Source organism: Schistocerca cancellata, chromosome 4 (assembly GCF_023864275.1).
Source record: "Schistocerca cancellata isolate TAMUIC-IGC-003103 chromosome 4, iqSchCanc2.1, whole genome shotgun sequence".
Taxonomy (NCBI): domain Eukaryota; kingdom Metazoa; phylum Arthropoda; class Insecta; order Orthoptera; family Acrididae; genus Schistocerca; species Schistocerca cancellata.
This window is the reverse complement of record NC_064629.1, coordinates 52,304,311-52,592,668: the sequence shown is the minus strand read 5'-3', so window position 1 is coordinate 52,592,668 and position 288,358 is coordinate 52,304,311. Positions and strand designations below refer to the sequence as shown.

Here is a 288,358-nt window from a genome sequence, read left to right as displayed (position 1 = left end):
CCGAAGCGTGCAGCGCCGAGCCAGAAAGAGGCGAAGCAGAGGGAGCTCGCAGCGGAGGGTGCGATAGCTGCAGGAGCGCAGCCGTGTAGCAATTCCACTGGGGAAAGGATACCACACAGCTGGGAGCGATAGGGAGCAAGAAAAGTCCATAGCGCGCGCTCGCGAGAGTGCGTGGCCTGCCACTTCCTCATCAGCAACTTAAATGTACTCACAAAGCGTTCGGCCTCACCGTTCGACTGGGGGTGGAATGCAGCTGAGGTCAGAGGGTGAATTCTATCAGGAGCACAGAACGCTTTAAACTCGGAGCACACAAATTGGGGGCCATTGTCGGAGACAATAACTTCAGGAAGGCCCTCAATGCAAAAAAATAGACGTCAAAGTCCGAATAGTACTGGCAGATGTAGTAGAAGATATAGGCACAACAAAAGGGAAGTTGCTGTACGCATCAATAACTATGAACCAGTGGGCATTCCAGAAAGGACCCTCAAAATCAATATGAATGCGGTGCCGAGGCGCAGTAGGAGCACTGGTGGGGAGGATATTGATGCTCTTCGCAAGAGCGACAGTTAGCAAGCAAATTCTCAATTTGTTTATCAATACCAACCCAAGTGCAGTGGCGACGCGCTAATTGCTTCGTCCACACTATACCCCAATGACGCTAATTGCTTCGTCCACACTATACCCCAATGACCGCCATGCAGTAATCGGAGCATTTCCGTCTGCAACGAACGAGGTACAACCACACGAGACTGATCATTGTCAGTTCGTAACAAAATAACACCGTGGTGTATAGACAAGTTGTGACGTTGCGCAAAGTAACGTCGAACAAGGGGATCACGAATCTGCGTAGCAGATGGAGGCCATTGAGTACGAATATACTGCAAAAGAATCTGCAAAGAATCATCAGCGATTGCCGTGGAAGCAATGCGACGAAAATCCACCGGAACACCATCAGCTAAATCCTTATCCTGCGAATCAATAAACATGCATGACAAGTCACAAGAATCAAACTCGTCATCAGGACCGATAGGGAGGCGATACGAAGCCTCAGCATTCCCATGCTGGGTCATAGGGCGAAACAAAATTTCGTAATTGTATTTGGCCACAAACAAAGACCGACGTTGCAACTTTTGTGCAGTACGGGCTGCCAGCGGCTTTGCCGGGTGAAACAACGATGTCAAAGGCTTATAGTCGGTGACCAAATAGAACTTGCGACCGTACAAAAAATCGTGAAACTTTGTCACTCCATATACAATAGTTAAAGCTTCTTTCTCGATTTGAGAACAGTTCTGCTGGGCAGAATTGAGCAACTTAGACGCAAATGGGATCGGGAGATCGACAGAATTAATGCGGTGCGAGAGAACCGCTCCGATGCCGTGAGAAGATGCATCAAAAGCCAAAACAACTGGTTTGGAGGGATCGAAAGGAATCGAACAGCGATCACTCAACAAAGCAGATTTGAGCTTGTGGAAAGCAGCTTCACATTCCGAAGACCAAACAAAAGGAATGTTCTTACGCCTAAGGCGATGCAAAGCCGCTGCAATCTGCGCTGCATCTGGGGTAAACCGAACACAATATGTAATTTTGCACAACACAGACTGAAGTTCTTTCAAGTTCCTGGGTGCTGGCAAGTCCCTAATCACACTGAGATGTGACGGTGAGGGGTGGATACCCTGTCCGTTAATCCCATGTCCTAAGTACTGAATCTCAGTTTGAAAAACTTGGCACTTGTCTCTGTTATACTTTAGTCCTGCCTGCAAAAGTGCAGTAAATAAGGCATGCATATTCTTCAATTGTTCGTCAGGGGTGCGGCCTGATACGACAATATCGTCCAGATGATTGGAACAACCAGGGACAGTGGCACACAACTGCTGCAAGTAAGACTGAAAAATAGCAGGATCCGAAGCACAACCGAACAGAAGGCGGCGAAACTTGAATAATCCAAGGTGGGTGTTGATCGCAAAATAGCGTTGCGACTGTTCGTCGAGCGGAATTTGAAAGTATGCGTCCCGCAAGTCAATCGCGGAAAAGAATTTTCCCGCACCAAGATTATCAAAAATGTCTTCAGGACGCGGTAAGGGAAACGTAGCTACCACTGTCTGGGGATTTACTGTAGACTTAAAGTCAGAACAAATACGGAGACGACCGTTTGGTTTCTTCACACACACGATAGGCGAAGCAGAAACAGTTTCAATGACACCACTGTCTTGCAAATGCATAAGTTCAGCAGCTACGGCGTCGCGCAGTGCGTGCGGTACCGGGCGTGCGTGCTGGAAAATAGGCGTGGCATTGTCTTTAATTACGACATGCGCTGAAAAGTCTGTGGCACAACCGAGGCCACCAGAAAAGAGTTCAGCAAAATCATCGCATAGTGCAGCAACACTGTCTGCATGGTCACTAGCCTTGATGCAAGTACATTGTCCTGAATACAGAGGCCAAAAAGTTCAAATGCGTCCATGCCAAAACTGTTCGTAGCATCACTAGAGCGGAGCACATGGAAAGACACTGTACGTGTCGTTGCACCATACGTGGCTTGCAAACTACACACGCCGAACACTGAGATTTCCTGTCCAGTAAATTCAGCCAGTGTGGAATGTGAACGCCGAAACGGGGGCGAACCAACCAAGTCATATGTTGATCTGTTCAGTAAAGAAACTGGCGCACCAGTGTCCAGCAGCATGCGAACAGAACGTCCAGAAATGTTCAAGACACAAAAAGTTTCCTCGCATCGCGCTGAATGCGAGAGGAAGTGTCTGGCAAAACTTGTTTATTAACACGACGAGCTGTAGAAGCACACGAAGCAGAAGTCTGTGAATAAATGGCATTAACGTCCACAGGCTGATCATGTGAATCATGATCACGGCGATTTCCATTGCGGTGACGCCGACACGAGCCACGCGAATGGGAGACAGGCTGTGAATTAGAGTTTCTCTTGCTACACACAGCTTGCACGTGTCCTTTCTTATTACAAAAAGAACACTGTGCTTGATGGGATGGGCAACTGTCCCGTGGGTGGGCACGAAAGCTGTTCGGACAGGATTTCAGTGTCTTAGTGGGTGCCTGGTTGGAAACGTGTGCGGCGCTCTGTGCCGGGTCTGGGCACGTGTTGTGCAGCGCTGACAGTACACACACCGGGGTCACGTCGAACGTGGAACTAGCCATATCTAATGTATCTTATCTGTCTAGCAAGTCCACTACTTCCTGCAAAGACGGGTTTTTAAATCTTAAGATTTGCTCGCGGATGTGATGGTCCGCCACATTCTGCACAATAGTGTCTCTAATCATGATATCCGCATATGAGCGTCCACAGGAACGATTAACGTCACAATCAGATGTTAGTCCCTGAAGGTCCGCTAACCACGATTTATTTGACTGAGTAGGACCAGGCCGGAGACGAAAGAATTTGTAGCGTCGAGCTGTCACATTTATACTGTCACGGAAGTGGGAGTTCAACGCAGCAATCACTTTGTCGTAAGTGTTAGTCTCTGAGTGGGTGGTGGGAAACAATTTTACGAGCACACGGTATAACACAACACCCACATTGGCTAAGAAAAAGGCAAGCCGCTCTGTGCCTGGTATGTTGTACGCTGCAAAGTGTGTGCCTCGAGCTGCGCGATGGATTCTGGCCAGCGTTGAACATCAGGATTGAAGGCACGAAATGGTGGCGCCGGAGGCGTCGTTGGCGGTGGTACAGGCTGAGGCGTCGGAGGCTGCAGTTTGTAGTGTGACCAGTCTATTTACAGCAGCAAGCAGCTGCGTCATTTGCTGAGCCTGAAACCGTACAATGTAGCCTGTTCCTGTGGTGAAGCCATCGTGGACACAAAATAAAGTATTATAGCGAAGGGTGGAAGCTCTCATACACTGATTCACACAGGGAATAGGGAGAGGAAAAAATATTTTTATCCCCTGATCGTTGCCGTTTCTCGTCGTAATTTCTCGTCGACATTTCTTTCGTATCCCACCTGGAAGGTGGAGCGTGGGTCTGCTCCGGAGATCTGTGAAGAGGGCCGAATGAAGGAAGCGATTAGGAGCAGGTGAGGTAAAGCACTTCGGTACTGCCTTAAAGTTAAAGAGGTTTACTATAGTCCAAAACAAAGTACACAGCTGAATAGGTAACTCGGTACAGATGAGCACCTAGGTGCGACGTCTTAGACCTGTCGTTACTGATACAAAGTCTCTATAGCAATCTAAGCTGAAGCGATGTTTTCCGGCAGTCTGCATTTGGTGAAATGGGAAAGTCGAGCCGCCCTCGTAGAGCTGCACAGCGGCGGTTAGAGGGCGCTGTGCTCAGCGAAAATCTTCCGCTCTCGTAGTGCCAACATAAGAACCGCCACCTACGCTGTGGCATCGTAGCTATCGATACGACACGGTGTGCGGATGGAACGGTCCAGATGCGGGTGGCGCCGTCAGCCATGTTGCTGCAGATATGGGCGGACACGGACATGGGCTATTCATCGGCTGCCTGAAGACCTCGGCCGGGCGGCAGACAGTGGCACCAGGTAACGTAGTCGGTGAAGCACAGTGGTGTTTAAACGGCCACTAATGACTTGTCTCCACTGTTGTACTACACGGTGGAGACGAGATAAACCAATTGAACACGTAACACAGTCAGTTAAGCCAACAGCGGAATTGCTAAGAGCTGTATGGAACTGTGAACTACACTCCTGGAAATGGAAAAAAGAACACATTGACACCGGTGTGTCAGACCCACCATACTTGCTCCGGACACTGCGAGAGGGCTGTACAAGCAATGATCACACGCACGGCACAGCGGACACACCAGGAACCGCGGTGTTGGCCGTCGAATGGCGCTAGCTGCGCAGCATTTGTGCACCGCCGCCGTCAGTGTCAGCCAGTTTGCCGTGGCATACGGAGCTCCATCGCAGTCTTTAACACTGGTAGCATGCCGCGACAGCGTGGACGTGAACCGTATGTGCAGTTGACGGACTTTGAGCGAGGGCGTATAGTGGGCATGCGGGAGGCCGGGTGGACGTACCGCCGAATTGCTCAACACGTGGGGCGTGAGGTCTCCACAGTACATCGATGTTGTCGCCAGTGGTCGACGGAAGTTGCACGTGCCCGTCGACCTGGGACCGGACCGCAGCGACGCACGGATGCACGCCAAGACCGTAGGATCCTACGCAGTGCCGTAGGGGACCGCACCGCCACTTTCCAGCAAATTAGGGACACTGTTGCTCCTGGGGTATCGGCGAGGACCATTCGCAACCGTCTCCATGAAGCTGGGCTACGGTCCCGCACACCGTTAGGCCGTCTTCCGCTCACGCCCCAACATCGTGCAGCCCGCCTCCAGTGGTGTCGCGACAGGAGTGAATGGAGGGACGAATGGAGACGTGTCGTCTTCAGCGATGAGAGTCGCTTCTGCGTTGGTGCCAATGATGGTCGTATGCGTGTTTGGCGCCGTGCAGGTGAGCGCCACAATCAGGACTGCATACGACCGAGGCACACAGGGCCAACACCCGGCATCATGGTGTGGGGAGCGATCTCCTACACTGGCCGTACACCACTGGTGATCGTCGAGGGGACACTGAATAGTGCACGGTACATCCAAACCGTCATCGAACCCATCGTTCTACCATTCCTAGACCGGCAAGGGAACTTGCTGTTCCAACAGGACAATGCACGTCCGCATGTATCCCGTGCCATCCAACGTGCTCTAGAAGGTGTAAGTCAACTACCCTGGCCAGCAAGATCTCCGGATCTGTCCCCCATTGAGCATGTTTGGGACTGGATGAAGCGTCGTCTCACGCGGTCTGCACGTCCAGCACGAACGCTGGTCCAACTGAGGCGCCAGGTGGAAATGGCATGGCAAGCCGTTGCACAGGACTACATCCAGCATCTCTACGATCGTCTCCATGGGAGAATAGCAGCCTGCATTGCTGCGAAAGGTGGATATACACTGTACTAGTGCCGACATTGTGCATGCTCTGTTGCCTGTGTCTATGTGCCTGTGGTTCTGTCAGTGTGATCATGTGATGTATCTGACCCCAGGAATGTGTCAATAAAGTTTCCCCTTCCTGGGACAATGAATTCACGGTGTTCTTATTTCAACTTCCAGGAGTGTATATTTGCTTTTCTTCTGTGGTCCCCCGCCAGACAGAGGCATAATCCTTAGCAATCAGTCAACTGGCATTGACTTCTGAGGAATCTGAGTCACACACAACTACTCAACTTCCATGTATAGTGTCACGAAACAGATAACCTACCTGTCCACAATTTCTGTATCCTTATCCAAAATACAATAGTTATATCAAGAGAAAGAAGCGACATGAAGAACAGAAGAATAGGAACACAGACATTGTAAAAGAAGAAACACGAAGAACTGAAGACTAAATACAATTACACTTCTCTTAGCCAACACAGAAGAATTCTAGGTGACCTATACGATCATACCTGACTACCTCCCTCATACTGTGTGCAAATTCGACGAAAACTTGGCTGTTTCAAATCACACACCCACTTACCTGGCTGTATAATCCGAGGATCCTTCCACATCATCAATTCTCCGAGAGACTGGTAACCTGACGGGATCAAATATCGGCTGAGGGTCCAAAGACTGACTTGTAAAGGCAACATGTCCCATCTCAAATAATCTTCGCGTCCTAAACAACACAAAAAAAAAACTGTAGCTTCCATCCCCGTACACAAATGAAGACGAAAGTGTGTTGTGAAATCCGAATCAGTGTGTGACTCTTGATAAAAAGGTGCATAATGTAGTGAACACTGAACAGTTACACCCACAAACTAACAGTTTCCGATATCTATCATTGTGAAAACATTTTGTACTTATTTTTCAGGGTAGTCTTAAGAAAATATTTGTGTATGTATTTATGTAAAATATTGTGACTTCTGAAATTTTCCCGGCGTATTTCTTCTTCTAATAATTTCCGGGTATGCAGCCGGATCCCGTCGACATTCTGCCACGATATTTCGGCCCAGAGACGTCCGGCCATCATCAGGTGAGTACACAACTACTGAAGAGCCCAGGTGCAGTCGCGGTATTTATGCCGAATCTCACGCCCGAGTTGTACGTGCTGCCCTCGGTGGTGGAAATAAAGGTTCATCTAGTCATTGAGTATCGAATGACACTGTCGATTCCGCTGTGATTGTATAATTTTAATAACAGGATTCCAATTTTTATCCAGCTGAAAGCCGTTGTCACGATTTATAAGATTATTGGCAAGACGTATTTCCACTGATTGCTTGATTACGGAATCCCAAAAACCGGAAACCGGGGATAAAATTTTTGTTACATTGTATTCCATTGAATGTCCCAAAGAAATACAGTGCTCTGCTACTGCCGATTTTGACGGTTGCCGCAGACGGGTGTATCTTTCATGTTCTATACATCGTTCATGGACAGTTCTTGTCGTCTGGCCAATATATGCAGCGCCACATTCACAGGGAATTTTGTAGACGCCTGCCTTCTTCAGTTGTAAATCGTCTTTAACGGATCCAACCAGGGCCCGGTTCTTAGCTGGTGGACGAAAGATAACCTTGATTTTATTTTTCTTCAGTAATCGGCCTATTTTCGACGACACATTCCCGGCGTATGGAAGGAACGCAGTTGATTTAAAGTCATCATCTGCGTCCTCAGTGCGTTGCTTCTTGTTATGATAGTTGCGCATGGCCATGCGACTTTAAATCAACTGCGTTCCTTCCATACGCCGGGAATGTGTCGTCGAAAATAGGCCGATTACTGAAGAAAAATAAAATCAAGGTTATCTTTCGTCCACCAGCTAAGAACCGGGCCCTGGTTGGATCCGTTAAAGACGATTTACAACTGAAGAAGGCAGGCGTCTACAAAATTCCCTGTGAATGTGGCGCTGCATATATTGGCCAGACGACAAGAACTGTCCATGAACGATGTATAGAACATGAAAGATACACCCGTCTGCGGCAACCGTCAAAATCGGCAGTAGCAGAGCACTGTATTTCTTTGGGACATTCAATGGAATACAATGTAACAAAAATTTTATCCCCGGTTTCCGGTTTTTGGGATTCCGTAATCAAGGAATCAGTGGAAATACGTCTTGCCAATAATCTTATAAATCGTGACAACGGCTTTCAGCTGGATAAAAATTGGAATCCTGTTATTAAAATTATACAATCACAGCGGAATCGACAGTGTCATTCGATACTCAATGACTAGATGAACCTTTATTTCCACCACCGAGGGCAGCACGTACAACTCGGGCGTGAGATTCGGCATAAATACCGCGACTGCACCTGGGCTCTTCAGTAGTTGTGTACTCACCTGATGATGGCCGGACGTCTCTGGGCCGAAATATCGTGGCAGAATGTCGACGGGATCCGGCTGCATACCCGGAAATTATTAGAAGTATGTAAAATATTGTTTGACATTGTCTTTCTTAATGACGAGATGTCCTTCACGGTTTTATATATCTTTGTATTTCCAGAATTTTATTTGTGTATTTATTTATGTAAAGTTATTTTTTGTCATTTTCTTTGTTAATGATGCTATGGGTTTTTAATGTTTTTATGTATTACATTTTACACACTGTGAACAAACACATTACTTAAAATTGGTGGTCAATCCGAAATCTTATTGCAAATATTAATTGACACAGTAAATATAAATGCAGTTTGTCAAACAACTCTTTAGAACATAAGATTTTTGAAATGTTTAAAGAGTATACGTGTTAGGGAAACACTAGACTTGGTAAATCAGTTTGTGAAATGATGTTTATTTTAAAATGTAAGCCAAGAGCATAAATATGACCAAGTGAAATTACATAGGATGTTTTGCAGAACTTTATATAATTGTATAATATCCAATAGATACTCTTGAATTATGGACGCAACTGCTTGTTTGCATATTAATGGTTAAATCAAGAACATGTAACTTGTTGGAAGACCACTTTCAAATGATTAGGAAACTTTACTTTAATATGTCTTGCCTCAACCTATGTCTTACGGATGGATGAATGACAGAGAGCGTGGGCCTTAGGTATACAGAAAGATGGGAACCGCCATTCCCATTCTTGAAAGAGAATAAAAATTTTGTAATGTTAGTTAAATTTCTTTTGATACTGTATATTCCAATTGTCATGTCTCGGAACAATGTTCCAAACATAAGGGGTAGACAGATTATAATAAACATGTAATAAGTAAATTTATGGTAGTAAACCCATGAATGAATGCGGAATGACTGCAGAAGAACATACACTCCTGGAAATTGAAATAAGAACACCGTGAATTCATTGTCCCAGGAAGGGGAAACTTTATTGACACATTCCTGGGGTCAGATACATCACATGATCACACTGACAGAACCACAGGCACATAGACACAGGCAACAGAGCATGCACAATGTCGGCACTAGTACAGTGTATATCCACCTTTCGCAGCAATGCAGGCTGCTATTCTCCCATGGAGACGATCGTAGAGATGCTGGATGTAGTCCTGTGGAACGGCTTGCCATGCCATTTCCACCTGGCGCCTCAGTTGGACCAGCGTTCGTGCTGGACGTGCAGACCGCGTGAGACGACGCTTCATCCAGTCCCAAACATGCTCAATGGGGGACAGATCCGGAGATCTTGCTGGCCAGGGTAGTTGACTTACACCTTCTAGAGCACGTTGGGTGGCACGGGATACATGCGGACGTGCATTGTCCTGTTGGAACAGCAAGTTCCCTTGCCGGTCTAGGAATGGTAGAACGATGGGTTCGATGACGGTTTGGATGTACCGTGCACTATTCAGTGTCCCCTCGACGATCACCAGTGGTGTACGGCCAGTGTACGAGATCGCTCCCCACACCATGATGCCGGGTGTTGGCCCTGTGTGCCTCGGTCGTATGCAGTCCTGATTGTGGCGCTCTCCTGCACGGCGCCAAACACGCATACGACCATCATTGGCACCAAGGCAGAAGCGACTCTCATCGCTGAAGACGACACGTCTCCATTCGTCCCTCCATTCACGCCTGTCGCGACACCACTGGAGGCGGGCTGTACGATGTTGGGGCGTGAGCGGAAGACGGCCTAACGGTGTGCGGGACCGTAGCCCAGCTTCATGGAGACGGTTGCGAATGGTCCTCGCCGATACCCCAGAAGCAACAGTATCCCTAATTTGCTGGGAAGTGGCGGCGCGGTCCCCTACGGCACTGCGTAGGATCCTACGGTCTTGGCGTGCATCCGTGCGTCGCTGCGGTCCGGTCCCAGGTCGACGGGCACGTGCACCTTCCGCCGACCACTGGCGACAACATCGATGTACTGTGGAGACCTCACGCCCCACGTGTTGAGCAATTCGGCGGTACGTCCACCCGGCCTCCCGCATGCCCACTATACGCCCTCGCTCAAAGTCCGTCAACTGCACATACGGTTCACGTCCACGCTGTCGCGGCATGCTACCAGTGTTAAAGACTGCGATGGTGCTCCGTATGCCACGGCAAACTGGCTGACACTGACGGCGGCGGTGCACAAATGGTGCGCAGCTAGCGCCATTCGACGGCCAACATTGCGGTTCCTGGTGTGTCCGCTGTGCCGTGTGTGTGATCATTACTTGTACAGCCCTCTCGCAGTGTCCGGAGCAAGTATAGTGGGTCTGACACACCGGTGTCAATGTGTTCTTTTTTCCATTTCCAGGAGTGTATCATGATTCAAGTGTTCCTCTGATCTCGTATTCTTATTAGTTCGCTTGTACAGACAATTGATGGTTATATGATTATGTACTGGATGAGATAATACTATAAGAATTACCGCATCCTAGTACAAAATAGTTCGTTAGGTGGGGGTATTGTAAGGTGGCTATAATTTCGCACCTTACAAGCAGTCATCCACATACTTTTCCGTGAACTACAACCACAATTAGATATCATTTGATAGGTTGTACATCGTATATATGAATATTTAAAGGAGACTGACATTGTCAAGTGCACCTTGTAAATAATTGTTAACGCTTATTGCATGAAAGGTGGCGGAGTGTCTTTATTATAAAAACGGCATAACGCACGAGTGCCTATACTAGTAGATGTTGGAACGCCAGTGGAGATGACATGACAGGCAGAACTCAAGCTCTGGGTGGGAGGCCTGCACAGGTGTTGGTCCTGCTTAAACACAGTAAGTATGTAGACGGACGTCGTGACACCTGAGCGCTGGGGTGCAATAGAGTCGCAACCAGCCAGTATTGTAGCCGGATGGGAAGGATTATACTTCGGAAACTACGAAAATCTTGGACGCAGCTGAGAGGAACGAGGATGCGTCACCTCGGAAACCATGCAGGCTGTGTTAAAGCGTACCATTGTACGAGTATAGGTATTTGTTCGCAAACTTTCCGCGCTGGACAAGAAAAGACTAAAATATGGTTGGTCGGCGTTCGGAAGAATCTGTGGAGAGGGGGGAAATTCCGTGGTTTCGGGAATATGATTCGTTTTCGGAATTACGAGGGTGGGGAGCCGAGTCTTGCTGGGAGGCCAGTGGTGGGGAGACGAGGTCTTTCGTTGTGAGCGCCCGTGCGTGACAGTCGCTCGATATCAGCTTTGTTAGTACAGGCGGACTTGATGTCTTTGCTCTCAGGACAGTTTATAGTTAGAACAGTTAGTCACCGTACTGTTGCGAACCTATACAGTTCTGGACTTCACCTGCGGGTTGGAAGTCGTCGTTGAGTACACAGCAGTCAGTATTTGAGAGCAGTTCCTCTGCCTATACGTACGTTGAGACGTTATCTGATCTGCGTCGTAGTGGCTGCGAGTTCGCGTTTCTCGTCTGTAGAACACAGAGAGGAGAAGACAGTATTAGAGTATATTAGTCAGAGGACCGCCTTCTGCCGTCCTAGTGTCTGAAAGAGTTTATTTGTGGCTGGAGTTCTTCCATCGTCGCAGACGACTACGAGAACCATCACTTCGACGCACCGGACACAGTACATATGGTGATATCGCAAATTGCTTCGGCTTATTAGGGCTATAAAAGCTAAACAGCTGTGATCACGTTAGTTTATTCCCACTGAGGTTCCACACCACCGTAGATCATATTTGAAAGTAGTCTCTTCTAGTGTTTGGTATGTAGATGATGTCAGTCATTTCGCGTTATTGATATTAGACCACATAGTCATAATAAGGGGGCAGAGTTGGGCAATTGATTAGTAATTTTACTTAGGAAATGTAAATTTTGTAATCTAAAGGTCTTTTTTTTAATCTTCAATAAATATATAAGCAGGAACAACGTTTATCATTTAGTAGGTTTAGTTGCCTTCATTATTCATTTATGTTTAGACTGTAATTTATAGAATTAAGAGATCCTACGATCTGCTTCAGGGGGTAGTCAGGCAAGGCCAAATCTTCATTTAGCGTTTATTATTTACCGTTGCGCACATTCATTTTACACCCGCCTGGAGTAGCATCTTGGAATAGAAAACTCGATTGATGAATCCAGAATTGATGAACACGAACACGAACGTGTAAAACGGACAAACTTGAGGCGACGAGAGGTGATCCTCAGACCGTAGCACCCTCGTACTGACGTGCCGATGCAGCCGTTTCCCCTGGACGATAGCAGCGGCCCCGCTGGCTGGCGCTGTCCCTGTGCCCGGGCTGGGTACTCAGCGATGACCGACACAGGCTCTGCGTCGTTGGACTGCGGCTCCTGCTGGTTTACATCCAGTTTCCACGTGCTGAGCGCTGCGAGTGGCAGCGTCGACATATCTGAAGCGGGGTCGACGGCGTAGTCGATAGGTCGGTCGCTCGTGCGAGGGCACATCCCTCACGCGGGAGCACCGGTTGCGGAAGTCGTGCCTGCTCAGCTGGTAGGGCTTTGTTCAGTAACTGCAGCTCGGTTTCTGTTGCTCAGCTGCGTTCCCGGATGTGGGATTTTGAATCGTTGCATTTCCTCTCTCCTTAGATTGATCCGGTCCTCCGGATTGCTGTTTTGTTCGTCTTACTGTAACAGAGACGCTTTCGCATCTATCAGTATTTCTTCACTGCTTGACAAGACTTTGGTGTGCCCTCCTTTTCGTTTCATTTTACACTGCGTACAATACCTCAGTCCTACGATGCTTAAGCACTGAATTTCTGCGCCCATCTTCTCTTTTTTACGCTCCTTTCTCTTTCACAGTTTATTATCGTTCACTGTGGTCCAGTCGCTTCTTCACTGGTACCAGCATGACTACTGTGCAGCGCGCTGGATTAGCCGAGCGGTCTGGGGCGCTGCAGTCGTGGACTGTGCGGCTGGTCCCGGCGGAAGTTCGAGTCCTCCATCGGACATGGGTGTCTGTGTGTTTGTCCTTAGGACAGTTTAGGTTAAGTAGTGCGTAAGCTTACGGACTGATGACCTTAGCAGTTAAGTCCCTTAAAATTTCACGCACATACTACTGTCCACCCACAGTTTGAAGGAAGATAAGGACCGGATTTGGGCAACTTTACCTTTGAGATGGCAGTACACAATGCTTACTGTATTCAAAATTACACAAACGGCTGATGTTCTAGTCCCTACGGTTACAAGTCGGTCGCGTATTTCTCAGAAGTTTTCTTATGTGACCGAGTAGATGTTCCATCGCTATACGACTATTTTGTGCTGCTTTCATCTGGTCCAGTTAGCCAGGAGAGTTCGGTCTAATGTGGGTTTAAGACATGAAGATTTCCTTGGGCAGCATTTCGTAATGCAGGTCTGGTGGGTAAATTACCGAGTGGATGTTGTTTAGAGTTGTGTTTCCGGTAATGATGGAAGGTAACAGGAAAGTGGGATCTGAAATGTATAGCGTACCATTAATTAGCAGTGCTTGACCTTGTAGCTCTATGCGCTGGACGCTGCCGAAATTTCCTCGCTCATTGCTGCTGTCACTGACTACTGTCGGTTTTTGTACTAAGTACAGACAGTATGACACTATTTTTGGAAAAATTCAATTTCACCTATAATGACCTGCCTGGGGCAGTTAGTTGCAGGCTTCCCGGAGCGAAACAGAGTCTATTCGCATGACTCAGGTGCAGTGTGTAATCGCTTTGTGCGGCAAAGGGTGACTAGCCAGGTTCGGCGCTGCCGTGACACAGCGCTGGACAGTAGTACTTCCTCAAATCCTTCATCATCTTAAATGACTTAATTAACGACATCCGTTATAAAGGATCTCCAACCTTAAAGTTACATGCCAAAGTCTGTCACATATATACTCACTCATTCTCACTTACTAATAACTTACGATCCATCTGTGTATCTACAAAACAACTGATATGAATTAGACATGCTACTGTTCTATTAATAGTTCTCTGACCTACTCCCTATACTCAAATGTTCTCCGTGAACCTTTCTCATATAAATAACACAACATAAATATAACCGTGACACATTACTGATAAGTAATTACAAAAATTCAACTCGTGAGACCGCCTTATAGTCTTAAGGTGTATGGAGGTTTTGGAACTAGGATTGCCGATATTTTTAAAAAATCGGGAATCTGATATATCGATATTTAAGGAAACCTCATAAAAGGCTCTCGATACATCGAAAATGAACCGACATATCGACAAACAAAATATCGACGCTCTGCACCATAAACATATCGGCTGCACATTGTAAATGTATTGCTGGTTTTAGAGCTGTTTAGAAGTGTTGTTGTTAGATATCCTGTACATCAACAAGCTAGCAGCCTGCCCATCCCCATTAGAGCAAGAACTGAAAGGAAAACGAAACACATTCACGCTTGGCAATAACCACTTTGCTAACAATGGTAACTGCACGTAAGTGGCCCAACGAAAAGTGTTCGTTGGTCCGGCGTTCGGTTTTCTCACATATCGGATTTGTCCAGAACACTTCATTCGACTTTCCTGTTTTTTCATAACTGCCGATGCCAGCGATCTAGGAGTTGTAGTGTCAAAATTTCATGGTGAAGTTGAACGCTGCAGTTTCTGTTGGAAGCACCAGACGCCGATTACGTCAGCACTTCCCCTCTCACGTCTCCGCCCACAGCAAAAACCAATCTTGTCATTTGGATTTTTGTTCATCATTTTCAGCAACTGTTTTTGAAGAATGCAGATGTAAAGAGTTGGGTTAATTTGGAGGAGGAAACTAAACAGAAGGTCTTCGGTCTCATCGGATTAGGGAAGGATGGGGGAAGGAAGTCGGCTGTGCCCTTTCAAAGGAACCATACCGGCATTTGCCTGAAGCGATTTAGGGAAATCACGGAAAACCTAGACCAGGATGGCCGGACGCGGGATTGAACCGTCATCCCTCGAATGCGAGTCCAGTGTACTAGCCACTGCGCCACCTCATTCGGTGGATGTAAAAAAAATAGCTCACCAGTGGCATTAAAAATTGTCTTCTAACGCAACTGGTGCGCTATTTATTCCCATCGGGAATCTTGTTATTCTATTCTCACCGTCACCCCCGGTGCAATCGGTCTTCTTCCTTCTGCCACATATACTTGCCTCACACAGTCAAAGAGGAAGATTGGACGTTATGAAAGCTCCAAAAGTAGTAAGACTGCTTCACACTGTCAAACTAATAATATAAAATAAAAATATCAGCACTCGATATCACTATTTCAATATCGATATATCGGTATATAGAGGAAAGAAATGTCGCTTATATAAATCGAGATATTTGGGAAAAATATCGAATTATATATATATATATATATATATATATATATATATATATATATATATATATATATATATATATATATTGAACACACGTGTCCGAAAATCTCTAAACCTCGACTCCGATCACTATCTCACGAAAATAAAAACTAAACTGATACCACAAAACAAACAGAAAAGCAGAAACGGTGAAAATAAAAACAGAAATAAAATAAATTTTGATCTTACAACCCTGAGAAATTACAACCTTAAGTCCAACTCTAACCTCAAGGATTTTCAGAAAAAACTAAAGACATTCTCCCCTTCACAAAACCTCCAAGAATTTCAGAACAACTTGATTGAGGCAACAGAAACAACCTTTCCAAAAAAGATCAAACCGAGACACCCGTGGTGGGACAGCAACTGTAATGAAGTTCTGCATGAAAGACTTAAAGCCTGGAAAAAGTGGAACTCACATAAAACTGAAAACAACCTTGATGAATTTAAGCAAGCCAGAAAGAATGCCTCGAAAACTATTCGCAACACCAAGAGACAATATGAAAAACAACAACTGGACTCAATCGAAGAGAATTTCAAGAAATGCAACACGGCAGCTTGGTACAAAACATTCAACCAGAAATTCCGAGGATACCAGTCCCCTTGCCTAAACCTTATGAGAAATAATAAGACTCTCGCCACCAACAATACTGAAAACTGTGAAATCCTGGCTGAATATTTTGAGACACTCCTAAACTGCCAAACACCCATCCATACTCTCAGTTTTACGCAACCAGAAACATTACCAACACATTCAACACCTCCGACACGACAGGAAATCACAAACATAATCAAAAATCTCAAAAACAGGAAAGCATGTGGAGAAGACACAATTACAGCAGAAATGCTCAAGCTTGGGGGAGAAACATCAGTAGAAGCACTACACAAAGAACTTTAACAAGTATGGGAAACCAAGAGAATCCTAAGTCACTGGAAAACTGCCCTAATTCACCCTTTGTTTAAAAAAGGTGACAAAATGGATGTTAACAACTATCGTGGAATATCGCTTCTCCCAGTCCCATACACAATTCTATCAAAAGCCCTGCTCAATCGTGTATCACCAATTATAGAGGGAAAACTTGGAGAATATCAAGCTGGCTTCAGACCAGGAAGATCCTGCGCCGAACAAATTTTTAACCTCAAAACAACAATGAACTATTTATCTACAAGGAGCAACAAATATTTCATAACATTCATTGATTTCAAAAAAGCTTATGACTCAATCGATAGGGACACACTCATCAAAACACTTCGAGAATATGAAATAGATGAAACAACAATCACCATACTCAAAGAAACATTAACAAATACAACATCAAAAGTAAAATTCCAAGGAGAAATTTCACGGCATTTCGAGGTCAAAACCGGCGTCAGACAAGGAGATGCACTGTCCCCGGTACTCTTCAACTGTGTTCTGGATAAAGTCATAGCGGAATGGAGAAAACTCACGCAAAAACATGGAGTTGATAAAGTCCAAATTGGAGGGAAGTGCTACAAAGCCATTGAAACCAACTGTTTTGCCTTCGCTGACGATCTCGCCTGTTTAGCTTACACACAAAAAGACACGATAAAACAAATAGAATTACTTAAAGAAACTGCTGAAATAGCAGGCTTGAAAATTTCATTTGAAAAGACAGAAATCATTACAAATATCAAAAATCCACCAAAGAAAATAACTACGAAATACGGGAAAATACAGGTATCTGAACATTTTAAATATCTTGGTGAACTAATTCAGCCTGTGGCAAAAGGTCATCCAGCCTGCAGGGCTAGAATACAAAAACTAGAGACAGCAACTCACTACTGCAGACAAATGTATTCAAAAAAATGTATATCCAAAAACATTAAACTCAGACACTACCAGACTGTCATTAGACCGCAGATACTATATGCATCAGAAACACTGGCAAATTTTACATACGCAGAACAGATAGAAAATCGTGAAAGAAGAATTGTGAGGACAATTCTTGGACACAGGAAAATAACAGATGATCAAGGCAAGCCTGTATACAGACTAAAAAGCAACAAAGAAGTGTATACGAAGTGCAGCAAAATTACAGACGAAATTAGAAAAAGAAGATGCTCCTTTTATGCTCACATCATGAGGATGAACCCGAATAGGCCTACAAAACAAATATTTTCGTACATCGCAAATCTAAAAAATAAAAATTTATGGTTTATCAACACAGAAAGAGATCTAAAAGAAATGGACATAGATCAGGAAACAATATTTAACAGAAACCTTTGTAGAAAAAAAACTGAATTCATTCACGGGTTTCGGTGTGAAAATTAAGAAGACTTGTGGAACTAAATGGTCTGAAGAGAGAAAAGCCGCCTTCAGCGCAAGAATGAAAGAAGTGTGGACTGAGAGAAAGAAGACTTCCCAGAAGCGCAAGAAATAACTGTTTTCACGGTCTTTAACGGCCAAATTTGTGTATATATATATATATATATATATATATATATATATATATATATATATATATATATTGACAGCTCAGTTGGAACAATCTCAGGTACACTCTGCGTCCCTGGCTTGTTTCTGCCTTTCTTTCTTCTGCTTTCTTTATCCAGTTCCCTCCACTGAAGGAAGGAGCTACCGACAATTGCAGCAGTGCTTCCAGTTCACCTTGAAATGGTCAGATTATACTCATATGGATAACTTTGGTCTGGGTGGGGAGTTTTATTTTAACATTAATTGGGGATATCGGGTCGACTACCTGACGCAGTCCACGGTACTGCAAAATGAACTTCTTTGTTTTACTCTTTGGAATGTGAAGGTTAGATAGCATAACTCACTGCCCGACGTGATACTTGAGTAATCCCACTCCTTTATTGTAAGTTTTTCCTGTGTTTTCTAGAGCCTTTGTATTCATTTTTTCACCTGACGCCATAACCCTTTTAAACTTTCAATAAAGTGCCGAACAGAGGATACATCCTCCTCCCCTGGAGAAATTTGACATAAATCAAAAGGTGAGCAGATTTACACATTGTAAGAGGGCATCTCAATTATCGTGGTTACTATTAACGTAACAGCTAGGCATTTTCCTCAATGTCCTAGGCACTCTCTCTGTCGTATCATTCGATTGCGGGTGGAAGGCCCTAGTTCGTAACTTCTTAATGTGCAATAGGCGACATAGCTGCTTAAACAATTCCGACATAAAACTCGTGCGTTACTCTGTTATTGATGCTTCTGGTCCGCCGAATTTCAATAGCCAATAGTTAACGGAAGCGTGAGCCACTGTGTCAGCCTGTCGGTTTGGAATGGCGATCACGGCGAAGTGACACGAGAAATGATCAGTTACGGTTAGTATATTTCTTTTTCCCGCTGGTGTTCATGCAAAAGGGCCAAGGACGTTGAGGCCAATAAATTGAAAAGGTTTATCTGCCTCAGGCAATCTTTGCAGTGGTAATGACTCAGCTAAGCTCTTTGAGCTCAAAGGATGCAGTTCTTTACGCAACACTCAACATACTGTTTCCTCTGTGGCCACCTGTAACTTTCCACAATGCCGCTATCCATGGCTCGTCGTCTGCTGTGCACAGGAAAGATAGAATCACGGGCTTGCTTGAACTCCTTGTCCTGTAAACAGGCCAGCACAACGACATGGCGGCCTCATCACTCCAACATCACAGCTGAACTACGTATGTTTTGTATGCCACTGACTATTGGGGTCGGCAGCCTGAGTTCTACGCCGCTCTTCTGTACTTGTTCAGACGGATTCTACGGCATGTACTTTGCTGCTTACTCCCTCAGCATTACCGTGAGAGCTCCCTGGATGATGCATTACCTCAAAATCGAATTCGCTAAGCCCTAAGGCCCAGCAGGTTAGCCTACTGGTCTAATCCTTTAATCCTAGAATCAATTTTAGTGGCGTGTGATCTGTTATGTCCTTAAAACGCCTCCCATACTGATGGCAGTGAAAATACGTGATACTAAAAATCAGCGCCAGCATTTCTTTTCCGTAGCTGAATAGTGTTTTTCTGCTTTATTCGACTGAATGAAAGCACAGGCTATGGGGTGTTCCTCCCCGTCCAACTCTTAGCCCAGGACACGCCATACAACATTGTTGCTCGAATCACAGGACGACATAAACTACTGTATTTTTGATAGTCTGGAAAAATGAGAACAGGAGTCGTGATTAGTAATTACTTTAACCGTTGAAATGCTTCTTGATAATGAGGAGCCCAGTTAAATTTTACACCGTTTTGCACCAAATGTGTAAGGGGTTTTCCTATCTCTGGAAATTTTCAGATGTATTTTCTATAGAAATCCGCAGTCTCAGGATATGATTGTACCTTTTTTATCGTGTTAAGCATTGGAAAATCTTACACTGCTTGCATAAGCCGACGGTCAGTACATACCCCATACAGACCAATAATGTTGCCTAGCTAGCGGACCTCGTACAAAACAAAGTGACACTTTTTTAAGTTGGGGGTCAAACATGCTGCACGCGACAGTTCAAATACTTCCCGCAGACTCGCCGTGTGGCCCCGGACGTCCTCAGAATGCACTACTACGTCATCTAGATATGCTAGGCATTGCTTTGGTTTCAGGTCTTACTAGGTATTGCTTCGGTTTCAGGCCCTGTAGAACTCTGTCGAATAAGCGTCGGAAAATCGCTCGCGTGTTTTTCAGATCGAAAGGCATCCGATGATTTGGAAGTGTAGAAATAGGACCAAAAATGCTGTCTTAGGCCGATCCTCTGGTACTACTTATAATTGATGATAGCTGCTGTGTAAATCTAAGGTAATGAAGTAACGCCATTGCCCCATAGTATCCAATGTCTCTGTGATATTAGACACGGGGTGTGTATCGGTGACAGTTCGCTGATCCAGAAACCTGCAGCAGAACATATAAGCGTTTTTCCCATCTGAGGACTTCTTGGGCACGATTACTATTGGGGCTAGTAAAGTCTTCTATGATTCCATCCTGAAGCTGTTGGTCTATGAACTCCTCCACTACAGGCATCAAATAGAGCGGGACATAGTATGGTTTCTTGTATACTGGCAGCTCGTTCTCTTTTGGAATTCTATGTTGCACCAGAGGTGTATTTGGTAGGTGTCCAGACGGGTTAAACAATCTTCAATTTTCTTCTAATAGCTTCTCCACATCTGCTCACTCACATCCTTTCAGGTGCGACACTGTTCCCCTCAGTGGAATTAAATCGACAGACTGTCCCAGCTTCCGATATTCTGTATTAAAATACCTTTCTAATTCGTTCTCTAAAACCGCTAAGTTATCTGTTAGAGTCCCTCATCTCTAAGTTAGCTATCAGAGTTCCTCACCTCATCTGAAACAAAATTATCTATACTGACAGGCACTACTTGGCTACCAGCTAACTCTTGAGTACATTATGTCATACTACGTTGTATAAAACATTGTGCCTGATCCAGCACGCCGTTCTCTAACAGGGGAGCTAACACACACACACACACACACACACACACACACACACAGACAGAGTATTAACTGGCAGATCAGCTCCTATGTTCATCCAGACCAGCCCCCCAGTACCTTTCAGTATCGTATCCCGCGAGTCAAGTCTAAGAGGCAATGTGCGAAGTTTAACTGGCTTACCGGACATCTCGGCGGGTCTTTTGGGACATTTCGGCTCGATATGGAACAATGTCCCATCCAGTTGCATCTTGTGCTGCTGCAGATCGTGATATTTATTCGGGAACTCCAGACACAGAATAACGTCGTAGCTAACACCCACGAAAGGCAGAACTTACACACATATTCGGAAGTCTCTCCTTCCCATTCAGAAACCCAACAACGTGGAACCTAGACAATTCACATTTTTATCATTCAGGCCACTTAACCTACAGAGTGGTGGGTTCCGATTCAGTGCACTCAATGTACAGTCTTAGGCATAAAAACTGACAGCCGGCCGACCGCCACAGAGACCAAGTCAGAGTCGTTCACCAAAGGTGGCCAATAAAACTGACCGCCCCTGACAACTCTAAGTCCGGCCATCTGCACGATCTGGCAACACTGCTAGATGCATAAGTGTCAGGAGAAAGTGTTGTCTGCTTCCAAGATGTCGTCGTGTTGAGTGAGCCTGTGGTCTAGTGAGCCGGCACGGTAGCTCAGCGTGTTTGGTCAGAGGGCAGAGGGTTACGTGCCCTGTGTAATAAAAAAAAATGAGTTAATCGATCAAAAACGAACTTGAACGGATGTCTTTCGACGTCCGCCCTGAGCAGCTGCAACGAACATAAGCGAACAAAAATGAGATTTAAAAAAAAAAAAAAAAGTGGTAATCGTCGCGAATTCCAAACTTATAGTCGCGTGTTCACGTCCAACTGCATTTTTTTTTTTACCACGTTTTGACCCTCGTCTAAAGTTATGATCTGATTGAACATCGAAGATAATTCGCTTCACATTCTACCCACCAGCAATAACAAGTACTTCCAGAAACAATTCCGCAGGACAGCTCGTGGATGCGTCGCGATCAGAACAGCTTACACTCGAGCGTTTCCTCGCCTGAAATCCGGCGCCCCCAGGTGAACACGGCGCGACGCTGTCAGTGTATGTATCAACTGTCATTTTCGAATTTGAAGTTCTGGTTATCATCTTGCAGTTAAGCATTGGATTTTACATATTTGAAAATCATGAACTACGGTTAAACGTTGTAAAATTGAGTCGCAAGTGGAAAAAGGTGTAACATCTGCAACACAATATTTACTTTTGGTATAACAGAGGGGTGAATGCAGAGGAGGAAGCTAGAAAGATTTGAACTGTGTGTGGAGCTAGTGCTTTCGGGAAAAATACACCAGAAAAAGACATTCTTGTTTCAACAAAGATCGTTCTGGTATGAATGATTTTCCACATTAAAGAAGTCTCGACTACTGATATATGTGATGGATTGCCATTTAACCGTCATGCGACATTTGCATTTAACAGGCAAAGTTCAGAAGTCTGGTGTAGAAGTACTGCATGCTCTAATTCGAAACAACAAAAATTAACGGAGTGACTATTATTTAACGTCATCAGGTCGCTCATTGACCATTCCTATGCAGTGCTGTTACTGGTGACGAGTTATGATGCCTTTATCGTTTACTTCCTAAGAAGAAATGAAAGGCTGAGCCCCACCAAAAGACGTAAACTCGAGCAAAGAGTTGTGTGAACATAATATTTTACATGTGATAGCTCCAAAAATGTGTCTTGATTGATCAACGGTCAAGTCAATTCATTTCTAGACGAAAATGCTCTTCAAACTACACTGGTTTAGTGAGGTCGTTAGAACCAGTAGGTTTGTACAGGTGTAGAATTTATAAACTACTTTAGCATCGTCGGATTGTTTTAGATATCGTGAAAGAAAATCCTGCTGCTGATTAATTCCTCTTTGATGATTAGTATTGCGTTCAGTAAACTAACGGAAAACGCAATTGATATATTCACTGTACTAACACAAATTAAATTCAGGTTACTACAGAGACATCAACATCGGCAGTCTATCTTAGCAAAGCATTAAGTATCTGTAAGACGATTGAGCCTATTTTAACATGAATTAGTAGGTTAGTACCGACTTTTGACTTCGAAAATGTCAGTATTTACTTCATGTCCTGTATCATTCGAGTGTATTATGAAAATGTGGCAGTTCATAGATAAAATTATGTATTCACGACAACAACAAATATGTCGGAAGAAAACAAAAGTAGCATTATGAATTTTGCAGTACCATTAGGATTTCGCTCTGACACTAAGGGGTACTAAAAGTAGCAAGACGAATTTTGTTCGAGCGTTTCTTACGATTCCCTTATTGAGTTTCTCTCTGTCTGTTTGTAGTTCTGCAAAAAAATTAAAACTTTTGTTTTCAGTGAGTCTCGAAAGGCAAACAAAGGCAGTGGACAGCTGAGAGGCAAGCACGTTACCTAGGAGCCAGCGAATAGGTGCGGTGTACTTGATGTACTTATTGCCACAGTAGGCGCTATGGCAGATAAATCGCAACGTAAGAGACGATAGTAGTTGTATTTCCCGTGTGCAACGACTTTCGTTGACTCAAAAGGATTACCTGATATCCTTATGTCACATGTGAAGAGAAAATCACTCACATTATTCAATTGAAATGACACGATAATATCAAGTGAATTTAGCAGGATAGTTTTGTGCCATCAAGGAAGTAACTCATCGATCTCACAGTTGCCAAATATATTCTGCGCTGTTGCCAAGTTTCAGCTATACTTTCAGGAATGATACCAGGTGATGTTTTCTGTCAGTGACCTCGGAAGTGACTATAGCTTCGTCTCAAAGTTGCGGGTGGCAAGGGCCGCAATATCCTCATTATATGTCAATGAGTCTTATTCGCATATCTGTAACTAGGTTTAGTGTAATGACTTGTAATACATCGATGCACTGAGTGCAAACTAAATGTCATAAATTAATAATTGCGACAATTACTTGTGTTTTACTCTCTTAATCGGACCGAAACCTTGAGAGAGTATTCACCAGACGCGATTCACAATTTTGGAGCTTCTCCAGTGGTTGAATTGGCAACGTATCTTTGCTGTGCAATATTGTTATTGAGATCACTGTCATTGGCATATTCGCTAGATGACAGGCATGGCCTGGCTTATTGTTGTCAGCTTTTCTGATAGATATTCTGCCGTTGCTCGAAACGTGAAGACTTAAGGTGAATTCGAATATTCCATATGGCGAAAATTTGATGTTTCTATTCTTCCAGCTCTAACATTCAAAAAACCGTTACAATAAGCGGCAGAAAAGCTCCTGTGAACCAACAATTAATAATGCATTCATAATTAATGGAATCTGACAAATTCCATCTGTCAACTGATAATGGTAAAAAACTACTTATTTCATCTTCACAGCACCGCAGTATGAACTCAATGGTCTCGTAGGATTCCTATACTTAATTTCGTTGTAATCGTTTTCAATGACAGTAGGGGAGGAGCAAAACCATCTGTCTTGAAACATACTTTTCCAGCGGGATTTGAATCTTTGGCTACAGTTGCAGTAGCACGTTCAGTAAGGTATCAAGAATGTGAGCAATGACTCATTGCTGTAGTATAGGCTAGGGCAGAAAGAAGCAGGTTTCCGACAAAGTAGACGATGAGGGACACTGTCGCTGTCACTTATTAAACAGGATTTGTTCAGAAAATTACAACTATATCTAGTGAAATGAGTAGGTTGATGGAGCTCCAGTGCGGCACCATCACCGAGTTGCCAAACATATTCCGAATAGCACTTAAGATAAAAATGTGTGTGTGTGTGTGTGTGTGTGTGTGTGTTGGAATAGGCACCACACGTATATCCATAGACAGGGTGTTTCAGGAAGAATGGCTCTGAGCACCTTGGGACTTAACTTCTAAGGTCATCAGTCCCCTAGAACTTAGAACTACTTAAACCTAACTAAGCTAAGGACATCACACACATCCATGCCCGAGGCAGAATTCGAACCTGCAACCGTAGCGGTCGTGGGGTTCCAGACTGTAGCGCCTAGAACCGCTCGGCCACCCCGGCCGGCTCAGGAGGAATAGTAGATATTTTAGCAGTTGGAATTACAGACGAATTGCATAAAAAAATTCCATATAAATGCGTCCACTTTTTTTTAGTACAGAGATACAGCTGTTAGTACTTAAACCTAACAAACTCACAGCAAAGGCAAATGAGGACGTTCAAAGCTGATTTTCAAAAATTCCCCCACCAACTTCAATGCACATTTGACTTCTCTTGATAACACCACGTGTAGCTCTTCTGAGGTCGTCTCTGCGTTCTTTTATGAGGGCTGCACTATTCATAATCCGAACGATCAAATCGGCTCTTAGGTTTTCTTTTTGTTTGTAGACTTCGCCATTAACCATCTCCGCTGGCAAAAAATCCAAAGAGATAAGGTCCGGGGACCTTGGTGGCCAAGAAAAGTGCCCATATCTACTGATCCATCTTCCGGGAAATGTTAGGTTTGGATGATGTGTCACCTGACGACTAGAATGTGCAGGAGCCCTGTCATGCTGGAGGAACATACGCCTTCTTGTAGCCAAAGGAACCTCTTCCGATGACGCTGGAAGATCATTTTCGAGGAAGTGTAGACAACTGTGTCCTGTAAGAACCAAGGACCAACATATGAAACGAAAATGCATTGACTCCAGCTATATGTACTCAATAAAAATTGGACACGTGTTATACGGCATTTTTTCTGCAATTTGCCTATACTACCATCTCCTACAATATTTACCATTCCTCCTGAAACATCCCGTAAAATTACTCAGGTGCCGACGAGTCATCGAAAGTTTTCAGTGCTAGATGCACGTCATCGTCCGAACCCTCGCGGGATTACAGTGTCGCCGCGAGCGAGTGGAAGTTAGATTAAGTAGTGTGTAAAGTTATGGACCGATGACCTAAACAGCTTGGTCCCATAAGATCTTACCACAAATTTACAAAATTTTAAATCCAAAATACTGCATCTCGGTTCTTACAATAGTGCAATAGGTGCGCACTGGTTAGATGTAACTGAAGAGAGGCTCCATCTCGGATTGTGGTTAAGGGCGAATCCCAAGTGCATGGCTGCGAACAATTGGGAGCGGAAACTAAATGTTATCAGAGCCTTGTTGAAGGACTATGACATTCGATCGTTAGACTGACTGCAGAAAGTTCAGTTTATAAATACATACACACTTAGCAAAATGTATCACGTCACAGCAGTCTTAGCGATACCGCAGGTCACCGCACATAAAATACTAGCTGCAGCGTGTTGGTATGTGTGGAAAAAAAATATCTTCAAAGTATCCTTCCACACGGCGACTTTGCAGAAGCAAAACAGAGAACTTGGAATTAAATACGTTAAATCTAGATGTGACTCACTGTTTCTAACTTGTGTTTTTAATCTAATACACTGTAATGGTTCTTTATTTACGTGACCATTACGGCACTCCAACCCCAGTTCTCGATTCCAGTAATATCGTACTACTTTTCTGCGAAGTAACAGACATATTTTTGTGGCAATATTCACGTTTGGTTTTATTAATGTATAGGTACTCCGATGTATCGATATATTACAGTGATATGGTTCTTGTGTGTATCCATTTCTGTGAGACTGTCATAGTCTTTGACTTACTTGTAACCGTTTTGGCGCGAATGCGCACAAAGCAGTCTTTGTTTCACTTTGCGGAAGTTGTTATTTCGCTTTATAAAAGAACAGTCAAGTCTTCTGTTTGGTTAAAGTGGAAATTAAATATATGAAGATTGATACAAAACTGTTTTCTTCATGATGTGACAATTAAGAAGAAGTATATGTGAATTTACAAAAAGTTTAATAAAAATGTGGATCGTGAGCACCAAGTCAAAAACTATTTCTACCATACCATTGTTCTGATCTGGGGTTGTTTGATCATTAAGAACTTCCTGAAAAACGCATTTGTTTGGTCTTCAAATATTGCTAAAATACAGGTCTGGACCTTCTAGCAGTCAAAGTGAAATCACCCTAGAATCAATAAGATGAGCCATAACAACTTCGACGAAATCTACGTGGGAATCCATTCAAGATAAGTGCCAAAATTAATGACTTTTTTAAAGCACTTCATTATTTCCATTCTGACAATACCATCCACAGTCAATAACTTTGTTGTTGCCCAATAAAGCGAACATATGCTGCGTGAGCAACATTATTAATCTGATTTCTAACCTACTTTGCAAGTGGTGGTATTGTTAGAATATGCATCACGGAACCTCTGTTCCTCTCGTTAGATCCTGGGGCTAGGAACGCTCCTGTTAATGTAGCACATATAGATGCCAGCCTAGATTACACCAGAAAGTACTATGTCGATTGGAGCTATATAAGACTTCCACCAGCACAAACCAACACTAAAACCGTCTATGATTATATTACCAGACATCGTCTTCAAAACACAATTCAGGTAAATTAACCTACTAAAAACTGGATGGACGTCTGGAAAAATATCAACAACAAAATACTACCAATTAGAGTCAGTGCCGCATGGGACGACGTTGTAAACGAAACCATACCCACAGCGGAACGATTCTACATCTACATGGTTACTCTGCAATTCACGCTTAAGTGCCTGGCAGAGGGTTTTCTTCTGCCAATAGAGCGCAGTCTTTGTTTCGCCTTCCCCACAATATTATCTATGTGGTCTTTCCAATTTAAATTGCTCGTAATTGTAAGTCCTAGGTATTTAGTCGAATTGACAGCCCTTAGATTTGTGCGATTTATCGTATACCCAAAATTTATCGGATTTCTTTTAGTACCCATGTGGATGACCTGGTACTTTTCTTTGTTTAATGCTAATTGCCACTTTTCGCACCATACAGAAATTCTCTCTAAATCATTATGTAATTGGAATTGATCCTCTGATGATTTTACTAGACGGTAAATAACAGCGTCATCTGCAAACAATCTAAAGGGGCTGCTCAGATTATCACCTAGATCATTTATATAAATCATGAACAGCAGAGGGCCTATGACACTACCTTGAGGAACGCCAGATATCACTTCTGTTCTACTCGATGATTTACCGTCTATCACTACGAACTGTGACCTCTCTGAGAGGTCAAATTGAGACCATCTCTATACTGCGACAAATGTCGGCTTGTAGAAACTGTGGCGCACATGTTCTTATGTGAAAATAGAATCAGAATTTGGAACTGGACTAGGAAGAAATTAGCACTTATCAACAGAACCGCAGAAAGTCATATACCGATAACTGAAGCTTCACAACCCGACTGGAAATGTTACCCGTCCGTAAAGAATAACAGTTATTCGTGGCTTGAGGGACAGTTTGTGTTTTACGTGTTAACAAACAAAACTTCGAACTTAGAAGAGTACATGGTTTCTATTGCAGAAGAACATTTCAAGTTGAAGAAGAATAACAAATATAATGAATGGTTTCAAAATTTTTTATCTGTTGCTTTACATGGGCTACAAGGAGGCGGACAGTTTTATTGGTTAGAAGCAGAATACTATTCTTTCATTTTTTATTCCTGGGCTCTTCTTTTATGTTGGTTTAAAAATCAGAACTGTTCTAATTTGGCAGAACCCCTCCGACTCCGAAATTTCTTTCATTTGTTGAAAAATATGTGGCTTCATTACAGATCTCATACGCATCCAGTGCATAATAACTTAAATTGTGAATATGTTTCTGAATGAATGTTTGTTATGTATTTTTCCGTCACCCTTTTGCCTGTTATGAGTTGTGTTCTACAAGGAACGCACGCCATTGGAAGCGGCAACCTGTAATTTATTTTACCTTAATTATTACTTCAATTTTGTTCTACAATTTAAGGCATATATGGGAACAAATATGGAATACATGGGAATAATAGAGCTACTCAGTGACAGGTATGGGCGAGGCATTGTGGCTCCTCGGATCTTCGACCCCTGCCCTCTTTGCCTCCGCCTGCCTGGTGCTGAAAGTCTTCTCCAACTTAAAAAAAAAAAAAAATAGTGCAGTGGCCATCACGTCTGCCTAGTAAGCAGGAGGTCCAGGTTTGAAGTCTGGTCGGTCATAAATTTTCATCTGCCATCGTTGCTGTATTTCAACGCGCTGTGACAGTGTGGACGTTGGTCCTCCGATATTTAAGATGCAATTGTTTTTTGAGGCAATAGAGTTGATTTGCGAACATTTGTCTTGCCTTCAATGTAACGGGACTTCAACGGCATCCAACCATTAGTCATTGCTTTGTGACGGCGCTAACCCATGTCATATATATGCCAATCAGATTGTAGCGCATATTTAGTCAAATAACGAATGGTGAGTATAGAAGTATTTACGAACAGTAGAAGCAGGATTGCAGCGAACTGATCACTTAACCAAGTGCAACATAGAGTACCTGTGTAATGAGTCATTCCAGCTGCTTAGCTGAGGGTAATATTTGTTCAGCAATTCACTGCAGAATTAATGTAAGACCCGCACGATGATCTTGGTTCAAATGGATCTGAGCACTATGGGACTTAACTTCTGAGCTTATCAGTCCCCTAGAACTTAGAACTACTTAAACCTAACTAAGCTAAGGACATCACACACATCCATGCCCAAGGCAGGATTCGAACCTGCGACCGTAGCGGGTCGCGCGGTTCCAGACTGCAGCGCCTAGAACCGCTCGGCCACCTAGGCCGGCCACGATGATATCTGTAATCATACTGTATCATTGGCAGCTCGCGAATGGAGTACTGTGTTTGTCAAATCGGATTACTTAAGCTGATGCCAAATAAAGAGAAGCGACGACGCCATCACACTATCTTTACTTAAGTAGGTAGTCAGCGCTAAATTATGTGCGCCACCATTAACGTTACTGTAGACAGTTTGACAGCATAACACCACCACATCCACAGACAACCTGTACCATTATCATCACACAGTGTAACTCGCAGCGATAACAGGTTGCTGATGTTTGTCAAGAATAGCAGAAAGCGCCTCATGAATGTGAAGTTCCATTTGCATTAGGCCTAGGACGGAGAGAATCCTAAATAACAGTAATAGGTTACCCATCGAAGAGAAGAGTCCACGTATTGTCTCAAGTTCTTGCAGTTTGATATTAATGCAGTTCCCGATGGTTTCACACTAACGGGTTCTTTTGGCTGTCGGAATACTCATATGGGAATTATCAAAGTGTAATTGCTAGAACTCTCAACTACCTTAATAGCACCTCATTCTGGATTGAATACGACTCGGAAAGCGACGTTAATTTGAAATTTCCGTCATCTCCTGACGTCTTACTGTATGAAGTCTGAAGTGCACTCACAGTTGTGTTGCCTGCCGCATGGATTCTGTTAAGTGTTGTGGCAGCTGGCAGTCACTGCTGAATACAGACACGTGCAAATATCCTCACTGCTCTAGGGGAACTCGTCTTTGTTGCATTTTTTCCATACCGTAATTAGCATAATAACACAAGGCTTATTTTGCTGAAGAACTTGATGCCCGCAAGCCCTTAAATAAGAATCTTCTACCGGTAGTAATGCATGAAACGAAACAGACTGTTGGACAAAAGAAGGGACAGCTCCCTGCTTTTTGCGTTTCCGATAGCGCCTACGATAAGAATCTGGTGTCATATTATGCTTCAGAATCCTAAACTATTTATTTTTTTACATTATACTAAAACAAAAGCTATGATATGAGAAGAAGAAATGATTTATATGCTTCTCAGGAACTTTAGTTTTAGTGTTTATTTTCTCACTTCATACTAAAACAAGGGCGTTGATATGAGAAGAGGAAATGAAATATACGCTCCCAAGACATAATATTTCCTTATGTGCTTAAGAAACTGCAAAAAGGTGGGAATTTAAGGAGATGGGATTTGGATAAACTGACTAAACCAGAGGTTGTACAGAGTTTCAGGGAGAGCATAAGGGAACGATTGACAGGAATGGGGGAAAGAAATACAGTAGAAGAAGAATGGGTAGCTCTGAGGGATGAAGTAGTGAAGGCAGCAGAGCATCAAGTAGGTAAAAAGACGAGGGCTAGTAGAAATCCTTGAGTAACAGAAGAAATATTGAATTTAATTGATGAAAGGAGAAAATATAAAAATGCAGTAAATGAAGCAGGCAAAAAGGAATACAAACGCCTCAAAAATGAGATCGACAGGAAGTGTAAAATGGCTAAGCAGGGACGGATAGAGGACAAATGTAAGGATGTAGAGGCTTATCTCACTAGGGGTAAGATAGATACTGCCTACAGGAAAATTAAAAAGGCCTTTGGAGAAAAGAGAGCCACTTGTATGAATATCAAGAGCTCAGATGGAAACCCAGTTCTAAGCAAAGAAGGGAAAGCAGAAAGGTGGAAGGAGTATATAGAGGGTCTATACAAGGGCGATGTACTTGAGAACAGTATTATGGAAATGGAAGAGGATGTAGATGAAGATGAAATGGGAGATACGATACTGCGTCAAGAGTTTGACAGAGCACTGCAGGACCTGAGTCGAAACAAGGCCCCAGGAGTAGACAACATTCCGTTAGAACTACTGACAGCCTTGGGAGAGCTAGTCCTGACAAAACTCTACCATCTGGTGAGCAAGATGTATGAGACAGACGAAATACCCTCAGCCTTCAAGAAGAATATAATAATTCCAATCCCAAAGAAAGCAGGTGTTGACAGATGTGAAAATTACCGAACTATCAGTTTAATCAGTCACAGTTGCAAAATACTAACGCGAATTCTTTACAGACGAATGGAAAAACTGGTAGAAGCCGACCTCGGCGAAGATCAGTTTGGATTCCGCGGAAATGTTGGAACACGTGAGGCAATACTGACCCTACGACTTATCTTAGAAAATAGATTAAGGAAAGGCAAACCTACATTTCTGCATTTGTAGACTTAGAGAAACCTTTTGACAATGTTGACTGGAATACTCTCTTTCAAATTCTAAAGGTGGCAGGGGTATAATACAGGGAGCGAAAAGCTATTTACAATTTGTACAGAAAGCAGATGGCAGTTATAAGAGTCGAGGGGCATGAAAGGGAAGCAGCGGTTGGGAAGGGAGTGAGACAGGGTTGTAACCTCTCCCCGATGTTATTCAATCTGTATATTGAGCGAGCAGTAAAGGAAACAAAAGAAAAATTCGGAGTAGGCGTTAAAGTCCATGGAGAAGAAATAAAAACATTGAGGTTCGCCGATGACATTGTAATTCTGTCAGAGACAGCAAAGGACTTGGAAGAGCTGTTAAACGGAATGGACAGTGTCTAGAAAGGAGGATATAAGATGAACATCAACAAAAGAAAAACGAGGATAATGGAATGTAGTCGAATTAAGTCGGGTGATGCTGTGGGAATTAGATTAGGAAATGAGACACTTAAAGTAGTAAAGGAGTTTTGCTATTTGGGGAGCAAAATAACTGATGATGGTCGAAGTAGAGAGGATATAAAATGTAGACTGGCAATGGCAAGGAAAGCGTTTCTGAAGAAGAGAAATTTGTTAAGATCGAGTATAGATTTAAATGTCAGGAAGTCGTTTCTGAAAGTATTTGTATGGAGTGTAGCCATGTATGGAAGTGAAACATGGACGATAAATACTTTGGACAAGAAGAGCATAGAAGCTTTCGAAATGTGGTGCTATAGAAGAATGCTGATAATTAGATGGGTAGATCACATAACTAATCTGGAAGTATTGAATAGAATTGGGGAGAATAGGAGTTTGTGGCACAACTTCACAAGAAGAAGGGACCGGTTGGTAGGACATGTTCTGAGGCATCAAGGGATCACAAATATAGCATTGGAGGGCAGCGTGGAGGTTAAAAATCGTAGAGGGAGACCAAGAGATGAATACACTAAGCAGATTCAGAAGGATGTAGGTTGCAGTAAGTACTGGGAGATAAAGAAGCTTTCACATGATAGAGTAGCATGGAGAGCTGCATCAAACTAGTCTCAGAACTGAAGACAACAACAACAGCTACTAATGCGTGCATTAAAGATCTGCAGTTAATTTTTGTATGTTGGATAAATTTTGATATCACCTCACATTCCATTGTGAGAAGGTTCCTATTTTCTTGGGATTCAAATAGAGTGGACAGTTCATCACTGGTTAATATTCTGATGACTTATGACATGATATCCGTTCCAATTCCTCCATTGCACCTGTGAGTAGAGTCTCACGTTTGTTACTATAAGAACATGCAGGCAGTGAAATCCTCTCACTGCAGTCAGAGCCAGGGTGATTTCTTTCTGTTTATGGCGAAGAGTCTGCTGCAGTGTCCACGCTCAGCCAACATAAACAAATCGCGGCGGCATTGGGCACTGCTAATCGCCGCGACAACTAGAGCGCACTAAAAAAAATGATTCAAATGGCTCTGAGCACTATGGGACTTAACATCTGAGGTCATCAGTCCCCTAGAACTTAGAACTACTTAAACCTAACTAACCTAAGGATATCACACACATCCATGTCCGAGGCAGGATTCGAACCTTCGACCGTAGCGGTCGCGAGTTTCCAGACTGAAGCGCCTAGAACCGCTCGACCACACCGGCCGGCTACAAGAGCGCACTGTCTCTCGTAACTATATTAAGGAGTTAATACATCTTACTTACTTAACGTAATATGCAGGACATGGGTTGGGTAAAAATTCAGTTTGTAACTTCCCATCGCATTAAAATACTTTACAGTTATATTTGATGCAATATTTATTGTTGGTTGTCTCTCTAATGTTAATAGTATTGATTCAGATTGTGCGTGAACGCGAAACCCCCCCCCCCCCACACACACACACACACGCACACACAAACAGTCATTGATTCCAGTGAGGGTGACGACTGCTGTATGTTGAACAACACATGCACCAGTCAATTCCTCAGTTGGCGTCGAGTGGATGAGATTTCCCAATTACTTTGCATTGCAAGAATTGCAAGGAGAAGTCTGAAAAAAATGGACTTGTATGCTAAAGAGCTGCAACAAAGCAAAGCTTGACCGATTATCAGATAACTGTCCACATGGGCTTTGTGAACGAGTATACTTTTAGCAACCAACCCACCCACCATCATTACGTAAGATTTCTCGAAGGCGTAGGGGCATTGATTTCATTAAGTCGTCGATAGTGTAGCGTGATGGTTTACTTCCCACTATACGTTTTCTATACCGTATTCGTCCAAAGGTCGCTTGCGTATGTAGGTCCACATGGCACTGACCTTGTTACCTCAGCCCACATATTGCATATCTGGTTGATGTTCGGTGATCGTGGAACAAACGGCAAAAGCTTTGTCCTCTCTTGGCCCTGGAACCAATCTTGCACTGCTCTGCTCTGATGGATGGGGCTCTGCTCCTGTAAATAAACTGTTATCTCGTTACTTCATATATTGATATTTAAATAATCTATTTGTAATAAGCACATTGTATTAGTATTTTCCATAGTGTTTAAGAATTCAGGCTCTGTCGTAGATAAGTGATCTAGATTCAACAGTTCGATTAAGAATTTGGTTTACCCAGTCTACCATATGATGAGAGCCGTAGTCGGATATCCAAGTTAAGACTGACTGGCTGAATCCGATTAGAACGATCTGGTATCGAAATGAAATTACAGAAATAGGATAATTTGAACGTCTGTATTGCAACAATGCTGCGCACATAAATTCCTTCGATGCTGTAGCAGGTAGCAACCGTCTAAGAAAAAGTGAGGAATATGTCTTACTAGCAGCAATGTAACGAAATTATAACCCATATTTATGTGATGGAAATGTTGGATCGAACAACATAAATCTATTTAAGTGGTGGGAAGATACACCATATCGGATTTGCTGATGGTAATAATAATAATAATAATAATAATAATAATAATAAACCCGTGTGGCGGATAGAGGAAAGCCTCCCGCATATGGATGGTACCGAGGAAATCAAATACTTGTGGTGAACCAAATACTAACACAATCGTGAACGGCTACTCAACCCGTTGAACCCAAAATCCAGGCCCGCATCTCGTGGTCGTGCGGTAGCGTTCTTGCTTCCCACGCCCGGGTTCCCGGGTTCGATTCCCGGCGGAGTCAGGGATTTTCTCTGCCTCGTGATGGCTGGGTGTTGTGTGCTGTCCTTAGGTTAGTTAGGTTTAAGTAGTTCTAAGTTCTAGGGGACTTATGACCACAGCAGTTGAGTCCCATAGTGCTCAGAGCCATTTGAACCATTTGAACCAAAATCCAGACACGTCTGAGTGAAAATCACCGGTAATCTGGTGACCGTCTGTTAGCTCAATGAGCCGGCCGAAGTGGCCGTGCGGTTAAAGGCGCTGCAGTCTGGAACCGCAAGACCGCTACGGTCGCAGGTTCGAATCCTGCCTCGGGCATGGATGTTTGTGATGTCCTTAGGTTAGTTAGGTTTAACAAGTTCTAGGGGACTAATGACCTCAGCAGTTGAGTCCCATAGTGCTCAGAGCCATTTGAACCATTTTTTTTTGTTAGCTCAATGAGCTCGGCTGAAAATATTTGCTTCCAAAGGCTTCAACACCCTCTGGTCCTGTCCAGTCCTGGTATCACCCAGGCCAAACCAATGAAACACAAGCAAACATGAACTGTGGAAGCAAAGTCAACTTTACCCCAGGTGGAACACAACCCGCCCGTCGACAGGCGGCAGCTGGATTTTTGGAATCTGGGGAGTCCAGGTTAGCACGGCAGAGAATATCGGAGATCTCTGGTAAATTTCCCTACAAGCAGAAAACATGCATTTGAAAACTAGACATCGATACATTGATCCAAACACGAAAACTAAATAATCTCACATAAGAAATCGACCGACAAAAAATTCTCATCCTTGCTCTTCAAGAACCACGACTTACTGAGAATGAAACCTTGCATTACGAAAACTATCACATCTTCAAGAGCAAAACACAACGAAAGGTAGCGAAAGGCGCAACAATCTTCGGCATGGCATTTCTCGAACACAGATCTATCATCAACTCTGCAAAGAAATCACACCCATCAACAATAGACTTCTGACTATGCTCATTCAGAGCCCCAATAAAAGATATACACTCATCAGTGCACATGCCCCCACCAACATCGAAAATAAGAAAAACACCGAAAATATCGGAAAATTCTGGAACACACTCGAAAAAACCATGAGCAAAATTCATCAAGATGACGTGAAAATACCAATGGGAGACTTCAACTCTCTATTTGGGACAGAAAAACCTATATATAAAACATTGGCACAAATTCAAACACCGAAACACTTACCAATAAATCAACCTCAAAATGATGTCTACCCACCTTAGGAGAAATCCAGTTCCCAGGTAACATGCTTGGCTACCAGGTGCAAGCTGCTTTCGTTCGCCTTTAGAGACTCGCTGAAACCCAGATTTTCAATTCTTTTGTAGCAGAGCTTCAAGCAGGCAGATACATACTCAATAAGGGAATCGTAAGACAACGCACGAGCGAAATGCGTCTTACTACTTTTAGTGGCCCTTAGTGTCAGAGCGAAAACCTTACGGTACTGCAAAATTCATAATGCCACTTTTGTTTTCTTCCGACATATTTGTTGTTGTTGTAAATACATAATTTTATCTATGAACTGCCACATTTTCATAATACACTCGAATGATACAGTACATGAAGTAAATACTGACATTTTCGAAGTCAAAAGTCGGTACTAACCTACTAATTCGTGTTAAAATAGGCTCAATCGTCTTACCGATACTTAACGCTTTACTAACATAGACTGCCGTCGTGGTGAATTCTGTTATAAGCCGAATTTAATTTATATTAGTACAGTGAATATTTTAACTGCGTTTTCCATTAGTTTACTGAACGCAGTAGTAATCATCAAAGAGGAATTAATCAGCAGCAGGATTTTCTTTCACGATATCTAAAACAATCCGACGACGCTAAAGTAGTTTATAAATTCTACACCTGTACAAACCTACTGGTTCTAACGACCTCGCTAAACCAGTGTAGTTTGAAGAGCATTTTCGTCTAGAAATGAATTGCCTTGACCGTTGATCGATCACGAGCGGGAAAGGTAACATTTTGCGAGTATATAATGAGAGGGACAAGTGCTTGAGAGAGGACTTTCAATACAAGTGCCTGAGAGATAACTTTCCTATCAATCTCCGGGATAGTTTTGTTTCTAAAGTCAACAGAGTGCCTTATCATGCAGTAGCACACGTGATGTAGTTTTGTCGGTCGATTTTCTTACACTGCGACCGAAAGGTGTCTCAGTTGTTGGCAACAAATTCCAGCTGTGATGCACACACCCTTGGGACAGAATTCGAAGCCCAAAGTAAATTTTTGGAGCTATCACATGTAAAATATTATGTTCACACAACTGTTTGCTCGAGTTTACATCTTTTGTTGGGGCTCAACCTTTCATTTCTTCTTAGGAAGTAAACGATAAAGGCATCATAACTCGTCACCAGTAACAGCACTGCATAAGAATGGTCAATGAGCGACCTGATGACGTTAAATAATAGTCACTCCGTTAATTTTTGTTGTTTCGAATTAGAGCATGCAGTACTCCTACACCAGACTTCTGAACTTTGCCTGTTAAATGTAAATGTCGCATGACGGTTAAATGGTAATCCATCACACATATCAGTAGTCGAGACTTCTTTAATGTGGAAAATCATTCATACCAGAACGATCTTTGTTGAAACAAGAATATTTTTTTCTGGCGTATGTTTCCCATAAGCACTAGCTCCACACACAGTTCAAATCTTTCTAGCTGCCTGCTCTGCATTCACCCCTCTGTTATACCAAAAGTAAATATTGTGTTGCAGATGTTACACCTTTTTCCACTTGCGACTCAATTTTACAACGTTTAAGCGTAGTTCATGATTTTCAAGTACGCCAAATCCAATGCTTAACTGGAAGATGATAACTATAACTTCAAATTTGAAAATGACAATTGATACATACACTGACAGCGTCGCGCCGTGTTCACCTGGGGGCGCCGGATTTCAGGCGAGGAAACGCTCGAGTGTAAGCTGTTCTGATCGCGACGCATCCACGAGCTGTCCTGCGGAATTGTTTCTGGAAGTACTTGTTATTGCTGGTGGGTAGAATGTGAAGCGAATTATCTTCGATGTTCAATCAGACTCATACCTTTAGACGAGGGTCAAAACGTGGTAAAAAAAAAAAAAAAAAAAAAAAAAAAAAAAAAAAAAAAAATTGGAATTCGCAACGATTACCACTTTTTTTTAAACTTAGAACTACTTAAACCTAAGTAACCTATTTTTTTACATTCAAATGGCAGTGTATTCCTTCAAAAAACGAAAATATTCTATTTTTTTCCAAAACATTTATTGAACGTAATCAATTAAAATAAAACAAAAGAAGTAATTTCGACAAATACACTCCTGGAAATGGAAAAAGGAACACATTGACACCGGTGTGTCAGACCCACCATACTTGCTCCGGACACTTCGAGAGGGCTGTACAAGCAATGATCACACGCACGGCACAGCGGACACACCAGGAACCGCGGTGTTGGCCGTCGAATGGCGCTAGCTGCGCAGCATTTGTGCACCGCCGCCGTCAGTGTCAGCCAGTTTGCCGTGGCATACGGAGCTCCATCGCAGTCTTTAACACTGGTAGCATGCCGCGACAGCGTGGACGTGAACCGTATGTGCAGTTGACGGACTTTGAGCGAGGGCGTATAGTGGGCATGCGGGAGGCCGGGTGGACGTACCGCCGAATTGCTCAACACGTGGGGCGTGAGGTCTCCACAGTACATCGATGTTGTCGCCAGTGGTCGGCGGAAGTTGCACGTGCCCGTCGACCTGGGACCGGACCGCAGCGACGCACGGATGCACGCCAAGACCGTAGGATCCTACGCAGTGCCGTAGGGGACCGCACCGCCACTTCCCAGCAAATTAGGGACACTATTGCTCCTGGGGTATCGGCGAGGACCATTCGCAACCGTCTCCATGAAGCTGGGCTACGGTCCCGCACACCGTTAGGCCGTCTTCCGCTCACGCCCCAACATCGTGCAGCGCGCCTCCAGTGGTGTCGCGACAGGCGTGAATGGAGGGACGAATGGAGACGTGTAGTCTTCAGCGATGAGAGTCGCTTCTGCCTTGGTGCCAATGATGGTCGTATGCGTGTTTGGCGCCGTGCAGGTGAGCGCCACAATCAGGACTGCATACGACCGAGGCACACAGGGCCAACACCCGGCATCATGGTGTGGGGAGCGATCTCCTACACTGGCCGTACACCACTGGTGATCGTCGAGGGGACACTGAATAGTGCACGGTACATCCAAACCGTCATCGAACCCATCGTTCTACCATTCCTAGACCGGCAAGGGAACTTGCTGTTCCAACAGGACAATGCACGTCCGCATGTATCCCGTGCCACCCAACGTGCTCTAGAAGATGTAAGTCAACTACCCTGGCCAGCAAGATCTCCGGATCTGTCCCCCATTGAGCATGTTTGGGACTGGATGAAGCGTCGTCTCACGCGGTCTGCACGTCCAGCACGAACGCTGGTCCAACTGAGGCGCCAGGTGGAAATGGCATGGCAAGCCGTTCCACAGGACTACATCCAGCATCTCTACGATCGTCTCCATGGGAGAATAGCAGCCTGCATTGCTGCGAAAGGTGGATATACACTGTACTAGTGGCGACATTGTGCATGCTCTGTTGCCTGTGTCTATGTGCCTGTGGTTCTGTCAGTGTGATCATGTGATGTATCTGACCCCAGGAATGTGTCAATAAAGTTTCCCCTTCCTGGGACAATGAATTCACGGTGTTCTTATTTCAATTTCCAGGAGTGTACAAAAGGGTGAAATCAGAAAAGCATATAGGAAGGAATGGGGCGTCAATTTGAACGTGCCCACACATTCTTTCTTCCGTCAGTTCTACATCGTGGAACATTTAAATCCATAAAAGAGTGTCCACAAAAATAAAAAAAGGGGGAGGGGGGCATGGCAACTCATCCAACGCCTTGTCGATGAAAGACAAGATACAACATATTAGAAAAAAATTCAGGATAACGGGGCATCCTGGGCCACGTCCAATGTGTGGTGGCCATATATTGGGAAAAGGCACACGGATCTGCGTCATATCCACTCACCATCACGTAGTGGGCATAATGGTATTGTTCTTCGATCGAGGAAAGAAGGTTGAATCTCTCCCGAGATAGCCTCCTCCGACGTCCTGAGGAGAAAAGCCAGTTCTCGGCGAAGCCATCTCCAATGGTCATGACCGCAGGAAATCAACAGATGAGACAATGTATCAGTTTCATGGCAACGATTGCAGCGATCCGTTACACTGAGGCCAATACGAAGAAGTCTCACGTTGGTAGGTACAATATCGTGAACAACTTGGTACCACAAGGACGCTACTTCCATCGGGAAAATCGGGAGGCTGATGTTAGACCAAACAATCTTCCAGTTCGTTTCTGGCGACAAGGCTTCAAATGTTCAAATGTGCGTGAATTCTTATGGGACTTAACTGCTAAGGTCATCAGTCCCAAAGCTTACACACTACTTAACCTAAATTATCCTAAGGACAAACACACACACCTATGCCCGAGGGAGGACTCGAACCTCCGCCGGGACCAGCCGCACAGTCCATGACTGCAGCGCCTCAGACCGCTCAGCTAATCCCGGGCGGCGACAGGGCTTCCACAGGGGGAATACTATAAGGAACTGGCCAGCGGCTTAACAGCATTTTTAGGGAGAGGTTCGCTTGGGAAAGGATATTTACTTCCAAAAAACTGACCTCAAGAAAAAATTCCTTAACGTGCCGTAATTTATAACTAATCCTACCAATATCTACTGGAGGTGTGAAACTAGCCCGTCGGATATAGTCATAAAGGCGAGCTGTAAGTGACTGGGGAGCGCGTTGACTTGTTAAAACGGTGCGACGGATGAACAAGGCAGAAACCTTAACCCGAATGTCAGGGAGGCCAAACCTCCCTGCAAACGGGGCCGCGCCATGACCCTATAACGCACGCGAAATACAAAGTGGCGCCAGATAAACCTGCCAGTTAAACTTTGCAACTTGCGGGACATCATCGCAGGAAGTGGAAAGATTTGTGCAATTAAATAAGCCTTACTTAACAAATACATTTCCATGGCCCGAACCTTATGAAGAAGTGAGAGGGAGCGACGCTCGTGTTCAGTTATTGCACCCTGAATCTTATCTGTGACAGACTTCCAGTTTATCGTAGCCATCTTTAACGGACAACTGTCAATTATAACACCCAACGATCGATATCGGGTGACCTTCGAAGCCCATGGAATTTCAACAGCGTCAGATCCTTGCAAACTGAGTAAACGACATTTCTGGTCATTAACCCGCGCTCCCGTAAGACGACAAAAGGCATGCAAAACTTCCTTCAGCAGTGGTATATCATCATGGGTACGCAGAAGAACCATAACGTAATCAGCTTATGCACGAACGGTAAACCTTTCTCGCAGCAGCGACTAGCCACTCAAACGAGCAGCTATAGTTCGCAATAACGGTTCCAGGAACAGCACATGGAGCGACATTGATAATGGACTCCCTTGAAGGACCCCCTGACGCACCGCGATGGGGGAAGTAAGACGGCCATTTACGTCAATGGATGCCCGAATACCAGTGATTGGAGAGCAGCATCGTTAAAAATCAACAGTCATCAATACTCGCATAAGGAATCCATGACTGACGCGGTCGAACGCTTGGTGAAAATCGATGAAAAGCAAAGCGCTTGGCACGGGAATGGTGGAAGCAATCGAAATTAAATCTCGACATTCAGCAACGGGAGTCAGGAGAGTACGACCCGGAAGACAACTTTGATGGCTGGCGATGATGGTAGTCAACAATACCGATAGTCGGCTATTGACCGCTCGCGCCACTATTTTATAATCATAGTTGAAGAGGGATATCGGGTGGACCTGATCCACAAGCAAACGTCCCGGCTTTCTGGGGACCAGGACTATTTTAGCAACCTTAAAGGCTCTGAGCACTATGGGACTTAACATCTATGGTCATCAGTCCCCTAGAACTTAGAACTACTTAAACCTAACTAACCTAAGGACATCACACAACACCCAGTCATCACGAGGCAGAGAACAACCTTCAAGGTGGGCGGGAGAAGGCCTCCGTGGAACACTTCATTCACCATGGAAGTTATCGTATCTCCTATTAGGGGCCAAAATCGAATATAAAATTCTTTGGGAAGGCCACTGGGGCCAGGTGATTTGTGGGAGGGAGAACGAGCCACAATATCAAGTATATCATCGCGATAGAATACAGAGAAAAACTCTTCCTGGAGAGCTGGTGTAACAACACGATCAAGGAGGGAGGTGAAATTAACAGACGGTGGACTGTCTGAATCCACTTCAGCATAAAACTCGGAATAGTACTGGTAAAGTTCACGCATGATATCAGATTGGGAGGACCACTCACGCCCATCTAGAGAACGAATGGTAGAAAGACACGTCCTTTGAGATCGCTTGTGAAGCCGGAGAAGATGATAGAGAGAGGTCAACTCATCCTGTACGATTGAACGAGGCTGGGAACGCAGTCGGACGTTTGAGTTGGAGAAGTTTTGCCTTCACACGGTGGACGTCGACGACCCTCAAGGGGGCATAACGAGCATTATCGTAAAGATCGCCAAGGACTGCGTGATAAAATTCCCTAGTGCACCTTATTTCAGCCGCTTTTTCAGCGCTAAAATGCTTGAGTGTATTTCGAATCCGGGGTTCAGCGAAGGTAACCCACCATTTTAGAAGTGAGGAATTACGCGTCTGGGACTGCGTTGCCGGCCGACATACGTCTGCGATGATGCGTTCCAGAGAGGGGACCGTGAGATGTAGACTGTTTAGCTTCCATAAAGGGCGCGAAAGGTGGACCCGCTGCGGGACATGGTTAAAAGTCATTGAAACAGCACAGTGATTAGTGAAACTGGCAGGAATTACATCAATCGATAGAAGCTGACTACATATGGGGACAGATAAAAAAACCGGTACAATCGGCTACTTGAAGTAGCTGTAAAAAACGTAAACCGCAACAGGATACCTGCAAACCCAAGCATGCTGGAGATGCAAGGGCGTCACCATATCATTAAGTTCACGACGAAATGTATAATTGAGGGTCTGATCTACAAGGCGTAAGACGCAGTTAAAATCGCCCCCTAAGAAAACCTTGCGCGGGTTCCGTCGGAGTAAATAAACTTCTTCCTTATAAAATCGCGCGCGATCGGATGAACGACCGGATCCAGACGGAGCGTAAAGAAAAATTAAGGTGAGGTCATACAAACTACAGCCTATACCGCGACCATCATCTAGCGTTTCGAAGTCCGTCAGCGGGATTCCATCTCGATAAAGCAAAGCCATACCGGTAGAATTTTCAGACGCGACATTGAAAGACATAGAATATCCAGGAAGACAAAACTCATCAAATAATACCTCTTGTAAACGCACGATATCAGCTTGGGAATCGTAAATAGCCGGCCGCGGTGGTCTAGCGGTTCTGGCGCTGCAGTCCGGAACCGCGGGACTGCTACGGTCGCAGGTTCGAATCCTGCCTCGGGCATGGGTGTGTGTGATGTCCTTAGGTTAGTAAGGTTTAAGTAGTTCTAAGTTCTAGGGGACTTATGACCTAAGATGTTGAGTCCCATAGTGCTCAGAGCCATTCGAACCATTCGAATTCGAATCGTAAATAAACTGGCGTAACGCAGCAAGCCATAATTGGGAACGTATCCTATTAACATTGGGGGTTAGAAATGTATACGTCTGCATCCGTTAACACATGTAAGGTCAGTAAAACAACATTAAGGAAAAAGGACTATCACATCCGTCTCTCCCCAACGTCCGGAGGCGGGGAAAAGAAGGTATAATGCTAGTCCTTCCCACCTGACGACGAGGAATCCTCGTTTTTCTTTTTACGCGCCGGCCGCGGTGGTCTAGCGGTTCTGGCGCTGCAGTCCGGAACCGCGGGACTGCTACGGTCGCAGGTTCGAATCCTGCCTCGGGCATGGGTGTGTGTGATGTCCTTAGGTTAGTTAGGTTTAAGTAGTTCTAAGTTCTAGGGGACTTATGACCTAAGATGTTGAGTCCCATAGTGCTCAGAGCCATTTGAACCATTTGAACTTTTTACGCGCCGCGGCACGTGCAGGTTGAAAACGCTGTTTCACACCACTCTGTGAAGATATACACTCTCGATGTGGAGGGGTTGAGGGCACGTCAAGCTCCGATTTGATAGAGGAGCCATCGCCACCGCACTTATCGGAAATCGGGGAGCACAACTCAGAACGACCAACAGCAACATCAGGTACAGGTGCAGTGCCGGTGTCGGGTGGCATCTCCTGAAGAGAACCCCTAAAACCCTGTTGCTCGACCGTCTCAGCGTGGAGGAGGGGTGGTACTGCACTGGAACATTGTAAAGGCTGGCCAGCAGGCGATGTCTCTGCGGGAACAACGGAACCCGCGGGAACCGTCACGTCGACTGGTGAAGTGGGGGACGCAGATTGAACGCACATTTCAACATCAACAGAAGCAGCTACATCCTCTCCGGTAATACTGGAATCACAATTAACATCAGTAGACAACACATTACCGCCAGAAGGTGCACCCTCTGTCAACGCCGTGTCAGAAGAACGAGACTGGAGTGGGGCGTCCTCGAAATCTGTGCCGTCTTCAGTCCGCCGGTGTTTGACGTGTGCTGCAGGAGCCGTCGTCCCCTCGTGGACAGAGGCCGCACTGGTACGCGTCGGTAACGGTGGAAATTCGAGAGGAGTAGGGGATAATGTTGCCCCTACATCGCTTAAAGCTGGAGACTGACTGACAGCTGACTGCGAAGTTACTATGTCTGCTAACGTTAAAGGAAGACTTTTTTATAAGACGACGTCAGAACAGTAGTACGGCGAGGGCAATCAGATCTGAGATGACCGCTTTCGTTACAGAGAAAACAAGTTCCTTCTTGCCCTGTATACGTAACATGGATTCGGTAACCACAAACAGTTAAGTGGGAAGGAATATTCAAAAATGGTTCAAATGGCTCTGAGCACTATGGGACTCAACATCTTAGGTCATAAGTCCCATAGAACTTAGAACTACTTAAACCTAACTAACCTAAGGACATCACATACACCCATGCCCGAGGCAGGATTCGAACCCGCGACCGTAGCAGTCCCGCGGTTCCGGACCGCAGCGCCAGAACCGCTAGACCACCGCGGCCAGCGAAGGAATATTCTTTTTAACGCACAAGTCCACAGTCCGGATACCATTATAACACTGGAAGCGACGTTGTGCTGACCAGCGTTCCCATCGGACATGCCGTATGACTCCAAACGGAAGCAACGCTGTTTTAAGAATTGAATCGTCCACTTCAGGAGGAAGGTTATAAATTCTAACCGGAGTATACTCGAGTGCCGCATTTTCAAGGAGGACTTGACTAACGGAACCATCGCGATGTGTAACAACACTTTAGAACTAACCGGGGAAAGAAGTCTTTCTACTTGAACGGGATCATAAAACGTCACAAAGAATGCATACAAATCGGAATCAAAGTAAGCAGTATCTACCGGATCAGGTGTAACACGGATAACATCAGCCAAACAATCGTGAATTTCTAAGCAGCCAGGTTGGACACGACGTGTACTCTTGTCAAAACTGAAACGAACAGTAGCTCGACGAGGAACAGATTTAGGAGACTCGACAGACACCATGGCTCGGGCAGAAAACACCGCCGCCAAGAGGAAAACGACAATAAAGTCCGCTACGCAGCTACGATGTGACTCCGGCCGATACACCAACAAGACAGTAGCTTCGACACAAGCGGCACTGTGGCACAGGCGGAAGTTATCGACGACGTGTTCGGTCGACGCGCAAGGCGACACTGGCCGGTAGCCGCTGCAGCGCGAGGATAAGCTGTTCTGATAGTGACGCATCCACGAGTTGTCCTGCGCAATTGTTTCTGGAAGTACTTGTTATTGCTAGTGGGTAGAATGTGAAGCGAATTATCTTTGACGTTCAATCAGACTCATAACTTTAGACGAGGGCCAAAAGGTGGTAAAAAAAAAAAATGTAGTTGGACGTGAACCAGCGACTTTATGCTTGGAATTCGCGACGGTTACCACTAGACCACGGGCTCACCCAACACAACGATACCTTGGAAGTAGACAACACTTCCTCCTGCCACTTCCGCATCTATCAGTCTTGCCAGATCGTACAGATGGCCGGACTTAGCGTTGTCAGGGGCGGTCGGTTTTATTGACCACATTAAGTTATATGGTTCATATGGCTCTGAGCACTATGGGACTTAGCATCTATGGTCATCGGTCCCCTAGAACTTAGAACTACTTAAACCTAACTAACCTAAGGACAGCACACAACACCCAGTCATCACGAGGCAGAGAAAATCCCTGACCCCGCCGGGAATCGAACCCGGGAACCCGACGCGGGAAGCGAGAACGCTACCGCACGACCACGAGCTGCGGACTGACCACATTAAGTGAACGACTCTGACTTAGTCTCTGTGGTGGCCGGCTGGCGGTCAGTTTTTATGTCTAAGACTGTACCTGGCTAGCCATGCATACCTGTGATCCTGCACCCAATTTCAGTCAAAGCTACCGTGGGTGCCACTGCTCTGTTAAGGGTTCTTGGAAACTCTGTGAGCACTTCCTGTGACATTTCGGATGACAGGATCAGCAGAAACGCATTAAGTGCCTGTTGTTCTGCATCCTGCAAAATGACTTTATTGGCACGATCATCATTCGTTAACTCATACATACTGATATTGATTTGCCTGATACAGTCCTCAGAGCCCACTGCTGATTCTCCCTATTTTTGAGCTCCACCGCTAAGTAGTTCACGATAATATTGCAACGTATTCTTCTTCCTATAAAGATATATTAATTCTTCCTGAAAGTCGACGAAGGCCTTAACATTATGCAGTTTCTCATTGCACATCACGTAAGTTCTGGCGTACCCTACCAACTTAAGACGAGCTAAACTTAACAGTTGTTCATGACTCCAGTTCCCTAATTTTGCGGCTGTAAGCAAACTATCTGTGAATAAAAACATTTTCCCCTGATTTACCAAATGGTGCCTCCAATGAGGCCATACCAGCATCGAGGGTAGGTGAAGACGCGCCCAAAGATGACCCTTCCCTTCTTTCACCCTTCATACAATTCACTTCTCTAGACAAAATTTCATTGTCAGCTTTAACCTTAGCTAAATAATTTAGTAGATTCTGAATTGTCTCCAGGGTTGCTGTTTTCTCAGGACAGCCATTTGGCTCAGAACTACTACCAGAAGCGTATAGTATACCCAAAATTGAAAGGAAAGGACAGACACAACGAGACAGGCCCAAAATAAAGCACTTGTTGCCCGCATTTACTTGAAAACGCTAGAAGAACGCCACAACTGTCGCACCTCCTTCTCTCCAGGGCTTCTTTGGACGATCATTTCCAGCTACAGCAAGTACCCTGACACCAATATTGTAACAGTGACGAAGAAGCAGGTGAATTGCTTTATTGAACAGTATTGATGAACACGAACAGACATGGTGCAGCACGTATCAAACAGGCAGATTGCAGCCAACAGGGGATGATCCTCAGACCCCAGCACGCTGGTACGCAGTCATTTCCTTTGCAGTGGCGACCCAGCTACCATAGCATGCTGGCGGATGGCAATTGACGGCTGTGAGGTGACGGTGCGGCAACAAGGCGACGTCCCTGAGCGTGGGGTGGACACTCAGGCAGCGGTTGTTGGTTCGTGTCCTGGTGGAAGCAGTCTCATAGATGCAGCGACAACCGACACGATGACTTTAAATCCTGTTTCCATGTGCTGACAGTTGTAGAAGAACACCCATATCGGGGCCACGTCGAAACATGAGTGAGATCGATGGCCGGGTGTGGCGCAATAGGAAGGTAGGTCACTCATGTGACAGGAGTCCACATGACATCCCTCAAGTGGAATTGGCGGTTGCAGAAGATATGTCTGCTGATATGACAGGGTAATAGCCAATAACTGCAACCTGGTTTTGGTTGCTAGGCTGTGGTCTCAGCTGTCGTAATTTGAGCTGTTACAGAACTATTCTAGTTCTTCATTGGTTGAAATCCAAGTAGGTGTGTAGGATCAAGCGATTTTAAGGTTAACATTAGCATTCAACTCAAGGATCATGTAGGTCACTCTGTCTGATATTGCCATGGTCTTAGTGACAAAGTGTCCCCCCTGTTGTGATTTAGCAGAGCTATGCTGCCAATACGTGATATGTCCACGTTATTCTGTAATAGGGGGTGTCAAGACTTGAGGACAGTACTAACTTCACTTTTATCCTCGTCTTACTTATTCAGAGTATGTCTCATTTGAAGTTCTGCAGTAAATCTTCCAAACAATCGAGGTTCCTTCCTTTGTGTTTGTTTTGTAAGTTTATCTGATTAGTCGATTGATTCTTCAAGCTTTCCCGGCGGATGTGTTATAAATAGTCTTCACGGGTTTTCCGCCGGATCACGTTGTGAAAATTCCACAATATTTCCTCGGAGCAACTGTCCGACATCTTCGAGTGGTTCAACCTTGCTGGTGGCTAGGTACGACTGACGGTATCCGCACGTCGACGCCCCGTTTCAACAACACGCGCGCGAAGAATACGAAGGCGCTGAAATCGCGCATGCGCAAAGATTTGCAGATAGACAGTGCCATATTCAAACTCCCTCTGCCGAAAATCGCAGAGCGGCTCTCCCGCGCGTGCGCTGTACCCTCCGTTTGCCAACAGTGCGGCCAGACGTTACTCACCAACGGCCGTACTAGACCAATGCTATGACGGATCTGTTATCGAAGAATCTTGATTTTCGCGTCGTGATTTAATAGCAGCGAATGCAGGGTTCCAGGCTATGCTCAGTTGAAACCCCGCTGCATCCCTGTTGATGAGATTATCGGCTGTACGGAAATGTATTGCTTCCTTAATGACGCAATCCCAGAAAGGTGATGCCGGGGATAAAACTTCCGTCTTTTCATAAATCATGTGATGTCCTGTATTCAGACAGTCTTCCACAATAGCCGACTTTTTCGGTTGACGAAGGTTTGTATGACGCTGATGTTCATCGCAGCGTTCTTGTGCTGTGCGGCATGTCTGGCCTATATACGCTACCCCACATTGACAAGGAATCTTATACACACCACATTTCTTCAGGCCAAGGTCATCTTTAACCGAAAGTAACAGGTTTCTCAGTTCAAAAATGGCTCAAATGGCTCTGAGCACTATGGGACTCAACTGCTGTGGTCATCAGTCCCCTAGAACTTAGAACTAATTAAACCTAACTAACCTAAGGACATCACACACATCCATGCCCGAGGCAGGATTCGAACCTGCGACCGTAGCAGCAGCGCGGCTCCGGACTGGAGCGCCTAGAACCGCACGACCATCGCGGCCGGCGGTTTCTCAGTTTTGCAGATGGTTGAAAACACACTTAATTCCATATCTTCCGAGGACTCTTCCGATTCTTGATGACATGGCACCAAAATGAGGTAAAAAGTCGAAGTGGTGGGTGTCTTCGTATCTTCATTCTGCTCCATAGATTGAACTCGCCTGGGCCTGAATGCATTGCGTATCTGTCACTCAGAATAACCATTTTGTCGGAATACTGTCTTCAAATGTTGTATTTCACTCGACAGGCTTTCAGGATCAGATACCACATGTGCTCTATGAACTAACGTACGTAATGCACTACCGCACTGTGCAGGATGATGGCAGCTTGTGGCCTGCAGGTATAGATCTGTATGCGTTGGCTTGCGGTAGACGCTGTGTCCCAAGGTCCCATCTGCTTTCCTTCGTACCAAAACATCAAGAAAAGGTAAAGTACCATCTTTTTCCACTTCCAATGTGAAGTTTATATTCGGATGGAGCGAATTCAGATGCTGAAGAAACGTAGATAGAGTATGAGGTCCATGTGGCCACACCGCAAATGTATTATCCACATACCGCAGAAAACAAGAGGGTTTGAGAGTGGCTGACTGTAGTGCTTTTTCTTCAAATCCTCTATAAAATAATTGGCCACCACAGGAGACAGAGGGCTTCCCATGGCGACACCGTCCACTTGTTCAAAATATTGGTCATGAAATAAAAAGTATGTTGAAGTAAGCACGTGTTTAAGTAATGCTACTATGTCCTCCTCAAACTTGTTGCTAATGAGCTCCAAAGAGTCCTGAAAGGGCACCTTTGTAAATAAAGACACAACATCGAAACTTACTAGAGATCCGACTATTGCAATCTAAGAGTTTTCAGGCGATCTATGAAATCTTCAGAGTTTAGAATGTGGTGGTCGCACTTGCCTACGAGAGGTCCCAATAGTGAAGTCAGATATTTGGCAACAAAATAAGTAGGTGCTCCTATGTTACTTACAGTGCGACGGAGAGGGACCCCATTCTTATGGATCTTGGGTAGGCCATAGAGTCTTGGAGGAACTGCAGCCTGTTGACGCAAACCCTTAGCGACTTGCTCTGGAATCGAGCTCTTCCTGATTAGTTCCACAGTCTTTCTCTGGATCCTACCTGTTGGATCACTTTTTAATTTACTATATGCAAGATCATCGAGCACTTTGTATATCTTGCTGTTACATTCTGTGCGTGAGTGGATCATAGTAGCATTTTCTTTGCCAGCAGGTAAGATGACGTTGTCTTGGTCTTCTCTCATTTCTCGTATAGCATTTCTTTCAGCTGAGACGATGTTAAAGTTGGACCTCTTACATGAAGTTTGAGTCAAGATGCGGCATGCGGCATGTGTCACGCCTAATCTCTTCGTCAGCATCCTTAGGAAGTTTCGAAACAGCCTGCTCTTTCCACTAATCACATCTCGGATGGGAATGGTCCCTGCTGTAGGTGCAAAATTCAGACCCTTCTCTAGCACCGAAACTGCAGAGTTGTCCAAAGTCTTGTCCGTGAGATTAAACACGGTACGTCTTCTTGTGTTCGAGCTTCGAGTCGATCATATTCAGTCATCTGACGAACCTTAGCTTGTCGCTCAGTCCAATCAGCCAGTGGCGCTGTCTACCTAGTTCCAGGAGACTTTCTCCACACCTTTCTGAGCCCGATTTTTTTGGTCATGGCTATGATTTCTGCGCACAGAAACTTTTTGATGTGGAACTTTGTTATTCACAGCTTACGAAGTCTCTCTGTGGATGTTCATGTTTCGTAATCAATGCTGTGTTATCCATTCATTTGTGTTCCTGTGCAATGGGGATAGTGCCAATGACAGCGTTCTTAAGAAAAATATTTTTAAAGTCTATAGTGGTCAAAAGGCGTGTAGCCTATTTATAACGTTTACAGTATAACCACTGCAACGCTCCAAAAATGTGACTCCTGTGTGGCGAACGAGCTTTTTAATTTTCAGTGTGCTTAAGACAGAAAAACACAAATAATTGTTACTGGTACTGATTTATGATGTTCATTTTGCAGTGCACCTGAATATTATTCCCAACGCTCTAGTCCCTGAACCCAGTTACAGAAACTTAAACACTGGAGACAAGCTAGTCACTTCCTGGCCCACTCAGGAACTTATCGGCTGGTATTCTTCCAGCTAGTAGTATAACAGAATCTTGGCAGCAACCGAGAATATGTTTGGCAAATCTGTCACTGAAAAGTTATGACTTCCTGGTTAGCACAGAATTATCTCACTCCATTCAATTGGTTTTTCGCGATATTCACATTGAATAATCGCAATGATTTTTACTTAAGGTGTGAGACAGGTTGTCAGTTTATGATTTTGAAGCCAGGAAAGCCGATCCATGCAATATTTGCAACTACTCTCGTCTCTGACAGTATGATTTATCTGTTGCAATCACCCTTGGGCCACAGCTCCTCGCTAGCTCTGATAATGTGGTCACCTGTAAAATGAAGGCTGCGCGCCAGTTCACCTTCGCTACTGTGGAACACATCTCTTCTAGTGAATAGGTACTCACAGCTCTCAAAGTATGCATCTCAGAGACCATGTTTATTGGAAGTTTTGTTTTAAAGGATCTTTCCTGTTACATCCCAGAATATTTACCATTCCTACTGGGACACCATGTATATTCTTTTACTTTACTTAAAATTGTCTGACAATGCTCAGGTAGTTTACTAATTCCATGCCTGTAGAAATCTACTGGTTCTTATTGAAAGATGCCGTCACACCAACATCGAACTGATTTTCGCCCTGAAAGGAATTTTCTTCACATTGGTTTGATAAGGAGCAGGAGAGTTAAAATTTGAGGGCATAAGATCAGAAGAAATGTGTGAGGGATGACTTTCTACAAGAACTCATGCATAATTTTGTTTGTGGCATCAGCAGAGTGCACGATCGTGTAGTTTCAACACATGATGCAGATTTGTTGGTCGTTTTTCTTACACTGCGACCGAAGGTTGTCTCAGTTGTTGATAACTAAAGCTTCGTGGACACATCCATGAGGAGAAGTTCGTAGAGCACAAACTCTCTTAGAACCAACAGATGAAAAATATTACGATGGCACTGCCCTTTGCTCGAGTGTATGTCTATTGTTAGTGCTCAGGCGTTAATTTATTCTTGAGAAGTTAACATAAATGCCATGATTTTAAACATGGCTGTGGCAGCAACTGTTAAAATTCTTCACAATAAAGGATGACAGCCAAAAACAGTTGCAGGATAAAATTTATTAAAATTCTTGACCAAGGTTTCGGTACATATAAATATACATTCATCAGAAGTAAAACTACTAAAATTACATCATGTAATGGAGAATAATAAAAACAATTATGCCAAAGGCGTCGTCAGTAATTAAAACATCATCTCCATTTGTACAACATGTGTACAAATGGAGATGATGTTTTAATTACTGACGACGCCTTTGGCATAATTGTTTTTATTATTCTCCATTACATGATGTAATTTTAGTAGTTTTACTTCTGATGAAGGTATATTTATATGTACCGAAACCTTGGTCAAGAATTTTAATAAATTTTATCCTGCAACTGTTTTTGGCTGTCATCCTTTATTGTGTAACATAAATGCATCATAACTTGTCACCAGTAGCGATATTGCATACGTTGCTCAATGAGCAAAATGACGTTCAGGCAAATACGAAGTAATATTCATCTGCTTAGTTTTCATTGCTTTGAATTAGAGCATTCATTACTCCTAAAACGGAGTTCTGAACCTTGCACAACAATTAAACGATCACAGTTCATCACATATGTCAATTATGGAGACTTCTTGAACTTTTAAAGTCATTTATGCCAGAACAATCTTTCTTGGAACAAGAAAATCCTTATCTGATGCGTCTCGCACGAGAGCACTCGCCCCCCTCACACACAATACAAATGATTCAATCAGCCATCGCTGCCTTCACCTCTCTCTTAAACCCAAAGAGAGCAAGAGTTGACTTTACAACGGTTAAAACATGTTCGTAAGTTTCAGGTATGCAACATGCAATATGTTACTGCCAGATAAACACTAGAGCTGCAAACAAGAAATGGAGAGTTGACAACTAGCACGTGGTCGGACGGCGCTTTTACGTAACAGCGGCTGGCTTGTAGCTGGTGGCCGCCATACGGCAAGGAAACTTGAGCGTAAGCTTTTCTGATCTTGACGTAGCCACGAGCTGTTTTGCAGAATCGTTTCTGGAAGTTTTTGTTATTACTGGTGTGTTAGAAAGTGAAGCGAATTATTTTTGAGCTTCCATCAGACTGATAACTTCAACTGAAATGTGGTTTAAAAAAACAGGTGAACGTGTGAGCTCGAACTCGTGACTTCTTGCCTACATTTCGCGATGTTTATCACTAGATCACGACCTCATACATCACTGTAACAGCTTGAGGAGGAGACAACTTCCTTCAGACACTTCCACATCCTACAGTGTTGCCAAATCGCCCATATTGGCCAGACAGAATTCTGAGGGGCAACCGATTTTATTGGGCGCCTAATGTGAACGATTCGGAGTTAGTCCCTGCAGCGATTGGTGGCCAGGTTTTACGTCTAAGACTACACATCACATTCAATGTAGGCTAGATGAAGAGACTGTCATTAGGATTTGAGATATTATGCTGTGTTGTCATTCTGTATAGTGTTCAGGAGATCACTACATTGAAGTGATGAAAAATAAATGCAGGAATGAAATTAATGCAAATAAAAAAATATGTAAGTAAAATTAAATGTTGTTCCAGACTCGCAAGTAGCCTGACATGTTTTCCTTCTTGGTTAACAAACTTAAGACAAAATAGTCTTTCTGCCCCTTCCAATGGTTGCTTTAAAATCATGATAACCACAAAATTCCTTTGTACGTAAACTTTTTACTTGCTTCAGTAATGCAGTTTTTACTAATCCATCTGTTTTCTCAATTGCTTTATTCCTTCAACTCTACAGGCTGAACACTTATTTCACCCTTTTAAGTGAATATGCAGGGTACCTTGTCAGGTCAAAAAATCAGTATAGAATTAAAAAGCAAGAAATGGGTTTAAAGTCCGGTTGACAGAGTCATTTGAGTTGGAGAACAAGTTCAGACTGAGGGAAGGAAATTAGCTCTATCATTTTAAAAGCAAACATCTTGACATTACCCTTAAGCAGTTTACGATAACCACAGAAAATCTAGATCTGTATGACTGTACGGGGATTCAAACTACAATCTCAGATTGTGGGACTAGTATTTTAACCACCTCACTTCGAGGAAGTCATGCTGTTCAGACTATGTGAGTTAATGAGATTTGACAAGCGGGCAGATTTGTTGCTTGTTGCGTGCGGCCCTTCTTTGTACATGTTCAGTATTCCCAGTTAGTCATATCTGGTATATTACTGCATCCTCTGCAAAATGGCTTAGGTGTACATTAGAGATGGGCAAACTTGTTCATCCTTGGGAACTAGTTCACTGGTGATCACTCTTTCTCAGGAACCGTTCATTTTTACTTGTTCACCGTTCATTTGTGCTTGGTATACGGTTCTTGTGAAAAATTAAAAGTTAGTAGCATAGATGACTTAAGATGGAAGGCGCCAAGAGGGGGCACTTGCCTCCGCCCTGGAGTACAAAGTTTTTATCCATAACATAATTCTCACACACTTTTAAGTGTCGTGATTCTGCAAAACCTCTCGTTTAGCTAACTGTAGCGTTATGTGGCTGATCGAAGTGAAATAATATAAAGTTGCGCACGAAAAACCGGCCCCGAGTAGACTGCTCGTCAATTACACGGGATTTGTTGACCGCTACGAGCAGAATAGATAAACATGTAATAATTAGGCAGTGAAGAAATAACAAATAAGCTAATGCAAACAACAACTTCGAAACCGTAGATAACGATTGGTATACAACAAAGAGCAGTCTAGAACTTGGGGCCGATTTTTCGTGCGCCAACCTATACCACTGAAATAATATTGTAGAAGTTATCATATTCTCTTTACAAAATGTGACACCAGACACACTATTATGGAACGCGGACTTCAATCGGTTGTAAGTCGGTCTGCCTTCCATAACAATGAACATACTCTTTTACCTTGCATCAAAAAAAGACGGAAAATGGCCACTCGTGTGTGCCGTGCCGACTTCCTTTGCATGTGTAATAAAGAGTCTTGCCTTCTTACAAGTATTTCTTCTGCTGTTTATCGAAATAGTGAAATAAGCTGATACGCCGTTTTGTTACCTGAAAAGATGTATGTCTTACATACCACGTAATTTCAATGCAATTTACGTAATTATAAAATACATTTTAATTACCCGTCATGGGCGCTGAATAGAATACGAAAAGAACTAGAAGCTCAGAGTTCAAAAAAGGTTTGAAACTGATCTAGAATGGGCGTGCGCCGCAGTGAACGAAACGAACAACTCGATACTGAACTATGAGCAGTCGGGAGTGGAACTGCGACGAGTGGCCACGCGAAGGACGACGAGTCCGGCCGAGCGGGACGGAGACCGAGACAGATGGGAACGGGAACGAGGCTGGAACGAGACCGGCCGACGTGCCGTTGCGGGAACGAGACGTACGGTTTCCCGTTTCCAGGAATTATAAGTAGAAAGCCGCGACCAAGACCGAGACGGGAACGGGACCGAGGCTGGAACGAGACCGACCGTTTCCCGTTCCCAGGAACTATAAGTAGAAAGCCGCAACCGAAGTGAACTATGGAAGATCGTTCCTTTGAATTCGTTCCTCGTTCGTTCATTTCATCTTGATGAATCGTTCCTTTGGACCCGTTAGTTCGAACGACCCATCTCTAGTGTACACTCAAGCCAATGAGATAGTTGAAAGGCTAACAAATGGGATTCATTAGGTTCCCCAGAGGAGCCATTATACACTGAGGTGACAAAATTTATAGGATAGCAATATGCACATATACAGATAGTGGTAATAACACGTTCACAAGGAATAAGAAGGCAGAGCTATCATTTGTTCTCTGGTAATTCATGTGAAAAGTTTCTAACACGATTATGGCCATACGACGGGAACTAACAGACCTCAGACACAAAACAGAAGTTGGAGCTAGGTGCATGGAACATTCCATTTTGGAATCTTGGGAATTCAGCATTCTGAGATCCACAAAATTTCAGGCATTACCTCTCACCACAGACAACACAGCGGCTAATGGCCTTCACTTAACGACAGAGCAGCGGCGTTTGTGTAGAGTTGTCAGTGCTAGCAGACAAGCAACACTGCAAGAAATAACAGCAGAAGTAAATGTGGAATGTTTAATTGGCATATGCAGTACGAGAGTGCAGCAAATTTTGACGTTAATGCAGTAGACGACCAATACGAGTGCCTTTGCTAACAGCAGAGAGTCGCTTACAGCACCTCTCCTGGGCTTGTGACCCTATTAGTTGGACCTTAGTCGACTGGAAAATCATGGATTGGTCAGATGACTCCTGACTTCTATTGGTAAGAGCTGATGGTAGGGTTCGAGTGTGGTGCATTTCCCACAAAGCCATGGACCCAAGTTGTTAATAAGGCACTGGCAAGCTGGTGGTGGCTCCAAAATGGTTGGGCCAATTGAACCCATCATTGGATGGAAATTGGTATAGTTGGAGACCATTTGTAGCCATTCATGAACTTCATGTTCACAAATGAAGATGGAATTTTTGTGTATTACAATGCACCATGCCACAGGGCCACAGTTGTTTAAATTGGTTTGAAGAACATTCTGGACAAATGGAGCAAATGATTTGGCCACTCAAATGCTGAGATGAATCCCACTGACACGTATGGGACATAATCGAGAGGTCAGTTAGTGCACAAAATGTTACACCAGCAAGTATGGATGGCTATAGAGGCAGTATTTGTGCAAGGATCTTCCAGCTACTTGATGAGTCTATTCCAGACAAAAAGATGTCTGACATGGTATTAGGAGCTGTTCCATGACTTGTCACCTGAGTGTATTATATGGCTTTTTATTACCCTCAAAATTTGGGTGATTAAAGCAAAAAATCTCCAGTTTCTGAAAGGGCCAACATTATTTTTTCATGCAGTGGTCTTTAAACATGGTATCACTTTTTACAACTCCTCGTAACTTATTTTATTTACTTTTTCTAATAACAGACTGGTGGCTGTGACTAATCACCAGTTTGGGAACACCACAGTTACCAAACATTAACCCAGTTATGATTTCCTTAACTGCATCCCATGCTTGCCATTCAGCACTGTCCAGGAAGCAAAAGTAGCTAACAGAAACATACATGCACAGCAGGCATTTAGAAACATTTGGTGGAGTGAACATAAACTTACTACAAACATAGAAATGGCATCTTCAGGTACATAGTAGCTTCACCAACACTACTACTGCTAAATGAACAACTTTGTGTTTAATCTATCAAACAGTTCAGCAACTTTATCCAGCTGGGACATTGGTCACTAATTGTTTACATGCAAACTATTTGTAATACTTCTCTTTTCCAAGACACTTAGAATTTCATACAGTAGTCATCATAAACTTCCAAACCAATGGTAGTCTGTCTTCTTCAGTGAACTCTCACAAGCCTTCATTCATTCAGGCTCATGGTTGTTGCTTAAATTCAGTAGCAAGTTTCATTAATGGTCATTAATTTGAGTAGAAAGTCCTGCAAATTGAGCATAAACAGTGCTAGATTCTCCCTTGAAATAATGTTCTGAATTTCTTTTTGGTCAAAAGTCACGAATTGCAGTAACCAGTGCTTTTTGCAATGGCATTTTCAGTGATACTGCATGTGGTAATCTAAATTGTCCCATGGAAGTGGACTTTAAATTCTAAGATCACATTTAATGTCAAATATTGTAATGAAGTCTTAATTACCAGTGCAGAGGCTACAAGGGACATAACCCAGTTCTGTTTCAAATCAAAATCAATAATAACAGAATTTCTCTCTCTTGATTGTCACACATCACAGCAAACATTATTGGCAGGCTGGTCTCACTGAAAATGCATATTGCAATCCTGCTGCATCACTGCTATTCCCTTTGTTTGAAGTATCTTACAACTGATAAGTCACCTTAGCTTCACTTCAAAATGCACCACTTTTACTCACAAAGCAAATGTCAGTAAACATTGACTGTGAATACCATTTTGGAATTCAATTGAAAATGTGAACTTTGTTTATTATATTGGGATCTCATTCATTCCAGCCACATCACTCTACTTACACACACCTTAAAATTGTGGTTAGGAAGTCTTGTCTTGCATAGAGGGTGCCACCTCAACATATGTCATCTCTATGATATAACTAGCCGATCAGATGCCATCCTCCGGACACAGCAGTGGGAGGAAGAGGCACTTATAAAGAGCTTAGGATTTTATCTGAATTTGATGCAGCAAGCTGCCATAAAACTCTTATCCAATTTATAATTATAGACTATATTCGAAACTTAGCACTACATTACACCCATCCCACACCAAAGCTCTCATTTAATTGGCCCTTAACACCTTTTGCTTTATAAACATATCACAACAAGTTACTGAACATTAAACAAGTCATTTCATATATGAAAGAAATAAGTGGGACATTAGTGGGGTGGGGTTTTTCAGCAAAATTCTATGAAGAAGTAGGTGATGCTAAATACATAACAGCATTTCTTGTGGAAGCAATCAAATGGACAAGGAGACAACAAACCTCCAATGATAAAATTATTAACTCCATTTACAACACTGCCTTGTCTTTGTTATTAGATATTCAAACAAGCCCAATAAGAATCATTTGAAATTAATGTTGGATTTCATCCCAACAAAAACCAAATGCAACTGCTTCATCTACCTCTCGTTAGAACTACTATATTACAAATTACTATCGTTAGAGAACTTACCACAGTGCTATAAAGCATTACGTATCATTTACTACAACTCTGTCCCCATTCATTATTAAACCAAACATGAATGAATAATTTCCTTCCCACATTCATCATGTTTCAATGAAAATAAAGGACAGCAAAAAAAGAGGCCTGCACCCCACTGCTTGCATACATTATTTATGATAGGGAGTGCAATTGCTTCTCTGCCAGTACCACACGGTATACCTAACAAGCACCTTTCACAGACAAATTGCTCTGTTATTATTGATAAAATTACATTCCACATGACTCAACACTGTCTCAGCTCTTATTGTACAACAAATTCTTCGTTGAAAACATTGGCCAGCTTTCTGTGTCTTGAATGACTCATTTCCTCAAAGTTAATATCCATAGAAATTTCTTAGAATTAGCATGAAACCTTTAGCAAAATTTATTATTTATCTGTCTACTTATTCAACATTATGGGTGCTACATCCTGTAGCACCACACATGAAATGCATTCAGTGAAAGCTCCAGTAACTTTTACTTCAATAAATAGTCACGAACAGTGATAAACTACTGTGGACAGAACACAGGTGATCGTGTATCCTGTTTCAACGCAGTGTCACCAACAATGTTTCACAGAAATGTCTTAATGACTCAAAAATTTTTAAACATGTACCTCATGTACACAGCTCATTCAAAGCTATGGCCTAAAATATACATCTTCAATCATCAGTTCCTTATCTCAAAACACTACATTTTGAGTCTTCTACCATGTGGGTAACTTTGGAGCTACAGGTTTTGGATGCCATGTTCACATTAAACTTTTTCCATGAAACATTTGTTATGTATGAAAATCTTTTGAAGAACACTCGTCAGTAATATTTAGCTGACAGCAACACACTTAAACAGTAATCTAAGTATGTATAAAAACCTTCTCAACCTGTAAATTGTCATGTATTTGACAATACCCACAGTAAGATCAAGAACAAATAAAACTGTATTCTAAACTATTGTTAACACTGACAAAATGGCAAAAATAATATTTAAAAGATTTTTTCTTACATTTGAACATGTAGTGCACATCCAGAACAATGATATTATCCAGAATTTAACTCACATGTGTACCAGTACCTGTTTCATATGCATAACAGATGGGTCACATTCATAGTTGTCAAATGAACAAACCCTATATGTTCTGCAAATTGTAACTGGAAAGGAACCCCCTTATAGACTGCTATAGGTACGACACACAAATTGGGGATTCAAAATACCACTACAATAAAACAAGAGTGCAGAGAAACTGTTTATTAAACTCAAATGTCTTATACTGTCTTTACATAATTAAAAATGTTGAATTTTTTTTAACAATGTTAATCAGTATCAAAAAATATGAGATCTTCATTTCAGATGACAGATGTATTTTGGAGCAAAAGCTAGCACAGGATCTGTAAAACTTCACCATTAACATAGCACCTCACAGAGTCACTGAAAGGCTTTGACTACATCTGACACAACAAAAGGTACATTAGAAAATTTATTCAAGCTAGTTCTACTACCAAAAAATATCTATTGCTTCTTACTAACAGTTATGTGCTGTACAGATACTGAAGCTCACTGATACATGAAATGATAAATTAATAATTACACTCAGAACAAGAATGTTGCAGAATTTTATTCATTACATCTATACGAGTCAACAAAATAATTACAGTTGCTGCATACATACCTAAGTTGATTTTGTGCTTTGTATTTTTCTATGAAATAACTGTAAAATTACAGAACATATAACAACTTGTAAAATGTTGGTAAGAACGTATTTCATAGGTTTTCCACAATGCTAAACTAAATTACCTGCAAAAGCAGTACCAGCCAGAGGGAGTGACTAATATATGTTGATTAAAGCATATACTTACACAATTAAGTCTCTCCAAACATAATCACATAAAAATAGGACCAAAGTATCTTCTCAGATTTATATTCTGTCAGGCCTTTTCATCAGCTCAACAATAATGGAAAGTAAAGCTACATACCTACATACTACAGTAAAATTGCGTAAGTGTGAATGAAATTACATAAATATACAGCTCACGTATGTTTAATACATAACTAGGTTCCAAATTTAATCCATATTTGTGTATAAATATGCACACACTTCCACATGCACCAGAAATACAACACAAGTTCCAAGAACAAAATCCATACTAATTATTATAACAAACATGATCTATACTATCACCAAAGAAAATATTCATTTACCACACAAACATTTCTGGTTGTCATGTTCCATCAACAAAATAGCCAAATATTTCACTGATATTATAGTAACACATTGTCATCACATACAAACACTTAACAATATGATAAAACAGAAGGTAAAACAAAGTTGAAACTATATTAAAAAGCAGGCATACAAATACTCACAGTAACTCAGTCATTTGGGTATGATTAACATTCATTTCAAATGGAAACAATGCACTGACTTCAACACCCTCTCCCTCAAGCATCAATCCTGATTATATATGTGATAATGTCAAATGTTACATCCACAATAATTCTTTAGAAGTTTTACCCATCAATTTATCGTATTCATTTCCTTTCATGGACAATATTAAAAGTTTCAGAGTCCATTTGGGACTTTCATCAATCATATGCACTATAGAGAATGAAGTAAATGATATATGGAATACTGATGACAACAAATGAGTCTAGTTTGAAAGACTTTGCTGTATTTGCCAAATAGACAGTTTTTGTTTGAGTTTCAAAAACAACAAATGAAATGTAAAAAAAATAATACTAATAATTTACCAGTTCCTATACTGGAAGCAAAATATCAAGTGACAGATTGCCACCAGTGACAGCGATATTCCAACTCTTACAGCTCCATTTGGGAATACTCAGAAATATCTTACTGCAATGGTTGCCAAATAACTTATAATGATTATGGTTTCAGTCATGATGATCTGGCAGCAGTTCTACACATATTTTAGTATAGTGGAAAAAATTTCTCAGCATAAGCAACATTAGGCCAACCTCTTCCTGAATTTCTGCACAATCTGATGATCATTTAAAACTTTTCAATTCCAATATACATAGGTCACTTAATGAAGTTCCATTCATCAGCATCAGCTCTTTTTGTTTGCTTCCTACAGCTGCCTGTAGACAATTAATCTGAAACGTTCATACAAAGTTCCACATGACAAGATTGCTGATTACCCTCCTTACAAAGTGAAACTTTAATAATTTCCCCACTATATCCTTTGCAAACCAGCCTCCTTTTCCAACTTTTGATTAAATCAAATACATCAATAACCTCCTTGCTGTCTGTTTCCAGATAAATATGCTTTTATTACCTAGTGTATGCCATACAATGCTGTTCCTCCTTTCAATTAACATGATTTCACAAATAAACCTTTTCTCCTAGATTACATCTGACTCTGCAGTTGACTGCATGCTATACTGAAACTTCCCAACATATTTAACACTGTGTGGTGGACTAAGACTAACCTAGTGCAAACATGACAAAAAAAGGGGGGAAGGGGGAGAGGGCAAGGGTTAATGTTTGGATCTTTGACTGGAACATAACCTTCAACTATCAGGAAGTTTCCTCCCTTTGTTCTATTCCAGAAACAACCTTTTCTACTACCACATATCAATCTATACTTCTCCTATGATTACGTTCCAGTATTTTCTCATTTCTAGTTGTCAAGGAAACAAGATTTAGTGTGAAAAAATGCTGTGACACAGGAATACATAATCAGGAATTCTTTATTCATTCTGCATTCATTCTTCAATTAAGGAAGATCTTACATCTTGAGTCCTATTTTTTAATTTTTTCCTCCCCCACAGTTCATTATTTTCTAACAAAACTGAATATCTGTTTACTGCCTTAGTTGTATAGTTCTGAAACCGATCAGGAATCAACACTCAGCAGCTATAAAATTTAGCAGATGGGAATAAACAAAACAAGAATATCCTTTATAAGACCTTCAAAATTTTCCAGTTCTGGACAAATCCAACAAAAAACAAATGGAAACACTCAAGTTATGCATTAAACTAACTAACTTACGAGATTAAACTAAGTGATGCTGCAAATTATGTAGAGCACTATGTTCTGAAGGAAAAACATAACTACAGACTGAGGAATGTGAGATTAGTGGTATGTTTCATGACTTTTAAAGCATGCTGAGAAGCCAATACTTTAACCACTGGCATGAATGATGAAGTTTCCAGCACATTAATCACTTAGTTCATTGCATTCTAACAACTGCCACTCCATTACTGAATTAAGTACAGGTGTTTACTATTCACTTGTTAAAAACAATACTTTATCTGATGTACGTACAGAATAAAATCAGCTGAACTAATTTTAGTTTTCCAAACACCTTTATTTTGTTACAATATGCTGGAACATAATGTGGTTTTATCAGTCAATCCATCTTTTTTTTTTAAATCAAAGTAGTATGTGTAATATTACTGTTATGTTTCTGGAAGCCATATCTTTGCCTTGAAGACTTTTCATGTGACATTATGATGCATTTCAATTTTGTGTTACTCAAGATTCACAAAAATATTAATTTTTTAAGAGCATCATTGTGTACCTACACTGCAAAAGAATACTTTTAACACTGGAACAAAGTGTGTGCCATCCTGTGGGCTACAGCTTCACGAACGAGATGTTTGGCAAACACACAGTGATGATTCTGCACCAGTGAACTATGTACAAGATGAAATAACAATATGTCTCTTACATTACACCATACTCTCAACATTACTCTAGACATCTGTCTGAACCGTCTTATATGTTCTACCTGCTGTTCCACGAGGCTGACAACACACAACAGTTAAGATAAGGTGGTGACTATTTCATGGCAGTGAGAAGAATCTTTACCTATCATGAAAACTTTCAATTTAGCAAGACTGGTGGTCACACAAAATAAAAAATATTAAAATGTGACAAGATGTCTCATATTGAAGGAATGATAACCAACAAACTCCCACTCCATTGGTTCAGTTTTAATTTGGGGGGGGGGGGGGGAGGGGGGGCTGGGTGGAGAGCATGATTATGTGACAGCAAAAAATAGGACAGTTTTCATATAGAAACATTTTAATAATATTGGAAAGAATTCTGTTAATGTTGGTTAATTAGAAAACAATGCATACAATATGTTTTCATAACAAAATTATCAGCACAAGGTATCTGCACACTGTTTTAACAAATGTAGCCACCACAAATTTAGGATTTAGAGGAGGGGCCACTTCTGACACAGGAGCATTCATTAGAGTTTCCATTATTAATTTTCTGCGTTGGATACCCAGTCAGTCAATGAAGCTTGCATAAATGGATTTTTGTAAAACTCAAATATTCTCTGTAATAGATTATTTACCTTGTCCATATGAGATATGCCACTCCTTATAATTTGAGATTCCACATTACATTCCATTCCATGTCTAATTGCTGGCAGAACCACAGTTCCAATTATATATGGATGAATATTAACATATCAGTTAAGCCACACCTAGTTTCTGCTTCCGCACAATAATTACATGTGTAACTCCCCTTATCCAGAAACACAGCCCAACAAAATGGACAAAAAAGTAATCAGCCAAGCTCAATTTTCATTTTGTTGTTCAATATTCCCTTAACTGGAGACTTAAATTACTTATTGAGAAGGAAGAACACACATACCAAATGTTCCTAAAGGAAACGAAAAACAAAAATGATATTTTCTAAGCAGCTCTAAGACGAAATTTACACTCCATGATTTTACAATTCAATTCTTAAAAAGGCATCTATATCACTCTACACAAAATGTGTGTATACACACACACACTTGTTAAATTACAGAACATTATCAAGTTTGTTGCACAATATTCCAGTTTCCCAAGTATTTCTTGGAAAATACTAATTAGTTATAATCAGCCTTTAACACAGATTAATAAACTTTAATCACAATAAAACATACGTAAACAAATTTATGGCCTAATCAGGCACTGAGGAGGAGGGTGTACAACGACTAGTAGCAACATTCTGTGTGTCAGTCACCTTGCTCCAATTTTTACCAAGTGGCACTAGCGTATTCCTGACTTCGAGTGAGCAATCAGCCACTGCAGAGTTATATCAATGTTGTCTTTCTCCTTACAAGATATTGAGTAACAGCAAATTTCACGGTCTTGGATCGCCGACAAGTTCCTTTAAAACAGAGAAGTTACAAATAAATGACAAAATATAGCAAAAAAATTGTGGCTATCAAACTACTACATCTCCCACTCACTCAAGTGGAGCCCCAAACATTTCTTCACTTGGTAAAAGTATTATTATTCAAATTATGGTAACACTGCAAAGCCGTACTTTGGTAATGGAACAAAGGGATATTTCAATTGACACACTACTGTACAGCTAATTGGCTTGATGGTCTTTGATCATTCTTTACAGATAATTTGCATGCGAAATAGCTCCACTCTTAACCATAACTTATTACATGTCACATACCATGCATCATTTGTACTGAATCCTAGAATAACCAAGGTTTATTCCATTGGAACAGTTGTGGATAGCAACTGTAGTACATTTCAAAAAGGAAAAGGAATTCGGCAATCAGTTGCAAATCCAAACTGCACTTTTAATAGCAGCATTAAAATTATTGGAATGAATGTAAGTGATGAGAACAGGTTTTCTGGACAAGAAATTAAAGAGCTTATCAGTATGTTGTTGCTAATCCTGAAGTATAACTGTTTTAAATTTAATGATGAAAACATACCTCCAAAATGACTGACTTAGCATGGGAAGCTACATTTCTGGAGTGCTGGCCAATATTTTGATCAGTTATATTGAAAATAAGTTTTTCACTGAAAATCCCAGTTTAACAAAAAAGATAGTATATTACTTCAGATATGTTGACAATAAGCTATTGTTAGCCAAAGGTAACAATAATGTTGTTAATGCCGGCCGGAGTGGCCGTGCGGTTCTAGGCGCTACAGTCTGGAACCGCGTGACCGCTACGGTCGCAGGTTCAAATCCTGCCTCAGGCATGGATGTGTGTGACGTCCTTAGGTTAGTTAGGTTTAAGTAGTTCTACGTTCTAGGGGACTGATGACCACAGCAGTTAAGTCCCATAGCGCTCAGAGCCATTTGAACCAATGTTGTTAATGAAATCGTCACCAAGTTCAATGATTTACATGATAAAATCAAGTTTACATGTGAAGTTGAAACCAATGTTTCCATAAATTTTTTAGATTTGAATATCTGGAGTGAAAATAGGCAACATAGTTCTGGGATCTTCAGGAAAAATACTTTTTTTCAATTTTGCTATTAATTGCCTATTCAAGGTCCCACTTTCACATGCTGAGCAAGAAATAGAGTTAGGTATCAGTAAATATATAGCCAAAGTGAACAAATATCCTCCATGGTACTAGCAGTAGACCATAAGACAGATACAGTAAAAAACATTTGTTTAATATACTACAGAAAAATTAGTACAAGAGTAGCATCAGTATTTAGGAAACATAAAATAGTGGCTACAGTCTCAACTACAAATAACTTTGGGCATATTTTAATGAACAGTGTTGCTACAAAATGTATTTATCATGACTCAGTTATGCAAAAAATAAAATGTTTAGACTATGTTGCACATTATATTGGGCACGATGTGGTTGGGTGGAGAAGCGACCAAACTACACGGTCATCACTCCCTCCAACATTGGATTAACTGAAGCTGATAAAATCCCATATTAGAAGAGGGAACTAAAATGTCCATAAAATGATAAACTATTGACATGAAAGGAAGGAAAAGGGCAGAAGAAGAGGTGAGGGAAAGAAAGTGGCTAATGACAGGGGTGTGAAGGAAGAAGCACAGGAGACAAGAGAGAGGCCCAAGACATAACAGACCCCATAAGGAAAGGAGTGGGAAGAGAGAGGGCCAAGGTGAACCACCACACCCAGTTGAAGCCAATCCAGTTGGGGCGAATGGGGGAGCAATAAGGTGGACGATTCCTCCCTTAAATAAAGCGATAAAAACCCCCATCACAAATAAAATGTAAAACGAGATCTGTCGCTGGGGTAGTGTCAGCCAACACCAGGGGTAGTGAGCCTGGGAGGCTAAAAGTCTATCACAGTGTGGCTAAGTTGGGGCAGTCCAATGAGATGTGAGCCACGGTCAACACTGATCCACAACGACAGAGAGGGGGGTCCTCACGGAAGAGGAGATAACTGCGAGTCAGCCAAGTATGGCTGATGCGGATCCGGCATAGGATGACAGAGGCCTTGCAAGAGGCCCGCAAGGAGGACTGCCACGGAGTTGTAGAATCCTTAATCGCCCTGAGCTTGTTCGGCAAAGAAAGAGTGTGCCATTCTGCATCCCAAAGGCCCAAAACCTGACAACGTAATGTCGAGCGAAGGTCTATTTCCAGAATGCCAATAATAAGAGATGGCGTGGCAGTAGCTAATTTAGCCAGTTGATCAACAAATTCATTGCCAGGAATCCCAACATGGGCTGGGGTCCAAATGACGACCACCAAGCATCCTTGTTGAGCAAGAAGAGAAAGGGAGTCCTGGATAGCGATGACCAATGGGTGGTGGGGGAAGCACTGACCGATAGCGTGCAAACCGCTCAATGAGTCACTACAGATAGTGAAGGATAGTCCTGAGCAGGAGTGGATATGGTCCAGTGCGGGCAAGATGGCTACCGATTCTGCAGTAAAAACACTAAAGCCATCTGGCAAGGAACAAAGTTCCGTGTGTCGCGCATAGGTGTAAGGAAAACCGGTGCGGCCAGTAACCATGGAGCCATCAATATAGATCACTTCTGAACTCAGAAAGGAACTGAGGAGACAGGAGAACTGGCGGTGAAGAGCCAACAGATGGACAGAATCCTTTGAATCTATTGACAGATCAAGACAGAGCTGCGGCCAAGAGATGCACCATGGAGGGGTACGTGCGGAGAAAACATGCGGTAAAGAGAATTGCTGAGCTCAGGAAAGAGCGACTGAATGCTGACAGCCATGGTAAGCCCACATCGTTGCCGCCGCTGTGGTAGGGTGATCTCCGTGTCTGGATAAAGGAGACCGTAATTTGGGTGCTTTGGGGTGCACGGAAAGCGGAGCGCGTAAGATATCAGCTCGCGCAAAACTCGCAGTGGTGGAATCCCCGCCACTGCGACAAGGCTAAGTACAGGGCTAGTCCAGAAGGCACTAGTAGCAACTCAGACCCCACAGTGGTGGATGGGGTCTAGTATCTGCAAAATCAAAGGTGACACAGAACCATAGACAGGACTTCCATAGTCTAAACGAGACAGGACCAGTGCTTGATACAATCACAGGAGAACAGAGCGGTCTGCACCCCAGGTGGTATTGCACAGACACCTAAGAACATTGAGATGGGACCAGCACATCCTCTTCAGCTGGTGAAGATGAGGGAGCCATGTCAACCAGGCATTGAAGACTACACCCAAGAAGCGATGGGTGTCCACCACCTCGAACGGCTGGCCATCGAGGAACAGGTCTGGATGGGGATGGACTGTACGGCGACGGCAGAAATGCACGACACACGACTTGGCCGCCGAAAACTGAAAGCCATGGGAGAGAGCCCACGAGTGCGCCCGGCAGATTGCCCCCTGTAGATGGCGTTCTGCAGCACCTATTACGGAGGAAGCGACGTAGATACAATAATCGTCAGTATACAAAGAGGGAGCCACTGGCGGTCCAACAGCTGTCACCAGACCATTAATGGCTACATCTACATCTACATCTACATCTACATGATTACTCTGCAATTCACATTTAAGTGCTTGGCAGAGGGTTCATCCAACCACAATCATAATATCTCCCTACCATTCCACTCTCGAACAGCGCGCGGGAAAAACGAGCTTTGATTTCTCTTATTTTATTTTGATGATCATTCCTACCTATGTAGGTTGGGCTCAACAAAATATTTTCGCATTCGGAAGAGAAAGTTGGTGACTGAAATTTCGTAAATAGATCTCGCCGCGACAAAAAGTCTTTGCTTTAATGACTTCCATCCCAACTCGCGTATCATATCTGCCACACTCTCCCCCCTTTTACGTGATAATACAAAACGAGCTGCCCTTTTTTGCACCCTTTCAATGTCCTCCAGCAATCCCACCTGGTAAGGATCCCACACCGCGCAACAATATTCTAACAGAGGATGAACGAGTGTAGTGTAAGCTGTCTCTTTAGTGGACTTGTTGCATCTTCTAAGTGTCCTGCCAATGAAACACAACCTTTGGCTCGCCTTCCCAACAATATTATCTATGTGGTCTTTCCAACTGGAGTTGTTCGTAGTTTTTACACCCAGGTACTTAGTTGAATTAACAGCCTTGAGAAGTGTACTATTTATCGAGTAATTGAATTCCAATGGACTTCTTTTTGAACTCATGTGGGTCACCTCACACTTTTCGTTATTTAGCGTCAACTGCCACCTGTTACACCATACAGCAATCTTTTCTAAATCGCTTTGCAACTGATACTGGTCTTCGGATGACCTTACTAGATGGTAAATTACAGCATCATCTGCAAACAACCGAAGAGAACTGCTCAGATTGTCACCCAGGTCATTTATATAGATCAGGAACAGCAGAGGTCCCAGGACGCTTCCCTGTAGAACACCTGATATCACTTCAATTTTACTCGATGATTTGCCGTCTATTACTACGAACTGCGACCTTCCTGACAGGAAATCACGAATCCAGTCGCACAACTGAGACGATACCCCATAGGCCCCCAGCTTGATTAGAAGTCGCTTGTGGGGAACGCTGTCAAAAGCTTTCCGGAAATCTAGAAATACGGAATCAACTTGAGATCCCCTGTCGATAGCGGCCATTACTTTGTGCGAATAAAGAGCTAGCTGCGTTGCACAAGAACGATGTTTTCTGAAACCATGCTGATTACGTATCAATAGATCATTCCCTTCGAGGTGATTCATAATGTTTGAATACAGTACATGCTCCAAAACCCTACTGCAAACCGACGTCAATGATATAGGTCTGTAGTTCGATGGATTACTCCTACTACCCTTCTTCAACACTGGTGCAACCTGCACAGTTTTCCAATCTGTAGGTACAGATCTATCGGTGAGCGAGCAGTTGTATATGATTGCCAAGTAGGGATCTATTGTATCACCATAATCTGAAAGGAACCTAATCGGTATACAATCTGGACCTGAAGACTTGCCCGTATCAAGCAATTTGAGTTGCTTCGCAACCCCTAAAGTATCTACTTCTAAGAAACTCATGCTAGCAGCTGTTCATGTTTCAAATTCTGGAATATTCCATTCGTCTTCCCTGGTGAAGGAATTTCGGAAAACTGCGTTCAATAACTCCGCTTTAGCGGCACAGTCGTCGGTAACAGTACCATCGGCACTGTGCAGCAAAGGTATTGACTGTGTCTTGCCGCTTGTGTACTTTACATACGACCAGAATTTCTTCACATTTTCTACCAAATTTCGAGACAAAAAGAGGGGCGCTCAGGACGGAATCCTGTGGAACCCAATTTTCTTGCCAATGGGAAGTGCTGTAGGAGGAGCCAACTGGGACCCAAAAAGACCAACAAGAAAGGAAGTTACAGATAATAACTGGCAGAGCACCACAAAGGCCCCATTCGTGAAGGGTGGTGAGGATGTGGTAGTGCCAGGTGGTGTCACAGGCTTTATGCAGATCAAAGAAGACTGCAAGGAGGTGTTGCTTATGGGCAAAAGCCGAGCAGATAGCAGACTCCAGGTGGACCAAGTTATGCACCGTAGAGCGGCCACAGCAAAAACCACTTTGAGTCCATGACAAAAGGTTGCGGGATTCAAGGATAAAAAACCGCCACCGAATCATGTGTTCAAGGAGCTTGCAGAGGGTGTTGGTGACGCTAATTGGACAGTAGCTATCGAACTGAAGAGGTGGCTTCCCTGGCTTCAAAACCGGAACAACAATGCTTTCCTGCCACAGGGTAGGAAAGACTCCATCACTCCACAGACTGTTGAAGAGGGTCTGTATACGATGGTGGCCACAAGTGTTGGAGCATTTGGTTATGTATCCAATCCGGTCCAGGAGCCGTGTCGGGACAGAAGATGAGGGCGCTGGCGAATTCCCACTCGCTGAATGGGACATTATAGGGCTCCAAGCAGCAAGAAACAAAAGACAAAGGCAGTCATTCTGAGTGCTCTTTCAGGAGAAGGAACGTGGGCGGATACTGAGTCGATGCCGAAGCTTGAGTAAAGTGTTGAATGAAATTTTCTGCTACAATGTTCGGATTGGTAAGGACAACACCATGCACAGAAATTCCTGCAACCCCGGTGGGAGGACAGTTGCCAAAAATTCGCCTGAGTTTCACCCAGACTTGTGAAGAGGGAATGTAGTCCTATGGCAGCTACATATCGTTCCCAGCAAATGCATTTCTGAAATTTGATTTGGTAGTTGGCCCGGGTGCGGAGTCATTTAAAGACTAAAAGAAGAGCAGAAGAAGGGTGCCGCTTGAAGTGTTGAAGAGCACGGCGGCAGTCTTTTATGGCTGAAGCAATTTCCGGAGTCCACCAAGGGACCATTTTCTGATGGGGAGAACCTGAGGAAGAAGGGACTGCTGAAACAGCTGCTGAAAGGATGTAGATTCACCAACACTGTCGAGTGGGAATACGGGGGGATGGGAGCAGAGGAGAAGGCACCCCAATCAGCCTTATATATGGCCCACCTGGGAGGGTGACGGAGCAAGAGAGACTGAAGGAAGGTCAAAACAATTGGGCAATGGTCGCTGTCACGTAAGTCATCGTGGACACCCCACTGAATGGAGGGAAAAAGGCCGGGACTGCAGATGGAGAGGTCAATGGTAGAGAAAGTGCCGTGTGCCACACTAAAGTGTGTGGGAGCACCTGTGTTTAGTAAACAGAGGTCAAGCAATGCCAGAACAGGTTCAACTGTCCTGCCCAGGGCAGTAGTCTTATGACTACCCCAAAGAGGTTTGTGGGCATTAAAGTCCCCTAGTAGCAAGAAGGGAGAAGGGAGTTGTAGAAGAAGGGTGGTTAAAGCAAGGGATGTGGGCAGCCTGTCAGGTGAGAGGTAGAGATTACAAATTGTGATTGGAGTGGCCAGATGGACCCTGACAGCAATGGCTTCCAGAGTGGTATGGAGGGGAACCCATTTACTAACAATGTCCTTGCGGACCAAGGTACAAATACCACCAGAAGCCTGCAAGGGGCCAATTCGGTTCTGACAAAGTGTGGAACCCACGAAGGGCAGATGAGTAAGAATTGACAAAATGCATCCCCTGGAGTGCAATACAAGCAGCAGACTACAAGGAAAGAAGGGGACTCAAATCTGGAAGGTGACGCAAATATCCATTACAATTCCACTGAAGGATTCTCAAGCCAGAGTCCAAATGGGAAGCTAATGGACTGGAGTCTGTCACACCGCTAAGTCGCCATCCGTCACTGATAAGGATTGGGTAATATCCATATAGGTGGGGTCAGACTCTGTTGGTTCATTGACTGGAGGAGGGGAAGGCCACACCTCAGGGGGTACCAGAGGGGCCTTGCCCGTGTTCTTGTGTTTCTGCTTCTTCTCTTGGGAAGGAAGAGAAGAGCACACTTCAGTGAGGGCGGGCACAGAATTACATCAGGCAATCTTGGCGCCCACCGCCCGCAGATTGCGCAGCCGATGTGGAGCAGCAGACTGCTTTTCAGGGGGGTGCTGAGAAGAAGAGTCCAGGGAGGGAGCTTCAGTACTGGTGGCAGCCAAAGGAGGGGAACACTTTTCCAGCAGGGGAGGGGGAGCAGCTCCCGAAGGGCTGTGCATGGGTACTCACAGGGAGGGGGAGGGGGTGTGGGAGAGGGAGGAGGGGGAATGGACATAACTGAAGCAAAAGTAGAAGTCATAGACACAGGATGGAGCCAGTCATACTTCTGAAAAGCATCAGTGTAGGTGAGCCGATCTAAGGCTTTGTACTCTTGAATCCTCCTTTCTTTCACAAACACCAGGCAAGCATGGAGAATGCTGTCCATGACAATTTACACACACTGGCGGGGGAGCACAGGCACTCCCCTCACGGAGGGGGTGCCCACAGTCACTGCAGAGGGGATCAGTGGTGCAGCAGGAAGACTTGTCCAAACCGTAAGCATTTAAAGCACCTGAACGGTGGTGGAATATAAGGTTTTACATCACACCGATACACCATTACCTTGATCTCCTCTGGGAGGTTGCCCGATTGTTTGGAGGGCCTCGCTGCACACGCAGGATAAAACGAACCCCTCGACACTTGAGGTTAGCACAGAGCTCCTCATCAGTTTGGAGAAGATTCCAGTGGAAAATAATTCCCTGTACCGAGTTCGAAAAGTGATGGGGCAAGACGGAAACTGGGACGTCACCGAGACGGTCACAAGCATTCAGGGCATTAGATTGGGCAGCAGAAGATGTCTTTATGAGCAAAGCACTGGACCGCAATTTACTCATCGATTGCACTTCGCCATACTTATCTTCAATCGCCTCGATGAAAAACAAAGGCCTGGTCATGACAAAACTTCCATCATCCAGCCTGGTACAAACCAGGTACCAATGGAAAGGTGTCAAACCAAGCCGGCGAGCTTGGCCTTCCTCCCAGGGGGTGGCCAGGGAGGGGAAGGCCGAAGGATCAGAAAGAGTGTCACATCTGCTACCACTCTTAGAGACGGCCACAGAATGGCCAGGATGGTGAAGCTTTTGTCACTTCAGGCGCAAGGCGTCCACCCTAGTACCACCCACTCCGACCAGGGGCTCGCCCCGTGGGTGCCACCCAGCCACAGCAAGGGCCGTCGCACTGCGACCATTGCCGGGAGTTCTGGTTCCCCAAAGTGATGAGCATCGACTCCTGGGCATAAACGAGTCGTTAACAGCTCAGGTACTAGCAGTGTGATCCCTGTGGTTTCAGGGGGCTCAGCCAAGTGGATACTTAACAAGCCCCACGACACGGACTGGCTACCGTGCTGGTGACCCAGCAGGAGGGGGCCAGGGCGCAAAGGGAAAGGGGAGGGGGAGAGGAACCTGCACCATGGAAGCTAGGTAGAGAGTTCATCCCCAAATGGCTCACACTGAATGGAAAATTTGGGAAATGGAGGTCAAACCCCAAAGGGACCAAAAAACTCCGAATACGAGATGGAAACAACAAAGTAAACAATAGCACAGACCAAAAACAAAGCCAGGAGGATAGCCAGGTCGACATGAAGTCCACTAAGAGGGAAAAAAGAGGGGGCAGGGACGAAGGAGCAAGGATAGGGACGGAGAGGAACAGGGATGGTAATGCAGCCTGGAAAGGAAAGGAGGCTGCAATGGCTAGGGGCCCCATGCACACCACACACGTACCCACAAAAGGACTGTGGGCCCCCTGGGGGTTTTGGCATGAGGGATAACACTAAACTCTGTTTGGTGAACATGTGGCATTGGATAGACGAGATATACTTGAAAAATATAACTGTCCACATAACAGAGTGGACTTAAAGTGTTCTGTGCTTAAGGTCATACATGGCACTGCTCCACCGAGCTGAAAAAGGCAGATTTGTGGACTTCCTGGAGGAAATAGAGAATTTCTTCAGTCTGCAGTCTTCTCGTATCAACTACTCAATGCTGTGGTGATGAGAAACAGCCTTTTTTGCGAGCCTTTCAATTGCCATCTACTTTGTGGCAGACGATGTCACTACCCAGTAGGATGTAAAATGCCTAACAGTTCCCTTTATATGACACCACCTGGCAATTCACCACGTGAGAACAAAATTTGTTATTACTTGCGGGTGTTGCTCATCCTCTAACTTTTGCTATTATCTTGCTTGTTAGTGTTCTTTAGCAGCAACTGCACCAAATACATTTGAATTGAGCTATTAGTTGAAATCTTTTCTTCTCTACAGCTAAAGCACTGCAATTCAAACGATGTTTTAGTGAGTCAATTTTCCACTAACTCAATGCTCCAGCTTTTTAGATGTTTTAGTGAGCTAATTTTCCACTAACTCAATGCTCCAGCTTTTTAACACTTAACAATCTTTATGATAACACTGTTTATATTGATAGTGGTCATTTAGTTTTCGTTTTTTTTAAATTTTAATATCCAAGTAATACAAAAAAAATTGTACTGGTAACTGTGTCAGGGTTATAGAGGACGTTCCTCTACCCATATGACAAGCTGTGGCTGCTTGCACTGATCTGTGAACAATAGCCTCAGTTTGGCTATGTAAATCAAAGTCTTACAGTAATGTGTTGTCACAAGCCTGATGAGTCTCTACGACTTGGTTTAAACAGTATGTTGCCTAATTTTGTTATTACAATTGTACAATGTGAATTTAATTTACATCTTTTAATTACTGATTCTTGTATAATTTCTTGTATTTTTTGATCACTTAAGACTGCTACCCAACAGCTAAAATCAATCCTGAAGACACATTGTTTTAGTATACATTATGAAGGAAAAAAATGCTGCAGTTGGAATCAGCATATGATTCCTCATAGCAATTCAAGACAAAAGTGTATCTAGCAAAACCTAGCACCACCAATATGTTTAACAGAAACCAGATTTTAAATAATGAGGCTATGGCAACACTAACTGCATGGTGTGTGATCAAGAACAAGTAACATGAACTCCGCACTGTGCTCCACCTGTATCATTTGCTCAGTGAGACAAGGGAATGCCGTTGGGAAAAGATATGCACATCTGCCAATGTTCGAGTCTTGTTCATGCCAATGCACACAATTTTATCCATTTTACACCTCCACAATATGGTATCTAGGGTATTTCTTTCTGTTACTGTTACTTTTATTTAAACACTAAGACATAACATGAACTTCTTACAGACATAAATGACCACTTTGTTTCATTCATGACACAAATAAACCCAACAATAAATACTAGTGGCTACAGTATCATCATCATCTGTGTTCATGAGGTACAAAAAACACAACAATTAGGCAACACTAGATTACACTTTATACAGCGCACACAATAATTCCTTTCTGTACATTTGATACCCAAGCGTATCTTCACAGAGCCAGTATAAACACGTACGAGCAACAGTCACTTTAGAGAGGACATTCATTCAATGCGACCACCTTGCATTTGCTAAAACTTCCCCATTACTGGATCACACTTTCTGACCCTAAAAAATACACCTGCAGCCACCATTGCCAAAGCTGCATGCACATAAGCTATCAGGTCATGTACATCCATGGATGGAGCACTATAAATTTGTTCCTCCAAGTTTCCCCACAAATAAAAATCTAGTGGTTTAAGGTCCAGGGAATGTCAAGGCTAGAACACTGGACCTCCACAACCAATCCATGTCCCTGGAACACACTTCATTTAAATAGTTATTTGCATTCATTTCAAAGTCTGAAGGGGCACCATCATGTTGAAACCATAATTGTCACTGAATACCATGTGGAACATTTTCCAGGCATCAGGCAAAGTATTGCAAAGAAATGTACAACAGAGCCCATAAGCATTCCTCCCACATTTACAGCCCACAGATTTATGCCAAAGTGTGCCACATTCACGGGTAACACGCGAGTCGTGTTCCGAGCAATAATGGCTGTTGTGGAGGTTGAAAATGCCTTCACGAGTGAAGCTAGATTTGTTAGTTGGTATCACATGATCTATTGAGTGTTCGAAACCTTCCACTTGGTGCAAAAGCCATTCACAAAACTGTATTCATCAAATGCAGTCTTCTGGCTGCTGGTGTTGAGTTAATGTGTAATGATACGCAAATACTTCTTCATTGTACAACAAACACTTCAATATCCATTGGCTCTGAGCACTATGGGACTTAACATCTATGGTTATCAGTCCCCTAGAACTTGGAACTACTTAAACCTAACTTAACATAAGGACATCACACAACACCCAGTCATCACGAGGCAGAGAAAATCCCTGACCCCGCTGGGAATTGAACCCAGGAACCTGGGCGCGGGAAGCAAGAACGCTACTGCACAACCACAAGCTGCGGACTCAGTAACCATTCTTTGAGATATCTGGAACTGCTCTGCTATATCACAGGTACTTCGCCGAGATGATTGGTGAACGTTTTCAAGAATTACATCCTCTGATGAGTACGCCTAGTCCTCCAGTGACTTATGTCCATTACTTTTGGGCAAAGATAACCGTTTCCTGAGGGTGTTGCTCAGGGTGATGAAAAACATTCTTTTCAAGACGGGAACCTGATGAGGATTCAAACCATAGCTCCATGGTGGATGTGAGTTTGCTGTCACAGCAGTCTCTACTCAGTAAGCTACAATGACTGGTACAGTAGTGCGGGATGATACACTTTCCTCTGTACATTTCAATGTGCTTCACAATGTGACAGTGTTGCCAGCTCTTTTTTCATACCTGTCTTTTCAAAATGCACCCGATCCGATTTTGTAAGATAAACTTTTGTCTTAATCTGGATGAGGAAACACACACTGACCTCCAAGTGTTGCATTTTTTCCTTTGTCCTGACGATTCTGCGGAGATCTGGGGTGCAAATTTCTCGACCTCTGCTATCGGGTGGGGGAATGTAGGGTCCCCCTGAATAGGTCAGGTGTGCACTACACACAGGAAGCGGCTACAAGGGTAGCAGAGTACATGTGGAGTGCACATGTGGGTTTTTTTAGGTTAGAGAATTCCCTCCATAGGCCCGACAAGACGGCTCCAGAGATGCGACAAGGTAGCAGAAGGCAAAACACAACAGGGAATAACAATTTTAATGTGGTAATAGTAAACTGCAGGAGCATCTACAGAAAGGTCCCAGAACTACTCTCATTAACAAATGGTCACAATGCTCATAGTACTAGGGACAGAAAGTTGGCTGAAACCAGATGTAAACAGCAATGAAATTCTAAACTCAAATTGGTATGTATACCGCAGAGACAGGCTGGACAGTGAAGGTGGAGGCATGTTTATAGCGATAAAAAGTGCAATAGTATCAAAGGAAATTGACGGAGATCCGAAATGTGAAATAATTTGGGTGAAGGTCACACTTAAATCAGGCTCAAACATGGTAATTCGATATCTCTATGGGCCCCCTGGCTCAGCAGCTGTTGTGGCAGAGCACCTGAAGGAAAATTTGGAAAATATTTCGAGTAAATTTCCTGACCATATTATAGTTTTGGGTGCAGATTTTAATTTGCCGGATATAGACTGGGAGACTCAAATGTTTATAACGGGTGGCAGGGACAAAGAATCCAGTGAAACTTTTTTAATTGCATTTCTGAAAACTACCTTGAGCAGTTAAACAGAGAATCGACTCGTAGCGATAACATATTAGACCTTCTGGTGACAAACAGGCCCGAACTATTTGAAACAGTTAACGCAGAACAGGGAATCAGCGATCATAAAGCTGTTACTGCATCGAAGATTTCAGCTGTAAATAGTAATATTAAAAAAGGTAGGAAGATTTTTCTGTTAAGCAAAAGTGACAAAAAGCAGATTTCAGAGTATTTGATGGCTCAACACAAAAGTTTTGTCTCTAGTACAGATAGTGTTGAGCATCAGTGGACAAAGTTCAAAACCATCGTACAATATGCATTAGATGAGTATGTGCCAAGCAAGATCATAAGAGATGGAAAAGAGCCACCGTGGTACAACAACAGAGTTAGAAAACTGCTGCGGAAGCAAAGGGAACTTCACAGCAAACAAACATAGCCAAAGCCTTGCAGACAAACAAAAATTACGTGAAGCGAAATGTAGTGTGAAGAGGGCTATGCGAGAGGCGTTCAACGAATTCGAAAGTAAAGTTCTATGTAGCCTACTGACTTGGCAGAAAATCCTAAGAAATTTTGGTCTTATGTCAAAGCGGTAGGTGGATCAAAACAAAATTTCCAGACACACTGTGACCAAAATGGTACTGAAAGAGGATGACAGACTAAAGGCCGAAATACTAAATGTCTTTTTCCAAAGTGGTTTTACAGAGGAAGACAGCACTGTAGTTCCTTCTCTAGATTGTCGCACAGATGACAAAATGGTAGATATCTAAATAGACGACAGAGGGATACAGAAACAATTAAAATCGCTCAAAAGAGGAAAGGCCGCTGGACCTGTTGGATACCAGTTCGATTTTACACAGAGTACGCGAAGGAACTTGCCCCCTTCTTGCAGCGGTGTACCGTAGGTCTCTAGAAGAGTGTAGCGTTCCAAGGATTAGAAAAGGGCACAGGTCATCCCTGTTTTCAAGAAGGGACATCGAACAGATGTGCAGAACTATAGACCTATATCTCCAACATCGATCAGTTGTAGAATTTTGGAACACGTATTATGTTCGAGTATAATGACTTTCCTGGAGACTAGAAATCTACTCTGTAGGAATCAGCATGGGTTTCGAAAAAGTCGATCGTGTGAAACCCAGCTCGCGCTATTCATCCATGAGACTCAGAGGGCCACAGGCACGGGTTCCCAGGAAGATGCCGTGTTTCTTCACTTCCGCAAGGCGTTTGATACAGTTCCCCACAGTCATTTAATGAACAAAGTAGGAGCATATGGACTATCAGACCAATTGTGTGATTGGATTGAAGCGTTCCTAGATAACAGAATGCAGCATGTCATCCTCAATGGAGAGAAGTCTTCCGAAGTAAGAGTGATTTCAGGTGCGCCACAGGGGAGTGTCGTAGGACCGTTGCTATTCACAATATACATAAATGACCTTGTGAATAACATCGGAAGTTCACTGAGGCTTTTTCCGAATGATGCTGTGGTATATCGAGAGGTTGTAACAATGGAAAGTTGTACTGAAGTGCAGGAGGATCTGCAACGAATTGACGCATGGTGCAGGAAATGGCAATTGAATCTCAATGTAGACAAGTGTAATGCGCCGCGAATACACAGGAAGAAAGATCCTTTATCATTTAGCTACAATATAGCAGGTCGGCAACTGGAAGCAGTTAATTCTGTGAATTATCTGGGAGTATGCATTAGGAGTGATTTAAAATGGAATGATCATATAAAGTTGATCGTCAGTAAAGTGGATGCCAGACTGAGATTCATTAGAAGAATCCTAAGGAAATGCAATCCGAAACCAAAGGAAGTAGGTTACAGAACACTTGTTCACCCTCTGCTTGAATGTTGCTCACCAGTGTGGGATCCGTACCATATAGGGTTGATAGAAGAGAGAAGATCCAACGGAGAGCACTGCGCTTCGTTACAGGATCATTTAGTCATCGCGAAAGCATTACGGAGATGATAGATAAACTCCAGTGGAAGACTCTGCAGGAGAGACGCTCAGTAGCTCGGTACGGGCTTTTGTTAAAGTTTCAAGAACATACCTTCACCGAGGAGTCAACCAGTATATTGCTCCTTCCTACGTACATCTCGCGAAGAGACCATGAGGACAAAATCAGAGATTAGAGCCTGCACAGAGGCATACCGACAATCTTTCTTTCCACAAACAATACGAGACTGGAATAGAAGGGAGAACCAATAGAGGTACTCAAAGTACCCTCTGCCACACACCGTCAGGTGGCTTGCGGAGTATGAATGTAGATGTAGATATTGTAAATAGCATGCACACAAATTATTTTACTAGGACGTACGTAAAGTTTTTTGCTAGGGGGGAAAAAAAAAATAACAGAACACACAGTTCTTGTAACATAATTTCCCACATTGTGTAATGTTTCCCAACATCTGGGCATATAAAGATCATAATAAATGGTACAATTACAAGATCTCCTGGTAAACATTTTCCTTCTGGCTGTTACTGGCCCTGGTATACTCATCACAAAGTCGACTGCAACATTTCAGCAAAATGTGTGTGCCACGAAGTGTGCACCTGGTCCATGACATGGAGATGAAACAGGTTCTTCTGCTACAATAAAATTTCTTAACTGCGAGAAGGTACAATTTTGTTTCTTTTGGCCGCATACATTGTCTCCTGATGAACCAGGAATGCATTAGTGGTGCACATCACAAACAATTGAAAGCACAATTTCTTTCTCCAACTGGACTATGATTTGTTGTAAAGATGCTTAGCAATCATTTGATCTGATTTATCAATTTATACTTCACCGTCATTAAAGTTCACAATCACAAAACTGCACATTCCACAAACCGAACTGTCAGACAGAGGGAAGCAAAGTATTGTTTGTGGGGATTTCAGTGTAGATTTTCTGAAAGAGTCCGATAGAAAGCTGGACCTTGAAATATTACCTGTTCTTTCAATTTGACGCCAGTTACTGATTTTCCTACTCTGGTTGTGCAGGAAAGCAGCACAACAACAGATCATGTTTTTATAGACCCAGAAAAATTTATTCAAATCATATTTCTCCTGTTAGGAATGGTCTGTCTGATCATGATGCACTGCTAGTTGCAGCATATGACATAACTCCATACATAATGCAAAACAGTCTTTCAAAATAGGGCATTCGATTCATGATTTAATAGTTGCAAATTTTAGAAAAAGCTTGCACAGTTAGAGTGGGATCAGGTGACGCTAATTTGAAATTTAATCTCTTTCATGATGCCTTTGTGAGTATATTGGGAAACAGTTTCCCTAAGAAAATGGTGAAACATAATTGTAAAAAAAAACATCAAATAATATAAAAACTAGTGCACTGTATTAAGAAAAGTTATTAACGAGTCCAGATGTATGAGCACTATGTCTGAGATTAACATCTCTGCTAATAAAATTAAAACAATTTGGAATATGGTTAAAAGGGAAACAGGGGAACTGAGAGAACACGAAGACTGTATTTCTATCAAACTCAATGAAAAGTTTATTAACAAAAAGTCAGAAGTAGAAAATATTTTTAATAATTATTTTTTAAATGTTGTAGAGAAAATGCAAGGCTGCATATGTAAGACACAATACTTATTTAATTTGATAAAACTGAAATTCAAAGCCACCTCTCCTACTGAAAGTAGGAAAAATAGTAAATTCACTCAAATGTAAAGGCTCACATTGAATTTATGGTATTTCCAACAGCGTACTAAAAGCTTGCTCCCAATAGATAAATAGGATTCTCAGCCACACATGTAGCAGCTCACTGAAACTGGTCATTTTTCTGGACAGACTGAAGTATGTTGTTATTAAACCATTGCATAAAAATAACGATAGGTCTGATGCTGACAACTACCGCCCAATCTCACTTCTGACAGCTTTACCCAAAATTCTTGAAAAGTAATGCATTCAAGAGTAGCTTCACATATTTGTAAAAATGAAGTACTAACAAATTGCCAATTTGGTTTTCAGGAAGGCTTTTCAACAGAAAATGTTATACATGCCTTCACTGATAAAAATATTGAATGTTCTGAATAACTGAAAATCACCCATTGGGATATTCTGTGATCTCTCAAAGGCTTTCAACTGTGTGAATTGTGAAATTCTTCTACATAAGCTTAAGTATTGTGGTATGAGTGGGACAGTGCACAAATTGTTTAATTCACATTTAACTGGAAGGATGCAGAAGGTTGAAACTGACAGTACAAATAGTCTGTAAAAATCAATCATGTCCTCTAAATGGGTAAGTAACAAGAATGGTGGCGCATAAGGTTCAGTCTTTGGTCCCTTGCCACTCTATATTCACAGAGATGCAAAGCTAGTTCTTTTTGCTGATGATACAAGTATAATAATCACACCCAACAAACAAGAATTATCTGAGGAAATTGTAAATAGTGTCGTTCAGAAAACTATTAAGCAGTTACTTTCAATAAATTTCAAGAAAACACAGTATATACAAGTCTATACAGTAAATGGCATAACACCAATGAAACATATAGACTTTGAACAGAAGTCTGTTGCTAAGGCAGAATATTCAAAATTTCTGGATGTGTGCACTGATGAGAAATTGAATTGGAGGAAACACATTTATGATCTGCTGAAACGATTAAGTTCAACTACTTATGCTATTAGGGTCATTGCAAATTTTGGTGATAAATATATCAGTTAATTTGCCTACTATGCTCATTTTCATTCACTGCTGTCACATGGCATCATATTTTGGGGTAATTCATCAGTATTACAAAAAGTATTCATTGCACAAAAGTGTGTAATCTGAGTAACAGCTGGAGCCAACTTAAAATCGCCTTGCAGACATTTATTTAAGGAGCTCAGGGTATTCGCAGTACCTTTACAATATGTATATTCACTTATGAAATTTGTTATTAATAACCCATTTCAGTTCAAAAACAACAGCAAAGTGCATAGCTATAACACTAAAAGGAAGGATGTTCTTCACTCTTCTGGGTTGAAACTGACATTGGCAGAGAAAGGGGGTGAAAATTGCTGCCACAAAAATTGGTCATTTGCCAAATAGGATTTAAAAACAAGTTAAAAGAATTTCTGAATGACAACCCCCTCCTACACAACAGATGAATTTTTACATACGAAGTAGTAACTAAAAACGAAAGAAACAAAAAGAAAATTATATTGCATAAAGGAAAGTTATCTTCCACATCATTCCAAAATGTCATACTCATGATCTATGGGACAAGTATTAATGTAGTGTAATGTCATGCAAGTGATGATATGAACAGAAGATCATTCAGAATCCAAAAACAAGGTGGTATCTCTTTGCAAATGACACTTCCTTATACAATCTAGCAAATTCCCAACAGAGGTTAGAAAGCACAAAGCCAACACAGAACACAAGACAGACCCAGGTGTTGCCTGTTGCATTGAGTGCACAGCAGTTATTCTCAGGCACTATCCACAATATGTTGGTGACTTACTGAATAGTACTATTTACAGTCTCTTACATCTTGCAGAGGACTGTTTACCCATTAAGGAAACTGGAAGATCAGGGTGTAAAGTTCTGTTGATTTTGAGATCATCAGAATTGGAGCCGATTCTCCAACTGAATTAGGAGGAGGGGAAAGTGGCACCCTCCCCTGTTTAAGCGAAACATTGCAATAAAAATTTTAGGAGTATCAAATCAGATGTAGGTAATATATTAATCTGGTGCCAAAAACTCAAAGATTTCTTATTCTTGATACATGTAAAGTTGTGCAGGTCATAGACTGCCAAACAGCATATTAACTGCCTACGTGATTAGTGAGATATAATGGAAGTCTGGCAACTCTCACAAATATGTATGTAGATATGAAATGTAACAATCACATAGCTTTAGTTGTATTTAAAGTGAATTGTGTTCTTTGATACACTAATAATATACTGTAACATTAGTTTGCTTATGAAGCTGGGAACATCATGCCTATGCTGGGAACATCATGCACATACTGTGAAGTGCAAAGTGAACCATTTCAGCCTTGTTTGTATCATGGGAATTCTCATACTCCATGTGAATGAAATGTGAAGAAACACTAATAAGTGTTACATAAAACATTTTCTGCCATACTTTTCTAAGTGACAAAGATAGTAAATATAACAAAGGGAAAAAGAATTCTACGCAACATGAGGTACATGCACCAGACACTGTTAGACAAGTAAGGTAAACTGCATCAAAGACCTATAATTTAGAATGGCTCATTTGAGATGTCCTGCACAATTATTGTGATAGACCAAGATAAAACTGACAGCTGGACACATGTTAATATGCCTTTAACACCTCCTGGAAATCTTGAAAACAGAAATTTTACAATGAAAAACTATAAACTGAAGACTTCCAGGTACTCCATACTGCCCTTTTACACCTCCCACAAGCCAATGATTTGTGTTTGCTACAGAACATGCAGCAATTGCCAAATGGAATATGGAAAGTATTAAATAAGATTGGTAGCTACACTAAAGCAAGTTACAGGCAAATACCATTAAAGTCATCTTAAAGGATGAGTGTCTCCTGATGAGTAGCAACCATTAGTAAAAAAGGAGACCATTTGCTATAAGAACAGTATCTACATCACAGTATCTTATTTTTGCGTGCAATATTCAGCCTTCACAGTGTCAGTCAAATAGAATCTAAGTGAAAATCGTATCAGAAGGTCTAATTGAGGCTTAAAATATATCTAAAACTGCCGGTTGTTAGAACTTACTACATTCAACATTAAGACAATGAACAGGCGAAGAAAAATGTCATAATGATGTAAGCATAATTCTGGCATTTTTCTGTTATTCCCATTCTTGCAGGGCACATATAGGACTGAACAGAAAACTTATTTGTATGTTTCATTTGTGTGACTAATTTCATCATTTTGGGATTGTTTTTGTTTAACTTTTTGGTGCCACAAATAGATTCCCTGCACAAAATCTAGTAAAATCACATAAATTTAGAGTTATCCGTGCACTCTAAATGCCTCAATAACAATGTGGTATGGCATGTATAAGTAACTGACTATAAAATCAGTTCCCACATAACCTCTAGAACCACATAAATAGCAGTGACTAAGATGAATGATATGACCCTAGATTTGCTACCAGTTTTTAACATCTAGCATTACGAAAAAAAAATTTTTAGCAATGAAACAAAGTTTCTTGATATGTTTCAAATGAAACAGTATTTTAATAAACTCTTCTTTCTGTATCATAGAGATCTACATCATTTTCATGATGACTGTGCACTTCAAAGTGAAGCTAGTCTAGCAATGGCTGTCATGTACTGCAGAAGGGAACACACATTTTATGAAACAATATTCATTATATCCTCACCTGAAACCATGCCACTTTTCCATCAGCTTTTGTACACATTTACCACAACTCACTGACAGAATATGAAAAGAGGTTCTTCAGAGATGAGAATGTTATTCTTGGAAAGGTAGAGCAAGACTCCCACTGTGTGTATATTTTTTAATTTGACATTACTGTCAACAAGGAAACGTTAAATATTCAAAGCTCCTCTTTATATTCATAGAATCTGTAGTTCTCGTGCAATAAACCATTTACAATATTCCTAGTAGTTATGTGAACCTGGTAGCAGACATGATGAATTCAATACAAATCACATCACTTTCATTTACAAAAAGCCAATAATGGTCCAACATTACAGAGTTTGTAGATTAACATGCAAAAATGAATCTCATTCTCATATAATCCAGTTTTCTATTTCATGTTTGAACCTCCATAATTAAACAGTTAACAACATTTACCACAATATTTACACCAAACCACATACCCCTTTGACATACTTTAGCACTGTTTGCTCATATAATTCTGGAAACTTTACTTTCATACTACAAAGCAGTAATAAAGCTGACATTTATTTAATTTTTGTCCAGTTGTGGCACATCAATGACAAAGATAATATCTTCTTTGCCTGTGCTTCACAGAGACTTCACTTGATTTGATGTCAGAGCAACTGCAGAGGGAGGCAGGGAGAATAAAATACATCAGCAATTGCTTCATACCAATGAAAGTCTGTCTCCAATGGAGTGCAAAACACGTAATAAATATTCGAGTTTTCAGTGAGCTTTCACAGTCTGCAAACATGTAATAATAATAATAATAATAATAATAGTAGTAGTAGTAGTAGTAGTAGTAGTAGTAGTAATTTTAGTTGGAGACAGGGTTCACCAGATTAAGTGGTTCAAAAAGGAACCTGTAATGCCGGAAATTCATCTCTTCCTATTTCCATCTGTTGTACTACAATTTTTTTTCCTTGTTTTGTTACCTCAAGATATGACATTTCTGTGTCATATATATATATATATATATATATATATATATATATATATAATTGGTTGTTTTGTAAATATTATTTGTATTTTTACGCTGGGTCTTGCCTAGGGAAAACTATGCTATCGAACGAATACATCGATAGGTCGTGTGGAGAACCAGAGTGTTTAGGATCTTTGGTAGTGTTAACTCTGCCACGTGGAGTGCCGGCAGAGCAGAGAGTCTGGCTGGAGGAGGGCAGTGGAGCAGGGTGTTGTGTGACGCCCCCGCGAGTTGCCGTACTTTCGGGGTTTGGCAGCATGTAATTGCGCTCGACTTGCTATGATAGTTTCTGACACGGTGTCACGGACGGGAAACATTAGCTGGCGCACATCAAGAGAATCATTTAATTCAAGTTCAAAGTTAAATCTCTTATTTCTAAATTGCGTAGATTCAAGTAGCTTTTGAAATGATTGTTGAGGTAGTCCAAGACTAACCGTATTTTACTGAATTTCGATGTGCTTCAGAAACAAAGCTCACTATTAATTTCAGTCACTAAATTAACTTTCAATTTTCCGGTTTTATTAATTCTTTTGCTATATTAAGTCAGAGTGTAGTGAAATTTATTACTTCTGACAAACATTCAGTTTTCACACTACACGTGTCAACCTTCAGTTGCCTCGCTTCTAGTGCTAATTATATGTGCAATAACCTTTCTTTTTCAGTTACTATAGTAATTGTCCATAGGACTGGCGACCGTAATTTTCCCCAAATCTCAAATATCTAATTACCGCTAGTTAATTGTTAACGTAACAGCCGCACATTTACTTTCTTTATTGACTTTACCCCTTTTCAAAATTAATTTCCACCAGTTTCATTTGCATTTTTCCTTTCATTTAGATGTAACCCTTTCCTCCCTCTTTACCGACAGATTAACTTCGGTGACGATTGCTTTTCCCAAATTCCCATTAGGTACATGCGGTTTAATTTTTCACTGTCATTAAGGTCGATAAGTGAGGGGGAGGTTACAAACCCAGTTACACCAGTATAAGACTACTGAATATCAGTACATACTACTGTTTATGACAAATACTTCTGTTTCTGACACAAAATTTAATATTTTCCTAACACACATTTGTCAGAGCAAGCAGCATCATTTGGTTCAAACCCCCTTTTTTTAGTGTTTTGTTTAATGGTGTGACTGGTTCCATTAGCAAGGCCCACTTTTCCTCTAAAATTTAGACAAAATGCAACCTATGCTTTTTCTGTTTTGTTTGAAGGTGCAAAAACTACGGCCATACGCACCCATGCAACTCAATTCATTACACTGAAGCTTTCCAGGTAATATTTTATTTGCACAACTGAAAGTCTTACAAAGCCCATACACCTGGGCTGGAATTTTAAATTAGAAAAAGAAAGAAATCCGAAATTTGTTATCATTGGTGATGAGACCACACAAAAGTACGGCACACTGATAAATGCAAGCACTTGTGATTATTTTCATCGTTAATACCCTATCAAAACCTAGATTTATTCATTTTCATTATGGAGAAAAATCTTTCACACACATGGACATTACTATCACAGCTTCATGTTGCAGTCGTGGAAATTCTTGCTGTGGAAAATTTTCGTAGAAACCTTTGCCCTTCGTACTGCAAGGAACTTGTCCTCCAGCCATGTATTGCACTGCAAGTCAGTAGGATCTATTTGAAGATGATTCAGGGCATCTTCAACTGATGCTAAAAATGGCCGAGCAAAGCAATGAATGATAGGAGACACACTGGTAACATCTACAAATTGTGCTCGAAATTACTGCTAAGTTTTTACATTTACTGACATGTATCCTTGAAATCTAGCACTTTCATAGACCAAACCAAGAGTAAGGAAATTTGCAGCGTTTTCAGACAATACTTGGCTCTCCCATAGAGCAAGCTTCCTTTCAAAACATTTACTATTTCCAACTTGTCAAAAAATAAATCATTTTCACATTGCAAACTGATGTGCAGGCTATTCATCTTAGATGTAATAGCCAGGGGGAAACACGAAGTCTGATAGCCGGCCAGGGTCTTCTAATTCATCTTTTCAGCATTTTACCTTGATTGAGCCTGTGTACTTCGGTATAGTAAGGTATGTCGCTTTGCTCCTCTCCTAATTCCTCCAAGGGACTGGCGATGCACAAGCCCATATGTTTTCAGTATGCCCAACAATTTGCAGGATGTTTTCTAACATTGCTAATCTCGCACAAAGTGTCTCTCAATGTAGAATGCAGTGAATTCCATACACTGTCTCTTCTATGCATTCTAGCTTTTTGCACATCAGTGCCACGAGTCCTCTTTGGTGGCCTCACATTAACCGTGTTCCATTCTATGTCACTGAGAATAACCAAATCCAACCCATATCAACACCATCACCAGCTTGCTAGACAGCTTGGAGGAAGTCTACGTCTGTCATGATCCTTTCAAAGGCACTAAGTCCAAAACGTTCTCTGTTACATGCAGATTGTTACTGACATCTCATATGTATAACACTAACTGAGCTGTATCTGTATAATCTGTTGCTTCATCCCCTGCAACAGAGAAAGCAGCAAAGTCTTTAGCCTTATTAACTGCCTGTGTACATTGCTGACCATAACTCTTATACATTGTGTCATTTCTTTGGAAAGGCCAATTTCTTGAAACCTGCTGACATTAATGGAACACACAAATTCTGCAGCATCGGTAAGACAATCTTTTACAGACTCCCCTTTGGAAAAATTTTCCCAGATCTTGCTATTCTTGGTGCAGTTTTGAAACTTGCTCGCAGTGCAGATGCACTGCAATTGTTGTTCTGGAAAATTGAAAACAGTATGTTGTAATACAAGAAACTAAGAGTTCAAGAGGTATCAGTTGTTATGACACATTAAAAACCTGTTTATGTGCCTCATCCATTTTCTTAAGTGCACTTAATTTGGCTTGCTGTTCTTCGCAGTTTAGTACACTAAACTCGTCTTTATGGAGTGAGTTTTTTGTTTTCCAATTGTGAACTTCGGCTGCTCACCTGTTATTCAGCAGCAGAGCAAATACTGTGCGTTTTCACCTACTGCTGTACAGAAGACTTGCAGTTCCCAGTCACGTTTCAATGACTGAGAACACAGATTCCCATTCTTTGCTTTTCTTGCAATACTCATCATTTCTCAGCACATCTTGCGTAAGGCTACAGTTGCCAGAGGGAAGCAAGACTGGATGTGCTTTGGTCCTCCTGGTACCACATAAACAAGGAAAGGAAACTGTCACTGCTCATTTGGTATACGTGTCTAGTCACAGATGTCGCTGTTGTCCACTGGCTGAGGCGTGAGCACCTCTGTCACACTTCTGCACTTTTACATAGGGTGCAGCATTTGGCTGGCCCTGCCATACACAATACTGTTAGATCATTTTTTATTTACCTTTCAAAGCTTCATCACACATTAATGAACAGTTAACTGTCCCAAAAGCTGTAAATGACAGTGATTATATCTGTTGAGGTGCTACAGACCAAAGTAACAATTGTGTACACATTTCATGAGTTATTAACTTAGTGAGAGGAGGTTTTAGAGTTTAACATCTTTGTGGCGCTGTAATATCAAGATCTGGAGCACGAGGCCAGTTACAACAGATTGTGAAGGGACTGAGATGTGGTTGCCTTAAAAGAACAATGCAGACAAGGTTGTGCACATCACTTCTAAAGAGTGAGTTTCAACTCCTAACTAACCCACTATTTGCTAAATATTATTCTTAGGCCGGGTACGAACAGTGTGGGCGATGCTCTAGGTAGAAAGTGACTAAGTGTAGGAAGGCTGACGATTGGAGGAAGCACGAAGACAGATAGCAATAAAAAAGGATTCTGTAAATTTGGGAATAATTCATACATGCACCTCGACTAACCAACCATGAAGAATGTCTCCAGTTTCCATCAGTACCACCTAAGAAAGCACCGTGGATGATTAAAATACTACAAATTTATTTAGGAGAAGCGACATAAAATTATGTCCTGCTGTCTTGATACAGATTGACCTTTCCTTCCAACAATCTTTTCACCTGAACGACAGGATGATTTTTTCAACACAGTCACAACCAATTCCCTATACCTCCTATGAAAAACTTTAAAAAACAATCAAATACATATTTAACCAACTCTAAACCTTGACCTTACATTGCAACCTCCCCTTCCCCCCATAGGCCCCAACAGCACAACTAAACCATCTAACAAAACTTAGTTCCTTTCATCCTTAAGTGACAAATTCATGAGGTCCTTCCCACAACCCTCAGAGAGTGTTACACTGTCCAAACAACTCTCACAACATCCTAGATAGTAACTTTATCACTAACTCCAAATCCTACACAGCATGAATTTTACCCACGAGAATGAGTCTGATTCAAGAACTGTTGCCAGCCGAAGTGGCCGTGCGGTTAAAGGCACTGCAGTCTGGAACCGCCAGACAGCTACGGTCGCAGGTTCGAATCCTGCCTCGGGCATGGATGTTTGTGATGTCTTTAGGTTAGTTAGGTTTAACTAGTTCTAAGTTCTAGGGGACTAATGACCTCAGCAGTTGAGTCCCATAGTGCTCAGAGCCATTTGAACCAGCCAAGAACTGTTTTACAAGATCCATCTTCCTCCTCACACATTAGTCCTGATTCAATCATGTCACATCACAACATAGGAGCTAATAGTGAATGCATTTAAACAGTTCATGAACTTTATTGCAGCCACTCCAGTAGTGCTGAATATTAAAGAATTATACACTTGTGAATAGGCCTCCATTACCACCCTGCAGTCAGTTTGCTAGGTCTGCCACCCAGTGGCTGTATACGTACATGCTGCAGAGCCCACCTACAAACCTTATCCCCACAGCTGTGTATTTGAATACCTTCTTTGAACACTATCTCCTTCAAACTGCACTCTTGAGAACCAGTGCAGTCCCTGGTTCCACAATCCTTTTTGACCTCTCAATGGTTTCTGCCTTAGACCCTCTATTTTACACTTTCCTTAACTGTAATTTCTCACTTTGTTCTCATTCTTCAATTTTACTTTACCCCATTAATTTTATTTTCTGGATTTTTTAACCTGCCACTACTTATCCCATGCTCCTACTGCTTTGTATTTGACCTTACATTTACCAACATTTTCAGTTTTATTGGGTCTTTTCACATAATCACAGTATTATATTCCATAGAGAACTATTCACTATCAGAATCAATAAACTTAGATATGAGAACTTGTCTACACTCAATAACAGCAGCAAATACTTTACAACTAACCTACAGATAAATGAAATTTTAAAAATCTATTAACTGTAAAAAAGTTTCTGGGGTTTGAACAGCTATGTACACAAGAAATCCACACAGAATACGCAAAGATAAAGTTTGGCTCAAATGGCTCTGAGCACTATGGGGCTTAACATCTGAGGTCATCAGTCCCCTAGAACGTAGAACTACTTAAACCTAACTAACCTAAGGACACCACACACATCCATGCCCGAGGTAGGATTCGAACCTGCGGTCGCACGGTTCCAGACTGTAGCGCCTAGAACCGCTCAGCCACCCCAGCTGGCGATAAAAGTTTCCTAAACAGTAATTGCTAATGGAAAATATAGTTTAGTTTCAGGCAGCTGATCCTGAAGCATTGTAAAATATCTGATACAGCCTTCTTTGGCCACAAATGCCAAACTGTACAGCAATTTGGAGCAGTGTAGAAAATATGCACACACTTAGATTGTATACAAACATTCTTTCCCCATGAATATTTCTCCAAATATCTGTATCGTGTAACTGCTGGTCATCTATGGACTGTGACTAACATTTATAACATACGAAATTTTAACTAGCTATAATATTTTGCTATCTATAAAAATTGTATATGTGCACAATGTCCAAAGCTAAAAACCTTAAAAAATAATCAGTATAATGAGATAAAAATATAGGCTTATTCCAACTGATATCACAAACCATTACTACTTTCCTCTAGTCTGTAATGCAGCAAATTGTAGCTGAAAGTCACTAATCTTGTACACAAGGGTTATTAAACATTTACATTTGATTATGCGTGGTATATTACACTACTATGCAATTAAATATGGTTGTCAAGGTTTTGACATTGTTCACCTAACTTAAGTTCTGAACAGGTATCTATGCAACTCTCCACTGAAAGCAAAGAAAAATGTCTCACCCGAGAACTAATATCAATGACCAAGCAACCATAGAAGATCCTTTCTTGTGTAATGGCAGAATTGTACGGCCATAGCGGACAGTGGGAGAGCCGCCGCGCTGTGTGCTTATCACGCGGAATGCTGACGGGAAATGCAATACGAGTCGCACACCATGGCGTGTACACAGCCACCGGCTACGAAGAGCAGTCTGAGACCGGGCAGTTGCGAACGTGTATCACTCTCGACACAGTGAAGACTGGTTACCATACGCACATAATGCAGTGTCACACCGTCTTTATTAATAAATGGTAAAACTAAGTTTTCCGTGTTCCACATTCCGCAGTACCCGGAACTATTGCCCACGCATCCCATCCTAACAGCAAATGGATGGAATAACATTTTACTCGGCTATCCAAAAGACCCTATTAGGAAAGTGGTGCCAGGTGTGGGATTATATTCGGAAAACCTACAGTCCTGAAAAGTGCAGCGATGTGTAAACTTAACATCGGAGCATCTTTACGACAACACAGCAAGCAGCAGCAGCAGCAGCAGCCAAGGACATCGTCCGACAACAAGGGGACATCCAGTGCTGGAATTCAGGTTAGTCTACTCAGATTGGCTTAAAACGAAAGGCAGTGATGGATTTTAAATTTTTCTGTATTGAGTGACTGGTATAGACTGCATTCAAAATGGTAGACGCAAAACGCGAGTAACACGGTCGATCTCCAAACCGTTATAGAAGAACTATGAAGAGAGATTCAACAATTAAAAGCAGACAAAAGCGAGCATAGAATTCCGGTTGATTTGTCACATGACGGCACTTCTGTTCCAATAAAGAATTTTTCACTGTTGCCATCTGTACCAGTGTTCAGTGGAAAACCTGAGGAAGATGTGAAAGTATTTTTTCGGAAACTCGAAGGCGCAGCTCTGTTGGGTTCGAGGACTGATTCAGATAAGCTAGCAGTTGCTAAATTGAAAATCCAAGGAGCTGCACAAGATTTCATTAGCGTGGAGCCAATTTCTGTGAAAACAGAAGTTTACAATGATTTTAAAACGGTAGTGGTTCAGAGGTTCAAATGCAAAAGTGCAATCAGATTCTACCGTGAGCAACTTCATAGTTTGCGCATGCAGCGTGACGAATCTATCGCGCAATTCGCTGATAGAATCCAAAACATAAATGCTCAGACTTACGAGCTTGTAGAGGACGAAAATGAGAACTGGTTCCAGCTTTTCGAAGCCGATCAGAGAGCACTTGACACATTCATCCATGAGCTGTATGGGGAAGAAGTAAACAAAGCAGTCAGACTTGCACACTGTAAAACATTTCAAGAAGCTGTAGAGGCAGCTGTTGGTTTTGTCGAAGCATTGAGACGCCCAAATGACATGCGAAAAGAAGAACGTCGCGTGTTCAACTCAAATGTGGAATGTTACCGATGCAATAGGCCCAGTCACGAGGGCAAGGACTGTAAGGAGAACAAGACCTGCCACAACTGTGGGATACAGGGTCACTTAGCGAGGAACTGCCGCAACAAAAAGAAACCAAATGTGAGCAGCAGACAACTCTGAAGATCTTTAAATGAGTGTGGGGACGTACGTGCCACCACAGCGTCCGCCCCTTGCCCGAGGCAGTGATTCCTGTTAGTGTAGCTGAAAATCAATTCGATAATGACTTCGTGATAGGTGCTGTTTATTGTGAAAAAAATATTAAATTATTGATCGACACGGGAGCACAGACCTCACTGATGTAGTGTTCTATAGACGAAAGGGACAAACTGAGACCGCCAATGTTTAATGTGCGGGGGCTCAACGGTGGGAAACTATGGAGAAGTTGACGTAGAATTGTGCCTAGGCCCGGACAAATACACAGCAACGGTGCATTCTAACAATGAAACGCGCTACGATGGTGTACTTTGATTTGATTTCTTATCTGCTAACAGGACAGAGATATTTGTCACAGCAGGAAGGATCAGACTAGGTCGTAACAATTACAACCTGGAAAATCATTCTTCATGTCGCACTCAAATGAGCCGAAATTCTGACGTCGATGGACCGATCACCCTGACCGACACATCAGTTGGAACCCTCCGAGTCGAAGTACAAATTACTCAGCCACAGCAAGTTCCTCAGGGAAAAGGAAAGACAATCCATGTTGAAGTAAAGTCGCCACTGATCATAAAAGGAGCGCTGTTGTTGACCGAACGGTCGGAAAATTGTGAAATACTGGACACAATGCATTGTTATGTTGCCCAAAGTATAGGTGTATCTACAATGGTGAGGCCGAATATAGCGAGAGTCCCAATATCAATAACTAATATGAGCAATACAGATGTAGTTTTGCCACAAGGAACGAAGGTTGCTGAAGTGTCGAGCATAAGTAAAGATGATGTAATATCGATTCCAAACGAAGCAGCAAATGTAGCAGTCATGGAAACAGATTCTTGTAGTGATACTGAAACATCGAAACAAGGAGCTGAAAATGAAATCGAATGAAAGAACAAAATTTGGAAGAGGACTGAACATTTGTCAGCTGATGATCAGAAGATTTTAGCACCTGTTCTGTTAGAGTATTCAGATCTTTTCAGAGAATGTTCAAATTTATCTGTTACTCACTTAGTTCAGCATCACATACACACTGGAAACGCAGCACCAATCACGCAGAAGCCTTACCGAATTCCATTCGGTCAAAGAGAATTGGTAGAAGATGTGGTCAAGGAACAACTAGAGGCCAGAATTATTAAACCAAGAGATCCTGCTGATCCACCATGGTCATCACCAGTGGTTCCGGTAAAGAAGAAATCTGTTTCGGGTGAACCACAGTTCCGATTTTGCGTTGATTACCAAGCTTTAGATGCCGTCACCACACCAGACATTTACCCGTTACCAAACTTTGTATAAACCCTGGACTATTTGGGCAGATGTCGCATATTCTCAGTCTGTTATCTAATTAGCGGATATCACCAATTAACAGTGCATCCAGATGATCAAGCAGAAACTTCATTTGTAACTGCAACAGGAGTTTACAAATACCTCCGTATGCCCTTTGCACTGCGTAACGCCCCAGCTACCTTCCAACGCCTAATGGATTCTGTTTTACGCGGGCTCACCCCAACACAAGCTCTCGTATACCTTGACGATGTGATAATTTTTGGTGAAAACATGAGGCAACATACTAAGAGACTTCAAGCAGTATTTGAGTGTATCAGAAGTGCGAACTTTTCTTTATCAATAGATAAATGTCACTTCGCACAAAGTGAAGTGAAGTACCTTGGACATGTTATAACCAGTGAAGGTGTCCGCCCTGATCCAAAATTAGTCGAAGGTGTCAAAACTTTTCCTGAACCACAAACAGACAAAGAACTCTAATCATCTTTGGGTTTATCGAATTTCTATTGTCACTTCATAGCCCATTATGCAGATATCACAAGGCCAATGACACAGTTACTTAAAAAAGGACCCACATTCAATTGGTCAACAGAATGCAAAAATGCAATGGAAAAACTGAAAACTGCTCTAACCACAGCTCCAGTAAGCCCTTCATCCTCTCCACAGATGCTTCTAATTTTGCAGTTGGTGCTATTTTGTCCCAAAAATTTGATGGTCAAGAACGTCCAGTATCATTTGCTTTCTGGCAATTAAATAAGACTGAATGTAACTACACTACCACTGAAAAGGAACTTTGTGCTCTGGTCTTTGGTATCAAACAAAACAGATGTTTTTTAACAGGAAGAGAATTCACTGTAATCACAGACCATGCCGCACTTAAATGGCTATTGAGCTTAAAGGATCCCAGTTCTAGACTAACAAGATGGGCATTAGAACTGAGCGCTTACCAATTCACAGTTATACATCATCCTGGGAAACAACATGTGAATGCTGATGCGATGAATCTTAAGGTCCGTGTTTGTGTCACCATAAGCCGTGAGGAGGAATTAAAAGCAGCCCAAGAAGAAGATTCACAATGAAAAATATGGAAGAATGATTAACGGTTCATTGAAATAGAGGGATTGCTGTACGAAGTTACTAACAAAGGGAATCGCCTAGTTATTCCAGCAAGCATGAGAGAGCAAATCCTAACTGAACAACATGATTCCTTACTATCAGGACACTGCAGTAAAAAGGCAATGAATATCAAAGTAGCTGAAAGTATTGGTGGCCAAGTCGTAAGGCTGACATATTTTAAGTTTGTCTCACATTGTGATTCCTGCAACAGACGGAATAATTCAGGAAGAACTAAGGCACCATTACAAGAACTGCCAGAGACTAGTGAACCTTTTGAAAGAATTGGGTTAGACGTCATCGGTCCCCTGCCAAAGACTAAGGATGGAAACAAGTACATATTGACGATATTAGATCATTTCTCCAAATATCTTATGATGATACCAGTACCTGAGCAATGTGCTGAAACCATAGCTAAAGTTTTTGTGAAGGAATGGATTCTAAAGTTTGGATCTCCATTAAGCATTATCAGTGACCAAGGGACGAATTTTATGAGTGATTTACAAACATGTAAGCTGATGCAAATAACACAGTTGAGAACCACACCAGCACACCCTGAAGGCAATGGTCGCATCGAGAGAGTACACAGAACCATCATTAAAATGCTTAGCCACTATGTGAGCAGCAAACACGATAATTGGGATGTCTGTCTTCCATGTGTTAAGGGAGTTACCTCGCAAACTGAGAGACATATGGAGGGGAGTGAAACAGCGGAATCATCAGTCCTTCCTTCAGCAAGCCAAGCAACATGATTGCCAAGCAGTTGCGCTGCAGTATCGAGTGGGAGACTTTGTCTACCTGAGCAATGTAGTACTAAAGAAGTCACAGGTCAAAAAGTTTAAGAAGTTTTGGAAGGGACCATACCCGATATTGGAGGTAGTGTCACCTGTTAACCTAAAGCTCCAAGTGCCTTTTCGTTCGGTTCTTGTCCATGTCAACCATGTAAAGCCCTACCTGGGTAGATTCCCTGTAGCTACGCAGGACGACGACGAGGACCGACCGAGGGGGCAGACCAGCTGCTCCAAAATGTAGGAGCTGAGCACAGCGAGTTCACAGTCCAGACTTCGAGCCCAAGGCATCGCCGCCGCCAACCCAGCGATCCAGCCCAAGGCACACTTACAACCTCCGTAAGCGCGTGTAGTGTGAGTGAATGCAAGGTGTGTTGCATTTAGCCGAGTGCATATGTGAATGTGCTGTGCAATATAAAATCGCAGCTATTGCTTAAGGTGCTCAAGTGTATATAACATCTGTTCCACAGGTCACCGAAGACGCATATTTCTTCATATTCATTGTTTAATTCTAGTGTGTAGAACTTATTAACCATGTGAACTGTAATTCCATTCTTTGTTATGTTAGTGTGGTCCATTAATGTTGTAGATGTAGTATAACAGAATGCAGGTGTGTTGTATGAACCACAATCAGACATGGCAGTCTCAACGCACAGTGCTACAATTGTGCTTAAATATAATTTGTCTGAGATTCACCAACAATTTGATTCTGTTAAAAAAACAAACTGATTTGATCCGTTCAGTTAAGAATAATGATACAGTCTTGGAAACGAACCTCTTGGTATAACAACTTGATTACTGTAAAAATGCAAGTAGAATCTACTTTTGCTAGCTATGAGCATGAGATTAAATGTTTCTTAAAACTCTTGCCATATAAAAGCTTGATTAGGAGCAAACGTGCCTGGTTTGATTTTGGAGGTAAAGTTCTTCGTACTGTATTTGGTACCTTAACTAGCCAGGATCTATTGGACATAAAGGATAAAATACTAGCTCTAGAGCAGCAGTCTAACACAAATTCAATTAACCTTTCTAATGAAATAATTGTGTCAAGAAATATGCAAAAGACCGTTACTAACCACAAATTTTTTATTGAACAAATTGTGAAAGAGTTCATTACACATTTTAACACAATTCGTGGTGAAATGAATGCAACCATCCGTGAATTATATGCAATTCTTCAAGCTGTGCGGTTCCAGACTGAAGCGCCTAGAACCGCTCGGCCATCAGTGGCTGGCGGCTAGATGGATCATCTACCACGATTTACCCTGTCAATTACTACAATTTATATGCTTATTACAGATAAACTACCACATATTTTTTAATGACTGAAGATCAATTAACTGTAATTGTTTCTATACTGATTGCCAGATCCAAGCATAATTTTGAAATGTATAAAATTCATACTTACCCTGTGAAATGGAACGAAGTAGGTATTCACACAATGTATCAGCTAAAGGATTATTTATTGATCAGTAAAGATAGAAGATATTTTGTATCCCTGAATGAACATGATGTTCGTAAGTGTAAACTTAATCATAAGCTAATTTGCCCAGAGACGGCAGTATTCTTTGATACTAGAGTGTACAGTTGTGAGAAAGATTTGTTTATGAACAATCCGCCTCACGGTGATTGCCCTAGGATTTTAATGCATCTTCATCAACCATTCCTTAAAAGATATTCTGAAAGTATAATATATTCGTTTAACTCTACTCTCGAAATAACATTTACCTGTAAAATGTTCGACACACCTGAACTACCTTTCACATCCAAATTAACTGGTAGTGGATCAATTCTGAATGTTACGCCCTGTGATTTATCATGTGATCTGTATTACCAACCACCTTTCATGCAGATGCAAAATTCCCTTTAACAAGGATGTTGCCTGTTAATTACAATGAATCATACTTACTGACCAATGCAAATAATTCTCTGCCCAGCTTACCCAAGGATGACAATTTAATTGTGTGTATCCATGAAAGTGTAATAAATACTAATAATGAGTTAAATTTCTTAGAAGTAGCAACTAAAATTATGTCTATTTAATCTTCCAATAATGCTAATCCATATTTGATTGTCAGTGTTGTGTCCTATGTGCTTTTATTGATGTCTCTTGTATGGACAACCTCTGTAATGTGTGAAATGGTCATCCTGAAAAACCACTCATCAGTGCCCATCGTCACTGTGTCTGCAAACAAAATAAATGTTCAAGTGTCCCCCAACGCTGCCATTGGCGAGATAAATGAACGACACCCAGGAGGTCATCTCGAGCAACCTTCGGTAGCTCATTTTCATGAGGGAGGATGATTGTAACGACAGAATTGTACGGCCGTAGCGGACAGCAGGAGAGCCACCGTGCTGTGCACTTATCACGCGGAATGCTGACGGGAAATGCAATCAGAGTCACGCGCCGTGGCGTGTACACAGCCACCGGCTACGAAGAGCAGTCTGAGACCGGCCAGTTGCAAACATGTATCGCTCCCGACACAGTGAAGACGGGTTACCAGATGCACGTAATGCATTGTTGCACCGTCTTTATTAATAAATGGTAAAACTAAGTTTAGCGTGTTTCCCATTCTGCACTACCCGGAGCTACCGCCCACGCATCCCATCCTAACAGCAAATGGACACAACAACATTTTACTCGGCCGTCCAAAAGACCCCGTTAGACTTGTCAAACCCCACAAGTAATTCCATATGATGAATATTGCATTTGAAAAATCAAATTTGAGGATAATTATTCCTGCTCTTGTATCCCACAACCATGAAGAAAGTTGCTCCGTTAGAAGTAAATTGTTACACCAAAATGTTTAATGTCACTGACAGAGTGATCGTTTTAGAGGTGATTTCAGAGCATCTTCTACTTATGAGGACTATGAAATAGATATGCATTTTGAAAATCAGGATTGATACAGAGCACGAATGTGTGTGAGAGAGAGAGAGAGAGAGAGAGAGAGAGAGAGAGAGAGAGAGAGAGAGGGGGGGGGGGGGGGATGTAGGTTTTGTCATCATTAGCCTGTCAAGGTCTGGATACATAATTAATGGCCGCCATGTCTGTGTTTATACAAGGTGGAAGGAAGGAAAATTAGGATTTAACATCCTGTCGACACTGAGGTCATTAGATATAGATATCATGCTTGGAATGTTTCCTGGATGGGGAAAGAAATTGGCCTTGCCCTTTTGATGGAACCACATCCTTGCATTTACCTGGAGCAACTTAGGGAAATCGTGGGAACCTAACTCATGCTGGCAGACACGAATTTGAACTGTCACCCTCCTGAATTAAAGACATTGTATGTAAAGATACAGACACAGTGTAAACACAGACACTGTAATCATCAATGATTTATAAGGATTAATTTTTTGCTGAAACAAATGGCAAATTATGATTTTGGCTCCGTTATTCTGCAGTCTGTTTCAGTCATGTCCTCAATAAGCAAGTTAATATGTGTGTGCAGTGTGAAGATGCAATGAAAAAACATCACGCATTGCTGTTTCGTGAGAACTACATATTTCCAACTAATCATTGTTTATCTGTGAATGTATGAAATGTTTTACACTTAACTGTAATTTGGCATAGATCCAAGTTCAAATCTAAGCCCAGCACAAAGTTTTTCTTTGTCACACACAATCACCACATTATAGATTTTGATTTGAATGAAAGAATCTATTTCCTTTAATCCTTCCCCCCCCCCCCTCCCCCCCAGGAAGCATCTCAACCATATTTACCAAGCCAACTATGTACACCCTTTTCTACATTTTTGTCAACTATCTGATCCTTAATCATATTTTCCTTTTGTGGGCTATGTAACATCTATGCTGAACACACTAGGCTCCCTTCAGATGCTGCTCGAATTTAGTGAAAAGGAAGTCCAGCAACTATTCATCTTGCAGTTGAATCTCTTTTTGCCCATGTTCACTTCCAAATGTATAATTATGGAAATATGATTCGGCCTTGGGCAAACAGAAACTCTTCTTCTTTTTGTAAGTCCAGAGCTGTTTAAAATTACTGTTGTTGCAGTTGCATGCAGCTCATTGAATCCAGTCAGAAGGTGACTATCACCAAGTTCTACTGACTCACTGCCACTGACAGTAATACATACTCAGCACAAGCAGTCTCTATAAACTTATATGCCATCAACTCTCTGGAGAATGCATGTAGAAGTGTTTCACGAGCAGTTTTGTGAGGACTATCATCTACAAAAATTAAGTTTTTTAACCAATCAACTGCATACTTTTAAAATTTAAATCTTTCCACTTCCCACAACTATATGGTGCTGGGAGGAGCATGCTTCCTGTGCTTCCCAAATAAACTTTTTGAAAAGGGCAAGGGAGAAGTGCATGGATTATATGTACCACAGAGCCATGCTAACTTACTTATGTCACAAAGAAGACTTCCACCATATACTCCTAATTCTCCTTAAAAGTTCATCCCAATTCATTCTGATACACCATCCTTCTATTAAGACCCATGATATTTCCATTATCAGAACAGCATCACTTATCAACCACTGAAGCAAAGTGCTCTCAAACATTTTGAGAGAAGACAAAAGGCAAGCTAGGAAAACAGAAGTAGTAGACAAAATTATAAAGCAGGTTTGTTTTCCATTTAGTTCAATTCTAAAAATAAAGGAAAAAAGGGAACTTTAAATTATGGCAGCAAGCAAAGTAAGACAGCTTCAAAATGCAAAGTTGTTCATCTGTACACACCACACATTCAATCTATAGGACATAGCTACAAGCTTTAAGTGCAGCCTACAGTCACTATCCTCACAATTGGCAACATTATAACTTTTAGGAACAGTAAGTACTCAAACGAACAGCTATGGGTTCATTCCCAGTTAACATATGCATCATATAAGAACAGATTACCTACTACATAAAGTTGAATACACACAATTTTAGGAGTAATACTTACATTCTTTCAATAAGTCCGTTCTCATCTAGGGCATTAGGAAGATCACGTTTGTTTCCTAAAACCAAAACTGGTATACCAGCAAGTTGCGGCTTATCCAGTAAACTATGAAGTTCATTTCGAGATGCATCAATTTTTTCTTGATCTGCTGCATCTACCATATATCTGTAATGGTTGAAATAATTTAATATATTAGATTCCAAAGTGTAAGGAGTGAGACAAGATCACCAAAGACAGCAGCCTACAGCACTAAATATACAATAGCAAGTAGAAGAACAGTAGTTGGTAGCACATGCTAGAATGAAAATTAGCCTCACAGAAACTGAAATTTGAAAAACCGTTATAGCCTCCAATGTATATAATAGGGTACAATATACTGCAAGGCTATGAGCAACTGAAGTGTTTTTAATGACACCAGGAAAATCAAACACTGACAGACAAACTGCTTGTGATAATCTTCGGACTGATTTGGAAAATAATAGATGGAAAACTTAAGTCTGATACAAAAATCAATTTTACTGCCAGGACCATCACCATGCAATTTTACATATATACTTATCTCTTAACACTGTGAGAGTAAGATTAACTGCTGCCATTTAACTGATGTTCTGTAGATAATAAAGCATTACAAATTTAAGTTTAGTTATTTTATTTTATTATTTTATTTACACATCAAGTTCCGTAGGACCAAATTGAGGAGCAAATCTCCAAGGTGATAGAATGTGTCAGTACATGAAATCACAAAATAAAAGTAATAACAGATAAAAATAAAACTTCATGAACCTGAAAAAAGTCAGTTCATAAGTTTAAGTAAACGCTATCAGCAATACAATAAGAATCAGCTTAATTTTCCAAGGAACTCCTCAACAGAATAGAAAGCTCGTGGATTACTGCTAAGATCTTTGAATTCGAGTGGCAGCTTATTGAAAATGGATGCAGCTGTATACCGCATACCTTTTTGCACAAGAGTTAAGGAAGTCCAATCCAAATGCAGGTTTGATTTCTGCAGAGTATTAACCGAGTGAAAGCTGCTTATTCTTGGGAGTAAACTAATATTGGTAACAAGAAACGACGATAAGGAATATACATATTGAGAGGCCAATGTCAAAATACCCAGACTCGTGAACAGAGGTCGACAAGAGGTTCGTGAACTCGCACCACTTATTTCCTGAACCACCCGTTTCTGAGCCAAAAATATCCTTGTAGAATGGGAAGAGTACTCCCAAATATAATACCATACGACATAAGCAAATGAAAATAAGCAAAGTAGACTAATTTTTGTGTTGAAGTATCACTCACTTTTGATACCATTCGAATAGTAGAAATGGCAGTATTAAGTCTTTGAACAAGATCCTGAACGTGGGCTTTCCACGACAGCTTACTATCTATATGGACACCTAGAAATTTGAACTGTTCAGTTTCACTAATCATATGACCGTTCTGTGAAATTAAATGTAAAATTAAAATGTCAGGTTTTGTTGAATTGTGTGTTAGAAACTAAAAACTGAGTCTTACTGTGATTTAACGTTAGTTTATTTTCTAAAAGCCATGAACTGATGTCATGTGCTGCACTATTTGAAACCAAGTCAATGTTGCACACAACATCCTTTACTACCAAGCTAGTGTCATCAGCAAACAGAAATATTTTAGAGTTACCCGTAATACTAGAGAGCATATCATTTATATAAATAAAGAACAGGAGCAGACCCTACACTGATCCCTGGGGGTACCCCCAACTTGAGAGTACCCCACTCAGATTCCACATCACAGCTGTTATCAACATTGTGGATAATGACCTGTTGCTAAATTAAGAGGTGAATCAGTTGTGAGCTACTCCCGTATTCCGTAATTGTCCAACTTCTGGAGCAATATTTTGTGATCAACACAATCAAATGCCTTAGTTAAATCAAAAAATACGCCAAGTGTTTGAAACTTTTTGTTTAGCCCATCCAGTACCTCACAGAGAACAGAGAATATAGCATTTTCAGTTGTTAGACAACTTGTAAAGCTGAACTGTACATTTGATAGCAACTCTTACGATATAAAATGATCAATTATCCTTACATACACAGCCTTTTAAATAACTTTAGCAAACACTGATGGCATAGAAATAGGTCTAAAATTATCTACATTATCCCTTTCTCCGATTTTATAAAGTGGCTTTACTACTGAGTAATCACTCAGGAAACCGACCATCCCTAAAGGAAAAAATTACAAATATGGCTAAATACAGTGCTAATATGTGCAGCATGCTAGGCACTCCATCATAACCATGAGAGTCCTTACTCTTTAGTGATTTAATTATTGACTCAATCTCCCTCTTGTCTGTATCACAAAGGAGTATTTCAGACATCAATCTCGGAAAGACGTTTGCCAAGAAAGTTATATGATTCTGTGTAGAAACTAAATTTTTATTTAATTCACCAGCAATGCCCAGAAAATGATTGTTAAATACTGTTCATATATCTGATTTGCCAATAACAGAAATATTTTTACTATGAACTTACTTTATATCATCGACCTAGTGCTGCTGACCAGACACTTCTTTCACAACTGACCATATGGTTTTAACTTTATCCTGTGAATTAGCTATTCTATTTGCATTGAACTTATTAATTGCCTTTCTTATAACATATTTAAGCACCTCACAATACTGTTTGTAATGGGCTACTGTAGCTTGATTGTTACTGCTTCTAATGATATAATTCTCACTTTTTTGTACTTGATATCCTTATCCCACTAGTCAGCCACCCGGGCTGTCCATTATTGCTAGAACCCCGTTTAGAATGTTCTTTCCTACATAGTTTGTAATTAAATATGACATTGGTTTGAGTACAAAAGCCTTTTAGTGTTAAAATTTGTGCATCATGGTCTGAAAGGCCACTGACACTTTTACTAACAGAATGCCCATCTAGTAATGAAGAATGAATAAAAATATTGTCTATGGAGGAGGAGGAGGAGATTAGTGTTTAACGTCCCGTCGACAACGAGGTCATTAGAGACGGAGCGCAAGCTCGGGTTAGGGAAGGAAATCGGCCGTGCCCTTTCAAAGGAACCATCCCGGCATTTGCCTGAAGCGATTTAGGGAAATCACGGAAAACCTAAATGAGGATGGCCGGAGACGGGATTGAACCGTCGTCCTCCCGAATGCGAGTCCAGTGTGCTAACCACTGCGCCACCTCGCTCGGTTATTGTCTATGACTGTGCTACTGTTCCCCTGCACCCTAGTTGGAAAAAACACAGTTTGCATCAGATCATATGAATTTAGGAGATCTACCAACATCCTTTTTCTTGCACAATCATATGCAAAATTAATATTAAAGTCACCACATATAACTAATTTTTGGTGCTTCCTATAAAGTGAACAAAGAACCCTCTCTAGCTAGAGCAAAAATGCTCTGAAGTCGGAGTTAGGGGATCTATAAACAACAATAATAATTAGAAGTTTAGTTTTACTAAATTCAACTAACACTGCACAACTTTCAAATATCTGTTCAGTGCAGTGTCGTGATATGTCTATGGACTCAAATGGAACACTGTTTTTTTTTTTTTTTTTTTTTTGGAACTCCTTGAGAAACAGCTGGCTAATCTGTAGCCTGGTAAATGAAGCCTATGAATTATCAAATTATTTAAGTGATGCTCTGATATATCAATAATTTCAGAGTCAACATCTATTAGCAGTTCACTAACTTATATTTTGATGAAATATGCTAATTCCTCCTCTACTTGGAAACTTTAGATCCTCAAAGTGAGCCCTTAGTTAAGAGGAACTTCCTTTAAGCATGTATACCTATCAGCTAACTTCAACCTAAAAAAGGTGTAGCTCTAACACCAACTACTACAGGAATTTTTCCATGAGTGACACCACCACCACCACCACCACCACCACCACCACCTATAAGCTCAGCGAGCCTCCCCTTCCCATACCTATTGAGGTGTAGGCCTAGTGAAACCCGATCTACTGATAGACCCAACTGGCACCACTGAGATGTGATCCATGCCCTCTGCCATCAGTGCCCTCCCCAGCCCCACATTAACACGCCTAACAGCCGCATTAAGGTGAGGCCGATCATGACACTGAAACAGTTCCATGAAATGCACATCAGTGCCATCAGTTTGAATAGTATTCCCCATCCCTATCGAGACTATTCCCTGCTCCACCCACTATCACTACCTGATCCTCCTCCGTAAAATTCTTACATAACTCCCCCATGCTTCCAGTCACCTGAGCCTACCCTGCACTAGGCTTCACAATGCTGGTGACCTGGCACTCACTCCCCCAACACTTTCTGCAACTGCTGGCCCACACCTCAACCATAAGAACTACCTAGCAGCAGAACCTTCTTTCTGCTAGACTTTGCAATTAACCTAGGCCTCCCAATTGCTGAGGACTGCTGCAAGTTCCCTCCATGTACAGTGTACTATGTATCATAAATAGTGATGAAAGTTTTAGCATATTACTTTGAATTTATAATTCTCAAGGCACCTACAGCGAGGCCTTTCAGCTGAAAAGAAGTAAAATGACAGAGCAATAAATAGCCTCCGCCTAGGGAAGTATTCCTCTGCACACTGTTAGCTACCTTATGATATGTGGCAAAGAGTACTTTGGGTACCATTATCATTTGCCTCACTTTTCCGTTCCATTTGCCGATGGTGCACGGGAAGAATGGCTGATAGCAAACCTCTGTATGTGTTCAAATTTATCCAACTTTATCATTATGGTTATTTCACCAGATTTAGCTAGGAGACCTAAATGTTGCTAGGCTTGTTAATAGGCACACACATGGAATTTTAACTGTAATCCCCATGGATACACACCTTTCTAGCAGTGTCATTGGAGCTGGATAAGCATGCTACCTCCTTAATGCTCTAGCACTTCCTAAACATACTCGTGGTGAAATATGGTGCTATTCTCCAACTCATCTGCTCCGTCTGTGTGGTAATAAATCCATGTCACTGAATAATATTTCGGTCAGTTGTAGGAGGATTTTGTGAACTACTTATTTTGTACGTGAATTACAAGTCCTTACGATTCTTCCCATGAATCTTAACCCACCACTTGTTTTTTTTTTTTTTCCCCTTAACTACTACTACGTGGTGGTTCCACTTTAGATCACCCCAGATATGTACTTTTAGATCCAACTGCATATCATTTAGTAAACACAAAGGAAATTTTCATGTAAATTATGAAAGAAACAAGCGGAAAAGGCAGAAAAGAAATGGTCAACTGTAATAAAAACATGTATGTCCCCCTACTGGTTCAATTCCATCCTACTGACCCTAGTGATGACTATTTGTCCAGTAACTAAATGTGAATCTAAATGAATTAAGTAATTACATTAAATTCCTCATAGTTTGGCAAAGATATCTGAAGGTATAGTCCTGTCAATAACTGTGTCATTAATTCCTAATAATTAGGAAGGATATGGCACTGCAGTTTTAGGCACAGCGTTACTGCTTTTAAAATATCAAAAATTTCAACAGAATGAACAATCATATTGCTCTAAACAGCTACATTTACTGACTGTTCATCTTTAAGCACTGGGTTCTGTATTTTTGATTCACTTATCACAGCAATTTTGCGACTTGCTTGACTGACACTTAGGCCCTAATATGTTGCAGGTCTTGGTATTATGGCTGTTGATTTCATGTATCTTAGTAAATATTTCTCGATTCATTTTCACATGAACTGGACCGCAGCTCACATACTACCTGAAATCTGTCATTCCTATTATTTTAAGAAAGTGTGTTGCAAAAATCAACTCTTCTGTTAAGTTTTCACTCTTAATCTTATTGTATCGTTCTTGCACTAATCAGTCTTTCAGCCTATTTGGGGGGGGGGGAAAAAAATGTAATCAACTGTGTTTTTAGTGGTACAGGTTTGTCACTGAAGTTGGTAATAGAACTCCATTTCTGAGAGATACTGTCATTTTTCTGAGAATTTCTCAGTCTCTACAGTATACATGAACTGATTTCTGTGTCAAATATACAACAAAATTTATTTATAAACAGCATTGGGATAGAAATGATACCGAGGCTTTAGAAATAGTTGCTAAGAAATATATCATACCACCACCACCACCACCACCACCACCACCACCACCACCACCGTAAAAATTCTGATCCTATCATAAACCATGATTCACCATACTTTAATAAATTCAGTGTTCATTCAGTATACTGAACAGATTTCCTGCATGTGTATTGCCACAGTTAATGCATTATCAATTTAGCTGTGATTAATTTATACCACACACACTTAATGTTATCCACAGAATCTGCAGTCGACCGTGTGGATGAAGCTTCTTACTAAGTTTCATCTACAATTGCGTCCCTCTGTTTCCTCCAGTCTTTGTTGCTGAACACTGTGTGCTACATCTGTATCATCATCAGGTATATAACCAAAAACACTTTTGTGAGCAACAGTTTTAGTATTTGCCAATATGAGTTCACTCGAAAGGAATGAAGCAAGAATACGGGTTAGCATCCTATTAACAATGAAGTCATTTGGTACCAAGTTCAAACATAACATGGAAAAGAATGGGAAGGAAGTTCGCTACATCCACTTGAAAGACTCGGTCTAGCATTCACATCAAACAATTTGGTGAAACTGCAGAAAACCTAAATCTGGATGACCAGATAAGAACTCTGACTCCTCGAATGTGTGTACTAACTTATCGCTGCACCACATTGTTTTTTTGTTCTCTAAGCTGTTCCACTGGTAGCTCTTCCTTTAGCACCTCCAAGCCACTAGTTTACTTTTCTCCTCCTCTCGCAGCTCTCCCCCACTCTTTTCTCCAAACATTTATTTACAAACAGATGTCAAGGGTCAACCATATATTATAGCTTTAGTTTTCTATTTCCACATGTTCACTGCCGAGTCTTACTTCTTACTGCAGTTACATAACTTCAGCCATCACACTGTTTTCACAAAGTGAGATAGAGATAGGACAGTGGTTAGCACACTGGACTTTCAACCAGGAGGACCAGAGTTCAAATCCACATGTGGCAATCCTGATTTAGATTTTCCATGATTGTCCTACTTAGCGCAGTTCATGTTTGGAATGGCTATTTGGCAATTTTTCATCAGTTGTCTGTACACATTCTGCTGCCTCTTTCAATTGACATTACTTTATTTTCAATATTTAAACAATTTTATCTCCACTTTTAGCATGGGATATACTCAGCAAGCTTTCTTATTCTATGGCTTTTTTCTAATAGTGTTTCCTGATATCACTCATTTCCTTAATTAATTTTATATAAATTGCATCACAGTTATTTACTTTTCTCAGTATCTTCCAATTTTATCAATTTTCCTAATTATCTACTTGTGCAGTTAAATGATATCATATCACAAACTAATATTTGTAAACAGTTATCTTTACTGTGCAATCCATACACTCATTTCAGACAGTGTACTGTCAAAATCCAAAATTCTGAGATGCCAGTCCTTAAGCAAATGACATACATGGTTTGATACTTTTTTCCTCCCTTAGTCAGTGAGAAACAGATTTCGTCACGAGTGTGTCTTAAGTGGCTGGAAAAGGACAATGTCGACATTAATTACCAACTGTTTCAGTGAAACATTTGGTCCAAAAAATTTTCGAAATATTTTCTCAAGAATTCCGTCAGCAGATAGAAATCTTGCCCCTTTTTGTTTTAAGAGGTCAAGATAACACACCAGGATGTTCTTAAGATGCAATGATATGTTACACTACAAAACAAAATGGTATGAAAACTTACACAATGGCATTTACTCCGCGACAATATCGCTCCCACATCGATCTAAATCTGGGCTGTCCTCCAATGTCCCATACTTTAATCGTTACGTTTCCTTTTGTTATCTTCCTCATATTGAAACCTACCGTCGGTATCATATCTTCACTGAATTGACCGGACTGCAAACATATGAAAGAACCATCATCACACTAAAGTAAAAACCGGAGACATATGGGCAACATAAGGTACACAATAAAGCAAAACTTCGTAGCGCCAAACTTGCTGTTTGAAAGAGCAATATAAAAAACTGCACAAAAATCACTTTCACGAAATTCTGGCAATTAACGATTGAACAAGAGTATGCCAGTCGTCCAAAAGAAATGAATCATCATCAAAATAAAGTTTTAATATATCAATATTTATGTTCTTACCGCTATGACGTTTACGAACGTAGTTTTACCAGAGTACTGCAAGCCTACTAATGTCAGTTCCATTTCTTCTTTCCAAAACAAACTTTTAAACCAATCTAGAATACGATTTATTAAAGCCAACATGTTGTCTGCCGCTCTGAAATCTGCCCACAGCAGTTAAAATAAAGTGGTCCACTTGGAATATCAGAATATTGCCGAAGACACTGACGATTACAATATTTGACTTCACATCAACATCTGGCCGTCAAAAGTCCTATGACTATTCGTGCTACTGCAAGGTTCAAAATCCACACTGAATGCGCTGTCACCCAAAAATTATATAAACCCTTAGTGCGTAACAGGGCGATGACACTATTGTCATAGTGATGTTCCGTTACATTTGACAGCAATGTTTATTGTACATAAAATATATTTCTAATTTTTAGGTAAATAAATTTAACTCTAGTAGGTGGTGTCTTCAAAATACCTATAAACCTAGTTACATAATTCGTATCCCTATTTTACTGTAGCTTTTCCAGGCGAATAAAATTTATAGAACTACGAAAATATTACTTCTGTACTTTTTCCAGTACGTTTTTCTGAACTTTATTATCGATTTTTTTAACAATCGATGTCAAAGAGTTCCATTATGAAATGCAGTGGTGTGTAATATCTTTGTGTTTCAAAACATTGTGTTGTTTATTTTAATGAAGGATAATGAGATTTGTGACACAATGTGATTTTTTCACAGGGTGTAGCGTGCCAAGCATTATTTCAGCATGAAATCGCTAACACGCTTGGTAATATTGCTGCTAGCTGTTTGCGTCTGTTTTGTATTCGTTGGCGTGAATCTTTTGTACCTCAAACCAAAACTGTATAATGGATTTGGAAGTCAAACTAGTGCCATGAACTTAGTGTATGTGAAGCATAAGCCGTCCACACAGTTTGAAACCAGGGGTGACATTATCTCTAGAAACACAGAAACCAAAATTGAAACAGATGCCAGTGTTCCACATCTTTACAGAGCTTCACTTCGCAATCCTTGGAGTAATAGGTACGTGTATTCGTTGTTATTTAAAGCAAAATTTGATTTATGGGTCAGTTTGAGAGAGAGGAAGGGTTATTATTTTGTGTATTTATTATAGTAAACTATTAATTTTTGTTTCCATAGAACTCAAATTCATCTGTTTGGAAGCGTCTGGAAGACATGTAATATGGAAAAACTATTTAGACTGTGGAGAAGAGAATAACATTGTTTACTGTGCAAAATATAATATAGCTGAAAGTGTTTTGGCTCTTTTAATTATATCCTCATACTTTACTGCCTCTAAATAGATTTTAGTTGTATAGACCTATGTTTCAGATTGGCAATAACCAAATTGACAAACACAAGTGTCAGGGATGAGGGGAAGTGACAGGAGAGGAAAAAAGAGAACATATTGAAAATAATTCTTAAACTCCCAGATACTTCTAACTTTGAGGGCTACTGGTTGCATGCTATGTATAGTAAAGAAAGTGGCTTTTTATGACTAGATGTTATGTGACGTGGAATCTCTGCACCAAAATTTAACTGACAAGTGCCCTTTTTGTATGACGTATGTTCCTTTTCTGTTTGCCTTCCACATAAACATTTCTTATTGTTATTCAGGAAGTGTAATGGGATAAATCGACCATTGTGCTGTTGAACGTAATTTACTCATGAACACTATTGCTCTTACAATAATTTTTAGCAGTAAGATAAACACAACATTATTGAAGCTGATATTATTCTTTATTAACTACAAATGTAGCTCTATACACTTTGTTGGATAATGCATTAGAGCTGCATGCCAGACTTTAACAGCCTGTACATCTAAACCTGCATTTTGTGGTTATAGAACTACCTAGGAATATTTCATGGACCAACTCAAAATCTTCAGTAACAGATATATGGGATTGATTCTAGGTTTTTATCTCTAAATCCTACATAAGTTCACCAAAAAGAACATTAATGCCCCCTTAAAGAAGCTATGTTTAATTTGTCTTCTAAGTAGCTACATATTTTTCTAGAGCTTCATATGCTATTCACCTGAACTCAAGACATTGTACATATTCCTTGTGTGAATTGAATTTTGATTACAACATGACTGTCTTCTTCCTCAGGCTGAACATGTAGACTTTAACACTAGACTCTATAGAACTTCATTCCTTGGCATAATAGTATAGAAAGTACTTTGACATCTTGTAAATGGCACATAACTGGAGTTTGTGGTTGTCATTATAATGATGGTCAATCTGATTTTTTTTATTTTTTTTTATTTTATTTTATTTTTTTTTTTTTCTCACAGTGAAGGCAGTAGGACTGTTAATAAAAGTGCTCTTTATAATGGATATTCAAAATGTAGAAGAGCCACATGTTGCAAGAAAAATGCTACAAAACTTGCAAACTGTAACACTTAGTGTTACACCTGTCACTAACAATAGGGTCCAGTACTATCATCTTCTCCCTTTAGTACAACACATTATTAAATACATAAAACCATCACCTTTGTAACAAAGTTACTGTCATCAGTATGTTAACAGATTGCAATCATCATAATCAGCAGCACATACAATTTTACAGCCACTGCTGTATAAAGGCTTCCTCTAGACTTTACCATGCAGTACGTTTTTAAGATATTCGCACCCATGTTGCTCTTCTGTGTTTTATAACTTCCCACTCTGTTGCATCATCATCATCATCTCAGTCTTTTCTCATCACTTGGTTATTTAGCAAAATGTTTCCTTGATCCTTCTACAGTCTGTTCACTTGGCTAGAGGCCTCTCTCACCACCATTTTTTTAAGATCATAATTACGTCTTCCACCCAGGCCTATTACCTGATCCATTTGTTTGCTTTCCTGTCTCTCCTAGTAATTTTCCACATGCATTTCTCCATTGCTCACTGAGCAACCAACTTCGAATGGGCTTCACATTAAAAGTTTATTTCTCACTGCCACAAGATGCAAGAAGTAATAGCCACTGATTGCATACAGTTCAGAAGCTTCTTAATTCAGAAAACTCTATTTATTGATTGTGTGAACCATGACATTATGTTACAGAAATTACAATTCTGTGGTATAAATGAAATAGCATATGAGTGGTTTAAGTAATACCTACAGAAAAGGAAACAAAAAAGTTTCTTTATATGGGTCAAATGATTTAAATAAATTTGCCACTTCATCTAACTGGGATGAAATTATATTAGGTGTTCCACAGGGTTTAATCATGGGGGTCCCCTTCTGTTCTTGATGTATATGAACGACCTTTCTTCTTATCTGAAACAAGAAGCTGAACTTACACTGTTTGCTGATGATAGAAGCATCATTATTAATCCAATTAAAGAAACTCCAATTGAAAATGACACAAATAAGGTCTTTGGAAAAGTTATTAATTGGTCTTCTGCAAATGGGCTTGCTTTAAACTTTGAAAAAGCAATGTACATCCAGTTTTCTGTTGCAAAAAGTACAGTTCCTTCAATAAATATAACACATCAACAGAAGTCGGTAGACAGGGTGTACATACAGATGAGAATCTTAAGTGAAAATTTTATGTTTTGGATCTTCTAAAGCAACTAAGTTCAGCAACTTTTGTAATCAGAATAATTGCCAATTTTGAGGATATAGGAATTAGTAAGCTAACATACTTTGCATACTTTCACTCTCTAATGTCATACGGTATATTTTGGGGTAACTCAACACTTAGACAGAAAATATTCACTCCTCAAAAGAAAGTGGTTAGAATAATGTATGGGGTTCATAGTCGCAAATCTTGTAGCATCTTAAAAAGATTGGGAATTCTTACAACAGCCTCACAGTACATTTACTCACTAATGAAATTTGTTCTCAACAACATGGACCAGTTTAAAAACAACTGTGACATTCATGATTATAAGACCAGAAGAAAGAAAGACTTACACTATCAATTACTCAACCTATCTTTGGCACAGAAAGGGGTAAAATAAAAATATTTGACAAATTACCAGATGAAATAAAATGTCTGACAGACAGCAGTAATAGCTTCAAAAATAAATTGAAATCATATATTTAAATAATCTTGTTTCACATGTGCATTTCTTGTGCACTTGACATATTCCACATAACAGCGGCTACCATATCGTGCGATTGATCAGTGGAACATGCAACTGATTAACTCGGCCATTTTTTACTCGCCTGTTTTACAGTCCAGTCAGTTATTGTCTTCATTGTTAATTTGTCCTATTTTCTTGTCTGTATTTTGGATAAACATTATTTTAGTTATATTCTCACTGATTTTCAGGTTCACTTCCAAACATCCTCTACTCAACTCTTCCATTAGTTTTTGAAGTTACCACATTAGATGCAAATAATACAGTGCCATCGGCAACATTTAAGTGATTCATGTGTTTTTCCCATGTAAGAAGTGAATCAGAGTAACATAATAGTAATTATTTTTTCTGATTTTATATGCAAAGTAAAATGTTTAATTTATTTAAAAATGGCAGTTTGAAGTGGAAACAAGAAAACAGAAAATTATGTCTAAGTTTTATTTTATTGTTTCCCAGTAGAGTTCCTGTTTGCCCAGTAAATCTTCATCAATGTCATGGTTCCATTTTTAGTCATAACCCTGTTGTAGCAAATAATGAGAGGGCAGTCAGTTGAACTAGCTTTGTAGTTTAAAAAAAAGTCTGTACATCTGATTCCCCACTCCCCTCATTTTAAAGGCTTCAATTACAGATATGTATACATTTTGACCTAATTATGTTTATAGTCTTATTTTAGTACTTTCATTTTCAGAAATTTGGGAAGTATCCTTTCCTGATTTGGTTTGATTTATTCATTCAGGAATCATCTTCCATTGATGAAGACTTTGTCATCATAATGCAGTGAAAATAAAGTGTTCAAAATATATGAGTAATTAGAGTATGTAGGTATATTTTTGCGAAGGTAAGATCAGTGGCCGCCCGTGGCCTTGCTGAAGGAACCATTACAGCATTTGTGTCAAATGATTTAGGAAGACCTGAATCTGCATGGTTGGACAATGCAAAGTCTGCCCTCCTGAAAATTAGATCAGTGTATTGACAAATGCATTGCCTCATTAAGTTGGTCTCCATTGTACAATGTCGTTTTACACACTGTTTGTCCCATACAACTTAAGAGACACAGTTTTTCATTGCAGTAAGAACACTTGCTGGTGACTCCTGGACCATGAACCTGCTGCTAGGTTCCTTGCACTAACTCCAGTCTGTTTGAAAAACTGACTCCAGGTTGGTAAACAATGAACTATAACCCCTGCACACTTTCATGTCCTACTCTCAGTCCACCTGAAAAACTGAGTTAGCATCCCACCTATGATGAGTGAGACGTTGAACTCAGGATAATGACAAGATATGACGATCATGCATGTCAGATCTTAAACCATGATTTTTCTGTAAAAGCCTCTCATTGTGGTGAAGTATAGTAATGTGTAGCTGTCTCGTTTCATTATTAACTGTTGTTTAAATCCTTCCAGGTAATGTGTAACATGCATTAGTTATGAAGTATGTTTTAGCTGTGTTTTTTTTAACAAATTTGTTTTAGTAATCCTTAATCTCCTTGGGCAGTTTATTGCACAGTTTTATTCTCTATTAGAAAATGGTGGTGTTGCATTTTTTTCCGCTTGGTGAATGAAAGTTCAAACTGGCCCGTTTTCCGTGATTATGCGTGAAACTGTTAGTGAAATATTTAGTGATATCTTCAGTGATATGTACAACATATTAGTCAATATATTCACTTGATGCAGTAAGGATACCCAGTTTTTTAAGTAGGCCCTAGTTCTTTACACTGAGCCTAACTATGACTTCTATTTATTATTCTTACAGCCCTTCTTCACAGTTCGAAGATTGTGTCTATGTTTTGTGCCTTTGATCACCAGAAAAGAATCCTACAGCTAAGAATTGTGTTATCATTGTTATCATGGGAATAGCATGCACCACAAGGCATTGGCTGTTACAAACTGATATACAACCCTAACATTATTTTTGCCAGTATTTGTGTGTTCATTCGCTGTTAGTTGACAATGTTAATGACTTGCCACTCTGTCCTCATGAAGATGCAGAGCTAGTTCTTTATGCTGATGATATAAGTATAGTAATCACACCCAACAAACAAGAATTAGCTGAGGACATTATAAATAATGGCTTTCAGCAAATTATTGACTAGTTCTTTGCAAATGGACTCTCACTAAATTTTGAGAAAACACAGGATATGCAGTTCTGTACAATAAATGGCAGAACACCATTGATAAATATAGACTTCAAACAGAAGTCTGTTTGCTGAGGCAGAATATTCAAAGTTTCTGAGTGTGTGCATTGATGAGAAATTGAATAGGAAGAAACACATTTATGATCTGCTGAAATAATTAGGTTCAGCTACATATGCTATTAGGGTTATTGCAAATATTGGTGATATATTTATCAGTAAATTAGCCTGCTATGCATATTTTCATTCACTGCTGTCATATGGCATCAGTTTTGGGGTAATTCATCAATAAGAGAAAAGTATCCAGAATGAGATTTTCACTCTGCAGCGGAGTGTGTGCTGATATGAAACTTCCTGGTAGATTAAAACTTTCTTTCAGGAGTGCTAGTTCTGCAAGGTTCACAGGAGAGCTTCTGTAAAGTTTGGAAGGTAGGAGATGAGGTACTGGCAGGAGTGAAGCTGTGAGGACGGGGCGTGAGTCGTGCTTGGGTAGCTCAGTTGGTAGAGCTCTTGCCTGCAAAAGGCAAAGGTCCCGAGTTCTAGTCTCGGCCCGGCACACAGTTTTAATCTGCCAGGAAGTTTCAAGAGAAAAGTATTCATTGCACAAAAGCATGTAATCTGAATAATAGGTAGAGCCCACCTATGATCACCTTGGAGACCTTTATTTAAGGAACTCAGGATATTCACAGTACCTGTGCAATACATATATTCACCAATGAAATTTGTTATTAATGACCCATCCCAGTTCAGAAATAATAGCAAAGTGCATAGCTGCAACACTAGAAGAAAGGATGATCTTCTGGGTTAAATTAGACATTGGCACAGAAAGGACTGACTTACGCTGCCACAAAAAAGTTTGTTCATTTGCTAAATAGCATTAAAAGTCTGATAGGTAACAAACCAATGTTTAAAAACAAATTAAAAGAATTTCTGAATGACAGCTCCTTCTGCTCAATGGATGAGTTTTTAGAGATGAATGTTCCACATCATTACGAAATGTCGTATTCATGATCTATGGATCGAGTATTAATGTAATGTACCTAAAAACTTTGTGTTCAGTACACAGTCTATAAATTTATCATCAGTGATTACTGTGACAGAGCTGTTTGTCCTCTCTTTGCTGAAGTGCTCACTGTTTTCGTTAAGTTCCATGTTAATTCACTACATATTGCCCAGTCGTAAACGTGCTTGAGGTTTTGATTTGCTTTCGCTAATAGGAGTCTGGTGTTCTATCACTGACTATGATGTTGCTTTCATCAGCAGAGAGAGAGATTTTTCTCCATGTCTTATGCTGTCTGGAAAATCATTGTTATGTAGTAAAAACAGAATTGGATCCAACACTCTTCCCTGAGTGATGCCTGTGTTTATGTAAATATTTTCTGACAATTGTCTTACAAAATTTTTGTAATCAGCAGACATGTGAACTGTCTCTACCTTTTGCACCCTGTTTTCCATGTGAAACTGGAACCACTCACTTACTATTCCATTTACAAGTAGTACTTCTAGCTTGTTTAGTGATATTTTATGGCCTACCAAGTCAAAAGTGTTGGTCAAGTCTCAGAATATACCTGTAACACACTCATCCTTGTCAGGAGCTTGAAGTACTTTTGTGAAGACTGTAATGTCTAACATAGTACTTCTCCTACATCGGAAACCAAACTGTGCTTCATTAGAAAAGGCTGTATCTCCCATTGTAATTTGCCAGGGATTTCCTTGACACTCCTGTGCTATCTAAACAAATTCTTGACAAACAGCACAGCTACCGTATTTACTCGAATCTAAGCCGCACTTTTTTTCCGGTTTTTGTAATCCAAAAAACCGCTTGCGGCTTAGAATCGAGTGCAAAGCAAGTGGAAGTTCTGAAAAATGTTGGTAGGTGCCGCCACAACTAACTTCTGCCGTCGAATATATGTAGCGCTACACAAACATGCTTTGTGGGCACAAAGATAAATACTGGCGCCAAAACCTTTTTTTTTTTTTTTTTTTCTCGCTGCATTTTCATACATTGTCCAACGAAGTAAATACAAATTCCGTATTGTTCATCTTCGAATGTAGCAGAATTTCAATGTACTACGAAAATCCGACTGGCAAGACTGTTAGGGATATTTGTCAATATGGCCAACTCTACGTTCCGAGTTTTTTCCTACCCGTGAGAAGAGATGGTTGCTAATAGGAACCTGATGAAATGTGAATCACATGCAGTATTCTCTTCACCATAAGAATAATACGAAAATAAACATTTTGCCATGTATTCTTTCGTGTTTGCTGCTATCTCATTTAAATCCTGTCTGCCTAATAAACTACGAAACTAGAGTGAGACAACAGCAAACGCGGAAGGAATATACGTATCGTGTCATGTTTATATTCGTATTATTCTTATGCCTAATAGTGATATAGTCAGAAATGAAGCACGGCAACTGACTAGATTTTAAATGTAAGATGACTAATTTCTGTGCAGAATTTGATGTACTAAAGAAGCGGCCGCAAAGATTTTCAAACGGAGAAAAATTTGCGCATAACTCTCGTTCAGGACATGTTCTATCATACGCAGTCTATTATTTGGTTCTTGTTGATCATTATCAAAGAAAGCAACAGTGTAAGTAACAACAAACTGCAGTCTCTTGCCATTGTTTGGCTAATGAGACGATTCCTCTTTTTAAAAAAAAAAAAAAATAAAAAATAAAAAAAAAAGCGGCGGTAGCGCGCACAAAAGCAAGTCATGCCGCGAGCGGCGACAGGCCGTAAACACGCTCTATCAGAATGCGACAAACAATGCATGACACAGTACAGTAATGCATTTTCAGCTTAGAGTGACGTAAACACCTATAACAAAGAAAACGGCACTTATCAGATCATAGCAAAATAAGCAATCGATTCAAACCAGACGAAGCACGTGAAAAAGGAAGGGTAACCGTATAAATACGGACGGAGCGCCTGACGCATAGCAATGGCTACCTGGTAAAGCTTAACTGCTAAGCTTACGACTCGAACCAAACTACTGTAGCTGTATCGTCTTTCATTCGACCTAAATTGTGTCTCATTACAATGGACCAACTTTGTTTCGATTTGGAGGTGCGGCCTAAAACTTTTCTCTCCCCTTGAATTTCGAGTCTCAAATTTCAGGTGCGGCTTAGATTCGGGAAATACTTTTTTCCTTAATTTCGAGTCTCATTTTTCAAGTGCGGCTTAGATTCGAGTAAATACGGTATTCTCTGAATTGCTATTGTTCCACTTATTGAATCCCTTAAGAACTCTAGACTGATTTGAATTTCAAAAATATAGTCTCAAGAATTCATTCAGGAGATAGAAGTCTTTGAAATGGTCAAAGTAACACACCAGGATGTGCTGTTAATAATGTTTTCATTTCCAGTAAGTTTGAGCAGTGAGTATGCCATCTTCAAACCCACACGATACACAACAGGTGTAACATTTTGGAAGCAAATGATGATGATCATGGTCTGAATATCTTATCTTCTCTTCTCTTGATAGATTATTTTATTTGTCATTGGGAGTTTTGCAGATTTTTAACAGTGTCTCTGCCTTACTTTGGTTTGTCAACACTATCTTCTTTACAGCTGCCAGTGTTGACATCACAGGAATGTGAAACACATTAAACATTTTTTGTTTTGTTTGACAATATAACAAAAACTAACTGCTATGTATGCAGGCCTTAGCTCAGTGCGAATGCTATCGAGCACCGATAGTCAAAATGCACATTCTCACTTTAGTTAGTGTAAGGTGAGAGTAGAGAAAAAGTGAGAGTTCCAGTGCAATTTGATTTAACATCCCCTTTGCCAACTTTCACCTTGAAGGAAGGGAAATCCCCTCCCCCTTCTCTTTATGCCAGTTGTCAGACAATTGTCCTTTTGTTTGAGGCAGAATGACAGCTACATGTCCAATCAGGGGCTATCGTCCTCCCCGTCTAGGTCACTGGGGTAGTGATGTAAGTTGTAAACAATTACAGCACTTTAATTATAAAACATTTAGAGTCGGAATGTCAGGCCTTCCCTCGTACTCTGCCATCGCACACAGAGTTGCATTTTGAGATCACAACACTGGCTGCACAGATGCCCACAAGCCCATGCATACAACTGAAGCTGTCCATCATGTGTAGTAGAATAGGAATGTTTTATTATTTTTATAATAATAATAATAATAATAATAATAATAATAATTATTATTATTATTATTGTAGACAATTAGTCACACCAGGCCTGCTCCTCGGTTGCTTTTATCATTGACTGTGCTAGATGCTACACTCACTCACTATCTGTCCGCCGCTCGTGGTCTCGCGGTAGCGTTCTCGCTTCCCGAGCACGGGGTCCCGGATTCGATTCCCGGCGGGGTCAGGGATTTTCACCTGCCTCGAGATGACTGGGTGTTTGTGTTGTCCTCATCATTTCATCATCATCCAGGAAAGTGACAAAATTGGACTGAGCAAAGATTGGGTAATTGTACGGGCGCTGATAACCACGCAGTTGAGCGCCCCACAAACCAAACATCATCATCACTCACTCACTATCTGACAGCACCTACCATAGCTCCTACCACTAACTGCTTCCTTACATATTATTACAGTGAAACAATGGATGAGTAATGCTGTAAAGGTTCTACTGATGGTGTTGTGGCCAAACACTACATTCAATCAGTGAGGCTCGGCCTCAATCATTGTCATGTATAATTGTATTAAAATTCATATTTTTTCAACACATCTGATCTGCAGCACATATTAAACAATTAGGTATTACAATTAAATAGTAAAACACAAGGAATATGGTGGAGGTGGAGTGCATTACAATGTTAATGCATTGTCAGTGAGTGTTTGACTTTAACTGTCTTAAATATGGTTATGCTTACTGATTCTTACAAATTTTGCTCCATGGCTACCTTTAAATGGTGACACCCGTTTGACTTGCTTGTTGTTTGAGAACACAGAAAACAATTCTCTTTATGTTTGTATGCTGTACTTTAGATAACATCCACCTTAATTCTTAACTTTTATTGAAATATACATCTGAACCATCTAATTATTTTTCCAACCAGTTAATCAATAAATACAAAGAAGTTATGTTCTCAAATTCCATGCATATTTAATTTTTTTTTCTGTGAACTATCTGTCTTATCTCCTTTAGTAATAGCTTCATTCCTTCTTACAGCTCTTCTAGCTGGGAACATTTGGGGATTTTAACTTTGTCTTGTATTTCCTGGATTACACTACCGTTAAAATGTTCCAAAACTTTATGGGTGTACCATATGTTACCAACTCTCCTCCTATACATTCTTGATGAATTTTCATATATAACTTTAATTTTACAACTTCAGCAGATGAACTACCATTAACTGTAGTTATGCTGTGAGTTTTAAACTCTGCAGACAGCTCTTCTGTTGGTAGATGCCCATTGTCAAGTCCAGCACATTTAGGTACATTGCAACCACCCTTTTTAAGCAGATCCAAATAGGAATGGATGTTTATAGATTCTTCATGTGCCCTTTAATATAGTAAACATCCACCACAAATGCATCATTTTCTGTGAGTACTCCAGCGTATGGCCACTTTCCATTGCTATTTGCAGTAAATGCTGACATCTTTTATTCCCCAGTCACATCTAGATTTTTTTGCAGATACTCTACTTTTCATTTTCTGCCTTCGGTCTTGTCCATATCCAGTTTTCTTTTTCATAATAATGTTATTTGTGCAAACCATTCCTATTTCAGTAATATCTGTATTTGGCGGTATTGCGGAGAACAATGTCCTGGATTGAGAAAAATGTTTCTCCAGCTTTAATATAACACTTGGGTATAATATTTACACATAATTATTGGAGTCTGTTAACAATTTCCACATAGTTTACAAGCAAATACACAAAACTAGAGGCAGACAGGCTTTCCTGAGTTGGGATTCTCTGGAAGGTTTACTTGTATACCAGTCAACTTTCATGTTTTATTACTTCCCCAGTACACTAATTGTAGAGTTGTGTAACTATCTGATAAATTACACTACATAGAGGATGTTACTACAGTCATTAGAGTAAAAATCCAGTGGAATTTGTAGACAGTCTTGTATCTAATGACGAGTGTAGATGTGTTGCTTATTTTTTCACGTCATCGTACTGCATACATAGAAGATTTACTTCTCTCAGAGCCCATTTATCGTATATTCTGTCATCCCTAAGGGGATCTTTTAATACACTTTTCAACATCATACTTCTGCGGTGGTAGGGGGAGTCTGAGACGCTTTGGTGTTAGTAGGATAGGATTTCCAATAGGGTTTCAAATAGATGTTTGAAATTCTTAAAAATCGGCTATTTTGATATCCTCCTATCCTGTAGGGATCTGTACAGTGCAGCAGTACCCAGATGATTGGCAAGCATAGTAGATGTAGTCTCTTCAGTAGGTTTGCTGCCTCTTCTAAGTGTTCTGGGAATAAAGTGCACAAAACACAGTCTTTTGACATTGCTGTCTTGGTATAGCCGATCATAGTGTGTTGAAAATGTAAATGATGAGTCATCGTATCCATCTAGCCAGTCGCTAGAGGATGTGTTGCGCTAAATAAAGTGGCAACTTTGCACTCAAAATTGTTTGCTGAGGTAGTGTGCTGTGATATCTAACTGTTTAACATTTTCTGCACGTAAGGTTTGTTGAAGGAGGGGAAAAAAGAAAGGTGAATTTTAAGAGAATTACACATGACAGCGATAGAAGCCATAACCACATTAGTTGAGTGCAGTGCAATGCAATTGACAGAGTCAGCATTACACACTCATCGTTTCAGTTTAATAATATGTAAGGGAGAAACTGTACAACCCTTAGCTGCAGGAGTTGTCAGATTGTTTAGTGCATGTGGCCGCTGCAAGATGAAGTGCTACCCTGCAGCGCAGTGAGTGATAGGCAGCCACCCAGTACCATGGCACTGCCAGAGATCGTGTGACCAAATTATATAGTGCTGTGGATCAATGCAACGCACGAGAGACAGGCCTGGCATTCACAGAGGCATAATAAAAACAATGGATATGAGACTGCTGGCTGTCAGTGTGGAATCGCATTCGAGAGAGCAACGGTTCAAAGCCACGTCTGGCCATCCAGATTCAGATTTTCCGTGATTCCCCTAAAACACTTACGGCAAATGTCGAGATGGTTCCTTTGAAAGTGCACGGCCGCTTTCCCCCTCTGTCCTTCCCTAATCCAAGCTTGTGTTCCATCTCTAATGATCTTGATTTCGACGAGACATTAAACACTAATCTCCTCCTCCTCCTCCTCCTCCTCCTCCTCCTCCTCAATCTCCATCCCACCTGTGGGTCTGGGGGTCAGAATAGGCCCGAGGTATTCCAGCCTGTAGTAAGAAGCAACTAGAGTCCCACACGTTTCGGCCTTAATGTGATGATCCCTGTCGGGTTTGGCCTCCATCTTTCTAAATTTTCATGAAGAGCGAGCCAATTGGGGAAGGTCGCCTTACATGGTTCATCGTGTCCATCCTGCATTGAGATCTTTAGCCACTTTCTCATTGTTGCATTGCAATCCTGCTCATTCTCCATCTCTTGGGCAAGGACACCTTCCTGGGTGCGTTTTCCACCATGCTCTATGCAGTGTCGCACCTCATATCCAGCACGGTAGCCAGTCCATAGTGGTGGGGCTGCCATGTACCCTGTTGGTTGTAGCCCCCTGACAACACAGGGATCACTCTGCTGATGTCTGTGCCGTTAACTCCCCACGTATGCCGTGGAGTAGATGCCCATCTCCCTGGGGCATCGGGACTCCTGGCAATGGCAATCCTGCCAGGTGGCCCTTGCTGAGGCTGGGTGGCACCCGTGGGCAGGGCCCCTGGCCAGAGAGGGTAGCATCAGGGCGGATGACATGCCATGAAGTGTAGTACATAATCTCTTGTTGGTGGTCCACCGCTAACAGTCTCTAAGCCGGCAAAGTCTAACTTCAGTGCTAAGAAATATGACCCCAAATCATTTCCCTTCCTGGCCAGACCATGGGAGGACTGCCAGGCTAAGGATGGCATTGAAGCTTATTTGCCCTGGCACCTCATATGTACGAGGGTTGATGGGGAATCTTTCATGTCCATGAACCCTCAGTTCTTTGTGGAGCGTTTGGAGGACAAGTTTGTGGAGGTGGAGGGCTTGTCCAAAATGCACTCTGGGTCAGTCTTAAAAACAAAAAAACATCATCCTCTGCCCAGTCACAGGCATTACTCGCTTGTGACAAGTTGGAGGATGTTTGTTACCATCATGCCCCATAAGGGCTTAAATATGGTCTAGGGTATTATATTCCACAGGGACTTTCTTTTGCAGTCTGACGATAAGCTGTGCGCCATTTTAGAGCGGCGAGGTGTTCATTTCGTTCAGCATATCCATCAGGATCTGAGGGATAATCAGGCTGCCACCGGTGCCTACATCTTGGCCTTCGAGGGTGACACATTGCCCGAGAAGATTGGTCTACTGCTGTGACATCAAGCCATATATCCCTCCCCCAATGCAGTGCTTTAAGTGCTGGTAGTTTGGCCATATGTCTTTCTGCTGTACTTCCAGCATCACATGTCAAGATTGTGGTCGTCCATCACATCCCAATACTCCATGCACCCCCCCCCCCCTCCCCGTGCCATCTGTGTCAATTGCGGAGAGCATCATTCACCTTACTCAGCAGACTGCAGGATTTTACAGAAAGAGAGGAAAATCATGGAATATAAAACCCTGGACCGACTGACCTACACTGAAGCTAAGAGAGAATTTGAACGCCTGCATCCTTTACGTATGACATTGTCTTACACCGCCCCTACAACAGTTATGGCACCAACAGCTCCGCCAACCCAAGTCACCTCTCAGAGCTGGAAGACTATACCTGTCCACTTGATAGTGGGGGGCATTTCACTCCCTGTTGCTCCTGCACCACATACTTCGGGAGCAACACCCCCAGGGACGTCTGTTCCCACTTCTAAGCCGGAGAAGCGTAAGTCATCTTTGGCTTCTCTCACTAGGAAGGGGTCCCTTGGGTCACTCCCTTCCCAGGTTTCTGCTAGTGGGAAAGACGACACCCGCCAGTGGCTGTAGAGCCCAAAAGCAGCTGGTCATAGGGCTTCACACTCATCCTCGGTCCCAGAGACTGAGCCAGTGAAGTCCTCCCAGTCCGGGAAACCAAAGGAGCAGTGAGAGAAATCCAAAAAGAAAACCTCTAAGACCAAGGAAATTGTGGTGGCACCCATGCCACTGTTACCTACAACCTCTGTGTCTGCGGATGGGGTGGAGATTTTGGCGTCTGCTGAGGACCTGGATCTCTCCAGACCCTCAGACAAAATGGATATAGACTGCTCAGGAAAACAGTTGGGTGCGGCAGGTGACCCTGAGGCGTAAACTGCCTCATTGAATGTTCCATGCCTTCCCAGTCTCATGATGATGTCATCCTCCAGTGGAATTGTGGCTGTTTTTTCTACTACCTGACTGAGCTACGGCAACTATTAAGCTTTACACCAGCTATCTGCATTGCCGTCCAGGAAACCTGGTTCCCAGCAATGCAGACCCCTGCCCTCTGCAGTTATAAGGGATATTACAGGAACTGTAGCAACTATAATAGTGTGTCAGGTGTAGTTTGTGTTCATGTCCTCAAGTCAGTCTGTAGTGAACATGTGCCCCTTCAAACCCCTCTTGAAGCTGTGGCTGTCAGAATAAGGACGACACAGGAAATAACTGTCTGCAATGTATATCTTCCTCCAGATGGTGCCATACCCCTGAATGTATTAGCTGCACTAATTGATCAACTCCCTAAACCTTTCTTACTTTTGGGAGATTTTATTGCCCATAACCCGTTGTGGGGTGGTACCATGCTCTCTGGCCAAGGCAGAGATGTTGAAATCTTCTGTCTCAGTTCAACCTCTGCCTCGTAAATACTGGGGCCTCCACAAATTTCAGTGTGGCTCATGGTAGTTACTCGACCATTGATTTATCAATTTGCAGTCCAGGACTTCTCCCATCTATCCACTGTAGAGCACATGACGACCTGTGTGGTAGTGACCACTTCCCCATCTTCCTGTCACTGCCCCGGCATCAGGCCCACGGACGTCTGCCCTGTTGGCCTTTAAACAAGGCGGACTGGGAAACTTTCACCTCTGCTGTCACTGTTGAATCTGCCCCACACGGTAACGTCAATGTGACTGTTGAGCAGGTGACTACAAAAATTGTTTCTGCGGCAGAAAACACGATCTCTCGCTCTTCAGGGTGCCCCTGGCGTTAGGTAGTCCCTTGGGTCGCTGGAAGTCGCTGAAGCAATTAAGGAGCACTGGTGTGCTCTACAGTGGCATAAGCGACACCCTTCAGTGGAGCACCTCATAGCCTATAAATGGCTCCGTGCCCATGTTCGCTACCTTATCAAACAATGGAAGCAGGAGTGTTGGGAGAGATAAGTCTTAACCATTGGGTGCGATACGTCACCTTCCCAACTCTGGGCCAAGATCAAAAGGAAATCGCGGTGGCACCCACTCCACAGCTACCTACAAGCTCTGCGTCTGAGGATGCGGTGGAGATTCTGGTGTCCACTGAGGACCTAGATCTCGCCGGTCCCTCAGACGTGATGGGTGTTGCTCCCGTAGGTACTCGATCGGTGGCAGCAGGTGACCCAGTGGCGTAATCTGCCTCCTCAGTCCCTTCACGCCTTTCTCGGCCATGGACAATGTCATACTCCAGTGGAACTGCAGCGGTTTTTTCCACCATCTTGCTGAGCTCCGACAACTTCTGAGCCTTCACCCTTTCCTCCGCATTGCTCTTCAGGAAACTTGGTTTCCAGCAATGCGAACCCCCACCATCCATGGCTATTGGGGTTATTATAAGAACCAGGCAACTTATGAGAGGGTATCTGGTGGCGTCTGCATCTATGTCCTTCACTCTCTTTACAGTGAGTCTGTCCATCTACAAACACCTTTAGAGGCTGTCGCTGTTTGGTTGTCGACCCCTCAGGCTGTTACTGTCTGCAGTCTCTATCTTCCACCGGATGTTGATGTACCGCAGCGTGTCCTGGCTGCGCTGATAGCACAATTACCGCCACCTTTTCTGTTACTGGGCGACTTCAATGCCCATAACCATCTGTGGGGTAGATCAGTGGCAACAGGCCAAGGCAGTATCATTGAGCAAGTATTGACACAGCTAGACGATTCTCTTTTCAGTGTGGCGCGTGGCATGTACTTGGCCATCGACCTTTTGATGTGCAGCCCTAGCCTATTACCATCTGTCCAATGGAGTGTGCATGACAACTTGTGCGGTAGTGACCACTTTCCGATCTTTCTGTCACTGTCACAGTGTCACTCTTCTGGGCGCTACTGCAGATGGGCTATGAGTAAGGCTGACTGGGACTTGTTCACCTCCATTGCCACTACTGAGCCTCTTTCCAATGATGCCATTGATGCAGTGGTTCACTCGGTCACCACCGGCATTGTTAGTGCCGCAGAATCTGCCATTCCCTGATCTTCTGGGTCCCCTTGGCAGAGGACTGTGCCCTGGTGGTCGCCCAAGATCGCTGAGGCGATTAAAGATCGCAGGCGGGCACTCCAGCATCACAAGCGGCATCCCTAATTGGCACACCTCATTGCCTTTAAATGGCTCCTTGCGCGAACCCGCCGCCTCATTTGCCAACGCAAGCAGGAGTGCTGGGAAAGGTATGTCTCCACCCTTGGCCTCCGTACCTCTCCATCGCTGGCTTGGGCCAAGATTAGACGACTCTATGGCTATCAGAGCCCCGTCAGCGTACCTGTGCTTTCACTGAATGGAGCAGTCTGTACTGACTCCGACACAATTGCAAACGGCTTAGGGAAGCATTTTTCTCAGAGTTCTACTTCTGCGAATTGCCCACTGGCTTTCCGCTCCCTGAAAGAGTGATTGGAACATCGGAGCCTTTCATTTCACATGCGCCACCCTGAATTGTACAATGATCCGTTCAGTAAGTTGGAATTCCAAAGTGCCCTAGATGCTTGCCCTGATACGGCTCCCCAGCCAGATCGCATCCACTGTCAGATGCTCAAATACCTCTCAGTGGACTGCCAGAAGCGCATCCTAGACCTTTTCAACCGTATCTGGGTTGTGGGTGAGTTCCCATCGCAATGGTGGGAAAGCATCATAATCCCTGTGTTGAAACCTGGCAAGAACCCACTGGAGGTGGACAGCTACCGCCCCATTAGTTTCACCAACATTCTTTGCAAGTTGCTCAAACACATGGTGAGCTGGAAGTTGAGTTGGCTACTTGTCTCGGGGCCTTCTGGCTCCGTCTCAGGGTGGGTTCCGTAAGGACTGCTGTGCCACCGATAATGTGGTGTGCCTAGAGTTTGCCATCCGTATGGTCTTCGCCCGCCATAAGCATCTGTTTGCCATTTTTTTTGACATGCGGAAGGCATACGATACGACAAGGCGACATCACATCCTCTCTACACTTCATGGTTGGGGTCTTCAGGGTCTGCTCCTGATTTTCATACAAAATTTTCTGTCGCTTCTTTCCTTCCGCGTGCAAGTTACGGCCTCCCATAGTTCCTCCCGAGTTCAGGAGAGTGGGGTACTGCAAGGATCTGTCTTAAGTGTTTGCCGAACGGCAGCTGCAGGGTGCTATCCACAAGGCGCAGTCTTGGGCTGTAGTGCATGGCTTCCAGTTTTCGGCTGCCAAGACCTGCGTTAAGCATTTTTGCCGGCGACACAGTGTTCACCCTGACCCATGGCTTTATCTTGACGGTGAACCTCTTGCTGTGGTGGAGACGCATCAGTTTTGGGATTGGTTTTTGATACCCGGTTGACTTGGCTCCCTCATATTCGGCAGATTAAACAGAAGTGCTGGCAGCTTCTTAACGCTCTTCGTTGCTTCAGTCACTCCAGCTGAGGTGTCGATCGGTCTACCCTTCTACGGCTGTACCAGGCATTAATTCAGTCCCGTCTAGATTATGGAAGCCTGGCTTACGGTTCGGCATCACCTTCCGCATTGCAGTTGCTTGACACCATCCTTCGCAGCGGGATCCAACTCGCCACTGGAGCTTTCCGGACAAGCCCTGTCAACAGCATACTTGTGGAGGCAGGTGTCCCTCCATTGCGGTTCTGGCACCACCGATTACTGGCCACTTATGCTACACACGTTTGTAGCTTGCGTGGGCATCCCAATTATCGTCTCGTGTTCCCTCAGTCGGTCGTCCATCTTCCTGAACGGCGGGCCCAGTCAGGGTGTACGATCACAGTTCGCGTCAGAGCTCATCTCTCCGGGCTTGAGGTTTTCCCCTCTTCCACCTCTTTTCCGGGCCCCTCTGCATATACCCCCGTGGTGTGTGCCCCGCCCATGCCTTCGGCTCGATATGGCACAGGGCCCGAAGGACTCAGTCCTTCCTGAGGCCCTCAGCCACCGCTTCCTTTCAATCCTTGCCGCATTTTGAGGCTCTGACACTGTCTATACTGATGGTTCGATGGTTACTGGTCGTGTCGGTTATGCTCTTACTCTAGGAGATTATTGTGAAAAACACTGACTGCCAGCTGGCTGCAGTGTTTTCACTGCCAAGCTGGTCGCCATCTCTCGCGCCCTAGAGTATATCCGCTCCTGCTCGGATGAGTCCCCCGTTATCTGTAGTGACTCTCTGAGCGGTTTACGAGCTACAGTGTTTCCCCTGCTCTCGTCTGGTGATGGCTGTCCAGGAGTCCTTCCATACCCTTGCCTGTTGCGGTCGCTCTGTGGTCTTTGTGTGGCCCCCGCGTCATGTAGGCATCCCGGGTAATGAATGTGTTGACACGCTGGCCAAACAGGCTGTCGGTGCACCAGCCTCAGAGATTGGTCTTTTGGAAAGTGACCTGAGGTCAGTTTTGTCGCAGAAGGTACTTTGTACCTGGGGTGAAGAATGGCGCACCCTTCCTTCACCCGACAAAGTTCGGGCCTTCAAGGAGGCTACCGGTGCACGGCGCTCCTCCTTGCGGGTCTCTCGCAAGGACTCTGTTGTCCTCTGCCGACTGCACATTGGCCACACCTGGACGACACACAGCTATTTCTGGCACCGTGAGGACCCACCTTTGTGTCGCTGTGGGTCAACTTTGACGGGGGTCCACATCTTGTCGGACTGCCCGCTTTTAACTCTGCTCGGGCAGACGTTTGCACTGCCCGATACGCTTCCTTCACTTTTATCAGACGATGTTGCGATGGCAGATTTAGTTTCGGATTTTATTCGTGCAGGGGGTTTTTATCGTTTGATCTGTTTGTCCTTTTTTGTGTCGAGTCTGGCCTTTGGCCTACGATTTTAGACTGGGGTTTTTAGTGCGTTTCTCGGTAGTTGGCTTTTTCTTTTTTGTTTCTGTGGTCGGCCAACCACTGTCACACGTGATGTGATTTTAATTATTTTTTTCTGGTCTCTGTCTCTCTTGTCCTGTGTCGTCTCTTGTCATCTCCATTGTTTGTTCTTATTCTTTGTGAGTGTTTCAAGTTCGTGGAAAAAGGGACCGACGGCCCTAGTGGTTTGATCCCTTCAATACCACAAGCCGACCGACCGGTGACTGACCTGCGCTCGTTATTACGCCGCAAGGTTTTTCAGCTTTTGGAGACGGAATGGCAAAATCTCAGTACGCACGATAAACTGCGAGCCATTGAGGGGACCACGAATGTGTGGAAGTCCTCGATGAGGGCGTCTCGCAGGGACTCTGTGGTTCTGTGCAGGCTCCACATTGGACACGCGTGGGCAGCCTACGGCCACCTCCTGTGCCTCGAAGACCCACCTCAGTGTCGGTGCGGCGCCCGGTTGACAGTGGCACGTATTCTTCTGCTCTGTCCTTCTTTGGCTGCCGTGCAACTTCATCTTCGGTTGTCGTACTCGTTATCATCGATTTTCACAGACGACGCCTCATCGGCTGATTCGGTTTACGTTCCGTTTCATTCGTGAGGGTGGGTTTTATAATTCGATCTGAGTTTTAGCGCCTGTCCTTTGTCCCTCTGTGTCCTCCACCATAGTGCTTTTAGTGTGAAGGTTATAATGTGTTGCAGGGTGGCTGGCTTTTCATTTTTATTTTCGTGGTCAGCCAGCCACTGTAATCTGCTTCCTTGTTTTACTGTCTTCTAGCTGTTTCTTGCATCTCTCTGTCGTTCTCTTGTCCTCTTTTGTTCCTTTTAGTGTCCGTTGCCTTTCCTTCGTTCGTGTGGTCTTTCTTTCCGTTTTGTGTCATATGTCTCGTCTATTTTATTCTCACACTTGTGGCATCGTTTTATTAGGAACGAGGAACCGATGGCCTCGTAGTTTGGTCCCTTTCCCCATATTTTAAACCGACCAACGAAATGGCACAACCTCAGCACGCACATCAAACTGCGTGCCATTAAGGAGACTACGAATTTGTGCCAGTCCTCCACGGGGACCACTCGTGGTACTCTGCCGGCTCCGCATTGGCCACGCTTGGGTGACACACGGCCACCTCCTGCGCCGTGATGACGCACCTCAGTGTCGGTGCGGCACCCGGCTGACAGTGGCCCGTATCTTGGTGAGCTGTCCTCCTTTGGCTGCTCCGCGACGGATTCTTCAGTTACCCGACTCGTTGTCTTTAATTTTAGCCGACAACGCCTCGTCGGCTAATTTAGTTTTACGTTTTATACGTGACGGTGGGTTTTATCATTCTATATAAGTTTTAGTGCATGTCCTTTGTCCCTTTGTGTTCCCCACTCTAATGCTTTTAGGGTGGACGTTTTAATGTGTCGCAGAGTGGCTGGCTTTTCCTTTTTATTCTCGTGGTCGGCCAGCCACGGTCATCTGCTCTCTTGTTTTTACCCCTTCTACTTGTTTCTTGCTTCTCTCTGTGGTTTTCTTTTCCTGTTTTGCCCATAGTAGCGTTCGTTGTCCTTCTGCCCTTCTTCTGGTTCTTCCTTTCTCCTGTTATTGTGGTGTACGTCTCCTCTTCTTTTTTTTCCTTATGTAATTATTTTAGTGTGAGCAAGGGACTGATGACCTCGCAGTTTGGTCCCCCCCCCCCTTTCTAAGCAAACTAACTAACTAACAAACCAATCGACCAATTCTCCTCCTGCTATTGATTATACTAGTGACTCCATGGTTGACATGATCATAGTTGCTTATCCAGACACAGTCTCCTGAGGACGGGCGTACTACTTGAGATGGCTATATGCATCGTGCTTTACAGCCATGGCTTTTGCCAGAGTTGCGCACACCCATATACGCTCACTGGACAAACCAGCCTTCTTCTTCTAATAATAATAATAATAATAATAATAATAATATCTGCAGATGACATTCCATGATGCCGGTCGGTGTGGCCTTGCTGTTAAAGGCGCTTCAGTCTGGAACCGCGTGACCGCTACGGTCGCAGGTTCGAATCCTGCCTCGGGCATGGATGTGTGTGATGTCCTTAGGTTAGTTAGGTTTAATTAGTTCTAAGTTCTAGGCGACTGATGACCTCAGAAGTTAAGTCGCGTAGTGCTCAGAGCCATTTGAACCATTTTTGACATTCCATGCTGGGCGGAGTGACGCAGGATTGTGGCTATCATGTGCAACTGTGACCCTTCTAATGTGAGCACAGAGGCTGGGCAGTGTGGCGGCAGCTTCAGCCAGCGGTGGTGGTAATATGAGGGGCGTGCAATACATAATGCAACACTTTTTTTTTAAACTTGCTGGCAAATTAAAACTGTGTGCCCGACCGAGACTCGAACTCGGGACCTTTGCCTTTCGTGGGCAAGTGCTCTACCATCTGAGCTACCGAAGCACGACTCGCGCCCGGCCCTCACAGCTTTACTTCTGCCAGTTTCTCGGCCAGTTTCGGCTGGAGAACACGAGTAATTTGTTTCTCGGCCAGTTTCGGGTGGAACAAATGTGGAATTTGTTGTGGGATATCGTGGAATATTCCTGCTTCAGCTCTTACAGCTTCAGGAAGTTCCAGTAAGTGATGACATTATACGTAGCTTTGAAAATGGCGTTTGTAATTGATGTGTGTTCCAAGCAGAGAGTTGTCATTGAATTTCTTGTGGTAGAAGACCAGAGCATCGCAGATATTCACATTAGTCTGTACACCCGAGAGGAATTCGCAAAACTTCATAGGCTCGTTCTTCCACATCCACCCTACAGCCCAGATCTCGTATCTGTTTGGCCCAATGAAGGATGCAATCCACAGGAAGCAGTATGTCGATGATGGGAAGATTGCTGGTGCAGCAAGATATTGGCTCCAACGTCGACCAGGAGAGTGCTGCCATGCAGGCCCTCTCAATGAAATCATCGTGTTACTTACCTTAATATCGTTTTACCACAGTTACGGAAAACTTGACTCCTAAGACTGAATAGGGATTTAAATCGCCGTCTTCCCAAATGTGTGACCAGTGTCTTACTACTGCGCCACCTTGCACATTATTTTCGTGCCCACACGGGAACGTATAACTAAAACGTTAAATGTATAATTTGAACAATGAACCAAAACACTCTTTCATTACAATAGTGCCTAATATCTGTTCTGTTACTATACGGAACTAGGTGTTAGTAACAATTCGAAACCTCTAACCCATACGATCATGACAATCTCTCCAACCAAGCCTCTTTGACTTGTACACCCAAGAATACATATAGATCAGAGACTGCCACAGTCCTAGCAACAAAGTCCATATGGATGTTCCGTGTGAATGTCGCATAGAATCATATTGGCTTAAGGCTGGGGCTCCCAAACTTTTCCTCTGGCGGAACACACTGAGGCTCCTGGTACTTTGATGAAACACCTTGTTTATTTTATTTTGAAGGTTAATAAAATTTTTAAAAAGTGAAACGTTTGTTTTATTCAATGATTACTTCAATTTCAACGCAGAACTAATAACACAGAAAATCGTAATAAAATTTTAAAAAATAATTATAATCTTCAAAATGTTGAGGAAAAAAAAGCGCCATGCTATCAGTTTTTCGTAGAGCAGTTGTTCACTTCCCGTAGTATGCCAGTGTTCCGCGGAACACAGTTTGGGAAACCGTGGCTTAAGGTAGGCACATAATCGTGAAACCGGTAGGCCACTGGCGTCGTACCAAAGCAACCAACTCTCCATTACCCAAGCAGTATGTTTAGTTTGTGCGTAACATAGCGGTTCTTCATCACGAAACGACGTAGACGTACAAAATATCAGACACGTCTTTCTGGAATTTTGGGAGGAGGGGGCCATAAAAAAGTCTCCATTTTGTGTAACGGGCCATGCGATTGCTCGGTAACGGGCCCCTCACGGTTATAGGATCTTCACCTAAAATTACGCGGGAAATATATGTGAATAATACTGCAATGGTAGTTGCCGTATCCGTGCCGTAGATTAAATAAGCACAACAACAAATGTGTTGCCTGAGTGCCTGCTGAAATCTTTCAGCGTACCGTACAGTGATCAACCAAAAAGCATACATTATCACACTTTAATTCAGTTTTTAATACAAGTGAAAGTACCGGTCCGAAAAGTGAACATAGAATTTAGAACACTGCGTTTCATAGGTCGTTCTGGATGACTAGAGGGTACTTGATCCAAGATGCTATGAGAGGATATAATGGAATTCTAACAAGAGACAAAAGTAAAGAAAAAGAGCTTGAAGGAATCAAAGAACAAACCTAAATTTCATCACTGGTGATTTCATATGTCTCGGTAACTGACAACAGAGAGAATTTTAGAAGCATCCAAAGATTCCTTTAAATGTTTCTTATGCTTGGGAGATAAATCCGAAACACACACAATAAAAAAAAATAATAACATTCTGGAAGTAATGCCGTATTGTATTGTTCAAGCAGTGAATCATAAACACGCATGATGATGATAATAAAAATAAGATTGGCATTATGGAAGTAATGCCATTTGAGTTCTGAAGAAAGGCAGAGTGTCTGGAAAGGGTGTTTCAATAGGAATGGTTGAAACTGAAGGGAGCAATGTGAAAATAAACTGCAAAATTGTTTACAATATTTCTACAGGGAAAGAAAACCCCTCAGAACTGAAAGACTGTTGTAAAGAAACAAAAGAAGATCAAAAATGTATGTGGTCAGCTCTGTAATGTACCAGATATTCACTAAAAATCTAACTTTATAAGTAAATGTAGCATAATAGATCATTTGCATTTGATGAATAAATGCATACGATTCATTAATGTCAGAAAGCTTTTCACTCAGTGTCGACAGAATCTTTTTCTTGAGAGACAAAGAATTGATCCAAGTTACGTTAATATGCAGAAGAAAATATACTGAAGAGCGAAAACATTATGATCACTGCCCACCGTGAGACTGGAGGGAATCGGAGCAGAGACGAAAGGGGAATCGTTCTAGCAACGATACGGACTGTAAATGGGGGGGGGGGGGGGGGGGGGGACAGTGACGAAAGCGACTTTGACAAAGGATAGATTGTTATGGCCCAACGCCTGGGAACGGGCATCTCGGAAATTGCGAAGCTGGTAACCTGTTCGGATACTTCCGTCGTTGAGCATCCATAGAAAAGTGTTGGTAAATCCACAAGTAAGTGATAAGGTGGTCAGAGTGTGGAGATCGGAGGCTTGCCATCGCTGTTAAGCCGATATGCAGCAATCTGTGGCAGATTTGACGACAGGGTACAGTGCTGCTGCAGGTACAAATGTTTCGGAGCACACAGTTCAGCGCGCTTTGTTGAATATGGAGCTCCGCAGCAAACAACTCATGTGTGTTCCCGTTACGAAGTTGATCGAACGACGTAGTCAGCTACGATTGCAGTGGGCAAGAGATAATCGAGATTGGACCGTGGATCAATGGAAACGTATTGCCTGGTCGGGGACATTACGTTTCCTTTGTCAACAGGTCTATTTCGTTAATAAACTCCGCACAATCAAGGAGACTATTGCAGTTTGGCGCTCTTCCTTCCGCTCCTCTCGAAAGGAATCCGCCGTCTTATGCCGGCTACGCCTCGGTCGTACTAGGCTCACCCATTATTTTCTCTTGCCCAACGAACTACCTCCACAATGTGATTGTGGAGCCAGACTGACGGTATCCCATATATTGGTAGAATGTCCACTCCTTTTGGCCCTTCATACTTTCCAAATTCCTTGTCTGTAATATTAGCGGAAAATTCACGGATGGCTGATTTGGTCCTCAGTTTCCTTCGTGAAAGTGGTGTTTATTTTCGGTTATAAAGTTTTGATTTCGTCCTGGAGCAGGGGCAGGCTTGTGGTTGGGGCCTCTCTTCGTGTTTTCTGGGTCTGGGACCAATGACCACTCCCTTGTGCAAAAACCGCTCTTTTATCCCTCTGTTTTCCCGTTTTTAGATTTGACCGCACCTTTTATGCCTTTTACTGTCTGCGTTTTTAGCTTCCTGGCTTTATAGTTTGACCCCTCTGATTGGATCCATCCACTTTTCCCGGGCGCCTCTGTCTTATGCACGTAACTGTTGAATTGCGGGACTGATGACCTATAGCGGACATTCACCTGAGCTTCCATGGCACCTGTGGTAGTAATCGAAGGCATCTCGACAGCTGTGGATTGCGTGGACATTACTGCGGACCACGAGCATCCCTTCGTAACTGCTGGCTTCCCTGACGACCACGGCATCTTCCAGCGGGATAACTGTCTGTCTCGCAATGTCACACACGCTTCACATTCGCTTGAGGAGCCTGATAGTGGACTCTCTCTGACGTCTTGGCCTCCAAATTAACCTGATCTGAAGCCGATGGAACATATCCGACAAGCTATCGGGCTACAGCTCCTCGCCCAAAAACCACCAGCCCGTGATTACGGGCATTGCGCAGCCAGTACGTAGACATGTGGTGCCTCCCACCTCAGGAATACCGAGGACTTGACAAATCTGTGCCTCACATAATCGTTGCCATATTGCATTCTAACGGTGAACATGCTGTTAAGCCGTTCGGCATAACGTGTGCGCGTCATGTTACAGATTCGTATACTTCATCAGAGTATTGAGAAATTCAGATTTGAAAAGGAAGTCAGGCAAGGTGATCCCATATCATCGTAAGTATTTTCAGTAGCCCTAGAGAAAAGGAATATGAATTAACGGAATATAGTTGGACCACCTAAGTTTTGCAGATAAATGTCAACAACAAATGGAAAAGTAAGTTTGAAAGTAGGCCCAAAATTTATTAAGACCAAAATAATGTGCAATAAACACGGAAAAAATGTACAGATTAACAGTAACGTAGAATACGTTAATGAGGTTTTTCTTTATTTGGAGAAGTTGACGACAGTGACAGGAGGCACACTAAAAGAAATGAACAGAAGAGTAAATATGCCTCGGACTACATCTAGTAAATAGAGTATTCAAACCGGTACTTCAGATTTATTTCAAAAGTAAAGTTTATCATCAGTATGTGATGCCAGTTTTGACTTACAGTAGTGCGAATGGACATTCAGTGCAAAAAATCATTCAAAAACTGGAGATTGCTCAGCGAGAAAAGGAGAGAAGAATGTTGGGAATTACCTGGAGGGACAGGAAAACAATTGAATCTGGGAGGAGTCTGGGTGGAAGACGTAATTATGACAAGAATGGAAATCGAATGTAGGGCACGTGTTATCAGAGGTGGTCCTATTCCTGGGGGCCCTATTCCTGGACCAGGCGTGCTAAAGACGTCTGGTGCTACTAAAGACATTCACTATTTAATGTCGTCACTGTTAGCTGTACGCTGTACATACAACATACTAGATACATTCACCTGACTCATTAGTTTATCATTGATGCTGTTCAGAATTATCCTCTTTGAGTTTTTCCTAGACATTTTTCTGTAAGGAAATCGGTAAGACATATATCAGCATGCAAAGCATCTAAACTATATCGTGCATTTATAGCTATGATCTGAAAATGAAGCTTATTGAGATGTTACGTTGTCATAAATGCGTCGATTTCATAGTAATAGACCATTCGATTCTTATTACTTGCTGGCCTCGGTGGCCGAGCGGTTATAGGCGTTTCAGTCTGGAAGCGCGCGACCGCTCCGGTCGCAGGTTCGAAACCTGCCTCGGGCATGGATGTGTGTGATGTCCTTAGCTTAGTTAGGTTTAAGTAGTTCTAAGTTCTAGGGGACTGATGACCTGAAAAGTTAAGTCCCATAGTGCTCAGAGTCATTTGAACCACTTTTTCTTATTACTTTTCTCAGAAATAATACATTTTAAATTTGGTTTATTAATTCATTTTGTGGCGTTATAAAGTTACATTATATGATCCAGGTATCACTTAAACATATGCTAAGTATTAATAGCTTTCATAGATATTGTGTCACATTGTTCTTCTATGGAAATAGAGAATGAACGCTGTTTCAATGTCGCAGCAATATGAAGTCAATCTTCAGGATATTTCCACACACAACTAATTTTATGCTGTCTCTTTATTCGTCTATTTATGTGAGCTTTCATTACATTAATCGTTTAATCAAACAATCTATAAACACACAGATTTCTCAGCTTGTAGACCAGATAAGGATGTATGCTCACTATAAATACGCTGTAGAGTCTGCTAGCTCTAGTAGCACTTACCACAGTAATCGGGTTATTACTGTATATAGAGGATGTCAAAGAGAGAGACGTCGCCTTGTCGGTGATAGTAGCTGGAGACAAGGGACAACTTTTATCGATAGAGCTTCCTGCTAGCAAGGAACGACTCGTAGAGTTCCTCTCCAGATTATTCAGAAGAAGCACAATGTTCAGCTACAGTGCCGTTCTCTGGCTTGAGGTATTCAAAAATATTACCAAGGGCCGTCTCCAAAGTGGCCAACTATTCAAGGACAACTGGGCGTAAACACAGTTGGATCGTGTGGTCACCCAGCTGTCTTCGTTCTGGGGTTAGAAATTTCAGGAGTAACCTCCAGGAAAGACACTTCCTGTGGATACCATTAACTGTGAGGATAACTACAGACTATAGCGCACCTACTGTATTGTCGTGCTCTACAACTTGTACAGAAGAAGATCTAATGCTAGAAATTCCATGTGCTGGTTTTGGTCAACAGACCTGTAACATGATTGTTCTTTCTTTCATTTGCTTTTAATGATAATTACTTTGTATTGTATTTGTTCCTGACCCGAATCAACAAAAAAAGTTACTAGACGGCATAGAGACTGTTGAAGGGAAAATTGCGTGATTATGCAAATGACGTCTTAGTAATGTCTGCAGACTCTAGGTCGAGACATGAGCAACGGACGAATGCTGTGCTTACGGAGATGTAACAGCGATACACAGGGTAAGACTGTCTATAGCTAGCCACAGAACCACATACTTAATATCTAGGGCAGGCGCACTTTTGCCAAAAGTTATGCCCTGAATCTTGGCGGAATCCCTATAACTCGTAGCAGTGTTTCCTGGTACCCAGTCATTCTTCCAGAAGAAAAGAGAAGCATCTTGGCACATGTAAACTCTGTTACTCAAAGAGCAGTCATAATCATTCAACAGTATTATCCTTGCCGAGCGAAGTTATTGCTACGTGTTGTATGTGCGTTCATATCACCAATCTTCCGTCAGTAGTATTGCGAGCTTCAGTTCTGTCGTATCTGGAAAAATTTGAACGTAATGGATAACGTTAGAATGAATTATCAGAGTAGTTGTTAGTGGAAACCAATAAGACAGTTGAGATTTTGAGGAATTAAAAGAATGTTCTACAGGTAGAAAGTTTCGAACACACGCGGCGGGATCTGGGAAAGGTGTCTGTAAGAAGACTAGGATAGAAGCTTGAAATGATCTTCGTAAAGCAGTGCATATTAAAACGTGATGTCATGGCTTTTGGTACGTGGGAGATTGACAACTGTTAATAGACGTCTGCGGGAGCGCTTATCACAAACGTTATTATGAGAGATAGGTACGAAATAATTGCAAAATGTTTAAATGGCATACTGCAAGATATTACCATAATACTAGGACTACCTACGTGTCGGTCTCTGCTAAAGCTGTACCGTGTGAGCCAAAAGTATCATAACAAGTGAAATATCAATAACTCCAACTACAGAGTGTTTATAAATGAATATCGGGGTTTTAACGTTTTATAATATTTATTATATTTAACTTACAGTTATAAATGATATGTCAAATGGAAGAGCAACTCACAGTTTTACCAAGAACCTTATAAATGTTCAATGTGAGCACCATTTGTCACACGGCACACACAAAGTCCATAGCCGAGCGCTGGATAGGCCGCAAGGGGCCCAATGACAGGGCTTGCTTTGCATGGCCTCCACGTTCACACGACCTAACGCCATGCGATTTTTTTCTTTGGGGCTTCATCAAGGATTGTGTGTACGTGCCTCCGCTACCAGCAGACCTCCCTGAATTATGAAATCTGATTGAAGCAGCTGTTGCTACAGTCATTGAAGACACACTTATCAACGTTTGGGAAGAACTCGGCTATAGACTTGATGTGTGCCGTGTGACAAAATGGTACTCACATTGAATATTTATAAGGTTCTTGGTAAAACTGAGCTCTTTCAATTGACATATCATTTATAACTGTAAGTTTAATATAATAAATATTATAAAAGGGTTAAAATCCCGATATTAATTTATAAACACCCTGTATTTGGAGGCAAGGGTCTATGCAAGACGCACTTATGGCATTCGATAAAGCTACAGGTGTATGACATGGCGAGCAAGGGCACTGGTTGTGTGTCCTTCATCACCATTTTCATCAATTCGCCGAAGAGGTGTCAACTAAAATGACTTGCAATAGGGCGGCCGAACCCCGAAGGGAATATCCTGGCCAATAAATGCCATACGATCATTTCATTTTACCTGGGAGAACTTAGACGGTTTCGTCTGGATACAGGTGGTGTAAAATAGCTAAAGCAACTCAATTTATTCCCCAGGCAAGTAGTGACTGTCACTGGTTCTATCTTTTATCAATTTGTTGTGCGCCAGTATGTTACTATAGATGAAGCATGAGTCTACCGCTTCGTGGCAGAAACTAAGCAGCAATAAAAGCAGTAGATAGAAGACCGCGCCCCTTCACTTAAAACGGAGAAGTCGATTTCATCTACAAGAAAGGTGGTGGCCAGTGTTGTCTGGGGGCTGCAAAGGGGCTACCTCTTATTCGTTACCGTGGGAGAAAAAAATGGTTCAAATGGCTCTGAGCACTATGGGACTCAACATCTTAGGTCATAAGTCCCCTAGAACTTAGAACTACTTAAACCTAACTAACCTAAGGACATCACACACACCCATGCCCGAGGCAGGATTCGAACCTGCGACCGTAGCAGTCCCGCGGTTCCGGACTGCAGCGCCAGAACCGCTAGACCACCGCGGCCGGCTACCGTAGGAGAATAGAATTAATAGCTAGTAGTTCTTCTGTGTTGTATGGTGGGGAAAATATTAGAGAAGGAACCTAGGTCTTAAAAAAGGAAAAAAAATCACATTTGCTTAAGACAGTGAAAGGTGCTTGGCTGTAGACACCCTGCGTGCTGTTTGCCACCTTTTAAATTCCTCTGCTCCCATATTTATATTTGTTGACTGGTAACAGTTCTGAGTTTAATGAAGAGGTTTTGGCCGCTGTTGAATAGCATTCTGTAAACGTCTTGCAGTTGTATTTGAGTGAAGGAATTTACTCGCTGGAGAAACGCTGTATAAAGTGCAGTGATGTTAAAGGGTTGGTACATATAAAAGTGATTTTCAGCTAAAAACATTAAGAGTTCCACCCCTAGACAATGAATCGTGCCCTCTTAATGTTTCTTTCCAGAATTTTCAGAATGCGTGAACGCCGACGCAAACAGAGAGCCCTTTACAAATATCGTGTGTGAGGCCTTTTTTTCCGCCATCGTCCAAACAAGACAGACATCCATTTTCCTGATTGAGTGGTGATATATTATTTGCAAAATTGTTCGAGCAATGAGGAATAGTGTTAAGATACTGCTTGGGTACGCAGTTGAGATCACACGTAAAGCATTGTCGTTGTAGTTGATTTGCCCTTATGGGTCACATCAGATAGAGGGGTTTATTACTTGCACAGGGTTTGTTTTTGCGTATTCCTCTGTGCCGTACAGATTTCTGCCTCGTGCCTGCAGAGTGAGTAAAAGGACTCCTTTTGTGTGTCGATTATGTAATCCCCGTCTCGTCTCGTTTGTGTACTTCTACTGCCCAGTCCGGTCTGGCTGGTATATAACGCATACAATCCAACAAACTCTACCAGAAATAGTTGAAGGCTTCTGAAGAAAACACACCTTTAAATATTCGAATAAAATCGCTAGTCGATGCGCGTCACAACCCATGTATGAGTTTGTTTGGATTCCGCATAAATGGGAGTACTTTGATCCGTATCTCTTTGGCATCTACTGCCAGGAGGTCATCAGTATAAAGTAGTCTCCGGTACCACGCGAGCGAATTGCGCATATGGCACTGGCTTGTTTCGTCCAATCTTGATCATTGTTATGAACAGAAGGACATCAGACATAGAGTGGGTATTATACTAAATGTTGGGTGCAAAACTAGTGCTACGTGAATCAGTGATGCTCTACGTTTTTGTTACATTCCTCCATTGTTTTTAAGTTCTTTGCGAACCCAGAAAAAATTGGCAGAGAGGAATATTTTAGAGAACAACTGGCGCATTTACTTAAAAAGTGAACAGTACTGCAGGTTTTTCATCCTATCCGGCATTCAAATTATTCCTTATCCCATATTATTATGTATAAAGACGATATACAGGGTTATTACAAATGATTGAAGCGATTTCACAGCTCTACAATAACTTTATTATCTGAGATATTTTCACAATGCTCTGTACACACATACAAAAACTCAAAAAGTTTTTTTAGACATTCACAAATGTTCGATATGTGCCACTTTAGTGATTCGGCAGACATCAAGCCGATAATCAAGTTCCTCCCACACTCAGCGCAGCATGTCCCCATCAATGAGTTCGAAAGCATCGTTGATGCGAGCTCGCAGTTCTGGCACGTTTCTGGGTAGAGGAGGTTTAAACACTGAATCTTTCACATAACCCCACAGAAAGAAATCGCATGGGGCTAAGTTGGGAGAGCGTGGAGGCCATGACATGAATTGCTGATCATGATCTCCACCACGACCGATCCATTGGTTTTCCAATCTCCTGTTTAAGAAATGCCGAACATCATGATGGAAGTGCGGTGGAGCACCATCCTGTTGAAAGATGAAGTCGGCGCTGTCGGTCTCCAGTTGTGGCATGAGCCAATTTTCCAGCATGTCCAGATACACGCGTGAAACTTGCCCGCACGCGTTCAACCGTTTCCTCGCTCACTGCAGGCCGACCCGTTGATTTCCCCTTACAGAGGCATCCAGAAGCTTTAAACTGCGCATACCTTCGCCGAATGGAGTTAGCAGTTGGTGGATCTTTGTTGAACTTCGTCCTGAAGTGTCGTTGCACTGTTATGACTGACTGATGTGAGTGCATTTCAAGCACAACATACGCTTTCTTGGCTCCTGTCGCCATTTTGTCTCACTGCGCTCTCGAGCGCTCTGGCGGCAGAAACCTGACGTGCGGCTTCAGCCAAACAAAACTTTATGAGTTTTTCTACGTATCTGTAGTGTGTCGTGACCATATGTCAATGAATAGAGCTACAGTGAATTTGTGAAATCGTTTCAATCATTTGTAATAGCCCTGTATAAATACAAATTTACAGTGAGCTGTATGATGACAAAGGCACTGGAGTGGAGTGCATATTGCCGTCGTACCTTTCAGATTTAGGTTCTCCTTGCTTACCCTAAATCACTAGCCCGCATGTCGTGGTCGTGCGGTAGCGTTCTCGCTTCCCACGCCCGGGTTCCTGGGTTCGATTCCCGGTGGGGTCAGGGATTTTCTCTGCCTCGTGATGGCTGGGTGTTGTGTGCTGTCCTTAGGTTAGTTAGGTTTAAGTAGTTCTAAGTTCTAGGGGACTGATGACCATAGATGTTAAGTCCCATAGTGCTCAGAGCCATTTGAACCTAAATCACTAGGGGTAATTATCCTTGGCATATTTCCACCTCAACAATGTCCCGAGCGATTGCTTTCCCGGCTTAGCTATTTAGTCCAGTCAGCGAAGGAAAACCAGTCGAAAATTCTTGTCGCAAATTTTTGTAGAGTGGTAAGGGGGAGGGCCATGAGCAAAATTAAAACTCCACACATGTGAAATGTGAGCGTTGGGGTGGAAATTGGGGGGGGGGGGGGGGTAATGGGCGTCTAAAGGTCACTTTTATTGTTTTTCTTGAAAACCCGAAAACCTCGGCCTCTACTGGATATATTTTCCAGTACAAAATTAAACTACGTTAAATTTCGTACAAAAAAGTTCGTGTTTATTTTTTTCTCGAGGACTAATAGTTTTCGCATTGTAGAGGATGGAAAAAATTCGAAGATAATTACAAATAGTGTTAATGGTGTAAAATTAATGTCTATTGTTAAGTAAAATTGGTTAAGAACAAATATTAAATGTGTGTACTGCACCCAAGTGTAATATAGCCATTTAGGGGTAAACTGTGCTCTGTGGGTGTAACAGGGTATAAGGGACAGGCTTGGAGGGTAGAAGTGCAGGGGAAAGTAGGTCACCGGAATGTGGTCGTGCATTTCCCTCCGTAATATGTGTGCAGGTGATTCCCCACTCTATCTGCCCCACCACATTACAGGAAGAAACTACAGTATGTTTCACAAAGTTACACTGACCCTCGGCAGCGCTGTTTATGTATCCCTGGCGGCGCAGTGCGCAGATATGGCGGGGTGTCCATTGTCCGCAAAGTACGGTAACGCTGCAGCGAATACGGATATGAGTTACTAATTATGCTGATGAAAGAAATGCATATGGACAGAATCTATGTAAAACTCCGCACACGGCTTTACATAGCTATAGGGAAATTGTTTCTTAGTAATCCTGTACGGCAGCTGTAGCGTTCTTCCGGGAAAGGCTATCTTCACCACCACGAGCGCTGGTCGCTTTTCAGATCAGACTCCACCTCCTTAGCATTACCTGTTCAGTTCTCTTATGTGAGCAGACACTTACCTCACTGGGCTCGTGTTTATATGGTGGAGTTATTTTCAGTTTATTAAATGGATAGTTATTGGCAGTTGTTAAGTGAGCTCTTACGTAAAATACTCGACAGCTGGAGCTGTCACACGTCTATCACAGTGAAGAGACTGTCCCAAGTGTAACATGCTGTCAGTGTGCATTTGACGATGGCGATTGATACTTTTCACAGCATGAGGAGTATTAAATGTTTCTCCCCAGCCTGAACTCTCCCAACATCTGAAGAGACCCAGATGCTTAAAATTGTCCCTCTCTGCAACACAAGTAGGGTACATGGGAGTTATGGAACTTCAGATATCTCAACATAAATGAAGCGGTGCATTACAGGAGACCACTCTTCTACGCACCCACCTAGGAATACCTTCACTCGCTCGGTGATGGAGCATGTGGGTCCCTGGTCACGTCGGAGTGAAGCTGCCGATGCTGCTGCCAAGGCAACAGTCAGACTACCTAGGCCTTTTAGCTGTATGATCTCTGTGTTGGCGCTGAACACTGGTCGCCTCTTTATGGCAACAAACTCCGGGAAATGAAACACCTCGCAACGGCTTTGTTGACTTCCTCTCGCACCTCTCTTCGTGTGTAGATACTTTTAGCTGGGCTGGTATTATACGTCCACCAGTAACAGAATGAAGGGTGAGAGAAGTGCAGTAACTTTCTGGTCATTCATACATTCACCCACCCAGTGGCTAGAACACTATTACACGGCTTTACTATATGATATCAACGATAGACAGCAGCAAGGTTCTACATTCGCCAATCCAGTCACTTTCCCACCAACACTACAAAGGTCACTGCAAAATCACACTTACAAATGATACACTTCTCAGCCTTTGTTTATAGGAACGTATTTTACATAAAAGATTACTTAAACTGCAAATAAGTACTCATTTAACAAACTGAATAAAGCCCACTGTATAAACACTTTCGAAGTTCCTCGCCCGAAATAGACTGCGCTGCCGGAGCTTCGTCGAAACCCTCATAAGAGGAACAGGAAAAAAGTAAAATCATATAAACACGATCTCAATGAAGAAATTTTGTCAACTCACATGAGAGAACTGGGCAGGAAATGCTGGTGTGGTATAATCTGTCTGCAAAATGAAAAGTGATCTCCTCTTCTGGGGGAGGTGGGGGGGAGTTCGAAGTTGCGTTTACCGGAAGAACGCTACAGCTGCCGTACGGTATGACAGTATAGAGCGCTATGCAGAAATTTAGGTAATCTGTCAATTTGCGTTTCTAGCGTTAGTATTATATTAGTAATACAGATCTGTATTATGGGGGGGGGGGGGGAGGGCAGGGGAGGAGAACTGGGCACGACCTCAAACAGGTACCTAAAATTTAAATCTCCCATTCACCGGGAAATATTAATTGGCGCACACGCAGAAGTGTGGTTTGTTGTGGAGACCATTAAGAAAGGTAAGAAATAACGTGATATTGTGATGTTAATTAGTTGTTTCCGTAACTTGCGAGAGAGCGTTCTTACATGTTCCATTTTCGATTGATGGTTGTATTACAACGCGGTTAGAGTGGCGTTATAAAAGTACGTCCACGCCAGCGTGGTTTTGTTAACTTTGTTAACAAACTCTTAACGCAAGATACACATGCACACTTTGTCCTATTCATAAACAAAACTGCGTACACTGAAGGAAAAAAATCGCAACACCAAAAAATAATTAATGTAGAGCTATGAAATTCCTGGAATACATTTGTCTAGGTAACATATTTGATTAACACTGAAAAATCACAGTTCATTGTAGGCGGGAGATAAGCCATTGCAAATGTGCAATGCTGATACATTAATAATTAGTGTAACTGTCAGAATGTTGAATGCAAGCTGCATTCTTTGTGCTGTACAGGTGCCGGATGTCAGTTTGTGGGATGGAGTTGCGTGCCAGTTGCACTTGGTCGGTCAATAAGGTGATGGTTAATGCTGCTTGTGGATGACGCTGCAATTGTCGTCCGATGATGTCCTATAGGTGTTCGATTGAAGGCAGATCTGATGGAGCAGGCCAAGGCAACATGTGGACATTCTGTAGAACAACAATGGTATGAGGGCGAGCGTCATCCTCTCGGGAAACACCCCCTGGAATGGCAGCACAACAGATTGACGTACGGACTTACAGCTACGAACCACGAGAGTGCTGCTGCTGTCATACGAAGTCGCACACCAGTCAAAAACTCGTGTCTCTAGCACGCAGCCAGATTGGTTGAAAACCCTCGCCTGACCTCCTCCTAACCGACACGTGGCAATCACTGGCACCGAGGCAGAACCAGCTTTCATCAGGAAAGGCAACAGACCCCACACTGCCCTCCAATGAGCGCTCGCTTGACACCACTGAAGTCGCAAATAGCGGAGGTTTGGGATTAGTGGAATGCAAGCTACAAGGCGTCTGCTTCGGAGCTCTTCTCGAGTGACAGATTTGTCACTATGGTACTCAGATTGCTGCTGCAGATGGAGTACGATGCGCCACAGCCATACACCGAACACGATGGTGTTCCTTCTCGGTAGTGCGACGTGGCCATCCAGGGTCTGGTCTTCTTGCGACTGTACACTCCCGTGACCGCCACTGCCAGCAACTATGTACAGTGGCTACATTCCTGCCAAGTCTTTCCGTAATATCGCGGAAGGAAATCCAGCTCCTCGCAGCCCTATTACTCGCCCTCGTACAAACTCAGTGCAGTGTTGATAATGACTAACATCAACTCACCACGCCCATTCTCAAAGGTAACACGCTCACCACCGTTACAGCTTATATTTAGAGCAAACGTGATCTGCATCCTCATAGTGGAGCTACTAGCGCCACTCTTATGCGACTGGTGCGAAATTGGAACTTACATCATCTTTCAGATGTAGAAACACGCCTACCAATTTTCGTTTATGTTGCACAACTCCTTGATATTGCGATTTTTTGCCGTGTGCTTTCGAACTTTCCGGGCGTGTTTGATAAACAGAACTTTTTAACTTCTGTGGGTCATATTGTGAATTAATTTATCGTCACGTTCTTTTTTTTCCCATTGCGAATTTACCTATAACAGCAGATACAAGCAGATACACTCAGTATGATTTTCACGCGGACGACTGAATAGTTTGCTCCAGTTTGTTAAATCAAATGGCAAGTGACTGTTAATGTGATTCCTACTTTGTCGTTAATGGACGCTGCTATATTTCGATTATCACTGACTGGCAGAAAGCGGTATAGAAAAAACACTCTCCCCAAAAGAAATTGTAGAAGATCAAGAAGAAACACTTATCCCAGATAAACCCAAAGACGTGAAAAATGCACTTTCATCATATGAAAATGTAATTGAACGCTCGATGCTAATCCCTTTTTCTTTTTTTGTGAAAAACTGATAAAACTCAGGACTCCGTCGCAGTGAACGAGATAAAACAAAGTTCTTTTGAAACATCAGAACATCAATTTAAGGATGGTACTACAAGACTAGTGCCCCCTTTTTTTACAGAGAAAACTTGTAGACAGTGAAATTAATGGTAGAGATTATTTAGTGCACCTAGAAAGTCAGGGAACATTATTTTGTGCAACAAGTACTCTGTCTGTAGGAACATCAGGCGTGGCAGGACCTCACGGTTTGGTTCAAATGGCTCTGAGCACTATGCGACTTAACTTCTGAGGTCATCAGTCGCCTAGTACTTAGAACTAATTAAACCTAACTAACCTAAGGGCATCACACACATCCATGCCCGAGGCAGGATTGGAACCTGCGACCGTAGCGGTCACGCGGTTCCAGACTGAAGCGCCTTTAACCGCACGGCCACACCGGCCGGCCCTCACGGTTTCTCGGACTGGAAGCATCCAGAGGTAATCACAGCTCATGAAGACAGTTCAAAGCACTGAGATTATGTTCTAAGTTTTAAAAACAGAACTCGGTTTTGGACGAATTCATAATGCTACCTTTTTAATGTGCATGGAACTTGTATCTTAATTTTATCAATCTCTTGTTAGCCATATGTCACAATTTAAGGATTCTGGAAAGGGAAAAACATCATACTTGTCTTCTGCTATTTATGAGGAAGTAATCAAAATTAGGGGAAGAGAGTAGTTGAAGTAGTGGCAGAAATTATTGCAGCTAAATATTATTCTGCCGTTGTTAACTCGAAACGTGCTACTGCACACAATAATCAGGAAAAAAACTTGTCCACGTGTTAAGCTGCGGTCACAGTGGCACCGATATTGGTGGATTCCGCCGAAGACCGACATCAGCCGGCGGTGGCCGAGCTTTCACATCAGTGCACCACTGCGACCGCACTGTAGCCGATCTCATCGTCCGAACGCGTAGACTTCGAACGACAATCGGTGATATTCAAATCTGTGTGTTTTCTTCGATCAAATCGACCGACGTATTCACACACGATATATGGGGCTGTGAGAAACTGGTAAGTTTAATTCGAGAAAGAGAGAGTTTGTTGCATCCCGAGGACAAAAATATCATCGGGATATAGTTCGGAATGTGCTAACTGAAATCGCAGATTTATTGGAAACAACAAGTAGGCAAAATCTTTATGGAAATTTTAGGTGTAAATCATAACCTCAAAAGATAATTTGTTAAAGTGAGAAGGATGGCGTATATTATGCTACAGTTACTGTAGTCGATATTTTTTGGGTTGTGGTAGGTGGACTTAGCTGTCTACAAATTATTACTACCGCTTGCTTGCTGGCGATTTTAGGTCAGTTGGTTGGTGATTTTGTTACATGAAGTGGTTTGCAGATGTGGTATCATGTTTCCACTTCTCAGTGCTTTAGTTGTTCTTAATGTCTTATTGTATACTTCACCATTGTCTTCCACACGCACGCTGAATGACAGTCATTGAAGGTTGATTGACGTATGTCTGCACAACTTCAAATAAATTCAGCAAAACAGTGTTCATAGTCTCCCTTTTCAGAGCACCTCTAATAATCTCGAATATGTAAAGCTGGAGACTCAAACGTGGGACACATTCGAATAACGAAAGCTAATTTCGGGTACTTGTAGAGGCGTGATTCGAGCTCTGTTAAAAAATCCGACACTCACATTAAAGGTGTAGTTCTGGCTCAAGGAAGATTAGAAATGACACTTTGATATTTGCTATATGGTGATTACATCTTCCCAATATGTAAGCCTATACCATGTTCTGAAAATTATAATTTGCAAGTTGTTGTGTCGTATGTTGGATGCTATTTACGATGTCATTAAGACTAATTTAAAAGCGAATATTTTCAATCTTGCACAACAAATACTACGAAATAATAAATTTATTCTGTACCGAATTTTGGAGGTATGCTTTGTGTAAGTACACCAAAAGACACTGTGATATAGTTGACTTCCTTAATAAAACCTGCCGGCCTCGTTGGCCGAGCGGTTTTAGGCGCTTCAGTCCGGAACCGCGCGACTGCTACGGTCGCAGGTTCGAATCCTGCCTCGGGCATGGATGTGTGTGATGGTCTTTGATTAGTTAGGTTTAATTAGTTCTAAGTCCTAGGGGACGGATGAACTCAGATGTTAAGTCCCATATTGCTCAGAGTTAAAAAAATAAATAAATAAAAGCTACACTCAATCTGAAATACTCCTGTCACCATAAACCTTGTTACTACTTTTCCCAAATCCACTGGACAAGTGTTTAAAGGGCATTGCAGTTTCCAGTACTAGAATGTAATTATCTGAATATACTGCCCGTACTGCATTAATTTTCACCATTGTTAGAATAAAATGAGCTACTGTGAAACAACAAATCTATCGTAGGTTAATTAAATAGTACTTGCTTACTCACACACAAATTCTATCCGTGTATCATAAAATAGAAGCATCGTCTACTTTCACCACGTAACTTAACCATAATGTGCTCATAATGTGATTGACAAAATGCTTAGCCGCTTGGCCTGAGGCGCCTTGTCACGGTCCGCGCGGCTCTCCCCGTCAGAGCTTCGAGTCCTCCTTCGGGCGTGGTAAGTTAGTGAGCTTAGATTAAGTAGTGTGTAAGCTTACGGACCCATGACCTCAGCAGTTTGGTCCCATAGGATCTTACCACACATTTAAATTTTAAACAAAACGTTTATACGACGAAGTCGCACATCCTATCGCTGTAGCATAAAAGTAATACTCGGAACAACGTGTTTCGGAGAGATTCGCAATGCGGTACGTCATTGAAACTACGTTTCTCGTATTAATACGTGTTTACACATTTTTGTAATAAAGTACATCATGTTAGATTCAAAGGTGGTGACCGTTTCTGACGCTAATAGGCGGTGGGAGAAGAAAAGTGGCATTCAAAGTATTCAGTAATCGCAAGATAAATCTCATTAAATGCATTACGGCATCTTTTTAATATCAAACGCCTAATTGCAACAATCGTCTCCAAACACAAAGTCGTCGTGGTATCCATCTCACCCATCGAGGTTAAAACCTGACCTACTTCGTACATAGAATAGATTCTAGCCTAACAGAGTGTGACCAACGTTTCCGCCATTTGACTGTACAAACTTCTTTATTTTATATTACTATCATGATTTCGGCCTTAAGCCGTTATAAAGTACAACAGTGCTGGGTAAAATTATACTTTAAGTGATATCATCGTCAGTACCTATTAACCTGGGTGTCCCACCTTGTAGATGAGTACTGATCTACACGCTGGGACGCTTATATCAATAGATCTTGACGATGAATTCACTTACCAGAGTCTAAATATACCCAACATTGTTGTTACTGATAATAACTTAAGGCCGAAATCATGATAGTAATATAAAATAAATTTTGTTCTGTCAAGTGGCGCAAATATCATTCAAACAGTATTACGTGACTGTTAGGTTAGGATAATCTTTTCGTATTTTCCGGTTACAACCTCCATGACCCCGTCAAAAACTGACGGAGATCGGACGCACCGTGACAAAGCTGTCAAACGATGCTATCGACGGCGTCAGGCGACCGTTGTGAAGCCAACCATTATATTTAAAGCCTGCGGAGAAAGGGTGGGCGTCAGGAGTTCCAAATACGGGCCAGTCTGTACTTGTTGTAGTGTTAATGCGCTTTGTGAAAAGTAAACGCGCCTTGGGCATGTATGCGCACCGCGTTGCTAATGATTCGTAATGCGCGCTGCGAAGGGTCGAAATAACTTTGTGTAACACCCTGTAGTTGGTTCTTGTAACGTGATGACGTAGGTAGAGTAGGCAACTACCTCACTCTTCGTCTAGCGGTTCTAGGCGCTCAGTCCGGAACCGCGGGACTGCTACGGTCGCTGGTTCGAATCCTGCCTCGGGGATGGATGTGTGTGATGTCCTTAGGTTAGTTAGGTTTAAGTAGTTTTAAGTTCTAGGGGACTGATGACCACAGATGTTAAGTCCCATAGTGCTCAGAGCCATTTGAACCATTTTTACCTCACTCTTCGAGGGAAGTGCCTGGCCACAATCCGGCGATCTGCCATCCCTCGCACTTCTACCCTCCACGTCCGCCCCCTCCACCCTTCTACATCCCCAGAACACATTTTATCCCGTAACACGGGTATACTGCACTTAGACATGTTGCACACATTTAATATTTGGTTTTAACCCACTTTATTTAACAGTAAACATCAATCTTCTGCCATTAACACTATTATTAATAATCTGCGATTTCTCTTATCTACCGCAACGCGGGAACTACATTGAAGAACCAAAAAAACTGGTACACCTGCCTAATATCGTGTAGGGCCCCCGCGAGCAAGCAGAACTACGGCAGCACGACGTACCATGGACTCGACTAATGTATGAAGTAGTGCTGGAGGGAACTGACACCATGAATCCTGCAGGGCTGTCCCTAAATCTGGAAGAGTACGACGGGATGGAGATCTCTTATGAACAGCACGTTGCAATACGAAGATATATGCTCACTAATGTTCATGTCTGGGGAGTTTGGCGGCCAGCGGAAGTGTTTACACTCACAAGAGTATTCCTGGAGTCACTCGGTAGCAATTCTGGGCGTGTGGGGTGTCGCATTGTCCTGCTGGTATCGCCCAAGTCGGCCGGAATGAACAATAGACATGAATGGATGCAGGTGATCAGACAGGATGCTTACGTACGTGTCACCCGTCAGAACCGTATCTAGACGTATCAGGGGTCCCGTATCACTCCAACTGCACACGCCCCACACCATTACAGAGTCTCCACCAACTCGAACAGTAACCTGCTGACATGCAGGGTCCAAGGATTAATGTGGTTGTCTCCATATCCGTACACGTCAATCCGCTCGATACAATTTGAAGAGAGACTCATCCGACGAGGCAACACGTTTCCAGTCATCAACTGTCCAGTGTCAGTGCTGACTGGCCCAGAGGCGTAAAGCTTTGTGTTATGCAGTCATAAAGGGTACACGTGCGGGTTTTCGGCTCCGAAAGCCCATATCGATGATGTTTCTTTGAATGGTTCGCTCGCTGATATTGGATGATGTCCCAGCATTGAAATCTGCAGCAATTTGCGGAAAGGTTGCACTTCCGTCACGTTGAACGATTCTCTTCAGGCGTCGTTGGCTCCGTTCTTGCAGGATCTTTCTCCGGCCGCAACGATGTCGGTGATTTGATTATTACCCCATTCCTGATATTCACGGTACACTCGTGAAATGGTCGTATGGGAAAATCCCCACTTCATCGCTACTTCGTAGATGCTATGTCCCATCGCTCGTGCGCCAACTATAACACCACGTTGAAACGCCCTTAAATTTTGATAACCTACCATTCTAGCAGCAGTAACCGATCTAAAAACTGCGCCAGATACTTGACTTATATAGGCGTTACCGACCTCAGCGCAGTATTCTGCCTGTTTATACATATTTCTGTATTTGAATACGCATGCCTATAACAGTTTCTTTGATGCTTCAGTGTATCCGTCCTAGAGAAAAAATTATTAGGGCATTTTTTTTTTTTTTAGGAAATGTAACGTAGTTGGATGTTGTACTGGGAAAGATTTTCGCTAGAAGCCGTGGTTTTAGAATTATTCAAGAAAAACTTTAAAAAGTGAACTTTAAACAGCCCTCCAATCCCAAAACTCACACCCCAAGGGTGGGGATTTTTAGTATTTGTTCATTGCCCTCTCCCTCTCACTACAAAAATTTGGGGCTACATAAATTTTTTCCTCTATTCGCCCTTTTTTTGTCTTCGTTGACTGTTAGTTGCTTTGACTGTCTTGATATCGAAATGTTGCTACTCTTTTTATTTTCGTATTCTTTGCTTTTGTTGTTGAAATACGGATACAAATCTGACACAAGGGCCTGATGGTTTTATTGATAAGACACTTTTCCTGAAGACATTATTCACTGAGTCGGTCTTAGGTCAGTCTTCCCAACTGCTACTCTAACATGCCCTACTCAGCGCCACTTCGCCTTCCGTCATATTCTTTCACAATCATGCACTGCCCCTGAACTTGCGTGTCACAGTTCTGTGTCTTCTGTTCCGACTGCGGTGATGCAATCTCCAGCATAGCTTTGCGCAGCAACGTTACGTGCTTGCACATTCCTGCACCAGAACGCTTGACACAGGTAACTGTTGTGAGTGATCTTACAGTATTTCTCTATCTTGCTTACAAAACATAATAAGAGCAATGTAATGAAAATATCAAAAGAAGTTGTGTGTCACTAGTGACGTAAAATGCCTGTTAATTTATAACTTCGGCAAATGCCCAGGATAAATGCATGGGCAAATGCCCAAAATTCAAAAATGCTCTGACATATATGCATTTTAAAGATTAATTGATAAGCAGAACTTATAAAAAAATTTGAACTCATATTTTGTATTGAAAAAGATATTTGGCAACACGGTGTCTGTAGTGGTTGGGTAACAAAGTGGAAAAAGTTGCTCGAGTGTTAGGGATGCGTTATTAGGGGAAATAAATTGGACTGTAAACATAATTATACATTTTTAATGAGGTAAATTCTTGCGCTAGTACATAATAAAAAAAGAAAACTAAAGTTTAAAATTAATTCCTTCAAATTAAGTATAGTTTACGTTATGTAGGTAGCCTGTAGGTAGTATTTTTATTTGTACTATACTGTTGCCAAAATATTAGAATAGTACATGTTTATATCCATAATTAGTTTAATTAGGGATGAGTTATGTGCCGATTCCGATTCAACGAGTCCAAGAATCGCCGATTCTCTCGGAATCGGTTAGTATCGGAATCGAAAGCTTCCAGTGTTTTCGGCATCGATTCTTTGTTATTAAATCTTTTTTATGTTAGTGTTCTCATTTTAGCTTTACAGCAGTCCGTTCATACGAAATTAGATAAAGAAAGGAGGAAAAAGAGTACATTTATTGTCAAGAAACACATGCCAGCTGTGTAATACATTCAGTAAAATTTGTTACCAATAATCATTCTTCAATAATATTCAGAGATTTGACACGGATTATATATTGTGTTACAACGCGGCGTGTGCGTGTGCGCGCGCGCACAAGCAACTGTCAGTAACAGGCGCCTTTCCTTGGTACAGCAAGCTGGAATGCAAGTTCTCTCTTCTTTCCTTTCGCTCTTAATTATAAAGGCAATGAATGACATACATATGATTAAATATAAACATTTACTAACTGCTAATATCGGGAGTATCGCCCCATACCTCATTTTTATTTGTAAATTATACATTCTTGCAGCAAAACTTGAAAAAGTACTTTTTTTATAAATGGCCCAGATTTTGGGCGTTTGAAATGCTTTGAGCAAATTACGGGGCAAATGCCCATTTATCTTGCGCTAATGGCTCTTCTGTAAAGCGCTATTTCCTGCCAGGATCCATAGTGGTCTCATAGTAACGTTGGAAATATGAGGTGTCAAGGGGAAATCACCCGATATGGAGCGAGTCTGATATGCTTCCACCACCACTCGATGAGGGAGGTGGGCAAAGACCAGTCCATTATCTCAAAGGTGGAGAAAACCTCTTTGTTCGGTGTACACAAGTAGCCGCTGTAACGAGCAAACATTCGGAGCCCATAAATGATATGCTAGTTCTAATGCAGGTGACGTTAGGGCAGATTCAAGGTCGAACGGTACCCTCTAAGAAATTTTTTATTTAGTCTCTCCCTTTATTTCTTTCTTTTTTGTTTTCAAGACTAATTCTTATGTGGGCTTGTCGAGTTATACAAGGTGTGCTGGGAGGAACAGTCAAAATTCAGAAATGTTACAAAAACAATGATTTGCAGCAGAAGTCTAGTAAACAAGGGCTCTAAAATGCATACCTTAAGAGCTATTAGGACTTTTTTATCGTCACTACTGTAAAACTTTTCGTCTACTGAAGAAATGCTCATAACTCTTAAGTGACTCAGTGTAGAGCCTAAGTTTACTGAACTTTTTTGCTTCGAATGATCATTCCTGTCATACCCCCGAATACTGACCATTCTTCCTGGGACACTCCATATATCCATTCTACGGCCAGATGCTTGTACTCGGTTCTCCCACTGATTGTTACGTCAGTAAAACTACAGGATGAGGAGGGAGAGGGAACGTACCCAGCTTCCCTGTGATGCCAGAGAAAGGGTGCCTACTGACGTGGTATATGTAGTATTTAAGGGAGGTGGTAACCTCTCCGTCCAACGGTTTACTAATTTAATAAATAGATAATAGATTTTGAACAGATGAGTGTTAGCTGTAACTTTTGCGAAATTGATGATCATATCAACTGGATGAAGCTGTTCGCATATGTATTTGGACTAACAAGTTGGAGAGGCGATCCAAAGATTTATATTCATGTGTCTTCCTGTCCTTTTTAAAACTCAGCCAAACTTGTGACCTGGGAAAGTCATCAGGACTGTTTGTGCACACTGTAGGTTGTTCACAACAGCGGTCGTCATACGGAATTCTGACAGTTACTACAGACGGAGTGTGAAATATAAGTAGATGACTGAAATGGTAACTTTCCGGTAAGAGTGTCCTTCAAACGTCAATAAGAACCCACCTCTGTCAAGTCAGCCCGCATCTCGTGGTCGTGCGGTAGCGTTCTCGCTTCCCACGCCCGGGTTCCCGGGTTCGATTCCCGGCGGGGTCAGGAATTTTCTCTGCCTCGTGATGGCTGGGTGTTGTGTGCTGTCCTTAGGTTAGTTAGGTTTAAGTAGTTCTAAGTTCTAGGGGACTTATGACCACAGCAGTTGAGTCCCATAGTGCTCAGAGCCATTTTTGAACTCTGTCAAGTCAGTTTGCCTTTGTATGTTCCATACAAAATGAACACTGCGAATTGTCAGGTTCTGCGTTCTTCATCAGACCTCTCTTAAAGACAAGTCACAAATGTTTTATTTTTTATTTTTTTTATGTGGTGTGATAATGACAGGGATGTTTCTTAACTTGGTACAACACCTGAGTGCTTGGGAGTGCCAAAGCTTGTTTGTTATAAGTATCAGCAGTAAATTTTCTTTTTCCGATTACAGATTTATGCGTACTTTGATCTTCGATTTTAATGGCATAGTGCACCACGAGTTCATACCACAAAGTGAGACTATCAATAACGAGTCCTACCTAAAAGATCAACGCCGTTTGCGTGGAGCAAAACAAACAAAAAAAAGTCGATTGGATTTGTGACCAAACAATTCACAGCCTTTGTACCACGATAATGCACGGACTCTAGTGATTTGGGCCAGGCAAATGCCCAGCGGGCAGGGCATTTATAAATGAGCATTTGCCCAAAATAGTTTTAAATGCCCAAAACTCTGGGCTGTTTATTAAAAAGTACTTTTTGAAGTTTTTGGTGCTGGAATGAATAATTTACGAATAAAAATAAGGGATGGTACAGTGCGCCCGATACTAGCAGTTAGTAAATGTTTACATTTAAACAAATACTAAAAGGAAAGAAGAGTGAAGGTTTTTTTTTCCTAGCATTCCAGCTTAACAACAGATGCTTGTCATTTACAATGTTCATCTATATTTTTACCATTTCTCTCTCTCTCTCTCTCTCTCTCTCACACACACACACACACACACACACACACACACACTGCATAGAAGAGCTGTGTCGTGATAAGTCGGTACTAAAAAACATAGTCCGTACGTCATCGCATTGTTGTGTAACACACTTTATAATCTCTGTCAAATATTACTGAAGAATGATTATTGATAACAAAATTTTACGGAATGTATTACATAGCTGGCATGTGTTTCTTGACAATAAATGTATTCTTAAATGTTAAACTGTTTTCAGTGAAAATAATGACTTTATTGTCAGACATGGTGACATTTCAGACAGACTATAGTCTTCTGTTCTGCTCCTGTCTTTATCTACTTTCTCATGACTGCACTGCTCTGAAGATAAAATGGGAACACTAACGTAAAAAAATTTAATAACAAAGAATGGAAACGATCGATTCCGATACTAGTCGATTCCTAGATAATCGGTGATTCTTGGACTCGTCGATTCGGAATCTGCACACGACTCATCCCTAATTAAAATCATTATGGATAAACTTTCCTTACTCTCATATTTTGGTAGTAGTATAGCACAAGCAAAAATACTAGCTACTAGCTACTGGCTACCTACTTAAACTATACTATATTTCAAGTATTGCAATTAGAGTTTTTTTCTTTTTTTAACTGTATACTATCCCAAGAACTGCGACGCTCAAAACGTATAATTACGTTTACAGCCCAATGTATTGCCGCTAGTATCTGTTCCCTTACTCTCAAGCAGCTTTTTCAACTTGGTTATCCAACTGCTACAGAAGCGGTGTCGCAATACGCCTTTTATAGTACAAAATATCAGTTTAAATTTTTTTTATAAGTGCCGCCTATCAGTTAGTGCTTAGAGCGCATAAATGCCCGAGCATTTATGAATTTTGGATATTTATCCTGGGCATTTGCCAGAACTTAAACACTGAAGAGCCGAAGAACCTGGTACACCTGCCTAATATCGTGTAGGGCCCTCGCGAGCACGCAGAAGTGCCGCTACAGGACGTGGCGTGGGCTCGACTAATGCCTCAAGTAGTGCTGGAGGGAAACTGACACCATTAATCCTGCAGGGCCGTCCACAAATCCGTGAGGGGGTGGAAATCTCTTCTGAACAGCAAGTTGCAAGGTATCCCAGATACGCTCACCAATGTTCATGTCTGGGGAGTTTGGTGGCCAACGGAAGTTTTTAAACTCAGAAGTGTGTTTCTGGAGCCTCTCGTAGCAATTCCGGACGTGTGAGATGTCGCATTGTCCTGCTGGAATTGCCCAAGTACACCCCCCCTGCTGACATGCAGGATGAATTGATTCATGAGGTGGTCTCCATACCCGTACACGTCCATCCGCTTAATACGATTTGAAAGGAGACTCGTCCAACCAGGCAACATGTTTCCAGTCAACAGTCAATTGTCGGTGTTGAAGGGCCCAGGCGAGGCGTAAAGCTTTGTGTCGTGCAGTCACCAAGAGTACACGAATGGGCCTTTGGCTCCGAAAGCCCGTATCGATGATGTTTCGTTGAATGATCTGCTCGCTGCACTTGTTGGCCCTGTTGATTGAAATCTGCAGCAATATGCGGAAGAGTTGCATTTCTTTCACGTTGAACGAATCTCTTCAGGCGTCGTTGGCCCCATTTTTGCAAGATCTTTTTCCGACCGCAGCGATGTTGGGTATTCGATGTGTTACCGGATTCCTGATATTCAGGGCACACTCATGAAATCCCTACTGCATCGCTGCCTCTGAGATGCTATATCCCATTGCTCGTGCGCCGACTGTAACACCACGTTCAAACTCAATTAAATCTTGATAACCTGGCATTGTAGCAGCAGTAACCGATCTAAGAACTGCGCCAGACACTTGCTGTTTTATATTGGCGTTGCTGACCGCAGCGCCGTATTCTGTTTGTTTACATTTCTCTGTATTTGAATAAGAATGCCTAATCCAGTTTCTTTGGCGCTTCAGTGTAAATACCCAGGCATTTTACATCACTATGTACATGTACAGACACAATAACAGTTTCAGAAATATTGGATGATTTATTGAAGAGAAAGAACTTCACAAACTGAACACATCAGTAATCCATTGGTTTGTCTCTGCCTGTATGGAAGCAGTTTTTCAGCTTGGCATTGATTGATATAGTTCTTGGATGTTCCTGAGGGCTATCATGCCAAATTCTGTCCAATTGGTGCTTTAGCTCTTCAATATCCCAAAATGGTTGGAGGGCTCTATCCACAATGTTTCAAACGTTGTGAATTGGGGAGGGATCCTGCGACCTTGCTGGCCAAGATGAGTTGGGCCAACTCGAAGACAAACAGTGAAAACTCTCGCTGTCTGCATTGGCTTACGGAAATGTAAGCCCAGGTTGGCTTGCCATCAATGACAACAAAACAGGGCGGAGAATATCGTCGATGTATTGCTGTGCTGTAAGGATGCTGTGGATCACAAGCAAAGAACTACTGCTGTGAAAAGAATGGCACCGCAAACCATCATTTCTGGCTGTTGGGCTGTATGTGGGGTGACAGTCAGATTGGTATCCCATTACGGTCTGTAGGGGGTGGCGCACGGTGTCTGTGTACATTGTTTGCGTGTCTGTTGCTTTATTTTGTGAGCAGGTCTGTAGGCTGCGCTATGCATTATTTGGGCAGTTTACAAGTTGATTTTGCGTCTGCACATCAGTGTACTGCATTATTTAGGTGGAGTTTGTATGTCTGTCCTGAAATTATTTCGGTAAATTAAGAGTTGTTTGCGTGTCTGGAGAGAGTTATTTAGAAGTAGTTTACAGGTCTGCAGACTGTGTGTAGTGACCCCAAGCATGTGTTTTGTATCAGGGTGATAAATATACTCCATTCCAAAATAAATAACGTACACTCCTTCCTTACTCTACCCAGCAGCCCAGCACAGGCCGAGTCATTTTCATGCCATTTTCCTCTCCAGACCACCATCTTGGACTGCATCACAGGAGTGATGACAGCACCCTCTGGTGGCAGTAGTGTGTACTAAGTCAGATGGACTATAGATCTCATAGTGGGGAGGCTGCCCGCAAATTAAAACTTATGTCCAGCACAGGCAGAGGCCTTTTCCCACCATTTCCCCCCACCATCTTGGATTTCGTCACAAAACGGACGACAGCACTCTCTGGTGGTGGTACTGATTACTAGGTCCAGACCTTATGGTGAACACAGTTTGCCGCCATCTTGGATAATGGTACATACATCATCAGCTGAAGTCATGGCTGTCATCTTGAATTACGTCACGGAACAGACGACAGTGCCCTCTGGTGTGGTACTGTGTACTGGGTCAGTTGGAGTGCAGACCTCTTGGCAAACACACTGAATGGGGGTGCTGTCTCGAATTGTTTAAATAAAGACTGATGCATGATTTTGACAGTTGATGATTAGCAAGCATGATTGCAGAGTCTTTTAGATGGATTATTATACTGACAATTTACGAGATGTTTGGCTCTGTGGACATAAATATATTGCATTATTTACGAGTGGTTTACAAGTTTGTCAAAATAACACATTGCACAGCCTACAGTTTACAATTAGCAAGTGTGTGTGCAAAGCATTATACATCAGTTATTTAGGAGTAGTTTGCAGGTCTGTATGCTGTGTGGCGTGTGTTCTGTATGACAGTGATAATAAATTGTTCCAAAATAAATAAAATACACTCCTTCCTCTCTCCACCAGCCCAGTGCAGGCTGAGTCCTTTTCCCAGCAATCCCTAGGAAGAGGTGGTGGCTGGGTGACTTGGGTTAGTGGAGGCAGCCCAAGTGACCTATCTTCCCGCGATTTTCTTAGGTTAGTAGAGGTGTGTTGCCTTGTTCTGTTGGAATTTCACCTTCCCACCATTTTCTGGGGGTTAGGTTAGTGGAGGTAGCCCAATTGACCTGTATTCCCGCCAAAATCCGCCATTTTGGATGACGGCATCTCCGCCATCATGGATACATCTGGCAACAATGGAAAGTGATGTGACGACATTTTATTCCACTACTCTTCGCTGGTCATCAGGGCTCAGTTTGAAGCAGGACTCATCACCAAAGACAGTTCTACTCTATTGTCTGAGATTCGAGGCTGAATGTGCCCAACACCGCTGCAAGTGGGTTTCTTGATGTACAAATGGGATTTGTGCAAGGGGCCCCATGAGCTCAGCCCGCGTTCTGTCTGTTGCTTATTAATGGTCCTTGTGGTCACTGAAACACCAGTTACATGCTGGATTGGTGGTGGTGGTGGTGGTGGTTAATACATGTTTCTGAGTGCCTCTTTGACGATTGCTCGGTCCTCCCGTTCTGTCGTCTCTATGTCGACTGCTTCGTTCTTGCCGCTGTAATAGGCCGTCATTCACCGATTCCTGCCAACATCGTCGAATAATGGCGTCGCTGCTACTCAGTTTCGAGCGATTCGCTGATTACGCCCACCGGCTTCTTTGCGTTCAACTTTACACCCTCTTTCAAATGCTGACATCTGCGTATATTCTTCACGCGCCTGTCTGCGAGGCATAGTTACTGTTGAGCCGAGTACACGGAGTGAAATTCGCGAAGTCTATACTGTGGTATCGATGTGTCCCTTGTCTACTAGCGTTGCCAGCTGCACGGTGAAATTTGTGCTGCAGCGTCACACATTCATCCATCAGCCACCAAAGTTTACAATTGTGCATTTTCCGTAGATACCTCTATGAATATCAATTTGTGACCAGTGTTATTACTCCATCCTAGCGCGTTGGTGGAACAGTTTGAGCTCACGAAGTCGAACCATTGTCCTGCAGCCCTCGTGGGGCTGAAGTTGTGTTTTCGTTGTGTTTTTCTTAAGTCGGGAGTACGTGATCATCCGTGTTCAACTACAAAGTCTGTTCAAAAAATTCCAGATTTTTGTCCACAAATTTTTTCTACGCCCATCTTTTACTTATTGTACGTGGTCTACTTCGAAATACTCTGCTCCACAATTGATGCACTGCATCCAACGCCGTTTCCACTTCCGGAAGAAGTCTTGGTACAACTCTTGCTGGATCGCGCGAAGCGCCGTCTGCGAATTTTCTTTAATTTCGTCTGTCGTGGCAAATCTTCGTCCTTACAATGGGGATTTCAACTTTGTAAATAATAAAAAAAAGTCCGGTGGGGCCAGGTATGGAGAGTACGGAGGATGGGGCAGCACAGTGATTTCGTTTTTTGTGCAATAGTCACGCACCAACAGGGATGAATGTCCCGGTGCGTTAGCGTGATGCAAGAGGCTTGAATTGTCTTGCCACTTTCAGGCTATATCCTTCTCATATTTTCCTCACATGATCCTACTTAAATGTTACATTCTTCTGCGACAGTGAGTATACGATTGGCACGCACAGTTTCGTTCACGTCCCCGACATGAGCGTCGTCGGTATACGTCGAAGGGCGTCCAGGACGATTGACATCTTTAATTTCCATCCGGCCATTTTTAAACCGTGTGAACCATTCTTAACACGGAGTACCACGTAAGCACTCACCACCGTATCACCGTAGGCTTCCTGCATCACTTGGTGTGATACTGTATACGTTTTCTTGAGCTTCACACTAAATTTAATGCAGACGCGTTGCCCTAACTCTGCCATCTCGAAATACGCAAACTGTGCGACGCAATGTTCTACTCAATACAACACTTATCAATAACATACAAACTTCCGGCAGTTACACATTAAACACAGGCCTGTGTAAGGATGCGAACCGCATTTCGCTCCAACTCACAATTGGCGCGTTATTACGAATGTTTCGGGATATTTTGAACATACCTCGAAAGTTGTAAGTTACGTATTGAAGTACGGAAGATTGAGAGAATTCGTAGTGAGTTCTCGGACCCGGAATTCTGCTTAGATACTTTCGTGCTCCTTTTCTCGGGGGGGGGGGGGGGGGGGGAGGAGAGAGAGAGAGAGAGAGAGAGAGAGAGAGAGAGAGAGAGAGAGAGAGAGAGAGAGAGCTACCGTCCATCATCCCCCTCACTCCCAAACCAAGTTACACACAGTAGTCGCCGCACTGGGCCACCGCTGGCTGAACATTGCTTCTAATGGGGCCTTCACAAGGCGCTGCTGACCGGCTAAGCCGCCAGTCGCTGTGTTTCAACAATCAGCACACTTCTGTCGGCTTGGCACTGGCAGTAGCAGTAGCGGCAGTATCAAAGCTGTTCACAGCAACAGCTGCGCCAGCTTAGAGTTGAGGCTTGCCGCTCCACAATACCAAAAGAGATGCCTGTTTTTATGAATACATTTACTGTACAGTACTTCTTTTTGGCAAATAAACATGTACAGTTCGATTATCCGAACAAACCAGTTTTCCGAACACCCATGTCCCCCAATTACTTCGGATAATCGACGCTCTACTGTATTTGGCTTGGGTTAATTCGTGTCACTAAATTTCATTTGTTTCCGTACAGATTTGTGAGGGATGGGTTTCTGTGATTGCTCCCTCCGCCCCCCCCCCCCCTCACCTGTTGACTTCCAACTGTGTTCCTATTTTGATGTTGTGGGGAATACTGGCGAGAGTTGGTAGTTGCCATTAGGGGCAGTGTCTGAACTGTTAGCGTTGAACATATTCCAGTCCAGTGGTCGGGTCTCTGAATCTTTCAGCTACGGGTCTGTTTAAGTCGTTGACTTTGGAGTTGTGAGAAGTTGAACCCTGTGTGGTGGGGTCAAAGCGAGGCTAGCAACTCTTATTTAGAGTGATTAGCAGGACAGCAGAGTAGAGAATTCATCCGGGTACGTCTGTAAAAGCTTCCGATTAACCTTCACAATACCAAAAGTGGGAAAGGGGGGGGGGGAGGTGATACCAGCTACCCACCTTCTGAAAATATTGTAAGCTAGTCATATACTTTATATTTCAAAATTTTGAAAAATATTTGTTTTTAATGATTTGTTATCAGATTCTGTAATCGTTTTAAAATTTTCATTAAAACTTAACCCAAAAATTTTTTTACTACACTACTGGCCATTAAAATTGCTACACCACGAAGATGACGTGCTACAGACGCGAAATTTAACCGATAGGAAGAAGATGCTGTGATATGCAAATGATTAGCATTTCAGAGCATTCATACAAGGTTGGCGCCGGTGGTGACACCTACACGTGCTGACATGAAGAAAGTTTCCAGCCGATTTCTCATATACAAACAGCCAGAGGTGGTAGTTCTGGGTACTGATTTCTCAGGATCTATGCACCCAAATTGCGTGAAAATGTGATCACATGTCAGTTCTAGTGTAATATATTTGTCCAATGAATACCCGTTTATCAGCTGCATTTCTTCTTGGTGTAGTAATTTTAATGGCCAGTAGTGTAGTTAATGTGAGTTTCCGCAACAAATGTCTCTTTCAGGTTCAGGACGCTTCATACACATCTATATATCTTTAAAAAGCACGTCGTTGAATAAAAGTCAACGACAGTTATCGAAATTGTATTTTTTAAATTTTTTGTCGCCATGAAGTACCCCTCAGCTCAGTGTACGTATTACGGAAAATGCTTCGGTATCGCTAAGTGTGTGCTAAAATATATTTTCAGGATCTGAACCCTACTTATACATATGTACCCATTTAAAAATTACGTTGTTAATAAAAGTTTACACGAATTAACGAAATGTGCTTTTCAATTTGTATAGCGCTGACTGCAGCCATGAATGGATTTCGCTCGACACTACAGAAGCTCCAAGGCATGGACGAAACGTACGTTTCACTGCCTGTAAATCAGGATATTACACCAGTCGAAGAGGAAACCGAGAAAGAACCAATCCAATCCCTTTCAGCTTAGTTGACTGAAACTGCTACTCGTTTAACGCTCATACAATGGAACTTGAACGGCTATTACCGCCACCTGGCTGAACTTGATGTCCCACCTATCCATCGCGTGTGTTGCAATGCATTAGTCTCGGATACTGGAAGGCAAACTTCCTATAGTCCAAAAATACCACGTTTTTAGTCAAACTAATGCGATGGATGCTTCAGGATGCGTTTGTACATTAGTACATTCGCTTACTTTTAGCGAGCTCGAGGTCATAGCTGCTATAATCCTTCTGTCTTGGTAATTAATAACGATCTCAAAATCATACCCCCAACCCCTCCCCAGATAGAGGTATGTACTGTCAGAAGTACTACTACATAAACTACTCCTCCCCATTATTCTTTTGCCCAGTGCTATGCTAGTCAGCGAGAATACAATTAGTAGAAGTCCACCAGTCTAGCGGGATTTTAACTTTTGCACTACGAATACAGGCTGCGTCCTGGTCTTTAATCTGTGCTACGACTTGTCCACCGCGTTCTGTGTGACAGCGACCTTCACCCAATCAATTTGTTGGTACCACTTTAGAGAGGCACTGACGCTCCGCTGCGGTAGCCTCTACTAGATGCCATTGAGGACGTACACTCCTCCAGTCACGACATCCTAAGAAAAGGGTGTTGATGAGATACTGCGATAAACAACGAATGCGATACCCTATTCTTCCGGGACATCTCGACGCAAGCGGTACGAAGACCATCATAAATAGACGAAGTCCATTACAACGACAGTAACCTAATTTTATATAAAACACTACGAGCAGAAACGGATTTTTAAATCAAACAATGCAGGCAGGTTTGTTAAGAACAAATAGTCGCTTCAAGGAATGCACATGTAACAGATATCCAGATGCGGGCATAACTGGGACGTTCGAGCACACATTTTCACGAGCACGAAGACTGAAGAGCTCGACATGCCAATCCTTTTTAACATAGCCGAATTACGACACAGTGTCAGCTTCAATCAAGATTTCACTCTGCATCGAATTTTAAGAGAACTCAGTATTACATCTTTTAACGTTTGACAGATACAGCCCTATAATTCGGCTTTTGAATACGTAATTCAGCGGAGCACGAAGACATAGAAAACACACCTCCCACGTCTGAGATACCTTATACAATCAAATGCTCCACCACCTTACGCACTACAGCAAACGAAGTACCATCCTGATTATGTTGGACAAGATTTGGGAAGAGGCAGAAAGTGTCATAGTACTGACATTGAAACCTTTTACGATGTAAATCCACTATTAGGAACCCCCCCCCCCCCCCTGCGGGTCCAGGGATTAGCATAGGCCCAATTATTCGTGCCTGTCGTAAGAGGCGACTAAAAGGAGTATCACGTTTCGGCCTTCATGTGATGATCCCCTGTAGAGTTTGACCTCCATTTTTCAAAATTTTTCCGAAGAGTGAGCCAATTGGGGAAGGGCGCCTTACATGGTGTAACGTGTCCATCGTGCATTGAGATCTTCAGCCCATTTTCTCGTCGTCGCATTGCAGTTCCACCCGTTCTCCATCTCTTGGTTGTGGACACCTTCCTTGGTGCGTTTTCCACTGTGCACTATGCAGTGTCGCTTTCTGCGTCGACGATGAGCGTGGACTTCTTTGCACCCGATATCCAGCACGGTAGCCAGTCCGTTGTGGTTGGGCTGCCATGTACCCTGTTTGTTGTAGCCCCCTGACCACACATGGATTGCTCTGGTGATGCCTGCGCCATTAACTCACCACGTATGCCAAGGGGTAGATGCCCATCCCCCTGGGGCATTGGGACTCCCGGCAATGGCTATCCCCCCCTGCGGGTTCGGGGGTTAGAATAGGCCCGCGGTATTCCTGCCTGTCGTAAGAGGCGACTAAAAGGAGTCTCACATGTTTTGGCATTATGTGATGGTCCCCTCTCGGGTTTGACCTCCATCTTTCTAAATTATTCCGAAGAGCGAGCCAATTGGGGAAGGGCGCCTTACATGGTGCACTGTATCCGTCGTGCAATTAGACCTTTAGCCGGCTTTCACGTCGTTGCAATGGTGTCCCGCTCGTTTTCGATCTTTAGGGCGGGGATACGTCCCTGGGTGCGATTACCACGCTGCCCTCTGCAGTGTTTCTTTTAACTGCGACGACGACCTTGGACAGTTTTGCACCTAAGATCCAGCACGGTAGCCAGTCCGTTGTGGTGGGGCCGCCATGTACCCTCTTGGTTGTAGCCCCCTGACAACACAGGGATCGCTCTACTGATGCCTGCGCCGTTAACTCCCCACGTATGCCAAGGAGTAGATGCCTATCCTCCTGGGGTATCAGGACTCCCGGCAATGGCCATCCTGCCAGGTGGCCTTTGCTGTGGCTGGGTGGCGCCCGTGGGGAGGGCCCTTGGTCGGAGTAGGTGGCATCAGGGCGGATGACCCGCAATGAAGCGTGGTACATCATCTCTCGCTGGCGGCCAGCCGCCAGCAGTCTCTAAGCGTTCTCGGGCTCAATTTAATGCTCAGGAGTACGATCCGAAAACATTCCCCTCCCTGGCCACGCCGTGGGAAGAGCGTAAGTCCCAGGATGGAGGTAACAGTTATTCGCCCCGATTCTTAGTTTGCACGAGAGCTGATGGGGAGTCTTTTTCTCTCCACAAAGCCTCAGTTCTTCGTCGAGCATTTAGAGGACAAGTTTGGGGAGGTGGAGGGCTTGTCTAAAATGCGCTCTGGCTCAGTACTGATACAAACGGCATCCTCCGCCCAGTCACGCTGGTTACTTGCTTGTGACAAGTTGGGGGATGTTAACGTTACTATTACTCCCCATAAGAGTTTCAATATGGTCCAGGGTGTTATTTTCCATAGGGACCTCCTTTTGCAGTCTGATGACGAGCTGCGCGCCAACTTAGAACGTAGAGGTGTTCATTTCGTCCGGCGCGTTCATCGGGGTCCGAGGGACAATCAGGTTGCTACCGGTGCCTTCATCTTGGCCTTCGAGGGTGATACGTTACCGGAAAAGGTCAAGGTGATGGTCTACCGATGTGACGTCAAGCCCTATATCCCTCCCCCGATGCGGTGCTTCAAGTGCTGGAAGTTCGGCCATATGTCTTCCCGCTGCACTTCCAGCCTCACATGTCGAGATTGCGGACGCCCATCTCATCCCGATACTCCATGTGCCCCGCCTCCCATCTGCGTCAACTGCGGGGAGCACCATTCACCTTGCTCGCCAGACTGCAGAATATTCCAGAAAGAGCGCAAAATCATGGAATATAAGACCCTGGACCGACTGACTTATACTGAGGCCAAACGGAAATACGACCGATTACATCCAGTGAGAATGACAACTTCCTACGCCGCTGCTACAACACCTGTGCTAGCCCCATCAGTTTCGCGCCTTCCGGCCGGATCGACGAGTGGTACAACTCCTCCTGCCCCCTTGCCAGTGCGGGGCTCTACCCACCGGATTGCTCCTGTGCCACCTACCTCAGGAGCAACACCATCCCCCCCATCGGGGACGTCGGTCCCCGCTTCTAAGCCGGAGAAGTGTCCAACTTCTTCGGCTTCTCACGCTCGCAAGGGGTCCCTTGGGTCCCTCCCTTCCCAGGTCTCCACCGGCGGGAAGGCTGACGATCGACAGTGGCGTAAGTGCCCACAATCTGCAGGTCGAAGGGCTTCCCGATCCTCCTCAGTCCCGGAGACTGAATCGGTGAAGCCCTCCCAGCCAGTTAAACCCAAGGAGCAGCGTGAGAAATCAAAGAAGAGCAGCTCTAAGCCCAAGGACCGCGCGGTGGTAGCCACCCATCGCAACCTTCTAGCTCTGCGTCTGCGGACGAGGTGGAGATTCTTGCGTCCGCTGAGGACCTCGATCTCGCCGGTCCCTCAGACGCCGTGAATAGCAATAGCACTAGCATGGGTGCTCAATCGGAGGCAGCAGGTGACCCAGCGGCCTAATCTGTCGTCCCAGTCCCGGCACGCCTTTCTCAGCCATGGACAAAACCATCCTCCAGTGGAACTGCAGCGGTTTCTTCCACCATCTAGCTGAGCTCCGCCAACTTATCAGCCTTCACCCTTTCCTCTGCATTGCTCTGCAGGAAACTTGGTTTCCAGCAATGCGCACCCCCGCCCTCCGTGGCTATCGGGGTTATTATAAGAACCGAGCAGCTTATGAAAGGGTGTCTGGTGGCGTCTGCATCTATGTCCTTAACTCTCTTCACAGCGAGTCTGTCCCTCTACAAACAGCTTTAGAGGCTGTCGCTGTTAGGGTGTGGACGCCGCAGGCTCTTACCGTCTGCAGTCTTTACCTTCCACCGGAGGGTGATGTCGCGCAGCATGTCCTGGCTGCGCTGATAGCCCAATTGCCGCCACCTTTCTTATTACTGGGCGACTTTAACGCCCATAACCCTCTGTGGGGTGGGTCAGTGGCAACAGGTCGAGGCGCCACCGTTGAGCATTTATTGTCGCAACTCGATCTCTCGATTTTGAATGATGGTGCCTCCACACACTGCAGTGTGGCGCATGGCACCTACTCCGCCATTGACCTTTCAATCTGTAGCCCTAGCCTCTTCCCATCTGTCCACTGGAGTGTGCATGACGACCTGTGTGGTAGTGACCACTTTCCGATTTTTCTGTCACTACCACAGCGTCACTCTTCTGGGCGCCCTAGCAGATGGGCTATGAATAAGGCTGACTGGGACTTGTTCTCCTCCACTGCCGCTATTGAGTCTCTCTCAACTGATGCCATTGATGCGGTGGTTACATCGGTCACCGCCGGCATCGTCACTGCCGCCGAGTCTGCCATTCCCCGTTCTTCTGGGTCCCCTCGGCGGAGGGCTGTGCCTTGGTGGTCGCCTGAGATCGCTGAAGCGATTAAAGATCGCCGGCGGGCGCTCCAGCGTCACAAGCGACATCCCTCCATGGACCACCTTATCGCCTTCAAACGGCTGCGTGCGCGGGCCCGCCTCCTTATCCGCCAAGGCAAGGAGGAGTGCTGGGAGCGGTATGTGTCCACCATTGGACTCCATGTCACTCCATCGCAGGTCTGGGCCAAAATTCGACGGGTCTTCGGCTATCGGACCCCTGCCAGCGTCCCTGCGCTCTCACTGAATGGAGCAATTTGTACTGACTCCGACGTCATTGCAAACCGCTTAGCAGAGCATTTTGCTATGAGTTCCGCTTCTGCGAATTACCCCCAGGCCTTCCGCTCCATTAAAGAGCGGATGGAATGTCGGAGCCTTTCTTTTCGCACCAACGCTTCTGAACCCTACAACGCTCCATTCAGTGAGTGGGAATTTCAGAGTGCCCTTGCCGCTTTCCCTGATACCGCTCCCCGGCCAGATCGCGTCCACTGTCAGATGCTGAAACACCTTTCAGTGGACTGCAAGCGACGCCTCCTCGACCTTTACAACCGTCTCTGGGTCGAGGGTGAGTTTCTGTCGCAATGGCGGGAAAGTATTGTCATCCCCATTTTGAAACCTGGAAAGAACCCTCTGGAGGTGGACAGCTACCGTCCCATTAGTCTCACCAACGTTCTTTGCAAGTTGCTTGAACGGATGGTGAGCCGGCGCTTAAATTGGGTGCTGGAGTCTCGGGGCCTTCTGGCTCCGTCTCAGGGTGGGTTCCGTAAAGGCCGCTCCGCCACCGACAATCTGGTGAGCCTTGAGTCGGCCATCCGTACAGCCTTTGCCCGCCGTCAGCACCTGGTCGCTGTCCTTTTTGACATGCGGAAGGCGTACGATACGACATGGCGTCATCACATCCTTTCTACGCTTCATGGATGGGGTCTTCGGGGCCCTCTGCCGATCTTTATCAGAAATTTTCTGTCATATCGTACCTTCCGCGTGCAAGTCGCGGCCTCGTATAGTTCCTCCCTCGTCCAGGAGAACGGGGTACCCCAGGGCTCTGTCCTCAGTGTCTGCCTGTTTTTAATTGCAATAAACGGTCTCGCTGCGGCAGTAGGAAATTCTGTCTCCGCTTCCCTGTATGCTGACGACTTCTGTCTTTACTATAGTTCTATTAGCATTGCAGCAGCTGAACGTCAGCTACAGGGCGTAATCCGCAAGGCGCAGTCTTGGGCTGTAGCGCGTGGTTTTCAGTTTTCGGCTGCCAAGACCCGCGTTATGCATTTCTGCCGGCGCCGAACGGTCCATCCTGAGCCGCGGCTTTATCTTGCCGACGAACTTCTTGCTGTGGTGGAGACCCACAGGTTTTTGGGTGTCCTTTTTGATGCCCGGTTGACTTGGCTGCCTCATATCCGGCAGCTTAAACAAGCGTGTTGGCGGCATCTCAACGCCCTGCGTTGTTTGAGCCACACCCGCTGGGGCGCCGACCGATCTTCCCTGTTGCGGCTCTACCAGGCGTTAATCCGGTCTCGCCTGGATTATGGGTGCCTAGCTTATGGCTCAGCATCCCCATCTGCGTTGCGGGTGCTGGACCCAATTCTCCACAGCGGGATACGCCTTGCCACTGGTGCTTTCCGCACCAGCCCTGTGGACAGCGTCCTAGTGGAGGCAGGTGTACCTCCACTGCGGTTCCGACGCCAACGTTTGCTGGCCGCTTATGCTGCCCATGTTTTTAGCTTGCCCGGGCATCCAAATTATCGTGTCCTGTTCACGCAGTCAGTCGTCCATCTGCCAGACCGTCGGCTCCGGTCGGGTTGTCCGATCGCCGTACGCATCAAGGAGCTTCTCTGCGGGCTTGGGTTTTTCCCAGTTCCACCTCCTTTCCGGGCGCCTCTGCGTACACCCCCGTGGTGTGTTCCTCGCCCTTGCCTTCGGCTCGACTTGGCACAGGGCTCGAAGGACTCGGTCCCTCCAGAGGCCTTCCGCCGCCGCTTTTATTCCATCCTGGCCACGTATCAGGGCTCTGGAATTGTTTACACCGACGGTTCGATGGTTGCTGGTCGTGTCGGGTATGCGCTAACTCTAGGGGACCATTCCGAACAACAGTCCTTGGCGGCTGGCTGCAGCGTTTACACTGCTGAGCTAGTCGCCATCTTTCGTGCCCTAGAGTATATCCGCTCCTGCTCAGGTGAGTCCTTCGTTATCTGTAGCGATTCCCTGAGCGGTTTACGAGCTCTCGACCAGTGTTTTCCTCGTTCTCGTCTGGTGATGGCTATCCATGAGTCCCTGCATACTCTAGCGCGTTGCGGCCGCTCTGTGGTCTTTGTGTGGACCCCCGGTCATGTCGGTATCCCGGGCAATGAACATGTTGACCGCCTGGCGAAAGAGGCCACGAGTAAACAGTCTCTGGACGTTGGCCTCCCAGAGACTGATTTGCGGGCAGTCCTCCGCCGAAACGTTTTTGCGCTTTGGGACGCTGAATGGCGCAATCGGATCATGCCCAATAAACTCCGTGCCATCAAGGAGACGACGACTGTGTGGCGGTCATCCCTGCGAGCCAACCGCAGGGACTCTGTCGTCCTTTGTCGGCTCCGCATTGGCCACTCCCACCTGACACACAGTTATTTACTGCGCCGGGAGGACCCTCCTGTATGTCGCTGCGGGGCGGCTTTGACAGTGGCCCACATTTTGTTGGCCTGCCCCCTTTTAGCTGTGGTCAGGCAGACATTTGCGCTACCTGATACGCTCCCTGCCCTCTTATGTGATGACCCTGGTATGGCTGACTTAGTTTTCCGTTTTATTCGGGCAGGGGGTTTTTATTATTTACTCTGAGTGTTTGTTCTGTTCGTTTGTGTTGATTCTGGCCATTGGCCTACGATTTTACGCTGAGTTTTTAATGTGTTCTCGGTGGTTGGCTTTTCCTTTTTATCTCTATGGTCGGCCAACCACTGTCACACTCTGTGTGATTTTAATTTGTTTCGTCTGATCTCTGTAGGGGTATTTCTTGTCCTGTGTCGTCTGACGTCTTTCCTGTTGTTCGTTTTTTATTCTCTTTGGGTGGTTTTACTTTTTTGGCAAAAGGGACCGATGACCGTCGCAGTCTGGTCCCTTTCATCCCCCCCAAACCAACCAACCAATGGCTATCCTGCCAGGTGGCCTCTGCTGCAGCTGGGTGGCGCCCGTAGGAAGGGCCCCTGGTCAGGGTGGGTGGCATCAGGGCAGATGACACGCAATGAAGCGTAGTCCATCATCTCTTGCTGTTGGTGAAACACCAGCAGTTTCTAAGCGTTCACAAGCTCAATTCAACGCACAGAAGAACTACCCCAAATCGTTCCCCTCCCTGGCCACTCCATGGGAGGAACGTCAGGCTTTTGATGCCAGCGGATCTTATTCGCCCCCGTACCTTGTATGTTGGAGAACTGATGGGGAATCTTTCGTGACGATGAAGCCTCAGTTTTTTGTTGAGCATTTAGAGGACAAGTCTGGAAAAGTGGAGGGATTGTCCAAAATGAGATCTGGGTCAGTCTCGATCAAAACAGGATCCTCTGCCCAGTCACTGGCATTACTCGCTTGTGACAAGCTGGGGGATGTTTCTGTAACCATCACGCCCCATAAGAGCTTAAATATGGTCCAGGGTATCATATTTCACGGGGACCCTCTTTTGCAGTCTGACCATGAGCTGCCAATTTTTAGCGGCTAGGTGTACTTTTTGTCCGGCATGTCAACCGGTGTCTGAGGGATAATCAGGTTGCCATCGGTGCCTTCATCTTGGCCTTCGAGGGTGATACATTGCCCGAGAAGGTCAAGGTGATGGTCTACTGCTGTCATGTAAATCCCTATACCCCGCCCATGATGCGGTGCTTTAAGTGCTGGAAGTTTGGCCATATGTATTCCCATTGTATTTCAGCGTCACATGCTCAGATTGCTGACGCCCATCACATCCCAAGACTCCATGTGCCCTGCCTCCCATCTGTGTCAACTTCGGAAAGCACCATTCTCCTTGTTTGCCAGACTGCAGGTTTCTCCAGAAAGAAAGGAAAATCAACTGACTGACCTGCACTAGAGTAAGAGAAAACTTGAACACCTGCTTCCAGTACATATGACATTGTCTTACGCCACCCCTACCACAGTTACGGCACCAACATTTCTGCCAACCCCAGTCACTTCTCAGAGCCAGAAGACTACACATGCCCCCTTGATGGTGGGTGGCATTTCCCTACCTGTTGCTCCCGCACCACCTGCTTTGGGAGCAACAACCCCCCCCCCCCCAATCAATGGGGACGTTCGTCCCCACTTCTAAGCTGGAGAAGCGTAAGTCTTCTTTGGCTTCTCTCACTAGAAAGGGGTCCCTTGGGTCACTCCCTTCCCTGGTTTCGCCTTGTGGGAAAAATAACACACAACAGTGGCTGAAAAACTCAAAATTAGCTGGTCGTGGGGCTTCACACTCATCCTCAGTCCCGGAGACTGAGTGAGTGAAGTCTTCCCAGCCAGTTAAACCCAAGGAGCAGCGAGAGAAACCCAAAAAGAAGACCCCTAAGACCAAGGAAATTGCCCCACACTACCACTATCTACTAGCTCTGCATCTGTGGATGGGATGGAAATTCTGGCATCCTCTGAGGATCTGCATCTCGCCAGACCCTCACACAATGGATATAGACTGCTCAGGCAGTAAGTCGGTGGCAGCAGGTGACTCTGAGACGTAAACTGCCTCATTGAATGTTCCATGCCTTCCCAGTCGTACGAAGTTATCCCCCAGTGGAATTGCGGCCTTTTTTTCCGCCGCCTGCCTGAGCTACGGTAACTATTAAGCTTTGCACCTGCTATCAGCATTTTCCACCAGAAAACCTGGTTCCCAGCAATGCGGACCCATTCCCTCCATGGCTATAAGGGATATTACACGAACCGTAGTGACTATAATCGAATTTCAGGTGACGTTTGCGTTTATGTCCTAAACTCAGTTTGTAGTGACACTGTCCCCCTTCAAACCCCTCTTGAAGCTGTGGCTGTCAGAATAAGGACGATGCAGGTAATAACTGTCTGCAACATATATCTTCCTACATATGGTGCTGTACCCCTCAGCGTATTGGCTGCACTGATTCATCAACTCCCTAAGCCTTTCTTACTTTTGGGAGATTTTAACGCCCATAACCCCTTGTGGGGTGGCACCGTGCGTACTGTCCGAGGCAGAGATGTCGTAACTTTACTTTCTCAGTTCCTCCTCCGCCTCTCAAATACAGCGGCCGCCACACATTTCACTGTGGCTTATGCTATTTACTGGGCCATTGATTTATCAGTTTGCAGCCCAGTACTTCTCCCATCCATCCACTGGAGAACATATGACGACTTGTGTGGTAGTGACCATTTCCCAATCTTCCTGTCACTGCCCCGGCGTCAGGCCCATGGACGCCTGCCCTGATGGGCTTTAAACCAGGCAGTCTGGGAAACTTTCACCTGTGCTATCACCGTTGAATCTCCCCCACACGGTAACTTTGATGCGATAGTTGAGCAGATGACAACAACAATTGTTTCTGCGGCAGAAAACGCGATCCCTCGCTCTTGAGGGTGTCCCTGGCGTAAGGCAGTCCCTTGGTGGCCTCCGGAAGTCGCTGAAGCAATTAAGGAGGGTCAGCGAGCTCTACAGCGGCATAAGCGGCACCCTTCCCTGGAGCACCTCATAGCCTAAACAGCTCTGTGCCTGCGTTTGCCAACTTACCTAACGTCAGAAGCAGGAGTGTTGGGAGAGATACGTCTCGACCATTGGGTGCCATACGTCACCTTCCCAACTCTGGGCCAAGATCAAATGTCTTTTCGGGTACCAGACCCCAACAGGTATTCCCAGTGTTACCATAAATGGCGTGTTATCAACCAACGTAAACGCGATTGCCACACACTTTGCCGAGCACTATGCTTGAGCCTCTGCGTCGGAGAACTAGCCCCCAGCCTTTGGCACTCTCCAAATGGCTTCTGGAAGGGAAAGTCCTCTCATTCACTACACACCACAGTGAATCCTATAACGCCCCATGTACAGAGTGGGAGCTCCTCAGTGGCCTTGCACATTGCCCTTGCACATTGCCCTGACACAGCTCCTGGGCCTGATCGGATCCACAGCCAGATGATTAAACATCTCTCATCTTACTACAAGTGACATACCCCCATCATCTTCAACCGGATCTGGTGCGATCGCGTCTTTCCATCGCAGTGGCAGGAGAGCACTACCATTCTGGTGCTCGAACTCAGTAAAAGCTCGCCTGATGTGGATAGCTATTGGTCCATCAGCCTCACCAACGTTCTTTGTAAGCTGCTGGAACGTGTGGAGTGTCGGCAGTTGGGTTGGGTCCTGGAGTCACGTGGCCTCCATGTCGGGGCGGCTTTCGCCAGGGTTGCTCTACCACTGATAATCTTGTGTTCCTCGAGTCAGCCATCTGAACATTTTTGTCTTACATAAAGCATACAACATGACCTGGCGACTTCATATCCTTGCAACATTGTACGAATGGGGTCTCCGGGGCCCGCTTCCGATTTTTATCCAAAACGTCCTGTCGCTCCATACCTTCTATTTCCAAGTTGGTGCCTCCCGTAGTTCCATCCGTACCCAGGGGATTGGAGTCCCGCAGGGCTCTGTATTGAGCGACTGTCTATTGTTAGTGGCTATTAACAGTCTAGCAGCAGCTGCGGGCCCTCCGTCTCACCTTCTGTATATGCAGGTGACTTCTGCATTTCGCACTGCTCCACCAATACTGGTGTTGCTGAGTGGCACCTACAGGGAGCCATCCACAAGGCGCAGTCATGGGCTCTAGACCACGGCTTCCAGTTTTCAGCTGCAAAGTCGTGTGTCGTGCACTTCTGTCGGTGTCTTGCCGTTCTTCCAGACCCAGAACTTTACCTTCATGACGATCCACCCACTGTAATGGAGACATAGCGATTCTTAAGACTGGTTGTCGATGCTCGATTGACGTGGCTCCCTCATCTTCATTTGCTTAAGCGGAAGTGTTGGCAGCACTTCAATGCCCTGTTGCCTGAGCAACAACAATTGGGGTGCTTATCACTCTACGCTGCTGCAGTTCTACAGAGCCCTTGTCCAATCTCAAATTGACTAGGGGAGTGTGGCTTGTGGTTCGGCAGCGCCCTCAGCGTTACATTTACTCGACCCTGTGCGGGGTTCGACTAGCAACAGCAGCTTTTAGGACGAGTCCGGTGACCAGCGTACTGGTGGAGGCTGGTGTCCCTCCATTGCAGGTCAGTCGTGGACAACTGCTTGCGAGTTACGCCGCACACATTCGTAGTTCTCGTGAGGATCCGAATTACCATCTCCTTTTCCCGCCCCCGGCGGACCATTTCCCGCATCGGCGGCCCAGGTCGGGGCTAACGATTGCGGTTCGCGTGCGGTCCCTTCTCTCCGAACTGGAGTCTTTCCCTTTATCACCTCTACTTGCGGTACGTTCACGTACGCCTCCATGGTGTACGCTTCGGCCGCAGTTTCGTCTGGACGTTTTGCATGGCCCTAAGGACTCCGTTAACCCCGCCACTCTCTGCTATCACTTCCTCTCGATTCTTGACGTTTTCTGGGGCTCTGACGTGGTTTACAGCGACGGCTCGACGGCTGATGGGCACGTAGGCTTTGCGTCTGTTCATGGAGGAGATATTGAACAACACTCCTTGCCATATGGCTCCAGTGCTTTCGCTGCAGAGCTGGCGGCCATATCTCGTGCTCTTGAACACATCCGCTCATGCTCTGGCGCGTCATTTCTTCTGTGTACTGACTCATTGAGTAGCCTACAAGCTATCGACCAGTGCTACCCTCGCCATCCTCTGATACCGTCCATCCAGGAGTCCATCAATGCCCTCTAATGGTCCCGTCGTTCAGTGGTGTTTGTGTGGACCCCAGGACACGTCGGTATCCCAGGCAACGAACTTGCCGACAGGCTGGCCAAACAGGCGACGCGGAAACCGCTTCTGCAGATGGGCATCTGCGTTCTGACTTACGCCGTGGGTTTTTCCGGCTTTGGGAGACGGAATGGCATAGCAGTACGAACACCAAGCTACGTGTCATTAAGGAGACTATGAATGTGCGGAAGTCATCCATGCGGTCCTCTTGCAGGGAATCAGTTCTCCTCTGCCGGTTCCGCATTGGCCATACATGGCTAACGCGTGGTTACCTACTCCGTCGCGAGGACCCACCTCTGGGTCGCTGTGGCTCCCAGATTACAGTCGTCCACCTGTTGCTCGACTGCCCACTTTTATCCGCTCTTCGGCGGACTTTTTAACTTTCCCAGCTCCCTACCTTCGGTGTTGGGCGACGATGCCTCAGTAGCGGCTTTAGTTTTACGTTTTATCCATGTGAGTGGGTTTTATACTTCTATATAGGTTTTAGCGCATGTCCTTTGTCCCTCTGTGTCCTCCACCCTAGTGCTTTTAGGGTGGAAGTTTTAATGTGTTGCAGACTGGCTGGCTTTTCCTTTTTATTCTCATGGTCGGCCAACAACTGTAATGTGCTTTCTTGTTTTACTCTCTTCTGAAACTTCCTGGCAGATTAAAACTGTGTGCCCGACCGAGACTCGAACTTTGGACCTTTGCCTTTCGCGGGCAAGTGCTCTACCATCTGAGCTACCGAAACACGACTCACGCCCGGTACTCACAGCTTTACTTCTGCCAGTACCTCGTCTCCTACCTTCCAAACTTTACAGAAGCTCTCCTGCGAAGATGGTAGAGCACTTGCCCACGAAAGGCAAAGGTCCCGAGTTCGAGTCTCGGTCGGGCACACAGTTTTAATCTGCCAGGAAGTTTCATATCAGCGCACACTCCGCTGCAGAATAAAAATCTCATTCTGGATTACTCTCTTCTGTTTCTAGCGTCTCTGTTTCCTTGTCCTCTTCTATTCCTTTTAGTGTCCGTTGGCTTTCCTTCGTTCTTGTGGTTTTCCCTTCCTTTCCGTTTTGTGTTATATGTCTAGATCGTCTTATTCTCACACTTGTGGCATTGTGTTATTAGGAACAAGGGACCGATGACCTCGTAGGTTGGTCCCTTCCCCCCTATTTTAAACCAACCAACCACTATTAGGGCGACTTTTACCCTTAGTTGACAGCAGTTAGCGGTCTTATTCGATTTGTGAAAGACGTATTATACACAACATATTAACACCACACCTTACTAAGTTATATGGGTAATCCCCCAACTTTTATTGCAATTTATTAGCCCCTCAGCATTCCGAAATGGTGCAACGGTTAGTACACGGCATTCCACAGAGTTCAGGTTCCAGCACTATCCTCTTCGTAATTGCTGTAACAGGAACTGCCGCCATTGCCGTCCAAATTTATCGTCGCCCTTGTATGCTGACACTTCCGTGTGCACTGCACTTGTACAACACTGTGCTCAGAAGAGGGTCATTTTCGTATGACACGGATATGGAGCCCATAAACGTGGCTGGTGTTTCCCGCCTACAAAATCCTGCATCGTACACTTAAGCAGAATGCGATCCTCCCATCCCCATCTGAATTATATCTGGATGAAAAACAATTTGAAGTGTCAGGCGACTTGAACTTTACAGGGTTGCCATTCAACCGCAGTCTGACATGGTTATCGCACACAAAGCAGCACGAGACAGCAGGTATACAGAAATTTAACGCCTTACACTGTAAAATTGATTTATTTATTTATCACACAATGTACGATATGCTATATAATTATAGGCAGCAGGTCGTTACTTGAGAAATAAATAAATAAATAAATCCTCTGTGATGGTGCAAAAGCGTGGCACCATGCTACATCACTGTCGGACTCGGCTACGCTACAAATACATGCGAAAAAAGGCCACAGCTCAGAAGTGTATATGAGATATAAGATAGGTTAATGATGGCAGATTGGCGCCAAATTTTATCTCAATTCTGCCCAACTCCACCGTGGACGTATCACACGGTGGAAAGATCATCACATCCCTTCTTATCCACATTTCACCTCCTCCTTTTGACGCCTCTGCGATAGAGGTCACAACTGCGACGCCCAGCTTTGAAATCACACTGTTTTCTTATGGCCGAGAAAAACATTTCAGACACACTGCCGTTCAGTACCGAAACGAAAAGGCCACAGGGCTGGCGTAAAGGACGCTAATGAAATTGCCTCTTCTCTTGGGGCGTTAATTCCCACACATCTTTCGGTGGAAAACGACAGTTCGCATTGCGATGAGCAATACGACGACGTTCTTGAACATCTTTGACATAGTTGTCAGCCACCCCACTCCCTGGACGATCAACCCTTCTCCAACGACATCGTGGGCTTGCAATCCCATTGAAAGTGATCGTACCCCTTTTATGTATAGCGCGACCGCATTTTTGCTCTGGTGGACAGGATGAAACCACTAAAGACCGTTCAAAATCATTCAACGTATTTGAACGTGATCCAAAGCAGCAAAGGGTGTTCGTGCTTTTTCAGCCCTCCTGTGGCATGTTTACGAGGTAGGCTGCGACATTGACACATCCGTGAATAAAACGGCAAAGGTTCCCTCTAAGACCCCTTTTGTTGATCACGTTAAGAATGTTGCTGTACAAAACAGCCAATTATTTGTCTCCTAGGCGCCGGCATGACAGGCATCTCTTTCAACACTCCTCAGATTTCGGATGCGGCCAACCGGCGCTAGTGCAGCGAAGTGCCGAGCCGGGTGTAACTAGCAGGACACTTAAGACCCTTCTACACGATCGACTTCATTGTCTCAATTGACTACTCGAGACAAGTGCGTCTACTGCAGCTCCCCAGACGTTTTATTTCCGTGCTGAGTCTCGTCTGTTCTGAAGTGGTCATTTTCGTTTACACGTCGGTTGTGTGAGCTCTCTGCTGTGCAGTTTGGCATTTGATGAAAGCGAGATAATGAGGGACTATCCTTTTTATGGAAAAATCGAAATATAGTAACAAAATGTAGGAAGAGGCAATGACAGTAGAGTTTATTAGTGACCAAAGCAGAATTCATAGTGGAAGCTCTTGTCAGAGATCGCGTCGTAAATTTTCGGCACTCTTGAGAACTGTAAGAACAGGAAAGGTGTCATCCAAACGTTTCAGAACATATACATTTATTTGCTCGAGAAAATCTATACTTGCAAACACATCAGACAATACGTAGAACGCAGTAAATTGCGCCTTTTTGCTGTAGCCTTTGTATTTTGTGTTAAATAACAACGAAAATTATTTTTCACCTCCAGTAATTCTTTTTCACTGTTGGAATTATTTTCGTCAAAACACGTTTATTTATTTACGTTCTTATGTATACATAGTGTAGATTTTTTCCCTCTGTTAAACGTAAATACTTTTTCGTTTTCAGTTGTTTTGTTTCTCTTGTAGGCGGACACTAGTAAGAAAAAAAAATAAAAGGACCTTGTGTAACTTTTCAGTGTGCCACGAAAACAGAGTAAACAAGATAATGAAGATTAAGAAGACGTGAAATACATTTCTGTAATAGGAATGAGCTCGACTAGAATTGGTTATAACTGCCGACGTTAGCAGACGCCGCTGTAGTCCCTTGTCTCTGCGCATGCACAACGTGCAGCATACTCAGAAATTTAGAACTCCGCTCTCGGCACAATCTGTAGATCATTGACGTCATAGACACACTCGCGTCGAGGTTGGGTGCTGACTTAACACGCAGGCACGAAAGGCGCACGTACTAGAATAGTCGATTTTGACTACAAAGTCGGTCGTGTAAAACGGGCTTCAGGCGCGTTCGCCGCGGATGCGAAGCGCGAGCTGGATGTCCTTGGCCATGAAAGTGACACGCTTGACGCGAATGGCGCACAGGTTGGCGACGAGGTACACTATGTGGTCAAAACTATCCGGACACCCCCAAAAACATACGTTTTTCATATTAGGTGCATTGCGCTGCCACCTACTGCGAGGTACTCCATATTAGCGACCTCAGTAGTCATTAAACATCGTGAGAGAGCAGAATGGGGCGCTCCACGGAATTCACGGATGTGATCAGGTGATTGGGTGTCACTTGTGTCATACGTCTGTACGCGAGATTTCCACACTCCTAAACATCCTTAGGTCCACTGTTTCCGATGTGATAGTGAAGTGGAAACGTGAAGGGTCACGTGCAGCACAAAAGCGTACAGGCCGACCTCGTCTATTGACTGACAGAGACCGCAGACAGTTGAAGAGGGTCGTAATGTGTAATAGGCCATCACACAGGAATTCAAACTGCATCAGGATCCACTGCAAGTACTATGACAGTTAGGCGGTTGGTGTGAGAACTTGGATTTCATGGTCGAGCGGCTGCTCATAAGCCACACATCACGCCGGTAAATGCCAAACGACGCCTCGCTTGGTGTAAGGAACGTAAACATTGGACGATTGGCCAGTGGAAAAACGTTGTGTTGAGTGACGAATCACGGTACACAATGTGGCGATCCAATGGCAGGGTGTGGGTATGGCGAATGCCCGGTGAACGTCAATTGCCAGCGTGTGTAGTGCGAACGGTAAAATTCGGAGGCTGTGGTGTTATGACGCGCTCGTGTTTTTCATGGAGGGGGCTTTGGCCCCTTGTTTTTCGTGGCACTATCGCAGCCCAGGCCTACATTGATGTTTTAAGCACTTTCCTGCTTCCCACTGTTGAAAAGCAATCCGGGGATGACGATTGCATCTTTCAACACGATCGAGCACTTGTTCATAATGTACGGCCTGTGGCGGAGTGCTTACACGACAGTAACATCCTTGTAATGGACTGGCCTGCACAGAGTCCTGACCTGAATCCTATAGAAAACTTTTGGGATGTTTGGGAACGCCGACTTCGTGGCAGGCCTCATCGACCGACATCGGTAACTCTCCTCAGTGCAGCACTCCGCGAAGAATGGGTTGCGATTCCTCAAGAAACCTTCTAGCATCTGATTGAACGTATGCCTGCGGAAGCCGTCATCAAGGCTAAGGGTGGGCAAACACCATATTGAATTCCAGCATTACCGATGGAGGGCGCCACGAACTTGCAAATCATTTTCAGCCAGGTTTCCGGGTACTTTTGATCACATAGTGTAAGTCTCGCTGGCTTCCTGCAACACCATGGTGACAGAGCTCTGGAAGAGCGGTTTGTTTTGCAGTCCTGGGCTTTCTATCTCGCGCACTAGGCACTGTAAGGGCATGTTGCTAAGGTTGTTTCGACTACGCTTCGGAAATTTCGGTGGGAAGCCCTTACACATCCTGCACACAGTCACGATCTCTCCTCATGCACAGACAGCATCCCGAGCACAGTCACGGGCATTGCTTGCTTGTGACAAGCACGGTGATGTTGCAGCCTCCATTACGCCTCATAAGAGCCTCAATATGGTTCAGGGACTTATTTTTCATCGTGACCTGTTGTTGCAGTTTGACGACGAGCTCCGTGCAAATCTGGAACGCCGCGGTGTCCACTTTGTACGAGGTGTTTTTAGGGGACCTAAAGATAGTAGGGTCGCCACCGGCGCCTTCATCTTGTCTTTCGAGGGTGACACCGAGCCCGAGAAGGTCGAGGTGATGATATATCGATGTGATGTTAAGCCTTACGTCCCTCCTCCCATGCGCTGCTTTAAGTGCTGGAGATTTAGGCACATGTCATCGAGATGTGACGCCAACCCTACCTGTCGGGATTGTGGACGTGCCTCCCACCCCGTACCATGTTCGCCGCCCCCTTTTTGTGTCAACTGCGGACAGAAACATTCACCTTGCTCGTCAGACTGCGCGGTTTATCAAAAAGAACAGAAGATTATGGAGTATAAGACCTTGGACAGGCTCACTTACACAGAGGCTAAATGCAAGTATGATCGACTTCACCCTGTCCGCATTTCATCGCCTTATACTGCAGCAGCTTCGATGTCGCCATCCCTGGCGATGAGCCTCCAAGCTCAGCCACTTTTGTGGGCCCTCCAGCCCGGCCGTCTATTCCTGCCTCCCCACCCCCCCCACCCCCCGGTAGTTGGGGGAACACCCTCTTCCGTTGCTCACCTGTTTTCAACATCGGGAGTAACAACCCCTCCTTCTTTGGGGACTTCAGTCCCCACCTCTGCGCCTCGCTTGGTGCCCTCCCTTCCACGGTTACTGCCCCTCCAGATGTCAGCGAGTGGCTGAAAAAGCCACCACCTGAGGGCCGTAGGGCTTCCAGGTCTTCCTCGGTCCATGAGACTGGGTCGGAAAAGCCCACCCATCCTGATAAACCGAAGGACAAACGGGACCCTGCCAAAAAAAAAAAAAAAAAAATAGCAAAAGGAGAAGGACATAGAGACAGAAAAGGAGTTCACCACTGCACCTGAAGATGATGTGGAGCATCTAGCGTCCACTCAGGATCTAGATGTTGCTCGACCTGCAGCTCCTAGGGAAGTTGATCAGGCTACTTCGCAATCGGTGGTGGCGAGCGCTTCTAAGACGTGACCTATCCCCCCAGGTTCTTTCATGTCTTCACAGTCGCATACCATTATCCTTCAATGGAATTGCCGTGGTTTTTTCCACCACCTTTCTGAGTTGAAACAGCTTTTGTGCCGCTTCCCTGCCACTTGTCTGGCCCTACAGGTAACCTGGTTTCCTGTTCGGCGGACCCCCTCCCTCTGTGGCTACTGGGGTTACTATAAGAACCGCGTAGAATACGACAGGGTGTCTGGCGGTGTCTGTGTTTATGTTCTTGCCACTGTTCCTAGTGCCCCAGTGCCCCTTCACACGACTCTCGAGGCTGTGGCTGTTAGACTCCGAACAGGAATGGAGCTTACCATCTGTTCCCTCTACCTTCCCCCGGATGAGGTTGTCCCTCTTGCTAACCTAGCTGCCTTGTTCGCCCAGCTCCCCCCGCCATTCCTCTTTTTGGGGGACTTTAATGCCCACCACCCTTTATGGGGTGGGACCCAGATCTCGGGCCAGGGTAGGAATGTTGAGGCTCTGTTGGCACAGCAGGACATTTGCCTCCTTGACACTGGTGCTCCCACATAATTTAGCTCGACTCATGGCACATACTCAGCCATTGACCTCTCTCTTAGTAGCCCAGGTCTTCTTCCATACCTCAGTTTGAGTGTCCACGACGATCTCTGTGGTAGCGACCACTTTCCTATCCTGGTTTCTCTTCTTCAATCGCAACTCCCTAACCAGCTGCCACGATGGTGTCTTCGTGGAGCTGATTGGGTAGCCTACACCTCAGCTACTATGGCCATTGCTCCGCTTTATGGTGACACTGATTTGGCAGTGGACGAGGTCACTATCGCCATTGTTTCTGCTGCCGAGGTAACTGTCTCCTGTTCTTCAAGTACCCTAAGGCGTAAGTCAGTCCCTTGGTGGACACCAGGGATTGCAGGAGCTATCCGGGACCGCCAGCGAGCCCCTGCAACGACACAAGCGTCATCTTTCTCTAGAGAATCTGGTTGCTTTTAAACGGCTGCGGGCCTGGTCTCGGCGATTAATCCGGCGGAGCAAACAGGCCTGCTGGGAACGATATGTTGCCGCAATAGGTTCTCGCACCTCCCCATCTCAGGTGTGGTCGCGGGTTCGGCGCAATTTTGGCTGTCGCCCTCATACGTCTGTCCCTTGCCTTTCTCTTCGGGGTACACTTTGTACTGTCCCATCGCCGAACATCTGACAGAGTACTTCGCTCGCAGTTCCGTGACAGCAGGCTACAGTGCAGAATTCCGTGCCATTAAAGAGCAGGCTGAGCGTATGCAGTTGTCGTTTTGCACGCACCATTGGGAACGATACAACGCCACGTTTAGTGAATGGGAGTTCCAAATGGACCTTACAGCTTGCCCTCTCCAGGTCCAGACCGAATTCACAGCCAGTTTCTTCGCCATCTCTCTGCGCACTGTCAGGGTGAATTACTCGCCCTGTTTAACCGCATCTGGACAGAGGGCGTTTTCCTAACTCATTGGCAGGATAGCATTACCATCCCGGTGCTGAATCCTAGTGCAGATCCGCTGGTGGTTGATAGCTATCGCTCTATCAGCCTTGCCAACGTTATGTGCAAACTCCTGGAACGGATGGTGAGTCAGCGGCTCGTGTGGATCCTCGAAGCTCGGGGCCTCCTGGCCCAGCAACAGGGGGGGCTTCCATCAGGGCCGCTCAGCGATTAACAATTTAGTCTCGCTAGAGTCGGCTATTCGTACAGCTTTTACTCGGTGTGAGCATCTAGATGGTGTTTTCTTTTATCTTCGGAAGGTGTACGATACCACCTGGCGACATTATATCCTTGCTACACTACACGAATGGGGCTTACAGGGTCCACTTCCGATTTTTTCTACGGAATTTTCTCTTCAATCGCTCCTTTCGGGTTAGAGTTGGCTCTTACTTTAGCTCTGCTCATATTCAGGAGAACGGTGTCCCCCAGGGCTCAGTTCTCAGTGTTCCCCTCTTTTTGGTGGTGATTAATGGTATTGTGGCTGTGGTGGGCTCATCGGTCTGTTCCTCTCTATATGCTGATGACTTTTGTCTTTATTACAGTTCCCCAAGCATCAGTGTCGCTGAACGGCGGCTGCAGGGAGCTATCCGTAAGGCATATTTTTGGGCATCCGACCATGGTTTTCAGTTCTCAGCCTCTAAGACCCGAGTGATGCATTTCTGTCGTCATCGAATGGTCCACCTCCATCCAGAGCTCTACCTTGCCAATGAACTCCTTCGTATTCAGGAGATGCATCGCTTTCTTGGCATGCTGTTTGATGCTCAGCTCACTTGGACACCTCATCTTTGCGAGCTTAAACAACGGTGCTGGCGGCACCTCCACATCATTCGCTGCCTCAGCCACACCGTTTGGGGGGCTGCGCGAACAACTCCCCTACAGCTCTATAAGGCCTTGTCCAGTCCTGTCTCGACTACTGGAGTGTGGTGTACGACTTGGCAGCACCTTCAACGTTGCAGATCCTCGACCCGATTCTCCATTGTGGCGTCAGACTGGCGACAGGTGCCTTCCGCACTAGTCTGGTGACTAGTGTTCTTGTAGAAGCTGGAATCCCTCCCCTACGATTCCGCCAACAACAGTTGCTTGCGTCATACATCGCCCGCGTCTATGCCTCGCCCGACCACCAAACCGCAGGCTCCTTTTTCCATCCTCTGCACTCCCCTCCCCATGACGGCGGCCTAGGTCGGGTCTCACAATCGCGGTCCGCGTTCGTTCCCTTCTCTCGTCACTCGAGTCCTTTCCCCTTCCTCCATCCTTCCGGCCCTCTTGTTCTACCCCTCGTTGGTCCCTCCCTCGCTTGCGGCTTTGTTTGGATTTGTCCTGTGACTCCAAGTCATTCCTGGCTCTTCTTGCCTCGTTTCGCGATGCAGATGTAGTCTACACTGATGGTTCTGTGGTCGATGGACGCACTGGGTTTGCTTTCATCCACGGCGACTACGTTGAGCAGCATTCCCTGCCTTGTGGGAGCAGTGTTTTTACTGCGGAGCTGGTTGCTCTTTATCGTGCACTCGCTCACCATTCCTCATGTCCTGGGGAGTCATTTGTCATATGCAGTGACTCCCTGAGTGGATTTCAAGCACTTAACCAGTGTTTTTCTCGGGACCCTTTGGTGCGCGGTATTCAAGATGCTGTTTTTGCTCTCGCCGAGTGTGGTCGTTCAGTGACGTTTGTGTGGACCCTGGGCCACATCGGCATTCCAGGATACGAACGTGTCGATCAGTTGGCCAAGCAGGCCACCACTTCGCCACCCCTGGAGCTTGGTCTCGTGGAAAGAGACCTCCGGTCAGCCCTACATCGCAAGGTCCGCAATGTCTGGAGCTCTGAATGGTCTGTCTTGAACAGGCCAAATAAGCTCCGCATGGTAAAGTCGTCCACGGCCGTATAGAACTCATCCTTGAGGAGCACGCGTAGGGACTCGGTTGTTCTCTGCTGTCTCCGAATTGGTTGACCCACAGCTATCTCCTTCGCCGTGAGAACCCGTCCAAGTGTCGCTGTGATGCAGGGCTGACAGTGGTCCATCTTCTGATGGACTGCCCCCTTTTAGCCCCCTTGTGGCAGTCCTTTAATTTACCAGCTGCACTTCCTTTAATTCTAGGTGACGATGCCTCTATAGCTGACTCAGTTTTACATTTTATCCGTGCAGCTGGGTTTTATCACTCACTCTAGTGTGGGTGCTCTCGCATAATTTCTCAGGCTACACCCACTCCAGCGACTTTTAATTGTGACGTGGATACCAAAATAGTGTCTTTTATGGTAACAAGTTGTGTTAGTACCTCTATCAACGCTTTCCAGCTGGAGGTTCTGGGTGCTCTCGCATAATTTCTCAGGCTACACCCACTCCAGCGACTTTTAATTGTGACGTGGATACCAAAATAGTGTCTTTTATGGTAACAAGTTGTGTTAGTACCTCTATCAACGCTTTCCAGCTGGAGGTTCTTCGTTTGTAGTTGAGTGGTTGACCTTTTCCCTGCTCCACCAACCACTGTAGTCTGTTTTACTCTAGTCAACTATTTGCTCTGCTCCTTTTAAGTGTCCTCTCTTTTGTGTTATTGCGGTTTTCATTTTAGCTCTGTACCCCTTGGCGTTCCCTCCCTCTGGGTTCAGAGGTTACGCTTTTACTGTATAGGCCTTTTACATGTATGTCTGTTTGGAACAGGGGACTGATGACGTCGATGTTTAGCCCCCATCAAACCCCAAAACCAACCAACCAACTAACTCTACTCATGCGATTTCCAGATTTTAGAAGCCCTAAAGACAGGCATTCGTGACCGTTGACTTGCTTCAGACAAAGAGGTCCACGCCTGGGTACAATCATGGTTCTGTAGGCAACCACAAACAATTTTCCATGACTGCAGTGACCGTCTTGTCTCGCAGTAGGATAAATGTATTAACAGTTGAGGCGCCTTACCTGTTAATACTTTTAACCTACTATGAGACAAGACGGTGTCACTGCCATCGTGGAAAGATGTTTGCTATTGAGTTACTTTTTCCCCATCTGTCTCGTTTTCATTAGACTTTCCCTTATAGATACAGGGTGAGGGAGCGATGCCGTGAACTGTGCTGAATGCAGTGTGGCATAGTGGTTAGCGTCACTGGCTGGCAAGTTGCGGGTCGCCAGTTCAAAACTGACCTATAACAATTGTTTAATATTGATTTCTGGAAGGTTCTTGAAATATCTTGCGCTTGTATATTCTGGAGTATTCCATGTTTGAATAAATACCAGCACTGTGGAATTTCGATGTTTGTGTAAATAGCTGCACTACCCTTCCAGAAGTTCAGCTCTGTTCTGGCTGTGCATTGGTATCCGCAATAAACGTACTTTCAGTGCTGAGTGTTGTGTTGCACTGACGACCCTGCTTTTGGATTTGGACTTAAGTGTGGTTACAACTTGAAATGGAAAAAGAACCCTCTCTCACACATCCGCAGAGCGGCCTCTTGACAGTCCGCCATCGTAGATCTTACCTCGAACAGGCCTTGCCGCAGATCCTCGCTGACAATGCAGCTAAAGCAGCCCGTCTGTGGGAAAGTCAGTATTGCCATATGAAATGATTCTTCACACACTCTTTAGTTGTGGACTCATGAGATGGATACTGGGAGGGACACCACCTGCCTCATCGGGCTCCTTACCCAGCTCCACCCCTGCTGAAATATAAACGCCACACCTTACCTCCCTGTATTTCATATCCGTCTACCTGTTATTTGTCCTCTCTGCTGCACCTGTGCAGGTGACACATCTTTTACCGACACTCTGTTCACTGTTCTCCCTAAGTTATTTGATGTGATACCTTCATTTTATCCTATATTATCCATAAAATTCTACTGTTGGCTAATTGCTTATGAAGATAGACTAATACCCACTATGTTTTGTCCCTCAGAAACATCTTTCCACATCCTCATTTATTTCCAGTTTGATCCTTACCCATTGAGGCATAAAATCGCATAGGTACTCTAGCAAGTCCTATATACGGAGCGGGATTTTGCATGTACATTGCAATTGGCTTTAGAGATTGTTTAGCATAGGGAGGCGTCAGATTTACGCAGTTCTTGCTGAGCCCTCGGCTCTCTCGGTTAAAAGGCGATAAGCTGGGTCTGTATAAATTGGCGTAGTCCAGAAACAAGGCTGTGCCTCGCCTCCTACGCTTCTGTACTCGCAGAAAAACTGCCTGTATGTATTAGCACCTTACCTGTGTCCTGCCTGTTACAGCAGAGTATTCTGCAGTTTTCTTCGTGTCAGTCTCCTCTGCCCAAAGTTCTGTAATACACAAAATACACTGAGGTGACAAAAGTCATGGGATATCTCTTATTATCGTGTCGGACCTCCTTTGCCAGGCGTAGTGTAGAAACTCCACATGGCATGGACTCAGCAAGTGGTCGGAAGTCCCCAGCATAAAGATTGAGCCGCGGTGCCGCTATACCCATCTGTAATTGTGAAAGTGTTGCCAGTGCAGGATGTTTTGCACAAACTTACCTCTCAATAATGTCCTATAACTGGTCGATGTAATTCATGTCAGGCAATCTGGATGGACAAATCATTCATTCGTGAACAGTTGTGGCCCGGTGACCTGTTTGGGAACGTGAAGTCCATGAATGGCAGCAAATGGTCTCAAATAGCCTAACATAACCATTTCTAGTCAATGAAGCTTCAGTTGGAGCAGAAGACTCAGTCCATTCTGTCCGTGTAAACACAGCCCAGACCATTATGGAGCCACCACCTGCTTGCGCAGTACCTTCTTGATAACTTTGATCCTTGCCTTCACGGGATCTGCACCACACTCGAAGCGTGCCATCAGCTCTTACCAACTGAAATCGGGGCACATATGGCCAGGCCATGGTTTTCCAGTCGTCTAGGGTCCAACTGATATGGTCACGAGCCCAGGACACGCGCTGCGGTCTATGTCGTGCTGTTAGCAGAGATACTAGAATTGGTCGTCTGCAGCCATAGCCCATTAACGCCACATTTCGGTGCACTGTCCTAACGGATACACCCCACATCGATTTCTAAGATTATTTCAGGCAGTGTTGCTTGTCTACCAACACTGACAACTCTACGCAAATGCCGCTGCTCTTGGACATTAAGTGAAGGCAGTCGACTACTGCGATGTCTGTGGTGAGATGCAATGCCTGAAATTTGGTATTCTTGGCACACTCTTGACACTGTTGGTCTCTGGTTACTGAATTCCCTAACGATTTCCAAAATGGAATGTTGTATGCGTCTAGCTCCAGCTACCAGTCAGTGTTCAAAGTCTGTTAATTCCCGCCGTGGGGTGCTAATCACATCGGAAACGTTTTCATATCCCGAGTGCGAATTACAGCTCCGTTATGATCTCGAAGATTCTTGCGTCGGTGGAACGTTGGTTAACTAGCCTGTTCTGCTGTTCGTATTGCTGCCTATGGTATTTGTTACTTCTTGGTTTGGATGTTCGTCTCGGTGTCACTGTTTCTTCACTTCGTTAGCTGCTGTTGCACGGTCGCTACTCCCGCAGCAGGTCTGGCGAGCGTGTGGTCGGTTGCTGGTACATCTGGTTGCCCAGGCCACTGACGAATTGATTTTCTGACACCAAAGTTATCTTATAGAATCGCATTGCTATTTGCCATAAGTACTGTTTTAGCGTCAATATTCCAGGAAGTTTGGCAGTTCCCTGGTGGGGAAATCTTGTGGCTGGTGCAGTGCCATCCAGAGGGCTTTGCCCTGCACGGTTTGGAGCATCTTCAGCGACTTGTCGGCCGCGTTTCCCCATACTACGGCGGTGTACTTCAACACAGGCCTGATGAGTGTTAGATACAGCGTCCTGCCGAAGTCAGGGGGTAGTGTTTTCTCTGGGTGGAGCAGTCAAAGGCTCTGGCGACATCCAGTAGCACTGCCTCTAGCTTCCCGCGACTCTCGGGCGCCCGCATCGACTGTTCCACAAGCTACAGCAGCTGCTGTTGAGTAGAGTGCCCTCTGCGGAACCCGAACTGCTAGTCAGGAAGCAGGCCTTCTTCCCTGACAGAGCGGCGAAGCCTTCTCGCATGAAGACGCTCAAAAATCCTCGATATAGACAGCAGCAGGCTGCCTGGTGTCTTTCCCTGCCTTCGGTATGCCCACCACCTCAACATGTTTCCACCCCAAGGGGTAGCTGCAGCTCTTAAAGATGGAGTTGAAAAGTGCTGTCAAAATGCGCACTTTGTCAGCTGGTAGTTGTTTCAGCTGCGTGTTGTTGACATCGTCGCAGCCTCCTGCAGTCCTGGTTGGCGGGTGGTTGCCGTGCATTGCCAGCAACACCTCGAAGTCTACAGGTTGTAGTGTCCCTCTTGGTGGCTGGTATGCTGCAACGAACACCATTTTCCCCGCTGACATGCTGATGGGCTACATCAGTCGCCTCCGTTGTCACCAGCTCCAAAGTTGTACAGAGTGGTGTTGCAGCAATGCCTTAATGTACATTGCCATCCCACCACCCGCAGTTTCTCAGTCTGTGCAGTAGCAATGATAATTGGCAATCAGCTGTGGGATTTGTTGCTTGAGGAGTTTTACCTCCTGCATCAGCGCCTGCAGTTCCTCTGCGTCAGTTGCAGCAGGCATTTCTTCCCAGCGTGGTGTGTTTACTCTCCTCTGGGATCGAACAGATGGGTGTGGAGTGGTAGGCCCTTGAATTGGACGCTGCCCCTGCCATCGACACTGTCGGCCAGCCGTGGCTGCCCCTGGGTGCTCCATCAGTGGCTCGCCCCAGCATTGTGGGTAAACTCCCGGTACAATTCGCATACAGAGCCTTTCACTGTGGTTTTGATTTTCTCCTGGAAGTCCTTAAAGGTGGTGGCGGCCCTTTGTTCTTCTGTTGGTCCTCCTGGGCCTCTCGCTGTTGTTTTCCCTGATCGAGTCGTCAAGTTACGGCTTCCTGCGGCGTTTACCATCTTTGATGCCGAATTGTTTGCGATCTTGCGGGCATTGGAGCAGATGAGGTGTGTTCCCAGTCTTAAGTTCCTCATCTGTTCTGACTCCCTGAGTGCCCTTCAGACCATGCAACACTTGTACCCAGCGGATACGGTCGTCCAGAACATCCATGATGCCCTCCTCCACCTGCAACGGCAAGGGAAGGAGGTTTCCTTCTGCTGGGTGCCGGGGCACGTGGGTATTAGGGGAAACGAACTGGCGGATGTGGCTGCCAAAGATGCATGTTCCCTCCCTCACGTTGTTGAATGTGCCGTCCCCCTCCATGCTGTTACCTCCCTCCTGCGTTTTCGCGTTATGCGTCAGTGGGAAGAGGAGTGGCTGGCAGTCGGTGAAAATAAGCTGCGTCTGGTCAAGGCTACCACGCGGCCATGGCGTACGTCCTACCAGTCGTGCAGGCGGGATGAGGTTCTCCTCACTCGCCTCCGCATCGGGCACAGTCCCTTAACGCATGGTTTTTTACTCCGGCGGGAGGACCCCCCAATCTGCAGTGCTTGTGGCGTCCAGATTACTGTCCGCCACATTTTACTTGACTGTCTTTTATTCTCTGACCAGAGGGCGGTGGTTTCTTTGCCACCGAATTTGCCCTGTATTTTACAAGATGACGCAACGACTGTAGTTAAGGTCTTGCGGTTTTGTGTCCTGTCCAATTTGTTGCCTCGGATTTTAGGGAGAGGGTTATAATGTGCTGCTGGGTGACTGGCTCACCCAGGTCTTAGGTAAGAGGTCAGCCAGTCACGATTACCTCCTTGTTTCCCTTCGGTTTCTGTCATCTTTTCCTTGTGTTTCCTTCACATTTTAGTGTGTTCCTTCCCCTCTTGTTTTGCCTCTGTATGTGAGGATTTGGAACTGCGTCAGGTCTGTGTCTTTTAGCCGTTCTCCTTGTTCATTGTTTGTCTTAGTCCCTTCACTGCCTGTGTTCCTGTTTTTATGCGTTTGGGCGCTGATGACCACGCTGTTTAGCGCCCGTAAACTTCAAACACACACACACACACACACACACACACACACACACACACACACACACACACACACACTCTCTCTCTCTCTCTCTCTCTCTCTCTCTCTCTCTCTCTCTCTCTCTCTCTCTCCTGGGCCTCTCGGACATTGTCGTTGAGGTTGGAGAACTGGTTCCCCGTTGACACCTTGGCTAGGGCATCAAGCACAACTGTCCCGACAGTGTGTTTGTGTCTTGGCTGCGTGAAGCTGCCTTCATCTGGCGGTGGCTGCGGCGGCTGCTGCTGCTGCTGCTGCTGCTGCATCTTGGTGCCTTTCTGCGATGCCTTCTGCATTGTGTGCACTGTGGGTGCACTGCTGGTTGTGCTGTTGGCAGTTCGCTTGATGTTGGTGTCATCGTGCGTGTTAGCTGGGTGCTTCCATGAAGCTTGCTCCACCTCCATCCTGTCAGCCCCCGGTATGAGACTTAGCAGTGGGGCAAGACCATCTTCTGCCTCTGGAGTGGTGTCATCACTCGCCGCAGGCGGCATGCTCTGCGATGGTGTGCTGTCAGTGCTGACAACAACAGGCCAGCAGACAGTCGTCATTGCGTGCAAAGCTGAAACTTCGTCCCCGGCACTGCTTGTAGTTGTGGGGCAGGAGGCAGGTGGTTCTCCTACATTCATTGCATGTGCTATGACAGTCAGGGGAAAGCTTCCCTCCACGGGATGCGCATGCACCATCTCTGCTGTGTATCACTTTTCTTCGTGGGTCGTAACGTCGTAGGTGGTGGGCAAAATTCCGGACCACTCGCTTCCACAGCCGAGGCTGCATCCACGTGATGATGATTCCAGCCAGTAGTGCACTTTTTGTCATTCTCTGAGGCTACGTGTCAGTCCGTTGTAGGTCGCGGGAAGAGTGAGGCCTCCAACAGAGAAAGCCCTGTTGTGCACTGATCCACCACACTACTCACTCCCGCAGCCAGAGCTGCAGCCACATAATGACTTCTCAAGTGCAAATCCTTTAAAAATGTGATTGGTGCAAGCATTTCACTTTAATTGTCAGAAACATGGGCAACACCACTCAAATAACACACACAAAATGATAGAGAGGGATAGTATGTTCGTGATTAAATACTGTAGGTGAGAAGTTTCCTAGGTTCCGGCCCAGGTGGGGGTTCTTACAAACCAGTAGGAAGTAACTTTAGAAACTGCTATAGATAAAAAGTATCAAGTACACAGATTGTTTTACGTGTACACTACTGTTTCGTGATATAGTTCAGTATAAAATACGCCGCTGTAAAGAAACCTCAACAATCTGATGCCACACCTGATCGAGTCCAGCATCCAGCACTGATGTCAGCACAGCAGCAAGCGCTGAAAGGTAGACTGAGGGCCTACCAACATGACTCTGGTCCATGGCAGGAGCTGCCCTAAACCCCAGCATTGCATGGGTCGGAAAGCCTACTGCACTGTGCGGTCCACCTGAGGTGACAACGCGCAGGAAGTGATCTGGGGGAGGGGGGGGGGGGGGCTAAGAATGCCACAAAACAGCATGTGAATCAAAAACACAGATGTTGTGGTCACTGCCATCTCCAAAAAGCAGAGCTACCAATGGAGCGTGCCTATCCCAACAGCAGGCATCAAAACCACCGCATCAGGGAGTCATAGTCTTCCCCTCAAAACTGATAAAGCACCCTCAGCACCCAAGAGTCCACTACTGGGGTCAAGAGGTTTCTTTCCAGGTTATATAGCCACCAGCCATTGCAGAGGACATGGCAACTATTTGCATTTTCAATAATAAATGGCATAATTTTGAAAATTCCTTTATGGCATCTAACAATGCCACACAGGACGTCTGTCTGCATCCTCATACTACAAAATCGTTCAGTTTAGCAACTAAAAGATCCGAGAGAACTAATATTTTAGGAATTGATAGACTTTTATAGTAGACTTTATATTTTCTATAAATTAAGTGATCATATGGAAACCAACAATGCTGTAATAGGGCTGAGTAATCTGTTCACAGCCAACAACTGTACTCTTTACTGTTCGTTTACACATTGGTGCCAACATTGGCCATTAGTAGTTGGGCAGCTCCCACACATTGAAGCCGAGGAGAGGCTCTGCTCTGCAACATCATTTGTAATTACAGGATTGATTCTCCTCTTCCCAAGTCGTTAGGGGTCTTCAGTTACACTAAATTTGCTTAACAAACTTGTTACAGGGTCTTTATGCATAGTCAAACTCTCACTAGTCACTGTTGCATCCTACCGAGTGTGTTTTGTGTAATGTTCCAGGAGTAACAAAGACAGTTCGGTCTGCTTTTGGCACTATCAGTATGATCGATGGTAATCTTTTCATTTGCATTTGATTCTCTGGTTATGGTATGGTAACATCTTGTTTGACAGATTGTTCCACTCTTTGTCCTGCAGTTGCTGGCCTAGGAGGTGATCAACAGTCTGCGCTGTTGTAAACATTTTCCACTGAGTTGCTCACACTCCCTCTTGAGAGTGGCAAAGCAACTGTTTTGCCTGACCCTGTAATGGTATTGAAATGTGTACACTTCTCATCTGGCGAATGGTGACACTTTCATGTGGTTGAGCAGTGCTGGCTGACAGTAGAAAGAAAACTTTTTTACTCTCACATTCCCTTACTATTTTACTCACATAACAGCACGAAACATCTGTCCTGTTTGGTGCATCACAAGGACTAGCCATGTTTCAGACTTGCACGAATATCAGAACTGGACACACATTGGACACTGGGTGTATGCGTGATTAAGGTTACAGCGGTATTAAGTGTGGCCAGAACTCTAAAAATTTGGAGTTTATGTGAGCTATCAATCCAGCCTAGCTGGTGCATACTACATAACAAGTGGTATTACTGTATTTCTTTCATTTTATATTTTTCCTAGTATCAAAACTGAGGTTGGTAAAACATTCTTGTAAGGAGTGAACTAAACGGGAAATGACCTGTTCGCTCAGCTGGAGTCGGACCTGTGCTGGCCTTCCCAAGAAGTAAATAATGTTTCCAAAGAAGTGAAGTCTGTAACAAGAGTACCACTCAGCGACAAATACTCCACATATTTGGATTAAATTATGTTTGGCATCCACACCTGATTTAGACATCCACCTTTTCAAAAGAAATAGATAAATCAATAAAAAAAATTATAAGATCTTACGAGCCACTTAGGGAAGGTTGCTCAATACCCAGCGTGGTAGCCAGGGGTTTGTCAGGTACCTTCACAGTGGTAGCCCCCTGACAACACAGGTATCACATTGGTGATGCTCGAGCTGTCACCTCCGTGTGCATGCTGAGGAGTAGGTGCCTGTCTGGGGGTACCAGGACTGAAGGCACTGGCCATCTAGCCAGGTGACCTATGCTTTAGCTGAGTGCTACTCGTCGGGAGATTGCACATTAGGTGGCATTGTGGCAGATATCTGGTGTCATGAAAAGCCCTATTTTTTTCAGCCAGTGGCCACAAGTGCCTGGCAGTCTCATCAAGCTCTTGTTCAGTACAGATCATAATGACCCTAGGAACTTTCCTTCCTTGGCAGCTCCATTGGAGGTACACTAAAAAAAGCGACTTGCAGACATTTGCAACCCTCAGTTCTTGGCTTGCACCTCAACAGTTGGAGAGTCCTTTCCCTCTACTAGACCGGTTTTATTGTGGAGAATAATGAAAACATGCTTCGCAAACTCTCTTCCCTTACTAAATTATAAAGTGGTTCCATCTTAATTAAGACAATAAATTGTACTCAGCTCTGGGCATTACACTCTTGTAAACAATTTGTTGATATACCTGTTATTTAAAGCCCCATAAGAACCTAAACATGTTACGGAGTTTAATTTTTCACTGGGACCTCACACTGCAGATGATGAATTATGCGAACACCGAGATAAGCAAAGAATACACTTGGTGCATCGTGTACATTGGAGCCCACCAGCCGTCACTTTTGAGGGGTATTTGCTTCCAGACATGGTCAAACTCAAGGTGAAGCTGTACTTTACATCCCCAATACAGTACTTTAAATGCCAGTGATCTGGGTCGGTTGGTTGGTCGATTTGGGTGAGGGGACCAAACAGCGAGGTCATCGGATTAGGAGAGGAAGTCGGCCATGCCCTTTTGAAGGAAACACCCTGGCATTTGCCTGGAGTGATTTAGGGAAATCGCAGAAAACCTAAATCGGGATGGCCAGATGCTTGTTTGAACTGACATCGTCCTCAATGTGAGTTGTGTGCTAACCACTGTGGGATGACCACCATCCCTGAACCCCAGTGTGCTGCCCTAATTAAGGAATGCAAAATACATGAACTGAAGGTCTGTGATCATCTCTCATATACTGAAGCTCAGAAGAAAATGCGGTCATTTATATCCTGTCTCAATATTGACTTTGCCAGTACTGTGGCAATGTCATTGACATTACCCTCAATGTTGGCCTGCAGTAGTCTCACAAATAAGCGTGACTGTGTAGGCAATAGACACTGCCCTTTTATTGTTCCTGCAGCACTATCTTCAGGAACCACTCCCTACACCTGGCTGCAGAAGTGGCATCCTACAGCGTGTAACAACATTTAGAGCACTGCATTGGTGATGGGTAGTGAAGCTTCACCTTGCAGCACTAAACCTTGAGTTAGACATTGTCTGGAATCGAATCCCCCTCAAAAGAGAGGATGAATGCTCCAGTATTAACCTTGTATCTTCCTTTTGGGAACCCTATTCCTTGAAATCAACAGACCAGTGGCCCATCGCCAGCCAGTGGCTGAAAAAGCCACTGATTCTGGGTCCCAGGGCTGCATGCTCCTCTTCCACTTACCCACAGCAGACAAGCCCTCACAAGATTCTCAGTTGTCAAAAGCAGTGGAAGAGAGAAGGAAGAAATTTTGAGAGATGACTACTCCACTGACCCCAGAGGTTCCAGATCCCCCTCCCCATCATACTGTCAGACTCCAAACTAATGTTAGTTGGATGTTGCTTACACCAGCATGTCACAAATAAAATACCACACAATTAAAACATACAAAATGTTGTGCTGATGTCCCAGCATACACAAGGATTGGTGTATGCTGGGACATCATCACAATATGTTGTATGTTTTAATTGTGTGGTATTTTATTTGTGACATGCTGGTGTTCTATCCAAATTTTTTTGTTAGAATTTGACACAACATCTCTGTGTAACTTTCAGTATTGTAAAAAACTTGTACATCTAATAATGCTACAAGATCTGATGATGACAGCATAGATTTGCCAAACCTTGATAGTAATAAAAATAATTACTAACAATTATGGCAAACTTGAGTCTTCAAGAATAGTATGTCCTTCAGATTGCCATCAATGATTAGTGCAATGTCAAACATATAAAACCCTTTACTTTGCCTTCCATCCTTTTTGTTGGGAAGAAAAAGACTGTGAAAGTTCACCAGTCTTCATACTTCGTGCGAATAACCTTCTAAATTAAATTGGAGAGTAGTAGTTAGTGGAGTGCCCCTCATGGGGGGACAAGAAAAATAGTGATAAAGTTTCAGCAAGTTTATTGATGTCAAAAATACGTCTACTTCGACAGTAAAAATAAAAAACAGAAAAATACAACGTCTTGCGAGGTACTGGTACAGAAGCTTGGCATACCAGACTGTTTCTAGTATGTAGTAATGTCACTAGGAGCTTTGTAGGAAACTGCATTTGCAGGGAAGTAATCCAATTTCCGAGGATGTCGTCCTGGTTAGGTCCAACACAGGCACAGAAAAGTCTATCTTGAATCAGCCTAAGTCCTCAAACGAAACAACGATGAAAGCGGAGAACAGCAGCAGTGGTCTCTGCAATGGGCATTGAGACTGTCCTGAGATAATGAGGTAAGTAGCACTGCCCGGAGGCCAGGAGAGGCTCTCATAGCCAGAAGAACTGGCTTGTGTAGTCCATGTGCTGGCCTTTGTAGGTGTCAGTTGTGGAATTCTCGTCATACTATTTTCTTGTTACATGTTGCACAGACACAAATAGATTCCTTGGAAATGGCAGCCTCTGCCAGCAGTGGTATTGCTGCCTGGTGTCCGGTTGTGACTGCGACGTGGAGAGCTCGTGATGCTGAGACGTACAGGGGCCGTGTAGACTGCATGTGTGCCCGAGCAGTTGGTGCTACTTTTTTCATATATCTCCGATATAACAGTTAATGTACTTTTAAATTACAGTAAGCCCCTCTTCTGGGAAATTTTGTAGAGCTCTTCACTTGAGGACTTCCATGTGTGCAGTATCTTTATTTCACAATCTTTACAGAAATTTTTAATACATTTATACACTCATTAGTTCACTATAGAGTCTATAGACTTGTCATTCCTTGACTTTAGAGCAGTTGCTCGGATAACACTCCAAATAAGAAAACTCGAGAGGTAATAGTTGAAAAGTATGGATATGTGCTGATCTCTGTTTCAGTATTAAAGCAAACTTGTTTTCATGTATGTATTTCATTATGACCCTATTACAGTATTCTTGTGAGCAATAAAGTCATCTTACAATTAATATTTTTTTACTCCTTTTCTTTCAGATTTCACGAAATTGTGTTAGCTGTTGTCGCATGTGGAGATCGTCTAGCTGAAACTTTAGTGGTGATAAAATCAGCAATACTATTCACTAAATCACCATTGAAATTCATTGTGGTTGCAGATGATCATCTTATTCCTAGTTTCAGGGAGAAAGTAAGTAAACTTAATAAATAAACTTACAAAATACAAATAAATAAGACATGAGTAGTAATACATGAAAAAACTAGTGTTATCAGAAAGAAGAAATTAGTGACTTGTAAAAGATACACTGTGAAATAGTCATAGAAGTTGAAGCTTTTGAAGTGTAAAGATATTTCTCTGGCAACATAGAGGTGAAGGAGAAAATAAGGTAAAGCTAGGGGAAGTAGAAGGTGGAGGCTATGCAGAACCTATATATAGAGACCCACTACATAAAGTAGGAAAGTCTTATTATCAGACATATGACATACATTGCTGAATGAAACCCTGCTCTAGACTTTTCCATACACATTCAGTTATACACATGCATTATTGTGCCTACATTTTTCTAACATCCTTTATTCACCTTCCATTAGGTAATTAATGTTCTTTCTCTTTCATTAATGCCAGGACTCCAACAAAGTGTGTTCCTTGGTCCATCAATTCACCTGGATAAATGTCATGTCCCCTTCCATGCTATTTTCATTATGTAGTTTTGTCTTCTACTACATTCTGTTGCCAGATCCATTTGTTTGTTTCCCCTGTGTCTCCTAATTATTTATTATGTGCATCTTTCCATTACTTATTGAGCACTCCTTTTCTTTAGATGTCTGTCTCGCTCCATCAGTAAAAAGCAGGCAATACACATTGCTTGTAAAGTTTATGTTGCAGACACAACAGAAGCTTCATTTTAAAGACTTGTTTTACTTCATCATGCACACTCCTGGCCATAATCTTCTGGTTTTACTTTTGCTGTCCATCCAGTCATTGTCTGCAGCTGCTCTAAATATAACACAATAGTTGGCTCTGTGGCTTCATTGTCAGCTTGTACTATTTTACTTTCCACCTGTTGATTATATATTTTATTTGTCTTAATTATAATGATTTTTGTGTCTACATGCATACTTGTTCGATTTAGTCTGTCCATTTGTTGTTGAAGCTTATATGTACATGAGGCAAACTGTATAATGTCTTCATCATTGTTTGTGTTTGTGCAAGCTTTGTCCTCCAGCTCTACACCTCCACAAATCAATTAGTCATTGCTTGCTACCAATTCCGACTTCATGAACTCTCGGTGTAATTCACAAGCAAAATTCATAGCCTTAACAGCATAAGATGTATAACTGGGCATTGCTACCAAAGTTTAAATGCTATCAACTTTATTTATCCCTCCTTGATATATGATATAAAATGTCTCTGTTCCACTGATGCCACAGATATTGCCAGATGTAGGCTGAAATAATTGTTGTTGGATGGATTGACGGGTGGGTGGAAGAATATAGCAGGTTGGGTTGTGTGTTTGTGAAATAGTACACCCAGAGTGAGGAAGAGCAGTAGTGTCTGATGTTTCTGTGGGATCCATACATGTTCAGCAAAAATGGGATGAGGGTTAAGATCAAAATTAATAACAAGTAATGGTAATATAAAATAATTTCTCTCATCTAGATAGAACAGTTTTGCAGTTATTCCAGCTACACTGTAATAATGTCCAGTGAACTTTGTTATTCAACTTCAAATCACTGCAGTTGGTGTGTTATGAACATGATATAAATCGCTAGAGTTTCCACAAAAAAAGAAGCTTAGGAATAGGTACATCATGGAAGACATAGAATCTTGCAGGGCTTTTTAGAGGATTGGGAATATGTACCAGCCTAAAATTAATTACACAGTTGTGATATGGGGCAGTATTACCCACACTTGCGGGAATGACTTGGGAAGCTATGTTCTTGCAAATTTAATCAGTTTCCATGTGATAGATGAAGATGTTGTTAACTCACAGAAGACTTATTCTACAGGAGTTTAGAGTGCAAAGGAAAAGAGTATTCAATAAACATGCTTTTGAAATTGCTGGTATTGTATCACAAAATAAAAGGGCACTATTTAAATAATGGAAATTCCAGAGTGGGATAACAATAATACAAAAAGGATAGACTGTTACTCACCACATAGAGGAGGTATTGAGTTAGAGAAGGCACAATGAAAAAGATTGCATAACATTAAGCTTTCAAGCTTTCAGACAAAAAAGCCTTTCTTGCAAAATAGAATTACACACATTCAGACAAGCACAACTTGCACACACATTGCCACTGTCTTTAATGTCGGGCGCCAGTGCCCGCAGAGCCAGTGCCCAGAGACGTGTGTGTGTGTGTGTGTGTGTGTGTGTGTGTGTGTGTGTGTGTGTGTGTGTGTGTGTTTTGGCAAAAAGTGGACTTCTTTCTTCAAAAGCTCAAATGTTTAGCAGTCTTCTTCATTGTGCTTGTCTGCAACTCTGGACCTTCTCTATTTTGTGAGTAGCAATCTTTCTTTTTCAAATTGTTGTTAAGACATACTTAAATTATTCATGAGTTTTCTAATACACTTCACATGTGATGTATTTACTCATCATGACAATTTAGATTCTGTGGCATGGAAGTAAAAAAACGGTAAAAGCATTTTGAATATTTCCATCAGTTCCGTGGCAAAGATACTAAAGTGCAGAACCAAAATCTATCAACATAGGTAAAAAACAGTATTCATCACAACCAAGACAAAACTGTACTTATGAGTTAAATAGCACATTGTGTTGCAGTACTTCATTGCAGTAAAGCCTGTTCTTTAATGTGACAAACACCATTACAAATAAAATGACCAGACCCCATGGTTCAACATACATAGCATCAGGGCTTAGAAATTCACACACAATTTATTATTACTTTCACCACACATTTTGGTGTAAGTGGGTAAATTTCATAAAGTTGCATCCATTTTTCGCCTCTTGGCTCAGATTACCCTAAATCACTTCCTTTTCATTAACTTTATATTAAGTTTTTCTCTTTGATAGGTGTTCATTTTTTTGTATTCACTTTCCCTGTTTCTCTTCATTTTCTCTAACAGTGGAAAGTCCAGTTTGGATTATCAACAATGGTATGAAAAGGATAGACTGCCACACACTGTAAAGATGATCCATTGAGTTGCAGACAGGCATAATGGAAAGACTGTTGCACATGGGCTTTTGACCAAAGCGTTCTTCAGAAAGGAGAGCTCATAACACACATTCGCACAAGCAAGCACACCATGTGCACACATTATCACTATTCCAATTGTTTCAGCCAGACTGCAACTGCATTGCATCAATGGAAGTAGCAATCCGGAGTGGGGTGGGGAAGGGATAGCAGGATAAGAGTGGGGAGGGGGGGGGGGGGGGGGGGAAGAGAGGAGTCAGCGCATCCCAGTGAAGTGCACAGGGACTAGATAGTGGCAAGAAAAGGCTACCAGGCATAGCATTGGAAGGCTGTAGGGGGGAATGGGGGGGGGGGGGGGGAGTGAAAAGGAGCAGAGAAGGGGATCTGCACATTTCGGGAAAGCTGGTGGTGGAGATGATGATCCAGATGGCTCGGGTTGTGACGCAGCCATCGAAATCGAGCATGTCATATTCAGCTGCATCTTGTAGCACAAGATGGTCAACTCTGCTCTTGGCCACAGTTTGGCAGTGGCCATTCATCCTGCTGGACAGTTGAATGGTACTTGTACCAATACAAAAAGCTATACAATGATTGCAGCAGAGCTGGCATATGACATGGCTGCTTTCACAGGTGGCCTGGTGACTGCTGGGGTAGGATAAGCCTGTGGCAGAGCTGGAATAGAAGTGATGTGTGGGCAGATTGGACAGGTCTTGCACGTGAGTCTTTCACAGGGATTTGATCTATGTGCCAAGGAGTTGGGATTGGGAGTGGCATAGAGATGGATTAGGTTGTTGTGGAGCTTGGTTGGGTGACACTACACCACTTTGGGAGGGATGGGAAGGATCCTGGGTAGGATGTCACTCATCTCAGGGCGTGATGAGAGATAACCAAAGCTCTGATGAAGGAGCGTGGTTCAGTTGTTCCAATCTGGGGTAATATTGGATGTCAAAAAGGTTGCTCCTTTGTAGCTGATTCTTTGGGAAGGGGGGGGGGGCAGTGATGGGAGAGGAGGATAGGGGTTGTGTGAGGGTATCGCACAGGAAATCAGTTTGTGGACTAGGTCTGGGGGAACTGCCCGTCTGTGAAGGCCTTTCTGAGACCTTCAACATACGTAGCAAGAGAGCTCTTATCAGTGCCCATACACCGTCCCCAGATTGGTGGGCGTTATGGGAAGGACTTTTTTATGTGGAAGGGATAGCAACTATCAAAATGCAGGAACTGTTAGTGGTTGGTGGGTTTAATGCGGACAGGGATGGTCACCATCCAGGAAGGTGATACGCTGAGTTGAGGAGGACCAGGCAAAGCAAATAGGAGACGAGGTGTTGAGGTTATGATGTATTTATTTATTTATTTATTTATTTATTTATTTAACCTGGCAAGATTAGGGCCATCAGGCCCTCTCTTACATCTAACTAGACATTCTACTTATTTTACATTCATATGTTTTAGTAGGCATGTTAAACTACATCTAGTACAGAAAGTGAAATAAATAATTACAAAGGCACACCTGGAAAAATACATACATATAAAGTTTTTGTTCGTAGATCATAAGTACTGTTATAATTAGACAGTAGGGAGGAGAAGGGAGGAGAAGAATAGAGAGACATGATTAAACTTAATTAAGGAAATATAAAAGAAAAGAAAATTGCATGGCTAATAGAGATAGATGAAGAGGAAGGCATCTCAGGAGCAAGATAGGAGACGCTAGCTTTGCTATTTGACAGATGAGAGGATTGGCCTTGTACATTAATTTTGTGGAGAACGTTATGAGGATGATAGTAGGAAATGCTTAAACTTCTTCATAAAAGCAGCAGAAGATTGAATTTTGCGCAAGGTAAGGGGCAGTTTGTTCCAGAGACGGACAGCGGCAAATGAGAAAGAGTTTGCAAAAGTTTTTGTTTTGTGAGTGGGCACAGTTAGGATACCAAATAAGAGTGACCTCGTGTTTCGATTATGATGGCATGACAGGTTTTTAATCTCTGAAGTAAGGTACTGGGGTGCTTGCGCGACGAGGAGTCGGTGAAGTAGACATAGTGTGGTAGTCATGCAATTTGTCCGGCCGCAGCCACCCTAGCTCGGAGTATGAAGCACTAACATGATCATATCGGCGAATGTTGCAGGTGTAACGCACACAGGCATTCATGGTTAGTTCTAGCCGTCTTTTGTTTTCACTACTCATGCCTTGTTGAATTACATCACAATAGTGGAGGTTCGGTAGAACGAGTGCTTGCACGAGCTGGCGTTTCAAGTCCTGTGGACATATGTTCCGAAACTTTTTGAGAGCATAGAGACAAGCAGACGTCTTTCGGCACACTGCGACTGTATTCTCCACCCAGTTGAGATGCTCATCCAAAGTTACACCCAAGTTTTTAACTGTTTTCAGATATGGTATTCAGTACCGTCGAGCAGAATAGGAGGTAGCCATTCGCGGAAATCTGAACTTATTAATTTCTGATGGGCTATTAAGATTACTTGCGTCTTTTTTGCATTTTGTTTAAGCCCCAGGTTTTTCGCCCATGCCACTACTGAAGACGGATCATCATTCATCTGAGCGATTGCAGTGTTTACATCTTTAGGTCTGACGCTTAGGTAGAGCTGGAGGTCGTCGGCATAGAAATGATATTTACAAGAGGACAGAACCGACGAAATATTGTTGACATATAAAGAAAACAAAAGTGGTCCTAAGACTGATCCTTGTGGCACTCTCGAGGAAACATGTTTCCAGGAACATTTTTCATTTACGCAGACAACACATTGCTGTCTGTCTTTTAAGTAGCTTTCACACCATCTCATTGCACTATCTGAGAAATTAAGCTGTTGCATTTTTCTGAGCAATATGTCCAAGTTAACAGTGTCAAAAGCTTTGCTGAAGTCTAGTAGCGTCAATATTGTTGCCTTACGATTGTCGATGGCATATTTCAGGTCATCAGTTACTTTAATTAGAGCAGTGTTTGTGCTGTGATGTTTACGGAAACACTATTGAAATTTGTCATATAGGCAGAATTCATGCAAGTGTTCAGTGATTTGGTTATGAACAATATATTCAAGTGCTTTGGAAACAGCAGGCAGTATGCTAATTGGTCGGTAATCACTAGGCAGTTGCGGGTTTTCGATCTTAGGGATGGGTCGAATTATGCTTCTTTTCCATGCAGTTGGGTATATTCCGCACACGGGGGAAAAATTAAATATGTCAGTTAAGACAGGTACTAAGATATTGGCAACATTCTTAATCATGGTTATACCGATACTGTCGTTGCCTATTGCATCAGAAGAGATTCTCATTATTGCTTTTCTTGCCGTATTTGTTGTTACATGTTTTAGATGGAAGGTATTGTTGTTAGTTATCCTGTTTGGGGATTCTTGTGGACGGTAATTATCAGCCGTGCTGGTATTCAGAGGTGCAGAGAAGAATTCATTTAATTCGTTAGCTGACACATGAAAAGTAGTTTCCGATTTTGCCTTTCCGACTCCCAAGCTACGGAGATTTTTCCATAGAGTCGTGGGCGTCAGATCGCTGCATACAAGGGAGCGAGCGTGCCTGATTTTAGCATTGCTAATGCATTGTTTCACTGTGTTCCATAGCTTTCTATATTCTTCGAAATGCTCGGGTTTCGGGTCTGCCTTGAAACGCCTGTGGGCAGCATCCCTATTAGTCATCATTTGACGTAACTCAGCTGTCAGCCATGGAGCAGGAGATTTTCTTACACGGATTGTGCGTACAGGTGCATGTTTGTCATAGAGGGCAGTGAGTTTATCACCAAGTTCGTTAATTTTGCCGTCGATTGTAGGTTCTCTCATTATTTGATGCCATGAGATTTCTGAGCAATCGGCTGTTAGAGCGTCAAGGTCAATACGTTTCATGTTCCTACAAGTTATGTAACGCGATTTGATCCTTGGGGGCTGCACAGAGTAGGCCAGGAATACTACATCATGTGCTGAGAGGCCAGGGGCCGATGTTTGACCAACGTCTCTTACTTTGTCAGTCTATTTCGTTGCGATTACGTCTGTGCGCCGTATGGTGTGTAGGTTGTAATGGAAGAATGTTCATGCTATTGCAACTAAACAGTCTTCTTAGGTTTATTGCGGAGGGAGTGTCTCTTAGCAGGTCTATGTTCAAGTCACCCATTACAATGACATGTTCGTATTGACACTGAAGTGAATGTAATTCCGACTGAAAGGAACTCATTGAGCTTATTTTTGGCGGCTTGTACACGACGCCAGTCAAGAACTTCCGACTTTGTATATTTATTTCAATGAACATGAATTCAGCCTCTTTTTCTTCAGCAGGGTTTTACGTACATAAGACTTTCGCTTTGAGATCTGTTCGTATATACGCGCCGACCCCGCCACCCTGCTTTTTTTATCTGTCTGCCCTAAGAAATGTGTACCCTGGGAGATGAATAGATGCAGAGGATATGTGTGGTTTCAACCACGTTTCGGATAGGAGGATTACGTGGTAGTTTAGTTGGTTGAAGAGGAGGCTAAGTTCTTCGTAATGTGCAGGTAAAGACTGGATGTTGCAGTGAGCTGCTAAAACCTTTGACGCGTTCCGCTGAGCGGCCTGGAGTGGGGTGGCAGACTGGTTTGTCCCTTTGTTAGGCACTACCTGCCGCGAGGGGCACTGGCCGCTGCTTCCGCCAAGTGACACAACGCAGGGGTGTCCGAGATTTTGCGCGCCCTGTTTGTGACTCCGCGAGTGCCGAAAGAAAAGCGACTGCAAGAGATTTCCTGAGGTTGCAGGAGTATAGAAAATGGATTAGTGGTATTCGGTGCAAGGAGAATATGACCAAAATAGTGACGGCTGTGTGTCACTGTGTATCCTATGTCGTAAGAGGAGAAATGTAATTAGCGTATTTGAAACGGCTTAGGGTGGAAATAAAAGGGAAAGGGGAGTGATTTAAGAGGCCGATGCTGCCAGCAGATAGAAGTAAGCTTAATAATTAATAGATTATCGTTGGAAGCTAGAATTAAATTGAAATTTACTAAAATGATACTGGTAGTGATTATCGCAGGAAGCTACAATTAGATTGAAATTTGCTAAAGTGATACTGATAGTGATTTTTGTTATGAACAATTTAAACCGAGGAGATAGGTGATTAACGAACTAAAGGAGAGACTAATAATTGCAATAGAACTATTACAGAATGGAAGAGAATAAACTGAGAACATGAAAAAAGTATTAGCAGTAACTAAAATTAAGTAAAGGTTAGAGCTACAGGTACAAAAAAAATAGTAAAAAGTTAATACAGTTTCAAAAACAATTAGTTGAAGGTAAAAATATGGGTATAATTAAAAAGTTAACACAATTACAAGACAGTATATCTGAGTATAGGGCTGTTACAATTTGCAAATGGTGTTAAGTTTGCACTTTTGGCTCGAGTAGCTTCACGTAATACTATTCAGTTCTGTCATGTTTGTGACTGTCTTCTTTCCAGCTGCTGTCTTAATGATTACTCTGCCATCCTGAGTCCACACATTCTGAAGACCGAAATGGGATAGGGCACTGTTTAAAATCTTTAGCCGTTCGTGTCAGATCTTCCCTTATTGTAAGCCCTGTCCTTGCTAACTTCTTCTTCTGGGTAAACATCTTTGCCCTTTTTCGGTAAGAGACAAATTTAATTATTATTGGACGAGGTTTGGTAGCACCTGGCAGTTTTCGTCCCACCCGATGGCTCCTGTCAATGTCTGCTTTAGTCACTTCAACGCCTAGTCATAGACTATTTCGCCTTTGGTACTGTTCTAGCTCGTCTGTTGCGGCAGATAGTTTCACTTCCAACTCTCGTGCCATTTTATCGTATTCAGACACAGACTTTTTTAGTGCTGTAATTTCGGCAGTATTGGCCTCAACAGTTTCACGCATTTTGGCCAATACTGCTGCTGTTACAGTATCTGATATAGTGCCTGCTATCAGATCGAGATTGTTTTTATCGCGAAGCGCAGCGTTTACCTCAGAGTGGACCAGCTCCGCTATACCGGGAGCCGCGGCCGCACCTTCCGCCAAGAGCGAGCCTGCCGCACCTGCTGCTTCCCCGCTGCTGGACGCGCTGCTGTTGACTCTTCTGTTTACCATTTTCTTGAAGATATTGGCGGAGCACAGAAAAAAAAATAGCACTACTGCACAGAACACTGTTGTTTACACAATTTCTCCTGGTACTAGACAACACCACCTGCGATAACACCTTCGAATTCAACTAAATTTTGCGAGCTGACCTTAACACGTGTTACACTGCAGCCGCCATGACACGCGATGGAATGTGAATAGGGTGTCTTGGCCCCGAGTCCAGATCATGAAGATATCATCAATGAGCCTGAAACAGACCAGGAGTTTGTTGTTCTGGGAGGCTTCAAAGCTTTCCTGTAGAGGGCCCATAATGAGGTTGGCATAGGAGGGTACCATGTGGGTTACACCAGGCTCTGCCATAGATTTGTGTGTATACCTTTCCTTATGTTACAAACTTGTGTGTTGTGTGTTAGGATAAAGTTAGTTAGGTGTATGAGGAATGAGGTAGTGGGTTTGGAATCGACAGTGGCAAGTAGGGATTCTGGAGGTAAAGGGGTTGGGGATGATGGAGAGCTGCTGAAGGAAGTGGTTAGTATCTTTGATGTTGGAAGCTAGATTTTGGGCAGTTGTGTGGAGGTCTTGCTCAGTGAGGGCCAAAATTTGTTTAGTGGGAGCACAATAACCAGCTACAACAGGGTGTCCAGGATTGTCAGGTTTGTGGATTTGGGGAGCGTATAGAATGGGATGCAGAGTGTCATAGGGGTGAGGAGGGAAATTGATTTGGGGGATAGCTTCTGGGAAGGACCTAAGGCTTAAAGAGAGATGGGAGGTTTATGTTGGACTTCTGAGATGGGATCACTCTACCACAGTTTATAGGAGTAGTCATCAGACAGTTGGCAAAGACCAGGTGCTGTACAGACTCCTCTCCCCCAGTCACGTGTGTGTGTGTGTGTGTGTGTGTGTGTGTGTGTGTGTGTGTGTGTGTGTGTGTGTGTGTGTGTGGAGGGGGGGGGGGGGTCTTCCCGAAGAAGGCTGTGGCCAAAATCTCATGTGTAACAGTTGTGTGTGTGTGTGTGTGTGTGTGTGTGTGTGTGTGTGTGTGTGGAGGGGGGGGGGGGGGGTCTTCCCGAAGAAGGCTGTGGCCAAAATCTCATGTGTAACAGTTTTTTTGTTATGCCTGCCTGCAACTCGATGTGCCATCTTGCAGTGAGCAGCAATCTACCCTTTCCACAATATTATTGCCCTTCCTTTTCTCTCTTACTTTAGAATAGTGCAGCTGCTTTACCTACCACCCTGATTTACAGATAAAAGCAAACGCAGATTTAATTTTTATTAATGCGTGCTTTAGTAATTTTAGCGTTCATTAAGCCATCCTGTTTGTTTTACTTCTCCCTTGTTTAGTTTCCTAGTCCTGTTCTAGATTATCGCCCTTTTGCTGGCATTTTGTCTGTCTGCAATTTTGTACAATATAGCAATTTTGTTTTATTTTATTCTACTATCTTCAGTCTTACTATTACCGAGTTAGCACATTAACCTTGCATTTGGAAGGGTGACAGCTCAATTCCCTATCCAGTCATCCAGATTTAGATTTTCTGTGATTTCCCTAAATGGTACCAGGCATATTCCTGGATGGTTCCTTTGAAAAGGGCATGGCCAGTTTCCTTTCCCATCCTTTTATAATCTAAGCTTGTGCTCCACCTCTAATCACTGCACTGTTGACGAGACATTAAACTTTAATCTCGCTTCCTTCAGCCCTACTATTAATCTTCATTAATATCTTTGCATGTGCCTTGACCCTTACATGTTTAGTCTTGTATTGACATCTAATACATGGTCAAAAGTGAGTATATGACCTCTTAATTCTACATAGCATTATTTCTTCCATTTTTGCTATACTCACCCCTTATCTTCTATTGGTCACCTATAATAGAAATGCAGACTTTTTCACCTCCCTCCTGTTGTGTCCCTAGTTTCAGAAGTAAGAATTTTAGTTCCCAGTATTAATAAAATTTGACAGTCTGCAGATCTGGAGATATGGCTACCAAATCAAAACGTTCAAGATGGCTGTGAGTGTAGAAGTGTGTAACTCTAATACGAGAAAAAGTTACAGTTATGTGCTAAAAAGGGAGTTTGCGAGAATTGTAACATTGAAATAACAAATTTAAGAGAACGAGTTTCAGGTCTACAATTCTTAGTCAACACTTTAAGAAGTGAAATCACCACACTCAAGAATGAAAATGGGGAACTACGGTCGAAGAAAAAAATCAAGTGAAGTGGCACCTGACGAAAGGAAAGAAGTGAGATACAAAGGTAGGACTTTAGCTGGAAAAATAACAACGAACTTTGCAACAGCAGTTACATTTATGGATAAATACAAATACGGTGTTCTGCAGCCCAGTAACGGTGTTAAAGAGAGTGTAAATCATCCAGACCTCGCAAAAGACAATGCGCTGAAAACGAATAATCACTCTGAGAAAAACTATGATTAATGGGGAATATCGGGTAAAGAGAACAGTGTGCTTTTTCTAACAGACAGCCATGGCAGGAGTATATCTAGTATGTTTCGAGAAATAAATGGAATCATAGCAGTGACCAATGTTGTCAAACCTGGAGCAGGAACTAAACACATTTTAGACACTCGCATTCAAACAAAATCCATGCAAGAAAATGACTTTGTTGTATGCATAATGGGATCAAATGATATTGCAAAAAATGAAGCAGATGTTTGTGTAAAAGTGCTTCAGAACTTTCTAGAAAAAAATAAGTGCCTCATAGGCACGATCTATAGTTCGTGTGTTAATAAAGAAATTCGAAGAACAAATATTAAAATAAAGAAACTGTGCTCTGAATACGCAAATTGTGCTGTGATCGACATAAGTAAACTGCAGTGTAGCCTTCACACCAGACATGGGTGCCACCTAAACTATGAAGGGGAAAAGTTTGTGTGCGAACGTGTCAAAGAAACTAATTAGAGAAAGACTCATATGGAGTAAAACAATCTACAAAAGTAGCGGTTTGAGTAATACCTGGAATGTACCTCATTTTTTATTATAAAAGTTAGTGAATCGGTGGGTAATAAACCTCCTGTACTTGAACTAGGTGCTAAAAGCAACATTCAAATGAGAGTGTGTTCACAGACAATAAACAATAAACATAAATCTGTTACTGTGATGCAAACGAACATTAGGACAAAGTATTACAATTAGAACATTTTTGTAGTATTGAAAATGTTGATGTTGTTTGTGTCTCAGAACATTGGCTGACAGAAGGTCAAGTACCTAGTTCTTCAAGGATATGCTGTTAGAGACATTATGTGTAGAAGTGAAAGAAAGAATGGAGGTGTTCTAATATTTGTTAAAGATATTATAATGTTTACCAAAATAGATGTTAGCTCTTACTGTGCAGAGCTAGATGGAGAATTTAGCTGTATAAGACTAAATGCAGAGAATACTATAATTGTTATCTTATATAGATCACCAGGTGGAGATGTAAGTACATTTTTCGAAATATTTGAGCTGTTTATGAGGAAAATACTAAAATCTCTTCCCCCCCCCCCCCCCCCATGAACCATGGTCCTTGTCATTGCTGGGGAGGCTTGCGTGCCTCAGCAATACAGATAGCCGTACCATAGGTGCAACCACAATGGAGGGGTATCTGTTGAGAGGCCAGACAAACGCGTGGTTCCTGAAGAGGGGCAGCAGCCTTTTCAGTAGTTGCAGGGGCAACAGTCTGGATGATTGACTGATCTGGCCTTGTAACACTAACCAAACAGCCTCGCTGTGCTGGTAGGTATTGCGAATGGTTGAAAGCAAGGGGAAACTACAGCCGTTATTTTTCCCGAGGGCATGCAGCTTTACTGTATGGTTAAATGATGATGGCGTCCTCTTGGGTAAAATATTCCGGAGGTAAGAGTCCCCCATTCGGATCTCCGGGCGGGAACTACTCAAGAGGACGTCGTTATCAGGAGAAAGAAAATTGGCGTTCTACGGATCGGAACGTGGAATGTCAGATCCCTTAATCAGGCAGGTAGGTTAGAAAATTTAAAAAGGGAAATGGATAGGTTAAAGTTAGATATAGTGGGAATTAGTGAAGTTCGGTGGCAGGAGGAACAAGACTTTTGGTCAGGCGAATACAGAGTTATAAACACAAAGTCAAATAGGGGTAATGCAGGAGTAGGTTTAATAATGAATAAAAAAATAGGAATGCGGGTAAGCTACTACCAACAGCATAGTGAACGCATTATTGTGACCAAGATACACAAAGCGCACGCCTACTACAGTAGTACAAGTTTATATGCCAACTAGCTCTGCAGATGACGAAGAAATCGAAGAAATGTATGACGAAATAAAAGAAATTATTCAGGTAGTGAAGGGAGCCGAAAATTTAATAGTCATGGGTGACTGGAATTTAGTAGTAGGAAAAGGTTAAAATGCCTCTGAGCACTATGGGACTTAACAGCTATGGTCATCAGTCCCCTAGAACTTAGAACTACTTAAACCTAACTAACCTAAGGACATCACACAACACCCAGTCATCACAAGTAGGAAAAGGGAGAGAAGGAAACGTAGTAGGTGAATATGGATTTGGGCTAAGAAATGAAAGAGGAAGCCGCCTGGTAGAATTTTGCGCAGAGCACAACTTAATCATAGCTAACACTTGGTTCAAGAATCATAAAAGAAGGTTGTATACATGGAAGAAGCCTGGCGATGCTGACAGATTTCAGATAGATTATATAATAGTAAGACAGAGATTTAGGAACCAGGTTTTAAATTGTAAGACATTTCCAGGGGCAGATGTGGACTCTGACCACAATCTATTGGTTATAACTGTAGGTTAAAACTGAAGAAACTGCAAAAAGGTCGGAATTTAAGGAGATGGGACCTGGATAAACTGAAAGAACCAGAGGTTGTACAGAGTTTCAGGGAGAGCATAAGGGAACAGTTGACAGGAATGGGGGAAAGAAATACAGTAGAAGAAGAATGGGTAGCTTTGAGGGATGAATTAGTGAAGGCAGCAGAGGATCAAGTAGGTAAAAAGACAAGGGCTAGTAGAAATCCTTGTGCAACAGAAGAAATATTGAATTTAATTGATGAAAGGAGAAAATATAAAAATGCAGTAAATGAAGCAGGCAAAAAGGAATACAAACGTCTCAAAAATGAGATCGACAGGAAGTGCAAAATGGCTAAGCAGGGATGGCTAGAGGATAAATGTAAGGATGTAGAGGCTTATCTCACTAGGGGTAAGATAGATACTGCCTACAGGAAAATTAAAGAGACCTTTGGAGAAAAGAGAACCACTTGTATGAATATCAAGAGCTCAGATGGAAACCCAGTTTAAGCAAAGAAGAGAAAGCAGAAAGGTGGAAGGAGTATATAGAGGGTCTATACAGGGGCGATGTTCTTGAGGACAATATTATGGAAATGGAAGAGGATGTAGATGAAGATGAAATGGGAGATACGATACTGCATGAAGAGTTTGACAGAGCACTGAAAGACCTGAGTCGAAACAAGGCCCCGGGAGTAGACAACATTCCATTGGAACTACTGACGGCCTTGGGAGAGCCAGTCCTGAAAAAACTCTACCATATGGTGAGCAAGATGTATCAGACAGGCGAAATACCATCAGACTTCAAGAAGAATATAATAATTCCAATCCCAAAGAAAGCAGGTGTTGACAGATGTGAAAATTACCGAACTATCAGTTCAATAAGTCACGGCTGCAAAATACTAATGTGAATTCTTTACAGACGAATGGAAAAACTAGTAGAAGCCGACCTAGGGGAAGATCAGTTTGGATTCCGTAGAAATATTGGAACACGTGAGGCAATACTGACACTACGACTTATCTTGGAAGCTAGATTAAGGAAAGGCAAACCTATGTTTCTAGCATTTGTAGACTTAGAGAAAGCTTTTGACAATGTTGACTGGAATACTCTCTTTCAAATTCTGAAGGTGGCAGGGGTAAAATACAGGGAGCGAAAGGCTATTTACAATTTGTATAGAAACCAAATGGCAGCTATAAGAGTCGAGGGACATGAGAGGGAAGTAGTGGTTGGGAAGGGAGTGAGACAGGGTTGTAGCCTCTCCCCAATGTTATTCAATCTGTATATTGAGCAAACAGTGAACAAAACAAAAGAAAAATTCAGAGTAGGTATTAAAGTCCATGGAGAAGAAATATAAACGAGGTTTGCCGATGACATTGTAATTCTGTCAGAGACAGCAAAGGACTTCGAAGAACAGTTGAACGGAATGGACAGTGTCTTGAAAGGGGGATATAAGATGAACATCAACAAAAGCAAAACGAGGATAATGGAATGTAGTCGAATTAAGTCGGGTGATGCTGAGTGAATTAGATTAGGAAATAAGACACTTACCAAAGTAGTAAGGGAGTTTTGCTATTTGGGGAGCAAAGTAACTGATGATGGTCAAAGTAGAGAGGATATAAAATGTAGACTGGCAATGGGAAGGAAAGCGTTTTTGAAGAAGAGAAATTTGTTAACATCGAGTGTAGGTTTAAGTGTCAGGAAGTCGTTTCTGAAAGTATTTGTATGGAGTGTAGCCATGTATGGAAGTGAAACATGGACGATAAATGGTTTAGACAAGAAGAGAATAGAAGATTTCGAAATGTGGTGCTACGGAAGAATGCTGAAGATTAGATGGGTAGATCACATAACTAATGAGGAGGTGTTGAATAGGATTGGGGAGAAGAGAAGTTTGTGGCACAACTTGACTAGAAGAAGGGATCAATTGGTAGGGCATATTCTGAGGCATCAAGGAATCACCAATTTAGTATTGGAGGGCAGCGTGGAGGGTAAAAATCGTAGAGGGAGACCAAGAGATGAATACACTAAACAGATTCAGAAGGATGTAGGTTGCAGTAGGTACTGGGAGATGAAGCAGCTTGCACAGGATAGAGTAGCACGGAGAGCTGCATCAAACCAGTCTCAGGACTGAAGACAACAGCAACAACAACAGCAACAACAACACTAAAATCTAAAACAAAACTAATTATCTTTAGCAATTTCAACATCGAAATGGCCAACAGTGATGAACATGTTACCAGAACATTTTTAATGTCTTAAAGATCACTAAATTTACAATGTACAAATTACACACCAATACGGGATAATGCGTGCTTAGATAATATTATAGTACATTTTTCTAGAGATATGTATGACATCAGACTTGCCAGTGGAGCCATAGCTGATCATGAACTGTTGGTTTTAACATTCTGCTGTGATCAGTTGCCTAAATCAGACACATCAGTCAGAATCAAGTCTAATGCTACGTGGATAAGAGGGCAGAAAGATGAATATATTAATTTATTTATTGACAGATTATCTGATATTAACTCGGACTTTGTATACAACACACAACCTGGGAAGGGTTCTGGTGAAATGGTGTTTAACAACTTCCTGAAAATATTTGAAAGTTATGGTACTCCTGCTCACCATTAGTCAAAAGTAGTCCTAATCATAAACAGAAAAACAAACAGCCAAAAGGGTATACAGATGAGCTAGCTCTCACTAGGGAGGAGATGCTCAGTCTGTACAGAATACATAGAAATTTCTTTTAAACAAGGACCTGAGCTAGATAATACTTCTTATAGAGCTTATCTGAAATTAAAAAAAAAATATATATATATATATATATACCTACAAAGACAAACTGTCCTTGGCCAAAAAACATGCATGTGAACATTACATTGAAAGTGCTCCCAACAAATGTAAATCAGCATGGGACATCATCAACCAATATAATTCACAAACCCTCACACAAGATGCAATGCTGGTCCAGAAGAAGTAAATAATTACTTCCTAACCTCAGTGGGTGAGCTGAAAAACAAAATCAAGCAAAATGGCTCTTGTGCACTAGATCATCTTGGTGCTGTGCCCCATAGGAGGCATACTTTCCACTGGAATGTTGTCACCCCAGAGGATATTGTAATAGCTATGGCAAAGTTCACCAACTCCAAAAGTATGGACTGTTATTGGTTCTCTAACTACAGGGTTATTACAAATGATTGAAGCGATTTCACAGCTCTACAATAACTTTATTATTTGAGATATTTTCAAAATGCTTTGCACACACATACAAAAACTCAAAAAGTTTTTTTTGGCATTCACAAAAGTTCGATATGTGCCACTTGAGTGATTCGGCAGACATCAAGCCGATAATCAAGTTCCTCCCACACTCGGCGCAGCATGTCCCCATCAATGAGTTCGAAAGCATCGTTGATGCGAGCTCGCAGTTCTGGCACGTTTCTTGGTAGAGGAGGTTTAAACATTGAATCTTTCACATAACCCCACAGAAAGAAATCGCATGGGGTTAAGTCGGGAGAGCATGGAGGCCATGACATGAATTGCTGATCATGATCTCCACCACGACCGATCCATCGGTTTTCCAATCTCCTGTTTAAGAAATGCCGAACATCATGACGGAAGTGCGGTGGAGCACCATCCTGTTGAAAGATGAAGTCGGCGCTGTCGTTCTCCAGTTCTGGCATGAGCCAATTTTCCGCGGGCTACGCGTGAAACTTGCCCGCACGCGTTCAACCGTTTCTTCGCTCACTGCAGGCGTCCCATTGATTTCCCCTTACAGAGGCGTCCAGAAGCTTTAAACTGCGCATACCATCGCCGAATGGAGTTAGCAGTTGGTGGATCTTTGTTGAACTTCGTCCTGAACTGTCGTTGCACTTTTATGACTGACTGATGTGAGTGCATTTCAAGCATGACATACGCTTTCTTGGCTCCTGTCGCCATTTTGTCTCACTGCGCTCTCGAGCGCTCTGACGGCAGAAACCTGAAGTGCGGCTTCAGCCGAACAAAACTTTATGAGTTTTTCTACGTATCTGTAGTGTGTCGTGACCATATGTCAATGAATGGAGCTACAGTGAATTTATGAAATCGCTTCAATTATTTGTAATAGCCCTGTATGTAATGAAAAAAAATAATACACTTTATCTTTCAACCTTTTTCTTTCATTTTTAATGTGTGTTTAGAATCGGGAGTTTTCCAAGATGCACTCAAAACTGCTGAAGTGATACCAGTCTTTAAAAAGGGAGATAAGCATCTGCCCCAAAACTATTGACCAGTTTTTATTGTCCCAATTTTCTCTAAAGTTTTTGAATATCTAATGTACAGCCAACTAAATAACTGTTTTGAAAAGCATGAGCTCCTCTCCAACAGACAGTTTGCATATCAACATGGTAAAAATACCACTACTCCTGTCACTGAAGTTGTTAACCAGGTGTTAACTGCATTTGAAAAGAAGGATCTAGTATCAGTTATACATTGTGATCTTAGCAAAGCCTTCAACTGCGTACCATTTAACACCCTACTTGCAAAACTGGAATTTTATGGCATACTCAAACCGTCTTTAGATGTAATCTAATCATACTTAAGTAACAGGAGACAGTTTGTATTAATTAAAAATAGATGCTCCTTGCTGAAGGAAGTTCAGACTGGAGTGCCTCAGGGCTCGGTCCTAGGTCCTTTTCTGTTCATCATTGCAATTTATGACTTACCTTACTGTGAAGGAGCAAATTCAATTGTGTGTTATGCAGATAACACAACACTGCTCAATACACACCATGACACAACAGAACTGCACCAGACAACGCTGGAAAAACTAGAACTAGTAATGAATTGGTTTTCTTCTAATGAACTCCTATGTAATACTGATAAAACACAAGAACTAATTCTGAGTTTAACTACAGCTGTTGAAAGGAAATCAGTAAAATTGTTAGGATTCCATGTTGATTCAAAATTAAACTGGGAGGAACATATTAGCCATATCTGCAAGAGAATAGCAAGAGTGTGTTATCTCATCTGGAGACTGACAGGTGTAGTCACTGATGAGTATCTAAAGGTGGTATATTTTGGCCTGTGTCAATCACACATTTCCTATGGCGTATTTTTATGTGGACATTCTTGCTTTGTCAGTGAAATTCTGAGAATTCAAACGAAAGTAATCAGAATAATGAGCAAAGTTAAGCCTAAGGAACACTGCTGCCCCCTCTTTATCAAGCACATGATATTAACTGTTGTGAATCCATACATCTACACAGCATTGCTTTATGTCAAAAGCAACTTAAATGACTTTGAGACCAGAGAGAACATACATCCCCACAACACCAGAGGCAAACTGGACTTAGACATACCAAGACACAGACTCACAAAGACTGCAAACTCTCACAAAAAAAAATGAGTTTAAAACTCTTCAATAAACTTTCAGCATCTGCTTGGTCACTGGCCAGTAATATTTTCAAACGTAAGATTTATGACTGGTTACTCAAACACCCATTTTATAAGATAACAGAATATTTTGAAATAATCACTGACATTAGTATATAAGAATATTCCTAAAAGAAGTGGAATTAAAATGTAAAAACTTTACTGTAAAGATATTGTTAATTGTATATTTAATGTTCAGACCTATTCCACTGTAATTGGTCGATGGTGAATAAACTGAATACTGAATACTATTATTTTTTGTTGAGCATGGCTTTTATTATCTATATTTTTGCATGAAAAGTGTTTCTTATCTTGGGATCTGCATATTTCATACCTGCTAACACATAATGTGCCATGGTTATTGGAGGAAGCCTGTGGCTCTCAATTAAATTCAGATCTTGCTGACCTCCACCTCCTACCAAACCAAACCAAACCAGTCCAAAGGACAGCAAGGGGGACTATCCAGCAAGGGGGACTTTGTCCACATAAACTCTGTACAAGGGGACATGTGATGGAGGACTTGGAGCTAGGCATCAGAGCCATTTTTTTCTGATAGTTAGGGCCATATGGTCCAGAGCCACTTATTTGGACATCATCACCCTTATTTACAGTACCTTTCCTCAAGGACAGGGCTTCCACCTAGCCACCAACTGGTTACTCACCCAACGGCAAGAGATTATCACTTCTGAGTCACCAGCTTCATGGACTTGCCATTAATCTACTAACCAAAAGCCAAGGCTTATACCAGAGACTGGAAGCTGATCCAGCTACAAAAATATCCAAGTTATCACTATTCTCTTGAAACTAAGCTTTGATAATAAATTTGAGACTTGTTACATACTAAATGTGACAAAGTTAAGTAAATGAAGTTGAAATAAATAATCATGGATTCCAAATTTCCTATCTGCTGTTTCATTTGGGCTTAGAAGGTAGCACTTTTTCTGTATCACTCTATTTTTTACAGCTCAGTCTGTGACAGGTCTCAGCCAAAGACATGGTTTAGATTTAAACTTTTCCCCTGTTCAGTTTTGTGGTTGAGAACTGCCCGGTAAGGGATCATTGTGAAGAGGATGAACACAGTCATTTATGAATTTGAGCATACAATGGTTGAATATTACAGAGTAATAGGAAACTCTAAAGGGAGAGTTAGATAGACCGAATTTTATGTAAGAGAGATTACTGAGCTGAAATTGAAAGAGAATTAAGACTTGTTTTTGAGGCAAGAATTCACTACTGAAAATAACATCAGCAAATGATGTGACTTTTGTTGACAATAATGAGTAATGCTTTGGAGGAAACAGCCGGCCGCTGTGTCTGAGCAGTTCTATGCGCTTCAGTCCGGAACTGCGCTGCTGCTACGGTCGCGGGTTCAAATCCTGCCTCGGCCCTGGATGTGTGTGATGTCCTTAGGTTGGTTAGGTTTAAGTAGTTCTAAGTCTAGGGAACTGATGATCTCAGATGTTAAGTCCCATAGTGCGTAATGCTCAGAGCCATTTGAATTTTTTTTAAAAAAAGGAAAGAAAGATAACACATGACACAAATATGCCATCCTCTACAGCGAAAATTTGGTGATTCTGAAATAGATATATAAGGAAACAGAGGAATTGATAAAACATGTGAAAAGAATCTGAACCTAATAGCTGTACATGACTGGGTTGCGATAGTTGGATAGAGAAAGGAAGCCAGAATTATTGAAGAATAGGCTGGTGGAAAGAATTGGAGAGGACAAAGATTTCTGGAGTTGGGTTGTAGGTTTTAACTGGTTGCAGTGTACACCTGTTGCCAAAATATGAGGTTTATTCGAAAAGTAATGTCTGATTGATCACAAAATGGAAACCACAATGAAAATCCAATGAAGCTTTGTACAGATGTGTTGGGCATGTCTCTAGCATGCCTGTCAATAACACCATGTTGCTCTTTTCAGTTCTGAGTACACAGTGAGCACATAAAGGTGCCTAGATAATAGTATCTTCCGCCAATGGTGTGTGCCTGCTGAGATATTTTGCCTGATTTTGTGCAACCCTACATAATGTAACTGTCATACATTTCATTTTAAGTGACAATTTTTGGCCGCACACTGCAGGGGCAATGAAGGCAACAAACAACATTTTGCTGCAGCAAATGAGCTGCAGACCAGTGTACAGAATTGGCAGGAAGCACAGATGGCTGTCTTGTATGAGGAGCGTATTGGAAAGTTGGTGCAACACTATAACATATGTCTTGGTGTGGCGACTATGTGGAGAAGTAGCTGGAGTTTGTAGCTAACTGTTCTGAATAAAACATTTTTTAATTTCACTGTGGTTTCCATTTCACAACTGATCAGACCTTACTTGCCAAATAACCCTTGTCATTAGAAAAGAAGATATACTTTGACGAGTAAGATCTCAGTTTGACGAGCTTTCACATGTGTGAGATGCGTACACTGAATCTGGGCTGCCCCTCCTTTTCTTTCTAAGGTCATACCAATAGAAGAACTGAACAGTACTATAACAGCCTCTTTCTGCCTTACATTATACCATTTTTCAGTTACTTGCTGAGTCCACGATTCTTTCAGATGCCTCATCATTTTAGTAACAGTAAAATGTATTAAGGGCAATTATGAAACTTCTTGTCAGATTAAAATTGTGTACCAGGCCAAGACAAACTCGGGACCTTCGCCTTTGACAGGCAAATGCTCTACTGACTCAGCTACCCAAGCTCAACTCATGACCCATTCTCACAGCTTTGCCTCCATAAGCACCTCATCTCCTAACCTCCAAACTCACAGAAACTCTTCTGTGGAACTTGCAAGACTAGCACTCCTGGAAGAAAGGATATTATGGAGACATGGCTTAGCCACAGCCTGGGGGAATTTTTACAGAATGAAATTTTCACTCTGCAGTGGAGTGTGTGCTGATATGAAACTTCCTGGTAGATTAAAACTGTGTGGCAAACTGAGACTCAAACTTGGAACCTTAGCCATTGGCAGCCAAGTGCTCTGCCAACTGAGTTACCCAAGCACAAATCACAACTAGTCTCAGTCCAGCACACAGTTCTAATCTGCGAGGAAGTTTTATGTTGGTGCACTCCTCTGCGACGTGAAAATATCATTCTGAATGACAGGTTATATTCATACTTCCTTATTTTCTTTTTGAGTCTTGATATCACATTGCAAACTTTTTAAATAATACCTGTTCTGTATTGTTCCAGCTCAATGAATGGCAAAATCTGGTAAATAACTCATTTTCATATGAATTACACCATATCACATTCCCCCTGAAGGGAGATACTAGTGAGTGGAGACGTTTATTCAAACCTTGTGCAGCTCAAAGATTATTTCTGCCTGTGAGTAACTGCAGATAACTATAATACTCAATCAAATGATGTCAGCATGATACATAATGTTTCCATTTATTATTTACAGACAGTTCTGAGCCACATTGATGCTGTTTTGTATGTGGATACAGATACCTTATTTCTTGGACCATTAGAGGATGTGTGGAGACACTTTGAACTTATGAATTCATCTCAGATAGCAGCTTTAACTCCTGAACATGAAGATCCAAATACTGGCTGGTACAACAGATTTGCCAGGCATCCATATTATGGAAAACTAGGTATGTTAGTTTGGGTTGCTCATATGCCTTTGATAATTCTCTAGTGATATCTCATAATCTGTATTTCCAGGGAACTGTTTATATGAATCTTCTGTAAACTTTGTTTACTATTAACAAGTAATTTATATCATCATGCGTCTGACTGGTTCATGCAGTTCGTAGGCAAAAGTCTTGGGGATACAATACATTGAATGTCAGGTTATGCATCTCAGGGTGTATAAGTGCAGGCATCGTATATAAACATGTTTCTTGTGAAGAATGAGTCTTCGAAGTAAACAGAGTTGAAATGAAGCCTGATTGTAGGTGGCTCCACAAATTAGGTTTGTCAATGGAGTTGCGTACAGTCAATTCCATTGTGCAGTTGGGTTACTCTAAAGATGAAATTTAATACTTGCACCAGGAGCGTCACACTTGTAAGCATAAAAATAACTGATTAGTAATGCTGAACTCTAAAGAATACTGTGTGAATCAATTGTTAGACATGGTTAACTAGACAATTTCCATTATTGCTCAGGTAGGGAGGTCAGTGAAGTGTTGCACAAAAAATTAGTAAGGAAATGGGAGAGTAAAATTTACTAAGTGCAAACAGCCACCATTACAAAATAATGGTGAAGTTTCGAAAGCTGTGCAATCCGAGAAGAGTTAACATTTTAACACTGTTACTTGGTCACAGAGGTAGCAACTTCGACATTCTTCAGTGAGACTGCAAATGAGCTAAGCAGAAAATCGTTAGAAAAGTGCAGAGTGGACTACCTTCAAAATGTTACCTAGCAGGGGTTTAACTAAGCAGTAAAGGCTCAGTAATAAATTTGTTATGCATACGTAGCAGATCTGAACATCGTTGACAACTCTAGAACAGCAGAAATGATTTGGTCATTATGGATGACATCGTAGAGCAGAGCCTGTCCTCAGTGACATAAATACTCCATTCCCACTAGCCTAGACCACTCAGTAAGTAGGATCAATGGCATTCATGTTGTTTGCACCCTATTTTCCGATTATGGTATGGTAACATCTTGTATGAGAGTGTTCTAATGTTGGTCATACGCTTGCTACCTTATGAGAAGGTCAGTAATTCATAGCCATGAATAATGAAATTCTAGCACTCAGTACTGAAGTCAGCACAGCAGCCACCACTGATATCTCTCTCTCTCTCTCTCTCTCTCTCTCTCTCTCTCTCTCTCTCTCTCTCTCACACACACACACACACACACACACACACACACACACACACCATGGTGGTCACCGCCCCTGCAGGGCTATTGACAGGGCAGCGGACAGCAAACCACCGCACAAGGGTGTTGTAGAGTTCCATTGTGAGCTGGAGCAGCATCCTTGGCAATCTAGAGTCCATTGGTGGATTCAGCAGATTCCTCTCTGGATTACATAGCCTTCGGCCATTGCACAAGTCGTGGCAATGATTTGTATTCTGAGTAATAAATGAAATAATCTTGAATACTGTTTCATTGCATGTAACAATGCCATGCAGGTCCTTTGTCGCACCCTGACAAAACTTGTAGGGCTTTCCAGCCTGGCAGTCGGCAACCATAACAAATTGGTTTCGGAAGTGCTTCAGCCCTGTGTCAGTAAGTGTTGTAGGGCAATACCAGCAGCAAGTCACAGAGGGTGGGTTAAGGAGAAGACATTGTTGTGTGTTCTCAAAAGAAGGAAATATATTCTTTGCTATGTCCAGGTTAAGACTTAGACCTTGAAGATACCTTGTATAGACAGAGAGAAATGGCAGATTTGTTGCAGTTAAAGGGTAATATTTAGCAAGGGTATTTTGTTCCAGGACTTTGTAAAACTTAACAGGACATAGTGCGCCATTTGATACATTTGTTCCAGCAATATGTACTACATGTAGAAAATACAGTCACATGGTAGAAAATTGTTCAGATTGTCATTGGTTAATGATTAGGTGTAGGAATTAGATGTGATTATTTTGTTTTTGCATTTGTGACAATTGAGTTAGTGTCAGAAGTAATACTAGTTTGATTCATATGAAACAGAGAAAGGTAAATTGCATAAAAATGTCACAGACACAGACAGTTAGTACTAAAAAGGGATCATATAGAATAAGTTTCCAAATTGTTAGAGGATAATGAACTACAGAACACACTTAATGTACAACTAAGTCAGCAATTACAAGCTTTATTGACAGAACAGCAACTATAATCAGGTTTGATCGAAGTTAAAACTGTAGTAAATGTTCACCCCTTCATCTGGTGATCCTTTAGACATAAATCTCATAACCCCCTTCTCTCCAGGAAAACGACAGAGGACATTACTCTGTTTTTAGATGATGTGTTAGCCACATTAAGTAGCTGGTCAGATGAAACCTGCTCGTGGATGGCCAAGTTACGTATCATGGGTCAGGCTAAAAACCTATATCTTGTATCATGAAGTGCTTAATATGTTGCCCACATTCAGTGACTTAGCAGAGGGTTTGCATCAGGTGTATAGAAAACTGAACAGTACACAGGTTTTTAGGGAGAAACTAAATAGTTTAAGACAGAAGATGAATGAAACAGTGACATTATTTTCTGACAGAATATGCAAAATTGATGCACAGACTTAAGAGCTGACGCACAAGCCAGGTGCATGCAGAGTCTTGCTCAGAAGCAGAAAATACAACACTGGACATGTTTCTCAGATGGGTCTACCCAAATTTTTCATGATGAGTGTGAGTGGGAGACCCTGAGGAATTAGGCTTATATTGCTATGAATTTGCAAGAAGTGGATAGTGCAGTTATGATGCATACTGAATGGAAGATATTCAGATCTGGTATAGAATGTTATGGTTGTGGGCAGCAGGGGCATTAAGATGCAGGGTTTCCAACCACAATTCTATAATTGCCAACAGTTTGAGCATAAGGTTTGGAATTGTGAATTTAGAAAACAGGGAAAGTGCAGTGCGAAAAAGAAACAGTTAAACACCAATGGAGAATGTTCCTTCCATTGGGAAACATTCCCAGTAAATCGCAGTACTGTAGAAATATCTGCAGAGACGGATTGTTGTTGATAATGTGGATAAATAAAAGGAAGTGTAAGTTTTTAGTAGATACTGGGGCACAAACATCAGTTGTGAACCTGGATCTTATGGACAAGTGGAGACTGAAAATACCAAGATACAGATTGTGCTCAATAGGGGTAAAAAAATAGATTCAGTGAGGACAACACAGCTTAAATTTAGTTAGGAACCACATGGTTTCAGGAGCAAATGGAAGTGTTTCCAACTGTGGGGCAGGGACTTTCTGCAATATTTGAAGTAGACTCATTGCTTAGGCACCATGCTAGAATCAACCTTTTGCACTGAACTGTTGAACTCGACGGGGATTCATTTTTGATGGGTGCAACAGTTGCAGATGTTTCTGTATCACAAGGTACACTATCGCTAAGGCAGTACCAACTAAACTATGTGCAAGTACATTAAAAGTTTATATGCAGACTGAAGTGACAAATGAAAATTTATACCAGGTCCTGGATTCAAACCCACGTCTCCTGCTCACTGGGCAGATATGCCAACCTCTGTGCCAGGGTGGTTTAGTGGTTAGCACATGTGCGTACTGAGCTTGAGTCCTGGGTCCAAATCCTGTTGTTGCTACAAAGTTTAATTTGTCACTTCAATCTACATTTATACATCACAGGTGTATGAGACTTCAGAAGGTCTCTATCACCATATTGTTTCATTTTACATTAAAAGTTGTTTCGTATGACTAACTACCAGCAGGTACAAGAAAGTAATTTGGGTTAAGATAGATGTCAATGTTCCACAACAAGCATTATGTTTAATAGGACCTCTGTTGAGTAATGACATTTTGGATGAACAGCATTGTTTGATACGAAGAAGTATAGCACATGCTAGTGAAATAAATGGCCAGATTATGGTGCCAGTAAGCCTGGATGATTTCGGAATGAATGCAACTGATCAGTCATGGAGTCATCATTAGTTCAGTACAGAGGTTTGTTCAGTTCAAAATGTCCTTTACCAGCCACGCTTGTAGCACATCACTGTATTCCATCGGGTAGTCATGCACCACTGCATCGTAAGCAGTATAGGTTACCAAATGATCTCCAAGTGTTATGGTGATATTAGTTTTTATTAATGCAGTCTACTTTTGTCTCATAAAGAGCATAAATCGTGGAAAGGGAACAACCATCCATGACATTACTGTGGAATGGATTCATCCTAGTAAGTAAGAGTGTTTAGAGTAAAAGGTAAAAACAGCAAGCTAGAAAAATATTTTCCTTGGGTAAGATGTTCTAAAGGAACAAACAGTTCAGAGTAATCAGTATGTAAGATAGTTAACCAAGCAGATAGAAAGAGGTAAAATTCAGCCTAAATTTTATTCAAGTGGAGGGTAATGTTACACTACAAATTATTAAAGAAACGGAAGAGTAAAATTTTGTAAATGCGAACAGCTGACATTACTCAGTCACATCGAAGTATCAACAGCCGCCAGCTGGGAATCGTAAACATTTCAACACTGTTACTCAGGCAGGAAGACAGGAACCTCAACACTCTTGAACAAGACTGTGAGCAAGCCCAGCAAAAAATCATTAGAAGAATGCAGACCGGACTGCATTCGTAACATTATGTAAGAGACACTAGTAAGGTTGCAGCGTTGCTTTGCAGGGTTTTGACTAAGCAGTAAAGACACAGTAACAAATTAATTAAGCAAATATAGTGGAACTGAAGACCACTAACGAGTTGAGAAGCAAAGCCGATAAGGTCACTATGAATGACATCGTAGAGTGGAGCCTCTCCTTGATGACATGAATACTCCACCCCCACTATTGAAGAGCACTCAATCAGTAGGATTGTGTTCGTATCATTCAGACTCTATTCTGTGGTTATGATATAGTAACATCTTGTGTGTGAGTATCCTAGTGTTGGTGTTACACTCGCCGCCTTATGAGAAGATCACCAATCTGTAGCTGAAGATAATGAAATCCAGCATCCGTTACTGAAGTCAGCACATCAGCCAGAAGTAACAGGTAACCCAGGGGTCTACCAATACAATTCCGGTCCAGCACAGAATTTGCCCCAACACTTCAGTGTCGCACGAGACTGGCAGCCTACTAAACTGGTGAGTAAGGTTCAGCTTTCAGCACAACATCACAACATCCGACATTGCATTCCACCTGATAGGACAATGTGAGCAATGATCTGAGAGGGATTTCATGTTCCCCAAAATGGCATGTGGAGAAAAACACACACACACACACACACACACACACACAAACACACACACACCTTTATAACATAACAAATGATGAAACAAAGTAAGCAGCAGATACCAATAATTAAAAATTTATTCCAAAAGTATAAGAAATGCCACTTTCAATAAATAAATTTTATATCCAGCTGAGTGGGAAATTAATGTCTATCAGTAAGAGAACTGCTGAAATTGGAACTGTAGAATCGATAATAAATGACATTGTGATAGTGTAGGTAGTTTTTAAAAGTTACCTAGTGATACCCATGAGTCTTTCTATTTTAGTGTAATATGTTTTTAATAGTATCAATGTGCAAATTGAGTAGAGAATGATGAAAATAAACCCCTGAAAGACAGAAAAATGCATAGAGATGTAGCCTATCATACGGTTAACCTTTCATTAATGTTCAACACAGTCATCGCTTTGCTACTTGCTTAAGAAGATGTCATCTCAAAATTAGGCTGTCATTACAACTGCTGTGTGTTAAGGTTTGTGTACTCTAATACTTACTGTGTGGCATACAGAAACACACACATTATGTCATTCTCTTGAAACAAACACGGATAGCTAAACAGACATTGTTTTTCGAGAAGTTATATCAATTAAATTTACAGTGAAAATTATCCGAAGAGTGCCAACTTTGTAAGGAATTTATACTGGGTGCAAAGTTGATTTAAATCTTTAATAATAAAACGCTGCAAATATGTTTATTTCATTTTACTAGTCTGTTGTCCTACTAATATTTTATAAGAAATTTCATGTGACAAAATTACAAAAAGTGAAACACTGGGAGAATCCTGTTATTGACAAAGAAACCATAATCAGTTCCCAAAAGTATTGACATTGAAAATTAGTGACCAAAGGTGGAAAATGGTACTGCAGTCATTCTGACTTGAAGTCTACTCTGTTTTAGATGTGGGTCATCTAAACCGTAAAGTCCCGTAATATAATTTCTTGGTTGTATGGTAGTTGACGTACATTGCATCAGTGCTGAACTACAAAAATCTGTAGAATATGTGAAAAGATCTAATCATTTTTTTCCCATTATTTACCAGTTGTGAAAATTAATATTACACTACAGCAACAATAAAATATGTTTCATGGAATATTACTATGCAATGCACTGACTTTCTTGAATGGTGTGAAGAAAAAACTAACAAGTAAGAGAGGGTCATATAAAGAGACTTGAACTGTATGAAAAGATTGACATGTATCGCTTTGTAGTCATTAAAGTGCACAAACATTTCAGATTGCAGTGTCGTAATACTTTCTCATCTCGCTTCATTTTATTGGAAGCACTTCTGTCACAAAAAGTACATTTACTAAAGAACATTTATCATAATAAGCACTTCATTCTTCAGTACTTCATTGTCATGAAGTTAATCATCTTTTAGTTTCAGGGAGGTTGTGTTGATAACACTAAATAAACTGTGAAATTTACACATTTAATCAGCAATACTGATTTGTATTCACATGTTATGGCATTGTTTTGTCATATGATCATTGTTGTAATGATAACAGAAACTTCGTTGATACTATGCTATGCAAGAGTATATATCAATAAATTTAATCACAAGTAACTATAAAACTTGGGAGTACTGAACATATCACTATTGTTGTCTTACCTTAGTGTCAGCTTGGTATGCTGCCATTGGTATTTCTGACTATTGTCATTTTCTTTGTTAAGGACTAGCGTCAAAGACTTATCTTACAAGCCAGCACTAAATATTTCAGTTCTTAGCTGTACATAGATTCCATGCGGGTCTCCTGTCAGCCTGAAAATATTTTAAAATATTTTGTTTGTAATTATTGTTAACAAGCTCCTTCTCAGTTGCAGTATATTTTCATTATCCCGTTTGCTACAGTATTATTGATTGCTGCTCAGTGATTGCTTAGAAGGCTGAAAATTTATTACACATGTATTTTTTGTCTGCATAGGAGTCAACTCTGGTGTTATGTTAATGAATCTTACCAGGATGCGCACTTTCCGGTGGACAGACTATGTTGTACCAATATATAAAGAATACAAACTGAAGATAACATGGGGAGATCAAGACATTATAAACATAATATTCCACTTTCACCCAGGTATGCACAACATGCTTTGGATATGATATATTTTGGAAAAGAGAGAGAGAGAGAGAGAGAGAGGGGCAGAACTTGTTGGAGGTATTTAGCTTTTGTATTTTAAATTTGTTCACAGATATTACTAAACATGTTTAAGTGTACTATTGTCTCGTGATCTAATACTCATAAAGCCTATAGCAACATGGAAGATTTAAGAATCTGGTGTTGCAGAAATAATACTCATGGTACTTTGTTTTCTGTAGTTAAAAGAAAACTTTGATTAAAAGATAGGTTCAAGACAATAGTAAGTTGCTCAGTGGTTTTGTTCTAGATTAAATTACATCTGATAGACAGTACTGGTGCAACCTATGGATCATAAATTTTCAATTATTACCTTAAAAAATCAAATTGCAGCTGGGAAACATGGTGGTAGTGGTGATAGTCCTCTACATATCAGCACTCAATGTAACAGAGTTTTCCCATCAACAGATTATTTAGTGGAGACCACAGTTGTGGAAGACTGCATTTTGGCTGTTCATGAAACAGTTTACATAGAAAATTACCTCATAATTCTAGAAATTACTGCCTCATGTTTTATTCATCTGAGGAAAGTGAAAAAACTCCCTCACAGATGAGGCAAAATTCAATAGCCCAAAGAAACAGTATCTTAGTCTGTGTACCGTACAGAATCAGTAGGCATGTCTTCATGGAGTAAAAACCATCCCCGTAGATAGCTCTCCTGTAATGCTTTTTCATGACAGCTACCCCTCCCCCGCAAAAAATACAAAAAAAAAAAAAAAACGCACTCTCGTTATCTTACTTGTCTGATAATGATTGGGTCATGGTCTTTCTTGGCACTGGTCAATCCAGATTTCGACTTCTCCTTTGTCTAGGAGTCATAGTGATGCATCCAGCACTGAGCTAAAAAGGTAACAGGGATTGGTCTGACACAGCTGCAACATTTCTGCTGCTGCCTCAATTTGGAGGACTTTCTTGAACCTGTGTGAACACTGGTGGAACCCAGTTGGTGGTGACCTCTATTTTGTTCAAAATGTTGTGCGATATGTTAAAAATTGAGCCACAACTGATCTTGACTTTTTTCACTGTCACCTCAATTGTGGTATGGCAGTCTTGGAGTACCAGGGCACCCACTTCTATTAAGAGTCCTGGTTCTTTGCAGAGAAATAGTGTGCCACTCCATTCATCATCATTCAGATTTACTTGACTACACTTGAAGGGCCTATAACACCCATAGTGTCATGTTGATGCATTGTTGCTGTACACTTCGACCCCCTCAGCATGAGAAAATGAATTGTTGTGTGTTGCTTCGTTTTCTCAATGGGCTGTATCATTTTGTTTTTGTTGCTCTTGTGACATGCTGTTGTACTGTGGCACAGAGATTTCAGTTTATATCAGGACTGCAGATATGTACTTGCAAGTAAAAAATTTTTGAGGTGGTAATTAAAACTGTGACTGCCACTCATATTTGCCAAGAGCAAGTGGTCCAACAACTTTGGTGCACACACTGAGGCAAGGATACTAGTTATCTTCATGAAGGTTTTAAATCAGTCCCATGCATTTTCATCTTTGCCTCTGTCAGCCAGCTTTTGTTTCACAGTAGCAGTTAAAAATTCATTGAAGTTGGTGTGTTGCTGACACTTTCAAAAGAAAGTCTGCATGGACAGTAAGAGATTACGACAAAGTTCTTAAATGTGTAAAATTGTGTACACTGGCTGAAGTAGCCCCATTTTTAAGTGAAGGGTAACAGTTGGCTTTAAAAGTAGGTATTCTCCTTCTTCACTAAAAAAAAAGTTTTTTAAGGCTTGTCAGAATGATAAATCGAAGAAAAAGGAAGAAAAGACATGAAATGGACTAGATCAGTACAGATCAGGGAAACTCATATTTCCCACCAAGAAATTATGGAAATCTAACTTGACTTCAGTTCTGTTGTCACACTGTTAATTTCATTACTGAATTTATAGTGTACACATAGAGAATTATTGCCAGAAATTGTATGTCCAGAAAAAAAGTAAGTATTGAGCTGGAGAAAGCAGCTGGATTTAACCTGTAGGTGTTGCAGTATGTGTTAAATACTTAACTCTGTTTTGTATATAAGGCTGTCAGTAAGTAGTTTAACCACACTTCAGCAATGTTGGTTATAATGGTGTCATAAATGCCAGCTGACGAAAAGAAAGTGTACAGAAAACATTTAATCAACCATACAACTATGTTTACCAATTGACCTGAATCACTTTACCACCCACCATACACTAACAGACTGCTGTTATCATTGCGGGAAACACAATACCTGAATTGGAAAAATCTGAGATTTATGGGAACTAAATGCGTTTAAAGTGCTGTTTCTGTCAGCCCTTACGAAAACTTGCAGAGTACTATATTTTGGCTGTTTAGGAAACATTTCACCTTAAAAAAACACCTCGTAATTCTGGAAATGCCTGTCTCATAATGTAAATGGTTTCTTCATGTGAGGAAAGTGGAGGATAGTGAGTGAGTTTCTTTACGTAAGCCACTTTTAAAAAAATAAACTTACCATAAGGCAGCTTCAAGTTGATATGATTTTTCCATTTTCTGTTCCACTTCTAGTCTCATATCTTCCTCTCATCAGTTACAGTTGATACTTACGTGACTGGAAGAATAGTTTGCTCAGACAGGTTTTAATTTCTTCCTAGAGAAAACGGTTTGTATTGATTTTAAATGTAATTGTTCTCTTTTTACACCTCCAGAACTAAGGCTGTGGGATACTGTTATACATTTTAAGTAGATGGTGTGGTTTTTAGGTATCTTATTTGATAGCAAACTTACTTGGCTGCCACATCTCAAAGAGTTCAAAACAAGAACCCTTAAAGCTCTGTATATCATGAAGTGCTTGAATGGTAAGAACTGGGGTGCAGATAGATCCTGTTTACTGCAGTTCTTTAAGGATTTCGTGCAATCACGTCATGATTATGGTTGTACGGTCTATGGCTGGGCATGACCAATGTATTTAAAGATGCTGGACTCTGTACACCACAAGGGCATCAGATTGCCCACAGGAGACTATAGGATGAGCTCTATACCGAGCTTTTGTGCAGAGGCAGAGGAGCTGCCATTAGCTGCTCAACAGCACTTCCTTGTGGTTAAACATACGCTCAAGCTCCAGTCATTTCTGACTTTGTTGGCTTTCCCTGGAGCTATTAATATCTGTGAATCTTTAGAATGACTCTGTTGCAACCATCCACAAGGGACGAAACCGGTCGGTATATGGGCAAAGCAGCTTTTATTGGGTCTGGGAGTGTGTCCGCCAAACATACAGAGGGAGGGTTGGTGCAAACCTCCACCCTGGTTGTTATTGAAACCTAGAATAATTTTAGGTTTGACAGAGTGCAACAAATTGTTCACTCCAGACTACGTTACTAAGAATAAATTTATTACCATTTTAAATGAGTACTAGGACTCTACCATGATATGCACTGATGGGTCCAAGGAGGGGGATGTTGTCTGTCATTTTTCTTGCCTCTGTCTACTATCGTTGACACTGAATTCTATGTGGTTTTTAATGCTGTGGATCAGATGAAATGTGAATGTGGATCCAAATTCATCATATGCTCTGACTCACTTAGTGTGCTGCAGACAATCTGGCCTATGTATCCAGCAGATAGAACTGTCCAGAACATCCATGATGCCATTCTGCACTTTGAAAAGACAGAGGAAGGAGGTCTCATTCTGCTGGGTACCAGGACACACGGATATCTGTGGGAATGAGATGGCCGACACCACGACCAAGGAGGCATGTACCCTTTACAACATAACTGACTCTGTGCCCTGCATTGTCGTTGCTGTGATGGCCTGTCATGCATCTTTGGGAGAAAGAGTTGCTGATCATGCCAGAAAATAAGTTGTGATCGATAAGAGACTGTGTGGCCATGGCGCACCTCTTTTCAGCCAGTTGCAAGTGATGCAGTCTGTTTAATTTATTTATTTCTCCATCAGTCTTCTGGCTGGTTTGATGTGGCCCACCACGACTTCCTCTCCTGTGCTAACCTCTTCATCTCAGAGTAGCACTTGCAACCTACATCCTAAATTATTTGATGGATGTATTCCAGTCTTTGTCTTCCTCTACAGTTTTTACCTCTACAGCTCCCTCTAGTACCATTGAAGTCGTTCCCTCATGTCTTAAGAGATATCCTGTCATACTGTCCCTTCTCTTTATCAATGTGTTTCACATATTCCTTTCCTCTCCGATTCTGCAAGAACCTCCTCATTCCTTACCTTATCAGTCCAACTAATTTTCAACATTCTTCTGTAGCACCACATCTCAAATGCTTCAATTCTGTTCTGTTCCAGTTTTCCCACAGTCCATGTTTCACTACCATACAATGCTGTACTCCAGACATACATTCTCAGAAAATTCTTCCTCAGACTGAGGCCGATATTTGATATTGTATTGTATGGAACTGGGGACCTAGAGATGCCAGGGAGACTTAATCCCTGCCATAGCCCGCAGTGGTACACAACAGGCTACAGCAGTCCACTCACCCCACTGCTGCCCCACACCGAACTCAGGGTTATTGTGTGGTTCGGCCCCCAGTGGAAAACCCCCTCCCCCCCTCTTTCCCCCGGGAACGTCTTACACCAGACGAGTGTAACCCCAATGTTTGCATGGTAGAGCAATTATGGTGTACACGTATGTGGAGAAAGTATTTGCACCGCAGTCACCAACATAGTGTAACTGAGGTGGTATAAGGGGAACCAGCCTGCATTTGCCGAGCCATATGCAAAACCGCCTTAAAAACCATCCACAGACTGGCCAGCACACCGGACCTCATCACTAACCCGCGGGGCGGATTTGTGCCTTCCCACCCAGAAAGCAGTGCGTTAGACTGCATGGCTAACCGGGCAGGCTATATTTGATGTTAGTAGACTTCTCTTGGCCTGGAATGCCCTTTTTGCCATTGCCAGTCTGCTTTTGATGTCCTCCTTGCTCTGTCCATCATTGGTTATTTTGCTGCCCAGGTAGCAGAATTATTTAACTTCATCTACTTCATGACCATCAATCCTGATGTTAAGTTTCTCGCTGTTCTCATATCTACTACTTCTCATTACCTTCGTATTTCCTCGGTTTACTCTCAGTCCATACTCTGTACTCATTAGACTGTTCATTCTGTTCAGCAAATCATGTAATTCTTCTTCACTTTCACTCAGGATAGCAATGTCATCAGTGAATCGTATCATTGATATCCTTTCACCTTGAATTTTAATTCCACTCCTGAACCTTTCTTTTATTTCAATCACTGCTTCCTCGATGAACAGATTAAACAGCAGGGGTGAAAGGCTACATCCTTGTCTTACACCCTTTTTAATATGAGCACTTCGTACTTGGTTGTCCACTCTTATTATTTCCTCTTGGCTGTTGTACGTATTGTATATGGCCCGTCTCTCCCTATAGCTTACCCTGCTTTTTTCAGAATTTGAAACATCTTGCACCATTTTACACTGTCGAATGCTTATTCCAGGTCGACAAATCCTATGAACATGTCTTGATTTTTTTGTCTTCCTTCCATTATTAACCTCAATGTCAGAATTGCCTCTCTCCTGCCTTTACCTTTCCTAAAGCCATGCTGATCGTCATCTAGTGCATCCTCAATTTTCTTTTCCATTCTTCTGTATATTATTCTTGTAAGCAACTTGGATGCATCAGCTGTAAAGCTGATTGTGCGATAATTCTTGCACTTGTCAGCTCTTGCCGTCTTCAGAATTGTGCAGATGATGCTTTTCCGAAAGTCAGATGGTATGTCACCAGAGTCACACATTCTACACACCAACGTCAATAGTCATTTTATTGCCACTTCCCCCAATGATTTTAGAAATTCTGATGGAATGTTACCTATTTCTTCTGCCAGATTTGATCTTAAGTCCTCCAAAGCTCTTTTAAATTCTTAATCTCATACTGAATCCACTATCTCTTCTAAATCGACTCCTGTTTCTTCCTCTATCACATCAGACAAATCTTCCCCCTCATAGAGGCTTTGAATGTAATCTTCCCACCTATCCGCTCTCTCTCCTCGCCATTTAACAGTGGAATTCCCGTTGCACTCTTAATGTTATGACCCTTGCTTTTACTGTCACTGAAGGTTGTTTTGACTTTCCTGTATGCTGAGTATGTCCTTCCGACAATCATTTCTTTTCCGATGTCTTCACATTTTTCCTCCAGCCATTTCATCTTAGCTTCCCTGCACTTCCTATTTATTTCATACCTCAGCGACTTGTATTTCTGTATTCCTGAGTTTCCCGGAACATTTTTGTACTTCCTTCTATCATCGATCAATTGAAGTATTGCTTCTGTTACCCATGGTTTCTTCACTGTTACCTTCTATGTACCTACATTTTCCTTCACAACTTCTGTGATGGCCATTTTTAGAGAAGTCCATTCAGCTGCCTACTGAGCTATTCCTTATTGCTGTATCTATAGCCTTAGAGAACTTCAACTCTATCTCGTCATTCCTTAGTACTTCTGTATCCCACTTCTTTGCGTATTGGTTCTTCCTGACTAATGTCTTAAACTTCAACCTACTCTTCATGACTACTAATATCTGCTCCTGGGTACACCTTACAATCCAGTATCCAATTTCAGAATCTCTGTCTGACCATGATGTAATCTAACTGAAATCTTCCCATATCACCCGGCCTTTTCCAAGTATACCTCCTCCTGTTGTGACTCTTGAACAGGGTATTCACTATTACTGGCTGAAATTTGTTGCAGAACTCAGTTAGTCTTTCTCCTCTCTCATCCCTTGTCCCAAGCCCATATTCTCCTGTAACCTTTTCTTCTACTTCTTCCCCTATGATTGCATTCCAGTCCCCCATGACTATTAGATTTTCATCCCCCTTTACATACTGTATTATGCTTTCAATATTCTCATACACTTTCTCTATCTCATAATCTTCAGCTTGCGATGTCAGCGTGTATACCTGAACTGTCGCTGTCGGTGTTGGTTTGCTGTTGATTCTGATAAGAACAACCCTGTCACTGGACTGTTCATAGAAACACACTCTTTGCCCTATCTTCCTATTCATAACGAATCCTATTCCCATTATACCAATTTCTGCTGCTGTTGATGTTACTCTATACTCATCTGACCAGAAATCCTTGTTATCTTTCCATTTCACTTCACTGATCCCTACTATACCTAGATTGAGCCTTTGCATTTCCCTTTTCAGATTTTCTAGTTTCCCTACCACATTCAAGCTTCTGACATTCCATGCCCCGACACGTAACCTCCACCTTGGCAGCCCCCCCCTCCCCCTCCCCCTCCCCCCGCCCCGAAGATCCGAATGGGGGACTGTTCCAGAATTTTTTGCCAATGGAGAGATCATCATGACACTTTTTCAATTGCAGGCCACATGTCCTGTGTATACACATTACGTGTCTTTAATGCAGTGGTTTCTATTGAATTTTGCATCCTCATGCTGTTGATCATAGCTGATTTTTCTGCCTTTAGGGGCAGTTTCCAACCCTAGGACAAGTGAGTGCCCTGAATCTCTGTCCGCTCCTCTGCCGTCTTTGACAAGGCCATTGGCAGAATGAGAGTGACTTCTTATGCTGCCAATGCTGATTATTAATCAGAATTTAAGCATCAGCGGGATTCAAATGCAGGACCAAAGACTTTTGATTATGAATCAAAGATGCTACCCCCTAGACCATGAGTACGAATACATCACTTTAATATGACTTTGAATAGAACAGAGCTCCCTGACCCATGGCTTTCTTGAGAGACATGAAGAACTGCCTGTTTATGATGCATGTGGTGTGCTGATTACAGTTCACCATATTTTGACTGTATTTCATATAGTGACAAGACAGTTCAAGCTAGTTTACCTGGTTCACCAACTGACCTGACCTTGATTTTAGGTGATAATGAGCTGAAGGTGGCACATGTTTTACGATTTTGTTTTTTGTCTTTCCTTCTACCTAAGCTCATTGGTAGAAGCATTTAGTATGTTAGATTCTGGACTTGCCTCTTAGTGGCTGTTCAGACCAGATATCATTGTTTGTAATGGTGTGCATTGACTAGCTCGCTCCAATGTACTGTTCAGGGGAGTAGACTGTGTTCATGTAAAAAACAGTACAGGGTCTCATGTTGTATCCTCATTTTTTATTTATTTATTTATTTAGACATCCAGTTCTGTAGGACCAAATTGAGGAGCAAATCTCAGAGGTCATGGAATATGTCAATACATGAAATTACAACATGAAAGTAATAACAAACAAAATAAAATGTTTAATGAACCCAAAAAAGTCAAGCCATAAGTTTAAGTAAGCACAATCAGCAATGTAACATAAGAATCAGCTTAATTTTTCAAGGAACTCAACAGAATAGGAGGACTGACCCATGAGCAAACTCTTCGGTTTCGATTTGAAAGCACATGGATTACTTCTAAGGTTTTTCAATTTTTGTGGTAGCTTATTGAAAATGGATGCAGCAGTATACTGCACACCTTTCTGCACAAAAGTTACAGAAGTGCGATCCAAAAACAGATTGGATTTCTGCCGATTATCAACTGAGTGAAAGCTGCTAAGTCTTGGGAATAAGCTGATGTTGTAAACAAGAAACGACATCAAAGAATATGTATATTGAGAGGCCAATGTCATAATACCCAGACTAATGAACAGGGGTTGGCAAGAGGCTCACGAACTTACACCACTTATTGCCTGAATTGCCTGTTTCTGAGCCAAAAATATCCTTTTAGAATGGGAAGAGTTACCCCAAAATATAATACCATATGTCATAAGTTAATGAAAATAAGCAAAGCAGTCTAATTTGCACGTCAAACGATCACTTACTTCAGATACCGTTCAAATAGTAAAAATGGCAGCATTAAATCTTTCAACAAGTCTTTCCTGAATGTGGCCTTCATGTGAATGCCTAGAAATCTGAACTGTTCAGTTTCACTAATCATATGCCCATTCTGCAAAATTAAAAAATCGGTTTTGTTGAATTATGTGTTGGAAACAGTAAAAACTGAGTCTTACTGTGATTTAGCGTTAGTTTATTTTCTATAACCCATGAACTTGTCATGAACTGCCCTCTTTGAAACTGAGTCAATGTTGCACACAACATCCTTTACTACCAAGCTAGTGTCATCAGCAAACAGAAATATTTTAGATTTACCTGTAATACTAGAGGGCTTATCATTTATATAAATAAGGAACAGGAGTGTCCCCAACACTGATCCCTGGGGCACCCCCGACTTGATCCTACGTCACTCAGACCCCACATCACAACCATTCTCAACACTATGAACAAAGACCTTTTGCTGTCTGTTGTTAAAATAAGAGCTGAACCAGTTGTGAGCTACTCCCCGAATACCGTAATGGTCCAACTTCTGGAGCAAAATTTTGTGATCAACACAATAAAACACCTTAGTTAAATCAAAAAATATGGCTAGCATTTGAAACCTTTTGTTTAATCCATCCAGTACCTTACAGAGAAAAGAGAATATGTGTTTTCAGTTGTTAAATGACTTGTAAAGCTGAACTGTACATTTGATAGCAAATCATGTGATATAAAATGATCTATAATCCTTACATACACAGCATTTTCAATAACTTTAGCAAACACTGATGGCATAAAAATAGGTCTAAAGTTATCTACATTATCCCTTTCTCCATTTTTATAAAGTGGCTTTACTACCGAGTACTTTAATCGCCCAGGAAACTGACCATTCCTAAAGGAAAAATTACAAATATGGCTAAATACAGGGCTAACATGTGCGGCACAGTACTTTAATAGTCTGCTAGGCACTCCATCATAACCATGAGAGTCCTTACTCTTCAGTGATTTAATTATTGACTCAATCTCCCTCTTGTCTGTATCACAAGGGGTATTTCAGACATCAATCTCGTAAAGGCGTTTGCCAAGAAAGTTATATGATTCTGTGTAGAAATTAAATTTTTATTTAATTCACCAGAAATGCCCAGAAAATGATTGTTAAATACTGTTCATATATCTAATTTACCAATAACAGAAATATTTTTACTATGAATTGACTTTATATCGTCGACCTAGTGCTGCTGACCAGACACTTCTTTCACAACTGACCATATGGTTTTAATTTTATGCTGTGAATTAGCTATTCTATTTGCATGGAACTTACTAATTGCTTTTCTTATAACATATTTAAGCACCTCACAATACTGTTTGTAATGGGCTACTGTAGCTTGATTGTTACTGCTTCTAACATTTTGATATAATTCTTGCTTTTTTGTACTTGATATCCTTATCCCACTAGTCAGCCACCCAGTCTGCCTTTTACTGCTAGTACCCCATTTAGAACGTTGTAATGGAAAGCAATTCTCAAAGAGCATGAGAAATTTGTTAAGGAAAGTGCTATGTTATCAGCACTATAGACATCCTGCCACTTTTGTTCCTTAATGAGGTTTAAAAAAACTATATTGCCATTGCATTATATTTTCTTCATAGTTTGTAATTATATGTACATTTGTCCGAGTACAAAAGCCTTTTAGTGTTAAAATTTGTGCATCATGGTCTGAAAGGCCATCCACCCTTTTACTAACAGAATGTCCATCTAATAATGAAGAATGAATAAAAATATTGTCAGTGGCTGTGCTACTGTTCTCCTGCACCATAGTTGGTAGATCTCCTAAACTCATATGATCTGATGCAGACTGTAGTTTTCCCAACATCCTTTTTCTTGCACAATCATATACAAAATTAATATTGAAGTCACCATATATAACTAATTTTTGGTGCTTCCTATAAAGTGAACAAAGAACCCTCTCTAGCTTGAGCAGAAACGATCTGAAATCAGAGTTAGGGGACCTATATATAAACAATAATTAGAAGTTTAGTTTCACTAAATTCAACTGCCCCAGCACAACATTCAAATATCAGTTCGGTGCAGTGCCATTATACATCTATGGACTCAAATGGAATAAATTTTTTTTTACATACATGGCCACTCCCCCATTCCACAAGGAACTCCTTGTAAAACAGCCAGCTTTTCTATATCATGGTAAAGGAAGCCTCTGAGTTGTCAAATTACTTAAGTGGTCCTCCAGTATACCAGTAATGTCAGAGTCAACATCTCTAAGCAGTTCACTAACTTTATCTCTGATATCTCTTATATTTTGATGAAATATACTAATTCGTGCTCTACTTAGATACCCAACCTCCTCTGAAGGTGATTCCGTAGTTAGAGGGACTTCCTTTAAGCAGGTATAAGTATCAGCTGACTTCTATCTAAAAAAGGTGCAACTCTAAAACCAATTACTACATGAATTTTTCCATGAGTGATCCCACCGTCTTCCCTACACTATCACCTATAAGCTTTGCCAGCCTTCCCTTCCAATACCTATTGAGGTGCAGGCCATTCTTGGTGAAAACCGATCTACTGATAGACTCAGCTGGCACCACTGCAATGTGACCCATGTGCTCAGCCATCAGTGCTTTCTCCAGCCCAGTGTTAACACACCTAATAGGTACATTAAGATGAAGCCAATCATGAAGCTGAAACAGTTGCACGAAATGCACATTATTGCCACCAGTTTGAGTAGCTATCTTTACCAGGTCACCACCTACATCATATTCCCCATCCCTATCCAGACTATTCCCTGCTCCACCCACAATCACTATCTGATCTTCTTTCATAAAATTCCTACATAACTCCCCTATGCTTTCAGATCTTGTGAGCCAACCCTGCACTAGGCTTCATAATGCTGGTGACCTGGTACTCACTCCCCAACACTTCTGCTCTGCTGGTCCACACCTCTAGCATGCGAACTACCTAGCAGCAGAACCTTCTTCTTTCTGTTAGACTTCGCAACCAACTCTGGCCTCCTTACTGCATGTTTCCTACACCTACACAGGAGGCTCCTCTCCACTCAACTCTGACAGTTGGTAAAATCTATTGGATACATACAAGGTAAAACCATCTGAATACCACCACCTCCTCCTCCTCCTCCTCCTCCTCCTCCTCCTCCTCCTCCTCCTCACTGCCTTCTTGCCAACTTCCAGTTCCCATTACCCAGCATCCTTCACCTTCCTCAACCTATCTAGTCATTGTTTTGTGCTCTAGCCCCATTTAGCTCACACAGTTGGCGTATGGGTGCAGATGACCACTGTGTTGATTGCCCTTCAGATGCAACGGCAGCAACAACCAGATTACAAGAAAATAAAGCACACCTTGTGATGCCGTTTTATAGGTCTGTAAGTTCTTTCTCTACCAAACTCTTAATGTCCTGTTAAACTATATAATTTTTTGCAGCTTTCCTGTTTAACCTAAAATGCACAAATTTAGAAACTTGTCATTTAATAAAATACAATCCTAGATTTTTATTTCATCCTGTCACATTTTGACCCAGTGTTTTTAGTGGCATGTTATTTTCTCTTCTCTTTCTTCATTATATTCTGAAGAGGAAAGAAACATTCCAAAAATTTTAAAAAATTCATTTTATAGCTGGCTTTACTGACATATCATATCGAGTTCATTGTTTGATTGTTCGTATATTGTTTGTTCAAATAAGCCTTTTGGAGGTTAAGATAAATCAACTTTCTTCTTTGTATTTAATTTTCCTTGCTCCCAGACTTCCTTCATGCTTTGAGTGTGTCATCACTTAGTGTTTCCATTTTCAAACAGAGCTCTCTGATCTTAATTTGTATTCAGTATTACTGTTACTTTTGGGTCCTAGTATATTCCTTGTAATTCTTCTTCCAAAATGTTTCCAGTGTTTCAGGATCCTCAAACCTTGTTTAAGTGTTTTTGTTGCACAAACTGTTTCAAGCCTTACCACTGTGTGATAGTGCGTTAGTTTTTGGAATGTCCTTTCCATTTTATTCACTGTGTTTTCTATTGTTATTCTTTCTTTTATATTGCTTGTATTCATTCTAGTAGATATTTAAAACAGTTTGTTTTAGATACTGTGTTGTTGTGATTTTTAAGGCTTTCGGGGGCATCATTGATATTTGTTGTGAACTGCATTTTTTTCAAATGATATTTGTCCTAAATTGTGTGCTTGTTTCTGTTGTTTAGCGATTTGCTCTTTGGCAGTGTCTAGTGAGTCAGTAGTTAATGTAGCGTCATTTGCAAAAGCTAGACAGTCTATGGTGATTTTATGTTGGTTTCTTTCTACTTGAAGACACTTAATATTGATGGATTTTCTCCATTGTGTCAAAGTAGAGGTCACAAATCCTCTTCTTGTCTTACTGCTGATTTTATTTCAGAAGGTTTTGACAGTTCCCCCAAAAATTTTACATTGGATGCTGTGTTCGTTAAGTTCCTTTAATTATTTCTGTTGTTTCATTATCAAGTCCAAATTCCTTTATAATGTTGTTTACAGCATTTCTATCAGTTGAGTAATAGGCCTTTTTTACAATCTACAAAAGTTATCACATATTTCAAGTTTCTGATTTTCCTCATTTCTACTATGTTCTTTAGATTTAGTATTTACTCTGCACGAGACCTACCTTCCTAAACCCTGCTTCATATTCTCATAGTTTTGGGCTGAGTATTCCTTTAGCTTTCTTTGAAAGTGCTGTGGACAAGATATCATAGGTCACTGGCAAGAGGGAAATTCCTCTATGAAATGGAAATTAAGTCCCATGCTTCTTTACAGAGCGTAGGGGAACGATGCGGAAGACCCGCACCGCCTTACTATGCAAGGTCCTAATGGAGGTGGTTTGCCGTTGCCTTCCTCCGACCGTAATGGGAATGAATTATGATGATGAAGATGACACAACAACACCCAGTCATCTCGAGGCAGGAAAAATCCCTGACCCCATCGGAAATCGAACCCGGGACCCCGTGCTCGGGAAGCGAGAACGCTACCACGAGACCACAAGGGGTCTTTTTTTTCCATCCACAAAACATAGAAGGTCCATCTTAAACAACCTGAGTCCTAACATTATTGCTAGTATTAATTTCTATGTTATCAGTTGCCTTATAGACCATCTGACGAGAATGCCTAAACCACCTCCTGTAGCGTGGCATCTCCGTGAGTGGTCCTATGCTGTTGCTCGTGCAGCTACTCCGCGGCCAGTCCACCGAAAGTCCCTTATTGCAGTCGACAATTTGATCGGATATTGCATAAAATCCCATGTGTTTCCAAGTAAAACTAGAGAGGCACGCGAGTGGCAAATATATTCCATTCACACAAATGACGTCACAGACGTGTACTGCACATGTGCGGCAACACTGCAGTGCCTAAGTCCAGTTCGAGGTCACACTCACAGAGATGCAGTAACGTGACCCACACATAGACCAGCACACTGATCAAAGTCTTAAATGGTTAGTTTTTTTTCCTTCCATAGGATAGAAGGAAGGGACCAGGAATCATAGAAAAATTAATGAACATGAAGCTGTCTCAGTATGGATTAAAGAAAGCTGCAGCTGTTCCAAAATAAAGTTCACGGAGATCTTACTTTTTACTACAGAAAATGAATCAATAAAGATACTGATCCCTTCCTTCTATCCCATGAATTTTTGTTTTCCCCTTCTTTAAAAAAAATCCATTTAAGACATTGATCAGTGTGCTGGTCTGTGTGTGGGTCATGTGAGCGCATCTCTGTGAGTGTGACCTTGAACTGGTCCTAGCCACTGCAGTGCTGCCACACATGCGCAGTACACATCTGTGATGTCATTCAGGTAAGTGGAATATCTTTGCCACTCACATGCCTCTCTAGTTTTACTAGGAGGCACGCGGTATCCTATGCTACATCCAGACGTGTTATCAGCTGCAATAAGGGACTTCCGGTGAACCTGAATTGTTTTATGATTTCCTCCATTGCTGGTGGCTTTGAGTCGGGCTGTATTTGGTTTATCTTATCAAAATTAAATTATTATTTTGGTAGATTACAGTTGTGTAGTTCTTTGAAGTAGTCGTCGAGTATTCTGCAGCTCTTAGTTTTATTATATACTTACCATTATGTTCCTCTTTAAACTATTTTTAAATGTTTTATAAAAGTTCCTTGTGTTGTTCTGTGTGAAATAAGACTTCGTTAGTTAATCTTTTATGGGTTGTACACTGATCTTTTTGAAATCCTTTGATCCAGGTTTCCTGACTTCTACAAACTTTCTTGTTCTTATCATTTCCATTTGCTATGATAATGACTGAAGCAGAATAAATGAATTAAAATTTGTGCTGCAGCTGGGACTCAAACCCAGGTCTTCTTGTTTGCTAGGCAGAAATGCTAACCATTACACCACCACAGTACAATGATCAACATTGCTGCACGAACTACCCAAGTCGAGTGCCCTCCTCAACATAAACTTCAGTTCGTATCGTGCAGCAGTGTTGACCATTGTACTGCGGCGGTGTAACGGTTAGCATTTCTGCCTAGCAAGCAAGATGACCTGGGTTTGCGTCCTGGCCACAGCACAAATTTTGATTCATTTCTTCTGCTTACTTAAGAGACTTAAATGTCTCAGGGAAACATTTAATTTAGAGATTTATTTTCATTTGCATTCCAGATATTCTAAGCTCATTCCCTCTTTGTAATTAACTCAACTCAGTCATCATTCCACCAGGCATGTTTCCATTTCTTTTTAAGAGCAAGTTCTGGAAATCGGGGGAATATCAGGGAATTTCAAACGTATCAGGGAAATTTGAATAAAAAAATTTCATTTTTGTCTCAGTAGATGAAACGGTTTGTTTACTGAGATGTTGTGCATCGTTGCTGGCTTGGCACAGCTGAGTACCTGTGTCGCTTCCCTACACCCTCATTCTTACTTCTTCTCCCCTTCCTGTCATTCCCCTCAGCTTGCTGTCAGTGCTGCCACCACTTTTAGGCACTAGCCTAGCAGTTGCCAATGAGAGGCAGGAAGGTGTGAGAAGTGGTTTGTTTGGATCTGATTATCAGAGATTGTTGACACAGCGGCTGGAGACAGTGGTCATCTGTGCACAAGTTATGTATGAGTGACTTTGTGAATGTTTGTATGCTCTTGTTTTCTGACAAAAGCCATGGCCAAAAATATAGCTGAGAGTGTGTAATTGTCTTTTCTATGTGCCTATCTGCGGCTCAGCTATTATCTTTGCAATGTTTTATAGACATTTTATATATTCTGGTACATTTTGACACTTCAAAAGTAATTTATATATTAGAAAGTATTAACGATAAGAGGAAGGAAATTGTGGCAGTCACTGGCAGTTTGTACACTATGTACTCGTATATTTCTCGAAAGAAAAATCCCGCAATACCTGTAAAAATAATAGATGTGACACAGGGACATAACATTTTACTGGTGGTCACCTATAGTGTTGGTTTACACAACTGTTCCCTGCCTTATACACTTCTTTCAACAGGCCTACTTTTTTCTGGCGTTATTTCTGAAATGAGTGAAGGTATTTTAAATCTGTTATGCAATTCCACGGAAATGCGTATTTTTGTCACCAAATGTGTTTTGTTTTACTGAAATAAAACAACAATAGTGGTCTTAATGAAACACACCATTTGGCTTGCTCTCTCCATATGAAAACAGTTCATTACAAAAGATGTTGATGTTAGTACTGAAGATGTTTGCTCACACAAGGAAGAAATACGAAGTCCTTACATTTTTTGTCAATTTATGTCTTTACCTGCCCTAGAGATCTCAAAATGTGTCAGGGGAAAATGCTAAAACTTATCTGAAAATCAGGAAAATACCAGGGAATTTCATCTTTGGAAAGTTGGGGCAACCCTGAGTTTCGTCTGAATAATGTCTTTTTGAAGTTGACCATAACATTTAGGTATTAGTTATAAATTCTTTAGCATAGAACCACTAATATTGGGAAAAGGAACGTATATATTTCGTGTCACACAATGCACGCTTTTATGTTGGGCAACTGCAGCAGATTGGTGGTTGCCAAGTATATGTATGACAGTAGTCACACCCTGAAAGGCATAGAAGAGAACTTACATGTAGATAAGAAAGGAAAGGAACTTGACTTCTTGAGCAACTTGAAATAGCAATCTATCGGGTTAAAGTTGATGATGTACTTAATATACAAACTGGCAACAATGGTAACACCTTTTCCAGTGTCTTCTGAACCTTTTTCAAGGTTGATGTTAGCACAGTGAATGTGAATGACTTTGGATAGATAACCATTGGTGTGGTCTCTCTCGATGTCCTTCGTAACATCTTTGGAATGTTATGGAATGGCTGATAACTCAATGCAGTCTCTCAGAACTGTCCACATGTTTATGAACTAGTGGTGCATGGAGAGGCGGCGTATGTGACATACGCTTATCACTCTGTAGAAGGAACACGTTGGTGGATGGGCAGTAATGTGGATAAGAGGAGCAGAGAATCTGGTGTTGCCATTTTTAAAGTAAGACAAAGACTTCATGTACATATAATTTTATTTGTTTTATATTTTGACCTAGTTTGTTTTTGAAGGGCATGTCCATGTAGGATTAACTTAGACAGATAATGATGGGAGCTTGACTCAAGAAACTCATCATTGAGGATTATGTTCTTAATATTAGTGGCTGTATGCTAAAATATTTATAACAGTTATCTTAACAACTCCTACCTCCAGTCCTTAAAATGGACAATATTACAATTTAGGTATGCTGTAGACAATTTCTGTATATCAAACTTTTTTGGTTGGTATTGGTTCCTTTTTCTAAATACTTATCTTACTTTGAATTTAATGATAGGTAGATAGTGGCCTGAATCTAAATTGGTACTCTCAGCAATTTGTACATTGAGTACCTCCATTGCACAGTGTCTATTGATAGCAACGTGATTAAATTTTTTCCCCTACAAATTGGATTTGGTGAATGAGTTAGTTTTGTTACTTACTTTGTTTCATGTTCAATGGATAATTTGCATGATAAATGATGTGGGATGTGTCATTTTACATTTACATCATAAATTAATTTGTAAATGTGGCTACATGCTGAACATCTATGAATTTTTGTTTATTATTATTATTATTATTATTAAATCTACAGATGTTAGTAATTCCTACCCACTTCCTTTTATACATTACAATGATAGAAATTCTTCTACGGAATAGGAATTGTCAAGGAGAAGCTTTTTTGGTTTTGTTTCCAAATTTTACTTTGCTGTAGTCAGACGTTTTATATCATTGGGTAAGTGGTCAAATATTTTAGTTGTGACATTGTGCACCCCTTTTTGTGCTAAAGACAACATTAGTGTGAAGTAATGAATGGCATTTTTCCTTCTGGTATTGTAGTTATGTACATGATTGTCCATTGCGAACTGCAAGGGATTATTTACAACGAACTTGGTGAGGGAATAAACATACAGTGAAGCAGTAGTCACAATGACAGAAAATCCTAGGAAGTTCTGGTCTTACGTTAAATCAGTAAGTGGCTCGAAACAGCATATCCAGACACTCCGGGATGATGAAGGCATTGAAACAGAGGTTGACACGCGTAAAGCTGAAATACTAAACACCTTTTTCCAAAGCTGTTTCACAGAGGAAGACCGCACTGCAGTTCCTTCTCTAAATCCTCGCACAAACGAAAAAATAGCTGACATCGAAATAAGTGTCCAAGGAATAGAAAAACAACTGGAATCACTCAACAGAGTAAAGTCCACTGGACCTGACGGGATGCCAGTTCGATTCTACACAGAGTACGCGAAAGAACTTGCCCCCCTTCTAACAGCCGTGTACCGCAAGTCTCTAGAGGAACGGAAGGTTCCAAATGATTGGAAAAGAGGACAGGTAGTCCCAGTCTTCAAGAAGGGTCATCGAGCAGATGCGCAAAACTATAGACCTATATCTCTGACGTCGATCTGTTGTAGAATTTTAGAACATGTTTTTTGCTCGAGTATCATGTCGTTTTTGGAAACCCAGAATCTACTATGTAGGAATCAACATGGATTCCGGAAACAGCGATCGTGTGAGACCCAACTCGCTTTATTTGTTCATGAGACCCAGAAAATATTAGATACAGGCTCCCAGGTAGACGCTATTTTTCTTGACTTCCGGAAGGCGTTAGATACAGTTCTGCACTGTCGCCTGATAAACAAAGTAAGAGCCTACGGAATATCGGACCAGCTGTGTGGCTGGATTGAAGAGTTTTTAGCAAACAGAACACAGCATGTTGTTATCAATGGAGAGGCGTCTACAGACGTTAAAGTAACCTTCGGCGTGCCACAGGGGAGTGTTATGGGACCATTGCTTTCCACAATATATATAAATGACCTAGTAGATAGTGTCGGAAGTTCCATGCGGCTTTTCGCGCATGATGCTGTAGTATACATAGAAGTTGCAGCATTAGAAAATTGTAGCGAAATGCAGGAAGATCTGCAGCGGATAGGCACTTGGTGCAGGGAGTGGCAACTGACCCTTAACATAGACAAATGTAATGTATTGCGAATACATAGAAAGAAGGATCCTTTATTGTATGATTATATGATAGCGGAACAAACACTGGTAGCAGTCACTTCTGTAAAATATGTGGGAGTATGCATGCGGAACGATTTGAAGTGGAATGAACATATAAAATTAATTGTTGGTAAGACGGGTACCAGGTTGAGATTCATTGGGAGAGTCCTTAGAAAATGTAGTCCATCAACAAAGGAGGTGGCTTACAAAACACTTGTTTGACCTATACTTGAGTATTGCTCATCAGTGTGGGATCCGTACCAGATTGGGTTGACGGAGGAGATAGAGAAGATCCAAAGAAGAGCGGCAAGTTATTTGGTAACCGTGATAGCGTTACGGAGATGTTCAACTAACTCAAGTGGCAGACTCTGCAAGAGAGGCGCTCTGCATCGCGGTGTAGCGTGCTCGCCGGGTTTCGAGAGGGTGCGTTTCTGGATGAGGTATTGAATATATTGCTTCCCCCTACTTATACCTCCCAAGGAGATCACGAATGTAAAACTAGAGAGATTAGAGCGCGCACGGAGGCTTTCAGACAGTCGTTCTTCCCGCGAACTGCAACAGGAAAGGGAGGTAATGACAGTGGCACGTAAAGTGCCCTCCGCCACACACCGTTGGGTGGCTTGCAGAGTATAAATGTAGATGTAGATGTAGATGTCAAACTCCTTAAACAGATGTCTGCAAGATGATCATGGATGAACACCACATATTACTCTTATAGCATGTTGTTGAGCAATGAAGACATTCTTTCATTATTCCATATGACATTATTGAATGAAAGTTTGCAAAATATGTCAACTTGCTGATCTGTCTTACCCCAATATTTTCAATGCTTCTAAGCACAAATATGGCTGAACTACATTGTTTTAGGAGTTCTAAAACATACTTTTTTCAGGTTACATCCTCATCAGCATGGACACACAAAAATTTGGAAGATTCTACTCTGTTTATTATTTCCTCACTGTGTGTTACTCTTGCCACTGGTGTAGTACTTCTAGATGTGCAGAACTGAGTATGGTGCTCTTTTTAAAACTGAAAGTGAGACTGCAAAAAACCAGTCAATGAAATTTTTAAGCACTTTGTTTGCCGTATCTTGTGTTGCTGTACATATGCTTGGATTGATTACACCAACAGTGTCATCCACAAAAAGAACTAATTCTGCTTGTTGTATGTCAAATGGAAGATAGTCTACATACATGAGGAACAATGGTAGACCAAAGGCTGAGCCTCAGGAAATTCCATATGTAATTACTCCCCAGATTACATTGCTTGAACGACTACGTAAAATGTCTTGCATTCTTTTAGTTAGGTATGATATAATCCATTGGTTGGCTTTATCATCATTTCCATAAAACCTCAGTTTATCTAGGATGATATTGTGGTTCACACAGTCAAATGGCTTAAATAGGGCACAGAAAATACCAGCTGGCGTCATTTTGTGATTTAATATTTGGGTGATACCTATGTAGTAAGTTTTCTAGGAAGTTCTTGAAAGAATGTAGATGTAAGTGCGAGGGTTGTTTTTTAGGTAAGGGTCGTTTTTATTTTTAAAAAAGATACAAATACTCTTGTAAAAAAACTTTTATTTTCTGATTCTACACACTTTTACCTATTTTTCTACATAGTTGCCTTGTTTATTTAATCACTTGTCATACCGTACAACTAAGTTTTTAATTCCCTCTTCAAAGAATTCGGCTGCCTGCTCCGACAGCCAAGAGGTCACGGCCGCTGTCACTTCATCGTCGTCATTGAAGCGCTGCCCGCTAAGATGGTGTTTCAAGTACCGGAAAAGGTGAAAATCGCTAGGAGCAAGGTCGGGGCTGTATGGTGCATGGTCCAAAACTTCCCAGCCAAAAGAATCAATCAAATCCTGAGTCTTTTGAGAGGTGTTAGGCCTAGCGTTATCGTGCAGGAGCAAAACTCCTTTTGTCAGCATGCCGCGCCTTTTGTTTTGAATTGCTCTGCGGAGCTTCTTTAGAGTTGCACAGTTGGCATCTGAGTCGATTGTCATTCCTCGTGGCATAAAGTCCACTAGCAAAACACCACGCCGGTCCCAGAACATAGTTGCCATTATCTTGCGCTTTGACAGCATCTGTTTGGGTTTGACCTTGACGGGTGAGGTTGAGGTTGTGTGTTGCCATTCCATCGATTGTCGCTTGCTTTTGGGAGTGATATGCGATACCCATGTTTCATCTCCAGTGACAATTTGACTCAACATGTCATCCCCTTCTTCCTCGTAACGAATCAAAAAGTCCAATGAAGTGGCAAATCTCTTCCCTTTGTGGTCCTCTGTGAGGAGCCTGGGTACCCACCGAGAACACAGTTTCTTAAAGTTTAGGTTTTCAGACACAATATTGTACAAAACCGATCTTGAAACTTGTGGAAATTCCAAAGAAAGAGTGGAAATTGTGAATCTTCTGTCCTCAGGAACCTTTGTTTCGACTGCAGCCACCAAATCATCAGTGATCACAGAGGGCCGGCCTGAACGTTCTTCTTCATGGACGTTTTGATGGCCATTTTTAAACTCTCTAACCCATTGACGCACTTTACCTTTACTCATTGCATTCAAGCCATAAACTTCTGTTAACTGATGATGAATTTCTGCTGCTGATAGGCTTCTCACGGTCAAAAAACGTATCACTGACCGTATCTCACACGCGGCGGGCGATTCAATAATCGTAAACATTATAAAGTAGCATAGCGATGCGTACACGTCAGCTACAGAGCTGCAATTTGCATCAGTGTGAACGGGAAGGATGCCGGCAAGTGGCGCTGTGGCTTGTTGCGGCGTCCGCACGAACTACGGGACTATACATGCGAACGGCCCTTACTTGAAAAACAACCCTCATACTATGTTATGGGGTCTGCACAGACGTTGGTCTTTTTCCATATGTGCATGGAGTTTTCCTGCTAAGGATTTGTGCTCGTTCTTTGCCAAATTATGCTTTAAAATCTACAAGTAGTATTACTGTGTTTTTCAGTGAAATATGATCTAAGGTATGTGACACAATTTGCCAAAAAATTTCTATGTGGTCTTTCTGAGTTGTATTTTTATCTTTTGTTGGTGCATATGTATATAAAAATATATGAAATTCACAACAGTATCTAAAAGATTTTTGTATATTTTACTAAAATTATTTATCCTCTTATTGTTAATTAATTATCGCTTTGCATATGTATTTTCCAGATAAACTGTACGTATACCCATGTCGGTATAATTATCGTCCAGATCACTGTATGTACATGAGTGTGTGCCATAGTGCTGATAAGGAAGGTGTTGCTGTACTGCATGGAAGTCGAGGGAGCTTTCACTCTGAGAAACAACCACCTTTCCATGCACTCTATACTGCAATGGAAGAAGTAAGTTCCAAATATTTATAACAATAAAACCAAGTATTCAGAAATATGGAGTAATAGTGAAATGACAAAAACAACAAAACAAAGTGTAAATTTGAATCAACCAAGCCGCGAATGTGTAATGACAAAGGTAAATCAAATTTAAATTGGAATTTTCATGTAGATCAGTAAATGCTTGTGAATAGCTGCTGTTGTACGAGGTGGAAGCGGTGATTTTCCATAACATTATGAAGAGTGCAATAAATGCCCAGATAGTGCAACATATTATTAAGTTAAATTTTGAGCTTGACAGCGGCAAAAGTAAGGTAAAGCGGAAATTAAGATGTTGCCCCACACTAAAAAATACTGCAAATTTTAACTAAAGTAATATAGTTCTTAGCTTGTAAGCAAGGACACTTTCAAAAAAGATGACATAAAACTAAACAAAAACAAATATCTTGAAAAAATAGGTGTGTGTGTGTGTGTGTGTGTGTGTGTGTGTGTGTGTGTGTGTGTGTGTGTGTTGTTTCCCGATGAGTCTCTAAAAGAAGGTACACAAGGTAGACAGACAGACACGCAACCAGCCAAATGCTATTCTATAGCACAGTCTTGAAGATAGAAAAAACCTGGTCATTTACCGGCCATTGCAGTAATTAACTTAGTCAGCCACATAATTTGATAGTAAATATTGCTAAGTCCAGCAATATGTACAAACTGCCAACTCTGAAGGCTGTAACAGTTTGTAGAAGTAGAGCCATTTTTCTACTCGTGCAGTCCTGTGCTGTAAGTGGTTATGGTCTAATGGTAAGTTTAAACATGAGGTCCAGCATTCAGGCCTTTCATTACATAATTTTTACACTTACTTTCATCTATACATTCTGATTCTGTGGGTGCTGGCTGCTGACTGCTGCCACCATGGGGTATCTTATCTGTGATTGTCTAACGTACTACAGATGCCCCAGGGTGACATTACAAAAGGCTGTCCAGTGGCCTGTGAACCACTGATTTGTGCCTCTCTTGGTGCATCCTTCTGCGAAAACTACTCCAAGGATGGCAGCCTACTTTACTTTACTACCTTGGCAGCCTGGGTGCTTCTGCAACAACTTACATGTTCTTTCAAAATACTATGATTTATATGAGGCATGCAAATCAGAATCAAAGAGTAAATGAAGAGTAATGTTACATTACTCAGTTACTGACAATCACTTGTACCGTTACGTATCATATTACTTGGCAGTGATTAAATATTCTGATTAAATGGGTCTTTCATTATTATTTTACTTATGCTATGCGACCATTTCTGAAAAAGTGGTCCCGTAACACAACCCAGTGACCAAGTTTGTTGATAGAGACTGCATACCCGAATGGTCCATAGGTACAGGTAATTTTCCAAAAAGTAAAATGTTGCTGGGGTCTTACCCCTTAATATTTTCCATTCAACAACAGAAAACAGCACAAAACATGTACTCGGTAAGAAATGCCTAGAAGTTTGAAAATAGTCTAGCCCTACATATAACTGTTCAAAAGTTGTATATTCCTTCCATCTCCACAATTTCTTTTTTTTACTCAAAGAGAAATTTGTGGACACACACAATGCACTTGTTAAAATCATTATTGTAAATCAAAGTTCCCAAAAAAATATTTTACAGAATTTCCTGAAAAGTGTTAAAATTTTAAGAATTTTTTTTTTCTTCTAATAATGCACACAAATTCAGCAAAATGACTATCTTATGTTGAATCAAAACATGATGTAAGGGAATAGAATTTGGACATAATTTTGTCATAAGAAAGGATTTAGTAGCCATGGAGTATTTTTATACTCACCAGCAATGATCTGCAAAATAAGTTGATTCTCAGTTTCTTTGCTTGTGAGAATGATCCATGATCGGTTTGATGTGTCGTGCTACACACAACTAACATTTTCTGGACGTTTTTCAATTTTTGTATTGTAACCAGAATTGCCCATGTATGTCATAGGGACTTTGTCGATTAATTTACTGTCGATATGTTATCTGAAGAAATTTTTTCATACTAAGAGATACAAAAATTAGGACTCGTGTTTGTAAGGGAATGAAAATATCTTTCATGCACAATTTATCTCACTGATTTTTCTTCTTCCTCTTCTTCATCTCTGTCTGCTTGCATCAAAATTTTCATCATATTTGCCTTAACTACTATTCAAACAAAATCATAAAATAAGGATAGAGTCAGTTTCAGGAATTATGTAGAGATGGCTGAAAAAATTTTTGCAGCAGTGTTACTGATTTCAAATCAAGATTAAAGATGACCAGTTAATATGGAATTATTTCAAAGGGGGCTTGAATTGATTATAGTGACAGAAGTCAGATTTGTACATACTTTCAAGCAAGAAAAATGCATATTCCTCTTAAAACCAAACATGATTGTGGATGTGAAAACTGCCTTTGTCATCTATCTTATACGAGTTACAGCTCCTGGCATGCAAAACAATCTCCTGTTCTTTGGAATGCCCCAAGTTAACTCTAAAAATTCTTGGCAATCACCTCACTTCTCTTTCTTTCTAGAAATATGATGTCCAAGAAATTCATGAATGGTAGAGTGCACCTCATAGCTACCACTCGTGTAAACATTCTTGTTGAGTTTGATCAAAGATTTTTTTTAACTTTTTAGGAAAAACTTGGTGTCTGGACTAGAAATTGAATTATCGATATTTCGAAACAGCTTCTCAAAACTAATCCAAAAATTTAATTCTACCCAGTCATGGTTTAAAAGCTTTCCCGGATTTGTACGGTCACCATTTTGTCAAATTGTGTTGCTTACTGTGTTTTGCATGGAACAGTGTCCAACACTGAACTTGCTCTTCTTCTCTTCATATTGCCTTTATGTCTCACCATAACCTTCTGGCACATTTTTTCGCTAAGATTATCTGTGAGGAAGCTTGCGATTATAAAAACGTAGGCACCATAAACTATTTTATTATTTTCATAGTGATTGGATTTCAGCTTTCACTGATAGTATAAGTTACTTTTGAAACTTATTTGTGTGTGTGCAAATTTAATTTTACAATTTTCAAGTTTGTGTATACTTTATCTATATGATTAATATGAATAGTTTGAAAGGAGTACCACACATTTTAATAGACAACTGAAATGCAGGTTTCATTACTGCTGTTTGAATGAGATCAAGCTTAGTCAAGATCATGAAAAAATTAGACAGACACACTGATATTTCTGTATTTTTATTTTTCAGTATCAGCTGGGGACAGATCCTCACACAAATCTTTATTTACCCATTAAGAACTACTTGGAACTAGCGTCATCATCAAACTGTGGTAAAGTGAAACACATATTCACAAAATCTCTGCAGAGATATTTTCAGAAAATTGATTTAAGATAACAGACGATGATTATCTAGATGAAACATTTAAAACTAATTTTATGTTTTTAATCTAGAATTGTTACCTCTTTTCTGAACAGATGTTTGACTCTGTCAGTTGATGAAGTTCCTTTAGTTGCAATATTGTATTAATGTCTTTAATGTGTTTTTGTGTATACTTTAAATTTTTATATGATTGTAAATGTGCAAAAATTATGACAGAAAATTAACCGTTGATGACAGAGGACTGTGGATAGTCATAACTTGTTTGACAACCATTGACCAATGATGGTGCTAGATTTTGTTGGCATGAAAATGTGAGTGTTGAAGGTGGGGGAGGGCTGTAAATGAATTCTGTTTCAAAAGAAGGACACCAGATGAAAAACTAGCATAAATAATGTATAGTTGTAAGACAACTAACACCAAAAAATTACATACTAATACACATGCTATACAGTGCTATTGCTAGAGAGAGTTCTGAGATGCTGTACTGAACCCTGTAGACTGTACTTTCAGCTCTCAAAACATGACTTCTCCTCCATTTTTAAATCACACATTTAGTTCCCAGTGATGCTAATGGTAATGATTCGTCAGACAAGTTGCATGTTATTGCAATAATGAGAATCTCAACTTGTTACTTTTTTGCATTTGCCATGACTTGAGTAGAAGGTAACCCTGTAGGAGGTGCACATTTTCTCTGCTACTCCTCCTTGTGAAGTTGATTACAATTTACAGCAGTATTTAGCAGTTTTATAAGGATTTCTAGCTAGTTATATGGTGTGTGATAGGACTTAATGATGTGCCTAATCCAAAATTTCTTAGTTCCTATAAGGTTAACAAGGAAAAAAATGTGTTCAGAACTAATTGTGTTGTACAATTGGAATATTTCTCCAGCGTTTTGTAAAGACTAGTTAAATCTACTGTGCTTCTAAGAAGACACCAGAAGATAAATTTTGTAACTTGCTGCAAAATATTGTTGTAAAAAGATTAGAGTTTGTATGACTTAAAACAAACATGTGAGCAATGAATAGAACACACTGAACAGAGAATTGGATTACTTTAAATTTTAAATCTATGAGCTGTATTTTGTGGTTACAAATTCAGTTATTCTGTTGTAAAAGTGACAAGATAAAGTTGAAATTTGCCATTGGCATTCATCATAATTTAATGCACAGTATCTATTTCATTAATATTGCAGTCATGGTTGTTGTCCAGGGGGGAGGGGGGGGGGCGGCAATTTTCTGCAGTTGCCTTTGTTTGTTAGGAAAGTATTTTTGCAAGAGTTGATTGATTATGTTAAAGGTACTGCAGTAACAGATGTTAGTTATAATATGCAGATATAGCATTACTCTTTGCTCTTGTGTTTTCAGTTTCCCTTCTGGATATATGTCAAGTCTTTATTTTTATTGGTTAATTCATGTTCATTGTATGATATGGTGCATGAGAGTGAGTCAGGTCACCCAAATTTAAGTTGTCAACACTCTCCTTAAATCATTTAAGGCCAGTGCCAAGATGAGTTCTGTTTCCATACTTTGTAACCACAGCTTGTGATTGATCCCTAATGATCATTCATCAGTGGAGCATTCTACCATAATAAGTTTTTTTAACTTTGCTTCTCAAAAATTTCAGTTTCAATTAGAAACTGAGCGTTTTAAAAGTACCAAACCGTGTAATTGAATAAGACAAGAAAGCTGCACTATATTTAAAAAATCAGTGTATTGAATTATAATATGTTATTTTGTGACTATAATAACTGATAGCCATGAAGATGGAAAGTTATTGGAAATTCTACGCAGTCTAGAAATAATCACTGTATTGGAACTATTATGAAAGAATTGTCAAGCCCAAAAACAGTCCCAATATACTATCTAATCGAAAATGTTTCCTCCACCAGCTCCCCACTCTAACTCACTTTCATGTGTCCTAACCAATGATAGCACTTTTTTTAAAGGCATGTCATGACTTTGCCATGTGATGCATGAAATTAGCGTTTCCCGTCTTAAATTTGCTCCACTTCCATCCTCATATTGTCTATTCAGACAACGATTATGCTTGGACATGTCTTACAGAAAAAGTAAAATAATACCATTTATGGGCTCTCAGCAATACCTTAAAAGAACAAAATGTATAATAGTTAGGTTTCTACATTTTCAGTCAATAAATTCCTATAATAGTAACAGACTGCTTCAGTACTGAGGTACGGTATTTGGAAGCCAAGATATTCAATGGACGAAATTATACATATTGTATTGCCCCATCAAACATACAATGAGATGAATAAACCATGCAATTTCTCAATTATTATTAAGTTATCACTTGATGTAGCAAATGTCACAGTGCCATATTATTGTCATTAATATCATCAATATTACTTTTTTCTCAACATGTTGTAGTTATGTCCACTTTCCTGTATATTAATTTCTGTGATAAAATGAACTTTTGTGTTAACATACTACAGAAAAATATTTTGGCCTTTCTGAAATGGCAATATAGATTTAAGAGAAATTTATGTCATTGAAAATAGGGTAATATGCTGAATGATGTGGCTTGGATGGTTGTAGATCTTGCTCAGAGAAATAGTCCCCGGACATCAGTTGAATTATTTTGATTTGAAAATGAAATAAGGCACAGATCACCTGACATAAGTAGTAATAGGAAACAGTTCCAGTACCTCAGCTAAATCTCTCTCATCCACCCCCTCCTTCTCTCTCTCTCTCTCTCTCTCTCTCTCTCTCTCTCTCTCTGTCTGTCTGTCTCTCTCTCTCTCTCTCTCTGTGTGTGTGTGTGTGTGTGTGTGTGTGTGTGTGTGTGTGAGAGAGAGAGAGAGAGAGAGAGAGAGAGAGAGAGAGGGGCCAAAATTGTGTCTTGAACTAACACCAAATGTGGACTCAATCTAACATTCATGATTCATTGTCTTTAAATTAAAAATTGTAGTTGTGTGGGTGGGGTTTTCCACATTTACCAGTTGGCTATGAATGGAGAGGAAATCTGAATTTCATTACAATCATGAAAATTATTCCCATATTTGAGAAAAACTGTTGACATAAGTTGTCAGTCAGAAACCTGTGCATAATTTGTACATAATCACAGAAATAAGGTCTCATTAGCTTCCAGAAATGTGAATTCCTAACCCCAAGGACTGCAGACTTGCGTCAAACGTTTGTGTGTGGCTATCAGTGCCCATTGATGATGGCTGCTGCTGTGTGTTCTCTTTGTTAATTCCATCTCTCCATGTTCATCTGTCAACTCTACCATTATGCAATGTCTGAAGATGGTATTAGTAACCTAACAGGTTCTGTCTGTACATCATGTCTGTGACAGTGTGACATAATGAGCATGTTGTTATGTGAGGTCTCCAGATATTGTTTCACAATTTCTGTTCATCTTGTGTGTTACTTCTTGCAAATCTAACGGTGTGGTGGACCTAAGACTGTGAGGCCTTTTAGATGAGCTTGAATCTCAAAAATACTCAATAGAAGGCCCTTATAACTGTGCACAGTTAATGTGCCAGTGATTGTAATAATTATTGCTATGAACTAACCCATTGAATTCTAATGACCCCATGTCAGTTTGACACACAATCAGATGCTTAACTTGAAGTCTCAGTCGATACACAATTATAACCTACTACAAAAGCGTCATAACACTGCATGGTGAATAACTGAAGAGAAGATTTGTTTCAGAAAAAGTGTGTGTGTGTGTGTGTGTGTGTGTGTGTGTGTGTGTGTGTCTTTGTTTGTTTACAGAGCACCATATTTTTAAGAGAGAATTGTTAAAGAAAATATTTTGAAAAGTTTTAAACTTAGATGCGTGTAAAAACCAAAAATTGCAGGTTTTTCCCGTAGATATTAGATTGTATTGATCACCACCATGGACACCGTCAAATAGTCATAGTAGTATTAGTAATAGCAATACTAGTAATAGTTTCTTTATCATTAATATAAGCACATATTAGTGCACTGCTCATAAATAATGTACCTGATGGTTAATGGAAACAAAGTGTTTGCATAGTGATCAGTATCCAGGCACTGGCTCATTTTTGAAAAAACATACTTAAAAGTATTTATATTCACCTGAAATAATGCGTGAAATTAGCAGAATACTGTAAAACTCGAATAACAAAATATAATTAGCAGATTAATAACAAAGTGCTGTCATATATTTTGGCAATCTTTCTCCTATGGAGAGTTTTAACTTATGGCCTGCTATAATTGCATAACGAACTTCAGTTCAGCTAATCAGTTTAAAAGTGAATCCCTTTCTAAATTGTTCAGGTCTTCAAGCATTTTTCTGGTTGAACATTCTAGTTTTTCATGGATTTTTAAACTGTTTCTGGTAGACACATAAATGAAAATGGAAAAAGTAAGTTTCCTTAAACTGATATTGCCCATTCCTGCTCCTATTTTCTCCCTAGTGGGCTCTAATGACATATGTAAGACATTGAACTGTGATTGTAGTTTGCATTTTGCAATTCATTTGGCAGTTAAAAATAAGAGCAAACAAATATATTTGCATGTCAGCACTTTAAGATACTATAAAGGATTTGATAGTATAGTGAATACTAAACCAAATGAGAAGATGTTGTGCAACATCAGTTCTCAACTTTTAAGCAGTGAACAGTAGTGAGTTAGCCTATAGTTGACTTTTTGGAAATGACTGTCAGAACCAAAATTATAGACTGTTATTAAGAGAATTACAAAACATGTGGCTTACCAAGATAACTTCATGGAATCAAAAGCATTTTTAAAATTCTCATTAAAAATTGTGAACATTCAGAATCTGAAGTTCTTGAAGTTTCACCACTGACCACTCGTAGCTGCAGTCATATGTGATAAATTCTCATCTCATCTGAGCTAGTACTATCAGAGTTCAAAATCCATTAACCAGTTCATTCACGAAGGCTTTAGTCTACAATTCTCTTGCTTTATGTTGAGCAACTGATCTAACGCCTTGTCAGGCCTTCGTGCACCGTTTATTACACCCACTGAGTCATGTGACTAGCACATAACCTACCCCATGTAAGCTCTGGCTTCATTGACTAATACAGCTTCTCTATTGGAAGGGATGAATTTTCAGTTATATGTAACTTTTTTTTTACCTAACATTCTGAAATAGTTACTACATCCTTCACCTTTGCATACTTTTTCCTTCATATACTTTTTTCCACAACTGTAGCAGAAACTGATAATGAAGAAAGCTGCCTAGATGAAGTTTTAGTAACTGTTATGAGTGGCTTCGACCAAATTGGGCCATCCTCAAATGTGACACTAAAATACAGGACTGTTACTACCGGTGATATCATCTGATGTGTGGTGTAGCAGTAGACCTGTGTTCTGGTGTTATATATGAAGATGACCCATATAACGTGATTTCGACTGTATTCTTCGCTAAGTTATAAAACGAGATCACTTATTTCTTATGTGATAAAATGCTGCCTTTCTACAGCAGCCATATTGCTGTTTCCAGCAATTAAAGATGCAGTGACTACCTTCTGTGGTATTATCTTCAGTTTTTATTTTAAAACACCAACTATGTGTTCAGTATTGTTAGTAATGGTAAATTTGGAAGTGTGTCATTCATAACTATTCTTCAATAAATCTTCTACTGCAGATACCTCTGTTGATCTCATCTGTATCAAATTAAACCACAGCCCAAAATATAAACTATTTAGTAAAAGAGTAGTTATTGTTCTATTGCCATGTGTACTGTGCAAATTGGAGTCTGCTCTGTTATTATAGTAGAATTTGTGTGATTTTGTATTTACTTGCAATGATTGCTGCCACTGGATAAGGAATGTGTCGCAGTGTAGATACAAATTTGAAGTGAAGTGATTTTGTGAAATAATAATTTGCAACAAGTTTGCAATCACTCATATAACCTGTTGGTGAGTTGATGCTTCCAGAATATGAACCAAGACAGAAATAGCAGAACACAACAGTAGCAATGGTCAATTATTTTGGATGTTTTGGCTATGTAGTAGCACTGAGCACAACCTTCAGACAATATTATTCTACTTAACTCTGTATTCAATTCAATTGTTTCAGCACAGCTGTTTTTAAAATTTTCTGGCGTGTTATTGGGATTTCAAGCCTTTCATTTAGATAAGCATTTAGTACGGATATTGTGTGTGCATATTCATAATTACATCAAACAAATTTATGACTGTACACAGGTTCTTATTGCAGGTGAAGTGAGGATCTGTTTTTAAATTGAATACTAGTGTATATTTCTATAATTTATTTGGCTTTGATATGGATATTGTAAATGACTTGTTGTTCAACAAGCTAAACATGTTACGGATATAAGTTGCTGCAGAAGTTAGTCGTATTGTATATGCCACAAGTGACCATTTAATATTCCAGGAAAGAGCAGTTTGATAAGTTTTTCATTGCTTGATATTGTCTTGATGTAATTTATCAGTACTAGAAAATGAAACACAACACAGACCAATAATAAAAATTACATAAAATAGAAAGAGAGCCACTATTAGAAATGAATTTAGTCACGGATCGAAAGAGGGATGAAGAGTAAATGTGTCAGTAAAAAATTTGTGCAGAGGTGAAATTTCAGTTACTCCCCTTGTCACACATGAGCCACTCATATTAGAGAGTGTGCAGTACTACTTATAAAAGTAAAAATGACTTGTAATAGTGTGCGTAATTGAAGGAGATTTCCTTTCTTTATATGCCACAAAAAGGTCTGTCTGCCTGTCCGTCCCCATTTCTCAACACCAGCCGCAACCTGTACATCTGCTTCCAAGAATTATAGATATGGGAAAGATATAAGAGTAGCAAGAAATTGATGACCGTGGGAGTGGCCAATATATATAGTGTCTTCATAACTTAGTGCTTCATATGACAGGTTGTAATTACCGCCTCAGATAAATCTTTTTTTTTTTTTTCCTTGCTATAATAATTTGTTTAATTTGAAAAGAAATTAAAAGTGGTCACTGCCTTTGAATATTTTGAATGCTCAAGAGGCCACAACATGTGACATTTGGTTATATCATAAGACCTGCAATGGGAAGTTAATGTATGTTCTAAAAACTGAGGGATATGTTTAAATATTTATAGTAGGGACGTGTCTAGGCATGGGTCGTTCACTTGCAGAGGCCCTCCTGTACACACACTTCTATTTATTCAGTTATTTCTAGAAAATAACATTGTATTCCATTTACTTGATAAGGTTTATAATAATTCCAAGTAAATTTTTTGCCACATATGTTAAATGTAAATTGGAAAACTGTTATGTTTCATCTCATTTCTTTCAATACTGTACAAGATTTTAACTCTGGCTGTGATTTATCCTGGCCAGTTTTTTTGCTGTTAAGTATATATAAAAGCCCTTTCACATGTATAGGGGAAGATAAGGGATACTGTGCCCTGTTCTGGAATTAACGAAATCTATATTGGAAATTACTACACTCATAACCGTCACATTGTTAACCACCGTGGCCTCTAAACTGTGTAGACTTTTGTCCGTATCCTCACCAAATTCACTACAGCTGCTTGTCGAAAGTGGCTTATAAATATTTCGTATCTATTATCGGAGGACAAGAAAACGTGAGATCTGTAGCACTAGTAATCATCCTAATGAAAGACTATTTTCTCAATGCTCTGGAAAGATGACATGTACTTCATGCTTGGATAAATTGTGACTCAAAATTTGATTGCCTGTCTTGAGTTCAGTGCAACTCATAACATGGTTCATCTTCTTCCCTCTACCAGTAAGTTACCGGTTTATGTCAGTCGTTTAATCTTTTTTCCTAATCTGTTTAGTACTTCAGAAAATGCTATTTCAATGTGTAACCAATTACACCTTTCAAATTGAAAGCAGTCTGTGCCTGAAGTCAGTACTATATATTCTGAAAAGTGTAGCAATGAAAGATGTGAATTAGTTGCTTAAATTATTAGTGTTCAGGAAAAAATCCTTTCACTGTGCCTTCCTTTTGCTCTTCCAAACACCTGTATAGTAAATATTACGTATCAAATATATGCAGGGATCACTAACACAGTTTTTACTGACTGAGAAACTTGCAACAAATTACATTTTAGTGAATATCATACAAAACTGTCTCTGTGTATTGATGAAGAGATTGTTGAAGCACAAATCTGTTTGCTATTTGTACATGTTGATGTATCTGTCTGTAACATACTCTGTTTCAAGGAATGTCAAAGGTAATATATTTCAAATAAAAGATAAATTAGCACAATACAAAACAATTTTGTGCGTTTTATATGCTTTTTTAATAAAATAATCTTTGTATATATCTGACTTTGCAGTTATAATTATTAATTTCAGGATCTTTTATGATGTTGAATTGACTGTGTCATGCAGTTTGAAAAATTATGTATCAGAACTTGTATTAAAGTTTTCAGCTTCATCTCATAATGTTTGTGAAATGTCAGCCAAATTGGGCATAATGATACTTTCATTTATCCTAGTCATTATTAATCATTTTTGTTGTTAAGAATAATGTATTATTGGACAATATTGTGATATTTAGATTAAGTTGTGTGTGTGTCTGGGGGGGGGGGGGGGGGGCGGTGCGCGCACGCGCAGAAACTCATGCTTGTTAATGACTGCATCTTGTAAAGTGTCGATGATTCTTTGCACCTGATTGTTCTTCATGTGCTGTTACAGGTCTTGCATTTTCATTACTGAATGTTAAGTGTATCATCAGTGATTTGATGGATATTATTTAGTGAGTCACTGTAATTTTATGAATGAATGTTAAGTCTTTTATGCTTGTCTTATTAAAATAAATTTAGGGAGTATGCCTTCCTCATTAGCATGTCTGTCCTTCCTGGTTTGTTTTGCTTTAAATGCACTGCATAGATGTGTGTGAGAATTTGCATCTTATATCTTACATTACATTTGTTTATATGAAATTTGTATGAATTCTTGCATGAAAATTTAAACAATTTTTGGACTTCTAAAAGTGAAATAATATATTATTACACTTTTGTTGATACATTTTTGTATTTTTTCCTAAGATCTTTGCATCCCATAAGCCATAATCCTTGCAGATGTTAGTTTTTCAGTATGAGTTGAACATTATTGGCTGCTAAGCATGTAGGTTACAACTAACGTGCATAGTTACTAATTATTTAAAAATTTCAAAAACTCTTATCTTAGTGTTATGCAGGCCCTCAATTTTAGTTAAATAAAAGAAAGAGAAATTATTTCTTGAAGTAGCTAGTCACTTAACACTCTAATTTACACGTAGTTAGTAGAGTGTTCGTAAAGGTGGTGTGGGATGGCAGGGGACGTGTATAAAAGGAAAAAAGTCGACCGTTAGTGAAAAGTCACACTGATACGACATGTACTCCCCGTGTGTGAAAATGCCCTCTGTCAGTGGGAATTAACATAACCAATATATTTTTTTAGTAGAATTGGAGATGAGTATGGTGCAAGGAATAATAACACTGAATATACTAGAAACTGTGATAACAGACTGGTAAACTAAATTGAAGGCATAAAATGAGAATGAAATATATGACAAGTACAAAACTCATGAAACGGGGAATTGGTTCAAATCTTTGTTTCAGAAAGAATGTTATCATAGAAATTGTCTGTTGTAGTAAAGCAAGATATTTTTTAGAGTGGAACATTTTTAATATTAAGTTTTTTAACTGAATAAAAGTCATTTCCCTTCTACATTATACATTACTCCTCCATGTATTTTGTAGCATCATCATTGGCCGTAAATATATTGACAAGGAACCTCTTTTTTACAACTTTTCAATCAGGTATGCAAATATCAAAAAGAGCTCAAGATTTCCTGGTTTTGTTGTGTACTTGTTTAACATCGTGTTCTAATTTTCTACGGAGATGCTGCCTTGTGGCAGTAGTGCGTACACTTCATAAGCTTTCATCGTGTGTGCAGTGAGGTTTAACATAAGTGCAGTTTTAAAATGATGTTCCTGAAATGTATAAATTGACTTAAATCACAACTTGATCAAACTTGCATAATTCTTTGGTAGCTTCTTTATTTTAATTGCCTATTACATACTTCCTGTAAGCTTTATTGTTGACTTGCATACAATATACTGATGGGAAAGTCCATAGTGATTATGGCCAGTTGATTATTGTATCCAACCGTAACTTGTAGTTTTCAGTTGGAACAGCTAGTACCTGGCATACCATTCTGATGCTGGGGTGGCTCCTAGAGCACCTAATCTGACTGGACAGCAGATTATATCATCACATACCACAAAGCGGAATTTGAATGTTTTTGCTGTTAATTTGCCCACTCCTGTCTTAGAAATGGCTGTGTGACACATTTCAGAGGCTGAAAGGTCTTTTGAGTCTGAATTTGATTATTATTGTTACCATTGTTATTGTTGTCATCATGATGTGGTGATGCTTTATGTGAGCAACAGCTTTGTGCTATCCTTTGATTAGATACCACTTCAGCCACTTGTGTGGTGAATATCTTAGTCTCACTCTTCGTTCTAATGAATTCGTGTGAAATATAGTGTTGTGTTTGTGTTGTTGATTATAAGGGGGAGGGGAGAGGAAACCAGAAACTAGTACATAGTCTGCTACTCTTGAATAGGGGAGGCAACCTGTAAATCTCCATTTAAAGGTTAGGTCATCACCAACAGTGTTGTTTGCCCTGACTACATGAAACACAATGTAGAAGTTTGCAATTTAACCTACCATTAAGACAAAATATACTACCACTTATACTCCCTTTGCTGGCCAAGTGCTGATGATTAAAATCTATTCAAATAGCAGGATTCAAACTGGCTGTCAGTACGTAAAATGCCAGTTCGTGAGTAGCCTCACATATTGAACTGGGTTAGGGGCTGGATTAAAATAAAGAATAGTTCAGTATGATGATGATGATGATGAAAGATTTTACATCATGTAAGTGGAGTAGAGGCTGTGACAGTAGCTACTGAATCTTCAGGGTGTTATTAGCTGCAACTCGTCGCAGATATTGGAATTGTTGAAGCTTTTTACAGGAATTTGGATTTTATACTTGGTTCCTGCTGATGACTGAGTAACTAGTCAATTATTGCTTCTTTTTTTCACCATTTGGTGCATCATACCCACGACCAATCAGAAATATGGAATCGATCAGTTAAGACAATCGTTCCACAATATACTTTTGATCATTGTCAGTGTGTGTGGGGATTGCTCTCATAGATTAGATACAGTGAAAGAAAATGTCACATCTTTGTAAATTAGATACAGTTAACAAAAAGTAGGATTTGAACCCAGATATTTCCCTTTAGCAATACTCTTCCAGTAATTGGTTTAGAGTTCACATTGTTGAAGGTGAAAGTAATCAAAGTAGTATTTGGAAGGTGCTATTGTGACAAAATGTACCATCCTCATGCATGCAATCACCTTGTACTTGATAAGAGTGTGTCAGATAATTAGAAGCTACTTAGTTGGAGATGTATAACAAAAAAATCAAGACAAATGAAACTGACTGACTTGTCTGCCCATATAATGCATTCTATCAGCCATTTGTATGGGAAAAAAGCACCCCTAGAAGAGAGATAATAAGGCACTGTCCCTAATACGTGACTACCGTACGGTGAGAGAACTTGCCAGTTTGGAGTTCTCATAGCATACCAGTCTCAGGGCACTACATTTTAATGAACTAATTGTTATATACTGGAAAGAAACATCCAGTGACTAGCAAGGACTTGCCCAGTGTTTCAGATGATAGTGAAATGACTGTGTTGAAAATTTTCAAGTTTTGCATAAAATCAGGATACCTTCCTGAGCTAACAGGAAGGACATATGTCAGTTGGTGTGGCTGAGTCTAGCAGTTTTACTTAACGATCAGCCAGTCCAGTCTTCTTCAACTAGCAAGTTGGAATGTCATTTTGGCAACCTTACACCTATCTCTTTTCATTGGCCAGTTTCTTGTGGACAGATTGATCTGGGAACTTGGCACATAGGTAATGAAATGATATGGAATCAACATTATTTGAATAGAGTGAACTTTAGCTTCACAGAGTTCATTGCTCTTAATTCTCAGTCTCCCTTCAGCTGAAGATCTTATTGATTTCTCATACTTGGACATATCTTCACATGTAAACACTGATACATTGCTTTCAGAATGCACGCAACCAAACTCGGGTATAAATAGAGTTTAATTGGAGCTGGTAACCTACGAAAAATGTGTAGAAAGACCAAAATACAAACAAAAGGTGTTTTCATAACTGGAACCAACCTTTTCCCCTTAAAAAAATATTCTTTCAGCCTCATATATTCTGCAACTTAAACACACTCGAGTAAATATTTTGTACCAGCCCCACATCTTTCTCAATAAATCACTTTGTACAGCCTTGTGTGTTACGGAGGTAAAAGTAAATCTGTATTATCAGTGCGATTTAGTAGAACACTTTTTGTCTCCAGTTACGATTGGCACAGTTCAGTTTGCACACATTGTTCAGTCTGACAACATGCCACAAAGCATCATTTTGAGCTTAGATTGTGTGTGCATTGTCACTTACAACAAAAACAGTTGTCAGCATGAGAAGTTGCCCACCATACTGGCATCAACCACAGTGACATCATTCTAACATTCAATCAAAATTGTGAGACACAAAATATCTAAGGTCTGTCTCTTCTTTTTTTTTTTCTCGCAGACAGTACCACCAGCTAATTGCTACTTCAAAATTATGGATCGCGGGTACCTTAAGGAGAATGCAACAGAATTGCACTCTGCATTTTTTGAGGCAGCTGGAAAGGTTTTGCCAACCATTATCCAAGCACCACCCCAAGATTCATTTGACCTCTAAGTGTCAGTTATGAACAACAGTTGAAACATAACGTGTTACAAAGTGTACATCGTGTGTCTGAGACAGGATGTGTGGAAACCAGCCCAGTATTTTCATAGGTGGATGTGAAAAACTGCCTAAAAGCTACATCCGAGCCATCAGGCACACTGGCCCCCATTGTTAATTCACAAGGCAGAACTGATTCTGCACTGGTGCACTGTGCCTCCCTGTCTCATGGAAGCGAGTGCTTTAATGTGGTTGACTGTCTGTGTGGATATGAAATCTTCTGTTGCGATGTAAACACTGCCTGGCAGGGCTCTCATGCTAGGCTGCATCATTATATGAAATATTATCAGTCATGAGGCCTACATATATTTGCAATAGTTTTACTAATCCCCTTCTGATATCCAGAATGAGGTATTCAATGTGCAGTGATATGAAACTCCCTGGCAGATAAAAACTGTGTGCTGGACCGAGACTCAATTTGGGTCCTTTGCCTTTTGAAGTTTGCCAGTTGTGAAGTTTGGAAGGTAGGCGGTGAGGTACTGGCAGAAGTAGAGCAGTGAGCACAGGTTGTGAGTTGTACTTGGGTAGCTCGATCGGTAGAGCATGAAGGCAAAGATCCTGAGTTCGAGTCTTGGGTTGGCACACAGTGTTAACCTGCCAGGAACTTCCCTTGTGATATGTCACCATAAGGTTCCATTTACAGATGTAGCTGACTGTGTTTCTCTGTGGTATAAAGTAGTGCCAAAAGGAGACATGTTTTTATCTCAGTAGCCTCAACCTATCTGACTGTTGCATATATAAACAGAGCCTGGCATGAGGACCCTGGTTCTAATTGTTTACTACCACTCACTGAGTTATGTATGCCTTGCCTCTCATGTTTAGCATGTGTCTCCATTACTTTCATAAGAGGTTTTTTGCTAACCTTAACGAACTGTATTCATCTTAACAAAAGTTTTCAAATTCTGTTAAAAACATGTTATTCCAGTTTAAAAATATACCTCAATACTTGGCTGATGAGACTTAACAGCATTAACCATGTAAGAAAATTGTATGTTCCTCTGGATACAATCAGCTAATGAAAACCTTAATTTTGTATCTTGAATTGTTCAGAAAATAATTGCAGTACTACATCTTGGGCAACTCAGGAGAAATAATTAATATCTGTTCATATCTGTATACCAGTTTAGGTAATTTTGCTGTTTATGTAACAGTATTCAGTGTTGTTAAACACACAAAATTTAAACATCATAGTTAATTCTACTTACTGGAGCAGTCACATGAGAGTACCAGGTGGTTACAATTAAACTTTCGCTGCTTGAGTTAGTGTAGACTGAAAACTGTTTACTGTATTGGTACCCAACTTTATAGGAATGACATTCAGGCTGTGTCCTGCAGGACTTGCATTGTTCGTGGTGATATTGTCATAATTTGCCATAAGGCTCCGTTACTGGTACGGAGACATAGGTTTGAAACGCAAGTATCAGTGTGCATTAAGTTGCAGACAGTCAAAATGGGTTTGTCAAGGTGATCGGGGCTTTATTCATAATGCTGTTTTATCAAAAGAACAACAACAGTGCTGCTGCTCTTTGTGAGTATCAGTGCTTTAAAATAATATGAAGAGGTTCTCTTTCCACACTGGTTGAAGTGCATGATTTGGAAGTGGGAATCATCTGGTAATTTGGGAACTGATCCAGTGAGATACCTACAGCCAGTTGCACAAGTTGTTGCTGAAGTTATTGATGCCATGGCAGAGAGTGCAGGACACAATGTGCAATCTTCAAGCAGTGCACCAAGGTCCACTGTTCAAAAAGTATTGTGAACAATCTTTAGTGCAGTTCCGGGCTGTCATGGATAGAGATGGTCATCACGTTGAGCAATTTTTGTAACCTGGAATGTTAACATTGTATGCGATTAACAAATGTTGCCCTCTCATGTGGATGTTAACATACGTTTCTTTCAATGGTTTATTTAATATTTCTCTTCCGTGTGTCCTTACGAATATTTCCAGAAAGTTGCTTTGTACTGTGATCACTCATTTTTTTCCTGAGGGCCCTCGCAAGTAGCAAAAGCTTAATTATAACCACTCTGTTCAATGCTCAGGGAATAAAAGCAAAAAGCCAGCTTAAGTGTGATGGAAATGACCTTAGGGGAATTGTGGAGAAACAGTTTTGAGTGATTTATATAAATGTAAATCTACTGGCAATTCTTTTTAAGAAATGTATGTATCTATGAAGAGACTTCAGAAAATAAGTTAGACATGTTATCCCATATTAAGATGATTGCACAACAAGAGTGACACATTGTCAGAAGAGAGTACATTTTATGGGTTTCCTGCAAACAGAGAATGGTTCATCACAGTGTGAGATTGAAATAATGTGGGAACTGAAAATATACTCCAAAGTTGAAGTAAGTGTGGCAGTAAGATTCATTTGGGCAAAAGTATAAATTTTGCACAGATTCACCATGAAATTGTGGTGGTATGTGGACCAAATGCAATCTTGCATCCAGTTGTAGTGAAATGATGCTAATAATTAGACAAAGACTGCAGACATGGCTGGTACTGATCAAGCAGGAAGCTCATCAACAATGACCATAGACAACAACGTCTAGGCAATCCAGGAAGAAAGTCTGGGTGGAAAGAAATTTTCTGATGGTAAAGGATGTTCACATGGCATTTGTCGAATGGTTGATTGGCCAAGGAGCAGATTCCTACTAAGGAACTGAACGATTGCTCGAACGCGAGTCATTATTTACATAGACTTGATCACTATATTGGAAAATAGTGTTGTGCCTCTGTGTTACTTCGAAATGTAGTGCAGCATTCAGTAGAAGGTCCTTGGGCTGCCATAATTATATTTAACTGAGTTTCTCAGGGCCCCTCTTAATTATCATTTCTAATATTATCTCTGAAAACATTTTCACATTTCCCATTGTTCACATTTATTTGTTAAACACAGTTGGACAGGTTTTTTATTAAATGAATTAAAGATACTACACAGTGTAAACAAAAAAAGAAAAATAGGCATAAATTCACTCAATTGGGGAAAAAACACAAGCCCACTTTACAGCAATATATCAGTCAAAATACAGTAGAAAGGATGTCATATTTAAATGTTAAAATTCTTTACAGGATGCATTTATTATATTGTTATTACTTCAAAACAAACCCAACTCTAGACAAGTAACAAGTTTTCTTTTCTATATTTTTATTTCTGCAACTGTCATTCCTTGACTTAGTGTAATGTGAGAAAGATTATTTGTAGATTAAAGCATCATCATGCTAAGTGTACTAAAATATAAAGTACGAGACTAATGCAAACATTATTATTTTGCACAGTCTTTTCCACATTTGCAACACACAGGAGATTTTTTTGTTTCTTGTGCTGTAAAGTGTTCAGGTTGTGGGCTAATCAATATCTGGTGTTCTTTATAAGCGTATATAACCCTACCATATTTTACAAACCAAAAGGTGCTCCTAAATTTTTAAGCAATTTTGATAAAAAGAACATATTTACCAATTTTATTATTAGATTGCAAAGCCAGACTAAAAAAAGAAATCCGTAGTTGATAAAACTGAACTGACCTTTAAAATCCCTGAAAATCATCATCTGAATTTTCTTCTTCTTTTTCCTCCTCCTCCTCCTCCTCCTCCTCCTCTTCATAGTCATTGTTGTCTTCTTCAAATATAAGATCACCCTCACAGCCATCGAGAACATTACTCATGCCGCACTTGAAAGATTTAACCATAATGTCCTCTTGCACTCTAGACCATGACTGTTTTATCCACTGACAGGCTTGTTTGTAGGTCATTTCAAAGCTCCCTTCAGCGTGAATTTATGTTGGGTTTCATCCATTTGTTGCAGTCCTCTCCCATATACACTTTAAATGGTTTATTTATCAAGACATCAAGAGGTTGCAGTTGTGAAGTTAGTTCTCTCAGAATAACAGCAAGCTCTGTATTTCCCTGACTCAGTTTCTCTTGCACAGAAGTATCCTAAACTGATCTAGCACAAGACAAGAATTTTTCTTCAATAAAGCACCATTCCTTCTCTCCCACACTCAATTAATCCATAATTTCATACCAGCATCAGCCATCCAATCCTTGTCACATACATGAACACCACCACCTATCGGTATTTCAGAAGACTTTGACATTGTTCTGCACTTGAAAATGATCATTGGATTAAGCTTAGTATCATCAGCACAACATGAAAGGACAAGAGTGTAGTGAATTTTTTCATATCCACTTGTTTTTATAGTTACACTTTTAGCACCTTTCATGGCAGCAGTTCTGTTACTCGGCACATCAAATGTCGGAGTGGTTTCCTCCATATTCTGTATTTGGCTAGTTCCACACTGATTTTCTTTCATTGTTGAATAATAAAGTGATGGAAAGATAGTATTTTCTCTCCAACTCTGTGGCATTTTCTGAGATATTTTGGTTTTGGTTCACATGCCAAGTCTGACACTTCATTTACCTGTAGCACCAACCGACTCCACCCTTAAAGACTATTAATTTCCAGTATAATGCTAGCTTATGAGTGTGTGTTTCAATCATTTTTGTATTAATTCAAATGCCATTTTGACAGTGTCCTTGAATCCATTTCAATATGCCATCTTCTAGTTTTCACCATTTGCATTCAGTCCTCTGTTTGCACATTTGTTATGGCAGGCCATGAAGGAGACGATTTTAGCAATCTTACGAATACGCGCAACTTGTCTTTGTCACATCAGTGCACTGCTGTTGCCAGTTGAATCCAGCGTTGCCATGTAGAGATAGGTTTCCCATGGCATCGATTATATGGTCATTTTCAAGACTGGTGGAAATTGTAAATCAAACACTGGACATTTTTGTATTAATTTTGAGTGCAAGGCACACCTGAATTTTGAGGCAATTCCTAGAAGAAAAGAGTGCATCTTATAGTCCGTACAATATGGTAATTTTAATGTCACTTCTTATACCGGGTGCCCCTCCTAATAGTCACTGGCATATTTTCTCTGATGTTTCAGCAGGTATTGGCAATTTCATTTTTGCATTGTGTACTGGAGTTGAAGCAAACAAAATGGTTTTTTAAGAGGAATTTTATATGCCCATTCAATAGAGCAGTCCAAAATTAGTCCAGTGTGATAGTTGTTTTTTCGATGTGTATTAATAGGGACAGTAGAACACAAAGAATAACCAGTACTCCAGCAGCAACTGAGCAGTGCTCCTGCATTGCAGTAGTAGTCAGCATGGGCCAGGAGGTAATGTCACTGTTGAAGTACTGTTTATTCTTCATGTTTCACAGCATCTGTTAATGTGTATTGTTAAAACAAATATCACACTAGACTGATTTGGGAGCATTCTATCGAATTGGCATGTAGAATTCTGCCTTGAAAATAATTTTGTTTGCAACGGGAAAAAGGTGCTCTCCAGTGACACTGGGTGTCACATGAAAGGTGTGATGGGCAGTGTGTTTGTCTTGACTCCTGTTACACAATGCAAAAACGAAACTGCAAATACCTGCCGGAACATCAGAGAAGCTGCTGATCTATGCCAAGTGCGCCCTAGTATTTCATCCGTAACTATTTTCAAATTGGTATTACTTACAATTGCACATTCCTTCTTGAGACAGGCTGGCCTTTGAGAAAATTTGCTCTGATCTGCAGTCTGCTGCCAACAAACTGCCTGCTAAGCACTCATTATTTCTAGCAACCTCTTGTCACATTAAGTTCCAGTTTTGGTGTATGATTTTTCCTCCCATGTAATTTCCATATTGAAAAATTGTGTGAACTCCATTTAACACAGCTGTCTCACATTGCATAAATTGAAGGGACAGTGATATAACATACCTCTTCTATAAGGAGTGAAGTAATATAGTCATGGTGTACACTACGAGCACCTCACTTCTTTCACAGTGTTAGCCTACTGGCATTATTTTTAAATGATCCTCGTTTTTAAAATTATTTCACCAAAGAAGATATTACTGAAATTCTTGTTTTCATTCTTCATATGGTTGCAGAACTGAAAGACATAAATAAGTCAGCAAAAACCAACTATAGTATGTACCACAGGATCCAAATGCCTTTTTGTTGTGTAATTTCTACATCAAGTATGGAGTGGAAATGACTAAGGTTCTTACCAAGCGAGGTGGCCCAGTGGTAGCACACTGGACTCGTGTTCGGGAGGATGATGGTTCAATCCCATGTGCAGCCATCCTGATTTAGGTTTTCCATGATTTCCCTAAATCGCTCCAGGCAAATGCTGGGATGGTTCCTTTGAAAGGGCACGGCCGACTTCCTTCCCCATCCTTCCCTAATCCGATGAGACCGATGACCTCACTGTTTGGTCTCTTTCCCCCAAACGACCCAAGACTAAGGTTCTTGCCACTACTTGTGGCATGTCATTTGAGCAGCAGTGCTTTGATGTAATTGGAAACTGGCTATGGCCTGGGCATATTCTTCTTGACACATGATGGATATTGGTGGCACAGTGACATATCTAGTACTTAAAATTATCCAAAGGAGATGGCACAAGGTACTATGGACAACATGATCTACAAGGAATAGAAGTGCAATAGTAATTTGTTGGGAAGGGGGGGGGGGGGGGGGAGGAGGGTGGTCTGGGGCAGTGACAGCAAAGTTGGGCGTTATGAGACAGGTGACTTGTTGACCACCAATTTTGTATTCCCTTCCTCGTGCATAGATTGGAAGCTTATAGGGTCTCCTTGGAATATTGATGAGTTTACATTCTTCACTACGCGATGTGTTTTTTATGAATTTAATAACATATTCAAAATCTACTCCTAGAGGAGATCATATTTTGCAGCCCAAGCCATACTTGGTTTACAAAGGTAATCATGTCACACCGGAATAGAAAGAAATAGATAGTACTATTTTGGAACTCAGGGGGGACCTCATTTTTACCATGAGGGGGGTAGTCCTGGCGGAGAAACAATATTGTATCTTTCTCCTCGCCAGCATGCTACGGCACCTGCCATGACCACCAGCGGCGTATGTCGCCCACACATAATGCCACCCCAAAACAGCAGGGAACCTCCACCTTGCCGCACTTGCTGGACAGTGTGTCTGAGGTGTTCAGCCTGACCGGGTTGCCTCCAAACACGTCTCCAACAATTGTCTGGTTGAAGGCATATGTGACACTCATCGGTGAAGAGAACATGATGCCAATCCTGAGAGGTCCATTCGGCATGTTGTTGTCCCATCTGTACCACGCTTCATGGTGTCATGCTTGCAAAGATGGACCTCGCCATGGACATCGGGAGTGAAGTTGCGCATCATGCAGCCTATTGCGCACAGTTTGAGTCTAACACGATGTCCTGTGGCTGCATGAAAAGCATTATTCAACATGGTGGCGTTGCTGTCAGGGTTCCTCCGAGCCATAATCCGTAGGTAGTGGCATCCACTGCAGTAGTAGCACTTGGGCTGCCTGAGCGAGGCGTGTCTTCGACGACAGTTCCTGTCTCTTTAGTTCACTCGGAGATGCCTGGACACATCCCTCATTGAGAGCCCTTCCTGGCACAAAGTAACATTGCGGATGCAATTGAATCACAGTATTGACTATGTATCATGGTTAAAGTATAGACAACATGAGCCGTGTACTTCCTTCCTGGTAGAGTGACTGGAATTGATCACCTGTCAGACCCACTCCATCTAATAGGTGCTGCTCCTGCTTGGTTGTTTACATCTTTAGGTGGGTTTAGTGACATCTCTGAACAGTCAAAAGAACTGTGTCTGTGATACAGTATCCACAGTCAACGTCTATGTTCAAGAGTTCTGGGGACCGGGCTGATGCAAAACATTTTTTCATGGGTGTATATGCATGAACAGTCTGCACTTTGTCCACTAAAATTGTTATTGTCCACTAAAATTGTTATCTTCATGAAGATCCCAATTAAAATTCACAATAGGCTTCATATTTTATTGACCTTTTTGGAAGGTAAACATATTCACAATTTGATGAAAAATATAGGTTAACAAGTAATGAGGCAAATACGTGATGGTTTATCCCAAATTGTGAAATAGATGGGTAAATGGCAATGTGTGGTTAACTGGGAGTATTATGGGGACATGAAACATCTTAAAGGAAAGAAAGAACTTTCATTCTAGTAATACTACACAATCTTGAGTATTGCTTGTCTTATCAAATTAGGACTATTGAAAAAGCTGGAATTGTCTAAAAATAGTTGATTTTATTTGATTGGCACAAAAGTGTAATGTAGATGCTCAACAAACTACAGTGAGAAATGTTACAAGGAATACGAATTAAGTGTAAGGCTTCTCATAAAATTCTGAAAGACTGTTTTTACGTAGGAGTCTAAGAACAATTTTGTCTGTGTAGAACAACATAAAAATAGAGAGGTTAAAAATGTGTAGCTGTATAGTGGTAGCTATTTTCCTGTACGGCATTTATGAGATACACTGTTTGTTGACCTGCTTTGCTTTAAAATTCTTGCATTTTGTCCTCATTTTCATTTAAGCATGTAAGTCATTGTATCATCTATTCTTTGCTTTTGCATGTGCAGTGAGTATTATTGTGCTCTATGTTTGTATGCTCTCTTGTTCTTGTCTGTATGTGGGTGTTTTGTTTACAACATTTCTTTTGAGTCTCAATCTCTTACTTGAATTTATGTGTGGCTCTCATATCCATTGCTCTTCACTATTTTAGTTTCTCCCATATTTTTTCATAATTTTGTGTGTTGAAAATATTCCAGTTATTCTCACTATCATGTTCCTTGGTACAGTTCCTTTTTATTTTTGAGGATAGTTAGATATGGAGTGTAATGTGTGAACCAGTTGGTTTTTCTATTTGTGCTGAAAGGGCTCTGTTTTCCCTTTTTGTATTTATTTTTAGGACCCCATTCATTTTTCTGTTTAATTTTGTATTGTGCTGTTATAGTACAATGGTAATGTCTGTGGTAGAAACCATTTCTTGTATTTTATTTTGTAAGCCTTCTCCCAAAATAAATTTTAGTTGTGATTTAAAAAGATATTGGGTAATGCCCTTGAGATATGAAATCCCATTTGTAGGCCATGTTGTCACTTTGTAGATTATTCATGTCCCAATCAAGATAGAAATAAAATTGATCTGTAGTCATTGTTACTTTAAATGCTTCTCGTGTTATAACTTCTGTAAGCAGTTTGTAAGTGCCATTTAATTGATGTATTTATATTAAAAGATTTCTTTTCATGTGCGTAGTGGTTTCATGTAATATGGATTCCTTGTGTTTCTCTTTATAGTGACATTTCTAGTTAAATAGCATTTTATTTTTGTTGGTATAGACAGATTCATTTTATAGCATGTGTTGTTGTGTGAGTAGCTGTAGCTGTAGTGTGCTATGCTGGGGTCTCTGTTGTCTCTCCTCTTAAAGAGTCTGAATTAATACAGATTATAAAAAGATGGAACAAATATCCTTCTGAGGTTTACCAACTATCATTTTTCCATAGCAAATCACTCACCTGCTGATCTTCCGTCCCAGGCATTGGATTTCATTTTTTACAGCAGGTGTTTCATGACCTAGTAAAGAATTAATAACAAAAAGGGACTGCGGGGAAGCTACAGGCCAATGAAAGTCAGTGTAGTCTGGCAATGCATAAATTTAGAAATGCTCACATAAATGAGAGGCAGCCCTGTCACAAATTTCCAATACTATCACTCTCAATAAAGCAGCTGCTGAGCAAGCAATAGACTTGCTGTAGGACAAGTCATTAGAACAAAAGTTCACTCAAACAATTCTGTCTTTAGAATAAAGACCAGTCCCTAAAGAGAGCACTGAAATGAATTAACATGGCCACGAGCCATGAATATGATCACGATAACAGGGGTTGGACAATAGGGCTTACTGTGTTGCATGTCAATTTGCAGCTCTGGCATCTTGAAGTGCAAACATAGTAACAGCACAGTCACAAACATTGTAGTTGTGGCTTGCTTTGTAATTCTAAACATCGCAAACAGCTCGTGGGTGGCTAAGACCAGGCTGCTCCCATTGACATCTTCAGAAACACCAACAGAATAGGCAGGAAAGCTGCTCTCTGGGCTACGTAAAGACTTGGTCAATAGACTACTGTGCACCCCCAGTATACAAATAGATCTTTGTAGTCATCCTAACAGAGGCTGGATGTGTAGCCATTCCTGGTGTTCCAGCAAACTGGAGGGGCCAAGTTCCTTCCTTCAAGATGAAGTGACATGGATTCCCAGAATGTGGGATGCTTTGTATGTCTCTGCTGCCAGGTGGCTTCAACAACTGTTCAAAATAACAGCTAGGAAAGCAAGCTACATCCTCAGAGTCATGTGTACTATATAAATGGGGAATGGTAAAATTATACTGCTCCTTCCAGCCAATAATTCTCTATGTAGACAAGATCTCGGTAGCGTCTATGGACCTGAGAAAATTAGTTTGATGGTATTAAATTTATAATTAGGATTGATGACTTGTCAATTAATTAACTTGCCAGTCTGAGTAGGTATCAGTTTCGTTGGAATTTTATTGGAGTTCTAATCTGTGATCAGAATTAAGGGATTCATGTTATTATTCTGGTCTGGACAGATGATGTGACCTCGCTGTGTGCGTTATGTGCTTGACAAAGTCACTGCGTTATTATTTGTTTCTGCCATGTAATGCAATTTTTTAGTGATTATGACAGTGTTCCTCTTTGTTGTTGCCTCTCTCTTCATAATGTTATAGGCTTCTGTCTTCTTGTTTCTTTTCTTCAGGGTAGCAATATCTGTGTAGATTGTATTATTGTACTTCAGATTTAGTTTCTTCATTACATATTGTAGTCCTTTTTTTAACTAAGACCATTCTCAGTCCTAAATTCCCTGCTGTTGTCATTCCTTTCATATGTTGGGATGCTGAGCATTTTTTAAGTAAGCCTCTATAGCATAGTATATTTAATGTGCTATTAGTACATGTAAAATGCCACTTGTGTTTTTATGTCTTGCTCCCTCACACTAAATGAAACTGAAACAATTACTGTTCCCTACAGTTTTTTTTAAGTGGAGAGTTTCACTTTGAAGTGTTTGTTTTGTAGTGTATTCCTTGATTTTGTTCTTCATCAGCCACAGAAAATAAAATGGTTGACAAATATATTGGTACTAGTTCTAGATGCTTCTAACAAAAGCTTGTGTGGTGACAGATTTTGGGAAAAGGTCAAATTCTGCGTTTTTGTGACACCTTAGATCTGTTTTTAAACTTCATGTTTATGTGTTACTGAAAGACCAATTGAATTTTATGTACTCAGTTAATTAACTTACCAGCCTGAATAGGTATCAATGTAGTTGGAATTTTATTGGGAGTTCAACTTTTTGCCTAGACTGAAAAAAGTCACTGAAAAGACGCATAAATATTTTGGTGTCTGTGCTCTTCTGAATTGTTGAAGTTAATCTTTATTTATTTATTTGTTTGTTTATTTATTTATTTATTTTCTCCCCTCTGTGGAAATGCTGTTCCTGTTCTAAAGTGTGGCTGTAGACCAAGGAAATGAACACTGTTTTTGTGTTAAGTTACTGCACCCAATTGTCAGTCTGGTTTTCATGGTGACTGTTGTGAAGTGTCACAGAAGAAAAGTTTGTACAAAAAATGAGGCACTAAAGCAAATATAAAAATGAGAAGATCCTTCTTGTGTTCATTCACATTGATGTAAATGTTTTTTTGCCTTCGATTATGAATTTAACAAAGTTATTATGATGAGTGAACTAAATATGGGCCACATGATGTGGTTCAAGGAGAGGATTATCTATTGGGGACTAGTAGTAAACCTCTTTTTCTCCACTGAAGTCTGTAAAGCAAGTGAGTGATTACTTAAGAGACAGATTTTGAGAAGCAGTTATTCGTAATGCAAAGTCATGTATAGATAAAAGCTTGCTGCTTTTCAGAGTCACCCGTGTTTCAAGAGGGTACATTAAAAGAAATTAAGCTGATTTGGTATAAAGCTCTTAATTTTGTGGGACTTTGAAATTTGCTTTTACTAGGATTTTATTGTGTACATAAAACTCTGAAACATTCAGAACAGAACAGAGTAAAATTGGTGATCATGTAACCAGTCTATTGAGCCCATTTCTCAAGAATTGTCACACAATCTTATCAAAGAGCTGTATACAAACCTGTAACTTTTCTTATGACTTGTCATTGCCGTTGAAACAAAACAGAATAGAAATAGACAAAAATTCTAAAAGGGGTGAATTTACTTTTTGTAGCTCTGAGAATTTGCTGGTTCTTTGATGGCAGGCGAATCACCTTACAACTGTCCAATTATTGTGTCCCAGCGGTAACAAAGAGAGAGAACTATACGTCAGAATCACCAATACTAAAATGTAAAACCGAGGTGGGTTATAACATTTCAGTGGGTATTTTGACTCTGAAGAAAGGCTTCTGAGTTTCATTGAAATAATATGAGAGATAATTAAATTATATATGACAATGGGACCTGCAGGTTGGAATATCAACACCATTAGGAAAAGGATAGATTGCTACTCACCGTAAGGATGACACATTGAGTTGCAGATAGGTATGATGATTCTGGTCCGAGCTGCTGGAGATGACAATTGGGGGGGGGGGGGGGGGGGGGACTTGTTTGCAGCTCAATGTGTTATCTTTATGGTGAGTAGCATAGTGATGTATCCTTTTCCTAATACTGCAAATTATATAAGATGTTTTTGACATACAAATGCCTAGCTTGAATTTTCAGCAATAAAGTCTCTAAAAAGTCACCAGAAACAAAATGGCATGTCCAAAAATCACATGGAGCTCATCTGATGGTTGAGAAGCTTCATGAAGCTGTACTGTATGAAGTTAAGGAACAGGATCATCATATGGTATCCTAAAAAACTTGAGCATCAAGACAGGTCCTACCCAAAGTCCACTACCTACTAGAGAAACAAAATTATTGAACTGTGTGTAAAAGCAATAAGAAACAGTCAAAGAGAAGCCCTGTGTGTGAAGAATTTCATGATCCATTGTCATTGACTCTTGTTTCAGACAGTATTACACAAAGAAACATTACTAACAGCTGTGTACGTGCATTTTATGGATACCTATTCTGAAGTCGTAGAAAATGAGGCCTATGCTGTATATAATTGTGCACAGTGTGTGACCTATGAGAATGATATATCCACATTTATTGTGCACTTCAGAATGAACACTGAAAACTAGCTAGTAGTGCTAAATAAAGTACTAATTTAAAATAACAGCCTGCTGAAAAGTCTGTTCATTACATAAATTTTATTTTTATGTAATGTCTGTTCACCTCACTATATTGCTTCACTCTTTCAATAAAGTGATTTTGTGGTTTCTTCTAATAAACTTAATTCATTTCAAGACTTGTTCATTCTCCTTTCTGCCCAAAAAATAAATTACATTAATACATATTTTGCCTTCACTAACATAGAGCTAGTAACATAAAACTGTAGTAAATACATAATAAGCTTTGCAGCAAATTGAGAGCATTAAATGGGATGTATTTGTGAAACATTTTAATCCAATAATAAGTGAGCATGTGCACAAAACAGGGTGGCATATGGACTATACTCCCATTTCACATTTTAGATCTTGGGCTGGTGGTGCACTCCCAAGAGTTGGACAGTGAAAGGGTTGAAATATGTCTTCAGATATTGTCATGGATTAAGGAGAGGACCAGATTAGTGAGAATACAGAGAACTGGTGTAAGAGGAAGAGAAAGTAGACAGATGTGGTCAATGATAGGAGTTGTATCAGGTTGTGATGATGCTAATGCTATATGATCATGATGTCTGTACACATATTTGTCCTTTCACTTCTGTTGTGTGTTAGCATAATGATACCTTTATTTACACTGTTCCTTGCATATTGCCAGAATAAACAAATGATTTTTATATTTTGTTATTGAATAAATTTTCTATTGTGATAGTGTTGTTTCACTGCCATACTCAGAAATGATCAGTTTTCATGTCCTGTTCCCTTACAGGTTTTCTTATGACAGTTTAGATAATACAGACGTAAATATGTAATTCCTTCGGAGCATAGTACTGTCTGTTCAGATGAAGCACTGCAGCTCTGAACACAGTTTAAACTGAAGTTGATATACTACATTAAATATAGTGTTTAAACCTCACTGAAAAACAGGGATATTTTGGGTTTTCTGTACAAATTTTTTTCCTTGTGTTCTGCAACAAGCAACACTTAAATTTTTCTTGTAGAGCATACAATTTTTACAGGTTAAATGTCTTTACACTTGATGCTTTCTAAGATACTGAACTTCAAAAAATGGCTATTTTCTGAAATCATCCAAAAGTTCACATTTCAGGATTATAACTTCAATTTTTTTTTCTCGCAACTTAGTGCTGGCCTCTCAAAGTTGAAAACTTTGGTTCTGTGCTACCCATCTGTGTCAGTAGCTGGTAACTTCTACAGTACAGGGGTTGATTAACTTAGAATTGTTGCAACACTCAGTGATGAATTACTTCCAAACTGAAAATTGCACAGCAACATATTGGCATCCTATCATCTTTTTAGGACACGCCTTATATGGAAATTGACAGCCTCTAAATTGTCACCAATGGCAAAAACTGTGGAATTAGTTGTTACTGTTAGTAATTGCTGTGTCTATATCGATTTTTGGGAATAGGAAACATTTGAAGGGTGAAAAAACTATTGAGGAAGCTTAAAGTGACTGATTATATATGATGCTGCCATATCAATACACACTTCACACACTGTCATGGACAAGTAAGGAATCTGGAACTGACTGCAGTACAGCATAAAATCCAGCCTGGATACTGTATGAATTTGGTAGTTTAAGTGAAAGATGACTTACGTGAACATCAGTTTAATACCAAATAGCCATGGTGATTTACTTAAGAAAAGAGAAGACAGAGTTATCCTATGATACCATCATTAAACACACAATACCCATGAATGCATTATTTACCATTCTTTGATAGTTACCAGATAAATAACACAGCTTTAAGTGGGACCTCCTGAAACATAAAGTAACATTGCAGAAACATGGTTGCAAAACACTTATTATAGTCATTAGCTCTCACAAGCCAATGAATAGAAAGTCCAGTAAGTATGAATAACTGTGAATTAATTAGAAAATGTTTATTGTACAGCAACATACTGTACTATCAAATATAAATTGAAATAGTTTTAATTGTTGAAATGCAAAAAATGACATGTCAACTTCACGTTGGCCGTTCTGCTATCCTTGTCACTCAGTACCTGGTTGCAGTACCCATGAATCTTGGTGGCTCTGTGGAAAAAGATGTGTTAAAGTGCCAGGCTACAAATCCAGAGTTCACAGTTTTGGTCTCTAGGCACTCCTAGTATCTTAATCTGTCACCTACCACTTCTTACATCTCTGACAATGTTTGTTGATGTGAAAAATGCCGAGTTTAACATGAATTCTGAACTACGGCAAGTGTAAGCCAGTCACTCTTCTAGATTTTATTTTTCCACTTGGTTCTATGCAATTACAAAGTTACCATCCTTTTATGACTACATACCTGTAGTTGTGCAGTCAGTAGTCTATTCTTCCATTCATTAGCTACGTGCTGTACACACTGTTCAAAACTTTATGTTGTTGCAAAACATAATTTACCACATTTCTTTGATTCACAGATATTTGTATCTTCTACATTATTTGCCTTCAAGCTACTCACATCAGCTGATATACCTCCTACGGCTGAAGAATGTCTTGGATTATAGTAGTGATGTGTTAAAGTTACTTACCAAAAATCTTTATCATAATGCAGACCATGATTGAATGAGGATTTTATATAATAGCAGAGAAAGCGACAATTTAAGTCTAGTATTTACTGTCAAAATTGTGGATAGGAAGTATTATGGTTTTGGTTGCCTCCACTGTGATCATAAATCATCACTCATAATGCTGAAAGATTTGTAATGCAACAGTAGCGTAATGAGTACCCAAAATTCTTTTTCAGAATGCCCTATGCTGTTCTAATGAAAGATATATGTGAATATATTATTACATCCCCTAATAGGCTCTTGGGTGCTCATTCAATTGCCCTGCCTTCAGAACATCTTGTTTGTGATTTTGTGGGTTGTGGTATCACACATTTTCCATGAAAGCTCCTTTCAGTTCTAGAAAAGTTGTGTACACAACTGCAGGAAAATTAATATAATCTGCTTACATAATGCATCCACAACTTGTTTATAGGGTAGACTGCAACATCCCATTGCTTAATCTTTGTTTGTGAAGTGTGTTGTTCCCTCATGTTTGTCTCAGATTTTGTGGCTGTAGAACAAGGTTTACAGTATAACTAGATATGGACTGAAACTTCCTGGCAGATTAAAACTGTGTGCCCGACCGAGACTCGAACTCGGGACCTTTGCCTTTCGCGGGCAAGTGCTCTACTGGCAGAAGTAAAGCTGTGAGTACCGGGCGTGAGTCATGCTTCGGTAGCTCAGATGGTAGAGCACTTGCCCGCGAAAGGCAAAGGTCCCGAGTTCGAGTCTCTGTCGGGCACATAGTTTTAATCTGCCAGGAAGTTTCATATCAGCGCACACTCCGCTGCAGAGTGAAAATCTCATTCTAGATATGGACTACTTGTGCCCTTGAATTTGTCAGCCTTCCCTCTCCCCCGCCCCCCCTCCTCTGTGACCCCCTCTCCCCCCTCTCCCCCCCCTCCCTCTCTCTCTCTCTCTCTCTCTCTCTCTCTCTCTCTCTCTCTCTCTCTCTCTCTCTCTCCATCGCTTTCTAACACACACACACACACACACACACACACACACACACACACACACACACACACGTGTGTGTGTGTGTGTGTGTGTGTGTGTGTGTGTGTGTGTGTGTGTGTGTGTGTGTGCGCGCGCGCGCGCATACGAGTATGTGCAAAAGACATTCACAGGAGTTCAAGTTAGAGATTATACTAGGTCATTGCAACACATTCATTCAATTTTCCTAACACCACAAAGCAATGTTTCTTGCTTTCTGGAAATGAACATTAGTATTCAGACTGAGAAAAGGTGTGATTGTTCATTGTTGCCAAAGTGTGAGAATCATAATATTGTTGAGAATGTGTGTATGTGAACACCTGCAAAATAGAAGGTATAATTAGCATAAACTGGAAAAAACAATCACACGCTATCTAAATCAGTTTTCATTTTGGCCACAGCACACTGAAGTAAATACTGTGTGCCACATCGACACATGCTCACCCAAATGCCACATCATGTAAAATCACTCATCACTTCAGAAAACTGTTAATTGCTTGTTATCTGTAGCTTCACAGCAACAGTAGAGTCTTCTCGTTTAGCCAATTGATTTCTCTGTAATCAACTTCTGTAGGTGAACTACAATACAAATCTCTGCAATTATGAATGCAGTAGATTTTTTATTAAAACTTTTATCTGTGAAGATCATAATTTATAAAACAATGATTACGCTTTTCAACCACTTAGTCATCTTTAGATCTGGAAGTTGGTATAAAAGGTCACTAGTTAGGAATACTTCAGAATACAACAGCATTAGCAAGAGTAATTTTGCATGATCCGGTGCGAGTACATACCAGGATATAAACATGTGGAGTCTACATCAGGAGAATAGGTAAGACACTTAGTCATTTCAGTGTGAACATCCGTAAGAAAAGGTCAGTTACAAAATAGAATAAAATTATAGGGCTATGATCCAAAGTCAATGGCATAAAGCTATATGTAATAAAATCCCAGTAAAACCACACCTTATAATTGTATTTACAATATATGTATATGAAACATACACAAACATTGTTATAGCAAGGTAAGTCATTCTGACTGGCACTGTGTACATGAGATCACAAGTTAGTGAAGATGACACCAGCTGGCAGTACAGCATAGTGAAATTGAAATACAATGTATTACAACAATTAAAAGGGGGAAAATACTACACAGTAATTATTGATGAAGATACATGGCAACATACTTTCCTGACATTCC

The 288,358-nt window shown here is 42.0% G+C and overlaps 2 protein-coding genes across 3 annotated transcripts; one reads left to right on the top strand and one right to left on the bottom strand.

The window, feature by feature from the left end:
• Positions 1–63,486: 63,486 nt before the first annotated feature.
• On the bottom strand, positions 63,487–110,893 carry LOC126183266 (ADP-ribosylation factor-like protein 8B-A). Its single transcript, XM_049925089.1, has 4 exons — positions 110,592–110,893; positions 110,185–110,339; positions 102,445–102,606; positions 63,487–65,321 (listed from the first exon to the last, which is right to left on the bottom strand). Exons 1-4 carry the CDS (start codon positions 110,712–110,714, stop codon positions 65,201–65,203), a joined length of 561 nt encoding a protein of 186 aa, XP_049781046.1. The 5' UTR covers positions 110,715–110,893; the 3' UTR covers positions 63,487–65,200.
• Positions 110,894–111,274: 381 nt separating this feature from the next.
• Positions 111,275–284,270, top strand: LOC126185153 (glucoside xylosyltransferase 1). Of its 2 annotated transcripts, none has more exons than XM_049928001.1 (8): positions 111,275–111,624; positions 201,407–201,557; positions 223,948–224,082; positions 224,162–224,354; positions 231,513–231,662; positions 254,183–254,355; positions 257,560–257,641; positions 283,985–284,270. In XM_049928001.1, exons 1-8 carry the CDS (start codon positions 111,350–111,352, stop codon positions 284,176–284,178), a joined length of 1,353 nt encoding a protein of 450 aa, XP_049783958.1. In that variant the 5' UTR covers positions 111,275–111,349; the 3' UTR covers positions 284,179–284,270. The 2 variants fall into 2 exon arrangements, with proteins under 2 accessions (XP_049783958.1, XP_049783959.1); XM_049928002.1 differs by lacking the exon at positions 283,985–284,270 and adding an exon at positions 266,329–266,659.
• The last annotated feature ends 4,088 nt before the right edge of the window (positions 284,271–288,358 follow it).

Coding starts and splice junctions, on each gene's coding strand:
- LOC126183266 (XM_049925089.1), bottom strand. CDS start 110,714: ATGTTGGCTTTAATAAATCGTATTCTAGATTGGTTTAAAAGTTTGTTT. Junction 102,607..110,184: donor CGCGGAGTAAATGCCATTGT/GTAAGTTTTCAT, acceptor CAACCATTACAG/ATATATGGTAGATGCAGCAG. Junction 65,322..102,444: donor AACGGACTTATTGAAAGAAT/GTAAGTATTACT, acceptor TCTGTTTTAAAG/GAACTTGTCGGCGATCCAAG.
- LOC126185153 (XM_049928001.1), top strand. CDS start 111,350: ATGAAATCGCTAACACGCTTGGTAATATTGCTGCTAGCTGTTTGCGTC. Junction 224,083..224,161: donor CTCAAAGATTATTTCTGCCT/GTGAGTAACTGC, acceptor TATTATTTACAG/ACAGTTCTGAGCCACATTGA. Junction 231,663..254,182: donor AATATTCCACTTTCACCCAG/GTATGCACAACA, acceptor TGTATTTTCCAG/ATAAACTGTACGTATACCCA.